The 288358-nt window shown below is 39.2% G+C and overlaps 1 protein-coding gene across 14 annotated transcripts; it reads right to left on the reverse strand.

Moving 5' to 3' along the window:
* Positions 1 to 54134: 54134 nt before the first annotated feature.
* On the reverse strand, positions 54135 to 184380 carry RHOBTB1 (Rho related BTB domain containing 1). 14 transcript variants are annotated; one of them, XM_074382269.1, is made up of 13 exons: positions 184298 to 184380; positions 169166 to 169265; positions 125188 to 125238; positions 111953 to 112039; positions 97043 to 97244; positions 96293 to 96396; positions 77646 to 77831; positions 72982 to 73955; positions 71210 to 71328; positions 62602 to 62752; positions 59649 to 59737; positions 56918 to 57023; positions 54135 to 56385 (listed from the first exon to the last, which is right to left on the reverse strand). In XM_074382269.1, the coding sequence occupies exons 5-13, from the start codon at positions 97232 to 97234 to the stop codon at positions 56216 to 56218; spliced, it is 2091 nt and encodes a 696-aa protein (XP_074238370.1). In that variant the 5' UTR covers positions 97235 to 97244; positions 111953 to 112039; positions 125188 to 125238; positions 169166 to 169265; positions 184298 to 184380; the 3' UTR covers positions 54135 to 56215. The 14 variants fall into 14 exon arrangements, with proteins under 14 accessions (XP_074238370.1, XP_074238373.1, XP_074238371.1 ...); XM_039478254.2 differs by lacking the exon at positions 111953 to 112039 and adding an exon at positions 83805 to 83861 and having other exon boundaries at positions 54136 to 56385; XM_074382276.1 differs by lacking the exons at positions 111953 to 112039; positions 184298 to 184380 and adding exons at positions 83805 to 83861; positions 183788 to 184130 and having other exon boundaries at positions 54136 to 56385.
* Between the last annotated feature and the right edge of the window lie 103978 nt (positions 184381 to 288358).

The following is a 288358-nucleotide window of genomic DNA, read 5'->3' on the forward strand; positions in this document are numbered from 1 at the left end:
TGGCAAGAGTTGGTTAATATCCCATGTCTATTTTCCAACTGAGTCATTGGTTTGTTCCTTGTTGATTTTTGAGAATTCTTTATATGTTGAGGAAATTTAGCACTGCATCTATGGCAAATATATTCTTCCTTTCAGTTCTGTCTTTTCTCTTTTGATCTTGTTTTGCAGGATTTTGTAGCTTCTGTGTTTTGTGTATGTTATAAATCAAAAGATATTCACTTTGCAATTATAAATAATTTTAAAATCTTTTTTAATTTTTAAAATAAATTTAAAAATTTTTGGATCAGTTTAGCCAGAAAAGATTATTAAATAATTGTTTCATGGTTTCTTAGATCACTTGTAACATGCTATTTTTTACATTAAAATTTTTACACCATTTGGAATTTGTCCTGGCATACGGTGTGAGGTTTGGGTTCCAACTTAATTTTTTAAATTAATTAATTATTATTATTATTTTTTGAGATAGAGTCTCGCTCTGTCACTCAGGTTGGAGCGCAGTGGCACAATCTTGGCTCACTGCAAACTCTGCCTCCCGGGATCGAGCGATTATCCTGCCTCAGCCTCCCAAGTAACTGGGATTACAGGTGCACTCCACCATACCCAACTAATTTTGTAGTTTGTATTTTTTTTTTTTTTTTAGTAGAGACAGAATTCCACCATGTATGTTAGGCTGGTCTTGAACTCCTGACCTCAAGTGATCCACCTGCCTTGGCCTCTGAAAGTGCTAGGATTGCAGGAGTGAGCCACCACATCTGGCACCAACTTTAGTTTTAAATGTCCATCCAGGCAGGGCATGGTGGCTTATGCCTGTAATCCCAGCACTTTGGAAGGCCAAGGTGGGTGGATCATCTGAGTTCAGGAATTCGAGACCAGCCTGGCCAACACGACAAAACCCTGTCTCTACTAAAAATATACAAATTGGCTGGGTATGGTGGCATGCAACTTGGGAGGCCGAGGCAGGAGAATTGCCTGAACCCAGGAGGCAGAGGCTGCAGTGAGCCGAGATCATGCCACTGTACTCCAGCCTGGGTGACAGAGTGAAACTTCATCTCAAAAATAAATAAATAAATAAAATAAAACATGAGGCCAGTGTGGTGGCTCATTCCTGTTATCCTAGCACTTTGGGAGGCCAAGGCCAGCCTGACTAACGTGGTGAAATCCTGTCTCTACTAAAAATACAAAAATTAGCCGGGCATGGTAGTGAGTGCCTGTAATCCCAGCTGCTTGGTAGGCTGAGGCAGGAGAATCACTTGAACCTGGAGGTGGAGGTTGCAGTGAGCTGAGATCATGCTATTGCACTCCAGCCTAGGCAACAAAGAGAGACTCTGTCTCGTAAGTAAGTAAGTAAGTAAATAAATAAATAAATAAATAAATGCCATCCAGATACTTTAAAGCAGGCGTCCCCAAACTACGGCCCGTGGGCCGCATGTGGCCCCCTAAGGCCATTTATCCAGCCCCCTGCCGCACTTCAGGAAGGGGCACCTCTTTCATTGGTGGTCAGTGAGAGGAGCACAGTATGTGGCAGCCCTCCAACGGTCTGAGGGACAGTGAACTGGCCCTCTGTGTTAAAAGTTTGGGGACACCTGCCTTAAAGCCTTTAATTGAATAATCTATCTTTTCTTCATTGATTTGAGATTCTATTCCTTAACATACATTAAACTTCTAGAATATATGAAATTTCTTTATGCTCTTGTGTCTGTTTTTGGACTTTCTATTCTTTTCTATTGATCTCTGTCTATTCATCCATCAGTATTACACATTTTAAATCACTATAGCTTTATAAAATACTTTAATTTCTGGTTTGAAAAAAATCTCATAATTCTTTTTCAGGGTTTTCTTGCTTATTCTTGTTTATTTTTCCATTTGAACTTTAGAATCAACTAGTTCAGCTTAAACAGTTAACATTGTATTGGTACGATATTACACTTATTGATTAGCAAGGAGAGGCCTGATAGCTTTATACGTGTTACCTTCACAGTGTGGTGGTCCTGCCTCTTGGTTAGTATGATCCAATATCACCAGTCAAATATACCACTGCTCTACCTGAGAGACCAAGTGAGAGAGGGGGAAGAGGGGCAATCCAAAGTTTACCCCATGCCACTGCATCCTGGGGAGTAGAGCAGGAAACCTCTGTTCCATGGAAACATGAGGAGCAGATGGACAAAAGATGCTCACCGTGACAGTGGACCTTGAAGAGCACCTGATGGGAATTCTTCCTCAGGATATATTTTGATGGCTCTTAAAGAAATTTGGTCTTACAGTTCTGGAGATGTGGTCATTAGAAGTGTGTGTAGAGAATTTCACCTGCTGAAAAGGACAGTCAGAGGCAGGTATAGTACAAAGAACATGGGCCCAATAGAACTGAGTTTAAATCCAGTTGTACGATTTGGGGCACTTCACTTCTCCAAGTCTCATTTTTCTCACCTTCGGAAATTCGTTGTGGAATTGTCAGGATCATAATTAATATGTCAAAATTCTAGCACAGCACCTGGCATATGTTAGGTGTATATTTTGCACCAAAGACGCATTTGAATTACTTTATAGTCTTTTTGAAGGTGTTGGCAAATGTCTGCTGCAGAGAATGTCCCCATAGACCCCAGAGAGACCTCCTCCCACCCATCAGCTCCATGGAGAAGGCACCTAGGAGACAGGACTGGTCTTTGCATTTCCGGGATTCCAAGCATTTCAATGCTCTCAAGCATTTGCTCTTGTCCTGTGATTCACTTAGGTTCTCTCATGTCAATACACCTCTATGCATTCCACTTGCAGGAATTTTTTTTTTTTAATGTTTGTGTCATCCCAAAAGGGAGATATTCTATATGTAAACAAAGAGAAATTTGATCCTTTAAAAAGTGCTGAGTATTTTTCCTGATTATGATCTTAACATATGCGCAGTTAAGAAACAGTGAAAAAAAATAGAGAAAAGCAAGAAAGTAAATGAAAACATGAAACAGAAAATATTTATCAGTATGTATAATTTTGGGTTTATTTCTGTGTCTACGCCCACCTCCACATGAACCGTGATACTGACGTCTATATCCACACTTGTATAGATATTCACACCCATGTAGCTATTTGCATTGATCTGAATATAGGATCATACCTTATGTAATTTGGTGGCTTGCATTTTTAACATTGTATCATATCTTTCATGTTATGCAACATTTCTGGTAAACACAATTTTTGATGACTGTATAATATTTTGTGTATTTTTCTTTTAAAAGTAAAAAATGATGCAAGCAGAGTTTATCTTCACTAATACTAGTTAGAGAGATAAAGTGTGGGGTTATTATTCATACATTTCCATTTAGATATTATACAAGTGATGTAAAGAAACCAGTTAATTTCTGAAAACTTAGAATAATGAATGAAAGCCCATTTAGAGTGATTGCCTCCTATCACTTTTTAAGGAAAAAGACTGGAATGTTTTTCAGTCATTACCGAGTGACTTGCGCAACGATTTTTATGAGGAGTCTAACAAAAGCCAAAAGCAAGAATTATGTCCCGCCTTTCGTTTCCAGAACACAGAGTGTTTATCCTTTCTATGGGGCGAAGTTGGACATTTTCCATAAAGCAAAACAACATGGAAATCTAGAGCAATTTGAGCCAAATGATAAATAAAAAGCAAGTAAAGTAAATCAAGAAATACTTGTGGGAGAATGAACTAGGTCACTTCTCTCATCCCACTGTGACACGTTTTGCTGTGTCTCTGGTGGTTGACCACAAGATGTCACTATGGCATCTTTAATCCTAATAGTCATGTAGCTAGCTGGGGGTGGGGAAAGAAAGGGAAGAAAGAAAATCTTACAGTTCTATGCAAAATGGAATGGTACATTTTTTTTTTTTTTCCTGGCAGGCAGCCAGGCTAATAAAAAAAATTTTTTTTTTTACACCAACACTATGAATTGAAAAGGCTTTCAAGAAACATCTGCAGTGAAACTGTTAACTCCAAAGAAGTCCAACATCGTATTTATACTGTATAAATTAAAATGGAAAATAAAAACCCATTTGGGCCAGTGTGAAAATCTCCAGAGCAAGAGAGAAATACTTCTTAAGTCAATCCATTTTCAAAAACGATAGCATTAAATGTGGAGGATGTAAGAGCAGAAAACAACTGAAATCGGGCACAGTGGAGCTTCAAATAACCAGTTTCCAAAAATGTGTATTGTTAATCGACCACATTTCCCTTCACACTCAAATTTTAGGAGAAAGAAACAAATTCTTTTAAAAAGGGCAAACTCCTCTCGTGTTACTTGGGGAAATGATTTTCAGAGATGACCAGCGCAGCCAGCAGTGGGCCTCCATGTGACGTATCTGTAGGTAAATAAAGGAGAGCTGACGTTCTCAGTCATGATTCTGAGGAAATGAAAGTTCCCTGGTCATCAATAAAACACTATTTCTTTACACCAAAGGCAAAGCAGTGCTTGTAAAAAGCAGGAACACATAAAATAAATCCTGGGATTTGTATGGCTACCTATCGGATGGTCTCCCCAGCTTGCCGCCTTTGTGTGAATGTTCATAATGCATTTCTCCGTTCACATGGTGTTGGTGTCACTGGCATACAATGTGGCCTTTCCGCTGACCTCCTGGGTGGCCAGCAGCCTGGCCAAAATCTCTTCCTCAGGAATCAGCAGTTGAGTCACTTGAGTCTCTCTCCAGATGACAGGACAAACTCTGCAACTGCTGGTCACCATATTTTCCATCTTGTGGACCAAGATGCAAAAAAACAAAACACAACAAAAGCAGAGGTAAGAATGATGGGGCACCGAAGAAGCCTTGATGGCATCCGGATGTCTGGTTCCAATTTGTCCTTGACACATAGAGTCAGCCCTTCTTCACGCCTATAATCCCAGCACTTTGGGAGGCCAAGGTGGGAGGATCACACAGTCAAGAGATCGAGACCGTCTTGGCCAACATGGGGAAACCCCATCTCTACTAAAAAATACAAAAAGTAGCTGGGCATGGTGGCACTCGCCTGTAATCTCAGCTACTGGGAAGCTGAGGCAGGAGCATTTCTTGAACCTAGGAGGCAGAGGTTGCAATTAGCCAAGCTGGCGCCACTGCACTCCACCCTGGTGCCTGGCGACAGAGCAAGACTCTGTCTCAAAAGAAAAAAGAAGGGGAATCAGCCACTTTCGGATTCCAAGAGAAAGCCCTCATCATAAATAATCATTTGTTCAATCACGTGACTCTGGAGGTTACAATTTCTTGCAACCCAAAGAGCCTTAATTTATGAAGAGACCACTCAAGATAATCTGGAGCTCAAGTTACTGTCATTTTTCCTCTTTGCACCTCAACTCTCCTCAGCTCTCCAGCTGTCCTCTTCCCCCATCATTTATTTATCCAGGCATTTAGGTTAAGGAGTATTTTATTTGGTCTTTTGAACCAGCAGTCCTGGTTTGTTGAGGGACAGTGGGGATAATTCAGAATATCTTCAAGAAAATGCTTTGACAGATGACTTTCAGCATCCATGATCTTTGGCTGAATTGTATCTGTAAATCAGAACTTTACAATAGCAGTTCCCACAATTTGTTCACTAGAACATTAATTCTTAAAATTTTAAGCAAAAAAGGATTCTATAGTAAAATAAGTTTGGGGAAAATTGCAAAGTATAACTCCCTTCTGGAGACTCACAATTCATGTTAATATATTAAAGGCTCTGACAAGTCCTGTGGTTAAAAAAGGAATCTAAATTTGTTTAGCCTGGGATTTTACAAGTATATGGGATAATAGATTTATTTTGGGGGTGTTAGTCCTTATTTACAACATTTTAGAATGTTACTTAAGATGTTTGTTTAACTCTGCTTTACAACCAGACTGAGTTTGAGGTGGGCCCACTCTGGGAATTTTGATGCTAAAGATCCTTCAAAATCTCAATCTCTCACCCGTTTAGCCCTTAATTACCGAGGGGATTAATCAGAAGATCTGGAGAATGGCCCGGACATCAGTGCTGTGGGAAAGGCTGCCTCTTGGCTTCTTTTGCAGCTCCTACATTTCCCAGAGTCCTGACTCAATGTCCCAATTTTATGCCTTTTGCGAAATATACACAAAGAGATGAAGTTTCACAGAGTGTTTCACATGCTTACTGTAACCAGCACCAGATCAAGAAACAATATTCCTAGCGCTCAGAAGCCCCCTTGTGCTCTCTTTCAGTCATCCCCACCCTCATCCCGACTCCCAAAAGATAACCACTACCTTTAAGCCTTTTTTTCCCCCAACTAAACGAATACATACTGGAGGACTGGGGTCAATCCTTGATCTCTTTATATCCCTGCAGTGTCCTGAATAGGACTTAGTCAGTGAAGGAGACTTAACTGTTCATCTACAAGCATGAGCCACAAAAGCACAGCTGCCCATCAAACGCCTTTGTAGGGTGGTAGAAGACCGTGGAGTCAGACTGCCTGGGTTCAAGCCTGCCTTTATGACTGGCTACCTGTCTGACCACGGACAATTGCTTAATCTTTCCGGACCTCAATTCCTGATTTGCAGAAAAGAGTAAATCTACTTTACGGGAATGTTGTAGGGATCAAGTGAAATATTAACAAAAAGCTCCTTGCAAAGAGCCAGGCAAATAGTAAATGCTCAACACACACTTGGTTCTCAGATTTGTCACCCTAAATGTTCCTTCGGCATCCCATTTTCCCGTTGTAAGTCAGGCAAGAATGAAGGAGCCATGCTAGTCTCACCTGCAACTTTTTGTAGAAGCATGAAGGCGAGTGTTCACTTATAGGGCTGGTGCCAGTTTCTGGATAATAGGTGGCATTCAGTTGTTATGTCTCTTTAATCTACTTTAAACTGCTTTGGCTTTGTCTTTCTTGATATTGACACTTTCGAAAAGTACAAGCAGAATATTTGGGTTTATCTAATGTTTCTTCACGATTAGATTCCGGATGTGCATTTTCGTTAGGAATACCGTGGAAATGAAGCTGTGTCTTCTTACTGCCTTGCGTCAGTAATAATGTTGATTTGTCCAATCACGGTGATAGGGCAAATCAACATCATCAACATTGGTGATATCTCCAAGCTATGACCTTCTTCCTATCCATGCTATGATCTTCTTCCTGTTCATGTTCAAGGAATGTAGGTCAAAGGGCCTTTCTAGTTGATTGCTTGAAATGGGTATGCTGAATTTTTACAAGGGGGTGGAGAAAGAGGCTTTCTGCCCTTGTTAAGCCTACTATTCAAAGAAGAACTCAGCAAAATGGTCAATGGTACACTGACATCCATCTCCGACACATTAAACAGCTGTGTGGTAAGACATTGGGATTGGATTGGTTGTAGTTTTCAATGTTTCTCAAACTTATTTTGTCTGAACAAAGAAAGCAAGAGCTTTTTAGGAGCAGCTACTTCCAAGTAGGGAGCTGAGGGCTTACACGCGTTCATCAGTACATTTCTCTGTGCTATTGTTAGCATAATCCAGAACAAGCTTTCAAATATTTTGAAATCCATTGGGTATGTGGGATAATTCATTTATTCAGCCATTATGTCTTGGTCACTGTGGTAGGCTAATCCCTGGACATGCAAATGTTACTTTGATGGCATTAATATTCTCATGTGGAAGAGAGACAATAAACAAATGGATAGATGCACAATCTTCTGTCAGAGGGCGATACACGCTGTCTACTAAAAATAAACCAGGTGGCTGAGGCCCAGGGGAATGGTGGGAAATGAGTTGGTCAGGCTGTGAAGGATTCTGCAGTGGGTGCTCTACGAAAGGGGTAAAGGATTTGTATTTTATTCTAAGTTTGGCTCTGGGAGTTTTCAGTATAATTTGCAAGTCAGTAAGTTCACCCTTGAGATGTCCTGGGGGCTGACTGATGTTCCTGTCCTGGTTTAGCCCCTAAGTCGCTCTGTGACCTTGGGAGATTTCCTTGACCTCTGTAGATTTCAACATCCTTATCTTCAGTTCAAATAACTATAATTTATATGGTTTTTGCTCTTAAAATACAAAACCAACACTCATAATCCCTTCCTGAACAGGGAGACATTAATCAGAAACACAATGGCTCCTCTGGCCAAGACGATCTTACTCAGGACCACTAGAGGGAGGCCAGTGAGGCTACCTTTGCAGAATTGAAATGTTAAGACTGAAGGCATGTTGTTTAAAAAAGCTCTGGCTCACTTCCATGGTCCGCTTCTAATTAGATATAGGGCTAGACTCTAAACCACACACATTTTCAGCCAACCCTAGAAGGCCTAGGCCCCTTTTCAGTCTCAAAGCAGTCAAGCCACAAGCCACAAGTGATGAGCTTTCAGACCAGAGGAGAGGAATGAAGAGTCACAGATACAGTGTCTCGTCCCTGACCCTGGTATCTAGGGCCTACTCAAATTGAGAAGCAGCTTCTGTTAACATTCCTTGTGAACTGCCCCAACTCCTGATGATTAAAGAGCTAAGATATGACCGAAGTGTCTCTCAGTTCTTCCAAGAGTAATTTTATAATTTATCTTTTCCCTGTGGGTTCAATGTTAGAAGCTGGTAAAACATCCTCTTTCCCCCACATCAAAGTGGAAACAAAATAATTTGGAATTCACGTAATGAAAACCTCAATTTCAAGGATCTAAAGGCCCTTTTAAGAAAAATCACAAGGAAGGAGGTAAATTCTGGAGGCATTTTTAGCACATATGATTAATGCAATATAAGAATAATAACCATTAAGAGAATTTTCTTTTTCCTTCACTTCATCCTTCTAACACCTTTTAATGCCTAAATTCAAAAACTGAAGAGGGTGGGGTTTCTAGAAATGTATTCATTCAGTAAACTTCAAAAAAAAGCAATCTAACTCCTTATTTTGACATGTCTGACTAACAAAAGTTTTACAACTAATACAAACAATTCCTGAACAAGCTTCTTCCAGATTCCAAATACAAACATCTTATGTTTGCTCTCCTCTCTTCTCACTCTCTCATACTGCTGAACCATTAGAGACTGAACTGCAAAAGTTACCGTTTCTCCCATTTAGTGTGTATTTCCTAAAAACAGGAACACTCTTAGATCACTGCCGTACAATGATTAAAATCAAGAAATTAATATTAAAACAACATATTGTACAATCTACAGACTTTATTCTGATTTTTCCAGTTGCCGTAAATATTAAAACAACGTAGTGTCCAATCTACGGACTTTATTTTGATTTTTCCAATTGCCATATGTGTATGCATGTGAATACAATTTAATTTTTTTTAATCTAGTAAAAAAGTGCCTGGATAATATGTGGCATCCAGTCATTATATCTCTTTAGTCTCCTTTAAACTGCTTTCGCTTTGTCTTTCTTGATATTGACACTTTTGGAAAGTATAAGCAAAATATTTGGTAGAATGTCTCTCCATTCAGGTTTGTCTAATGTTTCTTCATGATTAGATTCAGGGTAGGCATTTTTGTTAGGAATACCATGGAAAGCATGCTGTGTCTTCTTATTACCTTGCATCAGGAATAGTATTGATTTGCCCAGTCACTGGTGATATTAACCTGGATCACTTGTTAAGGTGGTGTAAACATATGAAAACTCTTTATGTATTAGGAAATGCACTAGGCTAATGGTTCTTAATCTTTACATCTTAGAAATACCTTACACTCTTAAAAATTATTGAGGCTCTCAAAGAGCTTGTACTGATGTTAGTTATAGCTATCAATATTTACTGTATTATATTAGAAATTAAAACTGAGAAATTAAAAAATACCGATTAACTTGTTTGAAAGTACCAGTAACATACCTATTGCATAGTAGCATGAACAATGTGTTTTATAAAAAATAACTATTTTTTCAAAACAAAAAATATTAGTGATGAGATTGTCGTTGTTTTGCATTTTTGCAAGCTTCTTTAATGTCTGGCTTAATATAAAGTAGCTAGATTCTCATATTTGCTTCTGGATCCAATCTATTGCAATATATTTTTTGGTTGAAATATATGAAGAAGAAAACATACATCTGTAATTGGAAAAGGAAGGAGTATTTTAGCAGCCCCACAATTGTGAATAACGTTGTTTGATACTATTTCAAAATTTAATTAAGTAGTGGTATCTTAAAGGTTAGTTACAATGTAAAATCTGAAACCATATCAATGAACATTTTGTTAGCTGTTAACATTAAAATCCACTGGATTATTATGCACTCCTTTCACCTATGCTTGACTTTTGTAACATCACACATTGGTCATTTGGAAAATATTGGCTCCCTAAGTTATACATCTCATCCAAATGTTGCCACTTCTTTACACAATCACTGAATAAATCATATTTGTTAATATCACCACTGAGCTCTTCAGAAAGCACTTAGCTATTGGGAAGCTGTGAAATTTACAGGGGTGCATACACATTTCCAAAATTTGAGGTTTTACCTGAAGGCCAAATTTTTATGGACAACAAATATTGTTAGCTGTATTCTTTGAAGTCACAGGTTTCCTTTGTTTATTTTGAGAAAATGTCCTCTAAATTCCCAAGTCTGAATAACGAATGCTTGTCGGTCAGTTGTTCTTTCAAGTAAAAATGATGTTACATGAAGAAAGTGATGAGTTCAGCTCACAACTCAAACAACTGCACGAATGCTTTTCCCAGACAACCACGGTGCTTCAGGATGCAGCACCAGCGCTTCATGCACTTTCCCCATTTATCACGCGGACCATTTAAAAAGTTGGGCAGCCAAGGGTCAAGGTTTAATGCAATTAACACATTTTTGCTGCTTCCTCAGGGACATTTTAAAGTAAAACTGGAATTCTTTTTTTAAGCCCAAAGTGCATCACACTGAAGATGACAATGGCTGTGACAATGGCTATTAGTAAGGTTTGGTTATCACTGCCTTGATTAAGGTGCCTGCAGTTGTCCACACTGTTGCTTTTGAAATATGCATAAATATCAACAAAGTGAAAAAGGCAAATAATGTCATAACACCATCGTAAAAATCTTTTTGACCGCAAAGTGTCTCGGGGACACCTGGGGTCTGGGGACCACACCTTGAGGAGGCAGTGAGACACATCTATATATTATACAAGTTCTGTCCTCCAGGAGCTCAAAACCTAGTTGAAAATGAATACCAGCCGACCAAAAGTCCGTTTTTTGAAGGAGGAGTCCACAAGTATATATAAGTTAGTGATAATATTTCGCTTCTTGTTCTGGGTTGTGAGTTCAAGGGAGTTAGTTGAACTATAAACCTGTGTGTGCTATGTAATATGGATGTTTAATTTGTTCACTTGATGTGTGACTAGACCTGAGATAGGCTCTAAAGGTAAAATATATACCAGATTTTGAAGCTTTTATATGCGAAAAAATGTAAATATCTCATTTATAATTTTTATAATTGATTAATGTTGAAGGGATAACTTTTCAGATATATTGGATTACATGAAACGTATTATTTAAAATGGGGCTATTAGCAGTTTTAAAGTTACAAATGTGGTTTGCATTATATTTCTGTTGGGCAGTGGCTTGTATTATATTTCTCTTGGGCAGAACTATAAATAAATACACAGTTGAAATAAAATACTGATTATAAAACAAGGCCAAGCATAGCAGTGATAATAATGCATTCATTACAAACCAAGGATTATTTTTCAACTGATTTCATGCATCTGAAGTAAAGGGTGAAAAATAAGTGGTGTGGTAAAGCTTATTTAAATCATTGATAAAGATAGGGATTGTTAAGTGAACGCAGAGGAGGGCACCCATCCAGTCTTGGTTGGTCACGGAAGGCTTCTGAAAAAAAGGGATGTGTTAGTTGCAACTGAAGGAAAATTAGAGATTATTTTTTTATGGAGACGAAGTCTCACTCTGTCACCCAAGCTGGAGTAGAGTGGTGTGATCTCAGCTCACTGCAACCTCTACCTCCTGGTTCAAATGATTCTTCTGCCTCAGCTTCCCAAGTAGCTGGGTCTACAGGTATGCATCATCACGCCCAGATACTTTTGTCTTTATCATAGAGACGAGGTTTCACCATGTTGGCCAGACTGGTCTCCGGATTAGAAATGATCCTTCCACCTCAGCCTCCCAAAGTGCTAGGATTACAGGCATGAGCCACCACTCCCAGTAGGAGAATTAGAAATTCTTCAGGAGAATTAAGTGTAAGAGAGACATAGGAGGAGAGTACTTCAGGGAGAAGGAACAGAACTTGCAAAGTTTTAGTATTGTTCCGTAGCTCACTTGGAGAACTCCAAAATTTATAGGAGCTTGTGATACTATTACATCACCACCTGCAGCTATTTACATAAAGTTCTGTTTTCCCTGAGGCACTTGTACATCAAAGAGAAGGTTTATTTTACTTTCTTTTTCTCGAAAGAATCATGAATTTAAAACTAGATATTTAAAAATCTGGGAAACATCTTGGGCTCATAGCAAGAGATATACTTTGCAATTACTATTTAGTTTTACAGACACACACAGGGTTTTGCTTAACTGAATCTTGCCAAAAATTCAACCTTTTGCTCCAGAATAGTAACAACTTGACTCCATAATGCAGAGAGCTACACATGACTCTCAGCAAGAGGGAAAGTGAAAAAACTAAAACTCTGCAAAGGCATAAAAATGATATTAATTTTACAGTGACCTCACATGAGTGTTATGGTTAATGCCTAGCTAAGCAGAGATCCTAGAGTGTCGGAATTGGAGAGGACATTGACGATGAACCATCTTCCAGCCCAGTCGCTAACCTGTCAATAATAACAGTCCCTAGTGAATGTCGGAGCTAGGATTTAAACAGATGTCTGTACCTTTAACTTGACCTCTTCCCTTCTCCTTGGATGCAAAACATGTCTGAAATCCTCAGTCTTTCAAAAACTAGAACATCTTCAGTGTGAAAGACTAGAATATTTTCAGTGTGAAAAAAGACTAGAACATCTTCAGTGTGACAAAAGCATACCCATACCCCAAACCAATTTCCTGAGCTCCACCATTTACTTTCATGACCATCTCAGCTGGGCAGCACCCCACAAACATCGTCCTCATTGTCTGCTGGTTTAGCTTTGCCTCACTTCTGCTGGGATGTAGTTGCTATGAGGGCAGGGACTTCACCTGCCCTGTCAGTGGGTGTATCCTTTGGGCTGAAGACAACCTTTGACACACAGTAGGTGCTCACAAAGGGTTGTACTTGTTTAGTGTACTGCACAGTGTATTTCCTGACTGGTGACCTATGCAAAATTTTTCTGTTTGTCATCATTGAGAATGATAATGTGTCTGCTTAACCCAGATGCTCTCTTTTCCCTAGGAGGCTAAATGTAGACATGACTCACCAACTAGTCTTCAGTAGTTAGCTCATCCCAAACACTAGTGAAATCGCTTAGCAAAGATGACAGTGAGAGAAATCTAGCATACCTGACTCCATCTTGCTTTTAGCCTCAAAGGCTGGTTGTTCTCACTCATTCTTGGCCATAGGCAAAGCTGATCATGTGAAGATTTAATTTGTAGTTTAACTTTGAAGCAAGAATGGTAATAGTCTTTTCCTAAAACTAGCCCCCTCCTTGTTCAGGGACCAAAGACCATCTTTGTGAAACTAATGAATGGCCACAATATTAGGATTATGGGAGAAGACTAAATTCTGCTAAAATGTAGGCTTAATTCCCATAATCCCTGGCTGCTCAGGAGTCATGTGGCCAGAGGTCATAAGAACTGTGACTTCCTCCATTGCTTCTACAGATAACATCACTATTGTAGAGCCTAAGATTGCTTTTTTGGGATGTTGTTCAGATTTTTACAAGCTGGCTCATCTGACCCCACCTGAACCCATGGCTTACAACTCAGCCAGCTCTGTGACTCTCACCCTGAGGTGGACTCAGTCCACAAGGACCATTTCCACATTTCCCTATGATTGCATCCCCAACCAATCAGCAGCACCCTTAGTCCTCTGCCCACAAAACTCTCCTTGAAAATCCCTAGCCTCTGAGCTGTGGGGATACTGATTTCAGTGATAACTGTCTTCTGCCTGGCCCAAGTCATGATCATTAAACTCTTTCTTTACTGCAATACCATGGTCTCAGTGAATTGGTTTTGTCTGTGCAGCAGGCATGAAGAGCCATTGTGTGATAACACTGGAAGAGGAGGAGCTGAAGATAAGAGCCATTCTGTTTGTCTTCCAGCCCCTCCTTTCCTCCTCCTCTTGGTAACGGACCCAGTGCCTCCTCAGTGCCAGGCACTTGACAAATATCATTTCCCGTCCTTGCAACAACCCTACAAGATGATGGCTATTAATGTTGCCATCATGACTGTATTACAAACAAGGAAACTAAAGCTTGGAGAGTTGATGCCACTTGCCCAAGTCCATACTGTCAGTGGTAATGGATTTGTCTGGGATTTAAATGCTGCTCTGTGTCACTCACCCCAAAGTCTGGCCTTACTCTTCCATCCACAGGAAATCTGGTCTCAGATTCTGGAATGCAGGCAGCTTGAGGAGGAGAATCAGTGTTCTGGGGATACCTGAAATAAAATGAAAGTGATAAGCAAGCAGTACTGTGAAGCATGACGCTTCCTGGGCACTTACCATGGGCCAGCACCACACTAGACACATTACTGGGACATCTCAATTACTAGTGGGCACAATTTGTAAGGAGAGAAGAATCTTAGGCCTGCAGAAGTTATTTGTTATTATACACCTTCACACTTTGCTCTTTTCGCTTTGTGGTATTGTATATAATAGTAACTTCTCTGCTATGTATCACACTCAGTGCTAAGTGCTTCATGGATATTAAGTCATTTGATGCTCTCATCAATACTGTGAGATAAGTAGTGTTATTATCTCTACTTTATAAATGATCATATTGAGGCACAGGGAGGTTAAGTGTCTTGTCCAAGATCACACAGATAGTAAGAACCAGGTTTCAGACTTTGGCAGCCTGGTTCCAGAGTTTGTGTTCTTATTCTCTAGTCTAAGCTGCCTTTCTGATATTATATATTACATATAAAGAAAATATATCATGAATATATAATGCAGATCACATATTTAAAAAATCAGTTGTTTTTTATATTATGTGAATTACATACCTTCTGTATGTAATGTGAAATACCTACCATGTCAGTACATACAGGGCTGTCTCACTTTTTAAACATCTGTATAGTATTCTGTTATGCCAGTGTTGTATAATTTATTTAACGAGTCTCCTGCTGATGAACATTTTGGTTGTTTCCAAACCTTTTGCTATAATAACAATGATAACAACATAGAATACAGTTATGATGTACTTATTTATAACATAATTAAAATATTTAGAATTAGAATAAAATAATGCCGTAACATAAATGCAATAAATATCCAGCACATAAACAAATACCCAGAAGCAAAATTACTGAATCAAAGGCCATGTGCATCTGTAATTTTGATGCATTGTGCCAAGTTGCATTCCAAAGGACTTGTACCCTTTCCCATGTCCACCAGCGATAGAGCACAGTGCCTGTTTCACTATGGCCACACTCCCATAGTGCTCTGTCATAAGACTCATGCTTTTAACTACTGTACCATACTGTCTCCCAAGGACAAATTAGTGGGAAAGCTGCGTGAACCCAGTGAAAACTAAGTTATGTAAGAAAAGGTCAGAAACTTGACCTTGAGTCAAATGTCTGGCCAGAAGTACGAGAAACCAGAAGCAGAACAGAAGGTACTTGATCATTACACTCAAGGGAAAATTGTGTCAAGACTTTTATGCCAGTGACTCAGTCCTCATTCTGGGGAGCTTGGGTTTCTAAACTGTTCTCTTCCCTGTAGAGAGAGGAAGGTAGTTGAATTCCAGGAAATGCCACTGAATTCCAAACACAGACAGGAAATGTGCTATCTTCTGACAAAGGGGAAGAATTGCCCGCCTGCAAGGCTAAAAGCCCTCTGAGCTTCTGTGGGATAAAATTGCCTTTTCTGGTTCTAATTGTGGTGACCTAGTTGAGTGCAGGTTTCTGGGAGCTGATCAAAAGGGAATAAGCAGGACCCAGCTTCTCCCTTGAGCAGCAGCCTCTCCAGGGGCTCAAGTGAGGGTACAGGGTATACTAAGTTTTCGTAGTAATTGCACTAAGCCGGATGATGCAATCCTGGGTGATTTTGGTTCTTCCCTTATTCTTTGGGGATAATGTTTTCTAGATTTTTAATAAGGAACATAAATTACTTTTATAATCAGGAAAAATAAATATAGATCATTAAAATCGAAACAATTCTGTCAAAACAGACCATCAGCCTTCTACACAGTGAGAGTCAAGCGTCTCTACCCATCCCCTCCCGGACATGTCTTCTACCTCAAGGCCTTCTCTTGTAGCTCCTGGGAATGCTGTGAGGTATTTTCCTAGGTATGCGTCAAGCAATTAGTCCTTACTGGAATGTTTAACCCAGTAGCAATTTTGGTGGAAAAGGCAGGAACATTATATACCTGAAGAGAAAGGAGGGATGGGGGCAGGATAGAGGTGGCTGAAGAAACAGGAGTGAAAAGCAAGTAATGTGGCACCAAGGGTATACTTTTCCGACTTCTCCAGATTGTCTACAGCCAGCCCTATACATCACAATTGAAAGGATTCCAGAAGAGACACTCTTGAAGAAGGAATCAATGTACTACCTGAAGCGATTGACAGAGTCAGTGCAATCCCTGTCAAATTACCAATGCCCTTCTTCACAGAAATAGAAAAAACAATCCTAAAATTTGTATGGATCCACAAAAGGCCCCAAATAGCCAAAGCCAATCTCAGCAAAAAGAACAAAGCTGACTTCAAAATATATTCCTGACAAAATTCACACTACCTGACTTCAAAATATATTCCAAAGGTATAGTAACCACAGCAGCATGGTATTGGCATAAAAAGAGACACATAGAGCAACAGAACAGGATAGAGAACCCAGGAATAAATTCACATATTGACAATCAACTGATTTTTGACAAAGGTAACAAGAACATACATTGGGGAAAGAACAGTCTCTTCAATAAATGGTGTTGGGAAAACTGGATGACCACATGCAGAAGAATGAAACTAGACCCCTATCTCCCACCATATACAAAAGTCATCTCTAAATGGATTAAAGATTTAAATGCAAAACCCAAAACTATGAAACTGTTAAGAGGATTTGTAAGGGAAACGCTTCAGAACATTGATTTGGGCAAAGGATAAAACCTCAAAAGGATAGGCGACCAAAGTGATAGATGAATGGGATCATTTCAAACTAAAACGTTTCTGCGCAGCAAAGGAAATTATCAACAGAAAGAAGAGAGAATGAGAAAAATATTTTCAAACTGTTGACCTGAAAAGGGATTAACATTCAGAATATATAAGAAACTCAACAGCAAAAACAAAAAAGCTAACAACTAAATAATCAAATTTTAAGATATCGATTGGGCCAAGCATGGTGCCTCACACCTGTAACCCCTGCACTTTCAGAGGCTGACGTGGGTGCATCATGTGAGGTCAGGAGTTTGAGACTAGCCTGACCAACATGGTCAAAACCCCATCTTGACTAAATATACAAAAAAATTAACTAGGCCTGGTGGTGGGCACCTGTAATCCTAGCTACTCAGGAGGCTGAGGCAGGAGAATCACTTGAACTTGGGAGGTGGAGGTTGCAGTTAGCTGAGATCATGCCTATTTACTGCACTCCAACCTGGGGTGATAGAGTGAGACTCCATCTCAAAAATAAATAGTAAATACATAAATAAAATGGGCAGTTGATCTTGGGAGACAATTTTCTGGAAATTTTCAAGAGAAGGCATACGGATGGCCAACAAGTATATGAAATGTTCAGTATCGCTAATCATCAGGGAAATGCAAATCAAAACTACAATCAGATATCTCACCCTACTTAGAATTGCTATTTTTCAAAAACAAAATAAATGCTGGCAAGGATGTAGAGAATAGGGAACTCAGACACGCTGTTGGTGGAAATGTAAATTAGTACAATCATTATGGAAAACATGATGTAGGTTCTCAAAAGGCTAAAAATAGAACTACCACATGATCCAGCAATCCTACTCCTGGGTGTATATACAAAGGAAAGGAAATCAGCACGTTGAAGAGATATACACACTTCTATGCTGATTGCAGCACTATTCATAATAGCCAAGATATGGAACCAAACTCAGTGTCCGTTAAGGGGTGAATGGATAAAGGAAATGTGGTGTATTAGTGGTTACTAGAGGGGAGAAAGAGTTGGGGTGGATAGGAAGAGGTTGGTTAACAGATACGAAAGTATAGCTGGATAGGAGAAATAAGTTCTAGTGTGCTATAGCACTGTAGGGTGACTATAATTAACACTTTATTGTGTATTTTCAGATAGCTAGAAGACAGGATTTTCAGTGTTCCCAACACAAAGAAATGATAAATGTTTGAGGTAGTGATGTTAATTATTCTGGTTTGACCATTACACACTGTATACATTTACTGAAACATCACTCTGTACCCCAGAAATATGTATCATTATGTGTCAGTTTAAAAAGTTTATATATGGAAGAAGAAAAAAAATGAATTGAGCCTCCGATTGCTGATAGGAGTTAAAATCAATTCAGCCTGGACGTCAGTTTGCTGATACAGATGAGGATTCCAATAATGAAATTTTATTCTTGGAAATTTACCTTAAGGACATATCTTGAAATATGAAAAAAGTTTTTCACCAAAATAATTGCAACATTATTAATGAATCTAAAAAAGAAGACATAATTTAAATGTTTAATAACATGGAAATTGCTATATAAATTAGTGTATATACACATAATACCATATTATGCAGCCATTAAAATTTAAGTTGGCTGGGCATGGTGGCTTACACCTGTAATTCCATAAATTTGGGAGGCTGAGCCAGGAGAATTGCTTGAGGTCAGGAGTTCTTGAACCAGCCTGGACAATAGAGTGAGACCCCATCTCTACAAAAAATTAAAAAAAAATTAGCTTGGCATAGTGGTGTGTACCTATAGTCCCAACCACTCAGGAGGCTGAGGTGAGAGGATCACTTAAGACCAGGAGCCTGAGGCTTCAATGAGCTATGATCACCACTGCACTCCAGCCTGGGTGACAGAGAAGACCGTGTGTGAAAAAAAGAAAAAAGAAAAAACTTTAAGTTATAATTTAAAATAGAAAGCCATGTATCTGCTTTATAATTTAAATTATGCAAAAAATATGCTTAGAAAGAAAACTATAATGAAAGATAATTTTATTCTTGGAAATTTACTAACATGTTAAATGTTAGTCTTTGGGTGGTTGGGATTGAGAGAAATTTAATGTCTTCTAATTTTTAAAATGAGTATAAATTTTTAAAAATTAAAGATATATTTATCTAAAAACAGTAGATTAAGGATTTTACATGTATGTACAATATATACATGATTAATTGCATTTTTAACGTATGTGCGTGATTAATATAACTGTGTGGAAAAAATGGGTTAATTTTCTGAATCACTAGTGAATTAGTGAAAGGTTGACTTGGAGCTCAGTATACATAGTCACTAAAGTCAGTACCAGATGTCAATAAAATGCTTCAAGGGGTCCTGTTGGAAATATTTTAAATAATTAAAGATTCATTTTGAGTAGCGCAAGTTTCATACAGGCAATAACAGATTCAATAAAGTCCTAAGAGTTTTCTCCCTTGCTAAATACGTTAAACAAACCCCTGCAAATTCCATTTATGCTGTTACTTTGCTTGACAAGATGAACCGTCATAGAAAACTCTCAGGTCAGTTTTAGACTGGACCAGATTGGTTCCAATTGGATAATTAAAAATTAGTAAGGTTTTATTATTTATATACATATGTTTTTGTCTAAACCTTGCTTACTAAACTTGAATCTTTTCTTAGGGTAGTTACAGGGGACCCAACGCTATAATCTGTACACCTAATTTAAATTTTGTTAGTTGTGTTTGTATATTATTCTGTTTTCCATTGCTTGTAACAGGATATCTGAAATGGGTAATTTATAAAGAAAAGGAATTTATTTCTGACAGTTATGAAGGCTGAAAAATCCAAGATCAAGTGACCACAACTGGTGAGAGTATTCTTGATGAGGACTCTCTGAAGACTCCTGAGGTGGCATAGGGCATCACATGGCAAGGTGCCTAAACATGCCAGCTCATGTCTCTCCCTCATCTTATAAAGCCACCAGTCCCAGTCCATTGATAACCCATTAATCCGTTAATTCATTATTAACCCATTAATCCATTAATCCATGAATGGATTAATCCATTTATCTTGGTAGAGCCTTCATGATGCAATTACCTCTTAAAGGTGCCTCCTCTTGATACTGCCACATTGGGGATTAAGTTTCAACATGAGTTTTGGAGGGGACAAACATTAAAACTATAGCAGTTTGATACCATTTGCTAACGGTTTTGTGAGTAAATGAGACCTTACCTCTTTTTTGGAAGGCCTTACCCTTTTCTGGAAGGCCAGGGTTTGATAGACGCTTGTTGAACTAATCTTAAACAAGGGCCCAATGCAAGGGCTCTACTCTGGGGAGTTATTGGCTGGTAAATGATTAAAAAAAAAAAAAAAAAAAAGGGTCAGGAATATGCTCCAAAACACAGCTCTTCTATAATCAGGGATAAGTAACAGAGTTCAGGGATATTTATTGTACCCATGATATTTATTAGGTGTTGTCCAGGTGCTAGGGATGCAAAGATGAATAAATAGGACATGGTTCTTGCCCATGCTGCCTTAAGCAAGTAGCATAAATTAATTAAGTGGGCTGAATATGACACAATAGGGAGTAGTGAAGACTATGGTAAGCAGGAGAGTGCTTTCCAGATTTAAAGGCTTTGCTCAAATTTTATCACTGGGTTCTCTAACTTTTAAGACATGCTAAAAAAAAAAATGAATGTTCACATTAAATCTCCTGATTTCAAAATGCTATTGACTAATTTAAAGTTTTAAAAAAACACTGTGACTGGATCAAAAAAAATTTCATTAGGCTACATTAGAACTGTGGGTCACTGAATAGCCAACACAAAAAGAACAAAGCTGGAATCCTCACGTTACCCAACTTGAAACTATAATACAAAGGTATGGTAACCAAAACAGCATGGTGCTGATACAAAAACAGGTACATAGAATGAGGGAACAGAATAGAAAGCCCGGACATACTGTCACACATCTACAACCATCTGACCATTGACAAAGTTGACAAAAATAAGCAATGGGAAAAAAATTCCCTATTCAATAAATGGCGCTTGGATAACTGACTAGCCATATGCTGTAGACTGAAACTGGACCCTTCCCTTACATCATATACAAAACACAACTGAAGATGGATTTAAGACTTAAATGAAAAAACCTAAAACTATAAAAACCTGAAACTATAATCTAGGAAATGCCATTCTAGACACAGGCCTTGGCAAACATTTCATGACAAAATGCCAACAGCAACTGCAACAAAAACAAAAATTGACAAATAGGACCTAATTAAACTAAAGAGCTTCTGCACAGAAAAAGAAGCCAACAGCCTACTGAGTGGGAGAAAATATTTGAAAACTACGCATCCAACAAAGGTCTAATATCCAGATTCTATAAGGAGCTCAAACAAATTTACAGGCAAAAAGCAACTCCATTAAAAAGTGAGCAAAGGACATGAATAGACACTCTTCAAAAGAAGACATACATGCACCCAACAAGTGTATGAAAAAATGGTCAACATCACTACTCATTAGAGAAATGCAAATCAAAACCACAATGAGATACCATCTCACACCAGTCAGAATGGCTATTATTAAAAACTGAAAAATAACAGATGCGGGCAAGGTTGTGAAGAAAAGGAAAAGCTCATACACTTCTGGTGGGAATGTAAATTAGCTCCGCCTTGTGGAAAGTAATGTGACGATTTGTCCAAGAACTTAAAACAGAATTACTATTTGGCCCAGCAATCCCATTCTTGGGTATATACCCGGAGGAATACAAATCGTTCTGCCACAAAGACACATGCACCTATACAGAAAGCCAAATACTGCATGTTCTCACTTATAAGTGCGAGCTAAACATTGAAAATGCATGAACACAAAGAAGGGAACAACAGATAAGGGGCCTACTTGAGGGTGGAAGATAAGAGAAGAAAGGGAATTTAAAAACTCCCTATCAGGTACTGTGCTGATTACCTGGGTGACAAAAAATCAGTACACCAAACCCTCATGACATGCTACTTATGTAACAAACTTGCACATGTACCCCTGAACCTAAAATAAAGGTTAAAAATCAAAGAACTGTGGGCCACATTTGCGCAACTTCTGTCTTTGGGAAACCGTCTTGTGGAATGACAATGCACTGAAAATGTGTCTAATCGTAAATCAGTATAAAAATAATTTGCTCACAAGTTTATTAAAAATATTAAGATATCGGGTGTAAAGTAGTTGGCAAAATGATTGCTGTTAGTTATTATAAATTGGTGATAAAATTCATGTGCCAAAGATATAAGGAATCAGAGGATGGAGTTATAGACTGTTCAGAGAGAAATCAGAGAATGTTCCCCAGAAGTGGTGATATCTGAGCACTGTTTTTCATAACAGCTTTACTGAGAGATAATTCATATATCATACAATTCACTCAAAGTGTACTATTCGATAGCTTTCGTATATTCATAAAATTGTGCAAACATAGCCACAAATAATTCTCGAACATTTTCATCAATCCAAAAACTAACCACGTACCCATTAACAGTCACCTCCTATTTCCCCCAATCCTTGTAGCCCTAGTCAACCACAAATCTGCTTTCTGTTCGGCCATTTAATGCAAATGAAATCATACAATATATGGTCCTTCATGACTGGCTTCTCTCACTTAGCATAATATTTTCAAGAGTCATCCATGTAGCATGTATCAGTATTTCATTCCTTTATATTGCTAAATAGTATCCTATTATAAGAATATACCACATTTTATTGATCTGTTTATTAGCTGATGACCAGCTGGGTTGCTTGCACATTTTGCCTCTTATAAATAAGGCTGCTATGAACATTCACGTACAAATTTTTGTGTGGATGTTTTCATTTCTCTTGGGTATGTACCTTGGAGCAGGATTGCTGGGCTAAGCATTGTTTTGAATGACAAATAGGGGTTTTTAAGCTGAAGAGGCAGGGAAAGTCAGAGGAGGGAGAAAAGATGGGTTAGAATTGGGAGGATGTTTTGTATTTTGAGCAAAACCATAGAGGTCTAAAATATAAAGGCATGTGCAGGAAATGCACAGTGGTTCTGTATGGAGGAAGTGGTGAGAAATAAAGCTAAAGAAGAAAGCAGAGTTCAGGCCATGGAGGAGCTTCTTAGCCTATACTTTCTTTTGAAGATACTAGGGAGCCATCGAATGCTTTCAAGAAAGGCAGGGCAAGATAACTGTGGAAGCCACATAGAGGATGGATTTGGTTCCACAGCTGGGATTCTTCCTGGCAGGCAGCTTTGGTCAACATCTTGCTACCCACAGAGAATTCTACTCTTCAGAGCACTCCACCTTCAATATTTGGACTGGCTGCTTGTAATCAAAACAGTGTAGTATGGATTTATGATATGCGATATATTTATAACACAGGCAAGGGAGTTTTAAGTTAAAGCATTTAGTTTTCTAAAAAGATATTGCAAAATTGAGCAAGTTTTATTTATGTTGGTACAAAAATGTGTTTAAGTTTTTGAAAGTGAGTGTGCCAATTTGCTTAGATTCTGTTTTATTTTTAGTTTTTGCAGTAAGAAATATTTATTTTAACCAATAAAAAGTCTACCAGAATGGTGATTGAAATGGAGAAGATGACTCATGATTTGAACTTGAGTTTTCTGAAATTAAAATGCCTTCTGCACTGGTAGCTCTTACAACAGAATATTCTGTAGGTACTCTTGTTTATTCTCAGTTGCAGGACAAGAACCTGAATTGAGAAGCTGTCATCTGGAACAAATAGTTTTTGTGTCCCTATGGCGTAAGAATTATTATATACTATTAAGAATGTTGTATATTTTCTCTCGCAAAGCTGCAAATATTGGGCTATGACTCTTTCCTGAGTTTTATTTAATATGTTTTCCAGTCCTTTTCAGTTATGGGCCTTCAAAAATAGTATTTCTCTGTGCTGATTCCAAATTGAATTTGTCTGACTATTAAAACAGTTTGTAGTTGCCTTTTAATTTTCTTACTCACTTGGTAAACATCAGAAGTGGAGCAGTATGAAAGGATTTGGAAAAGTTGTATAAAGCCTACTATTTTTTAGCATTTATTTTATTGGACTTGCTTTCTTCCCTTTGAAATGAATTAGACGTTGGGAAAGTTTGAAATGCTATCAACACAGATTTGGTCCACAAATATTTATTGATTTGTGTGTGTCAGGAACCATGGGCGTATCAGAGTAGACTATGATATAGTGTCAGATGCTATGGGAGGCGTGAGGGTCAATGCAACTAAGATAAAGGCCCATTTAACAGGGTTTACAACCTGCTGGAGGAGATGAGAAACATACACAAATGACTGCTGCGAGATAGTAAGGCAAGGTCTGGGAGTGGCACAATTGCAGTGCATAGGAATGTAGCAGTGACAGTGGTCCTTTGGGACTACTTTCATGTGCCACTAAATGATGGGGATATGTTCTGAGAAATGTAACCTTAGGCGATTTCATCATTGTACAAACATCATAGAGCGTACATGCGTAAACTCGGGTGGAATAGCCTACTAGACACCTCAGCTATATGGTAAAGTCTATTGCTCCTAGGCTACAAACCTGTACAGCATCTTACTGTACTGAATACTATAGGCAATTGTAATACAATGGTCAGTATTTATATATCTAAACATAGAAAAGGTACAGCAAAAATATACCCTGAAAGATAAAATATGATACACCTGTATAGGGCACTTTGCATGAATGGAGCTTGTGGAGTGAAAATGGCTCTGGGTGAGTCAGTGAGTGAGCAGTGAGTGAGTGAGAAGGCTGAGGACATGCCTGTACACTACTGTAGATCTTATAAATGCAGTACACTTAGGCTACACTAAAAGTATCAGACATTTTTTTCAATAATAAATTAACCTTAGCTTACTGTGACTTTTTTTTTTCTTTGAGACAGAGTCTCACTCTGTCGCCCAGGCTGGAGTGCAGTGGCGCAATCTCAGCTCACTGCAATCTCCACCTACTGGGTTCAAGCAATTCTTCTGCCTTGGCCTCCTGAGCTTACTGCCTCCTGAGTTTACAGTAATTTTTACTGTATAAACTTTTAAAATTTTCAAAAACTTTTAACTCTTTGTAATAACACTTCTCTTAAACACATCGTACAGCTGTACAAAAATATTTTCTTTCTTATATTCTTATTTTATATGCTTTTTTCTATTTTTAAAACACTATTTATTTACCAGTTTTTAGACTTTTTTGTTAAAAACTCAGACAAAAATACACACATTAGCTTAGACCTACACGAGGAAAATATCATCAAGACGTCCCTAGGTTGTTGGAATTTTTCAGCTCCATTATAAGCTCATAGGACCGCCATTGTATATGCTGTCCATTTTTACGCACATTGTTATGTGGTGCATGACTGTACTGTTTTGGGTGATTTTATAAGGGTCATGCAGAAAAGGAGTCTGTGATTGAATATGATAGGAAGCACTGTTGATTTTTATTTATTATTATTATGTTTTTAGATGGAGTCTTGCTCTGTCACCCAGGCTGGAGTGCAGCGGCATGTTCTCAACTCACTGCAACCTCTGCCTCCCAGATTCAAGCAGTTCTCCTGCCTCAGCCTCCCAAGTAGCTGAGATTACAGGTACACACTTCCATTGTGTTTGAGATGTTTAGAAGGGCTGTTGGCCTGCTTTTGAATTCAACTGAGGGAAGTTGAGTTGGGAATCATACATTTAGTTTCAGTTTAATGGATATATTTATGTGGCTCACAGTCACTTCTATGACAGTTCAGTTAGCTCTGGGATCCTAATGTAATTCCTGACTTCCAGAAATCCCCGTTACCCTGTGAGGACTACCTTGCTGTTGTGTTGAGAGAATACTGACAGCAAACTGGTTAAGGAGCATCATGTATTCTAAGAATATTTAATATCAGTTCCTGGACAAGAAAACTTGACATGTCTGGAAATCTTCCAGCTCATATAGAGGAGAAATTTGAGAGATTCCAAACTTGGCAGCAATGATAAAAATACACAGAAAAGTATCAGAACAAGTTGTGAAGCTGAATGAACATTTAAAAGCCATCAGTAACCAAAAAAACCTCAAACAAAAAACTCCGACAAATTCTGATTAACCATGGTAGAAGGATGAATTATTTTTCTATTTTCCTTAAAAATGATACTTTGAAGTTATTGTTGTATGAAGAAGTGATTGAAGAGTATTCAGCCAAAAAACATAGCGAGAAAAAAAAGCCATTATGGACATAGTAAGGGAGGATTTGGTGATGATTGTGGTATTACTTAGCTTTTCTGGATCTGTGATTTGTTATTTCTTTTCCTGTTTGAAGTACTTTCCTACAATATCTAGTTTTATATTTGTTGTTTTCTATTCTTGGGCTCTGCAAACTGAAAATGCATTAGAACTCACTAAACTTGATCTGCCTCTGGGAATGGCCCTTGTCATCTCACTTGGTGAGGTCCAGGTGGGACTGATTCTATCCCAGACTCTGGAAGGGCAAGTCTTTCCAAGCTGGGCAATGGAGCATTGCAATCAGCTGGTCTGAGAGAATGGTTCAAGAACAGGCATATGATAGGATCAGAGCCAGAGACTCAGTTCTCTAGCTTGTACCAGGAAGCCAGTTGGTTGGGAGACAGACCCTTCCCTAAATGTGCAATATATAATCTGTCTTTCTAGTGTGACTACTAAACCTTCATAAGGACAAAAATCAAACTATGTGTTTAAGGCCATTATTTTTATATAATTAAAAATTATCAAATAGTCAAAGACAAATGAAAGTTTTGATGAACATGACTGGGCATTTTGTTAGTATGCTAGCAATGATTAGAGGGATAATAAACACACATGGGCACATACATATATCTCAAATTGTTATGTAATTATTATAAAATGTAGTTTTAAAATTTATAACAGCAAAAATAGCTATTTTATAATCAAGGTTTTACATAATTTGTTCCATTGACAGTAATGATCCAATGGATTTTTAAAATTTGAATATTTCTTCATCGAAAGATACAGAATTAAGGTAAATGCACTTTAAAGAATTAGCAATATTTTTCTGTTATTTTGCTTCTAAGCTATGTCTATTAAAATGAAATGTAAAATGCATACTACAGATAATATAAAAATGTAAATGAAGGGTATATGAATGTAGTTTAAACTTCAAAATAATTTTGAAATTTAAATTCAATCTCATTATATAAAAAGGTTCACAATTCCTGTGTTCAATATTCTTCTTGTTGCCATGGTATTATATCAGGATTACATTTTGTGCAGATAAAAATCTAGACCCATGTGTAAAAATTTAAGGTCGATCTGAATTCTTTAGTGTTATAAAATGTCTCTCAGCTATAATGTGCAAATATTAGGAATATTTCTCTAATTGTTGGCTTGCTCTGTAGCCATAAGTTGGGACACAAAGAAACACACAAGAAAAGGGTACTTGGCACTACTGGGAATTAATATTTCCTTTGCAAGATTCTATTGCTCCTAATGCTAATTGATAGAAAGGACTTGACAAATGAATTAATGTCTTTTTTTGTACCTAAACCCTTCCTCCTCTCAAATCCTCCCACACTTTTAATCAGTGTCCATTTCTGACATCATCATCAGGATAACTTACACAATTTCATGGTATTCAGATACAAGTTAATTTGAGGAGACAGAACAAGAGATGGGAAGAGGCATTTCCTGGGGGTCTAAAAATTGTGACTCACAAGAATGGGTGTTTAAGACACTCTCTAATGAATATATATGGAGTATATAGTTTTATGTGTGCCTATGACAAGTGGAGCATAAAACCAGGAGGCTGGGGAAGAAATAACTCCCTACAGGACCATTCCGTTGCTACCCAGAATTCCCAGGGCTCAGTCTCCTAGGTGACTTCTCTCCATTGAGGGGATGGGGAAGGTGATCATACACCTCACTCAGCCTGCTTCCTGAGCGATTTTCTCCTCTCTCACTATTTGTCTAATCTCGCCTATGACAAGTATTTTAAAAAGACTTTGATTCCAATCAGTGTCAGAGTTCTGACCCTAGTAGAGGGTAAGAATCCCCGAGTGGGTGGATCATCTGAGGTCAGGAGTTCAAGACTAGCCTGGCCATCATGGTGAAACCCCATCTTTAAAAAAATTAGGAAGGTTTGGCAATCTGCTTAAAATAAGAGAGGCCGGGGCAGTGCCTCATGCCTGTAATTCCAGCACTTTGGGAGGCCGAAGTGGGCAGATCACTTGAGATCAAGAGTTCAAGACCAGCCTGGCCAACATGGGGAAACCTTGTCTCTACTAAAAATACAAAAATTAGCCCAGTGTGATGGTGGACGCCTATAGTCTCAGCTACTCGGGAGGTTGAGGCATGAGAATCGCTTGAGCCTGGGAAGTGGAAGTTGCAGTGAGCCAACAGCATGCCACTGCACTCTAGCCTGGGCAACAGAGAATCTCTCTCAAAAATAAATAGAATAAAATGAAATAAAATAGGAAAGGAGAAGAATTCAGGAAAAAAAAAAAACCCAGAAATTAATATATCAATAAATTATCCTGCCACAGTGACAATGGCAACTTGCCTTCCAAGTGGTGGGAAAATAAGTTTTAGTTATTTCTTTCATCCCCTAAATCTCAATGAGGGCCAACCATTCCGGAAACCAGCTAGAGAAATGAGAACAGATATTAGAGAGAAGACCTCAAACTCCTACCTGAGAATAACACAGCTTCATTAAGGGCCTTCTGACAAGGAGCAGCAGGCGGTGCTGGGGCCAAAACTTGGAGATTTGCAGTCCTAGAGCTTCTTCCAGAAGCATGGAAAGAAGTTGTCTCCAAGAAACAGGTATTGTTAAATAGGACAGTAGCTGAAGTAGTCAGGTTATAGTTTGGTGAGCCTAGCATGAAAAGAGAGAATGTTTTGCATAAGACTGAGCAGGCATGATTACAATATGGGTTATAAGAGTGGTTAAAAAAAAAAAAAAAATTAGGCCCAGAGGAAAATATATCAAAAGTAAATTGTAATTTTATGTTGTGAACTAATTGGAAGCTTAAAATGGCAATTGAAATTCTTTCTGGGCCTTAGGGAGATGAGGCGGCCTTCTTCAGGATGTTTGATCTTAATTACCAGGTGCAGCAAGAGCAGAATAGATTTTTTAAAATTACTTAAAATAATTGTATTGGGCACTAGCAATGGTTATATTTATCTAAAGGCCTTAGCATGCCTTTCAAGTTGAAAGGTAATTTGTATCATTGAAAATTCAGTAAAATTTCAGTGCATCTGCAGATGAGTGGAAATACTGTTTGAAAAATGTGTTCTCTACCCTGTCAGGAATACATTTGAGTTTTAAAACGTATATGGATGCTTCTTTAGTGGTATATTGGCAGAAAACTGTTTTTATGTTCTTGAAAATATTTTTAAATGCTAAAAGTAATATAATAACAGTACAAAATTTTAGAAAAATAGAAAAACGTCATGTATAATCTTACCAGCCTACTACAAAAACTCATCTTTTCTTTTTATAATTCTTTGTGGGCATATGGTTTCCATATTGTTATGCAATTTTGTATCATGCTCTTTTTTCCCTTATTATAAGCATTTTCTTATGTTGTTAAATACCCCACAGTATAATCTAAAATTTTAATGGCTGCATAGTATTCCTTTTAGGAACTGTGCCAAAATTAACTTAATGGTAGTCTCTAGGATAAAACATTTAGATCATTTTCAATTTTTGCTATTAAAAATAAAAATACAATGAATGTACTCATGTGGGAAATGCCCCCCTTTCATCTCTTGTCCTGTCTCCAAGGTTTGAATTATTTCTATGAAGTAGGATTAGTGGGTAAACATAGGGATAGGACATTTTCTTGGCTCTGGATATGAATTGTTAATTTTTTTTTTTTTTTTTTTACTAAAGAGTAGTGACAGTGAAATAAAATGTTACGATTTTTCAGACCAGCACATTCACTATTGTACTCACTAGTGTTTTGTCTTTTTCTTTTCCTCCCTCCCCTCCCCTCCCATCCCATCCCCTCCCCTTCCCTCCCCTCCCCTCCCCTTCCTCTTTCTGTCTCTAATTTAATACAGCTCTCTTTTCTGTTCCTTTGTAAGCAGAGTTAAATGTTTTTGCTTATGTTTATTTCTTCCTAGGTCTTTTATGCATTGTGTATTCAGGACCTAAAGGGTAAATTCTCTAACATGAACCTAAATTCAATCGATGACAAGTTCATTAAAAAGTTCCTGAAAATTTGTTAGATGAAAGTAATTACATGCCCAAATCAAGTGAATGAAAGGAAAGTTTTAGTTGTATATGAATCAGAAATTAATATTTCTAATGAGGGTTATTTAATAGTTTCAGATAATGATTTTCTTTGGTTCCCTCAATCCTAACTAATTTGCTTCAAAATGTTAGTAAGTCTGGATTTTGTGGGGTCATTAAAAAAAAGACAATAAAAATATTTAAAAATAAGGATTCACAAAAAAGAGTTCTATGATGATATAATTTGTGATATAACACTCAAAGAGACAGTGGGCAAAAAGAACCTTTTCTCTTTTTTTTTTTTTTTTTTTTTTTTTTTTTTTTTTTTGAGGCAGAGTTTCGCTCTTGTTACCCAGGCTGGAGTGCAATGGCGCGATCTCGGCTCACCGCAACCTCCGCCTCCTGGGTTCAGGCAATTCTCCTGCCTCAGCCTCCTGAGTAGCTGGGATTACAGGCACATGCCACCACGCCCAGCTAATTTTTTGTATTTTTAGTAGAGACGGGGTTTCACCATGTTGACCAGGATGGTCTCGATCTCTTGACCTCGTGATCCACCCGCCTTGGCCTCCCAAAGTTCTGGGATTACAGGCTTGAGCCACCGCGCCCGGCCAGAACCTTTTCTCTTAATGGCACTTAAAGTGCCCAGACAAATTGAATCATGTAATCCAGTATCCCCAGTTTGTATGATTCCCAGATTCTGTTCCAAGGGACCTGACTCCAGCCTCTTCTTGGAATTTACAAAGCCCATTAGCTAAATAATTAGTCTGATTAACAAATCACTTGATCATACGGTTTACATTCTTCATGGATGTGATCGTGAGAGATATGGACGCTTTTCATTTTGAAAAGAGGAATACTTCCTCCTGTGACTCTGCCCCTTACTGCCTTAGAAAGCCAAATGAGTAGCAAGAGAGCTGTGGGAACCAGAGGTGTATATCTGGGCCTCAGGGAGAAGACTTCATTGCCTTGGGTTCTTGGCGTTTTGCCTTTTTTGTCATTAAATCATAAGATCCATAGCAGTGGTTAAGGTTGAGGATGTTCAGGAAGTACACAATAAAAATGCATGAGATCTTTAGAAGAGTGTAATGGAACTCTAACTTTTTATTTTCCATCTTACTTTTGGATGTTTCGATTTCTATTATAGGGTAGTATATGTTTATAATAAGTAAACATATATTAAGGGGACATGCTCAGATTTGGTTACTAGTGATCTAACATGGCAAAGAATAGGTTGTGGGCTTAAAAGAAAATCAGGATATTTATTTATAAAATACTCAGTAAATAGTGAGGGTCAAATATACTAGGCACTAGTGTAGAGCATATAATAATAAGCCAGGGTCCTTGCCTCCCCAGAATTTTAAGGACTTAAGCCAGAGGGATAAAAGTTCTAGAAAATTACATGTAACCAGTGTAGCTCCTCAGGCAAGAACATTAGAATTTAGAGTATGCTTTTACCTGGAGTTTCCTCCCATCTCCAATCTATGGTGGCAGCTAGTGTTCTTGTTAAGAACACTATTTCCCGTCCATCTCTTTTTTCCCCATGTCTTTCCTTATTAAAGACACACACAATGATCCTTGACTCGAAAAGCCATCATTCTCAAAGCCGAGTGAACTTTAGCATTGGTATAGCTAAAAATAATCCCACAAAGCCCAGATTGTACACATTTCTAAATCATTAATCAGATTTCTATAATGAGAAGGAAAACAAAAAATAACTGGTCTAGCTAAGAGGTTCATCATTATGTGAATTTCCTGGATAATTGATATCAACTTAGGGTCATTTAATGGCATATTTGCTAGGACTCCTATAACAAAGTGCCATGGATGGGGTGGCTTAAGCAACAGAAATTTATTTTCTTATAGTTCTGGCGGCTAGAGCCAGAGAGGAAGATGCCAGTAGGGCTGCTTCTTTCTGAGGGCTGTGAGAGCGAGGATCTTTTCTCGGTCTCTCATCTAGCTTCTGGTGGTTTGCTGGCCATCTTTTGTATTCTTTGACTTGTAGATGCCTCACCCCAATCTCTGCCTTCACCTTCACCTGTTTTTCTCCTCACATCTGTCCAAATTTTCCCTTCTTAAAAGAACACCAGTCATATTGAACTAAGACCCTCCCTAATAACCTCATCTTAGTTTGATCATCAGCAAACACGCTATTTCCAAAGATCATCTTTACAGGTTCTGGGGATTAAGGCTTCACCATCTTTTTGTGGAACACAATTCAACCTATAACAGATGGTTAGAATATTCTGGCAGATGAAAAGATGGTTTGACAAATGCCACCATGATGTACAATGATTTTATATGACAATATTTTGTATTTTAGACTTAATCAATCTGCCTTCTTTATAGGGACCATTTTGTGATATTTAATTCCTTTTAAATATGCAATTCCATTTAGATAAAGAGTGAATGTTGATGTGATTTTGACGGGGACCATGCAATAGTTTGGAATTCTATTTGGTGGTGACTGAGTTGTGCCTAAGCTCACCACTCCTGCACGGTATCGTTCATGGAGTCTGACCATTATGGAGAGGTATATTTCTCCTCTGATTCTGTTAATTCAGCAAGTCCAACCCTCCAAGTTCCATGCAACTAGTTCTTATAGTGCTAAATCTTAATTTTTGAGATTTATCTACCCTCTGGGGCATTCATATTAACTCCTCTGCTTCCTCTACTTTAGCCTCTAGATTGTTTCCAAATATTCTGAGAAGATTTTATGATATGCTTGAAAACACAAGGCTCACGCCTATAATCCCCACACTTTGGGAGGCCAAGGCAGGAGGACTGCTTGAGCACAGGATTTTAAGACCAACCTGGGCAACATAGGGAGACCCTGTCTCTACAAAAAAAAAAAAAAAAAAAAAAAAAAAAAAAAAAAAAGGAAACAATCCAGAAAGGAAGCAGACACACAGAAGAACAATCTGATAATCTGATAACGTGGTCCCTAAATGTGACTTCATGAGTTGGTGCAACAAAATCATTGGGGGGAATAAATATATTGATTTTAGATCCCATCTATGGAAATTCTGATTCAGCATGCCTGGGATTGGGCACAGAAATAGACAATTCAGGAAACAGGAATGTGGAGGATATAGCTTACTTATCATCCACGTCCTGTTTAGCTCCTCCTAGTGACAGAAGCCACCTGTCCCGCTCCATCTAAGGATTTTCTCATTATGTTGGGACTCCTTCAGGTCTAGATTCTAGACTCTACATCTTAGAAAGAGCTGAGCATCCCCAGACGGCAGTGTGGTGTAATGGCTGAGAGCCCGAGCAATGGATTCTGCCACTGCCTAGCGGGCTTGCTGTGGACTTAACCTCTGTGGGTCTCAGTCTCTTCACCTATAAAAGTAATAAGAGCTGTTTTATAAATTTGTGAGCTTTAAATGAGTCCCTACCTGTAAAGTGCTTGTGACAGTGCTTGGCACATAGCAGTCTCAATCAATCTTGCTATTGCTAACATGAAGATTTCCTGCCCATCTTAGGTTTAGTGTCTAAATTCCAGTTTTCTGTCTCAGGAGCTGCCTCATTTTAGGAGACCTTTAATAGGAATTACACGTTGAGTTCAAATACAAACTCTTGACATTGGACAAGTTAAACCATCTCTTTACTCCCCATCCAGGATGGTGTGGACTTACCCCACAGTGGCGACAAGAACACCGTATCAGGATGTTTAAGATCATGTGTCCATAATCAGCATAGAAAATACAGGGTATTTCTTCCTTAAAGCTGCAGTGGTGGAGTCTGAGTTGGTCTGCAGATGCACAGGGAGACCCTGGGTGACTCAAAGTACCTGAGTGAGCTGTAGACTTTCCCCCTTACTCATATTCCATTTGTCCAATTCATAGCATTGGGCTGTGGCTTTTGACTTGCATGCTAATCCCATGCTGGAACTGGAGTCCTATCCGGGTCACTTGCCCATGTGGCTAAATCTCATCCCAGCCACCCAGGCTACTCCAGCCTGGCTCTCCAGGGTAATGGATCCTCTCCTTGCTATCCCAGCACTGGTTTTGAACTTACTGGGAAAAAAGGTAGTAAGTGAGGTGGGGAACTGCAGAGGGTGGTTGGTGCTGTGTACTGATATTGAAAATGAGTGTACTGATTGATAGATATGGAAAATGTCATGAAAATACATTGCCATCATAAACACAGAAGTATGTAAAATGAGACATATGTGTAAGTGACCATTATTTTTATGTTAGAGGAGACATATTACTCAGTTCTCTCTGAGATTATTATCCACACTAAGGATTCTCTGGGAATCCTGCTATCTGTGACAGGGACTTCTCTTTTCCTACTCTGTATGTCATTTATTACAGGCTCTACTACACTCTGTGCATTTGTTTACCTGCCTGCACCTTCAAAAGACTATGACAAGGCCCTAAGGATTCATCTTTACAGCTCATCACCTGACACCATTCCTAGCACTTAGTAGGTGCTCAATACATGCTTGCAAAAATAAAGGAAAGATTTAAGTAACTAATTTTTATTAAATCATATGAAGATATCAAAAATAAAAAATAGCAAAAAAAAAAAAAAGGAACTAAAGAAGCCATCAATATTGAGGAGTGGCTAAACAAATCATGACAAGAACTTTGTGACAGAATTTCACGATTTGAATTAATAATGTTTTCGGAGAATGTTGAATGACATAAGATAATACTAATCTATGAAGTTAAAAAGCAATGTATAAAACTCTATGATGTCATCCCATATGTTAGTATATAAAACATAAGTGTGTATATATTAGATGTATGGGTCTGAGAAGGAAAAGACACCAATGTTACTGGTGATCGTCTCCGCTTGGTAAACTAGTTTTTATTTTCTTTGCTGCATTTTATCTTACAAATTTTCTTTTCTTTTTTTTTTTTTTTGAGACGGAGTTTCGCTCTTGTCACCCAGGCTGGAGTGCAATGGCGCGATCTCGGCTCACCGCAACCTCCGCCTCCTGGGTTCAGGCAATTCTCCTGCCTCAGCCTCCTGAGTAGCTGGGATTACAGGCACGCGCCACCATGCCCAGCTAATTTTTTTTTTTGTATTTTTAGTAGAGACAGGGTTTCACCATGTTGACCAGGTTGGTCTCGATCTCTCGACCTTGTGATCCACCCGCCTCGGCCTCCCAAAGTGCTGGGATTACAAGCTTGAGCCACCGCGCCTGGCCACAAATTTTCTTTGTGTATTTTTTTTTCCTCTGTGGATTTGCATAGAGAAGTATGCATGTATTTTTATGTTCTGAGAGCAATTGAGAGCTGGGATTTAAAAAATAAAATACAAGCTAAGCCCAGTGAAGCGTTGCAAAGGCTGTTCTCAAGAAGAGGGGTAAAAAGAGGGATGAGATCATTTATTCCTCCAAGATTAGGTTGGAAATGTGTCCTCAGGATCTCCAAGCCTTAAGGGAACCCTCGCTGCCTCCTTTCAGAAAGTGACTCCTTGAATCATGCCACCAGCTCCAGGATGACCTGGGTCAGTCTAGCTCTTGCCTCATGAGGAACAGCAGCTGTGTGCAATGTTTGCTGTGCTCTTTCTGTTACAAGGTGCTGTGAAGAAGTCAAGACCTCTTACGCAGAGGTGTCCTCAAGGGGCTGCCTCCTCTCTTTGTCCCATCAAGGCAGATTCCTGCTCCTGAGGTGTGGGCAACCTCACGGCGGGGCAGAAAATATAACACAACCATGTGTTGTGCATGGCAGTCTGTCTGATCACAGTTTAAAAGCCTTTCAAGCAAAAGTTTCTCATTTACTATAGAAAGAAAAACATGATTGTGAAGATTCTTAAATGAGGGATAGCAAACCATGTGGAGGCTAACTTAAAAAGGAGTGGGGATGCAAAACTGCCCCTGCTGGAGGAAGATGAGGAATGGACTGGGAGCCTCTGAAAGCCGAGTTGACCTAGGAGAGCGGGAGCGGAGGCTAAATTTACACTTGGCATCTAGGTCATGCTGACCTGCTTGGGAAAGGGAAGTTGAAATGAGGGTTGAGTGAAAACCGTGAGGCCAATGTATAAATAAAAGTGGCGTAGGCCAGTGCTTCTCAGACTTGCACATGCACACAAAGCACCAGGGATCTTAACTGCGACTTCTGGTTCATCAGGTCTGAATGGGACCTGAGAAGCTGCCTCGCTAGCAAAAGCTCCCACATGGTGCTGAGGGGCTGGTCCATGGACAGCACTTTGAGAAGTGACAGCTTAGGAGCTGGAGGGGACACAAAAGGGTCTCTGAGGGGCGGAGAGGAGTGCAGTTTACCTGTTGTCTGAACACGCAGAGCCGGTTGGAGAGGGATTTCCTAGGGATAGCAAAAATCATTTGATCAGATGGGAGGGAAGCCATCTGTTTTCAGCCAGTAGTATTTGGGAAGCCCTGTGGTATGGTGGAAGAAAGACCAGGATTGTGAGTCACGTTGACACTAGCGTGAATCCTAAGGAGCTTGGTGTTTATTTTGTAGGGGATGGGAGACTTTGAAGGGTTTAAGCTTCTCCTGGTCAACACTTTCCTTAGCCTGCTGGCTAAGGGCCTCATTCGTGCTTGAGACATGGTTGGAAGCTTCAGTGGAAATGGCCCGTTGCCACCCTGCTGGCCCAGCTTAGGGACACCTCCTGGCCAGAGCCACTTGCCCAGAAAGGGAGAAAGTTTTGCAAAACCAGACCTCTAGCCACAGTCAAGTTATACACTGGATTCAGGGCCCCTTCCCATGAGGCTGGCTTTCTGTTCTGTGTTATCAGCGTCTCACACCCTTGATTCTCAAACTCGGGTCTGCAGACCAGCTGTGTCTGCATCACTTTGTTAGAAACTCGAAATCTTTGACTCCATCTCAGAACTTCTAAGTCAAATCTGCATTTTAAGAAGATTCCAAAGTGATGTGCACGCACATTAAAGTTGGAGAAGTACTACCTTATATAACTCTTCCATCAGCACTTTTCAGGCCAGGGAAAGAAACTTAATTAATAAATTAAACAAGTGCTCCCATAGCTCTACTGTGGACCAGGCAACGTTGTAAGAGCCTTTCAAATATTAACTCACGTATTCAGCCATCATCCACATCATTGCACTCTTCTCTTGCCTGAAGCGCATATCAGAGCCACCCTGCAGTGTCCACGAGGGCAGTAGGTCTCCAGTCATGTAGAACCGTGGCACCCGCCGGGCCAGCTGGGAGGTGACTTCAGACTCTTTCTGGGGCTCAGCACAAAGCCTATGGGGGAGGTTTGCATGTGAGGGGCTATCGCTGTGGAATCATCCTTTCTAAGCATCTTGGAAAGCTTTCTGTGTTCTGATGGTGATTGCACTCCAGAAATGGGGTCAGCAGATTGGCTTTCATCCTTTCTTTTTCTCCAGCCACTCTTTGGACTTTAGAGGGAGGGAAAGGATAGCTGTTTGAAATCGCAGATCAGGCCAATGGGGCGAGTCTCTGGCATGGAAAACCTGAGCCAGAGGAACCAGAGACTCACCCCATTGGCTTGACCTGAGATTTCTGATCTAAGTCCACTCTCAGTGTATGGACTTTCAGCCACATCAGGCCATGATTTAGATTTTGGACTCTGGAGAAAGACTTCCTGGATTACTTAACATCTCTGAACCTCAGTTTTTCCATCTGTAAAAGAGACATATAAAGTACCTACTTTATAGATGTGTGGTGAGGATTAAATGGATTAATATGTGTAATATGGCTGGGCGCGGTGGCTCATGCCTGTAATCCCAGCACTTTGGGAGGCCGAGGAGGGTGGATCACAAGGACAAGAGATTGAGACCATCCTGGCCAACATGGTGAAACCCCCTCTCTACTAAAAAATACAAAAGTTAGCTTGGCATGGTGGCGCTGCCTGTAGTCCTAGCTGCTCTGGAGGCTGAGGCAGGAGAATTGCTTGAAGATGGGAGGTGGAGGCTGCAGTTAGCCGAGATTGCGCCATTGCACTCTAGCCTGGGCGACAGAGTGAGACTCCATCTCAAAAAAAAAAAAAAAAAAAAAAGTAATACACCTAGATGCACTCAATGTTACCTACTGTTGTGGTTCTGTCCCAAGTCAGAGTTAACATCCCCTTCATCTAGGTAGGGCCGGATGGCTGTGCTATTCAGGAGGCCCAGAACCAAGCTGGGGGTTCCAGGGATGTCCCCAAAATTGAAGAGGGAGGTCGCAGATCTCCTAGGGTAGAGAGGAATTAAAGGCTGCTTTCCTTTCCTACTACTGGTATAACAAATTACCACAATTTGTCCACTTAAAACAACACCAATTTACAGTGTTATATTTCAGGAGGTCAGAAGTCTGAGATGGGTTTCATTAGGCTTAAATAAAGGTGTCAGCAGGACTGAATTTCTTTTGGCGGCTCTAGGGTAAGAGTCCATTTCTTTGCCTTTCCATCTTCTAGAGCAGGCGTCCCCAGACTACGGTCCGCGGGCTGCATGCGGCCCCCTGAGGCCATTTATCCGGCCCCCCACCGCACTTCAGGAAGGGGCACCTCTTTCATTGGTGGTCAGTGAGAGGAGCACAGTATCTGGCGGCCCTCCAATGGCCTGAGGGACAGTGAACTGGCCCCCTGTGTAAAAAGTTTGGGGATGCCTGTTCTAGAGGCTCCCTGTCTTCCTTGGCTCATGGCCCCTTCCTCAAGCTTCAAAGCCAGCAGCCTACCATCTACAAATTTATATTGCATCATCCAGTCTCTGCTTTTGTCTTAACCCTTCTCTACTTACTCTCATTCTCCTGCCTCTTTCTTTCACCTGTAAAAACCCTGGGGACTACAGTAGGCCCACCTGGCTAACCCAGGATCATCTTCCTATCTCATGATCCTTAATCACACCTGCAAAATCTCTTTTGCTGTCTAACATAACACCCAAAGGTTCTGGAGATTAGGATGTGGACGTTTTGGGGAGGGGGCATTATTCTGTCTACTACAGGGGCCAAGGAAACTCAATAGCAGTTTATTTTGCCTTTGCTAATGCTCAAAAGAGATTGGTAAGGAGCTCTTGGTAATCAGGGGCACTACAGCTATTAGACATTTATCTGTGCTGAGCCCTACTATAGGTAACTCCCATTGTTTTTACCATTTATTTTGCATAGAATCCCACTTTACAAATGAGGAAACAGAGACCAAGAGAGATAAGGCTGCTATTCCTGCAGCAGGGCTGGTGTTTGAACTCAAGTGTGTTTGGTTGCAAAGCCCATCCTTTTCCCACTGTAACATGCATTGCATTCAGAGTAAATGGAGCCCAGTGGGGCATGACTGTTTAGAAGGCTTAATGTTCTCAATAGAATCAATTTTTACAAATATTGTTTGAATATTTTTGCAGCTGGGAGTTGGCCAGAGTAGAATTTGGCAGTAGCCTTTGGAGTCTCATTTAACTAGGGCAAGAGAGGGCTGTGAGAGCACCCTGGGGAGGAGATCTCAGTTTGCTATGGGCCCCTCTTGGGCCTCATCTCAGAGCCCCATGGTTTCCAAGGGAATGTGGCTCAGAAACCCAATGCCCTGCACTGCGTGGCCCAGTTTGATGGCCAGACCAGGGCAGAATCCTTTCAGATAAGTAAATGAGAGCATCTCAAAGTGTGCAAACCACTCTACAAAATCAATTCTACACCTCTGGCAGCAAAGCTTTTGGCATTAAGAAAATTAGAAGAGTTCGTGAATAATGGAGGTCACTCTAAATGACGAGAGACAGAGAGAGAGAGAGAGAGAAACATGGTTTGGTGGAAGTATTGTTTTGTCACCATAGCCCTTGGAAGTGGAACATTTAAGAAAACAAAACAAACCTAGGCAACGACCCTTCCAGATGGGATTATGAGCAGGGCAGCAGTCCCAGAAGTGGTGATGATGGAAACACTCTTGTACTGTCAGGGCACAGTGCTTCATATGTACTCACATCAGTCCCCGTATGTTCTTTGGACTCACTCTGCTGGTTGATGTCATCTACCTCCAAGTTACTTGAGGAAGACACCTCATGCCCATCACTGCTGCTGGTGGCTCCGTGATTATGTGGCTGATTGCCAAACACTCTATGTGCCAGATGCACTGTATTCCCAAAGAATGGGAAGAAAGTAGTAAGATTCACTGGTTCTCCAGAAAAAAGAAGAAAGGCTGTGATTTGTAGTGTTTTCCAAATTCTATGGTGTAAATGCTCCCATCATGCCTGATTTCAAACTACCAACTTGAGGTCAAGTGGCTTGCAAAATTCCTGACAATTTAACAGCTTATTCTCTTAACCTATTACAGACGAGCAGCAGCACACACCACTGAAAGTAAGTTTTCCCTCTGTGCCTATTTGACATTCAGGAGCCCTACTGTGTGTTCCAGAGTCCACTATGAAAGCAGCCACTTGGTTTCTGCATGTAGCATTCTTTTCCCTAGGGGCCCACATCAAAGTTCTTGGGGGGCAGGCTGGGGCAGTGCTTCCTGCCTCTGAGCATTGACCATAAACTTACCATTTCAGGAGAAACCTTCCCACATGTTTATCACTGGGGCAAATAGATACCTGGTAGAGCCTCCAGAACCCGCCTCCAATCTCACTTTAAGTTCAGCTAGTTTCCCAAAGTGGCTGATCATTCGAATTTCATGGAGAGCTTTCAAAAATATAAAATCCTGGGCTGCCTCTTTCTCCAGTGTGTCTGATTTGGAAAATCTGTGATTTTCAATTCTAATGTTGAAACATTTTGGGGAGTCACCATACCTTGCTGCTTTCAGATTAGTTAGAGAGGATAACCTTAAATGGCCCTTCCAGAAGAATCAAAACCATCAAATCCTATCATTCATTATCTGCTTCCCAATGAGGGTGATGTCCTAAGGAGAGAGACAGCAAATCCAAGGGATATGTTTGTATCCTCTGTCTCCCTGTGGTAGGGCAGGCTTAGGAAGCAGATGGCCAACATACCACAGTCCCAAGACAGCTGCCGAGCCTGAGTGTGACAACAGCCTAAATTAGTAGCTCTGAGCCATGTAACACCCAGTGCCAACGGGCTGTGGCTGGACTAGCCCTTGGCTCTGCTAACCCTGCCTTTGTCCTCTGTTCTTTCTCCCCAAGTCTTCTTCTACACCTTGGATACTGGCTGCAAAGCTTGCTGCTCAGATTCAGGCCTTGGATACTAGGTTTCTCCAAAGGGAAGAGGCATTTTCTTCTGAGCCTGGCCCAGGACAAAATAACCTCAGAGATAAGCAGAAGGTTTAAGGTGACTATAGTGGAGGGCAGAGAAGGAGGGGTTCATGACATCTTACTGACATATACAGTCAACTTTTGACATAAGTGGACCCATCTGTTTTGTTTTGCTTTGCTTTCCTGCCTTGGTATCCATACATAATTCATGTAGAATGCTTCATGGTGGAAATGAAATCAGTTGTTCTCTGAGAGTCCTCATATTCACCAAAAAGCCTTGGGGTAAGGGAGATTGGGTCTGCCCAAGAGAGGTGCTTTGTACCAGGTGCTGTTAAACTAACTGCACTCTATTTTTTCTGGGAAAGATAAATGAAGAGTGGAAAATGAGAGGGCATCTCAGCTTGGAGGTTAGCGTCCGGTGCACCTGTGCCCTTCCCTGGTGCTGCGAACCGCATGGAACCAGAACGGGAAGTGAGACTTGGGATGACTGCATCCATTTTCCTCCTATGTTGTGTGCCTAAGGATCCTCATAAGGTGTCTGGGATCTGTAGGCTCTAGATGTATTTCTGCTGTGACCCTGAGAAACTTGACCAAATTACTGGACACTCACTCCCAGTTTTAATTCATCATCCAAGTATTATGATGTTGACTATAATACTCCCAAATTCTCCAATACTACAGTGTCTGAGGGCATTCTTGCCTAGACCAGAAAGAAGGGTGGGGTCTCAAAGTGCCAACCTGGGCTCCAGGCCCCACTGTGAGCATGAGGGTTAGAGTAGCAACACTGTGTACAGAAAGAGGCTTAGGGCTGGTAGTGGGGTTGGTAAATCCTGATTGGAGCCTGGGTGTAACACTCTTTCTCCAGCCTCGGTCTCCTTGTCTCTGATCTGAATCCCCAGTGTGTTCTGTTCCCTACACACTCATTGATGACCTAGGAACTCCAACTGTGCTCACTTTGATGTCTCCTGAAAGATGAGAGTGTCTTTACATTACCTCAGAGGTGCCCTTCCATCCTCCTAATTTCTACATTTGCTGCTAAGACACTTGAAGGCAGGGAATAGGTTCTCCATGTCATTGTATCTCCCAATGATCTATCTTCTAAACTGGGATTGTCAAAGAAATACCTGCATTCAGCTGGTTTGTTGCCTCCCCAGAGAACAAAGAAGCAGCCACAGAACCCACAGGTGCCAGACTCAGCGCTCGTCTATCCGCTACCTGTAAGTGCAGATTACGATGCTGGTGAACTTTGGATGACTTCAGAATCCCGTCACAGGTTAAACTTTAGTCAACTAGCCAAGTGAAAGTGAGAGGAACATTTCATTAAAAAGACCCGGAACCGAACACCTAGGCTCTGTGCACATAGTGATAAGAGGGATTTGTGGCTGTGAGAGACAGTTTGCAGGTGCCGACTTAAGTAGAGAAAAAGAGGGTTTGTTAGTAATGAAGGGAGTTAGGACAGACAGCAGAGTAAGCGGTCAAAGAAACTGACCTTGGACACAGTTGCCCCACACGAACTCCGTGTGGCCTGGGACAAGTCACTTATATTCTCCGGCCCTCAGGATCCTTATACCCATGTGTGGGGTGCAAAGGACATAGTGAATGAGTGCTGAAGCAAGTTCAAATCCCTTCTCTGGTGCTAGCTGCGTAAAACTGGTAAGTCATTTAGTCTCTCTGGGTCTGTTTTGTCAGTTGTTAGACAAAAAAGAGGCTGGATAGCAGAGCACTGGGGAGTGGATCTCACATTCAGGCAGAAGTCTGGGCCGCTTACTAACTTTGTAAACTTGGGTAAATGATGAATCCCCTTAGAGCCTTCCTCTCCCCACTCAGAGCAGAGTAAGCATGAGTGTCTTGTAAGGACACTGTCAGGGTCATAGTAACAGGACAAGAAAAAGGTGGTTGGGCTCGGGAAGTCACCTAGTTATCTCTTCCTGCTTTCAGTTTCTAGCTGGAGGAGAAAGGACATAAGCAGCCAAAACGTGATCACTGTTTCAGCAGTACTCATGGTGTCAGGTGCCCTGGAATCCTGAATTTCAGGACTCTCTGATGAAGGTGGATTGGAGACTTGGGCCTGGGGCCCTGGGCCAAGAGACAGCATCCTGCTGCCTTTCAAACCCAGGCCTTCACCCCTGCCTGCAGGGTGTTGGGGCACAGTGGGCTCACAGCTTCCCTACCTGGCTGGCTTCAGGGAGGGCCGGGGCTGGCTCACATATCCATTGCTGGTATAGAGAGAAGGGCCTGTGTGAGAACAGGAGCCTGTGGGACTCTTGAAGTCCTAACTCAGAGAGTCCTGGCCCTTCCTGCACTTCCTCAAGGCAAAGGAGAGAGAAACAGAGTAACCAGGTCCGGTGAGTATCCTGCTGAAACCAACCAGGTGGGCTACTGTCCACAGGGAGGAGTAGGTGTATATCAGGCGTGTCCAGTTTTTGGCTTCTCTGGGCCACACTGGAAGAATTGTCTTGGGCCACACGTAAAACATATTAACACTAACAATAGCTGATGAGCTTTAAAAAGGTGCAAATAAAAATCTCAGTGTTTTAAGAAAGTTTATGAATTTGTGTTGGATGAATTCAAAGCTGTCCTGGGCCTCATGCAGCCCATGGGTTGTGGGTTGGACAAGTTTAGTATATATGAAGGGGCTCTGGAATTGTGGTCTTAATAATCCACCATTGTGGAGAGGGTGTCGTTATGGACTGCATGTTTGTGGCCCCTTCTACTTCCAATTCATCTACAGTGGGAATGGTAGCTAGAGATGGAGCCTTTGGTAGTTGATTAGGTCATGAAGGTAGAGTCTTCATGATGGGATTAGTCCCCTTGTAAGAAGAGATAGGAAAGCTTGCTTCTTCTTTCTCTCTCTTGGCTGAGGATACCAGGAGAAGATGGCTTTCTACAGGCCAGGAAGGCAGCTGTCACCAGAACCTGACCACACTGGCTCCCTGATCTCGGGCTGTCAACTGCCAGAACTTGGAAAAATAAATGTTTGTTGTCTGAGCCACACAGTCTGTGGTAATTTGTTATAGCAGCATAAGCCGACTAATTTGGGTGTGAAACTCTTCTCTGCTGAAGCATGGACAGGTGACTGAGGGTTCCCTCCTAAAATGGCTGTGCCTGTGGTGATGAAAATGTCAGTTATACTATGGTGAAGAGATTGGGTTCAAAGTATTTCCAAGTCAGATAATTGGATGGCTCTAGGAATTCTATTAGGTGAGTATCCTATCTAACACTTATTGTAGGCATACTCTGTCCTGTTCTCATTCACTTTGAATGATCTGATGATCAGTTCCTGTTGAGATTTGTAAAAGCTGAGGGCAGAACATCTGAAGCTTTAGAGTGCCAGATGCCCAAGTATATATATGATTTCGATAGAAAGAAATAGGATGCCTCTTTTTGGAAAGGTTACCCTGGGACAGGGGGATTTTTATTTTCCCTCAATACTCCCTTCATCTGGCCCCTATCACTCCTTGAGGGCTTCCTAATTGGTGTCCCTGCTGGCCATGTCTTCCCATCCTGCATCCTCTGCATACTCATCCAGCCTCCTTAGAATTAGGGAAGAGGAGCCACTGACAGTGGTTGGGGCTGTAGCCAGGCCACAAGTTCAAAGGCAGAGCAATGAGATTACCCAGAAACCAATGAGAGACAATTTTCAGAGAAGGAGACATGTGGGAGACCAAGTTGCTGCTTCTTGGCTCTGATGGTGAAACAGACAAACAAGCAGTGATGTGTGTGACTGTAGACCTTCAAGGCTGAATTCTTTTCAACTCAAAGCTGAGATGCCAGCCCTTTGGGCCCCCAGGAAGATGGTCATATAAGTGGACAGAAACTAAAAGAGATTCTTGTGGTGGGACATCCAAGGAGGAGGAAGCTACTACTCAAACCTTTATGTGGATTAACCCATGAAGCCTCTCATGCTTCTGGTAGGAGTGGGAGAGGAGCATAGGGGAAGGGGTAGATTGGGGGCTTATTATACATGCTCATTTATATACTCCATCCCTCATAAAGCCTCCAATACCATTTTATAGGTAAAGAAACACAGGTTCAAGAGATCATCACCTGCCCCAGTACTTACACTGCTAGTAGGTGGCCTGAGCCAGGATTTGACTCCAAACCTGACTCCAAGAGCTTCTATACCAACCACACTATCTCCTATCATTATTCACTGAGAAGGGAAGACACGTTAAACCTCATTAGTCATTACTATTTGTTCTAGTTACTATTTCTGGATGTCTTAGTCCGTTTTGGGTTGCTATAAAAGAATACCTGAGGCTGGGTAATTTATAAAGAAGTTTATTTGGCTCATGGTTCTGCAGGCTGCACAAGAAGTGTAGTAAGCATAGCACCAGAACTGCATCTGGTGAGGTCCTCTGGCTGCTCCCACTCACGGCAGAAAGCAAAGGGGAGCCAGTGTGTGCAGAAACCACATGGCAGGAGAGGGTGCAAGAGACAGGCCCGACAGGAGTCAGGCTCTTTAACAACCAGTTCTTGCAGGAACTAATAGTGAGAACTCACTCACTCACCCTCCTATCCCCAGGGAGGGCATTATTCTATTCATTTTATTCACGTGTGATCATCACCCCCACGATCCAAACATCTCCTGTTAGGTCCGCACCTCCAACACTGGGATCAGATTTTAATATGAAGTTGGAAGAGACAATTACCCAAAGTATAGCACTGTGTAACACGCCGCCCCAAAATTTAATGGCACAAAACAACCACTTTATTATTCTCATGGATTCTGTTAGTTAGAAACTTGGAGAAGACATAGGAGTACCAGCTTGCTTCTATTCCATAATGTTTGCAGTTGCCCATATTCATCTGTTTGGTGATGGATGCTGGCTTTTGGCTGAGACCTCAGTGAGACTGTTGACTAGAACACATGCATTGGGTCTTTCTGTGTGGTCTCTCTGCCTGGGATCATTTGGGCTTTCCTAGAGAATGGCAGCTTGATTCTGAGAGTGTGTCCCCAGAGAAGAAAGTGGAAGCACATGGCATAGTTTTGATCCAGCCTTGGGAGTCATGTGGTATCGCTTTTACCATACTCTATTGCTTGAGATAGTGGAAAAAACATCCATCCAGGTTCAAAAGGAAGGGCCATAGACTCTATAACTCAGTGGGAGGAATGTCAAGGTCACCTACTAAGAAGAATACGTAGAATGGGAAATCTTGTTGCCACCACTTGCCGAAATGCCTTAGAGTGAAAGAGTCTGATGGTTTTCCAGAGCTTGCTTTTACTAGAGAAAGGATGAAAAGGAGATGGAGAGGCAATGAAGGATACCCTATGTCCTAAGGGAGAAAAGGAGTCCCTAGGGTGGTGTCCTGGCTCAGAGCAAGAAAGAAGAGCTCTGCCACTGCACGCTTTATTATTTGACGTCCTCTTTCACATGAGATGTGACTTCCAAACCTGCTGCCTGGTCTTTCCGCCCTGCTTCTTGCATTAACCTATGCCCACTTGACCAAGAGAAACTCTGCCCTCCTCACCGAAGGATTTGATCATTAAAATGGTCACCTCTTCAACAATCAGAAGATTACTGGCCCTGCCCAACCCAGCTGTTTTTCTATAGCATCTCCCAGGTGGGAAACAACCTCTTTAAAGGCCACATTCTCTATTACCCTCAAATAAACTCTCCAGAGAGGGACTTCACTTCCTGAGAAGTCTTTGGTTCAGTAAAAGTTCGAAAACTGAATGTTTTCTTATAATCAACAACAACAGCAGTAGCAGCAGCAGCAACAATATTATTTTCAGCAAAGGACAGGGACCCTAAATCCAATAAAAAATTCAGATGGGGCAGTGCCAGGACGTCCAAACATTTAAAACATACTGTGCAAATCCACTGCGCATTGAGATTGAGAACAACTGTCTGATGTGATTTATTCTGACTACCTTCTGAAATGTGTCTGCCCTTCTTCCTCTTGCTCATATTTGTCTCTAGCCCACAGGTCTTCTTGACAGCCTCTAATATACTAAGTTGGGTCTTGTCCTCTGGTCTTTGCACATAGTCTTCCCTTGGCCCCCAGATGCCATTTTCCTGGTTGTTTGCGGGACTCACTTCTTCACTTAATTCATGTGGGGATACTTATGAAGGCGTTCTAGTCAACAGCCTGCTGAAGTCTCAGCCAAGAGCCAGCATTTAACCCCTGAATGTGTGAATGTAGACACTTTCAGGTGATTCTGTCCCTCAGCTGTTGAGTCACTCCGGCCTTCAAGTCTTAGCTGAGGCTATGAACATTGTGGAGTACAGACCAGCTATCGCTACTGTGTCTTCTCCAAATTCTATTAATTCAGGTCTCTATTCGGATAATACCTTCTTGGAGAGGACATCTCTGACTACCTTTGTTTGAAACGATATTCTTTTGTTTTGTTTTTTGAGATGGAATCTTGCTCTGTCACCCAGGCTGGAGTACAGTGGCACGATCTTCCTGGGTTCAAGCCATTCTCCTGCCTCAGCCTCCCAAGTAGCTGGGACTACAGGCATGTGCCACCACACCCAGCTAACCTTTTTTTTTTTTGTATTTTTAGTAGAGATGGGTGAAAACCCATCTCTACTAAAAAATGCAAAAATTAGCTGGGCGTGGTAGCGTGCAGTTGTAGTCCCAGCTACTCGGGAGGCTGAGGCGGAAAGATCACTTGAACCGGGAGGCCGGGGTTGCAGTGAGCCGAGATTGCGCCACTGTGCTCCAGCCTGGTGTCAAAGCGAGACACTGACTAAAAAAAAAAAAAGGAAAGAAAGAAAAAAGAAAAGAAAAGCCACTTCTGTGGCATAGTCTATACTCCAGAGCACCCCTTGGCTTCTCACCCTTTCCTTACAGGTCTCTGTAAGGGCATTGTGGATCTTCATCTTAGGCTCTGCTTTGGGGAACTCACTATCCTCCTCAAAAGGCATGAGCCGGGTGTGGTGATTCACGCCTGTAATCCCAGCGCTTTGGGAGGCCGAGGCGGGCAGATTACCTGAGGTCAGGAGTTCAAGACCAGCCTGGCTAACATGGTGCAACCCCCGTCTCTACTAAAATACAAAAATTAGCCGCACGTGGTGGTGGACACCTGTAATCCCAGCCGCTCGGGAGGCTGAGGCAGGGAGACGTGCCCGAATCTGGAGGTGGAGTTTGCAGTGAGCCAAGATAGCACCATTGTACTGTACTCCAGCCTGGGCGACAGAGGGAGACTTTGTTTTTTAAAAAAAGGCATGATCGTGAGAACTAAATGAGACAAATGCAAACAAGGCACTTATCATAATGTATGGTCATAACATAGACTCAAAATATTATTATTATGACGCTCACATCGGTTTTTTGGACTCTGGTAGAGTGGTGCCAAGACTTAGAGCATTGACCCACACAGTTGGCCATGGAAATATTTGAATAAAACTGAAAGAGCCTATAAAAGTGTATCTTAACATGCCTGACACCTTGCCACTGGGCTATGCAAATATAAGCAAAAAAAAAAAAGAAAAAAAGTGACCAGCACAACAGCATTTGCTGAGGAGAAAGTTCACATTAATTTTTCTTTCTTTTTTTTTAAGATTGTCAAGCCCATTTCTCTAAGAGTTAAAAATTTCAAATTACTACTTATTTTATTTATTTTTTTGAGACAGAGCCTCACTGTGTTGCCCAGGCTCGACTGCTGTAGTTGATCTCAGCTCACTGTAACCTCCACCTTCCAGGTTCAAGTGATTCTCCTGCCTCAGCCTCTGGAGTAGCTGAGATTACAGGTGCCTGCCACCATGCCCAGCTTGTATTTTTGGTAGAGATAGTGTTTTGCCGTGTTGGCCAGACTGGTCTTGAACTCCTGACCTCAAGTGATCCACCTGCCTTGGGCTCCCTAAGTGCTGGGATTACAAGCTTGAGACACTGCACCTGGCCTGACTACTTATTTTAAAAGAAATCTCAGGTATATAAAGTGAAGTGATATCTCCATGACAGTGGCAAAGTGGTCCAATCCTGGAAATGGGGGAGGGACGAGAGAGAGAAAACAGTGACCTCAACACCCTCCATCTAATTAGGTGGGGTGCTGGGGTGGGGGGCAGGAAACCAGGAGACAGGGAAATTTTATGTCCAAGAAATCATTTATTCAGGACTTCTGAGACAGTTCCAACAATCTCCAAAATTTGTACCGGAAGCTTACTTTTTAGATTTCATGGGTGAAATAAAATTAGAAGATGTCCTTCAACACATGTGCACAAGCTCACCAGGGAATTTTCCCTTCAGCTTTATTAAGGTATAATTGACAAATAAAATTGTATATATTTATGGTGTGTAACATGATGATTTGCTATCTGAATACACTGTGACGTGATTAAATCAAGCTAGAGAAGTTTGTGGGGGTTTTTGTTTGTTTTTTTAAGACGGAGTCTCACTCTGTGACCCACTGCTGGAACACAGTGGTGCCATCTCGGCTCACTGCAACCTCCACCTCTCAGGTTCAAGTGATTCTCTTGTCTCAGCCTCCCGAGTAGCTGGGACTACAGGCTCGTGCCACCACGCCCTGATAATTTTTTGTATTTTTAGTAGAGACGGGGTTTCACCGTGTTAGCCAAGATGGTCTCCTAATCTGCCTGCCTCAGCCTCCCTAAGTACTGGGATTACGGGCTTGAGCCACCACGCCCGGCCAGAAAGTTTTTTAAAGGCAGAAAAACAGGAATCTTAGTATTCAAGGGGCTCTGAAGAAGTCATCTTGGCCTTTTACCTTTCACGGGGCCAGATGATACAAAATGCCAAGGCCAGATGGGATGGAATAACTCATTCTAACAAGTAGCAACTTTCACAATTAGGGAAGCCTCTTGCAACCTCTCGGATGGCAGGAAGCTAAACCTAGTTTCTCTTCTTGCTGGTCAGAGGACCCAGTCTCCCACCTGGCTCATAGCCTTTAAGATTATTTGCAGATTGCCTTAGTGCTAAAGTAGGGAAGGATTTTTGTCATTAAGTCTAGTGTTTCCTTTCCATATATGCCTACCACCTTGGGAGGCTTTGATTCAGTATATGTCGGGTGGGACTTGGAATTCATTTTTATTTATTTTTTAATTAAAAAAAAATTTTTTTTTGAGACACAGTCTTGCTCTCTCACTCAGGCTGGAGTGCAGTGGTGTTATCTTGGCTCACTGCAACCTCTGCCTCCCGAGCTCAAGCAATTTTCCTGCCCCAGCCTCCTGAGTAACTGGGATTACAGGCTTGTGACACCACGCCTGGCTAAATTTTGTATTTTTAGTAGAGACAGCGTTTCACCATGTTGGCCAGGCTGGTCTGAAACTCCTGACCTCAAGTGATCTGCCCACCTTGGCTTCCCACAGTGCTGGGATTACAGGAGTGAGCCACAGTGCTCGTCCTGGAATTCATTCTTAGATCTGGACCCCAGGGCAAGTACAAGAAGGCTTACTTTAGTGCCAAGGAATGGGAATTGGCTAGTTGTTCCATCACCAGTGGAGTGGAGGAACCACATGGGGTGGATGCAGCCTAGGGGAGACTAGGCAGCCCCGGGGAGCCACGGACTAGATGCACACATTGTAAAATGGCTGGATTTCCAGAACAGTGTGGAGTCGGAAAAGTAGGCAGAAGGAAATTCGCTATGTAACACCATTTGTGTAACAATTATGTGCATGCAACAACACTGTATATAAAGAATCCCTCATGTTTAAAGACATATATTAAACAGGAGATGGGAGTCAGTATTTTGGAAGAAAGAGAAAATACGAAGAGAGAGGGCCTTTGCATTGACTGAGGTTGTTAATGTGACAAGCACTGAGGAGCATGGCTAACTAGACATTTTGCATCCAACCTTCAAAAAAAGAAAGAAAAAAAATGATTGGGAGTAATGACAATGAATTGCTCCCAAGGGGCTCTGTGGTTCAGCCAACCTCCACCCTGAAGTGGGCTGACTTTACTTAGCAGAGACCATGGAGGCCCCAGTGAGGAGAAACGTTCTCTTAGAAAGGGTCACCCTCTTCTCTTTTCTCCCACCACTCACCTCTCCCTTCAGTCCATTATTATTAATAGTAATTATTTATTTTTCCACAGCTCTTTTTTTTTTTTTTTTGAGGCGGAGTTTCGCTCTTGTTACCCAGGCTGGAGTGCAATGGCGCGATCTCAGGTCACCGCAACCTCCGCCTCCCGGGTTCAGGCAATTCTCCTGCCTCAGCCTCCTGAGTAGCTGGGATTACAGGCATGCGCCACCATGCCCAGCTAATTTTTTGTATTTTTAGTAGAGACGGGGTTTCACCTTGTTGACCAGGATGGTCTCGATCTCTTGACCTCGTGATCCACCCGCCTCGGCCTCCCAAAGTGCTGGGATTACAGGCTTGAGCCACCATGCCCGGCTCCACAGCTCTTATTTCCTAATTGTTAAACTGCCATCAAGAAGCCCTAAGGCTGGCATTTGGCTGAAGAGAGTGGCAGGAAAGGACCACATTGGTCTACTCTGCAACATGCACGATTATCTTCTCTCTTTGATTTTTGGCCTTAGTTTATGGCCTTGAAAACCAAGGCCAAAAATGCTAAGCACACAGGTTCCATTTCATTTCTGTTCAGCTTCCATTCACTAAGTACTTACTCTGTCCCAGGTACTTGGCATACAAGTGCCTTACCTAAATCATCTCATTTAACTTGTACTGAAAACTCAGTTAGTATTTGTTCCCATTCTCCAGATGACTGAAGCTTAGAGAGGTTGTGTATCTTTTCACATGACAGTTGAACGTAACTTTCCAGGGGAGTATCACCCCAATTGGGACTACCATGAATCATCAAAGCAAAAGATATTTATTAATTGTTTTATCATATTGGGAGGAAATTTTAAGAATGGTCAAACTTTGTTTGGCATTCAAGTGGAAAGAAATGCATCCAGTTCTGTCCTCACTGATTGCCTGTAACATCTAACCATTCTTGTATTTGAGATTGAGAACATATTCAAAGAACTCAAATAATCCTTTGAAGCATGGGGCCACATTTAGGTAGCACCCATTTCTTCTATGTTCCGTTGGAAATCCATGTCACTGAGATATTTTGTTCTATGAAAACTGAGTGATAGGAGTGGCAGGTTGCTTCATGTCTGCTGCTGTTGTTGATAATGCTTTCATGTCTGTGAATATGCACCTGGATCGCTTGGTTTCCACCCAAGAGTTATCTGGTTCATAAATTATTTTTGTATTTCATAGCCTACAGTCTGTAAATATCTAACTGATGAGCACCTGTATATTAGCCCAGTAAAAAACTATGCATCTAAATGGCTCAAGTAAAAATATCCAATTTAGAAGCACTGTCAGCATAGGGGAGAATTTTTGAATGCAGCCAAGGGGCATAGCGTTACTTCTATAGAAGTGTGGCTTTAAAGGAGGTCACCAGTGTTGCCACACCAGTGTCTTCACTTCTAAGTCGAAACCTTTTATGTTGTATGTATCACCTGCTTCCTAACTGGAAATTCAAGAAAGCAGTCTTCATAAAATAAGTTGAGGGATATGCAGTGATCACTTGACTTAATTTAGCACTTTGAAATAAATAACATATCCGTGGTTCACAGTGTTTAATTCAATTCTGTGGCTTCACTCAGTGGTTCTTTTGCTCCCCCCCTTCCTTTTTTATTTTTATTTTTTTTAATTTTCCTTTTTAAATTGCCCTTTTCTTCATTATGCTGCTTCTGGTTATTTGCACACGTATACACATACAACACAAATGCATTCTCCCTGGCTAACTTTTACGTGTATGACTTTTATGCAATAGTCACATTCTTCTAGAAAAGAGAAATTATTGCTGTTTGCTCACTAGCATCCACCTAGGAGATCATCTATCTATGCCAATTAAAAAATACCCAGTTCATGAAAAGGGTTGGTAAATCTTCAGCTTGCAGATAAGCATTCATTTCTGAAGTGCTGCCCTCATAAAACTGTTTCCAAACTCAAGATTTACTTTGGTTTTTTTTTTTCCCCCTGAACAGTAGTATTCATTCTGCCTAGTCAATGTCACAGTGATGAAAAACTAAATTTTGACAACTAATACATTGTACATTGGAAGCAAGCATGAAAAAAAACATCTTAGAAACATTGGACTTTTCCTTTTGAGTGTCCGTAATGAAATATTTGAGTTCCATCTAGACCGGTAGGATCTGTGGTTCTCAAAATGCCAATATATGAAACTTTGCTGAAGTTATACAAAAGAAAAAGAATGCCAACATAGAGGTGCTGAAATTCCTAATGATTTGCCAGATGTTATCCCCAGAAACTTAGACCAAGACTTTCTACAGGTAAGAAGAACTAGTACGCTTTATGTAAAAGGTGCCATGATTGAAACCACCCATCTTTAAAAGGTGGCAATGTGTTGGCAATCTCATTGTCTTCTTTCTACAGCTATTTCTTATAGTGATTAGCACCTTCCCATGGAATTATAGGTAACTGGTCACTCAGAAAAGTCCCTCAATGAAATCTCACTGGAGACTTCCTTCCCTCTGAGCTTGGGCAAACATTATATTACCTAGAAGTCCAGAAATTGTCCATAAAGTTTCACAAAGGCTTTCTCAGACCTGCTTTTAAAGAAACCTTTCATGAACTCAGCAACTCAGTCCTTTCACTTAACTGCTGGCAGAAATTATCCAGACCCAGGTTATACTAAGTCCTTTAGGATAGATGTCATTTCTTCCCCTCGACCCCAGGTAGCACTATGTCTAGTGACATACCATATTAGCAAGAGCAAAGTGCCAGGCACTTCATTTACATTATGGCACTGGAATCTTGGCTGATAATACCAAAACCAAAAATGACAGTCATTCAAGCTGCTTTGTCACCAGGGCATGCACCAGCCCCCATGACCCAGCACCTTTAAAGTTTTGATAGTTAAAAAAAAAAAAAAAAAAACTGTTAAATTACACATACAATACAATGTCCATCCTTAAAACAAAACCAGAGGCATTTTTAGCTAAACAATTTTATTGGCTTTTTTGTGAAATAAAAAACACACAACAAACCACCATGTAAAGGCCATGATCAGCATCAACCAAATGAACCAGCCACTTGGTTACAGTAGCTGATAACAACACTAGTGGATATTATTGCTTATACCCCAAGTTCATTTATATGTCCATTACATTTTGGCAAGATTACAATCAAATGGGAGCTTTGGTTGTAAAAACTGAACTATGACTACTCATTGAAAACTCAACTTCTACCATTTTATAATGGGATACATGTCAGCTTTTCTGCATCTTGACATTTATCCCCTCCTTCTGTCTCCTTTCTCCTTCCATTAATAAGATTTACAAACCTACTGAAAAAAATTAAGGTGGATGCATTTATAACTATCCCTACTCTACTGCCTCCTCTTTTGTCATGACAGGGTGATGCATTTCTGGGCCTCTCCAAGATCTTCTATCCGGTGTGTTTCCACTGCCAGTAATAAATGCCCATCTGTAATCTAGATAGATTTTCAAATGCATATGGCTGTCAACATTGGGTTTTGGACTCAACTGTCTTGTTTCCATCTTCTGAAAAGCTAGAAGAAAAAATAAAAACAAAACCAACAGCCCTTAGCATTGGTAAGTTGATCTCCCAACAGAATGAGCCTCACCCCCTGCCACATAACATCCCATGGCAGGTGTGGAGCTGTGGCCTTAAAATGCTCTCTGTGTGTACTGTAACATTTCAATTTACAGACACACAATGACTGACTGCCTACCGAAAGCTCCCTGCTCTCACACTTTCTAGTTTAACACTGAAAACTCCGAATGAGAAAGGGTCAGAACTAACTCACAATAGCACCATTTCCGAGACTCTTGGAATTAGATTCCGTTCCGTGTAGGAGAACGCAGGCGCCTGGCCTCCAGCTTTGTGCTTTCACAGGCTCCCAATGCATTTCAGTGGAAGTGGGTGGTCTGCCTCAGCCTACTTCTGCAGCAACATGAATTTTCCCTGGGAAGACTTAAAAATATGGGTCTTACAAAGTGAAGTTGGCCACAGGTGAGAAGCCTGAGGAAGCCTGTTTCTGGTGGTGAGATGTGACAAGCCTGTAGTCGGCAGGAGGGAGTCCAGGGACCTTTTCCCTTGCCCATCCCGATTCAAGTCAGTGAAGAATCTGCATGCAGAAGCATGGCAAGTTCAAGGAATACTGAGAGACGTAAACCCTAATCCAGCAATCTGAACACCAGCGCTCTAATGGTATCTTATGTATTCAGGTCCACCAGTGAGTTTGCCCTGGATAATGCTGGGATTTAATAAGCCCTTCTAATGATTATAAAGATTATCCTCTTGAAACTAGACGTTGGAAACAACAGAATATTTGATATCACTATATTTTACATGGCACATATAACCATATAATTACCAGCACTTAACATGGCAAATATTGTAAATACACATTCTTGGAGTTGACTTGGTAATGACACTGATGTTATTCGGCAGAACAAAGATGAAACACTCTCCAATTTGCACGTTGGGGGATTTCATTCCCCGCCTTCCCTTCACAACAAAAGGATAACCTTCTAATTATGTAATAATGCTCGGTGGTCACGTGGGCAAAGAGAATCACAGGGTGACTTCATAGTCAATTGTGGCCTGTAAAATAAAGTAATACACAGTATTTTCATTTCAACAAAATACAAGAGACCATATAAAAATATTTTCCAATTTGGAATCAGAAACATGATAGCTGGATTTTTTTTCTTTGTATAAAAAGAAACAAAATAACACACTAAAGTTTGTTAAGCCTCCTAACAACAACAACAACAAAATACGTATCAGTTTAAGGAATGCAGTGAGAGTCAGCTTCCCTTTTTGTCCAGGCTCATGGATGGTGAGCTTGTGCTTTGATCCTAACAAAGATAAATGCACAAAAGTGGAGGAAGGTCAGTGCCTGAAACCTGAACTGTGTCGTATCTCTAATAAGACTAATTTTACAGTAGTGCTTTGAAAAGTGGTGGATCGGGTTACTGATTTTTTTCTCTCTCTCTCTTCCTTTTCAGGCCACTGCTGGAGATGAATTCCAGAAGCACCACTTTCGTCTTGAGTGATGCTTGTTTAGTGCAATATCTTCCTTCTCTCGTTCCCTTTTCACACGCTGGTAGTGATCTTCTTCCTTCAGGTACCACACGGGGGGCCAGCGGTGCCGCTCGAAGTATTCCTGGTTGTCTGGTGAAGGAAAGACGCAGACATAAGACCTGTGGTTCATTGATTCTTTCTATGTGCTAGGCCTTGTGCTTAAAGCTTCTCAAATATCCTCTCAAAAACTTGATGTGGCAGGGACTGTGATTAGGGCCCTTTCCAAAAGGTGACACTAAAGTTTTGAGAGGAAGAATCTCTTGCCTGTAGTCATGCAGCTGGGCACAGAGAACCTGAACCCAGGACCACCTGACTTCAGAGTCTAAGCCTGCTCCTGGGCTTGCCTCCCTAAACAAGGGAAAGCCCACCACCTCTGCACTCCCTGCACCAGGGCACCGTGGACTCCAGCCCACCCAACTCCCCTAAGCATCAGGTTCTCCAAAGAGAATTCCCAGCCTTCATTTCCTTATGCCATCTCACATGACTGTGTGACCACCAGCCAGTCTCAAGGAATTATCCACGAGCTGCCTGCTGACTGTGTTCCTTTCCAGGGACGTAGAAGATAAAAGCTTCAGTCGGAGGTGAGGAGAGCTGGATGAATGGGGTCCGCGCACAGTCTCACCTACAGATTTTGATTTGATTTCCTTGCGGAACTTGGAGCAAACACTGTTGTAATTGGTGCAGATGTGGTGCAAACACCAGGCGGCCAACTGGTGGGCATTGTGAAACTGCAGGAGAGTGAGCAAAAGGAGGGTGAGACTCTATTTTCTAAAGAGGGGCTACAGAGAAATTGGGGGAGCCATAGTAAGGGTGAAAAGAAATTAAGGGCTTATATAACCAATTTGGTAAACCTCTTGTTTTGACCTCAATGTTTTGACTTTGGCCATGGCTCCGATGCCAGCCAATGTAGTGTTGGGCACACCCCTCCCTTCCCTGCTGTCCTAGGTGCACCAAAAATAATTGCTGTATCAAATCACGAGTTTAAAGTATGCCTCACCTTCCCACCCTCCCCCGCCACCTGCCCCTCTAGTGCTAAGCAACCATGGCCTCTGGAAGGCACCAGCCCACAGCAGAAAGCAGCGATGTCATCTCTGTTTAAGGAAGCCTCGGCAATGGAATACTTCGTGTCACATGTCCGAGCTCAGCTTGCCTGGGCCAAGATCCGAAAGAGCAGACTGCAGAATGCGTGACTGTCCTATACCTGTCCTTCGGTTACATAAGAGCAGGCGGTATGGGCAGGGTGGCGAGCTCCAAATGCTCCACCCTTCCTTTCTGAACAATGCTCAGGAAGGTGGCAGCTGAGGTAGCTGTGACCGAAAAAGACTTGACTCAAAAAGCGACTGTCAACTCCCCTATTCCCTCCCCAGACCTGGTGGGCCTGCTGCTGTCCCTCACTCTTTCTGTCTGTGCCCTTCTCTGACGTCCCTTCCACTGTCTGTCACTCTTGATGTGTCTTTGGTCAGGTGGAACCCTACAACCTATAGCATGCTTCCTCTGCGGCCCCATATCTCCACCGTGAGACCAATAGAAAAGCCAGAGGCCTCAGAAACACACTCGAGAGACTTGCTGAAAAATCAACCCAAACATCAGAGACAGTTTTAGCTGGTGCTGCCAACCTTTCCTGCTGTTAGATTTCTTTCTGAAAACAAGACTGGGGAAGTGTTCTGCTGGGTGGGCTTGTTCCAGCTTGAGAGAGCCGACTGTGTGCATTTCTTCCCTACTTTGAGTTTAGTGACTTCATAGGTTGTAATCAGCCACAATGGGATTATTTATACTATGGAAATTGGCAAATGCAACAGATTGGAGTCCCACTTGCCCCCACGCTGACTGTTAAAGACTTACCAGCACATCATTGGGTTAGGGTCTAATGAATGCGCTAAGACATGGGAGAATCCATCCTAAGCTCTTCCTGCCAAGCCTTGTCAGGGCTTAGCAATTATCATATTATTTCCTTGTAGTGGGGGTGTGTGCGTGGTGGGGGTGGGGGTAGGGTGGGAACATAGTGCCGCAAACAGACGCAACTGCAAATCATTCCCTCAAGTGAATGGTCTTGATATGAAATTCTGGATCATCGCATTTTTCTCTAGGAGGAATACTTCCTGGAGAGAGTACAAGTTATAAACCATCCCCCCAGAACTATTTCAAAAGACCCCAAATTCCAAGTGCGGACAATCAGCTTTGATGCGCGCTTGCTGATTTGACTGCATTAGATATCTGTTCTCAGTTTCACTGTAATCCCTAATTAGATTTGAATAATTTGTATTTGTGTCTGTTTCCCTTACTTGCCTATGATTGCCCTAGGGCAGAGGATCTACTGTTTATATGTACATGCCCTTTGCCTACAGCGGTGCCTGGTATTTGGGGAGAAAAATATCTAATATTTGTGGAATGCTAAGTCAAAGTTCCATTCTGCCTTTCCCCCCTTATGCACCTGAGCCATCTCCTTTGGCCACAGTAGGAAGGGCCTGAGCACACCTGCGAGGTGCCACCTCCTCTCCCTTGATTGAGAAATGCTGATTTAAATGGACTGACCTAAGACTTACTAAGCCGTTGTCTTAACAAAAAGAGGGAGAACAGGAAGCCAAACCTAACAGGCTGAAGAAAAGACTGAGGAATTTATTCTTAGTTCCCTCGGAGTGTAAATTCCGTGTTAATCAGCCTATGCCAGGGACTAGATAATGCTGCAGATGTGCCTGGCATTCTAAGAGGGCTTACACTCTTCAGGGTTTGCTTTTGAACATTCTCTCCCACTTGATTCTCAAAATAATCTGGAAGGTTGGTAGGATGCAAATTGTCATCCCATTTCCTGTGGATGAGGAAAACGAGGCAGAGTTTCGCTTGTGCTTTGAGGAAGTTACTCCAGGGTGAAGCTGAAGCTGAATCTTGGACCTTCTCTGGAAGAAGAGTGAAAGTCTGTATTGGGATTACGTTATTACAATCTCAATACTAGCAACTACTGACTTTAGAAAACTCCAGGACAGCTGCAGTGACATGTTCATTAACAGTGGGGCATGACAGGGCTTCATGGAATTCTAGAAACTGTTCTTGGCCAAATACGTGTCTAAGAATTCAAAGAAGGAGTGCCCCAAAGTGGTTCTCCCACATGTGAAGCTGGTGCTTTAGGGGACAATGGGACTGGCGTGGGGGTGGGGTCCTTGTTTATTCAAATGAAGCCCAGCAGGCTGAATGGTACTTGAAAGGTAAAACTCTCAGATCTTCTCAGTGTATACAGGGGGCCTCTGTGACTCAGTGGTGACATCTTTATTTAGACAGATGCAACAGTGGAATGTTTTATCAGCATTAAGTGAACTGACTGCACACACTTAAAAGGTGAAAAGCAAACTGTGACAAACCTGGGCCAGTTCCAAGTAAGAGAGCACTTCTCCGTCAATGCCCACGCCACTCAACGCGGCCTTGGTCAGCTCCTGAACAGCATGCTGTTCTGGGGAAGAAAGAGGGGACCGGAGAACGTTAAACCACGCCCTGCGAGCCAGATAGCTTGCCTGGAGGGTTGGTCTGGGGCCACTTAAGAAGGGAAGAAATGTGGGACACAGATCTGGGCAGCCGTCTCAATTGAATCTGGAAGCTGCTCTAGTGTGTAGTCTCTCACTACGTGGGGTTCTGGTCCCAGCGACTTCACCCACATCTCTGGGGACTCTTGTTCATGCCTCTGAAATAGCCAGAATCCTCCAGACCTGTAGTGTTCTGTGCAAGATGGTAAGGATGGTAGCTGCTGGTCACATGAAACTAAACTTAAATTACTTAAAATTAAATAAAATTAAAAGTTCAGCTCTTCATTCACGCTAGCCACAGTAAGTGCTCAACAGCCACATATGGTCACTGTTTGGACCATCCATATATGAAATGTTTCCATCACTGCAGAACATTCCACTGGACGGAGTGGCTCTAAACAGTCTAGCACCTTCTTAAAGTCCTCTAGACTTTAGATACGTTCCTGTTTGACAGTTTCCCCACTCACATCACCACAATCCTTGATCCCCCCGGCAGTGGAGCGACTGAATGACAGAGGGATGAGTCTATTTGAGGAATTAAAAATGTGACTGTGTACATCTGTCTCAACAGCTACAGACGGATGACGCATTGTTCAGCCTCTTGGATTCTAAAGACTGGGGAGACCTGCAGTCAAAAGTAACACAAATGGCTCTCCCTGCAGTAGGGAGAGCCATTTCTGCTTGGGAGCTTGAGTCCGAGGCTTCCAAGCTGAATTTAAATTGTGGTCTGAAGCTAGGCTATCTCTCGGCTTTGTAAGGGCTGTCAACCACCTCTGAGACTGATGTGTGAGGGTACAGCCTGATGTCATCTGTAGCATTGCATTTGTTCTTCTAATCCAGAACGTTGCTCAAACCGTGCTTACTTTCTGCTCCAGCGCTGCATGCTTGTTGGTCAGCATGCCTGTATCCGATCGGTACGGTATGGGGAATGGAGTGATTTCTTTGGCACAAACTTCCTCACCTGGATTGGACTATTTGGAACTAAATTTTCCAGAGAAGCCATTTGGGCTTTGACATTTTAAGTAACTGCAACATTTCTTGACATTTATTTAACTCTGGCTCACAAAGCGTTGCCATTCTAGAAACTGATTTTTAAACACTGTGTTCTAAATACTCTAAACTAGAAAGTACACAGCAAATACTATAAAGAATTAAAGGAATCGTCTTGGGAAGCTGTATATTAAATAATCATAACAGTAATGACAACATTTAATAGCTACATTAAATGTTCATAGAAGCCTAGAGTTCACAAGAGAAGCTTTATTTGGGTCAGTTAAAAAAAAAAAAAACTTTCATGGAAAAATCAATCCCATGTTTTCATTGCCAGACTTAATATTTAAGCAAAAATGATACTCGTCTGAGACTGATCACAAACCTTATTCGGCAGATTTGGCTCCAAATTACTTTTGACAATTTCAAAAATAAAAATAAAATAAAAATTTATCCTCAGGACGTGTTATAAAACCTGTGGATAGTTAAATGGCTTGGAATTTATGTTTCTGAAAAAAGTAATTGCCCACTGAAGCCTCCCAGAGGAGTATTTTAAAAAACTAGTGCAATCCTTTGGATCTATTAGGTATATTGGTTAAAAACAGTTTTTTAAAATAAATCTAATATTGATGCCTCAACTCACTCTTCTATCCAACTGGAGAGGAAGTAGGGCAAAGATAGGACTTTGATTTCTAGGTGGTTGTGTGTGGTAGAAACCTGGAGGACAGAGAAATATATATATATATATATATACATATATATATATATGTATGTATATATAATTTTATTTTTTTCTAAAGACTTTGCCAGAAAGTCAAGTGCAGGTTGGTTTGTTCATACATTCATCTTCATTCATTCAATTGTTCAGCAAATATTTATCAAAAGCTAATACGCTCAGGCACTCAGAAGAAAGGCCAGTGAACAAGACCGTCTTTTATCTCTGCTTCGATGGTTAGTAGGAATCAACTAAACCTCGTGATAAACACCCAGCAATCCGGCTGAAGATCTGAATTCAAGAGAAAGGCATCTAAGTGCACATATCCTACAGAGCCTGCTTCAGCTTCCCAACTGAACAAATCTAGAAATGATACATAAGATTTTGTGAAGTTAAGCCAAGTTTCCCTTTTTTGTCTTTCTCCCAAAATGAACTTGACAATGTCAGAACATTTTCTAAAATAGCTTTAAGAAAACCACTTACATAATGCTACTATGCGCCAGACGCTGTTCTAAGGACTTTATATTTTAACTCATTTAATCTTCATCACAGCTCTACGGCTGAATAATATTAGCCCCATTTTAAAGAGAGAGAAAGATGAGACACAGAGCTAGGGTTACAGGACAAAGTCAGCTGGTCAGTAAATGGTGGAGCCAGGGTTTGATCTTAGCCAGTCTGGCTCTGTCATCTGTGCTCCTAAACAGGGCAACTACTGCCTTCTTCTTAAAGACTGTGTCTGGGCACTTATTACGGAGATAATGTTGATAAAATCGTTTTGTTTCAAACTCAGGGTGCACAGATGACTCAGCATGCATACAGCATGTGCCTCAAGGACAGGGGTCATGCATTACTCACCTTCATGGTTGTATCACCTAACCGGGCCCACCACAGAGGGGGTGCTTAAGAAATATTTGTTGAATTGAACTGGGCTGTCTGATACAATCTGAATAGTTCATATCATTCTATACAAGACAATCCTATTTGGGGTGATAAAAAATCAATTTTTATTCCCTGGAAGGCTTATTTTTATTTAAATGTGATTTTGATAAATATGACAGACACTGCACGGCCCTGAGTCATCAGCCTTACCTGCAAGAGCAACCAAGTGTGGCAGGCAAAATCTGTTTGCCAAGGCAATTAATTCCAGCGGGTCTAGGTCCAAGTTAGGAGACAACTGCTTGGTATAGAGATAATCCAATACTGCTTGCATTGATATCTTGTTTATGTGCGGGAGATACACCTGAAATGTTAAACAAAAAGCTAAATTCTACCGCAGAAAGCAGGGAGTGGGCACATTTTCAGGCAATGCTGCTGATAAATATCCTAACTGCGTGATTTGCGATTGGCGAGTCTTGGACACCTGCTTTGAGGCTGTGCATAGGAATCCTTCTGTATTTACGACTAAATGTAATGCTTTGATTTGTAGATGACAAAAGAGTGGAACTGCCTGACACCGCCTGATGTGGAATTTTTAAATAACTATTTGGACTTATAAATCAAACAAATGGGCTGGAAATGTATGATGACATTAGGGGCCCTCATGCCGAGCACCTTTTAATACTCTATTGTGGGGAAAGAAATCTCCTAGCAACATGACAGGTGTTGTTGGGAGCTGCAAACCACACTGTTTCTGACACGATGGAGCCTCGCTCTCCAAGATGTCAAAACAGGGGAGGAGCTGCCACAGTGACCAGCTTGATTTCCACATTCTGCTGGCATGTGCACAATGTATTACAACCTACTACACAATGTATACACTTCATTGTTTTTTCCTACAACCACATGGATTCAGAACTACTGGAACATTAACAGTTATCAGTAGATTCAGAGAATCCAGAGGAGTCCTTGCTTGGGACTTCCAGGGGAGTATTACTGGGTACAGGGGAACTGTCCTCTGTAGGATTCCCATTGTTTGCTTCCTGAGTGCCTGTAGTTGTCCATATAAATGCATGCTAGAGTTTGCTAGAGAGCCAGGGACTGCCTGGGAGGTGGAGTGCTGGATAGGTGGACACGGATCTACGGACATGTACACTGTGTACAGTTACTCTTTAATTTAGGTCTCTCCATCCACTAGACAGTCACTGGAGTAGTTCAGAAGGGTACCACTTGATTTACTATTGGAATGTTGACAATTATAAACATTAACTTTAATTGAGACATCCTATGCACTAAGCTTTCCACACACATTCTTTACTCTGATGCCTAGATTTACCCTAGAGAGAAAAGGCTTACTTTTGCCATTTTACAGAAAAGGCAATGGAGGTTCAAGGAGGTTAATTTAAATCTTGTGTCCAAGGTCACACAGCTAGGAAGTAGTGCCTGGGATTTAAACCCAGGGAGTATGATGTGGAAGTATATGTTCAGAATTGCTGTGCAGTACTGGAAACCTTGAATGCCAAGGAAGCAAAGGTTTGAGTTACAGAACAGTGAAGCATCATATTTTATTAATGGTTTTTGGGAATTCTACTTCAAAAAATGAACAATTATTAACTTCTTTTTCTTTCTTTTTTAATTTTTTGAGACAGGGTCTAACTGTTTCCCAGGGTGGACTGCAGTGGCTTAATGATAGCCTGGGCCTGGGTCCAAGCAATCCTTCTACCTCCACCTCCCTAGTAGCTGGGACTACAGGTAGTGCCTCCATGCTGGCTGATTTATTTTATTTTATTAAACTTTTTTTTGGTGTAGAGACAGAGGTCTTGCTATGCTGCCTAGACTGGTCTCAAACTCCTGGCCTCAAGTGATCCTCCTGCCTTGGCTTCCCAAAGTACTGGGATTAAAGGCATGAGCCACTGTGCCTGGCCAGTTAAGAACTTTTTAATTCTAGTACTTAATAAACCTCTATACAGCATATAAAGATATACATCTTTATAACATGATTACATCTATATATTATATATGATTGCACCCCTCTCTCCATATACATGCATGTGTACACACGCATGCACACATACACATACACTCAGGCACATGCGCAGAGTCAGCCCTCTATATCTGTGGGTTCCACATCTGTGGATTCAACCAACTGTAGATCAAAAATACTTGAAAAAAAAGGCATGATTGCTTCTGTACTGAACATGTATAGAGTTTTTTCTTGTCATTATTCCCTAAACAATACAGTAAAACAACTACGTACATACCGTTTGCATTGTATTAGGTATTAGAAATATTCTAGAGATAATTTAAATTATGCAGGAGGATGTACACAGATCTATGCAAATACAGTGCCATTTTACATGAAGAACTTGAGCATTCATGGATTTGGGTGTCTGAGTGGAGAGTGGGGTCCTGGAACCAATCCTTCACAGATACTGAGGAATATGTGTGTGTATGTGTGTGTGTGTGTGTGTGTGTGTGAGAGAGAGAGAGAGAGAGAATATGTGTGTATATGTGTAATGACACATTCTTTAAGATGCTTATGGTTTATGCATTCTGGCAATGTGGGTCCAGAATTGTTTAAGCTATAGAAACCTTCTTTATTATTCTCCTGTGCAGCCACCAGCCACCTTAAAGAGGGAATATCCTTTAAGACAGGTAGAACTGTCCCTTAACGTATCATAAGGAAGGTTTAGAAAAATTCCTAGAAATATTAAGAAATGTATTCTCCCCTTTCAGACATGGTTGGTAAAAACAATTATGATTCCATAAATAAGTTGCATAAGCCATCACCATAAATGATTTGACAAGCATGATCATTTCAGGTTTCCAGCACAATCTCTGCAACAAATAGAACTCAATGAGTTGAAACTATTACTAGTATTATTTTAAAATAAAGTAGCTGGATCATCTGCAATGTACAGATGTTGGAATGTTATTCTTCCCTTTAACCAGCTGTATCTACATATGAATAATTAATTATTCAACTAAATCTAGCACCAGTTACACTGTGTGTATGCTTGCATACATATATGTTTATATACATATGCATTTATCTTACACAAATAATGGATTTATTTACAGATATTCACACAAATTGGTTTCTGTGTGTATGAACATGTAATATCTCATTTCTTTTTTTTTTTTTTTTTTTGAGACGGAGTCTTGCTGTGTCACCAGGCTGGAGTGCAGTGGCACAATCTCAGCTCACTGCAACCTGCGCCTCCCGAGTTCAAGCAATTCTTCTGCCTCAGCCTCCTGAGTAGCCCCACAGGCACGTGCCACCATGCCCGGCTAATTTTTGTATTTTTAGTAGAGACGGGGTTTCACCGTGTTGGCCAGGATGGTCTCAATCTCTTGACCTCGTGATCCGCCCACTTCGACCTCCCGAAGTGCTGGGATTACAGGTGTGAGCCACCTCGCCCGGCCAATATCTCATTTATTTGATGAAATAATCTTTGGATTAGTCATATGGTTTGGCTGTGTCCCCACCCAAATCTCATCTTGAATTATAGCTCTCATAATTCCCATGTGTTGTGGGAGGGACCTGGCGGGAGATAACTGAATTATCGGGGCAGTTCTCCCCAGATTGTTCTCATGGTAGTGAATAAGTCTCACTAGATCTGATGAGTTTATAAAGGGTTTCCCCTTTCACTTGGCTTTCAATCGCTCTCTTGCCTGCCGCCACATATTATGTGACTTTTTGTCTTCTCCCATGATTGTGAGGCCTCCCTAGCCATGTGGAACTGTCAATCCATTAAATCTTTCTCTTTTCTTTATTTTATTTTATTTTATTTTATTTTTTTTTGAGACAGAGTCTCGCACTGTCGCCCAGGCTGGAGTGCAGTGGCACAATCTTGGCTCACTGCAATCTCCACCTCCTGTGTTCAAACAATTCTCCTGCCTCAGCCTCCTGAGTAGCTGGGACTATAGGTGTGTGTTCCATGCCCAGCTAATTATTTTGTATTTTTAGTAGAGACGGAGTTTCACCATGTTGGCCAGGATGGTCTTGATCTCCTGACCTCGTAATCTTCCCGTTTCGGTCTTTATAAATTATCCTGTCTCTGGTATGTCTTTATCAGCAGCGTGAAAATGGAATAATACAATTAGTATAATTTTCTAGGTAACTGAAGGTTAAGTTGTGAAACTTTAAAATTTGAACCATTTTAATAGTGAAAGTACCCACATTTCATAAAGTGCTAGATGCTCTAAGATGTTAGTAGTTGTTAGTATAAGAAATCCCGGAGCTTCCCGTTAACACCTACTCTCTCTGAGATGGGGATGTCTGGTGCTCCTGAAAACAATACCGCTAGTGATAGTGCAAAAGCCTGGGGCAGGCCCAGGGATATGTCACTAAAATGCTGTGACCTTTGATAAATCACTCACCCTCAGTCTTGGCATCTGTTATATGGGAGGAATTTGGAATAGATGCTATTTAAAGTTTTTTCTTCTTCATGGAAACTCTGAGTTTTGAAGATCTTCAGATTACCTTACCATTTTTCTGGCAAGAGTGTATTCTAAGTCATTGCTTAAAGAAGAAATAGCAAAATGAACATCTTAAATAAAAAGAAGCTATTTCTGGCTGCAGCAGATGATGGATTCCAGGGAGCAGCCCTGCCCAAATACGCTCAATGCCCTTGAAGTGTTCCGATGTTTGTAATCACCCATGACCTGCTATCTTCTTTTTGCTGAATATAACGTTAACATTTTTTGAAGTGATGGCTCTTTTTGGCAAGTAACATTAGGGACCCTTAGAAAAAAATATCAAATTAGAATAAACTAAGAACACTTTCAGAATATGCATTTTTTTTTCCCCCTCATGGCTGATTTTTAAAAAACCCTTGTTTCTGTGATTTCAACATTTATAATTAACTGCATGATAACAAAAAGACCTTTATTTATAGCACTTTAAAAATAATATTAGCAAAGCTTCATAAATAATGGAATAAAAAAATTTGCATCCTGCCTGCTGGATATAGTTTTTTAAAGAGTGATCAGAGAGAATATAATGCTACCCTAAACAATGTTCTATCTTCCAGTTTATTTGGTTTAAAATTTTAATTGTGAAGATTAGCTGAGACTATTAGGCTTATAATTAGAGACAGTCTCATAGAGAATGAGAAAGTATTCTAGATCCAAAGCATTGCTTACTACAAGCCAGGCATGCATTTTTAATGAACCACTTGCTGAGTACCTCTGGGGAGAGAATTATGCTTACTGCTACATTAAAAGTAATGAGAAAAAATATAAGTAAGATACAATGTTTTCCTGAATATTAAATGACAAAAGTTAAATTAAAATCAATGGACATAGGCATATTTTATTCTTTTCTGGATATGCACATTAATTCTATTCTCCAAAAAAGGCTGCGTTTCATGGCGGGGGTGGGGGCGGTATGTGGTGGGTATCAGATTTTCAGATTTTCTCCAGATGACAGAAAGTTAAAAAGTGGCCTACCAAGGCCAAATCCGAAGTGTGAACATGCACCTATGTTAATCATGGAGCATTAACTAGCTGAGTGCCTTTCCCCTTCAACTATAACCACCTGTATTATACTTTCCTAGTATAGAAAGGGAACCGGGGGCTTTTAACATAGAGCTTTCCAGGGACAATTACCTTTAACCCCGTCTGGAAAGAATTTAACAAGAAAACTCTAGCATAATAGTCACAACATGTATGGAACATTTGTATGTTCTAAGCAGCAAATTCAATGCTTCTCACACCTTCCTTGCCCTTTAATGAAGGTTCTCTTGTTATCCCCATTTTACAGATGAGGAAACAGGTTTAGACTGAGCCACCTGGCCAAGGTTGAACTGAGCCTGTATTATACTTTACACAGGAAATAAAGAGAAGGGATGAGAAGGGGCAGAAATGTCAACAGGTCATTGCATTCTTAATACACTGGCTGAATGAATTGTAGCACAGGCCTTCAGTTGGTTGCTTGGCTCCACGGTCTTTGTCTTGAGCTGGTCTGAATCTGTACAAACCTATTAGCCTCCACTCCAGTTCTAAGTGGTGAGGGACCTCATCTCTCCAGCGGAGTGTGCTAAATGGGTGGCCTCTTCCAGGAGAGGCTATGAAACAAGCATATACATGTGCACTCACATTTGCTGCCAAGTTTTTGTTTTGGTCACCTCTACTGCACATTTTAATCTGGAGACGATTACAGTCCATTCTTGGAAGGGATAAAGGGGATTAGCATTCGTGAGGTCAGCTCTGACAGTGTCCCTTTGTGCCTGTGTTCCTGACCTCGATCAACTTCTCCCTGCTCTGTGAATAGCAGGCCCCCTGCTGCACAATCAGCATGCACTTCAGTGAGCTGGACAAAGCAGGGGAGCGAGCCTCCCAGCTCTTTATCTCCAGAGATCGCTGAAGTCAGTCAAATGCCAACTGGATTAGGTTTTACAAATTGGTGGCTGCCCTGCTTTTTTCTGGATGCAAGAAGGAAAGAATACCATTACTACTAACAATATCAAAATAAGTCCAGTGGCAGCTACCACTGATTTAATGCTTCTAAAGTGCTTTGCAAGTAGTGACTCTCATACCCCACAACCACAGTATGAGTTACGCCTGTGTTTTCCAGATGGGGAGACCAGAACCAACAAAGGTTAAGTCACTTGCCCAAGTCACTGGTAAGTGGAGGAGTTGTGATTTGAGTCCCACAGTCCTGTAACTGTGCAGATTCCCCTGTACTGTAATTGTCTTAGTAACATGCTCCAAAATACATTTGACCCAAGCACAGAAGAGACTTTCATTAGTTACAGGTGAGAGTCTCCTGGTTTAGAAAGGCTAGTAGACACCAAAAGAGGTCATCAGGATAACTCTAATATATTTTCCCTAGTCCTTTGCCTGGAAGGAGGGGGGTGGTTTAGGAGCAGCTGCAACTTGTTCTGGATACAGGAGAGCGGCCTAGTGATCTTCTCGGCCACTACTATCCAAGGCTTATGATTCTAGGATTCTGTTTCCCTACTTGGGGATGCAAATGTAGGCTCCTGGGTCACAGTGGGAGTGCTCGAATTTCTTGTGCTAGTGCCTCATTTGAAAAGTTAGCTATTGTTTTCAGCATTTCTTGGAAAAGTTTGGAAAGATGCTGAGACAAGCAAAACAAGCCTCTTAGGACAATAAAATGGATGAGTGTACCCATATTTTTATTTTTTAAAAAAGATATTAAAAACACTTGCAAAACTCCACAAAAATGCTTGCTCACTCCTAAAGTTAGAAGTGCTTAAATTGAATGTTTTCCTTTTTTAACAGTTTGTGAAAAGACAAAGAGCCTCCACTCCCATGTTAACTGTAGCACTATTCTTAATAGCCAAGATACGGAGTCTGCCCAAGTGCCCATCAACGGATGGATGGATAAGAAAATGTGGTACCTATACACAATGGAATATTATAGAGCCCTAAAAAGAGGAAAATGCTGTCATTCAAGACAACATGGATGAACCTAAAGCACATTATGTTAAGTGAAATAAGCCAGGTACAGAGAGACAAATAGCACAGTATTTCACTTATGTGTGGAATCTAAAAATGTTTAAATCCAAAGTAGAGAGTAGTGAGTAGAACAGTGATTACCAGAGGCTGGGGTTAGGGGGTGGATGGGGAAAGGAAAGCCATCTGTCAATGGGTACGAAGTTTCAGTTAGATAGGAGGAATAAGTTTTGGTGTTTTCTTTGTGTGTGTGTCTTTGCTTTTTAGAGACAGGGTCTCACTCTACCTCCTGGGGTGGAGTACAGTGGCACAGTCATAGCTCACTGTAGCTTCAAACACCTTGGGCTCAAGTGTTCTCACTTCAGTCTCCCAAGTACCTAGGACCACAGTTGCATATAGTCTAATGCACCTGCATTTTTTTCTGTGGCGTTTTATTGCACAGTATGGTGACTATGGTGAACAATAATGTATTGTGTATTTCAAAATAGCTAACAGAGGATTTTACATGTTCTCATCACAAAGAAATGGTAAAGATCTGAGGTGATGGATAGGCTAATTAGCCCGATTTGATCATGCCACAATATACATATATCAAAACATCATGTACCCTATGACTATGTACAATTATTATTAGTCAGTTAAAACTAAAACAACAAGAAAGAAAAGACATAGGATCTTCAAGATGCTGTTTGTGCTGCTCTAAGCATATCCCCCTTCTAGAGATAGAGTCAGTGGCTGACAAGTGACACAGCTACTTCCACTAGGCCTAAGTACCTCAAGGGGTGTGTTCAGGGGAGCAAACATTTGCTCCGCTACTGCCTCCCTAAAGTTAACAAACCCTCAAATCCCCTCAACACAGGCCAAGTCAGGGCAGAGCCTTAGATAGTATTGCAGCTCATGGTAACCTCAAGGACAATCTAGTGTATCCCTCGGCTTACAGATGAGGAGGTTGAGGCACAAGAATGTGACTTCTTAAGGTCCCTTGTCTGGTTAGGGGCAGAGCTGAGCCCAGGACTCAGGTGGCTGAAGAACTCTTTTCGCTTTCTGAACTACTGGGAGACATGCTCCTCTTGTACTTGATTTTGATAGTACCGTGCCTGTGACATTTGCCAAGAGGTACAGCTGATCATGTCTTCATGGATGAGGATGGCTCTGAGGATGAAAGGATATATGGATGTAAAGCACCCAGGTGCCCCCACACAAGTGACCAATAAACAATAGCTCCTCAGAACTGCAGAGCTAAGAAAAAGGTGACCGAACACCTAAGCACTGTTAAGGAGCTATTTCATGGAGCTGGCTGAAGGATTAAAGTCATCTGGCCATTTACCCACCTTATATAAATACACAGGCACACGCACATTCATAGACACCACTATGCTTTTGGGAAGGCACGTACCTCACTGTTGGCACTTTCCACAAACGACCCCCCGAACATGGCCGCCATCCACTCACAGCTACAGATCAGCAGCGGCTTGTGGGCACTGATGGCTCCATCGTCCAATTTAAATATCACATCTGCCAAGGGATTGAGGAAACACAACCATGAGCCAGCTTCACGGAGAGCTTCAACCAAGGCTTCTGCTCTCGAATCCACCAACCTGCGTTTCTCTTACTCTCTCTTGAGTGCCTTTACTTATTAATTTTATGTCAACTGCCATCTTTGGGCCTTGACATATCCAGCTCCCACCTAAGGGAGCATGCATTTAACATCATCACATATAAAGTCAGGACAAAAACTTTCTGAACCAGAAAGCAACAGTAGAGAGGGAATATTTCTTCCTCCTTGCTATGCAAAACTTTAAGCATATAAAACAGTGGAAAGAACAGTAGGATAATCGCTCATTTATCCCTTAACATTTTGGCATGTTTGTCTGATGTATATTTTAACTTATAACATTTTACTTATTAATACTCAGAACAGTCTCCTAAATAACCATACCATGATTACACCTAAGAAAAATAAAAATAATTCCCTACTATCATCCACTATATAGTTCCTATTCAAATTTCTCCAATTATTCCTAAATTGTATTTCATAGCTTAGAGAAAAAAAAAAAAAAGAAATAGAATCCAATTGAGACTCCCAGCTTGTATTCAATTACTATGCCTCTCCGGTAAGGAGGGGCTGACTTAATCAACTCTCCCTGAGGCTCACTGTTTAAGCTACTGTAGGTCTGTAACATATTCTTTTCATGAATTTTCAAGACTATTTCTGTACCTCAGTGGCCAGTGTTTGAAGTAAATACCACTCATAAGCTTTAAAACGAATGAACTGAGTCTTTAGTAACCACTGGATAAATATGTAGTACCCTGGCAGAGATTATAAAAGATAAAGACAAAGATAAAGGTATCCAAATAAATAGAAGTCAGGAAGTCAACTTTTTACAGTGGAATACACACACCCACACACCCACCCAGAGGACAATTTCAGAACGAAAACAGTCCAAGTGTAAGACAGTACAAGCATGGGTCAATAACCCATATTGGATGCAGGCCACCAGTGTGCTTAACAATTACGAAAGGGTACTGTGGGCAGCATATGGCATAGTTACCAAAGGCAAAGGAGGGGCAAGAAAACTACAGAAGCGCAGGGCCAAGGAGCATGAGGACAGAAAAGGAAAGAGGACGGAAACAGGTGAGACGCCTTTTGTAGGAAGGTGGAGGTCCACCAAAATTGCCTCAAGGACTTTAGTGGCCTCAGGACTCAACTCAAGATCACTGATTTTTGTCATGGATCAGTGCTTAAGGGTTAGTGGAGAATAGAATTGCTCAGAGGATGGATTCTGAAGGGGAATTGTATGCAATGAGCCCAGTGGAGATCGGTTCAGGGGGTCCCTGATCCAGTCTTGAGGAGCAGTGTGATACCATGGTGGTTTATGGAACAGGTTTTGATACCGACAAAAACATGGGTTCGAATCCTGGCTTTTCCATTTACTGCCGGTGTGATCATGGGCAAATTACCTGATCTCTCTCTCCTTTGGTTTCCCCATCTGCAAAATGGAGACGATCATATTTAACCCTTAAGTCTGAGGAGAATTAAGTTAATGCCTGTAGCTTAGAAAGGTATATGGAAAAAATGAGCACTTATAAATGTTAGCTATAGTCACATCTGGCTAATGTTCAGTGAAACACAAAGGCATTAATGGATCTGCCCCGCGGCGCGCTCACCTGAGAACGTCCCCTTGCTGAGACACTCTTTTATCCGGTTGGCTTTCCTGACGTGAAAGGCTTTTGTAATCTCCTGGTTCATGAAGGCTTCCTTGTTCATGATGTTTTCCACCATCATCCTCAAATCAAACATCTCTAGGACCTCTGCGATCTGAGCCAGGCCCATCAAGTCCTTTTCCTTTTCATCCAGTTGTCCCGTATAAAGAAACTGGAGCAGGGTCCGAAAAGGGCCTGGCTGGACTGAAGAGTCCATCCTGACCACAGTCACGGAGCCCACCCGCTTTGAAATGGGGTTGACTTGCATTTCCCTGTGCATGCCAACAAAGCCCTTACTCCAGCCAGCCAAAGTCTGCGTCTCGGAAACTGCATCCTCAGCTTCCAGCCCCAGAGCCTCCACCAGGCTCTTGTTTGAAGACTTCCACTGCTCTGTCTGAGGTGTCCTAGGGGGGTCTTCCTCCCTTTCCTCCTCTGGGTCAACACTCAAAATCCGCCCCTGGAAATCTCTGCTCTGCTTCTCTTTCTCACAAGCTCCTTCACTCGAACTCGGGGATTCTTCACATTCCATTAAAAACAGATCATAAAATTTGGAAGAAGAGGTAGCAAGGTAAATTCGATGTGCAAAGATGTGCTCCTGGTCCTGAAGGATGAACAGAACGTCGGCACACAGAGGGTTGTCCAGTAAACAGGCAGCTTCATTTGTCCCCGTGGAAGGACACTCTGGAATTTTGATGACCGGTGGAGGGGCTTTTGGAGGTAGGAAGGGTGCCTGAAGTAAAGGTTTCTGGACTTTCTTTAAGTGGGATTTCCAGAACTGCAGGTGCCTGCGGGAAATCAGCGCTGCTCGGATTGCATTGTCAAACACATCCTTGATCCCGAACTGGTCAAACACGCTTGTTTCATAGTATGGTATGCCAAGTTCCTTTGCTACCTCTCGGCCTTTTTCTGGGGGCAAAATATCCCCTCTCTTTATGGGCCTGAAATAGAACATTTTAAAAATTATGATCATCCTTATTTTAGGAAAAAAATAGTAACCAGGACCTATCTAATCACCTAATGGAACTATATGCTGAAAACTCGAGTGAGGCTTTTAGTCTCTGGAAAAATCTGCCACCGCCTCAAGTCCTTCAACTATAAAGGAGTTATGATTGCAGGAAGATATAGTGCTTTCAAATATTTCATAGGTTCAATGCACAGATTTTACACATAATTTATTAAGCTTATCCATAAATATTCCATATTTTTATGTTATTATAAATGGAAATGTTTTCTAAATTTTATTTTCCAATTGTTCATCTCTTGGTTTATACAAATACAATTGATTTTTGTGTATTGACCTTTTATCTCGTTATTTTGCTAAATTGATATATAAATTATGATAGCTTTTTTGTAGATCCCTTAGGACGTTTCATTTACATGACCATGTTTATATGGTCATGTTATACGACCATGTGCCTGAATAGGGAGTTTTACTTCTTTAAAAGAATCCTCTCAGCAGTAACCACAGTAACTGAAGTATCATCCCTTTACTGGCTATTTGATCTTGGGTAAGTTACTAACCTCATTAAATATTACTAACCTCATTAAGTTACTAACCTCATTAAATCTTTCCCACCTGTAAAGGGGAAATAATAATAATAATGAGTACTTATATCTTGAAGGACTATTGAAAGGTTTAAATAATTAGTATGACTATGCTAAGCATAGTATTTAGCCACAGTAAGTGCCTGATAAATGTTAGCTTTTATCATCATTATCACTACCATCTTCATCTCCTTCATCTTCATCAACAGCATCTTATGCTTGAAGTTTACTTTATAACTTTAAAATGCATTCATATACATTTTTAATTTGAGCCTCACAATAGCCCTGTGAGGTACATTCTGAGTAAACTGAGGCAGAAAGGTCAAAAGGTTTGTCTGAGGTCACATTTGCAGGCTGCTGAGAGACCTCTATTAAGCAAGTAGAGCCCAGACTTTCCCACTCCTAGTTAAATGATCCACTTCCTACAGCTCTTCTCTATTGCATTTGTGAATCCTCTTTCAAACCATCCCCTTCTCTTTTCCTCCACTCCCTTCTTCAAGCCTTCATCTTTTGCTTGGACTGGTGCATTAGCCCCTTAACTAATCTTTCTTCACACCCACTCCCCACATTTTAGTCCCCAGTCCTCACTGCTGCAAGAAAAGTCCTTACGTAACACAACTATGACTCGGCAGCAGTTCTGTTTTAACTTCCTTTGATTTCACAAAGTCCCTGGAATAAAGTCCATACCCTTTAGGCTGGCACACAAGGACCATTTACAATCTAATCAAACCCTAGGAGGACAAAGTTTTGGAAACAGTAGACTCAGTACAGTGCTGGGGTTATGGTATAAGCATGGTAAAGGCATAGATGGTTCCAGAACATGGGCAGGAAGTGCTTTGTTGTGACACTCATTACAAACACTTGCTTGATTCTAACACACATTCTTAGGAACTTATCTTCTGATATCAGTATTTAGCCTTCAACACCAAAGGTAATATATAGAACAGGCACTGGTCTTAGGAAGAAAAAGATGATACTGGCGAGAATTTGAATTTGATGACTTGGATGGATAAGAGGGAAAATTAGAGGGTGTTGATAAAGGTGGAAGGGAAGTGCAGGGAAGAAGGTTTAACTTCTAACTTTGCTCCTGTGGGCGTTGTGTTCCTTGTTCTTAAGATGGGCTTGAAATTTACCAACTGATAAAACTCTTCAAGGATTAGCTCAAATACCAACTCCTTCACAAAATCTTCGTAGAACTGCTCTGCAGAAGTCACTGTCTCCTCTACTGTTCTCAACAGCTCTGCGGCTCTCCTCCAGTCCACGATTGTGAGGCCTGATTATCACAAACTACTCTTTTATAAAGAAAGTTGCCGAGGCAGGGCAGTCTCTCATTCACTGTGGTCTTCCTAACCTATATGTGGCTCCTAATATTCAATTTCTAGTCCATGCACTTAAGAACAGAAAGATTGTGGAAACTGAATATAAAGTGTTTTTAGAAATTTAATGCAAAACATACCTAGAACACCAGAAACTGTGTAAACAAAGTACCATTTACTTTTGCTTGCAGAGCATAAAATGTCGTGTCAATATAAAACTTTGTAATAAGCCTATTAGGTAAATATCAAAATAAGGGTTTTTTGGTTGCCGTTTGCTTTTTTTTGAGATGGGCTCTGTCATCTGGGCTGGAGTGCAGTGGTGCAGTCACAGCCTACTGCAGCCTTGTCCTCCCAAGTTCAGGCGATCCTCCCACCTCAGCCTCTCAAGTAGCTGGAACCACAGGTGTGCACCACCAGGCCTGGTTGATGTTTTTAAATTTTTTTTATTTCTATTTTTGTAGAGATGTGGTCTCACTATGTTGCCCAGGCTGGTTTCAAACTCCTGGCCTCAAGCAACCCTCCCACCTGGGTCTCCTCAAATGTTGGGTTTATAGATGTGAGCCACTGTGCCCAGTCTAAAGGAAGGTATTAATATCAAAATTTTTTGGAAAGAAATGCTCTACAGCCAAAAAGCTCAACATAAAAAATAATAATAATAATAAAATAAAATAAAATAAAAAAACATAAAACGTTTTTTATAAAGGGAATTTGAGGGAGCTCATATTTTAAGAAACGTATTTCTCCTTACATGGTTTGGCTGTGTCCCCACCCAAATCTCATCTTGAAATGTAGTTCCCATAATCTCCAAGAGTTATGGGAGGGACCTGGTTAAAGGTAGCTGAATCATGGGGGCAGTTTCCCTCATGCTATTCTCATAATAGTGAGTAAGTTCTCACGAGATTTGATGGTTTTATAAACGGGATCACCCTTTGCTCGGTTCTCATTCTTCTCTCTCCTGCGGCCATGCAAAAAAGGATGTGTTTTCTTCCCTACCACCGTGATTGTAAATTTCCTGAGGCCTCCCCAGCCATGCTGAACTGTGAGTTGATTAAAATTATTTCTTTTATAAATTACCCAGTCTCAGGTATCTCTTTATTAGCAGCATGAGAATAGACTAATACACCCCACCAAAGTCAATATCTGCATTTTAAATATAGTGAAACAAATTCTCCTTCAAGTTGTATTTTACATTTGTGACACTTAAAAATATAACCACTAGAGACATTTAAAAAGTTGTATTTGTTTGTTTTGCAACTATAGGTCCAAATGGTTTTCAAAAAGTGGACGCTGTCATCTTGAGAATGAAATACTGTAACAGGTCAAACTGAGGAATACAAGAAGATGAAAAACACTTCAATACGTGTGTTTATATAAATCTGATGTTCTCTGGGGCCCAGATGCCTCTAAGTGTTAATTAACTTTATTGTAAATGATAATTTCAAGGGCGATATTAGTATGAGTAACCAACATTTTGTCTAATACTTTACACTTTTCAAAGTACTTCTATTCACATCCTTTCATAATTAAAGAATTTCCGTCAAGTGCTGGCCAATTGTTTGACAAAAATGAGTTCTGACACCAGAGATGAGGGTGCCTATTAGAAGGGCTCAGGGCACACCCCTCATGATTCATGGGCTGACTTAAAGCCCAAGGCTGATTGATGAGATCCAGGAGCACCGAAGAGCAGAACGCCAGGCTACACAGACACCTGCTGCCTATAAATCTGAACTTGGCCAGAGCACGGAAACACTGAGTCCCTTGGCTTACCTTGCTAACGGGCGCCTGGCTCGATTAACAGCTTCCAGGTCGGCATAGCGGAGATCGAGCTGGCACCCAACGAGGACAACAGGTGTGCGAGGGCAAAAGTGCTTGATTTCTGGATACCACATGGTTTTCACATGATTTAGGGAATTGGGATTAGCAATCGAAAAACAGAGGACCACAACATCGGACCTAAAAGAAAATCACAGAAGAAGCTTTTATTGCCTTTTAATGTTTTGTTTTTTTCTTTTACCCTTATGGTTCCTCCCAAACCCCATCTTTCTAATGCCATCTCATGTCACAATTAAAAAAAAAAAGACCAGATATTAAAACACATCTTGGAGTCATGCAAACAGCCTGATAAGCCCCCACATTCCAGCACCAACACAGCCTAACAGTTCATTTCCGTATCGCACTGCAGAATGCTGATGCATTGACGTTTCCAATGAAGTTATTTTATGGTAGAGATGGTTACCCAAACTTGCCTCAGTCCTAGAACCACAACATGCTGAACTATTTCTCTTCATCACAAGAAATAGTTTCAAGAGAAAAGAAAATAATACAAACCACCTTTTACCAGTTTAAACAACATAAAGGTGATGATGACTCATCCCAATGAGATAAAGCAAACAGTTTCAACATTACTGAAAATGTAACAAGTATTTGCTGTACAGGGTCAGCAAATACGCAGAAGGATTTCTGCCCTTCTTCCCACTTATGCACACATGTAGACAGCATAGCCACTTATCTGTTTCCGAAAAGAAAAGTCCTGAATTTGCAGGAATTTTGACTCTTTACTAGGTAAGGCAAGAAGGTAATATTTAACATGTAACCAGGCAAGAATTAGATTGATGGCTAACAAGATGAGAAATATTGGAAGCAGATTTCTCAAATGTTACATGAGATACAAAGCAGGTACATGGGGAAAAGAAAAACTGCTTTATCATAAATTTTGACATAAGAGTCTTCCACTTTTACATAATAACTTACCATTCTAGAAGACAAATAACTATTTTGCAAAACAGTTGTCCAATTCTGGTGTTTGATAAATAGCTGCTAAAAGGTATCTTTAATAGAAATTATAAACCATCATTCTAGGCTAAAATGTGCTGAATGATGACTTTCAAAACACTGAGGCAAAAGGATATAAAGAACAGGAGAAGTTACGCCCAAGGATTCAAGACTATCTTGTGGCTAAATGCAGAAATAAACTCTTACAATTTCATTAGATGTCAATTTATTGCCTTTATTGTTTATGTAATGAGAAGAATCAAGTCGGTGAATCAAACCACCTTTTTAAATCATTAATGAGCTTTCCCCTCTACATATCAATGAAGACAAACAAATATATGCAAGCAACCATAACATTTCTAAAAATAATCATTTGCAATGCAGAAAACTGCAGGGTGCTTACATTAAATGTAATTCACAAGCTGTGTCTTTAAATTTATATTCAAGAAAAGCTGCACCAGACCACAACAAATAGAGGAGAAAATCCTGAGATGAAAATATTTCCAAATTATAAAAGAGGACCTAGGACTTAAAGTAGATGACTGTATTAATCCGAATGTTTAGAATCATCTTGAATAAAGATATTAAAGATCCTTGGATGCTGGGATAATATAAGTGAAAATATGCATAACTATATAAATGAAAAGGAAACATGTCTTGTCTTTGGGATTCTGATTTACTTAGTGGAATATTCTGTGCTCAGTCTTAGTTACAATCAGCATAAATAACAGTATCCAGTAAAGCCAAGAATGCTTTGAATTTTACATTTTTTATGGGCTGAGTTTTCTATTATGCATAATCCTATTTATATCAGGTATCTGATGAGGCTCTGCTGTAAGCTTCATCCTGATCATAAAATAAAGCCAGCATGAATTTTGGCACAGTGAGAATAGTACGACAATATCCAAAGTTCAAAATGATAGAAAAGGAATTGAAGAAATATATCCAGGACCTAAATGTGTTATAGTATGTATAAAATAGTTCTAATTGGTGCCTTCTATTTCCCTATTAAGGCACATGGCTCTAAGGGAAATCATTCTCGGAGCTTAATTTATATGACAGACATGTAGCTAAATGTCAATTCTGTTCTCGAATTTTATGATACAGCATGTGAGGTTTTGAAATCAGAGCTAGCCTGGTTGTCAAGGTTACCATGATAACACTCATGCTATTGAACACATACTAGTTGCTATCCAGATGACCTGTAAACAAGTACAGACAGGACCTTGCGGGGTGGAAAAACGGGAATCTTGTGATGATAGCAGCACCATGCCATCACATAATACAGGTCCTCAGGGCTCAGCTTCTAACTATGTCACATCAATATCTAAATGCATGAAATGTCATGGGGAAGCTGGAAAAATAATTCAATGTTCTGTAAACATTTCACCTCAAAATGATGATAGTTAAAGAAAAGAGGTTGTGTTCAGAGCAGAACTACCTCTGAAGATAAAATAACAAATTATTGAGTCAAAATTCTATTTGTGTATCAGAATAAAAGTCTTTTTTCCTTTCATATTCACATCTAGGTGCTGTGAGAATCTGTGCTCATTGTTTCACACTAAAAGCAGTTAAAAAATAAGATTTTTTTGGGGCTGGGGGGATGGAGTTTTGCTCTTGTTGCCCAGGCTGTAGTGCAATGGCACATACGATCTCCGCTCATCACAACCTCTGCCTCCCAGGTTCAAGTGATTCTCCTGCCTCAGCGTCCTGAGTAATTGGGATTACAGGCATGTACCACCTTGCCCGGTTAATTTTGTATTTTTAGTAGAGATGGCGTTTCTCTGTGTTGGTCAGGCTGGTCTCGAACTCCTGACTTCAGGTAATTCACCTGCACTGGCCTCCCAAAATGCTGGGATTACAGGAGTGAGCCACCATGCCCTACCCAAGATCATATTTTAAGTACCACATTGCTTAAATGTCTTTTGGTTAAACCTTGTTTATCTAAATACAAACGCATTACGAAAACTTTATATAAAGATTATACAGAATTCTATTCTTAAGATCTGCCATATGAATGTATCTCCCTAAAACCAATTTTAACCAAAAGGCTGAGAATTAGGAATCAATGGACACAATAATAGAGCTATAGAACGATGCTGCTTTGATGCATTCCTTACTAACATTCTTTTCTACTTCCTAATTCTCAACACATCAGTATCCTCTGTGATATAAACACATATACAATCAAGTAACTATTTTCAGAATGCCAATTATTCCCTCTAGATTTTGAGCTTTTTTTTTTTTTTTTTTTTTTTTAAACTAGTCAAAGAAGGCACAAGACCTGCAGCTAAGAATATCTCCAGCTTTAGGCAGAATTCCAAGGAACTAGAGATATTAAATAACTTTTAATCAAAACATTCATTCCCATGTGGAGACTGTTCAATGTCTGACATAAGCTCGTGTTTAAAAAATACCATTCCTCTGAAAGATAAAAAGAAAAAGGCAAGTTCTAGCATTTCTTTTTTTATGGCTCTGTTACATTTTTTAACTTTGAAGAGTCAGTTTAAAAATAATTGGGAGTGGTGAGTGTGATGAGGACATTCTCACATATCAGGCAGTAGGGTTAGTCTAGATATAACCTCAGGGGTCCTGTTTCAGCTGTAAAAAGAACTGAATAGGATTTAAATGGAGTCCTACAGCTATTTGGGGTAGAAAGCATAAGAATTCGAGAATGCAGAGGCAGAGTACAGGGTACATGAGATTGTAAATTCCAGAACCTGAATACTAAGAAGGAGTAGGAAGGGGTTTGGAATGTTTATTGTACTTATTTTTATTAAATATTTTATTTTTCACTGGTCTAACCAGCTTTATTAGAGAAAACCAGAATTACAAAGGACTTAAGGGTATATGGTCTTAGCTGCTTGCCTGTGGAATGTTTATATTTCAGAAAAAAATGACTTCTTCTTTCTAAGGAGAAAATACCAATATGAAAATTTCACTGGGTACTAACACATCAAATAATGTCCATGAAATAATGTTTTGATTAGTCAAGTCAAAAGCAATCTGAAATAAATCGAAATGTTGAAACAATTGGGCATCTTGTTTCATGGAGGAGTGGGAGTGAGTCAGAGAGACCAAGTCATCCAAAAATGCCTGAACTGATAAAGCCAAGCTCAGTTCCATCAGTTTTACTTCATATATTAAACAAACATAAAAAGCGTATTTTTTTTTCGGTTATCTTTCGAGGGGAACACTGGCCAAAGATAGTGCGTCAAAGATTGGCAAGGATATCTGAATAACATAAGGAGTACATGCAGAGTTGGGACCAATCTTTGTTGGAGGATTAAAGAAAAAAATCCAAAAAAAGTGCATCTTACCCACATATCTTGGCCCTAGCTAGACTTTAAACAGCAAAATACCACACATGTTCTCAGAGACTGTCTTTATAATGTCTACAGTCAAATATAGCAGAGTTGGTGGGAAAAGATCGGAGAAGCAATCAGAAGCTAAACCTCTTTTCCAATCTGAAATACCAAATTCACAGAAGTGGACAGAAAAGGGTAGATAATCAGTAACAAACGTTTACTGTTAAATGAATTTTCTTCTAAGTCCTTTCCTGTCACAGCAGTACTCTGTCTTTGTAGTCTGACTTTCCTTTTCTAGTCCCAACTACTTTGCCACTGTCACCCAGCTGAGGAGCTGTGGGTCTTGGGTTTCCTTACCTGGTTAAGTGAAAGAATAATTCCGACATTATCTTTTTATCTAGAAGCTTCAGATCAGGTCAATTTTATGGAAAATGAGAAGGCCAGTGGACTCTATCCAGTTCTCCAGAAAGCTGTGAGTGGGACAGCCAAATGCCCTTCTCAAGTGTGTCTGGGTCCGGCTGGGTCTCTTGCTACACTAACACTGGTGACCAAGAGTGAGCTAATAATTAAATATAATTATTAGAATATAGAATCTGGCTGCTTCTCCGATCTTTTCCCATCAACTCTTCTATATTTGACTGTAGACATTATAAAGATAGTCTCTGAGAACGTGAAGTATTTTGTTGTTCAAAGTCTAGCTAGGGCCAAGATATGTGGGTAAGATGCACTTTTTTGGGGACTTTTTTTTCTTTAAGGTTCCAACTTGGTGCATACATATTTTATATATATATTATATTATATATTACATATATTATAATATATATATACATTTATATAAAATATATATATACATTTATATAAAATATATATAATATATATATATATATATATTATATATAAAATATATATATATGGCTCTGTTGCCCAGGCTAAAGTGAAGTGGCTCAATTTCAGCTCATGGCAACCTCCGCCTCCCGGGTTCAAGCAATTCTCCTGTCTCAGTCTCTTGAGTAATTGGGATTAGAGGTGCCCAACCACGTCTGGCCAATTTTTTGTATTTGTAGTAGAGACGGGGTTTCACCATGGTGGCCAAGCTGGTCTCAAACTCCTGACCTTGTGATCTGCCCACCTCAGCCTCCCAAAGTGCTGGGATTACAGGTGTGAGCCATCACGTCTGACCGCTAATATTTACCTGAGTTCTGCTTGAAGTATCTCCTTTTAATGTACATTTGTACAAATTATTTTGTTCTATGTTAGGATCCCACCTCTTTATATGTCATCACTGACTATTATTACTTATTTTTTAAGGAGGGACTCCCATATCCAGTATATGGGCAGACATTGTGGTTGCATTTTAATGGGATTCTTTTCTTTGTCACTGTGCTTGAGTCCCCCTTTGGTAAAGATTCAAGTAGGAGTGTCTGACCTCCTTCTTTGGGGCTTCAAGCTTCTTTTTCCCTGCTGGTAACTGAGGTAGGTTCTTTATAGAAACATTTTCAAAACCATTCATGTCGACAACATATCTTTCATGCATATAGTCTGACAGAGCTAGGCAAACAGACAGATCAAAACAGCACAAAACAGCTGGGAGCATGGCAGAGAAAAGGAATGTGTAACACGTGGCTTTGGAAAATTTTAGTAGGGGAGCAGCCCAGTGTGTATGAGATGCAGAGGGAGTTGTCAGTGAGGGGGCACATAACCACCAGGAGATGAATGGCTGTGTAAGCTCATACTCATGGAGGATGGAGAGGCCTGTAGGGGAGCGCCTGGCGGGGGATCTGGGGAGAGCAGGGCAGAACCATGCAGCGCCCTGGATGTGAGCAGAGAAATCAAGTCAATACTTTACCAATAGCGTGAGGCTTCTTAAGTACAGATGTTATGTGGGGAAAACTGTCAAAACATCCTGAAATATATCCAGATTTGGGAGTGATTAGCATGTGCAACTATTTTTTTTTCCAAGCCCGTATCTGCATGTTTAGTAGGAAGCAATATTTTAAACCAGTCTTCTACCACCCTCTGAAAGTGGGGCCAAAGCAGTGCATGCTCTTAAGTGCAGGGAAGTCACGTCAACATCCCAGCAATGCCACCAAACCCTAAGATAGATAACATTAGGTTGGTGCAAACGTAATCAGCGTTTTTGCTGTTGAAAGTAATGGCAAAAACCACGATTACGTTTGCACCAACCTAATATTTGAGTCTTAGAAATGGTTGGTTCTACCATCATAGTACAAATATCATTGGGGACAATGGCCCTGCCATTGTTGTGAGTTATCATCCAATGAAATCAGGCCACTTTCCACTCAAAATCTTATTTTCTATACTTGGCAAACCATATTCCCTTAGTGTATTCTTACACCTCACATAATCATCAGAAGTTGAATACACGTGAATTTTGCATGAAGCACAGATACTTTATTAAAAGAAACAGCTTAAACAGTCTCACTTAACTCCTGGTCAACAAATGCAGGAGGCACTGGCATAAATAAGACTAGCTAAACAGAAGAAGGTGAAACTGTGGTAATAAATTCCCTTCCAGCTCCCCCTGGAGTGCACATCCCTCTTTGGCATTCTCTGAAGTTAAACTGCTGAGGAACCTCCTTCCTACATATTTCATTTTTTCTCCTGAGGGCAAGTTGTACACATAAGAAAACTTTAGCATCAGCTACAATGCTATGTGGAAAGTCCCTGGGATTAGCCTCCCCGACCCCTCTGAGACCAAAGTGTGTAAACCAGCAAGACCATTTGACCACGATGACAAAGGGACTCTACCCAGGCTCCTTGGCAATTCTCTTTGAATCGGTCAAGGTGCCAGGAATGGTCAAGTCACTTATCCAATATTATTCATCAACCATCTACTAATTTCTTGCAGAAATAGTAACTGCAAACCTACTGTGTACCAGGCGCTCTTCTAGACACTGGGGACAGAGTGATTAGTAAAAGACACAAACTGCTGTCCTCGTCGCACTTGTTCTCATTATGCTTACATTCTAGTGAAGACTGACAATAAAGAAGAAAAAATATTTAAAACAGGCAGTGCTAAGTGCTAATTAGAAAGTAAAGCAGGGAAAGGGGATGGAGATACTGGGGAGCAAAAGTTGCTGTTGGAACTGAGGTGGCTAGGGAGGGCCTCGCTGAGAAGGTGACATTTTCAGAAGCCCTGGAGGAAAGAAGGGAGCCAATATGGCAGTATCTGGGGGAAGAACTTAGCACAAGAGGAAGCAGCTAGTGCAAAGGCCCGAGGTAGGAGCCTGCCTGCGGTGCCTCCCTGGAGGAAGCGACCATGCCATTCTGCTGGAGCACAGTCGTGAGGGGAAGCTGGAGTTTTTGAGCAGGACGCCATGATATAATTTATGTTTGAGCAGCATCAGTCCCTTGCTCTAACGAGAACTGACTAAACTGGTGGCAAGGTAGGAATGGGGAGAGGACAGGGAGTATCAGGGATAGGGAGCGAAAGGGAGGAAGAAGGAGAGGACCGGTTAAGAGGTAAGAATTCAGCGAGAGAGGATGGCGACTCTGCCGAGCCTGAGAAGGTCCCTTATAGGGGAAGTGGCTGCATTCTCTATACACACGCTGAAGGTATAGCCTGAGGACCAGATGTGGAATGTGAACCAAAAGCGTTCAGAATAGTGCTAAACTTTTTGCCTGAGCTATTTATTCTTGCTTCCCTGTTCTGGGAACTGACACCTTGAGTTCAGCATTGTTAACACTGAATTATCATTGTTTTTGATTGTAGCTGTCATTTCCCCTATAGTGTGAGGTCATTTTCAGGGATTTTGTCCTGTTCCTATTAGTTTCTCTCTCATTGTGTACAACTCAGTGTAAGAGAACAGGCCCTCAAAGAATTTTTATTAAATTAAAAGGCCTTATGGATATCAGAAAGTAAAACCTGCATATGCAAATGTGTCTGCAGACTCAAAGTCTAAAAGAGATGAATTTAGGCTTAAAATAAGTCAGAGAATCATTTGGAGCTTCAGTAAAGAATGAAAACAGAATGTGAGCCATTACAGTTCTTCAGACTATTATTGCTGAAAGACTGCTAGGTTAATATCTCTGGTATATGGCGGAGGTTAACTGGTTATATATTTTAATTATTTGAATTTCTCTAAAAAATCTCTTTACCCCATGTAATTGATAATTTCATAACATCAGAATAATAATGAATGAATGATTTCTTCCAGGAATTATATTATCTCCAGAAGCAATGGAAATGTAAAGAAATGGACAGGTTACTTACAAGATTAATTCCAGGTAAGTTATAACAGAATTAAGGCTTAAGGTAGAGTAGGGAGAGGCTAGGAAGTCTACAGACAGGATGGTCTATTACACAGACCATCTTGCTTTTTAAAAAATACACAAAACAAAGAAATCACTAAAAGGATAGTCAAGATGATACATTAAAAAAAGAATTCACTAAATGCTTTCTGTGTCTGCAATTCAGAACTTCCTCCTTCTGACTTATCCTCTCTAGGCTGGGGACAGAGGCATTTTCGGGGCGGGGGGGTGGAGTGGGATAAAGTGGTGGAATAATTCTGAAAGTCTAATAGTGGCTAATATTAGAAATTACTGGTAGAATTGTTGTTAAGAATCACAAAGAAAAATATCAGTGAAAGTGTTCTATAAAGTGTTAAGTGCCAATTACTGTCAGAAAAATGTAATTATGGGTTCAAAAATCACCAAGAATACATCTTATATGTTGACTTTAATCAGGATGGCAGAACACTTTCATCAAGAGATCTTTTCCTTTTAGATTACCAGCTGTGTTCTTTATTGATATGGAATAACTGAAAGATAGGTAACAGAATTATCCACTGAAGACAGGCAGAATTATTTAATAGTCTCTTTCTTTCTGCCACCTACTTTGAAAGGAAAAACTGTATGGCTGGAATATATTTTTTCATCAGAAAGTTCCAGTATAAACACATCACAAACTGATGTTTTCTCTTCTTTCATCGTGAAAAGTCAACACACTTAGTTGTATTTGACCCGAATTGTCAAGCTTCCTGTTATTAAGCAGTAACGGAAAAAAAGTGAAAGGAACGCAGAACACAAGACGTTAATGTACTGAACAACGCATATATTCCGTATTCTCTTTGCCCATTGCGGTGGCCTCATTAATTGCACTCCTGTGGCCTCTCTTGGGCCCATCAGTGCTTTTCTGGGCTGAGCCACAAAGGAACCAGCCACATGACCGGTGCTTGGGCAGCAGCCAAAATCCTTCCTAGCCCTGGCACATGGGTGAGCCCCAGGCATCAATCAAGCCCTGTTGCTATCTCATTTGGCACTCCGCTTTCCAAGGACAATTTCATCCTGGGGACAAGGCTGGGTCAGGCATAGGAATCCTAGCTCTTCTGCTTTTTTCTTCTGGGTAGAATACAAGATGTACCAGTTCAGAGTGGGAAGGACAGTGTGGGACAGCAGGCTGAGGGTGGCACAGAAGATGGTACATGTATTTTCTGTGCACCAGATGATTTGGCTTCACTGCAATTCTATGCTTGAGTTCTTTAGTACAGAGTCCATAAACTTCCATCACAGATTTAATTATTTGAATTATTTGTATGCATGTAGCCTAATGTGTATCTGTTTGTTTTGGATGATCACATAACAGCAATAATCCACCTTTAATTGTTCTACTTAATGCTCTCATCTTTAGGCAAATGAATTAAAAATCTCTCTATATATAATTATTCTTAAAAATTATTCCTGTAAAGATCTTGAAAATAATACCCAGAGGAGAAACAACCTATGATTGGAAAAGCATTATTATTCATACAAGTAATTCGCTGTTTAAGAATACTCATTCACAAAAGACATTACCAAAAAATTTTTACAAGTCCCCAAACTTGGGGAAAACAAGGGAGGATGTGAGGGTGGAGCTGAGTATAACTCTCTCCTTTTTCTCCTGGCTTTGCAGCTGATCTTTCCATTTGCTAATTCGCTAAGGAGAGGCTAAGCACCAATATTTTCCATCTCCATCGCCTGCAGGTTAAGCCATTGCTTGTTATTCTTATTACAAAAGTGCACATACAAAATTCAACTTAGTAAAATAGTTTGGCATTTGTTATAAGGCTGTTTCCTTGTCGATGCCTTAGAAGATCCTGGAACATATGAGGGAGATTTGTTAACTTATTCAACTAACATTGATCAAGCTCCTATGAGTTACCAGGCCCAGATATTAGGGATAGAGAGTAGAAAGACAAAATCTCTGTTCTAAATATACTAGGATACTAGGATAAGGGGAATGGGCCAAAATTAAGGAGCCAATTTTCCCACAATACAGTTATTGCTACAATAGAGATTTGCAAAGGTGTCCCATGGGAACACAAGGAGACACCTCACCTGGATTCTGAAGGTGACAGAGAGGGTGGGGAGAGTGCAGAGAGAAATTCTAGGAGGATGTGCCACCTGTTCTAATTCTTAGAATATGAGTAGTGATGAGCTAGCTTGAGAATAGGTGGAGTAGGGGCCTGAATTCTAACATAATGCATGTTTGTGGGCCTGGAGGGTACGAAGGACACAGAACTAACAAATACTTTGTTATGTCTGGACCAAGACAAAATGTTGGGAAGGCAGGCTGGGATGCAATCCAGAGAAACAAACAAGAATGGAGTCTCATGCCCATGGTCTATTAACCAACCCCAATGAGAGAACACACCTGATCACTCAGCTCTCCACCTAATTTCCAGTCAGAGTGACTGGGTACAAAATGGTCACATTTATGCTCCCAGAGATTACCATCACGTTCTCCACTTCCAGAATGAACCAGCTACAAAAGACAAAATTGTTACTATTTGATGAAGAAACAGAAAACTTTCACAGAACTTGGTGTTCTCTATTTGGCTATCACAGGGTATCTGGTGAAACGTTTCTTGCTAGACAAAGATATAAACATAACCACAGACTGAGAAACAGGCCCCTGGGTCAGGCTATGAGCCACTGAGTGGGAGGTTCTGCCTCTGAGAAAAGGGAAGCAGCATGATTTTGTTTGAAAATATGACAGTGGTCCATCCTTAGCTTCAGGATTATATAAATATCTCGTTTCTTATATTCAGCTACTAAGGATCTGGTTACATTTTTTTAAGTTCACGTAGTGATTTATGTTTTCAGTGGGAACTAACTTAAAGGTCCATAAATAATTAAAACATACATAGTCTAACATGCAAACGTTTCTTCATGTATCATAGACTACTTTGTCCATATTTATCTTCCTTTTTTTTTCTTTTTTGAGACAGGGTTTTGCTCTGTTGCCCAGACTGGAGTACAGTGGCAGCCCTAGCTCACTGCAGCTTCCACCTCCCATGCTCAGGTGATTCTCTCACTTCGACCTCCTGAGTAGCTGGATTACAGGCATGAGCCACTGCATCTGGCCTATTTCTTTTCTTAAATAATTTGTATTAAGATATAATGGAAATATAACAAATTTGCATATTTGTTGTTTGATTTGATTAATTTTGACATATGTATTCCCCCTGAACCATCATGATCAAAATGACAAACATTTCCATCTCCCCTAAAATTTCCTTATGTTCCTTTGTGACCCATCGTTCCCCTCCATCCTCTTATCTAGGAAACCAGTGATCTACTTTCTGTCACTATAGATTAGGTTGCATTTCCTAGGACATTATAGAAATGGAATCACAGTATGTGCTCTTTTTTGCTTGGCGCCCCTTAGTCAAAAGCTGTCTCTCTACTTGTCAGGGATTCTTTCCTTTTGGCTGAGGCTTGGTAACGAGCATCAGATAATTCCAGGACAATGTTTGCCAAAGTGGGACCAGAAGACCATCTGCCTCAGAGTCATCTAGGTATTGGCTAAAATGGGCTGATTCGCCTCTTCCAGAACTCTTATATCAGAAAGACTGCTCTGTTCAAATAGGCGAGCTAACAGTTTTAACTTAAACTCTTAGGGAACGACTATTTCTGTCCCTTAGTTCAAATTGCTGCTTTTCTTTCATGCCTTTCTACTTCTTCCTATAACCTGAGTAATTTTTAATTCTTTTTGTTATAGCAGCACACTGAACTGAATGTCTTTAGGACACAAGCAGTAATGATTTTCCAAGGCCTCTTGGTACCATATATTTAAAACTGTGGTTTGGATTATTTTTCCATAAAAAGTGCATGCATTACTAAGTTGCTTCCCTTAGCTACTTTGCTATCTATTTATAAAGTCTGCCATTAGGGCCACGACTTGAGTGAAGAAAACAAAGCACTTTCTTCAAGTGCAAAATGTAAGAAGGTACCAAAAAAAACCTCAGCAACCCAGATGAATAATACTTAAAAAAAAATTCTTTTGGCCGGGTGCAGTGACTCACAGCTGTAATCCCAACACTTTGGGAGGCTGAGGCGGGTGGATCACGAGGTCAAGAGATTGAGACCATCCTGGCCAACATGATGAAACCCCGACTCTACTAAAAATACAAAAATCAGCCAGGCATGTTGGTGGGCGCCTGTAATCCCAGCTACTCTGGAGGCTGAGGCATAAGAATCGCTTGAACCCAGAAGGCAGAGATTGTAGTAAGTTGAGATCCTGCCACTGCACTCCAGCCTGGTGACAGAGCGAGACTCCATCTAAAAATAAATAAATAAATTAATTAAGGCCAAAAATCCATGGTGGACAAAATACCAAAATTTTAAATAAAGTCATCGTCAGTAACAATGCCATATTGTGTCTGAGGCAGAAGGAAATAAAAACCAGCAATGGTAATTCTGTCTTTTAAAGATTATTACTGTTTATATTTTATGCCCAAGGTGAGTGACTCCCTCAGTATGCCCTAGTCCTAGCCCTGGTCCATTCCTGGCCCACTTGAAGTTTTACTGTGCAACAGGCTCTTTGCCATCCTAACATCATCATTACAATGTTATTTCTGGCCCAGCCTTTAGAATGTGCTATGAACATTAGGAGCTGACTCAAAATGCTGTATCTACACATATTCACTGATCCTTACTTATTCCCTTGCCATAAAACACAAGCACAGCCAATTGCAGGCAAAGATACAAACACCAGTCACTACGGTCCTGAATTTTTTTAAGGGCCTCAACTGTGCATTGAGAATGTGGTGTGTTCATTCGTGTCTGATTACATGTACCTTCAACATGAAACCAGACACACAGAAACCGTAGCTCTGATTAATGTTATCATTTAAAACATGTACTGTACTTCTCATAGAAACTAACAATGTTTGAGAAAAATCAGTGTGTAAGAATAAACTATATAATAAGTGGATTCCAATAGGACTAAAAAGATGCCCAGAAATTGCTGGGGATAAGAGCAGCTACAGTGGTTCTGAATGTTTTAGTTAAATGATTTGAAGGAAACATGCCAAGATTCCCATTCATTCTCAGAAAGTTTGCTTGGATGTATCATTTTTACTGACAGCAAAAGGACCCATGCTCAGCTACCTATAGATGCATACAAAGAATTAAGTTATTTGCTGTAGATTAAAGAATTTAAGAGGAGCACTGGAACATCAGAGCTGGTAAGCACTGGTCTTCAGGGTCCACATGGGACTGTATAAGATTTAGACTGTGTCAGGAGGAAATTTCAAGTAATGTTATCATCCATCATCATCACCAGCTCTAACAGCAAGGTGGATGGGGAAGATACAGGCTTTGGAGTCAGACAGACTCAAGAGGAAAGTCCAGCTCCACTGTGTTCTGGTTGTCTGACCTTGGCCCTTTTTTGTGCCTGTTTCTCCAATTGTGAAATGAGCCTATTTTGCAGGCTCACCACAAGAATGAAGCAGGACAGGACAAATGCAGCATGTAGTACAGGCCTGGCCCATGGGGCATCCTGATGAAACTGTAGTTGTTGTTAACCGCTGTCAACACCACAGGCTTTATTCAGCGTCTGAAAATTCTCTGACCTGCAGACGGATCAATGAAGGAAATTTTCTAGGGCCAAAAACAACAACAGAATCTGTAATTATTTACATGTGTATGACTAGATAAAAGGGACTGACGTGGGTTGGCTGGTGTCCCCACCCAAATCTCAAACTGTAGCTCCTGTAATACCCATGTGTTACAGGAGGTATCTGGTGGGAGGTAATCAAATCATGAGGGCAGGTCTTTCTCACTCTGTTCTCATGATAGTGAATAAGTATCACAAGATCTGGTGATTTTATAAAGGGCAGTTTCCCTGCACATGCTCTCTTTCTTGCCTGCCTCCATGTAAGATGAGACTTTGTTCCTCCTCTGCCTTCTGCCATGATTATGAGGCCTCCCCAGCCACATGGAACTGTGAGTCTATTAAACCTCTTTTAAGAGGTTTAATAAATTACCTAGTCTTGGATATGTTGCTATTAGCAGTATGAGAACTGCCTAACACAGGGAGTGAGTGGCCAGATTCCTGATCAAGGCAGAGCCCATACTGTTTGCCTACATTTTCAGTGCCAAGTCCCTAAATGTGGACATTTCATTCTTACAAGAGCTCCAGGAGACAACTCTTGAGTTGAGCAACATCTCTTTAAGAAGAGGCGCTTTCCTTGCCAAAGAAGAGCAGCTGACCATAGTCACGGTTACTATGTATGGTTTTGTGCCTGACATTTTAAAAGTTCCAGAAAAGAGCTTCAAAAGTTCATCCAAAAGTGGATATAAAGTAGGTGTTGGGAAAAAGGCCACAAGAGAGCTGGAGTTACTCACTCCCGAGAAGAGAGGGTTGACAGACTTCAAAGTGCAGAGCGTTACCAGCTCATGCTACTCTGTTCCCTTCATCTCCATGGAATAGAAGGGCTCTTATCAATACTTTTTTTGGTGACCTGGGTAACTTCCCTTCCTGGAGACAAGGGGTCAACCAGATGACCTTCTGAAATCTCTTCTAGTTCCAAGTCTTTGCACAAATCCGAAAGGGCAAATAGAAATCCAGGTCACCAATGTAGGATCCCAGTAGGTTGAGGTAGCTTGGCACAGTGGCAAGACTGACAGCCAGGAGCCAGGCGGAGTGGGTTTGAGTCTGCCTCTGAGACTCACTTGCTGGGCAAATTTACAATAGTAAAAGAACTCAACCCTTTACTCAATGGTAGCACCAAAATCATCTCTGCCTCCTACAGTTCCTGAAAAAATTAACTAATCTTGACAAAGCACCTAATGTGTTGACTGGCACACAGTAGGCTGTTGATAAATTAGAGCTATTATTCTAATTTGGCTAAAAAATGGGTAGAATAGTTGCATTTAAATCATGAAGAGAGGCTGGGTACGGTGGCTCAAGCCTGTAATCCCAGCACTTTGGGAGGCCAACGCGGGTGGATCACGAGGTCAAGAGATCGAGACCATCCTGGTCAACATGGTGAAACCCCATCTCTACTAAAAAATACAAAAAATTAGCTGGGCATGGTGGCACATGCCTGTAATCCCAGCTACTCGGGAGGCTGGGGCAGGAGAATTGCCTGAACCCAGGAGGCGGAAGTTGTGGTGAGCCGAGATCGCGCCATTGCACTCCAGCCTGGATAACAAGAGCAAAACTCCATCTCAAAACAAAACAAAAAATCATGAAGAGACCACTAACACTCTGGTTATATAACATTAGGAACACTGCAAATTCAGATTGGCCAACTGCCTACCACTGACAGCCCCTCATCCCACGGAATCCCCTCTGCAAACTAGAGCTTGTCCATGCCAAAGAATGTTTGAGCCACCAACTTATTAATTATAATTACCTTTTGGTATGAAGCAGAGGAAACCAAATGCAAGGTCTAAGACATGTTGGTATAAATCTGGCTTCTCTCACTGTCACCACAAGAATCAAATTAATTATTTAAAAAAGGTTTCAAATACATTTCCAAGTATAGGGAATGCATTTCACATGCCTCAAAGTTTATGTCTGTGTACATCCCACTGAATTGTATTTCTCACTAAGTATAGTAAAAATGTCAGTCACAAAACAGGTGTGCAAAACAAACATTGTCAGAAGCTGTAATTTATGATTCCTCTCCTTCACGAATGATATAAAGGTAAAACTTGAAGTCTTTAAGAAATTAAACAGTTCTTTCACAGCAGGGAAACGTATGGGTCAGAGACCTATACTAAATAAAAGAACTACTTCTCTCAGGTTTTTCCATAAAAATGTAACTTTGGGGCATTATGTCAATGTGATATTTACATATTTAGCTTTTACAGAAAGATGCGGAGTGCAAGAGAGAGGAGCTCTGGTTTTTGTTCTTTAACTAGAGGTGGGGTCTGTGGTAGGACTCCTGGAGGCTATGAGGAATTGGAAAACAGAGGAAATACAAGGTGCAAACGTGCACACAAAGTGAGGTCCCAAGGAGAACGTGGCCGGAAACACGGGTGTGTTCCTGAAGCCCCTGTATGTTGCTCAGAGAATCAAATGCGGCTTGGGGCGAGCACTTCCTGTTTCCAGCAAAGGGATAATGGGTTACAGTTGACAGAACCAAATGTCACCGACAAGGGAGCAGAACAATGCACTTTGAACCGATGCAGTCACAGGAAAGAGCGGCTTACTTTTGTTGGGAGAGAACACACACGCAGGCGTGGCAGGTTGTATTGTAAAATGACTCTAGCTATGTCAGGGAGCTGAACGAGGCCCAGTGTGGATGGACGAAGGCCATTGTGCCATTAAATAAATGCTACACAGGAATCTCACAAGATAATGAAGGAGTCCTTCTATGACCACAGCACCAGCTTTACACTGAGGGCTCATGTTAAAATTCAGTGTTTGAAATGCAAACATTTCATTGTTTTTTTTTTTTTTCTGTTATTTTTCACAGATATTGACAAATTTCATAAATGTCTAGAGGCAACAAACCACGGAGCTGTTGAAATAGTTTCTAGAGTCTAAACCCAAATATTTCCATTAAGTCATCATCAGGCCCATCACTTTCCTGACATCTTTTTAGAAGCAGGGATCTAAAAGTCCTTTGAAATCAGCTGTATTTATCCTTACATTGCCTAAAAGTCGCCATTTTTAAATCAAGCTTCCTCAAAACCATAGATGCTACAAACCTGACTGCCTGGCAGTGACAAGCAGGTTCATTTATAATTGTCATTTTTACATGTAGAACAAATGGACAAAAGAAAAAAGCAAATGGTAACTAATATAACAATAAAGAACATTATAGAAAGAAAAAACCCAGGAGAGTCAAGGAAAAGAAAAGTATCTATGATACAGGATATTAAGTTCAAAAGTCCTTGTTACCAAAAGGACATTAACATCGTGTTTTGCTTCCATATCTCTCTTTCTAAGTCCCCTTGAAAAAAAGTCGTCTAAGTCACAGATTCTTTCAGTGTGTGAAATAATTCCTAGGAATAGGGCAAACTCTTTCAGCGGCTTATTTCGTATTTTAGACCACTTGGATAAATGCCAATAAAAGTCTGTTCAGAGAGCTACTGGGTTGGAGAAATACAAGAACCTTCAGCAATGCTTATCTCGATACTAAGGAGTAATTCATGTGCTTGGAGTGTCTAACTAATAACATCCTGTAAGGTAATCTTTATTATCAAATGATGTTTGATATTAAGAAGAGACGACAAGGCCATGATATCTACATTCTACATTTAAAATGAAATGTGTTCCTTTATAATTAAGCGGTTAAAAAAAAAAAAAAAACTCTGCTAATCCAGATTTTCATAACTATCACCCATTCACTGAGAGAGACTTTAAGTTATGGTGGCAAGGAGAGGTTGCTAAATATTTTAAGGCACACTGACCATGTTCCTACCCATATTAATGTCCTTCTAGGTAAGTTTTCCCATTACTAGAGTTTTTTCTCTTTTTCAGAAAATAAAAAATAGCCATTTTCTCCTTTTTCAGAAAATAAAAAATAGCCAAAACAAAAAAATAGTGTTTCCGTTTATTTTGGAAATTTGTCTTGCGAAGGACTTCAGAGATATTTTTCTTTCTTTTTAAAAATGACCTTCTAATAAAAATAATAGACTTTTAAGATAACATAAAATCCAAAGCAAATAACGTTAGACTCTGCCAATATGGTCATGAAAAGACCAAAGAGTCCTTCTGAAGTAGGGTGACCAAGTGCCAAAATAACTGAAAACATTCTAACAGAAGGCAAGTGAAGAGTTACTCAGAGAACCAGCAATCAAAGCAGCTTGCAGTTGGAGGGTGCTACAGAATCCTCATCTAGAGAACCTTCCAGCTTGACCAGCACTGGTTGTTTTCAACACAGTACTTCCTGAGTGACAGGGCACGTTGCTATTCTTGACATCAGGAAATAATACCACCCTTTTTTTTTTTTTTCTTTTCTTAGACACAGTGCAGAACCCAACACATTTCAAGGCCATGTGATGTGGTTTTTGTTGATTTGTGAACCAGCTGCTGGTTTTGAAAAGGAAATTGTACTCAAGCTCAACCGTGCTGTACTAGTCTTGGTTTACCTGCCATATGCAAAGCGTCTGTCTTTGTGATGATCGCCAAAAGTATCCCAAAGCCTGAGAGAAACACTCACTTCATCAACAACATCCCGAGAACGCTCTAAGACCTGCAGGAGAGAGAGAGAGAGCATCTGTGCTCAGTGTCAATCAGAAGTTCCCTGGGAGAAGCATGTTCAAGTCAACACCCTCAAAGCCCCTCAATTCACTTGCATTTAGTTTCTTTATTCTAACAGGATTTGAGTCTGTTAGAATAAAGTCTCAGTTCTCACTCAGGATACCAGAGCCATAGTCTCCGGTTTGCATTTTGCTTTTTCCTTTTTTTTTTTTGAGATGGAGTTTTGTTCTTGTTGCCCAGGCTGGAGTGCAATGGTGCAATCTTGGCTCACTGCAACCTCTGCCTCCTGAGTTCAAGCAATTCTCCTGCCTCAGCTTCCTGAGTAGCTGGAATTACAGGCATGTGCCACCACGCCTGGCTAGTTTTGTATTTTTAGTAGGGACAGGGTTTCTCCATGTAGGTCAGGCTGGTCTCGAACTCCCGACCTCAGGTGATCCGCCTGCCTCACCCTCCCAAAGTGCTGGGATTACAGGCGTGAGCCACCACGGCTGTTCTGCTTTTGTTTTTGCTTGTGACATTAAAAAGGTTAGTTTTGTTTTGAATCTGGAATGTACCCACACTCCTCCTTTAGACAAAATCAGACTGGCAACCAGCAATGATGTGCCCTAGGGATGCTAAAGACACTCTGTGCATCTTACCTCCTGGCACACGCGGTACTGGTCAATCGCCCACACAGTTGGCACGTGGGTGGCCAGCAGCTGATACTGCGTGAGTGTGGTGTTGCACGCTCTGGCACAGATCAAGCGTGTCTTCCCCACGGCATTGTCACCCACAACCACACACTTGATGGTTTCAACGTTGGGTCTTTCGTAGTCCATGTCAGCGTCCATTTATAAAACTCTGTAAAGAAGAGAGTGAACACCGCAGTAAAGACACCGAAGCTTTCCAGAACAATCGAAGACGTGAGAGGTTCAGGCAGTTTTGCCTTCGTCCAGCCACCTCCTTGGAGGTGCACAAGACAGGCAAGAATGTTTGGAAGTTCATATGAAGCCTAATTGACACTCAAGTTTTCTTTTTATATCTCACACAAGTACAAAAACATGGGACTGTTATTTTGACCCCAAATGGTTTATTCCCGTTACCATGTTATTTTCTCCTTGGTTTTCTCTAAACACAACCTGCCTACTGGAGCTCCATTCAGCCACTGTCGGGACAGCTGGCACACATTTACAGCTCACTGACCACTCATGTTGGCCTGCTAGCAAGTCCGGTCACCTGCAGGGCTAAACTTCAACACTGGGGCAATAGGCAGCCTTGGCAATACTGGCATCTCCTTCATCACAGTATCTCCCATTAGCCACTATCTGTTGTTGAAAAGCAGTTTTCTATAGGTTCAAAATTATCAGGGGACTTAGAGGAGAATCCAAAAGTGCAAGCTGAAAGACCAGCTGACGTCACAGAAGAGTAAACTGTAAGTCTGAATTTAATCAAATTAACTTATATTTATTTATATTAATCAAATTCATTATATATATATATATATATACACACACACATATGTATGTGTGTGTGTGTGTGTGTGTGTGTGTGTGTATTTATATATTTGAGATGGAGTCTCACTCTGTCGCCCAGCCTCGAGTGCAGTGGTGCAATCACCGCCTCCTGGGTTCAAGCGATTCTCCTGCTTCAGCCTTCCAAGTAGCTGTGATTAAAGGTGCCTGCCGCCATACCCTGCTAATTTTTATATTTTTAGTAGCAATGGAGTTTAGCCGTGTTGGCCAGGCTGGTCTCAAACTCCTTACCTCAAGTGATCTGCCCCACCTAGGCTTTCCAAAGTGCTCGGATTACAGGCATGAGCCACCACGCCCAGTCATAAAAAAGATATTCTTAAGAGGGCCCATAATAAAGCAAGATTTTAAAAAATTATCTTCTGTGTTTTCATCAAGAAATCTGGAACATATGGCAAAGAATAATTTTACCAGGAGAGTTACTTTGGAATTGTCTTGAAACCATCAAAGAAGGTTTAAATAGGGTTGCTGATGAGAGGCCAAGAGAAAAAAAAAAGCACCTGCCAGCTTGGGCTTGCCAGGGACAGGACCCTCCACAAACTGGGGTGCAGGGTGCTTACCAGTAGCAGCTGGACACAAGACCAGCCATGTATGATTTTAAGATTTTAATTAATTGTAATTGCCTTTTTGAGGGAGTCTACCATTAAATGAATAAAAACAGATACTACACTTGATCTTACAGAAAAGGCCGACAAGCAATGGAAGTCCATTGTTAAACTGAGAAAGAGTGGGTAAAGGTTAAGGAGTCAGTAATGATTTTAATGGCTATAGTAGAGAAACCATTCAGAGTGGCGCCTAACACATAATTGGGACACAAGTGTTTGTTTAATTCAACTGACGTGAGAAAAATGATAACTTGGACTATGTGAGATTAAGGGCATTGACAGGGATATATAGAAAGAATATTAAGAAGAATTCTTTTTCACAGTTAGGACTATTGGAACATTGATTGTCTCAGAAAGTGAAGGGTATGGAACTGTCGACTGTAATGCCATCACAGGAGGTGTTAAAGCTGAGGCTGGAGAACGATTTGGCAGGAATGGAGTAGAGTGATTCAAGGAACAGATGTGTGCTTAGGTTGGGATTGGATCTGCAATTCCTACACTGTGGAGAGGCTTGAAAGAGTCAGATACCTGTCCACCTGGCAAATACTTATCTCGAACATCCTGAGTGGGGACAGAGTCTTTAAAAATCTTCACTTCTGATGATCAGCCAGGTGTGGTGACTCCGAAAATTGATTTCTTCAAAATTTAGCTTTAAACTTCAAAGGTTTTCTTAGTTACCCATCTAACGGTATAATGTAGCAAAAGCATGAATTTAGTGTTAGACGGGAGGATCCTAAACAAATCCCAGGGAGCACTTGGCACCATCTGGAGACGTAGCTGGTTGTCACTTGGTAGGGAGCTGAGGAGGGAGTTCTACTGCTTCTAGTGAGTAGAAGATTGAGATGCTGCTGCTAAGCATTTGCAATGCACAGGACAACGCCCCACAACAAAGAATTATCCAGCCCCAAGTGATACAGGGCTGAGGTTGTGAAACCCTGCCTTAGAAGGATGTGAGTTTGAATCTCAGCTCCCCCATTTTCCAGTCATTGGACTTTGGGCAAGTGGTTTGTACTTTCTGAGCCTCAGCTTCCTCATCTGCTAAGTGGGAATCATAATAATCCTCATCTCCTAAGGTGGTTGTGAGGATTACGTAAACAGACAAATTAAGTCCTCAGTGCAGTACCTGCCACGCTGATGGTTTCAAAAATTATAATCGTGATGCTGAAGATGAATGCCTTCAGATGACAACAAAATTGAGTCAGGTGAAAGGCCAGAATTAGATGCAAACTCATAAACCTAATAATGACAAAGATCTATAAAAATGATACAATTTGGAAGAATTAACCAAACAGTAACTCACTGAACATTAAAGAACATAGATACAAGATGTGGTGCAACTCATTTTAAGCAAAGAAGATAGAAAAAGTTTTGGGTGTGGAGGAGTCAGAGAGGAGGTCACAGTTAATGAAAAGATAATAGAGTTGGAAAGATGGGTTAAAAATGCTAGTCTGAGGCATTTCTGAATTCCAGAATAAAAATGGTAATACTTAAAACTCTCTGACAAGTTTCTGGTGACATGAGCATGGGGTAGTAGCCTGAATCAGAAAAACAGGTTCTAGTTGGAGTCTCACAACTTTGGAAGTGGAGGTCTATTACTTTAAATGTCCTCAGTGGCAGAAACCCTTACTTTTTTAAGGGTGGATTTTATTTTATTTTTTGATAGATAAATGCCATATAGAGCCAATCCTTAAAATTTGGGAGAATGTTTAGACTTAGTAAAAATGGAGAATAGGACACTAAAATTATAGAACTGGTTTTCTGATTGGCTTGCAAAGTAGCCCTGATAGCAACCCGCAAGAAGGAATCCCCCAAATAAGTTGAGTCATACCGGCACTGATGAAATGGCTTTGTCACTTTCACTGAAGATGGCTTTGAGAGTAACAGAAGCCCTTCTAATTTCGTATTAAGGCTATGATTACCAAAACTATCATTACTTCACTTATTTTTAGACACTGACATGTAGTCCTAAGAAGAATTTCTGTGTCAAAGGTGACAATAACATCCGTGGGTCCTCTCATCCCTACCAGTTTCCTCAAGACCAAAGCGACTGCCAAAGGTGCTGACCCTTGTACAAAAGGGATAATATGTAAGGGAAAACAAAAGGAAGTGCAGAGTGAAATATTCATGGCCCAGATCACTTGCTGCAGATACAAAATTTCCAGGAAACATTCACTGAATTTCCAAATACTGAAAATCTTGAATTTGGAGTAGAGAGATTTCTCTTGTGGTATTCTAAAAAGCATTCTAAGAATGCGAAATCACAGCCAAGGATGGAAACTCATGCTACACTTCCATTGCTGTAAATCATTTGTTCATCTGTTACACATAAACAAAGAAACATTAAATTATGATAGTCATTATAAAAATATGCATTTTATCCTTTCTCCACTTGTTATAGGCTCTAATTTATTCATATCTAGCACTCTGATGGTTGAGCCTACTCTTAGGACCATCTGGATAATGACTGTCTGGTTTCTGATTTTTATTTACCTAGAATGAAAGTAATAAGTATTATTCATTTAACACTGTTAATAAATGTCACTACTATAAATCCTGCTGATTGATGTGGAGACCCCCTCACCTTTAGATACATACCTGAGGAGACAAGGAAGGCAGAAAAGAAAAAGAAAAGCTTTAAAGAAGGGACACTGGTAATCTGCTACCATGGCAGCTCTGTCATCTTACTCAAAACTGACTTGAATATTATTTCATGTTTTCACCAGTACCTGATGAATCCTCTTGCACACTATCCAGAAGTCAGAAGGGACAAGTATGTTTGAAAAACTGACAAGTAAACAAGACCGTGTAGATTGGGAAGTGAAGGACATGGTGGAGCGGTTCTGGTGCCCAGCACTCATAAGGCTGACCTAGAAAAGCGTGGTCATGCTCTTCATGGTCTACATCTGATCTGATCATCTCATACCTGCCCTGCTGTCATTGCCATCATCTCCTGGACTTCCGGCCACTCCTCCACCCACGGTGTTTCTTGGGTCCACAGGATGGTGCAACCCACATCCTAGCCTCACCATTTCTTCTCTCCTTCAGTGCCAGTGGTCTTTATCACATTCTACTTGAGCCATTCATCCTTCTGGACACGTGCTAGGTATTGTCATCCAGAAACATCTTACCTCTGAAATCTCAAATTCCAAAACTCCACTCTCAGAACAAACACTCCTACCTTCACAGCCTGTGCTGGATGAAATAAGGCCATGGCAGCAACTCCCATCAAGAAGTGGAATCTATTTCCCTTCCTCTTGAATTTATGCTAAGCTTGTGACTGCTTGGACCAAAAGAATGCAGTGGAGTTGATGCTGTGTGAGTTCTACAGTCTAGGTCTCCAGAGGCCCTGCTGTTCCACCTTTGTGCTGCTGGAATGCAGCCACAAGACTGCCATGTAAGGAAACTGGCCTAACCCAGCAGGGGATGAGGATTCACACTGAAAAGCACTGACGCAGCCCTGCCAATGGCTGTCACCAAATGCTGGATAATGTGAAGCCATCTTGGACCTTCCAGCTCAGCCAACCCTACAGCTGAATGTAGTTTATGAATGAGCCCAGGTGAAACCAGCAGTGGAATCACCAGGCAAACTTCAGAATCATGAGAAATAATAAACTGTTACTGTTTTAAGCCACCAAGTTTTGGGTTTATGAACCAATAGTCAACAGAACCATACCCATTATACCTTATGAAAATCTCCAGTACCTTCAATCCTCTATTTAAATGTCAGATGATAGGTCCCCTTTGGATGGATGACCTTTTCCATCTAGGGTTGATGGGTCATGCCAACTTTTCTCTTTACAGTCGCCCTTGATTTCTTGCATTGCATGTGTGGTATGCAGAATAATGGCCTCCCTGAATATGTCCATGGAATCCCTGGAACCTGTGAATATGTTCCACTGCATGGCATGGGGGAATTGGGGTTGCAGATAGAATTAAGGTTGCTAGTCAGCTGACCTTAATATAAGGAGATTATCCTGGACTATCTATGTGGGTGCAATGCAATCATAATGGTCCTTTAAACGTGGAAGAGGTAGGCAGGAAGTCAGAATCAGAGAGAAATCTGAAGATGCTATACTGCTGGCTTTGAAGACGGACGAAGGGGCCGGCCACAAGTCAGGTAATGCATGGGACCTATAGAAGCTAGAAAAGATAAGGCAATACATTCTCCCCTAAGACCCCCCAGCTCAGTGAGGCCCATGTCAGACCTCTGATTTTCAGAACAATAATAAAATCAATTTTGTTTTATACTACTAAGTTTTTGATAATTTGTTACAGCAGTAATAGGAAACTAACATAGCACACTTTAGCCACACAAAATGGCTTTCTCGAAATCTCAATGTTGTTTGTTACCTTTATATACAACTTTCCTTCTTGCCAACTCTCCTCCACTCCTTTTCTGCCTGGTAAATTCTATGCATTCTTTAAAACCTTATTCCAATATGCTACTATGGCATCTCTACCATAAAAAAACCTTCCTAACTACCCCTCCATAGCTAGCTTCAGCTACCATAACAAAATACCACAGACTAGGTGGCTTAGCCAACAGAAATTTATTTCTCACAGTTCTGGAGGCTGGAAGTCACAGACCAGGGTGCTGGTGTGGCTGGGTGCTGGTGTGGCTGGGTTCTGGGTTCTGGGTTCTGGTGATGGCTCTCTTCCTGGCTTACAGGCAACTGCCTTCTTATGGTTTCCTCACATGACAGGCGAGACAGAAAGCTCTGGTGTTTCTTCCTCTTCTTAAAAGGGCACTGATCTCATCATGGGGCTCCACCCTCATGGCTTTATCCAAATCTAATTACCTCCCCAACACCCCACCTCCTATTACCATCACATTGGGGTTTAGGGCTTCAGCATATGAATTGGGGGAGGATGCAGACATTCATAGTAGCATTATCTCAGCACCAATACACACATCATTCCCTCTTGCCAACCCTCCTCTATTCCTTGTCTGTCTTGCAAAGTCTAGTCATTCCTTAAAACCTTACTCAGACATCACCTCCTCTGGAAAGCTTTCCTAACTACCCCTCCTCCTCTTAAACTAATTTAGTTTTTTTCTCTGTATCAATAAACTGTCCTAGAAGAAGCAATTACAAACACAAACAAATGTACACACATCCCTACATACATTTTTTCCCCTATATTAGCAAATCATGGAATGGTAGCTTGTGAATGTGTGTGTGTGTGGTTATACCTTCAAAGTGCCCATTTCATACACTTAATGAATCATCGAGTGTTTGTGGGGCATAGCTATTTGCTAAAGTGCTGGGAATATATGCATATACAACACCCCTTTTCTGCAAAGCCTTTCTTGACTATCCCTCTGGTCCCAAAGTCCCCTAATTTAATGGTGACTCTCTCTGAGGGCCACCCATCGGAAACATAGGAACGGAGCCACATGTGACCTTAGTTGCCCTGGCCTCCTCTTCAAATCATTCCCCTTCCTTTGGTGGTACCCCAACCCAACCTTCAGTCTTTGCATTGATGATCTTCATGGTGTTCTGTCCATCTCTTATGAAACAGATTTCCAGGAAGTTCTGTGCATGCCCACTCCCTCACTCACATGATACCTAGAAGACCTTTAGCATTCTGCCCCCATAACTTAATAACTCAGGGCACTGTGGATGATGTATTTGTTGGTTTGGACAGGCGTGCTTCAGTGTAGAGCCACTAATTGATTTCAGGCAAGAGTGCAAGACTCCTCTAACATTAGAAATTCAGAAATTAGGCGAGTGGGCAGGAAGAGAGCTATCATTTGTCTAAGAAACACCATTAGGGGTCTCCTAATTGCTGCGAATCATCCCACCATTGGGATATGCTGCATCTTATCACTTAACGCTGTGTCTCTTGTTATGTTTGCTATTTTTATCAGGGCGTCGTGAGCAGTCTGCTTAGAGACAAAAATTGAAGGCCCATGGAGGGACTTTTGTCCTTTTAGCTCCATTTAGCTGTTCACAGACAGTCTGAATGATGCTATCGCACAGACACTCCATTTTCTTATTCCTTCCAAAAGCATATAACCTGAACTTTAAGAAATAATTTAGTTCAGCCATTAAAAAAGACCAGTGCATCAAATTTTAGTGTATTTGAAGAGTTAGCTCCGAAAGAAAAACTGAGAATTTTATATTATTGACAGGAACAAAAGGTAAATGCTGAGTCGCATAATAACTATAGCTAACAGCCAAGTTTCGACTGTGCAGATTTCATTATCCTGAGCTTTTAATCAGCAGTTGTAGGTAGGTGGGAGCTGTTTCATACATAAAATAAACATCTCAGCTGGAATAAAGAATGGATCCAGAGCCAGGAAAGAGATGCAAGGGCTGGGTTGGACTTCTCTGAATCAAAACTTCACAGAATTACATCTCCAGGATAACACTGCCTTCCACCATTGAAGTCAACAGAATTCATTGTTGAAATCAACATTATTTTTTCAATGGATTGTTTTGATTAAAAAAAGAAAAGATTAAGTAACAGAAATGATGCTGCATAGAAGTCTATGGGTACAAATACCACAGGAACCACCTGCTGATAGGAAAGAAGCACTTTTTACTACATCTGCTCACGATTCTCACCAGGGCCCTGTGACAGTGGAGACCCACGCAAGACAATGCTCTCTATGCTTTTAAAACTCAAGGTCAGTGAGAGAGGTGAACCAAGATTAGAAACTAACCTTCTTTTCTACCTTATGTACTGTTCTTAATAAACATTGCCCTCATTGGAAGAAAAAAAAAAAAAAGAGAAAGAAAAAACTTAATTTATTTTTTGAAAAAATAAATCAAAAATTTAAAAGATGCATGAAAATTCCAGGGCAGATTTCAAAACCACCATAAGTGAACTGTGTGCCAAGTTCAGACACACGGGTCTACTTTCTTCTACGAAGACACCAGGGAGCCTCTCCTTTGCCATTTTTCCTATGTCATTATTTCTGCTCAAATGCCCTTTTTTCAGGCCCTTAACTCATCTGCTGAAATTGTTCTCCGCCTGTGGGACTAAGGCAGTCTTAGTTTAAAAATTATACGCTGAGCACCACGCCTATAAGAATACAGTGAAAAGCAAGCCAGGGGTGATTGACAGTCGGGTGGAAAGAGACAACTAAACAGGTAGACAAATACATCCTCACAAATTTGAGGGGTTCCTTGGATAAAAACCAAAGGATGCTGAGAAAAAATAATGGATGGGAAGCCTAGAGGGCACACTGGGTGACCAGTGTGAAGAGGCCCCACTCCTGCCATCTGGAGAATGAGAAGGGGCCAGTCAAGAGATGGGAGCAGAAACAGGCCTGGAGAGCCTGAGGAAGAGGAAGTGGGGAAGCGGGAAGGCTAGAAAGGTAGGTGGGGGTAGATCATACTCGGACTTTCAGGCCACAGTCAGGAGTTGGGATCTTACTCTAAATGAAGCCACTGAAGTGTTTAAGCAGAAGTGTAATAGGTTCTGATTTGCTTTTTTTTTTTTTTTTTAAGTTTTTTTGCTTTTTGTTTTTGAGTCAAGGCTTGCTCTGTCACCCAGGCTGGAGTGCAGTGACACAACCTCAGTTCACTGAAACCGCCACCTCCGCCTCCCGGGTTCAAGCCATCTTCTCACTTCAGCCCCCTGAGTAGCTGGGACTACAGATATGCACCACTATGCCCGGCTAACTTTTTGTAATTTTTGTAGAGGTGGGGGTCTTAGTATGTTATCCAGGATGGTCTTGAACTCCTGAGCGCGAGCAATCCTCCCATCTTGGCCTCCCAAAGTGCTGGAATTACAGGCCTGATTTGCTTTTTTTGTTTGTTTGTTTTTGAGAGAGTCTTGCTCTGTCACCCAGGCTGGAGTGTAATCGTGCGATAGCTCTCTGCAATCTCTGCCTCCCGGGTTCAAGTGATTCTCCTGCCGCAGCCTCCTGACTGGCTGGGATTACAGGCACCCACCATCATGCCTGGATAATTTTTGTATTTTTGTAGATATGGAGTTTCACCATGTTGGCCAGGCTGGTCTTGAACTCCTGACCTCAGGTGATCCTCCTGCCTCAACCCCCAAAAATGTTGGGATTACAGGCGTAAGCCACTGTGCCCAGCCCTGATTTGCTTTTTAAAGGAATCACCAATATCACTGACACTGCTGTATGTACAGAGAACATGTCTTGGGGGCGGGAGTGCAGTGGCAGAAAGAACGGTGAGGAAACCCTGAGTTCTCCAGGAGAGAAAGGATGGTTCCTCTGACAGGGCAGGAACAGCACAGATGTTGCCAAGTACAGATTCAAGTTACATTTTGGAAGAAGACACACTTCAAACATCCTTTTCACTGTCTCCAAGGGGGTTTATCAAATTCTGATTTGTAATGTTGATTATTATGTTTATAGGCATTCCACTTCTACCCCACTGAGATTATAAATTTTTGGCAACAGAAATTGTTATTCATCTTTAAATCCTCAAATTTTGTCACAGTGCCTGGCCCATAGGCAGCTTTCAAAAAATGTTTGCTGAATTGAATATAAAAATACAGCCATTCCACCTTTCTTAGAAAACCTTCCACCTGGGGCTAGCAGAGAACTTGCATGTGGCTATCTCTGGTGACTGATCATTAAGCCCCGTGACCTTGAAAGCAGCAGTGTGTGGCTAAGCCTGCAGTTAGTGAGAGGAACACCTTGAGGGACATCTGTGTGGCCCATCACAAGAGCAGCATTTGACAGATGGCATTGCACCAAACATTGCTCCCTAGCAGGAGGTGCATCAGTAACCATGGGAACCACCAGAGACCAAGGACTACACCCTTCCGCCAAAGGGGAAGGTGGTGGTGGGGAGGAGAGCCCCAATATGTGCAGGCAGGAAGGGCTTATCAAATTCTCCTAAGATTTAGGATTGGATTGCATCTAGAAAAACAAATGACTGCTCATTTTTTTGTTGTTGTTCTAGTTTCTAGAGACAATGTATAAATCTTAGTAATATTTACATATAAGGGTCTCATAAAGTTCTCATCAACTTTTAGACTTACACATCCTAATTCAAGGAATTCTCAACTCTTTTTGGTGAGTCACCACTTGGCTGGAAAAGAAAGGGAAAAGGAGGCAAATGTATCCACTCCATATGGATAACGACTTAAACTAATATGAAAGCGGGTCTTGAATAAAGGAGTTCAGTCTATGCCCCAAAGAGCCACATCACAAAATGCAATTAGCTGGACTTCCAGGCAAGATGGCGACGAAGGCACTGGTGCCTTGAACCCTCCCCTACCATCATCTCACTGGAAGTAGCCTTAGTCTGTGCAGATAGCAGACTCTATAACACTACCAGAAGCTAGGGGTAAAAAGCAACCACATACCAGAAAATGGAAGGATTTCTGCCAGATTCATTTCTGTGGAGCCAAGTGAGAAAGTCACCGATGACCAGCAGACTGCCACGTCCACAAGGAAAAGAACTGGCCCAGGAAGTAAGCTGACGTTCTTCGCCACAGATGCCCATCACCTGGAGTAGTGAGAGCCAGCCTGACTTGGGACAAGGGGAAAAAAGAAGGGTGGAAAAGGTGGGTTTCCCAGCGGCCCCAAGAGGAGACCAGCCTGCTGCTGTCAGCACAGAGTAACCCTGCTGCCTGTCCCTTGCTGAGAATGGACGAGGTACAGAGAACAAAGCATGGAAAAGACTCTCTGTTCAGTTTTTGCTTCCTCCAGCCCACTCCGCCAGGCCCTTTCAGTGTTGAACCTATGACAGAACTGATTGATCTTGTAGGGTTAATGCAAGAGGGAGTCAGGTGAGGGGGTGCTGCCTTTTAAGAATGAACATTAGTGTAACTTCCATGGTCGCATTCCTTACGGTTGTCCTTAATTCACCCTCAAAGTTTCTCTCAACTCATATCATACCAAGTAGCTTTGCTTGTCCACTCTGAAACTGGGTGATTTCCTCGAATGCTATCATAGAGCCCTACCTTCATCTTTGACAGAGCCTATGGTTATCCAAGCATTTGGAATATACTTCAGTTCTTGGCCTTTGTGAACCCTTTTATGCATGGATAGTGTAAACAGAGACCATTCAATATATGATCTATTAAAAACATTGAAGCATAGACACATACAAGCAATTACCTAAAGGTACAGAAGAAAGGTGCTCCACTTAAACGAACATGCTATATAAAATGGCAGAAGAAAAACTTTAAAAATCTGATTCATGTGCTTAATCACGTAAACGAAGATAATGTACATTTATAAACTAATAGCAGATGAAATTACAAGTGGGTAATAGGACAAGATAAAGAAAGACCATGTATAAATGAAATACAAGGTCACTAAATTGAAAGCCGTACTGGCAACAGTACACAGTAGACTTGAAAATGTAGTAAAAATTAATTAGTGAGCTACAGGTCAAGCACAAGAAGTTCTCTCTAAACACAGAAGTAAAGACAATCTTTCTCTGTCTTTACCGATGATTGACGGAAGATAATAAAGAGATGGTCAAAATGCAATCTCCTGAATATTATTTGATATGGTTTGGTTGTGTTTCCACCCAAATCTCATCTTGAGTTGTAGCTCCACTCATTCCCACGTACTGTCGGAGGGACCCAGCGGGAGATCATTGGATCGTGGGCCGCTTACCCCACACTGCTCTCGGGATAGTGAGTAAGTCTCACGAGATCTCATGAGTTTATAAGGGGTTTCTGCTTTCACTTGGATCTCATTTTGTTTCTTGTCTGCCTTTCGCCTTCAACCATGATAGTGAGGCCTCCTCAGTCATGTGGAACGTGAGTCCTTTAAATCTCTTTTTCTCTACGAATTATCCAGTCTTGGATATGTCTTTATCAGCTGTGTGAAAACAGACTAATATAGTATGTGTTCCTGAAGAGCTAAGGAGCAAAGTGTGATTTAAAAGAACAAAATGTTCCCATTACACAAAAGAGGAAGGAGCAGGGAAAATCAAGGAGGAGAAGGAGAAGGAGGAGAAAAACAAAGGAAGACTCCAAAGCTACGTATTTTTTTCAGTAAAATGTTTACATATCAATGACAAACAAATTGTATAAGAATCCCATTAAATCTTATCAAAATATCTTCTAAATGGACACAAACCCTCTCCATAAATAATGATATGAATGACTACAAATTTCACCAAGACATTATTTGAAGATGATTTTTAAAACACATACAAAGCCTTAAAGATGGAAAAAGGTATCCATGCAAATAGACCCCCACCTACAAAAAAGAGCAGAATTACTTATATCTATCTCAGATAAAATAGATTTCAAGATAAAGACTGTAAAAAGAGACAAAGAAAGTCATTATATAATGATAAAGGGGTCAACTAAGCAAGAGGATATAGCCATTGTTAATATATATGTACATAACACTGGAGTACCCAGATATATAAAGCAAATATTATTAGAGCTAAAGAGAGAGAGACCCTGATATAGTAACAGCCAGGGACTTCAATACCCCATTTTCAGCATTGGAAAGACCATCTAGACAGAATATCAAGAAAGAAACATCAGACTTAATCTGTACTATAGACCAAATGGACCTAACAGACATTTACAGAACATTTTAACAGTTGCACATAAAACATTACCAAGGGTAGGCCATATGTTAGGCCACAAAACAAGTCTCAAAAAATTTTTAAAAAATCATATTCAGTATCTTTTCTGACCATAATGGGATAAAACCAGAAATCAATAACAAGAGAAACTTTGGAAACTATATGAACATATGGAAAGTATGCTCTTTGATGCAGTTTGGGTATTTGTTCCTGACCCAATCTCATGTTAAATTGTAATTCCCAATGTGAGTTGAGGCTTGGTGGGAAGTGTTTAGATTATGGGCGTAGATCACTCATGAATGGCTTGAACCATCTTCCTGGTGATAAGTGAACTATTGCTCTGAGTTCAAACAAGATCTGGTCATTTAAAAGTGTGTGGCTCCTCCCTCACCCCATACTCTCTCTTGCTCCTGCTCTGGCCATGTGGCATTCCTGCTCTCCTCTCACCTTCCACCATGATTATAAACTTCCTGAGGCCTCCCTAGAAGCTGAGGAGATGCCAGCACCAAATGCTTCATGTAAAGACTGCCAAACCATGAGCCAATTAAAGCTCTTTTCTTTATAAACTACCCAGTCTCAGATATTTCTTTATAGCAATGCAAGAAAAACTAATATGCTCCCGAATGACCATTGAGTCAATCAAAAAATTAAAAAGGAAATTAAAAAACTTATTGAAATAAATGAAATTGCATACACAACATTCTAAAACCTATGGGATACTGCACAAACAGTACTCAGAGGAAAGTTTATTGCAATAAATGCCTACATCAAAAAAGTAGAAAAGCCTCAAATAAACAACCTTATAATATATCTTGAAGAACTAGAAAAGTAAGAGCAAACTAAACCTAAAATTAGTAGAAGAATTCATAAAGATCAGAGCAGAAATAAAATGAAATTGAGATAAAAATAGAAAAGATTAACAAAAGGAAAAGTTGATTTTTTGAAAAGATAAATAAAATAGACCTTTAGCCAGACTAAGAAAAAAAAAAGATCCAAATAAATAAAATCAGATATAAAAAAAGAGATGTTACAACTGATACTGCAGAAATTCAAAGAATCATTAGAGAGCATTATGTATAACTATATGCCAATGAACTGTAAAACCCAGTAGAAACGGACAAATTCCTAGACACATGCAACCTACCAAGATTGAGTCATGAAGAAATACAAAACCTGAATAGGCCACTAACAAGTAACAAGATAGAAGAAGCAGTAATAAAAAGTCTCCCATCAAATAAATGGTCAGGACATGGCTGGGTGTGGTGGCTCATGCCTGTAATCCCAGCACTTTGTGGGGCTGAAGTGGGCAGATCACTAGAGGTCAGGAGCTCAAGATCAGCTGGACCAACGTGGTGAAACCCCATCCCTCATCTCTACCAAAAAAATTACAAAAATTAGCCAGGCATGGTGACACATGTAATTCCAGCTATATGGGAGACTGAGGAAGGAGAATCGCCCGAACCTGGAAGACAGAGGCTGCAGTAAATCCTGTTGTTTGAAACAACATGGATGGAACTGGAGGATGTTATGTTAAATGAAATAAACCAGCCACAAAAAGATAAATATTTCATGTTCTCACTCATATGTGGAAACTAAAAATAATTTGAGCTTGTGGAGATAGATAATAAAATAGAATGATGGTTACCAGAGGCTGGAAAGGTTGGTGGGGAGGGAGGCAGAAAGGGGATGGTTAGTGGGCATAAAAATAACAGTTACACAGAAGGAGTAAGATCTAGTGTTTGGTAGCACAATACGGCACCTACAGTAAATTAACAATAATTTATTGTATGTTTCAAAATAACTAAGAGGGAATTGGAATGTTTCTAACATAAAAAAATTATAAATGCTTGTGGTTATACATAACCCAGTGTATTAGTCTGTTCTCACATTGCTATAAAGAATTGAGAATGGGTAATTTGTAAAGGAAAGAGGTTTAACCGACTCACAGTTCTACAGGCAGTACAGGAAGCATGGCTGGGGAGGCCTCAGGAAACTTACAATCATGGTGGAGGGTGAAGGGGAAGCAAGCATGTCTTCACATGGTGGCAGGAGAGAGAGAGAGAAGGGGTAAGTGTTACACACTTTTAAAATAAACAGGTTTTGTGAGAACACCATCATGAGAACAGCAAGGGGAAAGTTTGCCCCCATGATTCAATCACCTCCCACCAGGCCTCTCCTTCAACAAGTAGGAATGACAATTCGATATGAGATTTGGGTGGGGACACAGAGCCAAATCATATCACCCAATTACCCTGATGTGATTATTACACATCGTATGTTTGTAGCAAAATATCACATGTACCCCATAAAATATGTACAACTAATATGTATCCATAATAATTAAAAATTAAAAATAAAAAAACAGATTCTTGAAAGAGAAGGGACATAATAATATTATGTGAAAGCAACATAAAGCTGCTTTAAATATCAAAGACTAGGTCAAAAACCTAAGTTCCCTGAAGGAAACTGCTCTAAGATACTAGACAAAACACTGAGAGATAATTGAAAATTGAATACTAAAAACAAACAAAAAGCATTGAAGCTTTGAAAAGCTATGGAAATCAAAACGAATAAAAAATGTAAGATCATCCTGCATAGTTATTTTGAATTTGGTTACAAAATTGTATAGGAAAATTATCTGCCAAAGATGATCTAGAAGGTTAAAAAGGCCAATTCATAATAGAAGTAACATGAAGCTTCATAGGCCAAAAGGCATATAATAAAAGGAATAAACCTTTTAAAGTATAAGGAGAGATTCACAACAATAACAAATATATGGGACAAAAATCAGAATAAATCAATGTCAGATTAAGAAAGTGAAAATAAACAGCTACATGCAGGATCTGAATAACAAATACTAAGGTGAAATTAACAAATATCCCACATTTTTTAAACCTATAAAAAGTTTTCTTTCAAGTGTTCTTGGCACATTTAAAAAGCTGACCATAAGGCTCCAAATCCCCCAAAGCATAAATTGTTTTCAATTAAATTCTCGAGCCACAAAGAAATAAAGGAAACAGTTGAAAGGAAAAGCTCTACAACGTGAACAACAAAAAAATCTCAACCCTTGCAAATTTAGAAACTACTTTCTGATATATTCATCTAAGGCAATAATTTTATAAATTGGGAAATGTTTTAAAAGCAAATATATTTACCACATCTTTAAGAAAAAAATGAAAACAACCTATGACAAGTGAGGGAATTATTAAAACACTTGCTAAGTGATTTTAGGCAATTTCATCTTTCAGAGCCTCTATGTTCTTATCTGTAAACTGGGGATAATTGTCTCCTTCCATGGGTTGTTGTGAAAATTATACTAGATAATGTTTGTAAAATACTTAATCTCTGTACTTGGCATCAAGAGAACATCAGTAAGTCTTACCTATTAAGATTGTCATGGAAGTCATGTTTATGAGTTTGCAATAATCCAGAGAAATGCTGACATCGAGGGGAAAGCATGGAATACTAATATGAAATGCATTTGACTGAAACAACAGTAAATAAGTATGTGTAACCCAAATAAAATTGGGCCTCATGCACTCACATGAAGCACTGTCTTAGCACAGTGACACAGGAGAAAGAAGCAGAAACTGACTTTTCTTAGAAAGCTGTGAACCATGTAGCCGCTTATAAACTAAGAGGTGTGGCTTACCTAACCTATTATGCATCTTACAGTGAACTTCCTAAGCTTGGAAATGTTTCCCTCTGGAGTCCCCGCTTTCATGGCAACTGCTCAAATCTGCCATTCTGCCTCTCGGGACCTAGGATGTTTTCCCTTCGGGTTCTTCTTCATCATCCCTTCTTACAGGGCTAGCCATCATTCTCTTCTTGTCGCATTTGCACTCCCATCCCTTACTCCCCTCCGACAAATAAACAAATCTTTCTTGGGACCTGCCCTCTTTCAAGGGGGTTGGGTTGGTTTTAATATGTGACTATTTAAAATTTAATAACTGTATCTCTGTCATGTAACAGGAAGCAACATCCATGTCTTCCCTCTGCAACAACAATACATGAAAAACAAAACAAACTGGAAGAAAATACACTAGAAAGCAGCAGTAATTGTTGCTGGACAATAAGGCTGTAACTTATTCCTGCCATTTTCTACTTTTCTTTAGATTCCAAATTTTCTACAATGCACGTCTTACTTTTTAAAAAAATGTGAGATAAAATCCACATGCTATACAACTCATTCTATTAAAGTATACAGTTCAGTGGTGTTTATGATATTCACAAGGTTGTGTAACCATTGCTGCTAATTCCAGAATATTTTCATTATCCCCCAGAGAAATCTTGTACCCACTAGCAATCATTCTCTATTCTCCTTCTCCCCAGCTCTGGCAAACATGAATCTACTTTCTGTCTTTACAGATTTTCCTATTCTGGACACTTCATATAAATGGAATTATGCAATATGTGGCCTATTGTGTCTGTCTTCCTTCACTTAGTGTAGTATTTTCAATTTTATCCATATTATAGTGCCTTTCAGTACTCCATTACTTTTTATGGCTGAATAATATTCTTAGACATATTACTTTTATAATGAGAAAGATATGTTTTCACTTTTTAAAAAACTAATGGGTATATAAGCATAACCCTTGATTGTTACTTCTACTGAGTATACTTATACGACTCAATAATAATACATGATTTTTGATAACACACAAATTGTTTTTCAAAACCATATGTATATATAAAGCACAGATATCCTGCTAAACCTGTTTCTTTCTCTGGCTCAAGCTCTCATATTAAAAAAAAAAAAAACCACAGGAATCAAAATGATGTTTTTCTGAATATCAGACACAGAATTGAACCATATAAAAAGACACCTGTGGATATTCAGGACAAACACATACAATTCTATCTCCAACAGAAGATGAAAAATTCTTGGCTTTTAAATCTTGAGCATTCAAAGGGAATACTTATGGTAACTAAAATGAGCAATTTTTTAAAAATCGGAAATGGAGTACATGAAATATTCTGTGGCAATCAATTGTAGTTAAAGATATTCTAAGCTCAGAGCAATATAGCATAATTCAGCTTTATGTTCATTAAGAAGAAAGTAGTTCCTAATTTGTTGGTATGCATGTCATGTATGTATTGTGTACCTGAAAATCACAAACACATAAATATTGATGCACATTCAGTGCCCAAATTTAACGTTGTAATCTTTACTTGGAAAGGCAGACTTCTACACATTTTCAGTGACAAGAGAGACATCTTGATGGAAGCTAACAGTAGCTAGCTCATATAAAGTAATGGTTCAGGTAAACATAGAATTCAGTAAATGAAGTACTTGCCCTGGACCTAAAATATGAGGTGTTTCAAACACACTGAGGGTGGAGTGGGGTGGTCACCAGAAGCAGGGCACTGGTGGTGTACTGGTTCTTGATCTAGATGCCAGTTACATAGGTATGCTCAGTTTGCAAAAAGTCATCAAGCTGTACATTTGTGATCTGTATACATTTCTCAATGTGGTATACTTCAGTGCTTTCTTAAAGGAAAAGAAGAAAGAAAGAAAAGAAAGAAGGAAGGAAGGGAAGGAAAGAGAAGGAAGGGAAGAAGGAAAGGAAGGAAGGAAAGAAAAAGAAAGAAAAGAAAGAGAGAAAGAAAGAAAGAAGAAACGCTACACATTAATTTTGGAGGCTCCATTGTCCTCAGGTGGGTGGGGCTTAAGGGCTGGATAGGGAAGCTTTGTCAAGAATTAATAATCAAAATATTGGTCAAGTCTTTAGAAATGGCAAAGTCCTAAGTGCTTATCTGAGAAAGCTAACATTAAGGCTGTAGACTATGGGTGTTTAAAAACCCATGCTTACAAAGAAAAGTCTCCACAGCACTCTGTAGTGGAGCACTTTCAAGTTACTCATTGAAAGCATTATCTAAAGATGTCACCAGGTTAGCTTCTGAAGCAGCAGCATGACCACCTGCTGTGAAATCTTCAGATAGAATGACAATCAAGCGACTGTATGTAATCATTTATGAGACTATCATATGCTTGTTAGGACTAGGCTCTGCTTTAATTCAGGCAAAAAAAGAAACTTTTTTTAGATTTTCACAGCAACGTTAGACCATAAATACAAAAATCCTGGTGGAAAATTAACCGGACTTCTTAAGATCTCTTATTTTATTTGAAGTTATTGGCTAATAACAATGAATGGTTTCTAGCTAGTATTTTTCAGGACATGTTCCTATACCTTACAACTTTAAATAGAAATCATTACATGAAAAATTGTCCAATTTTAAAAATCAGGATGAAGCACTGTTTGTGGAAGTGGAAAATGATACCAGTCTGGAGCGCAACTAGAAATTTTAAGTCAAAAGATTTTAAAATGCCATAACATTCATCCAACTATAAGGTTTTATTCCTGAAAAATAATAAATGTATAGAAAAAGATTTTGTTTAAAGAATGTTCATCATATCATTATTTGTGGAAACAAAATATTGAAAATAACTTTAGAAGTCCAAACACAGGAGATGGGTTAAAGAAAAACGAATATGTATCCATTAAAAATGTGTTATAGGAGTACATTTATTGTTATATTAAGATGTTCATGATAAATCTTTAAATTAAAAACGATTACAATATTTACAGAATGACACCATTCCTTAAAAATTATCTGCCTACATATACACCATGGAATACTATGCAGCCATAAAAAAGAATGAGTTCATGTCCTTTTCAGATGAATCTGGAAACCATCTTTCTCAGCAAACTGACACAAGAGCAGAAAACCAAACACCGTATGTTCCACTCATAAGTGGATGTTGAACAAAGAGAACACATGGACACAGGGAGGGGAACATCACACGCTGGGGTCTGCTGGGGTGTGGGGGGCTAGGGGAGGGATAGCAGGCGGTGGGGAAATTAGAGAGGGATAACATTAGGAGAAATACCTAATGTAGGTGATGAGGAGATGGAGGGAGCAAACTACCATGGCATGTGTATACCGATGTAACAATCCTACAAGATCTGCACATGTACCCCAGAACTTAAAGTAAAATTTAAAAAAATTAGGTGCCTAAATACACACAAAAAGATTGAGATAGAAATATGCTAAAATACCAATGTCAACATATTTTATAGGACAGGATAATAATTCATTTTATTTTTTCATTTTTCTTATCTATATATTCTATCTCTTATATAGTGAACATGTGTTTTTTGTGAAACAAAGAAGTTTACAAAAAAGAGGTCAAGGAGGTAGGAAAATCAGGGAATAAAATACCTCTGCATGTGAGAAAATATTCTTCCTTCATTATGTGAAATTAATATCTACTGTTGACCTTCTCTCTGTATACCTTAAGAACTTTATGTGAAGTGACTTTCATATGGTAGGGAACAGTCTTGCTGCTCCTGGAAACTTCTTTTCAATCCTGAGCAGAAATCCCACTCATCAACATATCATCTTGGACTTCCTGGTTATTCAGCTCCCTTTACTTATATCGAATGGACTAATACCTCAAAAGGCCAACCCACAAAAACTACATAGCTCTTCAGCCTAGAACAATGAAACAAGGACACACCAGCTGAATGCTAGGTGTACGAACAAGATCATGGGAAACATTCTCTAATCTTTCCAGATCAAGTCACGAGACTTTGAGAAATTTCAGTAATCATGACAGAATAGAGTCCTTGGTTTACTTCAAATACATAGAGTTTAAAGAATATTAGAATCTGATTTTAAGGGTTTGTTGCTGACTTTTGTTTGATACACACAAAGGGAAACAAGTTCTCTTACTTGAAGCCTCTTTCCAGGAGCCTTAATGATCAGCTGCCAAATTTAGCCTTTGGCTCCATGTCCACTGTCTATTATTCTCCCATGCTTACTGAAGTGAGGCCAAATCTCATCCCTATTTAGAGAAAGCAAATGCAGGTATCTTGATGAAAGAGAAAGCTGGTGAGCTTGTATTGTAAAGAGCCAGGAGAACATATTCTAATGAATGGAAGCACATGGGCTTTGTGGCTTATGGTATTAAAAGTATATCCACATGAAAGGATCAATGGCCTTGGGCATGCTGTATGAGAAATAGGAGGGGAAAATGTAGAGAAGGCAGTTGAGATTGGCTGCTCATTAGAATCACTGGGGAATTTTTTTTTTTTTTTTGAGACGGAGTTTCGCTCTTGTTACCCAGGCTGGAGTGCAATGGCGCGATCTTGGCTCACCACAACCTCCGCCTCCTGGGTTCAGGCAATTCTTCTGCCTCAGCCTCCTGAGTAGCTGGGATTACAGGCATGTGCCACCATGCCCAGCTAATTTTTTTTTTATTTTTAGTGGAGATGGGGGTTTCACCATGTTGCCCAGGATAGTCTCAATCTCTTGACCTCGTGATCCACCCGCCTCTGCCTCCAAAGTGCTGGGATTACAGGCTTGAGCCACTGCGCCCGGCTCACTGGGGGATTTGTTTTGTTTTGCATACTGCTATCTGTACAAGAATGTTCTTGGCAGCACTATGCAAAACAGCCAACAACTGGAAAGAACCCATCAATAGTAGAATGGATAAAAACTAATAAATCGAGGCCTATTTATACAATGGAATATTACACACTACTAAAAATGAATGAACTACTGCTACAAATGTTATGGATGAATTTCACAAACATAACATTGAAACCAGGCACAAAAGAGTACATAGGATATGATTTCATTTATATAAAGTCCAAAAGCAGGCAAAACTAATCTATGGTATTAGAAGTCAAGATAAGGGTTACATTGATTGGGTAGTGGCTGGATAGAGGCATAAGAAGGGCTTCTGGGTGTGGTAATGTTCTGTTTTTGTATTTAGATGCTGGTTATGTGAGTGTGTTCAATTTACGAAAATTTTTTGTTCTATACTTATAATTTGTTTAGTTTTTAAAATACAAGATAGACTTCAATAAAAACGTTTTTAGTTCATATTCCTGGGCCCTAACTTGGATCTACTAAAATTGTAGGCTGTGAGTTCTTTGAGGTATTCCAGTGTAAAGCAGGGCTGGGAATCACTATACCAGATGATCTATATCCAGTGGTGTGCAGAAGCCAGCCCCACTAGCCCACAAGAACCATTTGTTAAATTTGTAGGAATTTTGCAAGCCCATTAGTGCCAGTATTAAAAATTAAATTATATAAACTTACAATTAAATAAATCATACTAAAAACAAAGATAATTAGTATCCAAAACGCATTATTATTTCTAGTTATTTCTCTTTATTTACTATTATCTATATTTTGAAGCTATTTATGCCAATTTTATCTATATGGCGAAAGCATAATATAATGATGTGATACTGCATCATCCTAACTCTGTTCTCAGCCACATCAGTAGCTTGAAATTAGACACGGTGGGAGTATTTACACCACAGAAGTCAGCAGCCACTACCAGTCAATTTATTGTTACTACCAAGCAACAATAAAGCACTTGCTTTATTGTTCTAGATCTAAAAAACTAAAGTATTAAACTTAAAAGTGTGCTATATGTGTAGGTGTTACACTCTGAATAGTACATTTGAAAAATATTCTTTTAATATTAAACATTATCATCCCGTTCAGCAGGATGATATGAAGGAAGTCATTCATATCACTGATGAATGAGTAGAGTTCTGATGTATGTCTTTGCTGTTTCACTTTTGTCTTAATGATTATGCTAATAAAGGAAAATATCTGTATATAGGAACTGCATCCCTTAATCAACTACAACATAGGTTGGCCTATGGATAGCAGAGTTCTGCAAAAAACAACAAAAGCATTCTGTGAGACTCAGCTGGCCATATGGAATTTATAATAACAAGTATTATGGAGTTTATTATTATTTGTAAACTGTGTGCTACACATTCTTTACGTTACTAAAATCTATGTCAATTGTGTATGTACATACATACATTTTATTTTTTCCAGACGAGCTGGATGATTTACCAGGTCACAACTATCTACATCCCTCCTATGTTTAAGATTCCATGGCTCTCTATTATCATTTAAGAAACAAGCAAATAAAATAAGGTGGTCTAATTATGACCTAGTAAGCATGACTTTCAGATGTAATAACAACTATTCTTTAGAACCTCATGACTCAAAGTGTGGTCCCCAGATCAGCAACATTGGCATCAGTGGGGAGCTTGTTAGAAATGCATAATCTCAGGCCCCAATTCAGAATTCCTAAATCAGAATCTTTAACAAGATGCTCATCCTTGCTGTATGTACATGAAAGTTTGAGCACTGCTTTAAAAGCAATTAATTCCTTGGTAAAAATAAAAACATCTATATAATCAATTTGAGATTAGTAATGAGGTTAAGGACAATATAGCAACTGGTGATTTCTAAGCACCTAGCCCCAGTTCAGCCACTTCATAGCACTGGGAAGGACATGTAATTGCTACTTCTCAGTCTGAAGAAAAGGACATCCATCTTGCAATATGCAATTACCAAATACTAAAAGAGAAATTGCACCACCAGGACAATAAAGTCTATTCTACGCCATTTGGATTATTACTAAAAAAGGAAAAACAGGTTCAAGTATCAAAAAAAAAGTATATCAAAGCAGTAGCTTTCCTCCACATATGTGATGAATTGGATGTGTGGCCAAGGACTTGGTTCTAAAAGTCCAAGGCAAGGCAGCAAGTGTCACATGACAAAATGCGGCAGCTGGGGAGAGGAGCGCACAAAACGCTTCCCAGAGATATCATTTAGGCCAGGGTAGTTATCAAGTGCTGCAGGTGAAATGGGGAAGCTGTAGTGTTTACACTTTTCCTATCAATCTATCAGTCAGCAACACGTGACAAAAAGAAAAGCCAGGAGCAGCATACCTCAAACACTCCATACTACAGTGAATTGCAATGAAAGTAGCAAAGTCTCACATTTCAAAATTGAAAGCAATAATTTTCTACTGGCAATGATATTCTCCAGAAATAGTTCTTAGTTATATGGCTGGAAATAGTTGCTTTGAGATGCAAAGTTCTATGTAGAAAACACCTTAGATACTTAGGAACAGTGTCTGGAAGAAAATGAGAGCCACGAATCTGCAGGAGAAGCTTGGTATTAGTTTGTAGCAGGAACTAAGGCAATAAAGTAATTCAGTGTAAGTAAACTTTGGCAACCTTAGAGTGTGAAGAAAACAAATGTAATGTAGACTGGGCCACTGGAACGTAGAGAGACCACTGGACCTGTTGTATTCAAGAAAAAAAGTTTCTATAGCCATTCCTTGCAATATCAGAATTCAAATGACTCCAGTAAATTCAGAGACAAAATGATACAACTGCCCTAATATGTTAAAATACTTTCTTTCGAGATACTCTAGGCAGGATAAGAGAGCTAACCCTTATTGAGCACCTACTATGTGCTTTACATGTATGAGGATTTTATCACATCTTCAGTTGGGGGAGGGGATACTGTCCTGATTTTACAGTTGAGGAAAATAAGGTCATATTTCACCTAAGTTGCATAGTTAATGAAAAGCCAGAGTTTGGTCAAAATGAAAAAGCACCAAACAGATCACTTAACAAAGACAGCTTGGAAGGGTTCATGTAACAAAGACAGCTTAGAAGGGTGTTACGTTCTCAGCAAGAGAAAAACTATTTATCTCAGCACCACTGAAGATAAGTGAGATTTCTCCTAGTACCCACTGTATCTTTACACCACTGGAATTCTCTTATCACCATTTCTGGATGTACCTTGGGTTTCAGATGTGTATCATACTTGCTAGTTGTATTTCAGGCTATGTTGGAAGATTTAGAAGATTTGGCACTTTTCAGGCAGTGTTATGTAATGGAACTGGGCTCTGGCTGGGACTTGGAAGCCTGGGTCCAGTTCAGGCTGTGCCACTTACTAACTAAGAGGGTAGTCAAGTTACGTTGCTTCTCTAGGTGCCAGTGTTTTCCATCCCCATGAGGTTGGGCTAAGTATCCTTAATAAGGACACTCCTGGCTCCATGATTCAACTCTCTTTGACTCAACTGTTTAAGATTGTGACGACATCAAAATACATTTAAAATGACCTAAAGAGTCAGCCAACTTATCTACGCAAAAATGTGTGTAGTTCAAATTTAAATATAAAAACTTAGAAAGTAAAAACAAACCCAGAAGAATAACTCCAAACTCCAACATCTGCAAAAATTAACAAGGAATGAAATGCTTTAAAGTGTTTTTGGGGGGAGTTTGTTAAGAGCAAATATATTTTCAAGTTCTTAGACAGCATTGGGTGAAAATCCAAGCTCTGTTTCCTAGTATTTCCTTAACATCTCTGAGTTCTGTTTCTTGCCTTTGTAAAATTGGAATTGATAATGAATATTAGCGGTAATTTAGTTAAGCGTCCAGCATCTAGTAGGGGTATAAATGCTAGTTTATTGCTATCGCGGCGGTCATTAGGGGTTTGGTCTACGTTTGGGTAACAATTCAAAAGAAATTTCTCCACAGAGAGATGGAGCCTGAGATCATAAACTCATTAATGCTGGGAACTTGCCATTAACCTGTGTCTATGCAATAAATACACTCAGGTGCAGAGTAGAGACATGTAATTGCTTTCTTCCAGACCTATTGGCATCTCTTTCTCCGTGAAACTTGCTAATCTGTTTCTTAGTGGATAAAGCCTGATCAGAGACACGCTGATGTGAAGTATCCGAAGACAGAAGTGTCCTGGGACATCTGGGAAGAGGGGCAGTCATACTCACACATCACTTTTTGTGTCTTTTTGCAAATTTTCCAATTTCTGCCTTTTGGGCACAAGGAACAAAAGGAAGCCAAAAAAGGAAGGAAGTGGCGTCCATTTGTTTCCAAACTAAAAATAAAAATATTCTGATGCTAACAGATAACTAATCTGTAAAGATCCCATGCATTGGAGTGACTGCTTCTTGACCCTTCCCCCAAAAGCTTTGCCTTTCCTTCTCCTCTGTCCTGCTGCCCACACTCTCCCACATCCTGCCCTTGTCTACACTCACTTTTTGAGACTCATTTTTCCCTCCCTTTCCGAGTTTTGTTTTGGTGCTGTGATGTTGGTGGGAAGCCTGGCAGAGATGAGAAGAGAAACACAAGAACCACATTCAAATCACCTGTGCTCTTTCAGCCTTAATACGTGAAGCCAGAGGGGAACTTTGAATGGCCTGTTTTATAAAAGGAAGGCCAAGAAAAGGTTTTAAACATTTCTCTGTTTTCTACAGGTATGTTTCTTAGCAAAAAGTGGCAACATTTCAAATGTTTCCAGCCTTTTTAAAAGAGGTAAGTTATGCATACTAACCAAAGCTTTATGAAGTTCAAAAGAGAAAACAAATCATTGCTAAATGATTATTATTAGCAAGACCATGCTAATTCCTAGATCTCTTTTGTTCATAACATTATATGATTCAAAGTATAATTTTAGTGCTTTAATTATAGTTTTATCATTGCTATACTGATATTTTTATTATATACCATTATCACAACTAATCATATGTCAGTTGATGGGGTCTTGGCCTGTAATGGGATCTTCCCAATAATAATAGTGCTGTTACAGAATGTGACCTATTTTGCAATGATTCACTATATAACAACTTACACAGGACAGACGTGTTACTGGAAAGCTTATAACATCCCTTTAAATGCTTTAAAAAATCTTCACTAATTAAGATTTTAGAGCTATTAGCTTGAGTGGGGGTTATCAGTACATTAAAAAGGATGATATCATAAGGTTTGCTTTAATAATTTGTTCCCCATTTCATTTTTTATTGCCCCTTTATATAAAATTCACAAAGAAGGATTAACAACTGTTACAAATTACTCTATAAAAAGAAGGAGGAGAGAAGGGAAGTGGGGAAACAGAAGAGAGAGAAGGTTGTCAGTTTAGGCAAAAAAGGAAAGAGTCTTGCTTAATATTTGTTTGTTATCAGGACTTTGGTTAGGAATTATCTATTATATATCCAAATCCATCTACGTGGTACCTTTCAGATAAAATGAGGTTCCAGGGAAAATCCAGTACTTTTAAATGTCATGCCAAATGATTATGGTTTCTCAAAGATGCTGTGCAGATTCAAACAGCTCACGGTTTTAGGTTACAATGCTTTGAAGCAATAACATCTTTGAGTTTGATGTACTGCGATTTAGCGGTTCTGGATGACTACATAATCTCTCCCTGTTGGGTTGAAATCCTACATTCTGTCCTTTCCTAAACTCTCACCGATTAATCATCTATCCAGACAAAAAAAATGTGCTTGGAATTATTTTTTCATGCATATATATATGGAATTGCAAAGTAATTCCACAGAGTGGAAAATGCTGAACTTCTCATAAATGTACCATTGATCCCCAATTCAGCCTTCTGGCAAGTATAATCTTGATTTATTCTCTATTGTTGTATACCTGAATGTTTAATATCTTGCCTTTTAAATCTTCTGTAAAATCCTCAAGACGAGAGACCCCACAATAAAAACTTTCTTATATCTTTGATGGTGTCATGCCAGGAAGTACACATGATACTTATAATTTCACTATTTTACTGAAGAGAATAGAATTTATTATTTGGTAACAGCTGGGCCATTGAGTGTTATTATGTGCGCTAGTAATTACCAAGTTACCTTAGGCAAGTTGCTTAACCTTCTCTGTCTTCCGTTTCTCTACTGGAAAACAATTTTTCAACTAGAGAGTTTAGGTCTTAGGGTAAGACAAAAACTTTTTTTAAACATCCTATTTGGGCCATTTAATAGAAGAATTGAACATATTATCTAATGTTTCTAAACTTCCAAGTCCTCACTTGTAGTTTGGGATTCAAGACAATGGTTTCACCTCCCAGAGATTTTTTTTTTTCTTTCTGAAGCAGAATAAGAATATTAATACAAAGAATGCAGCACATTACGTGAAACTTGATATATGCTCAATAAGTCAATTATTGAGTGCTAAGTTTCTTCTAGCACCAGAGTGCTAAGATTAGAAATAAAACCTCAATTATCAAGCATCCAGATCCCCAGTATCCTCAACTGTGGCACCATTCTGATGCCTAAAGTGAAAAAATAAAAAGTCGTATAAAGGACAAACCGGTTTGAGGCCCATATTTGTACCATTGTACTCACAGAGTAAAGCAATAATTTTAACAATAATTGAACTTGTGGCATTCATAACTGAGTATATAAAAGAGTCAAAGACAACATTTTAAAGACAAATGATTAAGAAACCTGTTCTGAAATGCATGCTCAGAATTAGACACAGGATGTCACCGACCTGTAGTCATTGGTTTGCACAAAGACACTGACCTGGCTTGCTGGAAGTGAAGAAATGAACACTCTGCTCACTGCTGGACTTACCTACATGAAAGAGAGAAATGCTTTATAAATTCTACTGCCTGCCACGAGTACATGGGGAGCCACTAAAATTTTCAACATACGTTGTTTTCTTTTCTTCCCCCCGGAAAAGGGAAGAATCTGCTTTACTTTTGCAAAGTGCCAGTGTTAAAGTGGCATTTCTTTGGGTCAAATACATCCTGAAATAGCTAGGTTAACATTTTGCTGCATTTGTGAAAATATATTTTTGAGCACTTGGGCACGATACCAAAAAAAAAAAAAAAAGACAACCCAAAAAACATGTAGCCCCAAACTGACAGATAACAATGAAAATCCTTAAAGGCATTTGAAAATACGGAAGTCACGGATGTGGGCATCCTATTCAAAACAGCATTTTTAGACAATATAATCACAATTAAAAGACCAAAGAATTTTGCTTTTTCCTGTTGTATTTTTATAGCTTAAAATTTGTATTATTGAGCCAATAACCCCAAACTGTTACATGTGTTTCTATTTCCACCTGTGTGATTACACAGCCCTATGCACTTAACTACGCTTCCTTCAAATTCTGGGAAAACAGAATTTTTTCTGTAGTAGTAGGCAAAATTAGTATATTGATTATGATAGTCTTGCTTCCTAATGATTTTCCAAAGCCTTCTGCACTAGGATCAACTTGTTAAACCTTTTTCCCATTAATATGTCCAAATATGATCCAGGAATCTCAGAGGAAACCAGGTTTACTATAATAATTTGCTGCTCACTCCACCTGTGGAGCAATATGCAGACATTATTTATACAGAAAAGAGCTTCTGTTTATTTTCTAGCAACGAGTGACTCTCATAAGCGTCTACAAAGTTACTGGAAATGAAATGTAGTTCCAAATTTCTAAAAAGGGTTTGTAAACAAACTTATCAGAGTATGTTTTAAAAAGTCTAAGGCTTGCTAAGACTAAACAAACACAGCCTATTGACTATTTACTATCTGCTGCTCTTCAGAGGACTTACACAAAGATGAAACCACTGATAACAGTATTTTTTATTTCTGTTTAGAGTATGTTAGTGTAGAACGTACACCACAGCGGCAGTTGGAGGTGGGGGAGCCCCAAACCAGTGAAACTTCAAGTTGAGCATCTGGCTGGAGTTAAACAAGGCTCAGTGAACAGCACAGGATGGGGAGGTTCAAAGTCAGGGCAACTCTTCTGTTTTTAACTTCCTAGATTTTCCTAGACCTGGGTGCCCCTGTGTATATATCAACCTTCATGCATTTTTGCCCCCAGCAAATGTGTACAGTCAGCTCCAAAGGCACAGCTTGTGTGCTGACTTGCAAAGCCAAGTCAAAACCCTGTGCTTGGCGTTCCCTTCTAACTTTCTGGCTTGTCCAAGTCTAAATATTGACATTGCTCTTCGGTTGAGATGTTTGATACTGCTGGGAATGGAAACGGTGCAGCTAACAGTAGGATCTAATGATATATTTTTACATAGTTGTGCCTGCCTTCCAATTCTTTTCTTGGGGAAGGGGACCGGATTCTTTTGTCTGCACATCTCCCCTTGGTTGCTTTCCCCGAAAGCTGAGCACACACAGGCAAGGTGTTCTGCAAGCCCCTCATGGCAGCTCCTCCTGTTGTCACAGCAACCCACAACAGACTCCATAGACACGGGGTTGCGGGGGAGGGGAAGGGAGCGCCAAACTGTGGTCTGGCCAGTCAACTCTCAAGAGGGTGCAAGCGCCAAAGGGGCTAGCGTATTCCCCTGTTCGGGTCCTCGGGTCCCCGCCCAGCACCCCCACTGGCCTTCGAAGGGGAAGCGCCTTCTCATCGGCGCGGCACCACCCCCTCCCTGGCGCAGCCAGCCTGCTAAGGGTGCCTGTTGTACGTTTCCTCAGCTCCAAGTTAGGGGTGCGGCTGTGCGGGCACTCCTAGAAATCTCTTGTGCTCGCCTCTGATGGGAGGGTTCCCCGCCTCGCGGAGAGGCGAGGGCGGACCCCCTAAGGGCTCGGTCCCACAACTCTGTCTCGGGGCGCTGCTGGCCGCGTGGCACAGCCCGGGGCCCCCAGTTGCCACCCGCTGGGGCCGGGGCGATGGGGGCTCCGCGGCGGCTGCTCGGAGAAGTTTCACAGCATAGAGCACTCACGACACAGAACCTACCCTGAAGCCGAGCGAGACGCGAGCTCTCTCCGCCTTCAAGGGCCGGGGGGAGCGGGGAGTGGGGCCCCGGCCACTCAGCAGCAGCCACGGCTGCGCGCGGTCGCGAGTGTGCGGGGCCCCTGCGCGGGGCGCGCCGCCCGCCGCCCAACTTTGCACAAAGGCAGCATGGCACTGCCTCGCCCTGCCGCCTCGCCCGGCGCCGCGGCCGCTCTTCCCAGTCCGGGGCCAGAGGGGCTCGCCCCTTTCCACCCGCAGCCCTCCCCTTCGCCTGCCCCCACCCCGCTCCCAGGCGGGGCAGCCGGGCGGAACGGAGCACCCGGCACCTCGCTCCGCCGCCGTGGCGGCCGCCGCTCGCGCTGTGACGTTAGCAGCCTTCGCGGCTATTTATATCCACGCGATTGGATTTCATTCATGAAACCGGGGCCTGGTGTGTCTGTGCTCTGGGACACGGGTGGCGGAGCCGCCTCGGCTCTACGCAGACCCGACGGGCCCGGGCGAGGCGGCGGAACGCCCGGGACAGACCCGCGCAGAGCAGGGGCGACCCCGGCCCCTTCCCCGCGCTGCCGGGAGGGGAGGGTCTGGGCCGTCTGCGCCCGCGTACCCCATCCCCAACATCCCACCCGCTCCGGTGCATCGGCTGGCCCTTTGTCCCAGGCTCTGGAAAAGTAGGTTGGGCCACTAACCGGCTGGGCAGCATGGCTTTCTTCCCCCTAGGAGCTGACCGGCCGCGGACTCCGAGGGAGGACATTGGCTTTTGTTTCAAAACCGAGCCCAGCTGCTGACTAAGGGCTGCGTTAGCCCAGCCTCCTCCTCCCTGGGCGGCTGCACGTGCTGGCTGGCTCGCCCCCGCTGGGTTACCTTCCTCTGAGACTTGGCCGGAGGGGTCCTCGCAGGGGGCGTTAGGGACGTACAGCTGACCCCGACCCGGGTACAGCTGTGATTTATAACCTCCTGCAGACGGCTGAGTGGGGAGGTGAAATTGACTTGGAAGACCAAGACAGCCCATCCCTCCTCACAGAAACTCCTCTCTCTTCCGGGCTAACCTTGAGTTCTGAAGACAGAACCAGGGGTAGTTTTCATGCATTCGCATAAATGCTTATAGAGTGACTACAGGCTGCCAGGTGCCTTGCCAAGCTCTAAGGAGGTGATAGTGAAAGCAATCAACAGGATCCCTGACCTCAGGGAGCTTTCAGTCAGCCTGCTAAAATTAGTATGCCTTAACAAAACTCATCACTCCCAGCCTGTAAAGAGACCACTGGGGAATAAAGACACGACTGTGTTCAGCTACCCTGAGGAACATATTCATTTAATAAACCTTTAAGGAGTAAGCTGTGTGTGTCGAGCCGGGGATGCAAAGATGGAAACAATGTCATTCTTGGCCTTACCAGTTCTCAGGTAATATTTTCCTGAGATACTGAAGGACTGGGAAAAAGAGAGTCCATCCTATTGTAAGGGCTAGTTTTTGGCTTATCCCCCCCCCCCCAAAACAGGATGTGTGAAAAAATTCTAAAAGCAAACACATTTCTTGGTCCCTCAGTTTTTTCTAGGAGACCATCTTTAGTTTCCTGATGAATTACCCTCCACCCAAGATTCCCAGATGAATTCCAGTCCAGTGGTATTTCTACTCTTTCTCATTTGCTTATAGCCTCTTGAAGACAAAGGTTTGCCTGGTGCTCCCTGAATCCCGCGGAGACCCCAGGACATAGGGAAATCTAATGTTTTTATGAGGAAAGGTAAGACCAGCAACCTCCTTTGTTTAAGCCACTCTCATTGCAGTATCTTTGAAAATGGAGTTACCAAGGCCCTAGTCTTGGATACCAGAAAGAGAGGGTAGTGAAAAGTCAAGTACAGGTGTCTACTCCAAGAACACATCCAAGAGGCGGGTGATCATTTACTTGGCATAAAACTGACTTCCCTTAGTCTCTTGCAAAATGACTCCATTTTGAAAGGCTTAATCAAAATACATTATTTTCGGGTACAAATTTCTTGGGAAAAGTTAATTAACCCTGTTCACTCCTAGCAATCAGTCCTCTTCATTGCAAGCCATTTTTCTTCAAACTGCCCTGACAGCTAAGAAATAGGGTAGAAACTCAAAAGAAATGGGAATCAAGATGTATCTCGGCCCTCACATGAGGTGGGCACGGAGCTGGGAGGCTTAAAACACATTTTCTCATGTAATCCCCACAACAACTGATGCGGTAGATGCTATTATTATCCTAATTATTTTACAGATAAGGTAACAGGCATGGAGAAGTTACTTTTTCTGAGGTCTTGACAGTTGTATTTGCACCTGGGGTGGTCTGTGGCAAAGTCTTATTTTATCATTAACCTGCTTTTTAACAGCTTGCCTTTCCTCAGTTTCTTCTATTTTCTATTTTCTCAGTTCTAAATTAAAAAGAGTTCAGTGTCATGCTTCTGTTAAATAATAGGCAGAGGCCTATAACAGAAAGACACACAAAGACCCCAGCTGGCAGCGCACCCTTCAGCTCTTGGCCCACACCCCCAGGGCACACAGAGGCTGGCAGGCTTCCAAAAGATGCTTCTTCTAAAGGGGATAAAGAACAGTCAACTACCTTGGAATTACCTAGTTGAATGGGTAAATCTGAGGGAAACTGGAAGAACTTTCAAGAAAATGAGTTGGTATCAACAGTAATCCAGATATAGCAGAGGAAAATTCATTGTTCTGGAAAGTCCTTCCGAAGAAGGTCAGTGATCAGAGAAAGACGTTCCCACATGGTGATATGCAGCACCAAACTTTACGTATAAAACCTCAGACTGTGGAAAAGTTGGAGAAAATGCAGCAAGTTGTGCAGACTGTATTTTGTTAATAGGAAAGGGGAGAAAATGAATCACAGCAAATAACCTCTGTAATCACTGCTGTGAGTGTATCCCTGCTCTCGTTATTTCCATGAAATGATCCATTTTTGTATATTAAAATCATTGCTTGCTAATAAAATTAGTACCATTCCCTTTTAAGTCAACATAAAAATTGGTACCTAAGTGGAATTAAACCGACATTGTATCTTTAAACACTTTCATGTTTCTATTGCACAAAGGCGATCTTGAAACTTTTGACCAGCTTTTATGGCAAATATTTTATCAAAGTCATAGGATTAAAAAAATCCCACAGTTTAGACACACAATTTTTCCATTATCACAAAAGAATCCTCTCATACTACCTCTTTATATTTGCACCCCCAGCCCTCAACCATTAATCTGCTCTCCATCTCTAGAGTTTTTTCATTGTGAGACTGTTACATTAATGGGAATATAAGTACGTAATGTTTTGAGGTTGACTTTTTTTTTTTAACTAAGCATAATGCTCCTGAGTTTCATCCAGGATATTGAACATATCAGTAGTTCATTCCTTATTATTGCTGAGTAAATTTTGATTGCACAGATGTACCAGAGTTTGTCCATTCACCCACTGCAGGATATTTGAGTAGTTTCTATTATTTTGCTATTAATATTATGAAAAACACTTCCGTAAACATTTGTTTAGGGGTTTTGTGTGAGCATAAGTTTTTATTTCTGTGGGATGACTACTGAAGAATGCAATTGCTGGGTCACATGCTAAATAAAAAAACCGCTTAACCATTTTCCAGAGTGACTGCACTATTCGCGTTTCCACCAGTAATGTATGAGAGATCTACACATCCTCACAAATAATAATAGCGTTTGGTATTATTATTATATTTTACAAAGTTTCACTTGTCGTAACAGTTGCGTAGAGACAACTCATTGTAGTTTTAATTCACATTCCCCCTAATGAATAATAATGTTGAATATATTTTCGCCAGCTTTTTGCCATTCTTATCTCCTCTTTGCTGAAATATCTGCTCAAGTCTTTGCCTATTTTATAATTGGATTGTCTGTCTTTTTGCTGTTGAGTTTTTAAGAGTTTTCAAAAATACATTCTGGGGTGGTAGAATTTTCAAATTGCAAATTAAGTGCTACTACCCCAAGGGAACTCTATTTTCAACTCAAATGCTATTGCTCAACATTTATATTGCCGTCAATTTTATCAAGAACATTCTTAGGTAAGAGAAGTACTTACCAAAAACTCCTATAGAGAGGGTCTTTTCAGGTTTGTTCTATAAGACTGCATTTCAGTGGTCGGTAAGAAACAGGCAGAACCTAGCCATGTGCAGCCAAGGCTGAGCCTTGTGCACAGGTGCAGATGCCTCCTGGGGTCAACCCAGCTGGACACGGCAGTGGCTTTGTCCAAATAGGCCTAACCTAAGAAGAGAGCTTCGGGCTGTCCATCTCTCTGCTCCGGATGCAGCATGTGATGCTGTCATTGGCTATTTAAAAGAAATTATCCTGGATGATGAATTCCAGGTGTTATAGAGAAATTTCAGGGACTACTACTAATAGGGATTTGAAGCATGGTAGAGAATAAGCTTATGTATGGCCCTATTTTAGAGAGTAAGTGTTTGGTAGAAAGGTATATGGAGAAACAGTTGTTAGAGTGGATTCTTGCAGGTAAGCCAGTGGCTTTAATATCACCTAACAACTTTTGGGCACCCTAAAGAGGAAGAGGCTGGTGACGTTATTTATGCTGTTCATGGTTATGGATTTTCTGACTTTTAAGGAAATCTGGACTACACTGCTTGGGCTCTGGCCTTAAGCAGTGGTTTCAGTGGCAGCTTTCTTGTACAAATCATTTTACATGTTAGCTTCTAGCAATGGGACCAGTCTGGACAGCATGGGCCTAATGGGCTGTTGGGCTCCAGCTAGTGATGACAAACTGTTCTGAGGCTCTTCATTAATGCTAAGTATTGACGGGTCATAAAGAAAATGACTTGACCTCCTGGGACCTCTGTTTCTCCTGAAATACCTTATTGTGTTTAGTCACTCTAGTATTCCTGCTAAAATAGATGCTTCTGAGTCAGACTCATCTCAGACAAGATGATATCCAGTCTTCCATCTAGAGTCCCTTCCCCAGCTTTCATGTCATGGATATGTCAACATCATGACATAACCTACCATCACTAATCCTTTCTGTCCCACATACCACAGGCTGTCTCTTTTTTTCTTTTATCTTTTTTCTTTTTTCTTTTTGAGACGGAGTTTTTCTCTTGTTGCCCAGGCTGGAGTGCAATGGCGTGATCTCGGCTCATTGCAACCTGCGTCTCCCAGGTTCATGCAATTCTCCTGCCTCAGCCTCCTGAGTAGCTGGGATTATAGGCATGCACCACCACGCCTGACTAATTTTGTATTTTTAGTAGAGACAGGGTTTCTCCATGTTGGTCAGGCTGGTCTTGAACTCCCTACCTCAGGTGATCCGCCTGCCTCAGCCTCCCAAAGTGCTGGGATTACAGGCGTGAGCCAACACGCCTGGCCCACAGGCTGTCTTTGAATGAACCTGTGTGTTCACAGCTTTTGCACTTGGGTAAAAAGTGAAAAACGCTTCAGCCTGAATGGCCCAGCTCTGCAGGATTTTGATGAGAATTATCTCAGGGAATTAGCTCAGTTATTATTCAGACCAACTCTTCAGATCTCTAAAGCTCCTATTTTCTTCCCACCATTATGAGGGAAATCAGAGCCAGTTTTGGTTGTGGGAATCAACTAAAAAGTGATGTCTTTTCCCTAAACTCTACAGGTGGAAATTAACTCTTAGCTTTGTAGTCCAGTTATGATTGCTGGTAGTGATGTGGTTTCCAGGAGAAGCTTCTTTTTCTTTAAAGCATAATTTTGGAAACAAATTTATAGATAAATACTGAGGCTAACATACTGGATTTTCTTCTCGGCATTTCCTATTTAAAGACAGAAGCATTAGATACTGTGCACTTTTCATTGTTAGTTCCAGGAAGGCAGTGTCTTTTCTATTGCAGTTTCCCTTTTACTGGGCACCAATGAAATGTACGGCTATGTGCTGAAAACAGATCAAAAGGTATCCTGTCCTCATGGCATGTTAAATTATTTGTGTAGGTTTGCCTAAAGTCCTTGCTGTGTGGATCCATTCATTTGGTTTTCTGTTGTGGTAGGGCGAGTTTGGTAAAAATGCGATTTTGCAAATTCTGCAACTCTAACTGCATTCTTTCTGTCAAAATTTCTCCTACCAAGATGGTGTTCAACTGGTCTAGCTCCTCATGCATAAGAGGAGGTAGCAAACAGTTTTTATGGTCATCTGTCTGGCTTTTTTTAGGCATGGCATAGCAAATTGGAAGGCACGTATGTCACAACTCTAGAAAAGAAAAACAAAACAGTTTAATGTAGAATGTGTATCTTTGACTTTTTTAAAAGCAAAAATATGATTTTGTACTGAAAAAAACTGCATTTGAAAGAGAAATTTATTTCATGAACTACATTCTTAATATTACAAAAGGTGTTAATGCTAGATTTCAATATTACCTAATTAAAAATAAATTACATTTACGTGTCATAGCATGTTTAAGGCTATTTTGCCTGATAACCTGTCTCATATAACTGTTTCTCTTTATGAAACAAGTTTAAAAAACCAAAACCAAAACGCAGATTAAAGGGATCAGAGGGTAGCAGAAAGAGAAAGAAAACCGAGTTGTATCTTGGCCATCTCACTAACTAGGATGTAATTCTGTGCTACTTCCTTAACCTGCTGCACTGCAATGCTCCATATATCAAAAGGGGACAAGAATAATAACTTTCCAAAAAGTTTTCAAGAGAACTAAATGAAACGGAAAACGTTTTTTAAGATGTAAAGCTCTATACCTACTCATAAGTGTAAAAATGGGCTCATTATGAAGACACTTAAAAAGTGCTGTGCAGCATAGGGTATCGTTTGATGTGGGAGTGCCAAAGATTAATAATATAGGAACTGTATCATTCCCCTAACTCCTTCCTCTCCAAATGTTGGCTATAAGTACTATACATAATAGCTTCCATCAAATTCTATGAGGTAGAAAGTTTAGTGTTTGAAGTTTGAATGTTTCGCTCTGCCATTGAGTTATAACTGCTGTGTTTTCTCCCGTCTGTAGAAGTTAGTTAAACTACATGAAGAAACTAGGAAAATAAGTGGACTACGAATACATACCCACACACCCTATTTCAGAAAAATAATTTCCCCCATGTTCATGTCGCATGTTCCCGCTTACCAGGCATCTGTCACATACACGTCATTTGATCTTTATGACAACCTTAAGAATCATTCCAAATGTGGGAGATGGGGAAAAGACATTTCCCAGAGGGTGACTTGCTCTCTGTTAGCAGAGAAGGAACCAGAATTCTGACTAATACAAAATTCTAACGCTGATACTCCGACTCTGTGGAAGTAAATCTTTCGAAGTAATTTAGCATCTAGTACACTAACTTGTATGTAGATACCATTCAAAAGGAATACAAGTGTTTTAGAAACACCAGTGTCTTGGAAGGCGACCTACCAGGCAGTCCCTGGAAAGAAGCCGAATTGTGAAGCTTTTCTTACTTGGCACCACTATTCCTTTCATAATGGTTCCTAATCTAAAAGCAAAGATGTTCTCACTTCTTGCGCTGGTCTCAGTAATATCGTTCTCTATGCACACAGTTTCAGAGCCTCCTTAGCCTGTAAACATTTATTCTTACTTTAATATTTTACATCACCTAAATTTATCACTTGGTAAACTCCCCTGTATGGTCAAGTAGTTAACTGTATCACATGTAGGTGCATAAGCCATTAAACACTTCAGGATCAACATTGAAGGTGCACAACTGCTTAGCTTGTAAACATAAGCCGATGACTCCAGGGATCAGGGACTAAGGCTCACATCCTGTCACGGCATCAATCTTAGAGGAACCCAAAGATTTGGTGAGAGGCACGGAAGCTTCGTTGCTTTTCCCATCCCACGGTGCTTTGAATGGCACTTTGGGCAGGAAAGTCCATAGTAAAGGGTTGTAATTAATGGTAAATAATAACACTTATACAAGGCACCTCACTTGTAATTTCTTCTAATTGCTTATATATAAAGACCAGTTATATGATTTATGACAAAGCTGAAATTTTAAAGGAAAACTGTCTTTTAAGGTTTTACTTGTTCTGCTGTGATCACTGTCAACATTGATCACCCATGAAAAGGCACTTTGAGATTATAAAAAATGTTTCACAAAGATTACAGTGTCATAAACAGGTACGGGACTAATGTGCATAATAATAAACACCAAGATCACCACCTGTCATTTTAATCTGTAATCATACTAATTAGCATTTAGTAAGTACTCACTATATGTTGGGCAGGGAGCCAAATGCTTTTGTGCTCACTCTTATTAACCCCTCACAATGACTTAATGAAGAAGGCACCACTATTATCTCCATTTTACAGATGAGGAAGCCGAGGATCAAAAAGAGCAAGTCACTTACCACAGGTCAAATACTTAGAAAGTATTATTTATCTTAAAGTAGGTACTATTGACAGAGAAAGATTCTGCTTTCACATAATTAGCATTTCATATTTACCCTTCCTTGTTCATTCAAAGTATTGCTCATTACAATGCATGACAATGCCCTGTGTACTTGAAAGGCTAATGGGCCACAGCTCATCTTAAATTCTGTTATCAAATTCGGGTAAACTACCTTAGTATTTTATACATCCAAAATTTCATGTGGATTAAAGGTTGAGTAGAGTTGAAGAGAACTAATCTCTATGAGGTGACAACTTCAGGATTCTCAGGGTCCTTGACAAGCAGGCAACACCTGCAGATCAGGTGTCTATGAGCTATGAGTATATCCATATGTATCCGGGAGGAATAATCTATGAGCTATATGCCCTCACAACCACCCATCCAAAAATAAAAACAATTTGTGAGAAAACACACAACGTCATCTTTAGTTCATTCCTTGCTATTTCCTTAACAAATTAAACTATTGCTCCACTTTCTGACGAAACAAGCAGGATACTACAGCGATTACACCTTGTGCCAGCAAGGTCAGGTTGATGAGATAAAATGGGAAAGTGATGTGGAACAAGATACAGCCCATTTCAACAGATGGAAACATACAGCCCATTTCAACATGATAAAATCTGATTTAAGCATATGGGCAACATGGGTAAGGTTAGCCTCCTCGTGAGTGTATTGTTTGTTCTCAACCACTCAAGTAGAGAATAAATATTTCTCGATGTTTAAATATCCATATGTATCCAGGGGGGAATAAGCTATACACACAATACCCCAGGAGTTCCCAAGTGAGGCTTCTTTCTTCTTAATTCTTGGCCAATCCTGTACCCTTGCTGAAGTCCCTAGTTCTCTCAGGCTTTTCTCTGAAGTTACATGGCACCCGAAGAAACAGTGGCATTTGTATGGGATGGATACCAAATGAGACACTCATAGGGAACAAAAATAGTACCTAAGTTACTTTTAATCGTTTTCAATACCTCAATCCAAACAATTCCTTTTTTTAATAACAGAGTTGATATGCCATGTACTGTGAAAATAAGGAGTTCTGATTTCGATAGAAAGAAATTGATCACACTTGTTGCTCTTATGAGCATTATTTATACTGTAATTACAGTATACAGTATACTGTTATTACAAGAATAATAGTATATTATTTATACTGTAATATTTCTGGATTTGATGTTTCTTCTCAATAAAACAGTTGAGGTGGCTAATGATGAGAAAAGGCATATACATCCTGAACAATAGTTTATAAATAGAAACACAATGACAAACAAAAAACCCTTTGAAATTCACTTGAAGTTTATACCTTTTCATACTACACATTAATGAGACTGAGCTATTGGGAGATAGTAAAATGATCTGTTAAAAGAAACTTTAAGTTATATCCAGTATAATTTTAAACTTTAAATTTATTTAAACTGTATTCCATGTTATTGTGGCTTAATCAATTAAAGCAGTAATCTTGACTAATTATAACCATTACCTTTTCTTTTTTCCTTTTTGAGACAGAGTCTCTATCTGTTGTCCAGTATGGAGTACAGTGGTGTGATCTCTGCTCACTGCAACCTCCGCCTTCTGAATTCCAGCAATTCTCCTGTCTCAGCCTCCCAAGTAGCTGGGACTACAGGTGCCCGCCACCATGCCCAGCTAATTTTTGTATTTTTAGGAGAGACGGGACTTCACCATATTGGTCAGGCTGATCTCAAACTCCTGACCTCAGGTGATCCACCCACCTTGGCCTCCCAAAGTGCTGGGATTACAAGCATGAGCCACCGCACCTGGCCACCATTACCTTTTTTAAAAGTGTCTGTTAGTGTGTGTGTGTGCACGTGTGTGTGCGTGCTTGTGCGTGCATGTGTAGTTTTATTTATTTATTTATTTAACTCTACAAATATAGTGAACATTAGCCTGGTGAAAATCCAAATCATTGGCTTGAAGGTAGAAAAGGCCTCAAGCCTGTCAGTTATCAGCTCCTTGTGGGAGAATTTCCTTGGGCAAATCAAGTCACTTCTCTGAGTTCAGTTTCCTCATCTGTAATATGAAAGTGCTCTGAGTGGAGTGAAAGAGTTTATGGCAGAGTAGAGTACCAGGGTTATTACACTAATCATGTTGCAATTATTATAAAAATACAGAAGATGTAGCAGTCTCAAAAAAGGCCTTAGACTTTATTTTGTAAATATTTAAAATCATATTCAATGAGCACTGAATGAATTCTTTCCATGTTCTTCTTATTAAATTAAACTGACAGTTTTATTACTTACTCACTGATGGCTCTCATTTGGCTTGGGTATAGGGTTGCCAGATAAAATAGAGGACACTCAATTACATTCAAATGTCCTATGCATAACTTATACCAAGAGATTATTTAGTTTGTTTAAAATTTAAATATCAGTGGTGTCATGTATTTTTATGTGTTAAATCTGGCAACCTACTTAAAAAAAGGGAGGAGAAAGAGGAGAAAAATTCGATGAGAGGAAGTTTACAAAATCATTTTTGAAATTATCCAAATAGTGAATTTAATAAATAAAAGGAGATTAAGTTGGTCAAGTAGCAGTTCCCAAAGTATGTTCTGTTATATTAGCCCTGAGTGAAACTATTACAAAGAAAGGGGAATAGTCTTTTATTTTTTAACATAGCCAGCCAAGTTTGGGAAATAGTTCATATTTTATTCTCTTCTTAAAGAAAATTATAATTTTTTAATAAGACTTCTCAGGGCATTTATATCTGAAACTAAACTCATGCCTGTAATCCCAGCACTTTGGGAGGCTGACGTGGGTGGATCACGAAGTCAAGATATCGAGACCATCCTGGCCAACATGATGAAACCCCATCTCTACTAAAAATACAAAAAAATTAGCTGGGAATGGTGACACCTGCCTGTAGTCCCAGCTACTCAGGTGGCTGAGGCAGGAGAGTTGCTTGAACCCAGGAGGCGCAGGATGCAATGAGCTGAGATCGCGCCACTGAACTCCAGCTTGGCGACAGAGCGAGACTCCATCTCAAAGAAAAACAATTATGCATTTATAAGAGGGAAATAGTCCACCTTGAGCTGCCCATACTTATTTGACAAGGGAACTGTTTTAAAATATCGCAAATCAATTCACGTGTTAACTGAACATGCTTTGCGAACATGAGATTAAATAACAAAAAAGCACTGTACAGACATGGATCAATCACACCCAGCAACACAAGAATGCTCTTTCTGATTGAGCAGGGTAATTATTCAAGGAATATCTGTCCTGAGCTATCCCAAATCATAGAGCGTTGCCAGCTATCATTACATAGCACAAATACTTCTATTTAAATTGCCAGTCTACTGTGTACTAGCAATGCTGATTATAAAACAGAGTAATTAGGGTAGCAGAGAGGCAGCTGACTCAGTGTAAGCAAGCATTCCCCTAGTCTAAATTTGTGGTCTACAACATGTCAGTTACAGATACTCAGAAGGATCCAGAGTTTGAATGCAAGTGAAACAGGAACCTGTATGTACATCAAACTTGTTTACAACTTGAAAAAAGAACATACCACTATCTTGAAAACTAAGGATGTGCTATCATGATTGATGAAGTATTTTTCATTTAAGCTCTTTGTTACATTTATGATGACTTTTACTTATTAAATTTCTTGCTCAACACATTGAACTACTATCATGTTGTATTCTGCAAAATTATTATAGTGGGCCTCTTTTGTTCATAGTCTGGTAATATGGTCATGCATCCCCTAACAGGGATAGATTCTGAGATACATGTCCTTAGGCAATTTCATCATTGTGCAAACATCATACAGTGTGTTTACACAAACCTAGATGGCATAGCCGACTACACACCTAGGCTATATGGCATAGCCCATTGCTTCTAGGCTACAGACCTGTACAGCATATTACTGGATTGAATCCTGTAGGCAATTGTAATACAATAATCAGTATTTGTGTATCTAAACATAGAAAAGGTACAGTAAAAAAGGTACAGAACAAAATATTTTAAAAATGGCACGCCCGTATAGTACACTTAGTAGGAGTGGAACTTGTAAGACTGGAAGTTGTTCTGCGTGACTCAGTGAGTAAATAGTGGGTGAATGTGAAGGCCTAGGACATTACTATACATTCCCGTAAATTTTATAAGCGCTGTACTCTGAGGCTACACTATAAGACAATATTTTTCTTTCCTCATTAATAAATTACTCTTAGGTTACTATAACTTTTTTATCCTGTAAACTTAATTTTTTAAAGATCTTTTGGCTATTTTGTAATAACATTTGGCTCAAAATACAAACGCACTGTGTAGCTGTACAAAAATATTTTCTTTATATCCTTATTGTATAAGCTTTTTTATTTTTGAAGTGTTTTATTTTCATTGTTTTACCTTTCAAATTTTTTTCGTTAAAATCTAGGACACAAACACACCCATTAGCCTAGGCTTACACAGGATCAGGATCATCAGTATCACTGTCTTTCACCTCCGCATTTTGTCCCACTGGAAAATGTGATTATAAAACAACAGAATAATTAGGGTAGCAGAGAGGCAGCTGACTCAGTATTAGAAAGCATTCCCTTAGTCTAAATTTGTGGTCTACAACGTGTCAGTTACAGATACTCAGAAGAGTTCAGAGTTTGACTGCAAGGGAAACAGGAACCCGTATGTGCATCAAACTTGTCTACAGCTTGAAAAAAGAACCTATCACTATCTTGAAAACTAAGGATGTGCTATCATGATGGATGAATTATTTTTCATTTAAAGATTTTGTCATATTTATAACAATTTTGTTTTCTGGGGCAATAGCATGCATGGAGCTGTCCTCTCCTCTGATAAAATGCCTTCTTCTGAAATACTTCCTCGAAGAAGTATGAGCCTAAAGCTGTTTGACAGTTAACTTAAAAGATATATAAACAGGAGTATACTCTAAAATAATGACAAAAAGTGTAGTACAAACATAAACCAGTAATATAGTCACTTGTTATCATTATCACATACTATGTGCTGTAAATAGTTGTATTAATATGTTCTATACTTTTATACGACTGGCAGCATAGAGGTTTGTTTACAGCATCATCATCATCATAGAGTCATGTGTGCGGGTGGCTATAATGTCACTAGGCAATAAGAATTTTTCAGCTCTATTATAATGTTAAGGGACTACCGTTATATGTGCTGTTCATAGTTGATTGAAACGTCATTAGTGGTGCAGGACTGTCATTTTCTGAGGGACTTAAACGGTTCCCAAACAATTTGGTGCAGGCACCAATGCCTTAGGATGAACACAAATTCTCCTCTTCTCCCAGACCCAAAACCCACCAAACTGAATCAAATGCTCAAATGATACTGAAAGTGCTAAAAGGCACATCCAAGTGAGTAAGTAGAGGTAAAAGAAAAAAAACACAGAAGGTTTTTGGATCATCTGGAAATGTAACAACCTGCTTCTGAATAACTGAGGGTATTCATGATCACTTGTCCACTGGTAATGATATTTACTGAATGCTCACTCCATAGCCGACACACTGTTCAGTGCTTTTCCTGCTGTATCGCACTCACCATTCCCACCATACAGACAGGAAAGCTGAGGTATGGCGAGGTTAGTCACCTGTGCAATACTACATCTCTAGAAAGGGGAGCTCTAGGATTAAAACTGGAAGTCTAAATGAAATTCATATCCACAACCACAATACAGTGTTACTGAAGAGTGGAATGACTTACTGTGCAGACACCACTTGTGAGTGTCTGTCAGAACAGATACAGACCCCAGTTAAGCTCATTAAAAAGTCAGTAATTGGGTCCTTGGGACAGTGGTGAAAGGACACAGTACACAAAACAGTTAATGCCAAACTAAAGGAGGCAGAAAAGTCAAGCACTTCTATTGCCACAAAATCATAAGGAACTTCAGTTGAACCCATTTTTATATGCATAAGGTTGGAGCCTGAAAAAATTTAGTTTTGAGCATAGCATGTTATAAAGAAAACTAATGGGATTCTAAATTTTCTGAAAATATGTCCAGTATGAAAATGTTAAACTTTCATTTCTTTAGAAACCCAAACTTCTGAGCCAGCCGCCTTGCAAAAGGAACTCAACCAATTTTTATTGTTTAAGAGGTTTGGGACTTTAATACTGCACAGTTCAGAGAAGTTAAAATTTTTCTTTTTTATTTGAAGAGTAAGAGGAAATGGATCTATAAGGCAAAACTTGGAATTAAAACATCATATCGATATAGATTTCCAAAACATTTTTTTTTTCTGGAAAATCTCACAAAATATCAACCATCAGCCACATTTTCAACAGAGAGGACAGAGTAGAAATTTTTTGGTGTTTTGTTGTTTTATTTGTTTGTTTGTTTGCTTGTTTGTTTGAAAAGGGGTCTCACTCCATCACCCAGGCTGGATTGCAGAGGCACGATCATGTTTCACTGCCTTTACTGCCTGGGATGAGATGATCCTCCCACCTCAGTCTCCCAAGTAGCTGGGACTACAGGTGTGCACCACCATGCCCAGTCAATTTTTGTATTTTTAGTAGTGATGGGGTTCCACCACATTGCCCAGGCTGGTCTCCAACTTTTGGGCTCAAGTGACCCTCCTGCCTAGGCCTCCCAGAGTGCTGGGATTACAAGCGTGAGGCACTGTGCCTGGACCAGAGTAGGAGATTTAAATAAAAATGACTTCATTTTTGTAATTAATATGGTGGTGTCTTCATTGTGATAAACTGTTATGTTGGTGGTCTCCAATTAAGTCCTGCTTTCCAGTATATACAAGGGATAGTATATCAGGACCAAGTGGTCAGGAATGCAAAGTTGGCTCAACATTCAAAAATCAGCCGTAAGTCACCACATTAGTACAATAGAAAACCATATGTTCATCTCAACAGATACAAATAAACAATTGATAGAATGTAACACCCATCTGTGATTAGAAAAACACAAGACATGCTCTTATCATCTGAGTGTTTAAAGCAAGGGAAAGGCATGGCCAGATATTTGCTGTTTAGACTGAGAGGCTCTTTATGAAACAGTCACAGTTGTTGATCTAGGAAAAGGGACCTATAGTATGACACTCTCTGGGAAAAGTTTCCAGGGATGTGGGAGAAGGCAAAATCCAGATATCCAACTCCACATTTGAGGAACAATGCGAAATATTGATTGCCAAGTGAGCAATAGATTTACTCCAGATCACTTAAAAAGCTATGTGGACAAGAAAGGTTGCAGACAAGTAAGGAAGTAAGGACTCAGACACACAGTCCCTTACAAATGTGATTGCTCTACACGTCACAGGCAGCAGTGCTAATGGATATTGCTTACATATCTCCCAGCCTGGCAGCTATAGGCTGAAATAAAAATAAAGCAAACAAACAAAAAGTTGAACATCTCAGTCCTATAGTGATGGCTCTGGCAATACAAATTACAGGCAGGAGTCAGAAAACCCAAGTGCTAGTTTTGTCTCTGCCACTTTCCAGCTATGTGCACTTCGGAAAGACATTTTATCTCTCTGGGCCTGTTTCTGCATCTAAAAAATAACTAGCTGGGACTTGGAATGAATCAGAACTCGGAGTCAATCCTGGCTCTGTTCTTTACCATTTAAGTGATCTGTGCCTCAGTTTCCACATCTGTATATAGGAAAGAAACCTTGAAGTGTTTCTTTGAAGATTAAATAAGATTATGTAAATGAAACACTTAACATATTCACTGCACGTATTATACACACAATAACAGCAGATGTGTTAATGTTAAGAATGAGCTATTAAGCTCTAAAATGCCACAATAATAAACGGTAGGCTGGAAATACTAATTTGTTCTGACATGGAGATTGGTAGGTGTTGTAGAAAGCTTTGAAATTCTGTGTATCCTGCCTATCATCACAGGTGGTACTGTAAGAAGCTTTATAATTTTAGCAGAGAGGAAAACAGAAGGGTAGACATTCTTGTATGATTTAATCTTGGTAATGTACCAATGATTTCATTACCATGTGCAAAAAGCTATGATGACATTTCTTATACTCTGATAAGTACTAAGTGAAAAATCTAATTAAATGATGCTTCCATGGAATTTCCATAGAATGTAATTAATGTGACAACCAGAACCCCCTATTGATTATGCCGGTGAATTTAATCAAATCGTATGTTTACGTAAATAATACAACAGTCTGACGTCTAGTCAGACGTGGTTCTTGCCAGTTGTAAATAAACTACTCACACGAACAAAATACCTCCTTAGAGAGCTAGAAATTTAATAATCTGTATTTGTAACATAACATATTGTACAAAATAAATGACTGTTTTATCTAAAAGTCATATTCATAGTATCCGTCTGAGAGTCTGAACTATTTGGTTGGATAGAATATTAATACTGGAAATATTCATGAGTGGGGTTTAAGTTATATTCTTCTTGGATCATGTCCCCACCATATATGCGGTACTTTCTTATTTACGGGTGATCATAATCCAAGTCGTAAAGAACTTGGAATGATTACTATTAGATTGCATTGTCTGTAACCTCTTTGGCTACCCTGGCAGCTACCCCTACTGGCTTGCACCCTTTGATGTCAATGGGTGCTGCCTCTTAGAAGCTACGCCATCGCTTACCACTGCTAATATCCATGAGCTTGTTATTACTGCTTCGGGAAGATATTTTGTCACCATCTTGTCCACAGGGCTGACAGTAGGATTGTGGTCATTGTCAAACTCTTCCCTTCTAAAGCTCTTCTTTATTTTTTCATTGACTTGGGGTTGGTGGGGGTAGGGGTGGTAAGTATGGGGATTCACTAATTCTATCTGCTCTGAACTCAGAGAGTCAACTGCGCTTTACCCAGGCCCTCTTTTTCTTCTAGCTCTTGAACCAACTGAAAGAAAGGGGCGGGGCTGTCATTCTCAAAGGATCCTGGAGCTTCCCAGGTGACTTCAGCTGGTCTTTTGTTGATGTTCAAGAGGCACTGTGGCATGCCATGCAAATTACACTCAAAACAGAGCCCACATCAATGTCCTTGTGAACACACAGGAAATCCTGTATTCAATAAAAACATACTATGAGACACAGTACACTCAGAGCTGGACACACTTGAATTAGAACACTGGCTCACTGCTTACTAGCAGTACAGTTCTGGATGTGTTATGTGACTTTGCGTAGGCTCCGCTTTCTCCTTTCCAAAAGCAGGGCAAATAATACTGGTGCATTAAGTATATTGCCTCTCATACAATAATAGCACCATTGTGAATATTTCACCTCAACGTATAAGTAAGCTGCCTTGGACAATAAAATGAATACAGTGATGTAGTAAATACAGCCTCATAAGACTGTCACATGGATCTAGATTCCGAGTGAAAGCTTGTCTGAGAACCAGCTTAACAATTTTCAAACTATGTGACCTTGAGAAACTCCCCAATCTCTCAAATTCTTGGAGATGTGTGAAATAGACTTCACCATACCCACCTAGGATCACTGTGAAATTCAAATGCATTGCTGTATATATAAAAGTGCTTTTACTAGCTATGCCTTTTAAGGAAGATAACTTATTTTTCTATGACTATGTTATTGCAATGCTATTAATGTCTTGGTCATTTATAACTCTTTTTTTTTTTTTTTTTTTTTTTTGAGATAGAGTTTCCCTCTGTCACTCAGGCTGGAGTGCAATGGGGTGATCTTGGCTTATGGCAATCTCTGCCTCCTGGGTTCAAGCGATTCTCCTGCTTCTGCCTGTTGAGTAGTTGGGATTACAGGCATGCACCACCATGCCCAGATGCTTTTCTTATTTTTAGTAAAGATGGGGTTTCATCATGTTGGCCAGGCTGGTCTCGAACTACTGAGCTTAATTGAGCTGCCTGCCTCAGCTTCCCAAAGTGCTGGAATTATAGGCATATGCCACCGAGCCTGGCTCATTTATAATGTTTTTAAAGGAACTGGCCATGTTTTTGTACCTGAGATCCAATGATAGGACCATTGTAAGTGGAAATTTTCATAATGAGCCACAAATAAGAAAATATTTACACATTATAAAAGTTCACATGCAGTTAGCAGTCAGTAATTCTTTGTTGGAACTAAAATTTTAAAAATCTAGTTGTCAGTGACCTCCAATATATAACTCTTCTCAACAGAAAAAGAGACACTTTCCTACAAGAGATAATATATCAAAATATGCCAATGACGTGTTTTCCTCTTAAATACAAATACACAGACATGACGGGAAGGAAGAATGATCATTTAACAGAAACCATTTACAGGTTTGTCTCAAATTGTAAATGCAATATAATGTCAAGAGTATTTATAAAGTCCAAATTGGATCTTATGTATAAAGTATGCTCTTTATACAAAACGGTATTTTTTTTTTTTTTTTTTTTTTTTGCTTTTTAGGGAAATTTCCACCCCTCAGGAAGAAGCAAATTATATAGTATTTTTTTCTGTATAAAATAATTTTCTACGTCTTTATCATAATTCTGTTTTCCTCTAAAGAAGTTTTCCATTTAAGAAGTATTTAAAGCTTCTGTCCTTTGGCAAACTTTTGAAGCAATTTACCACAACCTTGGAAAAAACAGCTGGCCCAGTCAATTTCGGGGAAGTAAAAATAGTTTTTTAAAATGTTATGATTTCTGGTCCCATCGCAACAATTTTGTCTTCTTTCTGAGTCAGTCCTGGTTCCTCACGCATAACCTGTACACTGACAATACTGTGATTCTGCTACTTAAACTCTTCAAAGCAGTGCCACATAAAATATCTACCAGTTTCAATGTATGTCATTCCTAATCTAGAGTTAGAATATCATAAATAATCACCAGTCATGTTGTTAGGACCGAAAATCTGTTTTCTAACACCTAAATAGTCTTGATTGTAATACAGACCATGGCTACAGATGTGATGGCAGAATTCTCCCAAGAAGTATTGCAAATATGTATAATTTGCAACCCAAGCAATCTGCATAAATAAGTGATCACATAAACAAACCAAACCATTTGGTTTGACCAAAAATTATGGCAGGAATGTTCTCAAAGCCACTCATTGCTGTATGAAGAGTCAGTTTTCATGGCCCTCTGTTCCATACAGAAACCTGAATGGCTCAGCAAATATTGACTGAATTATAATTTTGACATCATTAATCTTTTTCTTTGCATACTTGAGGTTTGTATCTTGCTCCCAATTTCAGATGATGAAAGTGAATTTAATTAGCAAATATCCTGACTGGAATAAAGAGATCCTGAAAGATAAATTCACAGATATTATAAGAGGCTTTTAGGACAACCTTGGAAAAAGGCTCCTTTGAAGTTGTGCCCTTTGCATAAAAATGTCTCTCAGAAAAATAAAATATCTAGACAGCCATTAACAACAGATGCAGGCTCTTCCTTTGTCTATCAGGGAAGCTTCCTTTAAAACATAAAGTCATGTGTTACACCGGAACAGGAAAAATATTTCAGATCTGTGATCCTCCAAAAGACATTCAAAACATTTGTAAAGGGAGCAATGGTTTTTGTGTCATGTTGCTACCAAGATTCACAAGTTGGATACCTTCCTGTGTCATCCTTCCTTCTATCTGTTATCAAGTAATTTAGTATCACCATCCAAATCATAAGTTCCCCAAAGTATTTTCTTTGTTCCACGCATTACCAACAATAGCATCTACTAATGGTTCTTAAACCATTAGGTAACTCTTGAATAAATGAAGATTAGTAGGCATTCGGTAATACTTATGCGTTGTTTCAAAATGAATTTCCAACTGAAGGGGGAAAAAAACCTTGATTTGGTTGCCTTGACACATCTTGACGCCTTTCCCCACTGTCTGACGACATTCCCTACCCACAAATTCATGAAAAATGCACAAAAAGACCCACTAGGGTAGATGTACGTTGCTAAGGCAGGCAATACACACAAACATAAAATCAAATCTTGCAATGAGTTTTTTCTTTTCCATCTTTGTAAACATATAGTGCATGCAATGTTATTTTCTAATATAGCGGTTTTGCTAGTTAGTACTTAGAAATAAACATGTCACTGCCAATTTGCTCACAGATGACAGATTTGTGAGGTGAAACAGCAAAGAGGCTGGACGGAAGGTTGGTGCCAGAGAGGATACAACCGATTACGAACCTTCTCCTGGGTTTTGGGCCACAGCTGCCCTCTAGGGGACACATGGAGAATAAGCAAAGTCTCTCAAGCTAAAAGTTGGAGACCCTGGGAAATCATCTTGTCCTTTCAACTTCTCTTAAGGAAGACAATTTTAAAAGTAATTAAAATTACTTCAAGGATAGCTGCATAACCCTAAAAAAGCTTTACAAGGCATATTTTTCTAAGGCCACCTGCTTTAGAGTCCCTCTTGGCAGATAGAAATTTCTTTGTCTCTCCTAATTTTCCTGCAGCATTTTAAACATGTCATTTCTTGTTCTATTAGAAAACAGCTACTTACTATGACTAATGTGTTAGTCATTGTTTATGCTTTCAGCTTTTCGTTTTCAATGCCCCAGAAACCAGAAACTCCAGCTCTTTTAGTCTCTCTTAATAAAGTTAGTTCGTACAGAGGAAAATATGCAAACATTTCAAATTGTTACTTATTTCTGGGAAGAGAAGCTTCAATAATTTCAAGTGAAGAGCAAAGATCCACTTGTGATTCTTACAGGGTGGATTAAACTTCAACCTTCTTTATAAAAATTAGGGATAATATCTAATGTAATCCTGCTTTATAGGCAGAAATTAATCTGCATTTTCATTCCTAAGGTCTTAAAGAAGAATTTAAATGAGTAATACTAAAATGAAGTCTCTGGAAATAAATCCTCTGCCTTTGGGAGAGAATTTCACAACTTTCGGGCGACACTGTGGAAGACTAAGTAACTTATAAGACATCTATTTGTTCAACCATTTGACATTGGCTGAGTATACCATTACTTATCAGATACTATGTTAGGGGTTGTACATATACGAAGAAACTGCCATTCAGTAGAGAAGATAAATATTGTAGCAGCACGTTTTGCCATATATTAAATTTCATTTTATTCAATAAGTATTATTGAAATGCTTAGGTTTTATGGATATTATATACTAAACTTCTAGTACCTTGAGAATAGAGAATTTATTTTGCTCATCTCTGCCTCACTAATATCTTGGATGACTTAGTTTTTTAAAGTCTCTTAATAGTCCTTTAAGTGGACTATTAATAAGTCCTTAGTTTATAGATGAAAAAAATGCTTCAGCAATTTACAAGCCAGCATGTAGTAGATTTAAACTCAACTGTGTTTGTATTGTTGGCATCATGATTCTTCCCTGCTTGTGTGCCTAGCATGGTGCCTGGCATGTAGTAGGTGTTCAATAAGTATCTGCAAGAGGATTAATTGGTGTGCCTTTAGTGAGTAATGTGCTCTCTGCTCCTAAGATGGTATTTCATGTGCCTCCACGTTTGGCACAAAATAGGTCTTCAATAATTAATAATTGAATGAATAAATGAATGCAGATTTCTTGACAGTCTTCAAGATTTTTCCATTACCTTAATTCTCATGGTATATCCATAGTGGTGGGATAAAGTCATAAGACTAAACGAGACAAGTGTTTTTATGATGTAATCTCTAATCATCTGTCCTGGAATTCATTTTCTGCTAACCTCAGGACATCTGATAGGCCATTGTCTTGCCTTGTTGGCAATTTCATTGTTCAAAAATTTGAGGAAATAAAGAGAGGAACAGATAGTTTTTAAAAAAATCAAATTCTAACTCATCAGGGGGAAGTGGTTGGCCATGCGGAAGTAACAGGAATCTTACAGACAATAAATATGTAGTTTTAAAAACTGTGGTAGAGATAGAGCTGAAAAAATCAGACAAACATGGCAAATTTATGAGGATATATTTTTTTAAAGCTCAAAGAACAAACTAGAAGAATTCTACAGCATAAAAATTTGAAAGGAATAACATCTTGAAAAGATTGAGATGTTTGCAAAAATTCTAAACATTCCAAAAAAAACTTTTAATATTAGTTTTCTCCGATGTTAGGATTATCAATAATTTCTTTTCAAGTTTATCTGTCTATATTTTTAGCTGTCTACAAAGTGACTTTTCAGGTGATTAAAGCAATTCTGATCATATTCTAAAAAAAAAGTCACTTTAAAATAAGCAAGCTCTACCATGTAGTTGCATATAATTTTGAAGTGAAAGAAAGCTGGAAGCCAGGCGTGGTAGCTCACCTCTGTGATCCCAGTGCTTTGGGAGGCAAAGGTGGGAGGATTACTTGAGATCAGGAGTTTGAGATCACCTTGGGCAACATAGCCAGACCCTATCTCTAATTGAAAATAAATAAATAAATAAAATAAAAAAGTAAAAAATAAAGTTGAAAACTATTATGAAGAAACTATTACAGAAGTTATGTAATCTTTCTAGTTTCTGTGTATCTCTGTTTTACATAATCTTTAAACCATCTATTTTGTTTCATTCATGGAGCACGTTTATTGAGAAATTTCTATATAGCAGCACTGCCTCAGGCACTGGGGACGCAGGTGTGAGGCAGACAAAGTTTTGGGGAGAAATATAAATGAACCAGGCACATCTTTAATTCCAGTTAACAGTGGTGCTTTAGGGAAAGTAAAGCAGGCCGGGGCTGAGGGAGCGATGCAGTCTGGTTGTTTCGGACACCGTGGTCAGGGAGCCCTCTTGGAGGGGGCGCTGACTCTAGGTCAGAGGCCTGAATGGTATGCACTGGCCTTGTGAAAATCCAGGTAAAGAGTAGCAGTCCGGGCAAGAGAATAGCAAGTAAAAAGGAAAATTCTCAAATGATCTAAGACCAATTAGAAAAAAATTCAGAATACATATAAGTTTTTTATTGTTTGCATTTTTTTTAATTGCATTTTAGGTTTTGGGGTACATGTGAAGAACGTGCAAGATTGTTGCATAGGTACACACATGGCAGTGTGGTTTGCTGCCTTCCTTCCCCTCACCTGTATCTGTCATTTCTCCCTGCGCTGCTCAGGCTGGGGTGCAGTGGCCCTGTCTCAGCTCACTGCAATGTCTGCCTCCTGTGTTTAAGTGAGGCCTCAGCCTCCAAAGTGGCTGGGATTACATGTGCGAGTCACTGCGTCCAACCTTTGTTTACTTTTTAAGTTCAAAGAACACATTGTTCCCCCAAAAGACAGACCTGCAGCTCAGAGAGGATGGCAGTCCTGATGGATGAGAAAAAGAACAGAGCTGTAAGATTTTTTTTCTTTTTGTTGCTTATGTCAAGGAGAGAATGATGTTTGGAAGGGAAATGATAGACTACTATTGCAGAGAGGGAAGAGAAGATTAATAAAGAGAGCTTAAGAGTATATCTTGCATTCTAAATGTCTTCAAGGGTGAGAGCTGTGTCCATGTGTATCCACTTTTTCATTCCTTAGAAATGACTACAACCCCAGGGCAAAGAGACAATGCTGGTGTTTCTATAGTTACTTTGATTAATCCAAATAAATTACCAGAATTTTATTGCAATGTGAGATTTAGTCATCATTACCCTTTTACTTATGTTCAGAAGTTGTTCCACCCAAAATGCCCGTGTCCTGGCTGAAGTTTACTTAAGGAGGCTGATAAAGGGAGAAGCTCCATTACGCTAGTGGAAAAGGGTTCTGGTCCTCGGAGAATTTAGCTCCGGAAGGAAGGAAGGGAGTGGAGGGATTGCAGTCCTATAAGGACAGAGGGACTGAATTGGAAACTTCCCAGTTGACTCCACTTCCCCAAACCCTGCTCCACCTTCCCCTTGTTTCCTCCAGTGCCCCGTGCTTTTCTCCTGTCTCTCCACCAACCAATTCAAACGTAGCTCGATCTGCATCTCTACGGGAAAGTTGGTGCTCAGTGTGTCTCCGGAGAGATGTAAATGATCTTTCTGGGAACCCAGAGAACGTCTTTTAAAACCTCAGGGAGATGACTTGGAAGGATGGTAAGTGGGCGTGGCAGCTGGTCAGCTGTAGGAGTATTCCTTTGTTCAATTCAAAATTCAAATGTAGTGTGTAAATGAATTTTGTTTCCAGACATATATAATTCCCAGTTCGATGTTTTAAAACAGGAGTATGAGTACTAAAATAACAAGTTTTGAGTGTTTTAATTCTTAAAAATAGCAGTACCTCTTATGTTGTAGACACAAGGCTGGGTGCTAGGGACAATGAGTAAGCTGAGGCCCCTCCTATCAATGAAACCTACTGAGCCTTTGCTAGGAGCTGCAGAAAGCAGGAGAGGTATACACAAGCAAAGGATTGTTGAATGTGGATCTGATTTTCAAAATGGGGAGGAAAATCGTTTCTCAAAACCTATGATTCAGTGAGCCTCAAATCAACCATGGTGAGACTGACAGCTGGGCACCAAATGAGTCACTAAGGAACAGATATTTTAGATGAACATCATCTCTTTTCCCTGAAAGGGTTACCTGGTTAACCAGCGGCAGTTATTAGTGTATCTGGATTTCTACAGGATATTTGCCAAAGCATCACATCATCCTTGTGGCTAAAATGAAAAAACATGAGTGGGACATCAGGGGTGTTGGCACCTTGCTGAACGGTTACAGCTAGAGGATGGCAATAGATGGCGGTCTAGAGGGACATTTCTAATGCTGATGCCTCTGGTCTTGTTACTGTCAATATTTTTAAAATTTGAATAAATAGAAAGTATAAGTATGCTAGTTAAATTTACAGATGATGCAAGGTTACGATTTCACTTAGTGAATAAGTGAGATGACAGAATTAGAATACACTCTGCATTCCAAATGAAAATAAAATTGAAGTTGAGATGGAACGAATTTAATGAGGTAACATTAATGGAAATAGATGTGAGGTCTCCTATGGAGGTCCAAACAAACAGAAAACCCAAACCCAACTATGCAGATACGGGGTGGGACATATATAACTTGGCTTAGATATTTGAGAAGCACGTAGGAATTTCAGGTGTCTTTCAGATACAGCAGCCACAAAAGCAACTTCGGTGTTAAGAGAAAAACAGTGCTCAGAATGAGCTGTTGCTAATTGTGTTTTATCCTGTTTTTGCAATATCCTGGGTTTGCAAAACATTAAAAATCAGAGTATGTTCAGAGGAATGTGAGTAGGGTGCTAAAGGAAGGAAAACAGAAGAAACAGTGAAGCATTGGAAAGGAGCTTGCCAGGGCATCAAAGAGGAAGTCAACAGTTCATTAGCCCCAAAGGTTACATCTGGGACCAGTAAGAGGAATTTATAAAGAGACGCATTACGGCTCAATTAGGATTTTCTATCAATCAGAACAGCCTGAATTTGGGAGGTCAAGAGATTCCTATTGTCTGTGTGTTTTAGTGTCACTTCAGTTGTCAGAAGAGTTTAGGCTCATCATTTATGACCTTTGAGGTCCCCTTCAATCTTGAGAGTCTTCAGTTCTAGAGCTGTTTACTAGGCATTTATTGCATCATAATATGACTTAGCTTTTTGGATCACTTTTAGGCTATACTTTTAGTATTTAAAAAATAGAATAATAATACCTTGGATGATAATGGAATTTAAGGCTTATAATCCCTTCCCCCATTTTCAGGTGGGCACCCAGGAGAAGACTACAAAACTTCAAACATCAACCCATTTCAGTTCTGATGTCAGCAAGGAAAGAACTGGCAAATGGAGCCAACTGTTTGATTGACACATAGAAGGCCAACTAGGTAAAATCATTACTTAAAGACTGGATTTCCAGTGTACTCTCCAACTGTATCTGGCCAGGGCATCATCCAATGCTATGGAGGAAGCTTGTCATTTAGCAAAATGTCATAGTGATCACTGATTGTTTGCCTGTAATAGTAAATAGCAGCCTTTCTGTCAATGCTATAATAATAATAATAATAATAATAATAATAAAAACATAGGTTGTTGGTGGTTACAAGTCTATTCCAATTTTCTTATATTAAAAATACTTCCTTATTTTGAATACAGTGGGGCTTCAGTGATTTGAGTGGTAGTCACAGCTTATATTCAGCATAACTAAATCCTACTTTCTTCAGGTATGTAAACTCATTATTCCACCCATAAGTCATGTATTTATTCAAGAGACAGGAATATTAATGATAACATGCATTTTCCTTTTTAGTTCCTTAGATCAAATATTTACTGATCCATATAATTCAGATCTGTATTGAATATTAATTCTGTATTTCATGGATCTTGGTAATTGTATTAAGTTCAATGCTGCACATTTGCCTGATGAACTAATGAATTTTTGATAAAAATAGTTCACCATGAAACTTTGGAATCATTTTGGACAGTAGCATAATTATTTTTGCATTTATAGTAAGCACAATAGAAAAGTTACCAAACAACCTAAGAGTTAAATACTTTTTAATAATACTGTGTTCAGAAAACAGCTTACATAGCTATTTTTCTGCTTGCTTTATGTTTATATTTGTGTCACTATACAAATAGGGCTTTTACAGTCCAAGATTAATGCTATGGTTTTCTATGTTCATTCTATATCATCTAAATTGCAGTTGGAATGAATAACAAAAAATAATCAACTGAATGCTAAACAACTCCTTGTAAAAATATTCATGGAGAGTCAAAGTCAGTCATCCCAGAATATATGCATAACTCACCATTTTCATTTTGGTAAAACTTCAGAGAACTTTTGTCATGATTCAATGAAAATAATACATATAAAGCTTTGTCACAGATTAGCTCAGGGTAGCTAGTTTTTATGGAACACTCTTATCATCATCATTATCATTACTAAGGTAATTAATGATAATAACATTAGCACCTGAATTTGAGTAAGTATATTATCCATCTGATATATGAGAGGTCTATTTTTTCACTTTATATTTGTAGAAATCATTTCTAAAATTTTCTACTGGTTCCAAAATAGCTGAAAAAGAAACCTTATAGCCAAGGTAATCCTAAAAGAAACTATCATCAAAGTGAACAGACAACCTACAGAATGGGAGAAAATTCTTGCAATCTATCCATCTGACAAGGGCTAATATCCAGAATCTACAAGGAACTTAAACAAATTTACAAAAAAATAAATAAATAAATAAAAACCCTGGAACAAAGCTGAAAGCATCATGCTACCTAATCTTAAACTACACTACAAGGCTATGGTACCCAAAACAGCATGGTACTGGTACCAAACGAGATATATAGAACACTGGAACAGAACAAAGGTCTCAGCAATAATGCCACACATCTACAACCATCTGATCTTTGACAAACCTGACAAAAACAAGCAATGGGGAAAGGATTTCCTATTTAATAAATGCTGTTAGGAAAACTGGCTAGCCATATGCAGAAAACTGAAACTGGACCACTTCCTTACATCTTGTATAAAAATTAACTCAAGATGGATTAAAGGCTTAAATGTAAAACCTAAAATCATAAAAACCTTGAAGAAAACCTAGGCAATACCATCTAGGACATAGGCATGGGCAAAGACTTCATGATTAAAACACCCAAAACAATGACAACGACAGTCAAAATTGACGAATGGTATCTAATTAAACTAAAGAGCTTCTGCACAGCAAAAGAAACTATCATCAAAGGGAACAGGCAAACTACAGAATGGGAGAACATTTTTGTAATCTATCCATCTGACAAAGAGCTAATATCCAGAATCTACAAGGAACTTAAACAAATTTACATGAAAAAAAAAACAACCCCATTAAAAAGTGGGCAAAGGATATGAACAGACACTTCTCAAAGACATTTATGCAGCCAATAAACTTATTTACAAAAGCTCATCACCACTGGTCATTAGAGAAATGCAAATCAAAACCCACAATGAGATATCATCTCATGCCAGTTAGAATGGCGATCATTAAAAAGTCAGCAAACAACAGATTCTGGAGATGATATGGAGAAACAGGAACACTTTTACACTGTTGGTGGGAGTGTAAATTAGTTCAACCATTGTAGAAGACAGTGTGGTGATTCCTTAAGGATCTAGAACCAAAATACCCTTTGACCCAGCAATCCCATTACTGGGTAGACAGCCAAAGGATTATAAAGCATTCTATTATAAAGACACATGCACATGTATGTTTATTGCAGCACAGTTCACAATAGCAAAGACTTGGAAGCATCAATGATAGCCTGGATAAAGAAAATGTGGCACACATACACCATGGAATACTATGCAGCCATAAAAAGGATGAGTTCATGTCCTTTGCAGGGACGTGGATGAAGCTGGAAACAATCATTATCAGCAAAGTAACACAGGAACAGAAAACCAAACACCACATGCTCTCACTCATAAGTGGGAGTTGAACAATGAGAACACTGGACACAGGGAGGGAAACATCACACAAAGGAGCCTGTTGAGGGGTAGGGGGCTAGGGGAGGGATAGCATTAGGAGAAATACTTAATGTAGATGACAGGTTGATGGGTGCAGCAAACCACCATGGCACGTGTATACCTATGTAATCTGCACATTCTGCACATGTATCCCAGAAACGAAAGTATATTTTTTAAAAAAGAAAAACTAATAATCTAATTGTTGTGCTTCTAAGTATGATCATTGGCTTAGAACACAATACCATTAGTGATAGATTAAATGGCAAGCTCAAGAACTGCTTAATCTAACTACTGCTTAATCTTCACCAGACAGCCTTGTCAAATGCAATTTGTTCTATGGCAACCCTGCTTGGAAGGTAGCCTCACTTGTAGGCAAAATATCCACTGATGTTAACAAAACTTCCCTTTTAAATAGAAACAACTGCAGCATCGAAAGCAAGAATGATTTTAGGTTGAAAAAAAATGGCACTCATGAATCCTTAAACCATGGCTATAGAAGTCAATATTTCTAATGCCAGGCAATAAAGGCCAAAGCCAAGGAATGATTGCATATCATTATATAGTATGTGTTAATTTTTTGTTTATGATTTTCTCTGAATTTAAGGATTCAATATGGTCTGCCTCAAATATAAAGGTAAGCAATTGTTAAGAAAATTACTTCCGAGAAAACAAACAGAGTCTTTCCTCTATTAAAAGGTTATCATCTGTTAAACACTCTCATGTCTCAGGGCAGATAAGTTTAGTGTTTAGAGAAAATGAGATGTCACAAGCTGAGATTATTACAAAATCACAGAGCTAGGAGGTCATCAGGGGGTCATTTAGTTTATCTTTCTGTCTGCATTCAGAACAGCATCCAGGAGAGAAAATTGTCCATCTTCTTCTTTAAAATTTTCAGCATAAACTCTATTTGAGCTTTCTCTGAGGCAGCCTTTTTTTTTTTTTAATTTTAATTAGTAATTCATTTCTGAAAGAATTCTGAAAAAAGTAATTTAGGAATTACATCATAGAAATATCAAACTAAAATGAGGAGGGCAACACTCTTGAGTTTCATATTCAAAAGAAGCAACACAGACGTCTGAGATAAGGTCATCAGTAACGCAGAGGGCCCGTGAAGCAATGCTAGACTAGAAGAAACCTGGAGGCCTGGGATAATGGGAAAAGAACATGGATTCAAACCGAGCATTACAAGGATGAAAAATCAAGAATAAGCAAAGTAATTTAGTACTACGTTACTTGCAGATGAGAACATACGGGCCATTTTGGGGCTGACTTGAGTTATATGTTAGGAAGAATTTCTTCAAAGTGAGGAAAGACATGAACCACTGACATGAGCTCCTGATGTAGGTGATACAATTTTATCTTTGATGATGATTTTTTTCTCAAAGTAAAGGTTCTAATGTTTGAGCTAGTCTAGGCAAAATAGTTTACCTGAAGATGGAAGAATGACCTTATTAAATTAAATAGAAATGACTGAATAAATGCCATTGGGTGTCTGTTAATCTTTAGGATAAAAAAATTAATCATCAGAATTTTCTATCTTCATAACATGAAGTAGAATACTTCTAATACCTAATGTGTGTGGTCCAAATCTAAAATATTTCACCCGTGCATCACTAAGTTTAAAATCAGTTAAGAGTGTTGTCACCCCTCTTTCTAGCAGTTTCAAATAAATGTATTTAAAACTGTTTTTAAATTAGTTATATGTAAATAATATAAATATATACTTGGAAACAAAACAATATTTCAATTGACAAAATGTAATAATGGAAACCGGGTTCAGGACTAATGACACACCCCAACTAAATCAAGAGATATGAATAGACATGAAAGACAACTATGAATCTGACTCATAAAATTACTATAGTTGCTTTCAAATTCCGAGATAAGGAGAATACAAGGAATACTTAAATTTACTATGAAAAAAATATCTTTGTGTTGCCCTTCATTTTAAAATCAGACTCCAAAAAATATACTTAGCTAAATGATTAGACAAGGTTTTCCCACCTATCTACAGAGATTGGGAAGCTCGTACAGAACACTCATCTCTTGGGTGTGGGATTTGGGTTTAGACTCTTTTAGAAGAAGTAACCAATAGGATCAGGATTTGTTCTCTAGCAGCTGAAGGACACTCATCTGTTTCTCCTAGTCAGGGCATGTTATTAGTAGTTGATTCTAAGTGAAGACACAAGTTTAGTCGAAAGGACATCTGTCAGAACTGAGTTTTAATGTCATCTCTAATTACTTACTGGTTGAATGAACCAGCAGAAGAGATTTTATTTCTCTGAGGATAGTGGTAAACTGACTGTAATTTCTTATAAACGTTAGTTCTCTTTTCCAGGGGGTAGAGAAGGCATCATGATGGCATGTATGCGGATGACTATATTTTTTTTTATAAGCAAATGTCTCTTGATCCAGAAATGGAATTTCTACCTCTGTATGTGGGGTTGAAAGCTATATGATCTTAAAATGACCTTACTGATAACATCCACATTAATTAGAATGCTTTTTTATAGCAGCATGCCAATATACCAATTTACAATAAAATATATCCGTCAAGCTAATGAGCTATATTGACTGATTTCTATATTTTTCCCTAAAGGTATAGCTATAGATATAAATCCAAGTATATGGGAAGGAGAATCATAATCAATGAACTGGTTACCAAGAAAGTCTGGGTTCAGAAATAACCAGGGGAATTCGTTGGAAGTGTAAATGGCTGGTGTTTTTAGGCCATGACAACATAATGCATTTTTCTCTCACCAGGGACACATTTGCTACATGGTCCAGAGACTTGTATTCCTGGCCCAGAATCTTCTTATCCTATCAGTTGCTGGAAAGACACTGCCTGCATTTGCCCTTTTGAATCTCCCTTTTCTGTAATTGCACTAGCAAATAAAAAAAAATTCTAATGGATAAGCACGTTCACTCATTAGAGTTTTTAAGTGATGTGTAGACTAAATGCTGAACTTTTAAGCTTAAATGCTACTTATTAGCTTGCATGGAAAAACTAGGCAATAACTGATGACTTTATATGGAAGCAAGATGGAGTTTAAGTAACATTCTCTGTGTGCCGATCTGAAAAATCGTGAATACCTCGATATATATAAATTATCTCTGAAAAGGAATACAGCGTTTTCACTTAGCATGAACAAAATGATTTTTTAGTGTTTCCATATAAGCATCTCTTAAAAATGTTTCATTTTGGCAAAAGCTAACAGAATAATATACAAAGATGACAGTCAATGAAAACAGAAATGCTGTAATAATAGGTTCTGAGATTACAAAACCGAGAACCTGGGAATCAAGCCCAGTCCAACATTGACAATAATGGGATGCTCGCTTGCACCTCGTGATCTGTTAAGGGGATGATGGAAAATGAGGAAGTGGAAGGGAGGAGTCTTATCTGGTTTTCTGCCCAGTCAATTCATTGTTGCACTAGAAAGTGAATAAATTCACAGTTCTCCTGTAAGGCTGGGTAAGGACATGAAATTCTCAGGGGGAAAGGATATATCCAATTTAGAAGCTGCAATATGGGTCACATAAATGTAAATGGAAATAATAAATGTCATCAAAAAAGTCTTGGACTAGGAAAAGTCCTGGGGTACTAGATACTGCGACAGTGGCACATAAGGAAAGCAGTAACAACACTTCCTTAGGATATTTTATCAGCTGGAAAGGTTTTTTTAAAAGGATAAAATTTATGTACTTCATATATTTAATTTGTGCTCAAATATTGGAAATGATTCTTTTGAATATATATGTATGTTTTTTTTTTCTGTTTTTATCACAGAAAGATGGCTGAAATTTCCCTATTTATAGACATATAGTAAAAGCCTTCATTATATAAAAATAATCCACAGTGCCCATTCAAAGGTCAAGTGTATCTAACTCTGAGTTAGGAAACTATACACTGAAGTACAGACCCATCTTGTTCCTTGTATAGCCAGTCTCTACGCAAGAAGTCTGAAATGAATATTTCAGTGACATTCCTCTGCAGTAATACCCCTTGTGTTAAAGGTTCAGTTTTTAAAACCTCTATGTCCCGATTAAGCAGATATTGTCCAGTAGACCCAATAGGAAATCACACATTTAAAAATATTACTTGATAATATGTTGTCTTTTTGGTAGATCTAATGTAATGAGTTTTATATTTCACTATGTATAAAATGTTTTATAATAAAAATATTTCCTTTAAATTCATATCAGAGCATGTTCTGGATTTGTAAATACTTCTTGGTTTCAAAAATACATTTTAAATTTGAAAGAGAATTTCTGGATTTAGAAAGAGTTTAATATCTAACACATAAAATGTGTTTTAAATCATCTGCCTTTGACAGCTCAGCTAACAAGCCAATCTTTAGACTTTATCAGAAACTTTTGAATGTGGAATTAGGGCAGGGACACCTTGCAATAAATTTTTTAAAATCTTAGCTTCATTGGCTAAATTTAAGAGTCTTGAGATGTGTAAATGAAGGAGAATTATATATTATAAATTATCATGGAAAGAAGGCACATTTCTAATTAAACAAAATTTGACTTAGAATAAAACGACTGAAACTTCTGGTGCTTTTTCCTCTCTAAATTGTAGGATTAGAGTAGTAGAATGATATTAGAAGGGTATTAGCTGAGTCAGTGCTTAGGGAGCATTTTGAGAATCTTGGCCTTTAAGTACTATACACTTTGAAAGAAGCAATTTTACTTATAGCTCAATATAATATAATGCACTATGGCGAAATAATGCCAATGACAGCTTCAGGGGGTGTTGCCCTTTTAATGAAACCTTAACATGCCACTTACGTATGGTTAGTTATGCTCCTTCATACAAGCAGCTCGGACAACTATTTTACTGATGCAAAAATTAATAAAGAAAACAGGCCAGGCGTGGTGGCTCATGCCTGTAATCCCAGCACTTTGGGAAGCTGAGGCGGGTGGATCATGAGGCCAGGAGTTCGAGACCAGCCTGGCCAATATGGTGAAACCCCATCTCTACTAAAAATACAAGCCAAGTGTGGTGGTGTGCACCTGAGGTCCTAGCTACTCAGGAGGCTGAGGCAGTAGAATGGCTTGAACTCGGGAAGTGGAAGTTGCAGTGAGCTGAGATCATGCCACTGCACTACAGCCTGGGAGACAGCACAAGACTCTGTCTCAAAAAAATGAAAACTAAAGAAAGAAATGAAGGCAGAAAGCGAAAGAAGAGAGAGACCAAAAAAGATGTCTCACAATCACAAGCCATTCCACAGGCAGAGGCAAATGATAAGATTTGTTTTCTTTGCTCTCACCAAATGTAATTATAAACACTCGGTTCTTTATTTTGCCATTAATATTGTAAATTCTGTAAATCTCAATACATCTTTTCTGTCCCATCCCCAGGTGGCACGTGACCATTTTATAGAAGGACCATTTCTCACCCGCATGAACCAAGAGGGTGAGAAAGGGACGGTTGATTTAAATTCCCTAACTCAGAATTTACTATGGATTTAAAATCTCTGGCTTAATGTTGCATTAACTACTGGTGGCTCCTTTACTGCCTTTAAAACATGCATATATAATTGGAAACTGTAATGCTTTGCGGGTAAAATAAATACCAACTCACACTAAAATAAATACTCTGCATGATGAAGTTCATGTAGACATAAATTAATAATTTACCCATTAACCAGTATGCACAGGAAAGAAATAGATCACTTATTAAAGGTTGCCTCATCTGTAAAATGAGAAAATAAAATGCTGATATATTTTATAGTGCTGCTGTGAGGAAAATGTATAAAATTATTGCTAAGCAGTTTATAAACCATAAAATGCAGTATGAACATTAAATTAATAATATTTGTACTAATTCAGATTCAACACCCTCTGCATTAAATATATCTTTTTGCCTGTTGAAGCATACACAAAACCGAGTTGAGGCTTTTTATATAATTTTTAATAGTGTCTTCGGAATTCTGCAAAGCATCACAGAAGTTATTGGACATGTTAAAACAACTTTTCAGTGACTTATTCCCACCATTTCTAAGACAAAGTTCCTGGCTGTTCATATCTCCAACCGCATATTTAAGGTCTTCTCCCAAAGGGCTTTATGTCTCCACTTGCATAGACATAGTAGCAACAAAGGGAGCACGGGTTTGAATTTCTCTATCAAATGGAAGTTATTCAGCTGCTTTGGGCTTTGCTTTAGTCTCCATTATAGACTGAGATAGAGAATAAATGCTAAGCTGGGAGTGAGAGTGGGTGTGTTGGGTCTCTGCATATTGCATCAAAATGATCTGCAGTGTAAACCCGTGCTGAGGCAGCAGCATGGCTGTGAGTCAGCAGGGTCCCAAGGCTATCAAGCTGCTCAAAATGTTACTGGCTCTAGAGATAAATCAAGCTTTTGTTTCTCAGCTCCCGTCCAGAAATGCCTTTCAAGGGCACAAGAGAGAGCTGAGCAACGTAGAACATAGTTCCTTTCTTCTTCTACTTCTTCTTTTTTTTAATAGAGTCTTTTTATTTTGAAGATCTATTTGTATAAAACCTGTAATCCACTCAGCACATTTTTAACATTGTCAATGTTCCTTTGATAAGCAATGATGAAACGTATCAGACGTTCCTCCACTCACTTCCTTTTATAGAGGCCATTCATATAGAAATACCTCCTCTTTCTCTATGAAATGATAAATGGCTGGCTGGAGATGTCTGAAACACTGCCAAATCTCCCCCTATGTATCATGTGTCACCAGCAATAATAAACAGCGACTAATCTTTGGTTGTGAATCATATTTATGTCTTTCTTGTCATCGGTAGGTAGGTATTTTCTTGAACCAGGTTTAAAGTTCTAATATTTATACTAGGAACATGTGTGCTAGGAAAAATGTACCTAGGTTCAAAGGAAACTAATCCTCACTTGTTTTTTCATTTAATTATTTATGGAGCTTGCCATTTTCATCTGTGTTTACCTCCTTTTGCCTCAGGATTTACCCCTGAGCTTTTTGATCAGTAAGCTAATTTATCCCAGTAAATTTACCATTTTGGTGACGACAAGTGTCCTTGCCCAATAGGAAAAATAATAAGGAAAGGAATATGGCTAAAATGCAAACTTACCTAGTTAAAGCTTATCAACGGTCAAAAGAAAATACAATGAAACCATGCTCTCCATTTCATAAATCTAGATGTGGGTAAGGGAATCAAAGTTTTCCTAAACAAACTATAATAAAGGCAGAGCACCAGAATATACAAGCACTGTATTGACGAATGGCAGATTAAGGCTCTGAGGGAAAAGAAATGAGATGAAAAAGGGTGCAATTCGACTTCAATTCAATTTAACTAATACCAGACACTGGAGTGCATGGTTGAGATACACCAGTGAAAGTCAACAACCATCGTTGCCTGCACGCAGCTTATGTTTTAGAGGAGGGAGAAAGACTGTAACAATGAGTAAATTACATCATTTATCAGAAGTTGGCAAGTATCACGATGAGAAATAAATCAGAAAAGGGAACTAGAAAGTCTGGGAAGAGACTGCATTTTTAGAAGGGTAGTTAGTGAAGCTCTTATTGAGCAGGTGAGATTTAAACAGACTTCAAGGAGGCAAGAGAGCAAGTTGTGGATGTGTGACTGAAGAAAAGTGTCCCAGACAAAGGAAACAGCAAGTGTAAAGGTCCTGGGGTGGAAACATACTATGTGTTCTGGCAGAGTGGCTGGAGTAGAGTAGAATAGGAGAGGGAGGAGCAGGAAAGAAGTGAGGTCAGAGAGGTCCCTGCTGGCTGACTCTGCGTGAAACCGGGAGCCAAGAGGATTTTAAGTCAAGGAGCAAAATGATACAATGTATACTTTATTGAAAATAGAGTGTAGGAGGCAAGGGTGGAAGCAAAGTGATCAGTTAAATTCATTAAAATTAACAGTTCAACTCTCCTCTTTGCATTACCTTAATGAATATGAGCAAGACATTAATGATGGGTGATAGTTTAAAATTAAATGCAATATATTAAAGTTGTAACTACGCAAAGCTAAAATAGGCTGGAAGAGAGAATTCAATACAAAATCAATAAATGTCCACAGCACCAATTGGTAAGTTGAACACATTTTTGACTAAGGTTATGAACATACAATTAAAAAAATGATTAAACTTTGAGAACTTCAAGCATCACATGCTAAGGAATAGATTAAAAATGTCCCTCCTTAACATTGTCTTCATTGTGGAATTAAACAAGTGTCTATTATGACACTGAGATGCTCTTATTAGGTACCTATCAGTCCTTTAATTACTGAGAGTTGGAAGTTGGTGAGACGAGCAGCGAAGCAGAAAGCATGCCACCAAGATAAATGAAGGGACCCAGAGTTTGGATTAATTGTAAATGTTTTTATTTCCAAACTTAGAACATCTGAACGATGGGAACACACACAAAAAGTGGGGTCTTCTTGGGGAATAAAGCAAAAGGAGAAATCTAAACATTGATGAAAGGTAAATTTAGAATTTAGCCTTATACTCAACCTTCCTGGCAGTAGTGATGATTAGGTTTTGAAACAGAGCTCTTTCCCGTCTTTCCCGAGCTGTTTAAGTTCAGAACAAATTGGGACTGACAAAGTGTCAAATTTCACAGTAGGAGTGCCCATTCAAAGAGCCACTTCCCTCTCTGAAGTAGGTTACTAAATTCACCTAGGGAAATTTCTAATGGTTTATAATTAGGTGGCTAATTAAAAAGTGGATTATCAACTATATTAAAATATGCTAGAAAGATGTGTACATTATTCATTCTTTAATTTTGGAAATCTGCCATTTCCTTGAAAATATCCTTATTGAGAAATTCCATGTGTACCGCATAAGTTTTCTTTTTTCTTCAGAAATGAATTTTTTTGAAGTCAGTCTAAGATTTTTGTTTATCGAGGTAATGAATGTAATTTCAGGTTTCTCTGTCAGTTAAAAGTACCTAACGTCATAGTTATCATTATTTCAATGAGAAGAGAAGGCTATGATTAGAACTCCAAGGCAATGCAAGGTCCCCAGAATTACTTTAAAGTCAAAATAATAAAGAGGATGAACATAATAACTGTTTTCATTTACTCACTTCTCATATATGCCAAACGCTTTGTGCCTCAATTCTCTCAAGAACCCTGCGAGGTAAATTTATGCCTATTAAACAGATGAAGAAACTGAGTGCAGAGAAATTAGGTAAATTATCCAAGGTCACACAGCTTGAAGTTTGAACAGCTAAAATGTAAACTCATGTCTGACCTCAAAACTCTTGCATTAAGCAAGATTTTTCCCCATTAAAAGAGTTTAGCATCAAGTCAAAACTATTTTGATGCATTCAACTGGTTTTGAAATTGATAATATCCATGTATTATATAAGTGATTAATCAGGATCTTATATTAACCAGAACATATTTCTGAGCTATTTGTCCAAATATTAGCTTATTTTATAAAGCAAAATATGATCATCAGGGACTCCTGATGCATTGCTAACAGCAGAAGTTAAAAAGTTAACAGTCATTTGGTACTGTAAGTTACTTTTTATTTGTCTTTTTCTATTTCTTCCAATTTCTGAGAAGGTGAAATAACTAATTTCTGAGAAATTAAATGGAGGCCCATGAACTTTGGTATAATCATATCCATGGGCTTTCTAGACTAGTCAAGTTTTAAGCGGGTCACTCTACTCCTAAAGGCACCTATATATTGGCCACTTCAAGTAGATAACTTAGCAGATAGTCAGGACTAACCGTACAGGGATGGGCTCACTGAACTGCGGATAGTACTCAGCACTGATGCCATTTGGGTGAAACAGAATTCCTTCTCAAACGACAACAATAACAATATAATTCTACTATCTTTTTGAGGGCGTATTGTGTATCAGGCATTGTGCTCATTGCATATATTACTTCACATTACTCCAGGGTTTCTCAACCTTGATACCATTGATTTTATTGGGCCAGATAACTCTTTGTTGTTGAGGGCTGTCCTGTGCACATAGGCATGCTTGGCAAGCATCCCTTGCCTCCCTGGATACCAGTAGCACACTAACCCCCTCCAATCGTTACAGCCAAAATTATCTCCAGTCATTACCAAATGTCTCCTGGCAGGCAAAATCTCCTCCTATTGAGAACCTCTGTCTTACCTCCTCCACGACTCTAGGAGGTTGCTATCATTAGATTAGTATTTCTAATGAGGAAATTGCCGCCTCCAGAGACTTACGTAGAATGCCTGAGGTCTCACAGATAGTAAGTTACAGAGCTAGAATGCATGTAGACTGCCTCACTCTTGAACACAGTTACATTTTTGAGGTTGACATTCACATGTGAATTTCATGTGAATTTCATCTGCCCTCTTTCCCCTTGTTTTACTCCTTCTCTTGTGTATCTTACGGCGGGCGCAGAGCCGTGGGACGGAAAGGCGGTGCACATGACACACGGCACAGAACTTACATTGTTCCGTGGTCTTTTATCCGACAGGTTAATTCCACTTTAACTGTAATTCTGTAAACTAATGAAAAAAAATTACAAGTGCTAGATGATCTATTCTCAGCATTCTTGAATCTGTCTGATTTAATTCTAACCAATTAGCATGCCATTATGGAGGAATATTATGTTGGGAATCAATATTAAGCTAAATACTAATATTTTATTCAGTATTAAAAATTTATACAACTGGTAATACAAGTGTTTCAACCCTACTTTCTCTAAATGAGAAGTAATGCTTCCTTAGGGTGATTCGAGTGAAAATGATATCTTCTTAGGAGAATATTGGTATTACACTTTACATAGATCATTGCTTAAATGAATCAATAACATTTAACTGAATGAAATTTGCTTATTTTATTATAAGACGTATGAGTTTTTCAGGGTATCAAAAATTGTTTTTCTTTTTATAGTTATAATGTAATCCCATGTTAAGATGAGAACAAAAGCACATTATTATCCAATATTGTTCTGTAAAAAGAATAAAATGTGTCGTGTTTATCCTGATTTTAGAATATCATTTCTTTCTTTCTTTCTTTTTTCATCTTGGATACTTTACTCTTTATTGATTCGGACATAATACTAGGCTGGAATTTTTGAACCTAAATGTATTCAGATTTTGCATTTTACATCTTCTTTGCAAAGAGAAATAGGCCTAGATGCACTCTAAGACACCTAAAGACTGAACTCGATGAGCATGTAATAACCACCTAAAGATAGTTTAGTAAGGCATGATTTCAAAACTAGATTTTAAACCTGCTTTCCAAATTGTGCCCCTGGGTGCCTGTCCCAATGTCTGGCCTTGCTGTGCTCCATGACCTGGACCCTGACGAGCTTCCAGGTCCTGCCCTTCTTCTGGCCTGTCCCTCTGTTTCTTCTACCTTCTAATTTCAGTATCTTTTTCAAGCTTCCAAGGTAGGGTGGCAACGAAAGATTTCCATAGTTTGGATCTAATGAAGACATTTACAATTTTTGTCGCTTATGTATTTTAATTCCCAACTTCTTGGTCAAATATTTGACAACTACCTGAAAACTATGCCATTTAAAACCTCTCTAACTTTCTGAATTATTGTACTCTGTTCCTCAGTATTAAAATTGGAAAAGTTTTGCTCCATATTTTTGCTCCAATTGAATAGGCAAGATCAATTGAATATGCACGTACCTTGAAAAGGGTGCTTGTAATTCTAAAGGCATATTAGAAGTTAAAAACTGCCATGCATAATCAAACAAAAAAAAACTGAATAAATTAAGTGAAACATTAGAGATTGGAAGTCTGTTTGGTATGGTAATCACCATTACAAACGGGAAAATTTAAACTAAAAAATAACATTTAATGGATTGACTTTTCTAAAATATTGATAGGATTTTATTAATAAGTGTTTTATGCATATAGTTATTCTGAATGTTCCTTTAAAAATGAAAGATTACTGTCTTAATGAGAGATATTATTACATGAATGTATTTGAATCTGGCTTATAAAACATAGGGCTTGAGAATTTGAAATGTGTGCATAAAATGCAAATAGATTTAATTAACTGAAAACCCATAAGACAGAACTTCTTCAAATAAGCAATTACTTTGGGGACTAATAGTGTAAATAGGATCCTGGTTCATTAGCACAAATACCCATATGAGAGAAGGATCAGCAAATTTTATTCTTTAAGTCATTTATGCACACATGGTAATATCTCATTAATTTGGGGCTTCAGTAAATTTAAAATCTTCTGATAATTTGTTCATGAGCTGGGTGGATGTTTACCTTTGCTTTGTAAATACTTTATTTATAGGTGGATAATAAATGGTGTTTTAAACATTTATTTTCAGTCTTATGTACACTTTTTAGACACAGAATAAATAATTTTCAAGGAACCTCAGGCACTTTACAAGTTCCTGCATACATCCAATCTATATGCTAATAACAAAATGTTCATATGATTTATTATAACAGGTCTCCTTAAGGACTTCTACTTTATAATGTTTTGTTGAAGTTAGTATATGTGGTTACAGGTAATAAAAGCCACATTTGTTTAAGAGTTATCTATAATTCAGCCTTCCCACAAATTCAGATATCCCCACATCTTAATTCATTGGCATAAATGAAATTTTACAATGTTCACAGCTACACACAGAGGGTTTTTCTTTTAAGTATGCATTGGAACATATAAACATATGAAGAAAACTAAGACACAATGAAGAGTGAAAATAAATAATTTTAAGGGTGGACAAAGAAGGGTAAACTGTTCATTTCAAATAATTTTACATTTTTTAGGCACAAATACTCTGGGGACAAAAATCTCAATATTGTGGACCTTTTTTCAAAAGCTGATTTTACTCACGTGGGATGACTCTCTTTCTAATAAGACTTCTAATTAAAGGCATTCAGTGCCCAGGCCAAAAAGGGTGGATGCTCCAAGTTAAGACATCTGGGAGAAAGAGAAACGCCACGCATAGCAATCTGGTCATTTCTAAATCCTCCTTGTATATGGCCATGACTTTTCAGAGTCCACATGTCAATTTCCTGTACAAAACACTATGCACTGAAGAATTTCAAGTGTGTATAAAATGGGTAGAAGAGTTATGTTATTTTAGTAATCAAACCTCATATATAGGTCCAAATGACTCAAATTCTAAACCAGATAAAACATATTTAACTAGAATTTATAAAACCCATAACTGAACTAAAAAAATGAAATATTTCTACTTTTTGTGAAACATTCTGAAGACAATCTAGATATTATTCATAAGCCATGCCATCTTTACACAGACGCTTTTCCATTTCTTTGTTAAATATTATGAGAAAAAGGAAAGCCAACTCTGTCACCTAAATTAGTAGTTACTCACCATATGAAGGGGGAAAATAAACTTCAATTCCATTTTCATAACTCAGTCAAGAATGCTTGATGAAGAGGCCTTTTCATGTGCTTCTTGATTATTATAAAACCTAGGAAAGAGATACAAGTATGGAATGTTTCATTATCAAGAAGTAAACCACTCAAACAATATTAGTTTCTCATGTCAGTGATTATTTCTCATGAGAATGAGAACTACGCCAGCCAACTACATGCCATTTACAAATCTCCCTGCTGCTTACAAAAGTTAGAGCAAAGAAGGCTGGAAAGACTATTGCCTTCGAAGACAGAATATCTGAGGTCAAAGCTCACTCATAGTTTTCAGCTGAGTGAACTTTTAGTCCTTAACTTCCTGGAGACGCTGCCCTCCTCTCCCAGGTGGAAGTAATAATACCAGTTACTCAGTAGGACTGTTTTGACAGTCAAACGAGATAATGTTTGGAAAGGAATTTAGTTAACAGTAAGATTATTTATTTATGCCCTGACTTTCTTTTTACCTTGGGGATTTGAGGCATCTTCCAAGAAATTAATAAAATATAAATTTTATATATATGTATATATGCCATATATACTGGTCAACACAGTCGAAGTGATTGAAGTTATAATTTGGATTTGAATTTCTTGGTAATTTAGGTGAAAACAAAGTCCTATTCTTAGGAGAAACCATGTAAGTCCTACTCTTAGGAGAAAATACATCACTTCCTCCAACAAAGCCAAATATTTTATCCTCCTAATAAAAAATTCATTGAGAAATTTTTCATATAAAACTTGATATAGAGACATTGAGATAAATGGACTATTTTATGAGTAGGACTGACTACCTAATATAAAAACTGAAGGGCAAAACTGTACTTTTGCTTGGAGGTAGTTATTATTTCTATGAAACCTGTCTTATTCCTGGAAACAAACTGAAGCTTGAATCAGGAAAATCTTAAATCTAAACTCAGTAACTCCCAATTAGCAAATCATCCAGCTCTCCTCCCTTTCTGCGCCTCTCTAACAAAGACACAAGCAGCTTCTTTACAAAGTCATTTTCTCAACAGTGAGAAGGACTTTCTGAAGGAGATCCTTGATGGCAGGTGGTTCCAGGCCAGTGGCTGCTTGTTAATGAGTAAGGGCAGTGTGGACCCAGATGTGAGATAGAACAGACAGCTGTGCAGCCCATTTCGTGGGGCCACTCCGTGGGGAAAGGAAGAGAAAGAGAAAAGGCATAACCTAGTGATTATATCAGTGAAACAAATCACAGCATGAGGCCTCTTCCTTGAAATCCACATCTTTTTCTCAGTTTCCCTGTAACCTCAATTCCCACGTCAAGAAACTCCCCTGAATTTTCTTCTTTTGGCTCCTCTTCTTCTGCCTTCCTTCAACGTGGGCCTTCCACAAGGTTCTCAGCATTTTCATTCACATCTATAGCTTAAATCATAACTTTTTAGAAGCTTTCGTGGACTAGATCTTCGTCTGCATCCTCTTCTGAATTTGCTTTTTCCCCCCTGTTCCTTAAAACCAGTGGCACTACCACTCTCCCTTGTTCAAAACACTTGGCATCATCTTCATTCTCTTACTCCCCACAACACACATATCCAATGATTAGACGATGGCCACCTTGCATACAAAAAGCCCTATTTCCCATTGACATGTCCAAAGTCATTGCCATAATTCAGAAACTCATCCACCGTCTTCCACCTCCTCTCTAGGCAATGACCTCTCATCGAATGTACTCCTGCTTCCTTCCAATCTCCATCATTTCGCAGGTTTCCAAGTGCTTCTAGTCTTTTTCTTAAACTTCATACTTCTCCCCTTGCTTGAAAACATCTAACAGCTCTTAAACAGATCTCTACAGATAAAAGTTTTCAGCACAGCTTTCCAAGATCTGAGATCAATACGTTTACCACTTCCGGCATAACCTCTCTAGTCATACCAAACCATCTCCCTCACTATCGAACCCTCCCCACCCGCTAACCCCTGCCAGAAGTTGTTTCCTGCCTCTGAGACCTTGGTTAGTAGCTTTCTGCTGTCTGAAATACTCAACTTTTAACACACAGTTTTATTTATTTATTTCGAGGAACTTAGATTTTCTTTTTTAAAAAATATAATTTCAAATTTCCTTTAATATTCAAGGGATACATACGTGTGCAATTTTGTTACATAGATATAATGTGTGATGCTGAATTATTGTGTTACCCAGATAATGAGCATAGTACCCGATAGGCGGTTGTCCAACCCGTGCCCCTCCCCAGCATCCAGTAGTCCCCAGTGTCTTTTGTTCTCATCTTTATGTCCATGTGTACCCAACGTTTAGCTCCCACTCATAAGTGAGAATATGCTGTATTTGGTTTACTATTTCTGTGATAATTCACTTAGGATGATGGCCTCCAGTTGCATTCACGTTGCCGCAAAGGACATGATTTTGTTATTTTTTTATGACTGTGAAGTATTCCACGGTGCATGTACACCACATTTTCACTATGCAATCCACCACTGATGGGAACCTAGGTTGATTCCATGTCTTCGCTATTGTGAACAGTGATGTGATGAACGCTTAAATTAATACCAAGTTTAAATACCACCTCCTTCAAGGTTCTTCCTGAATCCTCGGTTAAGAATTCATTGTACCCTCCTCTTCTACAAACCAAGAATCATTAATTGGGACTCCTACGAAAGTCGCATTTATAGTACTCTGGCTTTATTCTGGATAGCACACGCCCAGCAGTACCTTTGCTATCAGGAAGTTTATAATCTAGCTAGGGAAATCTTTTTTTATTCACATTTCCAACTTCCATGGGGTAATATTCAATGCTCTAAAAATAATAGGAGATTAAAGGATATTTTTCATTCAAATAGCACTGTGATAGGCTCTGAACACAGGCTTAAGGACACCATTTTGGAAAACATTTTTTAATACCAAGTGACAACAACCAGACTGTCTGATCTGAGAAACAAAAAGAATGAAAAGAGAAAATGAGCGTGAGAGAAAACAGTAGAGGCTGATGTGTTATTTTTCTCTTTCTTAAAACACAAACTTGACCATTTTCTAAAAATCAAGGAAGTATTTACATCTGAGGAAAAATGTTGCATTTAATATATCAGATTGCAAAATGCATTTGAGATTATAACATGAATTTGTTTTATGGCATATCTTATGGTATATCTTCCACGAGGGATGGAAAACGTCTTCCTGGTGCCTGTCCTAATACCTGGTACATATAAGATAGATTGATATTTGTTGAATGAATAAATGTTTACTCAGCCTTATCTCTCTCCAGCTGCCCCCTAATCTCTCACTTCCTCTTCATGGGCAAACTACTGCAAATAATCACAGATGCTCACCTTTATTCTCTTACCTCCCAATGGCAGCTCACAGCAGTTCAATCTAACTTCTGCCTTATCACCTTGTTCCCTATGCTGAGACAGTGACATCCACTCCATCCCTACTCTGGGTGGGGCTCAAACTTCATTGCTGAAGCAGGAGCAGGAAGGGAAATTGAGGTTGCAGTTCATGGAAATCCTCAAGCATGTGCTGTGTGACATCTCAGGCTCCCCCTCTCCCCCGCACAGCAATGCAAGCAGGTGAGAGAGGTGAGCCATCGTGGCTTTGTGACATTTGTCATATTTGCCCTGGCCATAGGAGCACCACTGGCGGGAGAAACAGGTGGGGCTGTGCTCGTACAAAATTCAGGCATGCAGGTTCAATCTTTTCTCTCTGATTCAGACCTCAGAACCTCAGACTGTTCTATGCTCAAACTCCATCCTAGCTTCCCTCTCTTTCTAGTGGTTACCAATAGGCCAATGATTTTTCTATCTTGCCTGCTCCTCAATCATCTTTTTGAGACAGAGGCAAGTCATGAACATGTAAAATACTCTCAAACAGGCATGATGACAGACAGAACCAGTTACTGCCCATATTTCCTGTACATATCACTTAGCAATTTCTCGTTATTTTAATTCCAAAATAATTCCCTCCTGACCAGTAGTCTCCATCCGTGCTCAATAAAACACACATTTCTCAATCTTCTTCTTTCACCTCAGCTGATCATTGCTACTTTCCTAGAACCGTTGCTCCTCTGCACCCCCGCGACCCAGGAATCCCTGGGTTTCACTCTGCTCCTTTTGCTTTTCTTTCTTTCATCCTCTGTGGGCTCATCTTTCACTACTGAGCCGCTATGGGTTTGATTTTCTCCAGGCATTTTGGTCTCAGTGTTCTCTTCTACCACTCGCTTCATTATCTTTCTCTAAGCAGTCATATCTGTCTCCAGATCTATGAATGTCAAGAAGAGTCAGAAGTTTATATCTTTGACAAACGCCACACCCACAATCCAATGTCTGTCTGCTGTCTCCTGTGATGTCTCGAGACATTGCAAACTCAGCACGTCCAACACTTAACTTAGCATCTGTGCTCACACACATGTTCCTCCTCCAGTGTTCCCTGACACTTCCTCATGGGGTGCACATAAATATCACAGAAGGTGGCCTGTCAGTTTTACCTCTTACATGTCTCTCGAATCCATTCACCTTTCGGAAGTCACTAACACCTCATCCTTCTCCTCTAGGCCAGGGTATCACTATCTCTCTACTGAAATCTTTCATTGATCTGCACACTTTTGCCCTTTGCCAACCCATATTCCACATGGTAGCCAGAAATATATTTTCAAAATGTAAAATTCATGATGTAACTAACTACAGCACTCTCCCTCCCCACAAAAAACAAAAACAACGAAAACCCTCAATGTTTTCACTGGTCATAGGATAAAGGCATATTTCTTAATATAGCTAAAAAGGCTTCCACAGGGATGGACCTGAAGACATCTCCAGACTTAAGCAGTTCACTCCTCTTCTATAGTCCAGACATTGTGGCCTTCCCTCAGTCTTTTTTTTTGAGATGGAGTCTTGCTCTGTCGCCCAGGCTGGAGTACAGTGGCATAATCTCGGCTCACCGCAAACTCCGTCTCCCGGTTCAAGCAATTCTCCTGCCTCAGCCTCCCAAGTAGCTGGGGTTACAGGCACATGCCACCATGCCTGGCTAATTTTTGAATTTTTTTAGTAGAGATGGCAGTGTCACCATGCTGGCCAGGCTGGTCTCAAACTCCTGACCTTGTGATCTGCCTGCCTCGGCCTCCCAAAGTGCTGGGATTACAGGCATGAGCCACTGCACCTGGCCTTCACTCAGTCTTTCATTCTGCCTGTTCTGTCTCCTGCTAGAGAACTTCCCCATGTAGCATGCCTTCTGCCTGTGTGCCCGGTCTAGTGGACGCCTGTGCATCATTTGGATATCATTTCACAGAACCTTGTATCTCTCTTTTGTAGCACTTAAAACAGTTTCAATTTCATATTCATGTGTATCATTCTTTTACTGTCTGTCTTCCCCTCCTAGTCCATAGGCCAAATGGAGGCAGGGAGTATCTGATGCAATTCAGTGACTAACACATAGCAGGTTATCATTAAAGACAACTTTTTTGAAAGTATGAGTGTGTGAAATGAGTATGAAAATAAACACAGACATAAGTTCAGTGAGAAGAACGTGCCCCTGGCCTGGCGTTTAAAAATCCTGAGTTGGATTTTCAAATGCCAGGCCAGGGATACATTTTGCACAGAACTGGGGTGAGTCACGAGAGCACTGAGCACTTTGAATGGATGTGAGAAATGAAAGTAGAAAGATTTCCTCTCTCATTCAGGCTTAGTAGTGGGTGAATGGGAATGATTAGGATTTTTGAATAAAAAATTTCACCTGGGCAGGTGCAACTGGTTTTATCATAGAAGATACGTGCTAAGATACGAAGGTAGTATTTTCCAATCCTATTATCTTGATTTTGACTATTGTATGTATTGAATGAAAGTCATTGCAAGGGGAGGAAAGGAGGACAAGGACTACAGACATGCTGGGGACACAAAGACAGAAGAGATTTCGAAAATGCCCGAGTGTCTGGATTGTAGACACTCTGCTAGTAGATATGCCTTTTTATATCTTAGCTTCTAAAATCCATGTCATCAAATGCAATATAATTGTCTCTGCTTCCATATGGTGACAGAATTCTAGCAACTGTATCAGGATCTCAATAAATAGGCGACACTCAAATGTTGCACAAGATATTTTCCCTCAGTCACATTTTTCTCATGCCCTCAAATCATGAAACACAAATTTTGTAAATTAGAATAGTATCAGTTATGAATGCACTTTTGCAATTATGAGAGTAAAAACACTCCACATTGAAATAAGAAATGCCATCTGATTTTGATCTAACACAAATGGGAAAAACACATTCCATTTAAGAATGACAAATAAAGCTGTCAATGTGATCCATTTATAGCCCCTCAGAGAATGCCAGAAATCCACATAATGTTCTAGCAAGCTAGTTATTGTATTTGTTCTCTCCAAGAGAGAAGGTGTAGAAGTCCCAGATAGACTCCTAGCCAAGGAAACTAAGGTTAGCAGGAATAACTTGCTTTAGTCAATATCCTAGGTGTATGCCTCTCTGAGTTTCAGGCATTTTATTAAATAGTGTGCAACAATGGAAATGGTGGGCTGATGAAGGGGAAGTGTCTCTCTGCTTGGTTAGGTAAAAAGAGGGGTTGTAAGAAAATGGAGAAAACCCATCATCTTCATTGCACCAGCTCCATCTCTCCTTACTGGTCTCCTTCCAAAGGTCTACTGCTGACAAAAATTACGATAAGTCATAAAACATTAATTATAAACATCCAGAGTGCTAGTCATTTTAAAGCATTTTTTAATGGGTTATTTCAGGCTCAGCTACAAGGGCACATGCCAAAAACAAAACACTAGAAATATATCTCTTTATTCCTTATTACAATACTCAGGCTTTCTTCTTTTAAGAGGCAGTTTCTGTTATAAATATATACGTATATTCATGTATAAGTATATATAAAATATGACCCTCTGCAAGGCGTAACTGGTTTTTTTTTCTCCTTTGCATTGGCTGCTAAAAAACTGAGAACAAAATTTGTTACTACCTTCTAGCAAGAGTGTTGAATTTCATGGCATAAATTTTGAGTATGAATCTCTCTCATGGCTCTATCTTATGTTCTTAGCCTTATTTTTTCCTTTGACTCATTTTTTTTTACTTATTTGAAATATATTTTATATTGCTGTACAGTATATATTTTTATTAGCCTTTCTCTGTAAGTTCTAAATCCTTTCCAGCATATAAATAAAATATATAACATTTATAGGTAGTCTCTTTTTTTTTCCTATGGAGAGTTGCAAAATTCTCCAAAGGCAACATGTAATTGATTACTGTAAACGTATGAGAATTAAAATTTATGAGAATTCATTTGTAGTAATTAATTTTTTGGTGATATTTAGCTCAACAGTGCAATTAGATTTTCTTAATATTTGTATACACACTTTTAGAGCTGAGGTTCTTAGCCTGAGATCTATGAATTTAAATTATATGCAAAAAATTGTGTATGTAAATTTTCATTAAGGACGAGTTTCAAAATTTTAATCCAATTTAGAAAGGTAAATGTGACTCAAAAGATTAAAAAATTGCTGCTATGCATTAGGATATCACTGAAAAACCTGATCTTATCTTTATTAATTCAACAAATTGACAAAATATTTGTTGGGTATCTGTAAAATGTCTGGCACTATAATAGATCCTGGGAAGACAACAGAAAACATGTAGGCTTGACCTCTGACCTCAGGGTACTTCTAGTCCAGTAAGGATGAGGGTAAACAATAATTTTAAAAAGGCACAATCACATGGTAATATATTACAATAAATAAAACAAAGTGATGTAATAGAAAGTGAGTGAGATTAGGTGGTCAGGGAGGACTTCCCTGAGGAGGTGACATCTTATCTGTGCCAAGCACAATCTGAGGGAACACTATTCCAGAGAAAGGAGACAGCTAATGCAAAGACCCTGTGGGAGATACAGGCTTGTGAAAGTGATAGCACTTCCAGAAAATACAAGATCTCCAAGTTCACATTTTTAATGCTTCAGTCTTGAAATAGCTGCACGATCTTTCCCTTCTCTTCCTTTTTTAAAAGTTAGATTTGCTAATGTGAGGCAAAGATATCCTCGGGGAAAAAAATGCAATGCATTTTATTATACATTAAATTCATTCAATAAACGGTTGAGTCTACTACCTTTAAGGCACTGTGGGAAATGCTCTCTGGGTGCTTAGCACAAACCAAATAAAAAATAACTGTCATACATGTAACCATAATGTACCTTAAACCTATCCTGTATTGTTACATCTCATAAGTTTATGAACCAAGTAAATTCTAGGGCCCAGTCACTTTAATACACAAGAAACCCAAGGCTCTTTAGAAAGGCACCAATCACCCTGTTACAGATGAACACAGATAAGTTAAAAAAAAGAAACACATAATGAAAATTTTGGCTAAAAATTCTTTCACATTTTCCCAAGCCATAAAGTAACATTGTACTCTATGGCTTGGAAAATTTTGCTCTAAACAACCCTGGCTGCATGCATCAATACATTAAGCTGTGACTAAAGATCATAAATAGCTCCCACATTATTAGATGCTTTCCTGAACTAAATTCTTTATGAGTATATTAAAGAAAATAATATACCAACAAGATGACTATATTGCTTTGGTTACAAAAGTCCATGCTGAGAAATTCTTACTTACTGGCAAATGCTTACTATGTACCAGGCAACTTACTGAGGACTCAAGGCACCTACCCTTTGAGGCAGGGATATGACTATTTTTATTTTACCTATAGGAAGAAACAGGTTTAGAGAAGCAAAATGACTGGCCTGGGTCACAAAGTTCTTTGGAGGAGCTACCAGGGATTGGAACGAAACTAAGCAGTCTTACTCCAGAGCACCCAAGACATCATTTCCAACATTAAGGGTCAGCTTTATCACCTACTCGAGGGAAACCTAGCTGCTTTGTGAATTATAATAACCTCATCATCTCTTCCTGTTTAAAAGGCTTTGGGGAACAGCAATCATATGCCAATTAATTTAAATATTGGCCAGAAAAGATGGCAAACATGCTATTAAAAGTAACATATACAATTTTAAAATGTTTATTTGGATCAGAGTAAATTATTTGAATTATCCATAATATTCCCTCTTAGAAATAATGAAGGGTTGAATGTACTTATGTTAAAAATCCACAGCATTTTGCTGGCTTGTTTCTGCCCTTATTGTTTTTTGTTAATGCAATTTCAACTTGGGAAAGGGAGATTTTAAAGCTATATACAAATCCAGAAATCAATCATTTTCTTCTTTTTTTCACTTCCCCCAAAATAAAAATTAAATCAGGTTCAAGCAGGTTGCTGAGACTTCTCTCTCGAACAGTATTAGGGGCAGCAGGAGCATATCGTAGTACTTGTGCATCAAGAATTGAATATTTATGCAGTATCACGCACTGTGCTAAGCACGAAACAACTTCATTTTATCCTCACAACAATCTCATTAGTAGCTTCTATTATTTTTCCCAATTCACAGCTCAGGAGATGGCGACTCACAGAAGTTGCCCACTGGTACCAGGCTGATTCCCTGCAGAGCTTGAGCTTCCTAGGATTTTCCTTTATTCTTTCCTTTTGTTTGATCACGTTCTCCCCCCGACACATCAATGAGGACACTTTATTTTTCAGCATGGGCAGTCTAAACCCTTTAGAACTCAAGGTTGTTCACAATCCAGGTTTTTTTTTTTTTTTTTTTTTTTTTCTTTTAACCTGCCCAAGCTAATTTCTCAATATTCTGCACTCAGTACCCTCAAGGCCTAAGGGAGTCTGCCTCTTCTCAAAGCTTCAGATGTCTTCCCACACACAATCCAGCTAAATTCTACTGCTCTTTAAGACCTAGTTCAACTATACTTTTCACAGTCACTTTCCAGACCTTTCCAGTCCAGAGGAAATAGCCTGAGGAGCTTGCCACCACTGTAGATGACCTGATGTACCCGAGAGCTTCAGCAGCACAGAACCCATGGAATGCTAATGCAAGGCCTGTTGGAATGTGCCATGCGGGCGTTTTCCTTAGGAGCACGTCCAGAGCTTTTATCAGTTTATTTAAGCTTAACAACCACCACTCAGCACCCTCACTTCTGGAAACTAATGTCACTGAACACTAATGTTCTCTGAGCAGGAATGCCAGATTTAGCAAATAAAAATATATGAGAGACACAATTTTACTAAAACACGATTTGTTGTGTACTTGAAATTCAGATTTAACTAGGCATCCTGTATTTGATTTGCAAACTTATCCTGAATGTTTTGTGGTTATTAATCTTATCTCTCAACTGTACAGAATGTAAGCATCTGGAGAACAAGAGACTTCACTGTTTCCCCACAAAACTTGACACTCAACTCTTATTGCTGCTTACTGATTTATTTTTGTGGTCTAATAGAAACATTTTTGAACATGTTTGATTTGGGTCCAATATCAAGTCTAGTAGCCTCATCATACTTACATATACACATACACACACACACACACACACAGACACACACAGACACACACAGACACACAGACACAAACACACATACATACACACACATATACACACATACATACACACATACAGCTTTTGCTACGAGGAAACAAATGTCATCATACCTAATAAACAATTTTGATCACCTCTGCTATTTGCTGGATTCAAACACATTGAGTTCCTCCCAAAATAACTTAAAAAAATATACTCTTAGGAAGAATCTGGGGAAATTAAAAACATACCAAAATTGTTATTGGATCTCAAGCTGAGATTGTCAGACCATTTGATTGAGAAATCATCAAAGGTATTTGTTAAAGTGCAGTTGCCTGGGTGCAATCTCAAACCTATTAATTCAGAACTGTGCAGAATGGCTCCAAGCAATTTGTGACTTTAAAAAGCCTTCCAGATGATTTTTCTGCCCTTTCAACTTTAAGAACTGTTTGTTTATGAAATGTAATACTTTAGCAAGGATTGCTGTCTATGTTAAAGAAGAAAAGTTATCATTTTAGTGCTTAAAGAGAAGCCCCCAACATTTTGAGGTTCATACTAGCGATCATCTTTTTTTTTTTTTTTTTGAGACAGAGTTTCGCTCTTGTTACCCAGGCTGGAGTGCAATGGCGCGATCTCGGCTCACCGCAACCTCCGCCTCCTGGGTTCAGGCAATTCTCCTGCCTCAGCCTCCCGAGTAGCTGGGATTACAGGCATGTGCCACCATGCCCAGCTAATTTTTTGTATTTCTTTTTTAGTAGAGACGGGGTTTCACTATGTTGACCGGGATGGTCTCGATCTCTCGACCTTGTGATCCACCCGCCTCGGCCTCCCAAAGTGCTGGGATTACAGGCTTGAGCCACCGCGCCCGGCCTAGCGATCATCTTTTAAATGTATCTTGAATCTATCACATCAGTGTTAAATGCTCAGCACTGTAAATTTTCCATTTAGACTGTCGATCATTTAAAAAGAATTGGTAAACTAATGATAGGTATTAAAAGGCTGTTTGATGGATCATTAAAATAGTAAATGTACCACTGAAGTTTATAGAGACCGGAAGATATTTAAAAATAGACTATACCTAGTAAGATGTTTGAATGTGGCTACTCAGGATTGGTGTGGGGAACCTAAGGCTCTTTTTAATTTCTGAAAGAAAGGATCATTGTCCAAACTCTTTATTCCTGTTGACTGGTTGGTCCTCATTATTTTTGATCTCTGAGTGAAAGGAATGCTGATTTATAAGTCAGAAGGCCTCGGTTCTATAGTTTAGGGTCTGTTTTGGGGGGCTTCAGTTTGCTCATCAATAAAACAATGGCTTAGACTATTAGCTGATCTCTAAAATACTGTCTAGACATAAATTTCTATGATCATTCCGAGCTTCAATTTCTCTGCTGTTAATATGGGGTTGTACTAGGTGCAGTGTGTCCATTCGTCCTGTGTGTCTAAGGGCAGCCCTGTCATCTCCATTACAGTACTCAGATCTCCATTCATAATTCGGGCGCACCCTCTCTAACACTGTAAGATCAATGATGCTTCATTTAGGCTTTCCCGAGGAAGGGACACTATATTAGCCATTCACACATGTCTTTTATAAGAGAGAATTATTTATTCAAACATGCTTACAGGCCAAACAACTATGTGCCATTCATCACTGTGCTAGGCCCTGGGAAGACAGTCATGAAAAAAGTCAGAAGAAAGAGTTCTGGCCTATGCAGTGTCCATTCTGATGGGAAGGTAGGGAGTGATGGAGAAGATAAAAACAACAATCATATTAAAATATAAATAAGAGACTCCAGTTTGTAACCGGCTCTGTGAGAGATACTGAGGGCTGAGATGGAGAAGAACAGAAGGGCGTGCAGAGGAAACCGCCTGGAGGAAGTGCGATTTACTCAGACCTACAGGAAGGAAAGAAGAAAAATGGGAAGGAAGCGGGGTGGAGAAAGGGAAAGGGAGAGCATATTCTGGGATCCCGTGGGAGAAATAGCTTATGTGCTTGGCATTCAAATTCCTGGAATAGTCTCTGCTATCTCTGAGAGATAATTTAATACAAAACTAGTGAAAGGAAGCCAGAGGCCCAGAGGGTTTAAAGGACTTCTCTGAGGTCAAATGGCTAATGAACAGAAGAACTCTTCCACACTTCAGTCCAGAATGTGAACTTTTCTTAGAGACTGCAAGGCAGCAGGAAGCAGGGGACTGTGTTGGTTGAAATCCTGGCTTTTCGATTCATAAACTGCTCATCCTTGGGCATGAGAGCTTCTCTGAGCCTCAGTTTTCTTTTCTGTGAAACACAGACAACGTCTACCTCACTGGATTATTACAAGAATTTAATGAGATACTGTGGCACAGTGCCTAGCATATCACAGCTGCTTCAGAAATGCAAGCTCTTGTATTTTTCACCTAGTGCACTTTCCCCTGTACCAACTTGTTGTCAAGTCAAAACAAAGTAGAGCAGAGGGTAAGTTACTCAGCTAAAGGAGGAGCGTCGGCAGAGGGAAGGTTGTAGAATACTGGAATGGAGCCTATTTAGCAACTGCCCATCCAAATCCTAGTGGAGGAAATGGAAAGGCCACTAAAGCGGACAAGTGTCAAAAAAAAAAAAAAAAAAAATCCCCAATTTTGCTCACAGCTTAATCTACTAGTGGTGAATACAGAGCTGTCTACGTAAAACAAACAAAAAAAGATCGCCTGTATCAGTATTTACACTTAAACGTAGCCTGTAAGAAATGGGTTTTACTCTAGGATCGCACTAAACAGAAGAATGACACACTTTGTTATTCAAAACATGCTAAGAGAAAAATGTTAATATGCCACTAAATCAACTGGGAACGAACCACTTATCTGCAGGATATTAAAATGATAGCTGGTGTTAAGGATGCTTCAAAACCAAGCTCATGATATTGGAAGAATCAATAATTAATCCAAGTACTATACAGCTTTTCTCCATTGTCTATGAACAAAACCACAGGTTGAATTCAACCTTAAAATACCCAGAGGCATATTTCATGGATTAAACTGGAGAGCTATCAGTCTGCTCCACAAAACCTCCATGCCCTCCCTGTTGGGGAATGTTTATGGTTCAGACACACACGAACCAGGGCTGACTATTTCTTTGTTTCAGAAGTTCACTGGGTCCCTCTTCTTGCAACCAGAAGGTAAGTGCCATTTCCTATGCAGCTTTTTGAAATGCTTACTTTTATGATTTTTCGCTGTTGCTGCTTTATGGGAGAAATTTTATTTCAAAGTTGCATAGGATGTGAATTAAACTCATTATTCTGCTGCAAACTCATTGTTTAATTGACAGGAAACACGCATCTAAATCATCTTCTATGCATGGCAGAAGCAGCTACATAAATTTAACAATGGGTGGATTATTACTACTTAGCATATTTATAGAATTTTAGATTCAGGAAGCATTTTACAAATCTTTTATTAGTTAATCCTTACAGTTCCGAGTGCATCTGACAGGTGGTAAACAATGCTTTGAGGTTTAAATTGCCAATACCTCAAAACTTTAATGGGGAAAAAGAAATCTATGGCCTTCCTCCTTGCTCCCAAATGTGCCTAGGGCACATTTTTGATGCCTTTTTCTTCTCACCAGAGACTGACTAGAGGCCCAAGAAGCAGAGCTGCAGACACCTGAAACACTAGTAATAAAAGATATATACATATATATATATTGGGTTTTGTCCCAGGTCAGGTGGCCAAAGCCAGGGGAGACCTTCTCACCAAGAGCAAGATGATGTGACGGGATTCTCAGCACAGATACCTCCCAGTAATACAGTGCATAAAAAGGTACATAAAAAAGCAGTCAATTTCCCTAAAACTGTAAGGTAAACTTAGTTTCCAATTCAGATTCTAACAATGTCACACCCGCTGGACTCACTATTTGAGTGATATCACCAGTGAATTACTTCTCTTAAAAATACATGCATGTATATTGAAAAATAAAACCCAGTTTAAACTAAAAGAATGTATATCTTCATTTTTTTTTTAATTCCCAAGTTTTCAAAACCAAGCTCCCTTGAATACCAATTCAAACTTTGTATGAGTGCTCCAAAATACCCCATCTCCAGACACCAGAAGGTGTTGCATAGCAGGGCAAAGAAAGCCTCAATAAACCCAAGTCTAATTCTTCACCCAAACCTTTTTACAGCCCGGGGCCTTCACAGCTAACAAACCAAGAAAAATCAATCCCGCATCACCTTTGGGCCGGGTGTGAGGAGCCGCAGATGCTGCGCCTACTTTCAGAAGACCCCAGTGTGGCACGTCCAGACCACATTCTTGTTTCTTCTGACTGACAGTGACTTTATCCCTCTAATCCCTCCGGCCACCCGCCTCCGCCAGTGTGTGTGTGTGTGTGTGTGTGTGTGTGCGCGCGCGCGCGCGTCTGCTGAGGGACGCCTAGGTAGGAGGGTGCTGAAGACACCCGAAGTATTCTGGAAGCAAGCACCCTTGGGCCCTGTGCCTTGTCAGAGCAGCTGGGCTAGCCGTCAGGAGGTCAGGGAAAGGTAACCAGGTCACCCTCCTTTCAGGGGTGCAAAGGGATGCACTAAGCTCTCGCGTCCCCCTGAGTCTGAGGATGTGGGGGCTGCGGGTGGGCAGAGAGACCCCCCCACCCTGCCCACCGTAATCCCGCCCACCCTGCGCGGCTCCTCCCGGGCGCACTCCCGCCCGCCCCGCCCCGCGCGCCGCCCGCGCGCCGCCCGCGCTACCTGGGGACGCTGGAGGCTCGGCGGCGGCTCTGGGTCCCGCCGGGCGGCCGAGGCTGGCGCGGGCTTTGTAAAGCCGCGGGGACGGCGCCGACCCCGCCCGCCCCGCCTCCCCCGCCCGCATCCTGGGCCGCCGTCCGCGCTCCGACACCTCGCTCCCCGCCCTGCTGCCGCCGCCCTGCGGGGCGGGGACTGCGGGTCCCTCCCCATCCTCGCGGCCTGTGGGACAGTCCTGCGGGCGGGGCCCCCACGCCTAGGCGGGTCCCGGGAGCCCTGGACGGCCTCCCTCCGCCCCCCGGGGCTGTCACCCGCTGGCGCGTGGCGGCCGTGCCGGGACTCCGGTCTTGGGACCCGGCCCCTGTGTCCCCAGTGCCTACGGCCTGGCCCTTCTACTCACAGGGCCGGACGGGTCGCCCCTCCTGGGGGCCTCCCCAGCACCCACCTCTGGGGTTCGCGGGGGCGCCAGCGGGGGCATCTCCAGCAAAAGGACGCCAAGTCCGCGGAAAGTTTCTGGCAGTGTCAAGGGTCAGCCTTTTCTTATAGGGACGTTCTTTAGCCAAGTGATGGAGACTCAGAGATTCCATCAGCAGGTTCTGCTGACATCACAAACCACACATGGCTTGGTGTCCTGTCATGTCGTTTACACAAAGACTCTCCATCCTTACTACAGCCTTCTTCTGCACGTTCACCTTTGGAGGCCCCAGGCTAGTGACATTTCAGCGAAAGGGTGTAAGAAACTTAATTTTTAAATCAACAATTAATATTAGAAACCCGCACGTTTATACGTTTGCTGTGCACCAAGCTCTAAGTGTGGTCACCTTTGAATAGTTCAGACCTTCCAATGGTCAAGATGATCCAGGTCAGTCACTATCTGCCACTTCCTCATCTCCAGAACTTTTGGTCTCTTTACTCTTCTTTTTCATTTTCCCTTTGATGTGAAGGAGAGGTGAAAATAAGATGCAGCAAGATCAGTTTGAAGAGCTTTTAACAGCTGTTGTAAAACTTTATGGGAGAGGCACTCTGGAATCATTGAAAATTACCTGTACACCTTACTGCAGTTTTACCTTTTTTTTTTTTTGCTTGAGCTTGCATAATGAAGGGCTAGAGGTAGCTATTATTTTTAGCAGAAATAATGCTTTTCTAAGAATTAAGTAGATTTAAAAATTATGATATAGCTAGGATGTTAGATCAGGGTAAAACTCTATTGACAGAAGACTGAACCAAACGAGCTGATAGTATAAGAGATCTAGCAACTCTTTGGAGTAGTAAAATTGGTTTTGTCTTGGAGTTTGGACAATACAAACAGATATTTTGAATTTTGGGAGGCGAAGGATGGTGGATCACTAGAGGCCAGGAGTTCGAGATCAGCCTGGCCATCTTGGGGAAACCCCATATCTATTAAAAATATGGAAATTAGCTTGGCATGGTCATGTGCCAGTGGCTGTAGTCCCAGCTCTTCTGGAGGCACCTTGAACCCAGGAGGGATATTTGTATTATTTAGGAGCTTTATTGTCCTAGTTGCCATTTAATGAATTATTTCCTTTTCAATATCTCTATTTCCTTCAACTGATTCTGTTTCTAATAAGATATAATTTCAAGATTGCTCAAAGCTTTGGACATCTATTCTTTTCTTCTTCTTCTTCTTCTTTTTTTTTTTTTTCTTTAATGTTTTAGTGATAAGGTCTCACTGGGTGGCGCAGGCTGGACTGTAGTGGCACTATCATAGGTCACTATAACCTTGAACTTCCACCCTCAAGCCATTCACCTTGACTATCCAAAGTGCTGGAATTACATGTACGAGTCACCACACCTGGTCTCATTCATTCCTTTTTTTTTCTTTTTCTTTTTCTTTTTTTAAATTTTATTTATTTATTTTTTTTGATGGAGTCTTGCTCTGTTGTCCAGGCTGGAGTGCAGTGACGTGATCTCAACTCACTGCAACCTCCACCACCTCCCACATTCAAATGATTCTCCTGTCTCAGCCTCCCAAGTAGCTGGGATTACAGGTGCACACTGCAATGTCCAGTTAATTTTTTGTATTTTTCAGTAGAGACGGGATTTCACCGTGTTGCCCAGGCTGGTCTCGAACTCCTGACCTCAGGTGACCCACCCACCTCGGCCTCCCAAAGTGCTGGGATTACAGGCGTGAGCTACTGCACCCGGCCCCTAGAATTATTCCAAGCCAGCAAAGATTTTTGATGTTGTTGTTATTCTTTCTTTCATATCCCATATCTAATCCATTAGAAAATCCTGATACCACCATCTTCTGAAGGTATTTCATATCCCAAGCCCACTCTTCCAAACTAGCATTGTTCACTTGGATTTGCAAAAATGCCTCTAAACTTGTCTTTCTGCTCATAGTCTTGCCCGTATGGTCTGTTATCCAGATAGCATTTAAAGTGACACCTTTTGAAAGTGTATATAATAATTCACGTCAATCCTCTGCTCAAAAAACAAACAAACAAACAAACAAACAACCCTCAAGGGCTTTCTACTGCTCTCAGAATACAATACAACATGGCCCTGTCTGTCAACGCCTTGCCTGCTTGCCACCTCAGCTCTCTCACCTCCTTCTGTACCACTGTCCTCTCCCACATCTTGTCACAGACTCTCTGGCTTTCTTTTGCTCTTTAGACCTCATTCTTCTGTCTCTTGACCTTTGAGCTAGAACTCTTCCTGTAAATATTTAGAGTCTTGCTCCTCAGTTACATCAGATGTCTACTCTCATGTCTGCCATTGGAGAGGCAGTCCCTCAGCACCCATTCTACAAACAGCCCCCTTTCTCAACACCCTCATTCTTTGTCTCCTTAATTTACTTTAGTTTTCCTTTTAATAACATGCATGTATGCAGTTTGCTGTTCTCCCGCTACAGTGAGAACAGCAACTTGGTTACAGTGCCAGGAACATAGAAAGCATTCAATAAATATTTGTTGAAAGCAAGCATATAAATTATATTATATAATGAAGGTCTGCATTCCCACAAGATTCATGTGTTGAAACCCTAATCCCTGAATATGATTGTATTTAGAGATAGGGCCTTTAAGGAAGCAGCTGGGCCCTGATCTGAAGTATTTGTGTCCTTATCAGAAGAGACATCAGGAGCACTCACTCCCTCTTTTCATATGCATACACAGAGGAAAGGCAGTGTGAGCCCATACTGGGAAGGTGGCCATCTGCAAGCCAGAAAGGGAGCCTGAACTGAATCAGCTGGCACCTTGATCTTGGACTTTCCAACCTCCAGAACTGTGAGAAACCAATTTATCTCATGTAAGCCACTCAGTGTAGATATTTTGTTATGGCCAGCCCAAGCAGACTAAGACAAATTAGACAGAATATAGTACAAAAGAAACAAGGAGTTTAGATAGAATCTACACTCACACAGTGTCACGAGTCATTTCAGGAACACTTGTGCAATTGAATGGTGTAATGGTATGACCTTTAACCAGTAAATAACCCTTTGCAACACCTCTCAGAATAATTGAGGCTTCAAGAATACGCTTATCTTAACCTGAGAGTACAATAAATGCTCAAGATGAACGAATACCTTTTACAGCTTTTTTGTTATTTTCTCTAAAGTCATGAATGGTTGAGGCTCAGAGGAGAAAGAATTATCTAGTTACTATAGGGAAAAAAACGCTTTATGAAAGTTTCCTACTGATCACAATGAAGGAGTCACATGCAGCTGGGTGCCTAGAACATGGCCATGACCTGTTGCTATTCAAGCAAAATATCAAATGTTTCCAATAACAGCTTCAGCTACCTACCACAACTGTTTATATTCTTGGTCTCCAAAGTAGGCCATGAGAAATAAATACTAGAGCTTCCACTTATATTTTTTATTAAAAAAGAAACAGCCTCTGCAAATGTGCAATAAACAGATTGAAATTGCTGCCCTCATTTGCCCAGAGGTCAGCTGGTCTCTTTTTCTCCCTTTCAGAGGTGTCCTGAGGAAATATCGGGAGATTCACAGCATAGAGGGGCTAACACGTGGTCTCTACAATTCTTTCATTTCCACTGTGTTGCCTCTTATTGATGTTTATGTGTGTTCGCTTAAGGAACTGAAGAGTCTGTTATCCAGTTTTAACCAAGGAAAAGTATCAGAATGGAAAAGTGGCTCACAAGGATTTCTGCAGAGAAGACAGTACTGGTAATACAAGTTTAAGCAACAACAGGAAATCAGTGGAGCTGACACATTTCCTACTGTATTCTTAGCCTAATAGGAGAGGTTAGCAACACTGATGATCTTTCTAATTCAGACTTTAAAGAAATCAGCTCCTCCCTTCCATCGAGATACAGATTTACATTTACTTTTATTAATGATGAACCTTGCCTTTAATATATATATAGTATTTTTTTGTTGTTAAAAACATTTATTCTGATACATTCTATCATAAATTAGTACAAGTTCCGCTCTGCTACAGATTCATCTGTGATGAGCCTTGTGCCATCCAACTGGTGACTGAACGATGTTCCATCTCTTGAGATGTAGGCCAACGATAATTTGAAACGTGGCAAGCAAGATATTAATAAATACGATATGTTTCATCATTAAGTGATTTTTCAATTTTATGTGTGTGTGTTTTATAATGTACAATGGTGGGTATAATAAATAAGCAATCTTATTAACAAGTTAACAAATGAATAAATATTGAGACATACAATGAATATTTCTAACTAATGCAGTGCATTTTCAGATAAGTTTGGAAACCACTGATTTACATATACGGAGGTAAAATAGTTTTTTTAGAACATAAAACCCTAGTCTGGAAGGAGAAGAACAAATAAATCCAACTTTGTGTGTGTGTGTGTGTGTGTGAGACAGAGTCTCACTTTGTTTACCAGGCGAGAGTGTGGTGGTGTGACAGCTCACTGCAACTGCCTCCCAGGTTCAAGAGATTCTCATGCCTCAGCCTCCCGAGCAGCTGGGACAACAGGCACAGCTAATTTTTGCATTTTTAGTAGAGACAGGGTTTCATCATGTTGGCGAGGCTGGTCTTGAACTCCTGGCCTCAAGTGATCTGCCTACCTTAGCCTTCCAAAGTGCTAGGATTACAGATGTAAGCCACCATGCCCGGCCCAAATGCAACTTCTTAATTACAGAATGTCTACTAAGGGTATGGATTATTCAGCAACTTTCTATATTTTTCTTCTCTCCTATGCCTTTTAATCATTTCTCAATTTCAAGAAAACTGAGAAGAAAGTTTGTTAATTTACCATGATATTTGGAGAGAAGATTTAATTTACCAAATAAAAGAAGTTTGAGATTCTACTTAGGGGTTTTCAGTTTTGAATTCCTACAGATGATAATATGACTTGAGATTCACTCATCTGCTTTAAATTTATTGATTTTTCTCTTACAGTGGAATGTACCCATAGGACTTGAGATGTGAAGTAATATTCAAACATGGTCAAATTCTTCTCACATGTAAGAAAGGTTTGTCCTACTTTTTAAAAAAACTGCCTTCCTCCCACTCTAAAATTTTACATGTTCATTGGCAGCATCAATTGATACATTTTTATATTCAGCCAGATATATTGTGTAACAATTGATACAATATTTTAATTAGGACTGTCTAGTTCTAGTTTCTTAGCTAGGTATCATCACATCCTAAAATGTTGAGGTTGATGGGATCCTTGGCTACCATTCATTGTGTGAATGAAGATGCTGCGTTCCGAGATGCCTAAGGGCCTGCTTATGGTGAAACCACTAGATCCTGGCAGAACTGAGACTGGACACCAAGCCTTTCCCATTCTGTGTATTTTCTACCGCAACATGCTGCTGCAGAGTAAGCTTGATGAGAATCTTGTTTTTCATCTCAAGTATGAGTTAGAGAAGAGTAGGATGCCTTCGGCTATGCCTCATTGTGCTCACACACCCTGACCCATGGTGCCTATGAAGGAAGAGGGATCTCCTAGATATTTGTTTATTTTATAAAGGATAAAAAATAAGAGAAGACCTTATAGATTATTTTATTTTTCTCTTTGGGGTCCTAGAAATTAACTTACTGCTAAGACACTGCCAGCTACTATTTTCTCAATCAGAACTTTGACTTTTATAAAAAAAACATTATTTTGGTAAGATGGTCCTAGTGAAAAAAAGTAGTAATAAAATTATCAGTAAGACATAGGCAGGAGACATACTTTAGTTGGTAGGGATTATTGGTTACTGCTTAGCAATAATACCTAATTATTTGGTAGAAAATTTTTAAGGAGAGTGAACAGAAATCTAATTTACCGAGATACTTAAAATAGGACTAAATTAAATAGTGAAGAGTGTATTGTAGAGATAATCTAGTTGCCACGATGGCCTTTCCATAGTTACAGCTTTTATTGTTCTCAAAATGTGTGTGTTCTTTACTCTTTTATGAAAAAATAAAGATTTTCTTTTTCCCAGGGGCATGAAGTTATCCTGCAATTTAGTTGTTAAAATACACTGAATATTTTTTCTTTGTTACTTCTAGGACACTCATATTTATTCTGGAAGTCACCTTAGTTCCTGTGTTTTCCCTCTGCATTTGAATTTCTGGTTCCAGACTCCGGATTTTAAGCTTGTTAGTTATTTCTCATGATATTCCTCATAATGTTAATATGAGATTTTTATGCCCTGGATTAAAGAAAAAATTGTCAAGATTTGGTTGTAGTCTTACCTTTTTAACTTTGATACTTTTTTTTCTCTCAACCTTGGAAGCTGCAATAGGGTGGGATATATTTGAAAGGAATTTGGAAATTTATTTGTAGTTGTTACAAAGGTGACTTGTAAATTCTATAACGAAATTCCCATGGATTGTGCAAAAGATTCATTTCATTTTCTTATTAACAAAGTCTCAGGGTTTAAAAAAATACGTATTTTTACAGCACTATGCCTTCTGGGTTTTATTACAAAAGAAAACATTGAATAGTAAAATGACATCTCTGTAAAGTCTGTCCAGATGGGTTTTTGTACATCTGGGCACCATCTTTTTTCCTTCCATAAAAGAAGATAAGTCTTTGATTATAAGGATTCTGTCGGTTTTGCTTTCTCAAAATGCAGTGCCTAATAAATTATTTTATGGTTGTAATGTATTCATTTTCCACCTGTAACAAGCTTTGTGAGTAGAAACTGTAGACCCTGGAATTTATTGCAGGGGTTACCTGGAATTCTGGAACCATTATGTTAGAATGCCAATATGAGAACAAGTATTTGACCTTGAGAGGATATCCAAGCCTGAAGGGATGACACCCATAGATATTAATATCATTAAATATTAGTAAATTAAAAATCTGATCCTTCATCTCCCATATATTCCGTTATTTCATGGGATAGATGTGATTGCTGAGTGTACAAAAAATCTATTTGTTTTTAGGCTTTTTGTGTTTTTGTCTTTTTACCTTATGCTTTTATATGTTTCTTGCCCCTCTCTCCATTATTAAAAAGGATGCATTACCTATTTAAAAAAATTATGTTATAATTATGTCACTTCCCTCCTTAAAATGAGGCTCCCATTACACCTAGAATTAAGTTCTCTTAGCATAGGTGGCAAGCTGATAGGACCGGCTCTAACTCTACCTACCTCTCTTATCACTAAGTTTGTTGATAGTAGATGACTCTTTATTTCTTGAAGACAGCTTGCTCATTCTTGACCTTGCATCTGTAAACTTGTAATTCCCTCTGTCTGGAATGTTCAGAGCCCAAAATATCAAATGACTGGTTCCTTCTCAAAGCTCCTTTCCTCCCCACCCATCTAATGTGGCCACGTACCTCTCCAACCTTTCCATATCACTTTAACCTATTTTTAAATGCCAATTTTGAAAATGGTATTATTTATTTATTTACATGTTATGACATAATGTCCATTAAAATGCAATTGCCATGAAATTAGAGACCCTGTCTACATGTTCACATCTGTATAATCATTATTTAGCACAGAACCTAGAACATAGAAGGGGTGCTTGGTAAATACATATTTTTAATGAGAATATGGCTGCAGGGTTGATTATAAGTAGTAATTAAAAGTATGGAATTAAGATCTGTGATCAAATCCTGGTCTTTTGCTGTTGAATTTTTCTCAAGTTTCTTCATTGCTTCAATCACTAATTAAATGGTAAATATACTCATCAATCAGGCCTACGGTGGATATTGTTTTGAGGTGATATATATTAAGTGCTCAGCACATGCCTAGCATATAGCAATTGCTCACTAGATAGTAGCTATAATAGTGTTTCTTCAAAACAGAAGCAGAACAAGATGGGCTGCAGGGCATGTACACACAGAATCCTGAGGCATATCAGAGCTTAAAAACCAGGGAGCAAATTCTTTTTGTTCAAGTTCAAAAGTGCAAACATTCAAAGTTCAGAATTTGGGTAGAGTAGGTGAGAGCAAGAAGCATGGATAAAGGAAAGCGAGAACGCTGAAGACATTGTTTGCTGGTGGGATTAAAGGGCCCTGAGTCCATTTTTATTGGCAGATTGCACATGAGTAGCTCTATTTGGCTTAAAACTCTAGAAGCAAGGCTAGAAACTGTTTCTTTACAGGTAAAACTTATATTACTTTGTTAATTTTTGAAACTATTTTGGATATCTATCTTGTTCTAAATAAAAAAGAAGAACCTAATTTGATTATTCTGTGATGTAAACTATCCTCTTTTATTTGCATATGATTCTTCTCAATTTTATACTGAAAGTTAGTGACGAGATAAACCTTATTTGATCACTTGATGGTAGTTAGTTCTAAGTTATATAGGCACAGTACTTAGGGCTATAGTGAAATAATGGGCAAAAAAAGTCTTTCTGAAAACAGTTTGGTCTTTGATGGCCTAACAAATAAAAAATAGAAACAGGGAACAACAGTGTAGTTATAAGAAAAAACATCGAAACTTGGTTAGAATTCCTTACATGCATTTATGACTTTGCTTTGCCATATTGAATTACATATAGATAGAGGGGTCAGGGCCAAACAAAATATCTCCAGGGCTTGGGTCTCCAAAGGCTTTAATCCAGTCCTCTCTAGACACATTTTTACAAAACAGATTTGAAGATTTTAGATCTCAAATCTCAGGTCCCAGTTGTAAATTTTTAGTCTTCAACCCTAAATAACTCTTCCTCAAATGAAAACAAACAAAACCAAATACCCACACAAGCAAGTCTTTTCTGGAAAGGGGGCATGTGTTGCGGGGAGGGATGTTTAAATTTTCTGTTTCTAATTTTTTAAAGGACTCTGCAAAGTAAATTTGAAGAATTAAAACATTTAAAAAATTATATTCTAATTTCTGGTGTCATTTTACAGTAGTTCCATTCAATATTCTTTTTATATGCATTTCTTTAATAGTCTAGTAATAACAAGCAGAGTATCTGAGCAATTACCAGTTATTTGGGGCCTACATGTTTTTGAAGTTAGTTGCAGTCAGGATAGATTAGGTTATTATGAGGTAACAAACAACCCCAATCTCTCAATGCCTTTGCACAATAAAAGTTAATTTCCTCCTCAGGCAGACTCAGGGGATTTGAGTGATTCTTCAGTTGTCTTCCACAGGGTGACTTGGCAATTGAAGGGGTCTTTCGATTCTGTTGCTCTGTAATCTCAAAATCTCAATTCAAGACTTCAGTGGTTGTTACAATAAAGAAAGGGGACTAGACGGGCCTTTTCACTTTTTCAGCCCTGCTCACATTTCACTGGGCAGAACTAGACCCTGTGCTCCTGCCTAACTGCAAGTCCCCTGGGAAATGATGTTTTCCATGTGCTGTGGAAATATATAGGTTAGCTATGTTTATCATCCCCCACATTAATTTTTTTTTAAGTAAAGGATTTAGCTCAGAGCTGAAAATTATTCAGAAAGGCGTCTTGACATGCTTATAAATGTATAACTAGTACAACTGGATTATTGGCCACCTGAGGATAATTGACAGTCTAAGGAACATGCAAGGATTGCACTAAAGAAAACACATTCTTATGGCAGATTTGACACAGCCAAGTACATTTTCATAATGTCATTAGATTTATGTTCTTCAGCTTCCTTCAGAAAATTGTTTTTTGCTATTTTGTCTAACCTCTCCACTTTGGCAATGGCCTCTACAAGAGTAGATTTAAGTTATTCTAGTCTGTGACGTAGACTTGCAATGCTATGCTGAACTCAGACTATGTCATCAAAAAGCCCAGCCAAACTATTAGTTTGTCTTATGAAATTATTTTTATTACAAAAAGGAATTTTATATGATTCATCTTTATAGTTAATATTAGGTAGAAAAATAACTAGAATATTGCCATTTCCCTTATTTTACCTTTTTGTGTTGGTATATTTCTAATTTGGGTCTTATAATGGGATCTCTGAGCTCAGGTAAGGAATTTTGTACATAGAATTTTGTATTGTAAGCATCACTGTTTTACACAACTTTTTCAACCATGACCAAAGGGTTCACAACATGACCAGTGGTTAATTTTAGTGAATTATTTAACAAGTTAATTATCTACAATTTCCTCAGAACATGTGGTCCTTCCTTAGGTCAATTATTCATTTCACATTTCTTAACTACATGGCTTATGGTAAAGAAAGATACGTGAAGTTTATTTTTTCCCAGCATATACAAAAATAATGGTATATATTTCATAAAAAAAGTGATGATTCGATATATATGTATCACTAAATAATTATCACAATGAATATAATTAACACATCTTTCACCTCAGAGTTACTTTGTTTTTTTTTTTTTTTTTGAGAACACTTAAGATCTACTATATTCTCAAATTTCAAATATACAGTATGGCATTATTAATCATAGTCATCATGCTGTATATTAGATTCCCCAAACTTACTCAACTGAAAACATGAACCCTTTGACCAGCGTCTCCCAGTTTCTCCCTCTTCCCAGCCCTTGGCAACCATCATTCTATTCTCTGCTTTTGTGAATTTGACTTCTTGAAATTCCACACATAAATGAGATCATATATTACTTGTCTTTTTGTATCTGGCTTATTTCACTCAGGATAATGTCCTCTAGTTCATCTATGTTGTCAAAAATGGCAGGATTTCCTTCCTTTTTTTGTGGTAGAATGATATTGTGTTGTATATACATTTCACATGTTCTTCATTCATTCATCTGTCAATGAACACGTATGTTGTTGCCATTTCTTGGCCGTTGTGAATAATGCTGCAATGAACATGGGAATGCAGACATCTTTTTGAGATACTGATTTTATTTATTTTGAACATATGCCCAAAAGTAGGATTGCTGGATCAAATGGTAGTTGTGTTTTAAATTTTTTGAGGAACCTCAATACCATTTTCCTTAATGGCTATACTAACTTACGTGTAAATGTCCAACAGACCATGAAAAGTTCCTCAAAATCACTGATCACCAACCCAAACTTAGTAGCTTTACAATAATATACCAAGGAAGTATAGACAATGATGTAAATTCTTGTTGTTGCAGTTTTAAAAATTGTTGTTACAGAATCCCTGAAAAATGACATATTACCTCTTCCTCTCCGGGTTACCTTGTTTCCAATTATTATGAAGATGACTACCATTTATCGAACATGTTCTTTTTTCCTAGCATTGTGTTAAGTGCTTCAATGACATCATCTAAACAGTACAATTATGTCTATTTATGGATGAGAAAAATGTATCTAAGTCTATGTATCTGGTAGGGGGAAAACTAGCATTTCACCCAGCTGTTTGTCCTATAGCCCACCAGTTCATAACCATTTGTGTCATCCCTGTTCTCCTTCATCTTCCATTTCTTTTAAAAAGCAATGCAGCCCTTAAAAATGTACTCCTGTAAAATCACCCTTGTACATAAGTATCATTTTTGTTTCAATTGAATAGAAGTTTTAAAAGATGGTTTGGCAAACCAGAAATGTAATAGTGTCGTATGTCTCAGAAGTCTTGGGTGTACAGAATTCTAAGTGAAAAGCTGAGGTGTTGATATGTCTACTGGATTTTTACATAATAAAAATCAGCTAATAAATATTTAACATTTTAAAAGTCTAGCTGCTGTGAAAGAGATGTCCGTTTTATTATTTTCATAATAAAAACCAAATAAACAAAACAGTCTAAAAGATGAGCTCTTTGAAGGCATATTCCATACAATATGTCTCCTAGGGTCTTGAATATGATAAATCTTCAGTAAGTTTTTAATATATGATGGGAACAGTGGTTTTGAAATAGACCGTAATGTGTTGTTTTACTCCAAAGTCTATTTGGGTGAAATTCTCATATTCTCAAGTTACTTTATTTGATTCCCAGTGTAAATATTTAAACTTTTAAATTTTCATGAAACAAAATTAAAGCAAGAGGTATTTTGGCTACATGTCAGATAGTTTTGGTTTCAGATAGTGAAACAGGAAGTATTCCTGCATTGTAAGCTATCTTTATTAAGATAATATATTAGTCATATTTTCTAAAAGGCTCATAGGTTTTTAAATTTTCAGAGAGAAAATGGTTTTATACTTATTTTATGTGCATAATCCTCATGAATATGATACTAATTGGACTACAGCAAATGGAAAATAATAAAGGAAACAATGAATATCAGATTTGTATATTTGCTTCTTTACAAAAATCAATTCCTAAAATGGATGGAATATAATTTGGTACTATCAAAATCTTTGTGGTTAAATTTACTTTTAATCATTTTGCTTTATTATCTTTGGTGGCTAGAAAACCTTTGATTAATCTCTGTGAAAAGAAATTAAACTTTAAACCTTACACACTAAAAAGAAAACGCTTCCAAGGTACATAGTGAATAAGCTTATTAACGCTAAAATTAATCAGTCAACACTAGCAAATTCATGGTTAGAAAACTATGCTGATAATTATATAATACTTATATTATGCTCCTATTTGATTTACTCTGTTTGCTAATTTCTCAGTAATAATAATTCATTATATTTTTGATAGCCTATAATTTCTATTGCAAAGATTTCAATTTGCACTCTTTACATACTTTTGGTTTTATGACAGAATTTTAAAATGATATGCAAACTTGAGTGTAGAGAAATAATTATGCAGATACAAGAATTACGATAGATAATTTCCAAAATAAGCAAATTCATCTTCACCCTCAAAGCACAATAACATGGAATGGAATGGTATGGGTTTCATTTCTACCTCTATCACTTATTAGTTTAAATATTTGTGTAATTATTTAACCTATCTAAACCTTAGTTTTCTTATCCGTAAAATAAGGGTAATTGAAACTTCTACTTCCTAGCTTCCTTGTGAACATTAATGAAGTATAAGCTACCTTAATGCGTTTAGTGCTGACAAAGTGTCTGACACATGGCAAGAACTCAATACATCTTAGCTATCATTTTTATTAACATGTCAGTAATTTTTGAGGAGTAAAATTTCATTTGGTTATTTTGAAGTTTATGTAGACATAAATATGTCCATGTTGATTATGAGGGACCTGATAGAACAAATATTAAATACATTGAGGATGTTTCTAACAGTTGTGGTTTATTGGTAGCATTTATAACAGTAATATAAAATACTGCTCACAATAATGAAGATCCTCATGAACAAATCATATTTGTAATAATGAGTCTAATTACAATGGATTAATAGCATAATTAGAATTGTGATAACTATTTAAAAAGTGAGTTAGAAAATATTAACATTATATATGTGTTAATATAGATTGTTTATGCCAGTATGGAATTGCAAATGTGTGAAAGTTAGGAGATAGCACTCAAGGAATTTATGTTGCCTGAAAAAAGAATTGCATGTAGGAAAAACAACCCTCAACCAGAGAAATAGACGTGCCTGAAAATAAAAAGACATTTTCTTAAAGAAAATGTCCTGGAATCACATGGTAAGTCAAGAGAGGGCAGGACATCCCACTGGGAGTCAATATTGTGGTATTCTTTCATAGCATGCAGAGTACTGGACTATTAACATTTGACAAAGACTCTATTGAAGCAACACAGAGATAATTTGCATGCAAGTCAGGAGAAATGCTTATGCCACAACACTGCATTTTATATAAAACGAAATTATGAAAATACCATTTTATTAAGACCGTTTTTTGGAATCACAACTGAAATTTCTTCCTTTTTTTCCTCCTTTTTCTTGAGACAGAGTCTTGTTCTGTCTCTCAGGCTAGAGTGCAGTAGCATGGGCTGGGCTCACTGCAACCTCTGCCTTCCTGGTTCAAGCAATTCTCCTGCCTCAGCCTCCTGAGTAGCTGGGATTCCAGGTGCCTGCCACCACGCCGAGCTAATTTTTGTATTTTTAGTAGACAGGGTTTCACCATGTTGGCCAGGCTGGTCTTGAACTCCTGACCTCAGGTGATCCACTCGCCTAGGACTCCCAAAGTGCTGGGATTATAGGGGTGAGCCACTGCGCTTGACCGCAACTGAAATCTCCGTGCTTCCTCTGTTCTGTGAGATCTTATTGGATACGTTCATTATGAACTGACCATATACGAAGGAAAAATAAAGTAACCAGGAATGAGTGATTTCTTTACAGAGATAAAAATTTGAGATTAATAATGAGTGAAAGGGTAACAAGTCAGAATTTTATCATCACTAATAACTTGTTCCAAACCTTTTTCCCTGAAAAAAATAATACTTTGTTATAATTGCATCAATTATTTTATTTGACCACTATTTTAAACTCAATCAGTTAAAATTGGTAGAAGACTTCATAAGTGCTATGAATAGGTATGGAACTGTAGGATGAATCAGGCACACAGACCTTGTTTTCAAAAAGCTTATGGTCAGAAGGAATGTTAAGAGTATGTGATTAGGCAGGAAGAGATCAAGCTCTAAGAGATGTACTGTGAAGTCCATTATGCTATAAACTGGCAAAATGATATGTAAGTGCTAGTTCTTCTGATAAGATTCAAGATAATGATCTGTGGGCTATTTACAGAGATAATGTAAACTCATACACTTAAGCTCTTCTTACTGTTATGTTGTAGCAATCATTCCTTTATTCATCCATATATCAAACATTTATAGAATATCTGCTCTGCCAGGCATGGAGCCTATAAAACTGAGTTAACCTTCCATGGGGTTCATAGTGTAGTAAGAAAGACATCACACTTTATTGTAGTTTATTTCCTTGTCTCAGTGCTAGGATTGAAATACAAACCAGGAGTTTAGGGGCAAATGGGCCGTAAGTTTAGGGTACAAGCATAATAATTGTTAGGTTTGGCTTAAAAATGATCAATTTAGAAATACGGAGATTTAAATCTTAGGGATCATAAAATTGACCTTCTTCATTTTACACAAGACAAAGTGTTTAGAGAAGATAAATGATTTGCTCAAGGTCACATGGGTTATGGGCAACTGAACCGACAGTCGGATCCGCCTCTGGCTCGTTCAGTTCCCATTCATTCCTCTTCTGATCAAGCCCATTACCTCAGGAGGGTTAATATTTAATATAAATGTTTTATGTAGAATTTGAGCCAAAGAAAACATGCTTAAATGGCTATTTTAAAGGAAAATAAATTAGTGATATGAGCTGCTTAATAGTAGGTACCGAATTAGAAATAGACTTACTCTGCAAAGACCAACAAAGGAATTAGTGCAACTCTATAAAGATATTGTCTTACAAATTAGAGAGTCATCGATATTCTACATGACTCTGATGTGAATGCAGAGAGACATTTTGTAGAATATTAAAAAATGTAAAAGCTGGGGGCAGTTTTATAAATCCAATGGGAAGATTTCCATGCCGAGTCAGAGGCGAATACAAATGGAATTGCTTTTTCACATTACAATTCCTTGTGATACGGCTAAAGTAGGCTCTTAATAAATTAAGGCAGTCTTCTCTGTCTACTTTTTTCTTCTTTTGCCATACAGGAATCTGTAGACCTATATTCAACAGCTGATAGAAAAATAATATTAGAACTGTAGAATAGTTACTATGATAGCACAGTCTGGAAGCATGGTATCTTCTCTGTCATCGAGTAGCTATTGACTTAGGACAGGTTACTAAATCTCACTGGGCCTTAGTTTCCTCATTTATAATGTGAAATATGTAATATAAAACTACTTAAGGCTTCTTCCAGCCTAAAAACTCGATGTTTTTGCAGTAGATATTTGCTTCATCAAAACGTACCCCCACAAATGGTTAGCTGAGCTCTGTGTTCTACTTAATAGGCATTGGTAAATAAAGTTGCTGATAGCTAAGAATAGAAAGAAAAATGATAGCTCAGTCATTTTAATGAGAATGCTGTAAGCATATGCAATGGTTTATTATTAAACCATTCCACTAGTGGAGAAATTGGAAAAATCACAATAAAAATTTTCAATTTTCCATTTCAGTAACTTTATTGAATTGCCAAGGCATATAACAACAGCCAAAGTTGATACATTAAATGTGGATGTTTAAGAACAAAGTTAATATGTAATATTATTGTTTCTCATTTTAGTCCTTTTCTGCCAACCCCCTCCAAAATTAAATAAATCTTTCTTACTTATTGCTAAAAGTGTCTTACTATTTCTGATAGTTTGAATATTTTTTCAGTTAATTCTTTATTCTTATGTAAAGCTTGTAAATCACAATGGATTTCTATTTCTTTACTGCCAAGTATAATACAATGTCAATATTCCCTTCCTTTCCAGAGTCTGTCTTATGGTTTCTATTTTCAGTTTATGATCCTTGCATCTATATTTGGTAAAAGTCTGCTTATGTTTTTCAAATCTGATGTAAGGCAATCTTTTAACAAAATGTTTCTGAGTGGAACCTAAAGCAATCTGAATTATTATAATTTTAGATATGTACTTCCCAAGAAAGCAATATAATTTTTTTTTCAAGGACAGAGTTGCTATTTGGTTTCAAGTGTTGTTACATTTTATGTACTCACACTATATTTAATAATATTCTCATCTTTTTCTTTGACTATCAGGAACTGCCTGCCTCCTGACCCAGATTCTCTCTTTCTGCTTCCATGCCAGAACATAGGCAATTTCTTCTGGGCTCTAGGTGCTGTTCGCTGCATCTACTGTCGGCCTTTATTGTGACCACTAGGGGTCTTTGGCTTTGCTAAACAATTTTTAACAATTTTTTAGAAACAAAAAATTTTTTGTTTTTGTTCTAACAATTAATTAGAAAGAGCAATTTTGCTATGACATTACACAAAGAGCTTATTATACCTATGTTCCTTTACCTTAAAAATTCTCAATAAATAAGTATGATCCACAAGGGCACATGATCATTACTACTTAAGGATGATCACTGATGGCCTGAATTTTTTGCTAGAGAGGAGATTGTCAGGCTTTGGTGGCTGAGATCTCCGGAATCTCAGCCCTATTCTTGTCCTTTCTGAGGTTTGGTTGCTCATCCTCTTTAATTCTACAAGAAACTCTCGGATTCTTCTAATTTTCGGCTTAAATTATGCATTTTCTCTTTCGTGCTTGCAGCCCAAGAATGCTTGCTGTCTTTGTCAGTGTGGGCTGCTGTAACGAGTTACCATAGAATGGCTGGTTTAGACAATAAGCATTTATTTCTTACAGTTCGGGAGGCTGGAAGTCTGCGATCAGGGAGCCAGGATGGTTGGGTTCTGATAAGGATCCTCTTCCTAGCTTGTAGATAGCTATTCTGTCCTTTATCTTATGAGTTCACTAATCCCAGCATGATGCTTCACCTTCCCAAGGCCCTGCCCTCAAATAATGGCACTGGGGAATGGGGACTCAGCATATGAATTTTGGAGGAACACAAACGTGGTCCATAACAAATACGTACGATACCTTGCTATATTATTTTGCTCTATTTGTATAACAGAATAACACATTACCTATACTAAAATAATACACATGAATTCCATTGTTATTAACTGCAAATGCTGGGAGGAAGGAATTTGACTTCTTCCCATTCTATCTCTTTAGTCAATGATAGCAGAATCAATATCTCATTTGTTCCTAGGTTCTGATGTCAGCTGAAGAGAGAAATGGTGTCTTTCAGAGTGTCCTCAGCTTACCTTTCTGTCTGGAGAGTGCTTACTCAATTCAAAAGTGAAGGGTTTTTGAGAGAAGAAGACCCAATTTTCCTATTTTGCTATTCCAGTGGTTTTTGGCAAGCCAGGACACCCGCTCGTCATTTCTGACACTGATCTAGTGGCCATGTTTGCCTTAGCTGAGCCAGGAACTGCACCTGTGCAGACTCTTTGTTGGGCCAGTCGAGTCTCTGCTCATTTACTAGGAAACTTCTCTTTCTCTTCTGAGTTTTCCAATATCTGATTTATACATGGATTTCTCCTATAAAATGATGACAGTGTGGATTTTGATTTGACTTTTCTCCAAGATGATGCCGCTGAAATTATCCTTCTTATTTTATTATTATTTCTATAAAGTCATGTATTTAACTGGACCCTTTCTAACTACACAAATTATCTATATCTGTGGAGTCTTCACTGCTCCTTCACCAAGAAACCTTACACCACAATGGAGCATAGTGGTTATACTATGTAATTTTGAAACTTATAACATATAAAAATATATCTGTGGTTTAAAAAATAAATTCAAGGTCCTTTTCTGATGTGAAATTATGTGTGTGAAGATGCACTATAGAAAGTAAAATAAAAAAGCCAACCAAAAAACCCGAGTATGGGGTGGGGCTGAAACTCCATGTGTTTGATACTTCTCTTATTTTCTGTGGCAGCTTTGAGAGCTACTCTATTCCCACCCCAATACTTGGGGTTACCTAGAGCACAGTTTGCAAACTACTCATCTCAATATTGTTCACTTAACATTTAACCATTTACTATCCTTAAATATTTCTCACAGTGCAACCATATTATTATATTTTGCATGGTTATTTAACTTTCCAAGTATATATATTGACTTCCAACTAGGTTGTAATTTTCTTGAGAGTAGAAACACTATCTTGTATCTCAGAAAGGAGCCAAATAAAAATCCAGATAAACAAAAATAGTACTCATCTGGTGAATATGGCACTCCAGCAATAATTATTAATTGATTGTTGATTCTGTCTGGTTTTAGACTCAGAAGAGGAAACCATTCAGGAACATGGACATGAATAGGCAGTAAGTCTAAGTAGCACAATCAGGTGGTAAGTTGGGCTCTTGCTCTGAAAGCTCAAGATATGGATCCTAGGCTGCTGGCATTCTTACAGAAGAATGCCATCAGGCAGTGATTCAGAAAACACTGTGTACTTTTTACTAACGGCAATATTTACTTGATATAACTGAACTGATCGGCGTATAAAAGACTCAGGATATGACTCTACTTATTCCAAGTGTGATTCTGATGTGAGCAAAGCCTCAAACCACAAGTGGAATTGATATCAGATGCTGTCCTTATCCTTTCATAGAACACTGTTTACTACCCAAGAAATCAGAAAAGATATGGGAAACTAAGTTCTCTTATCAGAACTAGCAATGTGACTCATTACATGAGAATGAATGGGCAGTATTATGAGTAACACTTCAATAGTCAGCTTAGGAGTGTTATTTATCCAACATACACTATCTGAAGATGGTTGTGTTTTTCAATATGTTTTATAAGCAGAAACCACTTATTTCTCTCAATGTGAACTAATTGTTTTATAAAGGAAGGATAAACATATAACATATGCTATAGGATGAAGCTTCTTTAATATCTATTGTAAAGCTCTAACTTGTTATTTTTAAAAAGTTAAAACTAGCTTGAACAAAGATCATATTGGAAATATTTAGTGGGAAGTGCTCATATAGCAATCTATAGTAAAAAGTAGTATATTCTTCTACTATATAGAGTAGAAAGTAGTATATTCTTTACTACTTTCAGTACTATACAATATAGTATATTCTTTTTACTATAGAAAGAATATAATAGACATATTCTTTCTATTATATTTAGTATAATGTGATTATATAGTGATCTCCTGTTGCTTATAAAAGTGCCTTCAATTTTTGAAAGCCTAGGTAGTACAAAGAACTGGTATCATTATAGAGGAATTACACACTGCTGGCCTTTTGACAAAAGTGTCCAGGCAGAATTTTTGAATCCAATTTTTGTTATTAATAATATAAGGTATGCACACATGCTCATCTTCTGAAGAGTGCCTCCACATGTGTGATCTTATTTCCTTTTACAAATACTCTGTGCAGTAAAAATGAGCAGAAATGGCTGTGATCCTTTTACCGCTTGAGCAGCTGAAGAACAAAGAAGTGGTTATTTGCCACAGTCACAAATGGATTGGGTTGAAATGAAGATCTCTGGTCTCCTAGCCCCATGCTCTATTCATGAGCCATGGAGTCTCAGTCTTGCTTCCCCGCTGGCATCATGGATGTGAGAATGAGACACACTTTATGGATAATCACGGATCACAGTTCTAGAGATTTTCATAGGACATGTGTATGTGTGTTGGAGGGGATGATATTTAAAAGGGGATGTCTCAGAATTTTGGTGGGGTTACTGAGTCTGGTTTTAAAAACCTCTAAGAAATCCCCTACTCTTTTAAAATCATAGTAGCATTAATGCATTTTCTGTGCTTTTCCCAAGTCTTTCCTTCTATACCTCCTAAGTTTTTCCCTGGGAGTCCGGAAATCTTTTTACTTTGGAAGCTAAAATGCTTCCTCGTTAGACTTACTTTTTATAAAATATATGTTGGCTGTTTCATTTATACAGTGAGCCCTTTGCCATATTGATTATTTTGGGTTTGCTTCGAAGCCAACCTGATGTCCAGTGAAACCCAACCTCTCTCTCCTGACAGATTGTGACCTGGCTTCTGTACATTTCCCTACACCCTTGAAAGAGCACAGTGTGCTCCTCTCCTTTCTGCTTACTCCCTGAATCCTGGCTGAATCAGCCAAATATTTTCCATGCTAACAATAGTAATGAGTATGAGGTAGCCCTGTCTTCCTGGGGAGGTGGTCCAAGAATAAAGGAGAGGTGGAGAGAATGTGTCTCTGTCCATTGCTGGGACAATGCAGTATCATTTTCTCCTCCTTGTGAGATACCGAGACACCAAAGGGATACGACTGAGTTTCCAAAGAATGTACGAAAGCATGATCATAGCTGTGATGTGAAGCAGTCTGGGATGGGGAGAGTGGGTGTCTTAGTCCATCTGGGCTGCTGTAACAAAATGCCATAGAATGGGTGACTTATAAACAAAAGAAATGTATTTTTCTCAGTTCTGGAGGATGAGAAGTCCAAGATCAAGTTGCTGGCAGATTCTGTGTCTAGTGATGGCTTGATTCCTGGTTTATAGATGGCTGCCTTCTCACCTAGTCATCACATAGCAGAAGCAGCAAGGAAGCCCTCTGGGGTTTCTTTTACAAGGGCATTAATCCCATTCTTGAAGCTTCCACTGTTATGACTTAATCACCTTCCAAAGGCTTTGCCTCTTAATACCATCATATTGTGGGTTAGCCTTTCAACATATGAAGTTTGGGGGAACATAATATAAACATTAAGTCTATAGCAGTAGGCAATGGGGGTTTCATATTCATTACTCCCTCACCCCCAACTTAAAGGGAAAAAACTATTTGTCACTATCAGAAACATGATAGAGTCGAGTTACAGATGTTAGTCGAAGGTCTACCAAAGAAGTGAGATTAATGACTAACAAACAGGATGTGCTGATGGTGTGTCAGGCGGTGTGTGGAAATCTTTGCACTCATTATTTATTTAATCCTTATGAAAACCTGTGAAATAGGTCATTATTTACAGGTGAGGAAACAGAGGCTCAGAAAGGTAGAGTAAAAGGCTTACAGTTACACAGCTTGTAGGTGAAAGGCAGATTTTCATACATGTTTTCTGATCCCCCACTCCCCATATTCAGCAATCCATTACTAGGGCCCCCAAAATGGAGATGCTCCATAGCATAAAGCACATCAGGTTATCTGCCTTTGTGAGACTGCTCTGCCATCAGGGCAGCCAACTATCCTGGTTAGCCTGGGATCGTCCCAGTTTTACCATTGAATGTCTCACACTCTAGGAAACCTCTCCTTTCCAGGCAAACTGAAACAACTGGTCACCAATGCTGCTGGTGCAAATCTAGGTCTCCTTTGGGCATGGAAAAACCTGTCACCACTATGTCCAAGGGATCGATGCCTCGCTTGTCATGTTATCTCTGTGAAGCCCAAACCAGAAGGAGTCAGTGGTACAGAGGAACCCAAGACCTTTTGGAGTGTATTTTTCAGCCCTCTTTGGTGTCCATGAGGATATAAACAGCACAGAAAAATGGCTCCAGGCTGGGTGTGGTGGCTCACGCCTGTAATCTCAACACTTTAAGAGGCTGAGACTTGTGGATCACCTGAGGGCAAGAGTTCAAGACTAGCTTGGCCACAACATGGTGAAACCTCATCTCTACTACAAATAAAAAAAAAATTAGCTGGGTGTGGTGGTGTACACCTGTAATCCCAGCTACTTGGGAGGCTGAGGCAGGAGAATCACTTGGACACAGGACGCAGAGTTTGAAGTGAGCTGAGATTGCACCACTGCACTCCAGCCTGGAAGACAGAGTGAGACTCTGTCAAAAAAAAAAAAAAAAAAAAAAAAAAAAAAAAAAAAAAAAAAAAAAAAGCTCCAGGGTGGAGGAGACTTCACTTGGAGAGGTGGAGAGGAGTCTGAGGGAGGCTTTCCAAGCTCTCCTTATTTTCCTCTCTCCTCTTTCGTGGTATATATTACCCACTTCTCTTTCAATCTGTATGTTCCTTTTGAGGAAAGATTCACTTTTTAACAGCTATCTCTTTGGTAATATAGGTGAATCCTACTATAACAACCTCAGAATCTAGAGAAACAGTGTGTTATGTAAGAGACTAACTCTGGACACGATTAATTTTCTACTAGGAGAGTCTTTAGCGAGGGGAGAAAAAAGTACCTGCATTCTTGCCATCAGTAATGCCAGTTGCCAGTGTCATAAGCACAGGTTTAAACTGATGGAAGCTTTGCATTTTACATGTGTTTTACATCTGTTCTTTTCCTTCGTATCGTTCACCTCATGCATTCTAATTGCACTTTATTTATAGTTTGAGCTCCTTCCTACTAGGCTCTAAACTCCTCAAGGGTAGACACCATAATTATTTTTCTCTATTATTTTTTATGCATTAAATACAAAGGATGACATATGGTGTGCCTTCAATAAATATTTCTTGAATGAATAAATAAATCCTGTATCAGAAAAAGGATAGCATTTAACTTAATTTCCACTTTTTAAGCTTACCTCATACAAAGCAACAAGGAAAGAACTTATAAAGTGTGAGTCTAAGCCAGGCGTCCCCAAACTTTTTACACAGGGGGCCAGTTCACTGTCCCTCAGACCGTTGGAGGGTCGCCACATACTCTCACTGACCACCAATGAAAGAGGTGTCCCTTCCTGAAGTGCGGCAGGGGGCTGGATAAATGGCCTCAGGGGGTCGCATGCGGCCTGCGGGCCGTAGTTTGGGGACGCCTGGTCTAAGCTGTTTTCCAGTATGTACAAAACAACTAAAATTTATTTAGTGTATATTATGTGCCACACACATAAGTACAAAATACACACACTCAAGCACAAAAGACACACACTCACATGTAAACTCATTGAATTCTCAGTTTCATGAATTAAAAAAAGCAGGGAGAGATTAAATCATTTGCCAAATGTTAAGTGATCTGAAGATATTACTGATCAGTGAGTGATCTGAAATTATTACTGATAAGACCTTAAGCATGGGAAACCCAACTTCAATTTTCCAAGCACTATGGACAGCTGCCCTGCCTACTCACTTTGTGGCTGACTTTATGAGTGTGACCCAACAAAATGACTCAGGGCCATGCACCAGCTTCCTCATGAGGCCAATGCTCAAAATGGATAGGTCAGCAGGTACCCTTTTCCATCCCCAAAGGGCCCTACAAATATGCTTATATAATGCAATTTGTTATTCTCTCATTAAAGAGAAGTTTATTTTTGGCCCAGATAAAATTGATTTTGGCATTCATTTATTCTGATATTAGTCTTTTAGGAAAAGGTGTTTATGCTACTACAGAAAGCATCCAAAGGCATAGACTTGTTGGCAGTGGAAGAAAAAGGAAAGATTGAAGCCGTTAAAAGAAGGAAAAAGGAAATGAGGTTGCTCAGATGGGATTATTATAAAGGATCATGTGATTAGGACTTGAAATTGGAAGTATATTATATCTAAAAACAAAATTATGCTGAAAAGATCAAATAAGATGTGAGCTAACAGCTCCGAGTCACTCTGGTTCAGATCTTTTCTGGGCTTTAGTTACCTGGGGTCCTGGTTTTCTGTGAAGCTGATTAGACATCCTAGCTTTGAAATCATGGGTCCCCCAGAGACCATATGGCTGATGCTGTCCCAGGGACTCTTGTAGCAAATCTCGAACTTGCCTCTTCCACAGTTACAAACAGCCTAAGTGACACAGCTAAGTGATGTATACATCTATTAAAAAATCCCATATGTCAAATTTTGGCCACTGATTGCTGTAATAACAATATTAGTGAGTTATTCCACTTGATATATTGAAAAGAATCTTAAATACAGCAAAGGGTGAGCAAGGCAAAAAATACGTAAAATCAATTAAATCAGTATAATCTGATATTATATATTTTATTTAGTGTATATTTAAATCAGTATAATATAAACTCCATAGGAAGCACTGAAATTTTGATTACTGGTATTGAAGTATACATAAAGCATGACATAATATACTTAGTTCTTAACAGAGTAAATATTCCTTAAAATGGTAGTATGAAGAGCAAAATAAAAATCAGTTACCCAAAACTTTCCCCAAATCTTAAAAATCAGCTGAATCTCACCCAATACTAATTGCTGTAAACTTGCAAATAGTTAAGAGAAAAACATTGTTAATGAATTGATTAATCTGGTGAATTGACTCTTTGTTTAATTGATTTTTCACCAAAATGATTTTTTTTTAAAACGAGCTCAGTTCCCAAAAGGACTCCTTTCCCAAGCTGCCGTCTGAAACATGTCATGTATCATCTCAAATGGGCATTGAACTGCTAAAATGGTCTGGTGTTACCCACCCCAGGAGAGGCTTAGATGTGTTTCCTTTTAGCCGTGCTGACAATCATTCTTCCCTGAGAGGCCCTATTAAGACATGGTGGGGGCTTTCTTCCTTATTGTCTGCAATACCACATTCCAGGATTTTCTTAGATGTACTTTATCCCTTGGATGCCCTTTCTTCTTCCCAAACTTTGCTTCATTTTTCATATTCTTTCTTGTCTAAATCTCAGTAAATTTGTTTATATTTCCTCCTCATCCTAGGCCTATGACCTCATTGAATTTCCACCCATCCTTTCAACTAATATCTTCCCACTCTATGCTCCATTGGCCACCATTCAAGCTATTTACTATTTTATTTCTCTCTGTATCTTCTTATGTCTTGAAGATGTTGTCTAATATTTATTATTCTATTAACTATTACATTATCAACCAACTTCATTTGGCATCCAACATTTCACTCCCCTCCACTGAAATGGTTCTCAGGATCATCAATGATTTCTTAATTTCCAAACTCTGTGACCTTTCATTGGTTCACATCCCTAAAGCCATTTGCGCAACGTTTGAATCTTCTTCTTTGTTTTTCTTTTGACATAATTCTCGTAAAGTTCACTTACTTTCTGCCTGGCTGTTCTTTCTTTTGCTCAACTTTCTTCCATAGCTCTCTTTAAAGAGCTGTAGCGCTCTACACAAATGTAAGTGGAATTGCTGTCATTTATTTATTGATGTTTAAATTCAAACCAGGGACTGGTGGTTTGTTTTCCATATCAAGAAGAGTATACACACCTTCACAAGCAACAAGCAGGTTACTCAGAATTCTATATAGAATACCCTTTCTTAGACCTTGGTTACTTTGGCAGACGTAGAAATGGAAGCAGAAGTAACTATGCAATGGCATCAGGGACACCATGGGCCATGGGATCAGAGAAGCCACAGAGAAGTCATTGAATTCTAAGCCTGACCTTAGGAGAACAGATTTAGCCAGAGGTGCCAGTGCTGACAGCAACATGAGAAGGCAAACTCAGATTCCTGAATTTCTATGTGTTGTGGTATGAATTGTGCCCCAAACCCCAACCACAATTCATAATGTTGAAGTTCCAATGCTCAGTAACTCAGAATGTAACTGTATTTTGGAGATAAGATCCTTGAAGAGGTCATTGAGTTAAAATGAGAATGTTACAGTGGGGCTCTAACACAACCAGATGGGTGTCCTTTTAAGAACAGAGTAGGATGCGCATAGAGACACCAGGGATGTGGGTACACGAAAGGGTGACCACGCTAGGAGGCAGAAGGAGGGCAGCCATCCACAAGCCGAGCGGAGACCACAAGAGAAACCAAACCCACCAATGCCTTGATCTTGGATTTTCAGCTTCCAGAACTGTGAAAAATAAATTCCTGTTGTTTAAGCCACCCAGTCTGAGATATTCTATTATCACAATCCTAATAAACAAATATGCTAAATTCCTGGATAATCAGTTTGGCACCTCAAAGCTGAGTGGTTTGTTGGTAGAGGGATCGTACCCTAATCAGGTTTTCCTGTTTGCAGTAAGTAAAATTCTTCTTTATAAATATTTTTCCCTAATCAGAAGGTTGGAATTTGCTACATTTCCAAAAGAGTGAAGTAATCCTCCTCAATATGCCACTTGCTTTTTTAGACAGAAAGACTACTAGCTATGTGTGACCTTCACATAAAGAGAATTGCTTGTGACGGTGATCTAGCAAATATCAAAATTTGCCTCAGCAAAGAGCTAAAAAGTAAAGCAAAACAAAAAGCCCTTGATATTTGAAGAGCTTGTGTCCCTTACTCCAGAAAAAAAATTGCTGCAATTCAAACAAGTTTTCCGCATCAGGCTCTGTGTTAGCTTCAGCAGAGGATATATACTCACTTGGAACAGGGCTTTAAATTGGTTTCATGACAAAGGCTATAAATTTTACTAGGTGACTCAAATTATTCATGAGAGAGAGGAGATCTTGATTTATGCTCTAGTTTTGTGTAAATTTCATCTTTGTAAAGTAAATCACTTTTCCCATTGACTCACATTACAACTTGAGAGACTCTTTATCTTCTTTTCTGAGTAATCTCCTATTGACAAAGGTTTTTTGCACTTCTGTGCAAGCATTTAATGACCTAAAAGCAAATCCTTAAATGAAGCATAGCTATTTGCAATAACTGCAAGAGAACCACATATTCATCCAACAAACGTAACAAACACTGAATGCTGGCTATCTGGCAGGGGCTGCGGATTCAGAGATGCTGACTTCCTGTCATCAAGATGCTTACTGTCTTTCGTAGATTGAAAAAATCTTTTGAGAAGCAAATAATCAGCCCCCACATGCAAGAGCTCTGTAATATACATATATTGGATGGTCTTAAAAACGGAATTATATAATTGTCAAAAATAAACAAGGCTGAATATTATTCAATGTGCTAAGTATAGATATTTATCAGCAATAGCCATTATAACAAGGAAAAGTACCTAGCCTGAACTGAACTCAACTTCAAGTTGTACAGAGATGACTTGGCATTCTTAAGGAAGAGTGAGGAAGTAGGGAGGGATGTGAAAAATTATAAAGAGCAGGATGGGGTTGGTGCATTTCCTTTGGGCTCGGTAATTGTAGTTTATCCAAGTTATGGTCCTTTCCCTCCTTCTCCACGCCAGAGACTTGGGAGACAGGACTTGTGTCTACAGTGTGGTTGGAAAAACAGTAAATGCTTTGGGCAGTCTTGAGTTTTCTCAGGCAGGCACGTTAAGCAGGGCTAGGGGCATCCCTAGAGTCATTAAGGGATGTGGCCTTGAGCTGTTAGAATGATATTAGAGTGTGTTCAAGTCTTTATTGGCCATGGTTGAAGCTTAGTTCAGAAGATCGCTCAGAGGAGCCTGGCTGAAGTTTGGTCAAGGAGAGAATCTTTGTTAAACACTATAAAGAATTTCCTCATTGTTTCCTCAGATCCAGTCTAGAATACATCACTAAAATTGATGTCATATTTATCACCAGCATTTCCATGATCATTTTATTGCTTTGGAAGCACAGGGATTCTTAGCCAGGAATCAAATACTTCAAAAGTTGGGCACAATGGCTCACACCTGTCATCTCAGCACTTTGGGAGGCCAAACTGGGTGGATCATGAGGTCAGGAGATCGAGACCATCCTGGCCAACATGGTGACACCCTGTCTCTACTGAAAATACAAAAATTAGCTGGGTGTAGCAGCACCTGCCTGTAATTCCAGCTACTTGGGAGGGTGAGGCAAGAGAATTGCTTGAAACCAGGAGGCAAAGGTTGCAGTGAGCTGAGTTCGTGCCACTGCATTCCAGCCTGGCGACAGAACTAGACTTTGTCTCAAAAAAAAAAAAAAAAAAAAGCTATATTACCTAAAATTGATGTAATATCAAATGTGTATGTGTACATGTAGATTTTTCTGGTAAGAGAGTTCATTACTTTCGTCAAATTTGCAAAAGAATCTGTGACACTAAAAATAATTCTTTTAGGCTGGGCACAGTGGCTCATACTTGTAATCCTAGTATTTTGGGAGGCCAAGGCAGGAGGATCACTTTAGGCCAGGAGTTCAAGACTAGCCTGCACAACAGAGTGAAAACCTGTCTTTACAAAATATTTAATACAAAGGGTTTAAAAATATTATTTATTGTCTTGGTCCAACATCCACAGATAATATTTCTAAGAATCCAGCTTTACTACAAACAATTTTGAGAAAATGAACTACAGCTATTTGAGAGAATTTATTTCTATACAAGAAGCATTTATTGAACACTTAACATGTTCATTGCATTTCACTAGGCCTTGTAAGGTCAATATGCAATCTTGGGATAGAGCTGAAGAAGCCATAGCATTAAAAAAAAATTAAATAGAGATGGGGTCTCACTATGTTGCCCAGGCTAGTCTCGAATTCCCAGGCTCAAGTGATTCTCCCACCTGGACCTTCCGAAGTGCTAGGATTACCAGTGTGAGCCACTGTGCCTGGCTGGTAGCATTTTCTAAACAAGGGAAGGGGTGTGGGGTGGGTAAGGCTAGTTGACTGGAATAGCATCGGGATGGACAGTTGCCATGAACAGCTAATAGTTCTATTAGAAACTATATAACATTTGTGCATAAAATCTCATTAAACATCAATGGCAAGTTACGTAAAGGAATTTTAAAAATATTGTGCTGGCCTATAAGCAGTAAGTAAGTTATTGACTTGAAATGGTTTATTGCATGGAAAGCATTACTAACACAGAGTGTTTTCCATTTTCTATTCATGTTTTTCCTCATTATTTCTCTCGGGCTAATACTGTTTGGACACAATGAACACATTAACAGTACCCACCCTTGAATGCTCTTTAGAAAACACAAAGTATTTATTGATTCTTTATGGGTTTTTATACCTAATTAAAGCTGGTTAGAATCAACAACCTTAACAACAATGTGTTGTATTCTCCCTGCTGCTAAAAAACAGCAGGAAAACATTTTTTAAGCAACAGAGTCATGCTGCAAGTTAGAAGTAAATGAGCACTTTCCAACAATAAGATCTGCAAAATTACTGCATTTATATCCTTTCCTTAATCCCTATTATGAAGATCACACAATGAAGAATATCTCTGTATAATGAAGGCTGTTGCTAACTCAAACACGATAGCACAAAGCAGGATGCCATCTGTTAGAATAATGTTGGAACCTCTAATTTTACAATTGTTGGGAGCCCATCATTACTTTTCTATTTATTTAAAATATGTATTCAAAAACCTAATGCTTCAAGCTTCATAATAAGGCTTTGGTGATAAGTTCTATAAAAACATGTCACTATACTTTCTCTGTGCTTGTCAGGCAATGTCTTTTACAAATGAACAAAGGAAACCTCTAATATTGAATCCAAGACATTTGGAACTCAAAAAAACCCAGATTGACAAAAACAGTCTATCAATTTTATTTATTGTGAGTTCTGGTACATGGAGTGGATGATTGGACTCCAGTATAGGAGTGGTGGATGTTGTAGCATCCTGGTTTTGATTCTTCAAGCTATGTGAGCACTCTCACCCTGGGTCATTCTCAGGCATCTTGTGTCCCCAAAGGCACAGCAGACAGGCAGGAGTTCAGCTATATCAGAGAAACTGGATGAAGAATATCAACAATCCAGGGGGCTTGTCATACTGTTGAGTATAGCTGCTGGCTAACAGAAGCCACAGGAAGCTGATTTGTCAGCTGTCTGAAGGGAAAAGTTCATTGTTTTGTTTTCGTTTTTTATTATACTTTAAGTTCTGGGGTAGATGTGCAATACATGCAGGATTGTGACATAGGTATACATGTGCCATGGTGGTTTGCTGCATCTATCACCCCGTCATCTACATTAGGTATTTCTCCTAATGTCATCCCTCTCCAATGCCCCCACTCCTTACTATTTCTCCCCTAGACCCCCAACCCCCAACAGGCCCCAGTGTGTGATGTTCCCCTCCCTGTGTCCATATGTTCTGATTGTTCAGCACCCACTTATGAGTGAGAACATGTGGTGTTTGGTTTTCTGTTCTTGTGTCAGTTTGCTGAAAATAATGGTTTCCAGCTTCATCCGTGTCCCTGGAAAGGATATGAATGCATCCTTTTTTTATGGCTGCATAGTATTCCATGGTATATATATGCCACATTATTTTTTTATCCAGTGTCTCGTTGATGGGCATTTGGGTTGGTTCCAAGTCTTTGCTATTGTAAACACTGCTGCAATAAGCATGCATGTGCATGTCTCTTTATAATAGAATGATATTGTTTTTGTTTTTCGAGAAGAGGTGTCACTATGTTGCCCAGGCTGGACTGCAGTGGTGTGATCACAGCTCACTACAGCCTTGACCTCCCCAGGATCAGGTAATCCTCCCACCTCAGCTTTTATATTTTTAGTAGAGAATGGGTTTTGCCATGTTGCCCAGCTGGTCTCAAACTCCCGGGCTCAAATGATCCATCCGCCTCAGCCTCCCAAAGTGCTAGGCTTACAGATGTGAGCCACTGTGTCCAGCCTGAAGGGAGACTTTATAAAAGCTCAGTTCTGCTTGGCCATTTGGCTTAAATATATTTTAGCTATGAACAGACGTTGAGGTCAGAGACAGAAGAAGGAGAGGGCATCCATTCTTTGGCAAACAACCTCAGACTCATGATCACACTGCTCTTGAGGGGAGTAGGATTGAGATTAGAATCCAGGTTCCCTGGATTCTCAGTCCATTATTTTTGCCCCTTGGTGTTATGGTGCCTAATTGCAGATGCCATTCTGTGTGTTCACTTCTGAACAGATCTACACCACTTCAGAGTTTCTTGCCTTTTTCTAAAGAGCTCCAACAGTGGGGTTCTCCAAGGCACCCATACTACCACCAGTTTGACCATTTGATTTTTATTTTTGTTATTTATTTATTTATTTATTTATTTATAATTTTTTGATGTGGAGTTTTGCTCTTGTTGCCCAGGCTGGAATGCAGTGATATGATCTTGGCTCACTGCAACCTCTGCTATTTGGTTTAAAGCGATTCTCCTGCCACAGCCTCCTGAACAGCTGGAATTACAGGTGTGTGCTACTACGCCAGGCTCATTTTTTGTATTTTTAGTAGAGATGGGATTTCACCACATTGGCCAGGCTGGTCTCGAGCTCCTGATCTTGTGATCTGCCGCCTCAGTCCCCTAAAGTGCCTGGATTACAGGCGTGAGCCGCCAGGCCTGGCCTCGATTTTTATACCAACTGTCTCTTCCCCTTCTCCTCCAAATTTATTTATCACTCCTCCTCCACTTTTCTTTCCTCATATTTCCTTCCCCTATTCACAAGAAATGGGTAACGTAAGGTGGAAGAAGAGCTCAACGTATCATTTTTAATTTCTTTCTTCTCTTTCTCAAGTTCTAGGGATAAAGACTTCAGAGGAAGTCATGCAAACTTACAGACTCTCCCTCTTGGCGACAATGATGACTCCCTATAGATCACTGCCTGGTCCTCACGCTTTGCCTCTCTGTTTGAGACCACTCAGCAGAGGTGCAGATAATTTAACTGATGATCGTTAGCCATTTCCTTTTTTGGCCAGTCAGCTGAATTCCTCTCTATTTTAGGGGCAAGTTACAACTTAAAGAAATCAACAACATCACCTGACAACACCTAAAAGAAATGTATTTTGTACAAACAGTGCATTTCCTTATACTCTGAGGCTTTCTTCTTGCAAAGGCTGTTTATCTATCACAGCTCAGAGGGTTGCGCAGTTGAATTTCCTAACGTGACAGCTGGATATTCCAATATACAGATGTCCTGGGAGCCAGCGCAGTGGCAGAATGAGGGGAGCTGGTCCAGGGGATGCATAGTGATCACCAGTAAATACCCTTCCCAGGTGCTCGGGTGGCTTGGGTGCTGTGTAGTCTACCACTCTCTCAGCAGAGCTGCTTCCAACTCGGGAATATTGTCAACAATTCTGAACTGCACATTTTGAGGTGGTGAAATATTACAGTAAACGTGTGATTTTTATTTTTCTAATATTCCTTGCGTCCCTGCTGCTGTCTGTGTCTTCTCTTCCTTACTCAGCCACATCGGTTCCTGTTGCTCATTTGGCATTCCTGGCTTCATAAATATAAATTTTATGGTTTACTTCCTTGACTCTATCTTAAATGCTTCCCACTCTGTCAGTTTCCCATGCATTTTTGAGCTACAGCCAGTTTTCTTTAACAAGCTGTACGTTCTTTCACAGTCTGTTAAAAACCGCTATTTCTTTACTGCTGTCCTATAGACTCCTATCAATATTTCAAACCTTGTGATCACCAAGTTGCCCAAGAATAGCATCTGCAGTTAAATTAACAGGGACAAAATTACCAGATCTATCAATCTTTATGCTTCACGATGTAAGGAGGTCATTAACTGAGGTCAGGAGAAACTTTTCCCTGACAGCGAGCTCCTTCAGAATTAGTGCATTATGGGAACATTTACAAATTAGTCTCATTATATTTAGGGGCATCTGGTGTGAACCCCTTGTCACAATCATGATTCTGGGAAGGCAATTAACAGGTTCTTGTGAATTCTCAGTAACCTCCAGCCTAATTTAAAAAAAGAAATTTGGATGAATTTCAGCTATTTTATCCAAAAAGACTCCCCCTCTCATGATTGTCAATCCAGCAGCCAAGAAGTCCATCATGAATTGTGGTTCCTGCTGTAATTGTATAAGTAGTGTCAGTTAACACAAGATGACAATGCCATTACTTAACTTTTCATCACATATATCCTACACTTTCCAACTTCCTCTTGGTCACAGAGTCACAAAACAGAAATAGAAGAGACAACAGGGGTCCCCTTCTCTAGCATTTTCCAAAGCCCATTCTGCGGAACACCACTTCTGTGTAATGCTATAAGGTGTGATGGTGCGGGGCAAAGATTTGTGGTCACATCATGGGGTTCAGCTAATTTAAATCAAGTGACTTTTCTTTCCTACCTGACTTTTCAGAAACCATAGGATGTCAATGCCTTCTGAGTGTCTCCCAGAGAAGGAGATGATATGCAGACTTCTTCATATGTATTTAAACACGGAATTCTTTCGTCAATTTCTATGCTTTGTAGCAGGTACTTTTGTAAATGCTGATCCAGTTGCACCCCTTCATTTTGCAGCTGAAGACTCAGCAGAGGGGCAGAGGCTCAGGTAAGACACCAATACACGGCAGAGGTAGCCCCGGGGGTCTTGTCCCCTGATTTCTGGCCCAGGGTTCCCATTGCTTTACTCTGTGCATACAGAGCGAATCTACAGAGGCCTCTCATAGTGAGGTGACTCACATCACCGATTCATGTTTATGGAGCTTCTTCCTGCAGCTTGGCTTCTTCCAGGTCTAGCAGGGGCCACCATGGGCTGGCCACAGGCACTCCCAGTCCGTGTTGAAGGATCCACTGAGCTATGCGTAGGATTAGCAGTCTTCTCATTCTGCCTACAACTGAGAAGGTTTCTGGTGGATAGGGTTCTTAATGCTAAACTGGTGGAATCTAGGGCAAACCAGGACTGGTTAGTCACCCCCACTATGCTGCTCTCCCAGTATCTTGAGGGGTCACTCTGCTGAACGACTTCCTATTGCTTCCTCAACCCCCTAGATCTTCTCTTCACCTTTCTCTACCCTGTTCTGTTTCCCCAAAAGGGACCCCTTGCCCTTTGGATTCCAGATGAGCTGGATCATGGGTGGTCTTTTTAGGGAGAGGTGAAGGTATTTATTCTCCTGCTTCCTCCTTGCCACTGCTGCCATAAGCTGTCTGCGTCCCTCTTCTGAAGGCCACAACTCCCCGTAGATGGTCATCTTCATGCAGCTACCTCCCACAGCTAATTATCCTGGATTCTAGTTCTGGTAACCATTGGTTCCTCTTGTCTTTTCATTTCTAGGGATGTCTTTTCATTTCTAGGGCTGGTAATAGCCTCCCATTATTGCTAGGCCTGTAATGCTGCAATATCCCTTAGATTCTGCCCACAATTTTATAAACAATTTCTTTATTCAATTCTCTTCAAATTACCCAGTTTGATTGTCCCATCTGTTCTCTGTCTGTCCCCTGGCTGAGACAGTCACTGGTTGATCAATGTCACTTAGGGAATAAACTGGCTTTTGCCTAGGCAAAGTGATGGCATGGCTTTGGAGGATGCTGTGAGAGCAAACAGATCTTTCACTTGAGGACACTTTTCTTCCTCATGCTGGGTGGGAAGCCAGGTAAAGGAAGCTCTGATCTTAGACAAGGCCTGCATTGCCAATAATCAGTGGCAGTAATTTCTGCCCAACACAACTCTTTGGATGAGCAGCTATTCCATTTGGAAGCTCAGATAAGATAATTATGTGATCATGCTTTCCAGAGTAAGACTTCTTACTCTTACCTTCATTCTGAGGTTGATGGAAATAGCTGGGGACCTAATTGCCAGTACAGTTCCAAACTTTTAGATGGGCTTTATATAAAAATTAGAATTGGAGGCAGAAACATGCATCTGTAGGCAGCACAAGAAGATAGGGGCTGCAAGCCTGGCTCCCCTCCAGCCCAGCCTTGTTACTTGCAGGTTTGAATTTACCAGTTGCTTGGTGCATGTCCAGGCGGCATTTGGCATTTGATGCTGGGTACTGTAATGTGACTATTGCCACTTGCAGAAAGATAGATATCTAAAAAATCTTGAGATTGAATTCAGCTTCACGGAATATGCTATAGGCATGTTTTCTAAATAACCCTGATCCAGAACCTCATTTCCTGAACTGAAATCTGAACATAGCTTCAGTTTAGCGTGATAGTTGCCTCAAGTAGGTGATCCATCTAGATGCTCTAGAGAGTTTTTTAATATTCATTCATTCATTCATTCATTCATTCATTCATTCAATGTAAATGGACTCCTATTATGAGCCAGGTACTGTGCTCAGTGCTGGGATAATGCAGTGAGCAAGGCAAGCGGTGGATCTGTGGAAAGAATATTCTGCCAGGTCTGGTGGCTCACACCTGTAATCCCAGCACTCCTAAGGTGGGAGGATTCCTTGAGTTCAGGAGTTCGAGGCCAGACTGGGCAATACAGTGAGAGCCCCTGTCTCTACCAAAAAAAAAAAAAGTTTTTAAAAAATTAGCCAGGAGTGGTGGTGTGCACTTGCAATCTCAGCTACTCAGGAGGCTGAGGTTGGAGGATTGCTTGAGCCAGGGAGGTCGAAGCTGCAGTGAGCCATGATCACACCACTGTTCTGCAGCCTGAATAACAGAGTGAGACCCTGTTTCAAGAAAACAATTTTTTTTTTTTAAAAGAATACTCTAGTGCAGGAGTCTGAGAGAAACAGACTAATGTAAAAAATAATTACAAATTATGGTGTATTTTATGTGAAAGGTACAAGTAAGGAACAGAGAGAGAGAATGACAGGGAAGAGATGCTTAACTTTAGATAGGGTACAGGGAATGCCTCCTAAGAAGGTGGCACTTAGGCTCAGAAGGAAAAGATGAGAAGGTGCTAGCAGGGAAGGATTCTGCAGGCAAAGAGACCCTGTGCAAAATCACCAGGCTGGCAAGAGCCTCTAAGGGAATTGAAGGACTGGGAAACAGAAGGGTGTCTGGAGAATGAACAGCAAATAAATACCTGGGTTTGGATCATGGCTCTGGCACTTACTCTGTGATCCTGGGCAAGTCCCTTAACTTCTCAGTGCTCAATTTCCTCTTTTGTATAATGGGGATAAGAATAGTATTGACTATTCTTAATATTAACTGAGTTTATTAATGTTTGCAGAGTCTTTAAGACTTTTTATACAGTAAGTACTCTCATTACATAGCCAGTGGTGTTAATATAGGTTGCAAAGAGAGAGACAGAGAGATACACAAGCCCAGACTGTGTATTGGACTTCAGAGAAATCAGTCACAGGTAAGAAATTTAAAAAGATATAATATAATAAAACATCTTTTTTTCAAGGCACATCACAAACTAATGCCCGATGATGGAATGTGTAGTGCATAAATTACTGATTTATTTTAAAGACAAATGATGTCTTTCAGGTGGTCTTCCAAATTCATCAGATGTTTATATAGGCAAATAGGGCCCTCTTTGACCCCCTTAGCCATCCCTTCCCCAATAATTTACTCTGATATATAGAGAGAGCATTTTTTTTTCCTCAAGGACATTTGAAAGTACAGAAGTGTGCGATACTATTGATTATTTTAGTAAGTGTACCATGCCTGTCATTTAATCCTGCTTTTGTACCTCATCAGAATTTAAAACTATTTTTAGTTCCACATGGGCATAATTGTATATGATCTAAAAAAATCTAAAATGCCTCCCATAGCTTGTACAACAGTAGAGTTCATTGCAAGCATTTTATATAGGTTCTTTAGGAATGCCACTTGTTAGTATATTTTACTTTCTAATTTTTCCCATATTTTGAAGGGAAAAAAACCACACATCATTTTCATATATGTCTCTACTTAAAAAACTGAAATACAAGGTGGTGAGGGAGACAGAAAGATAGAAAAAATGTCCTCAAGCCATATCTTCAAAAATCTGCTCTAGAGAGAAGAAGAACCAGAATAAATATTTTGGTGAAAATTAGAATGTGGTTGCACACCAGAAGTTTTCCAAAGCCCTTCATTTCTTTTGGTATGCTTTCCGCACACAGTTCTAAAAAAGTTATTCTTCCCACTGCAAAATTACCTCTTTGGAATAGACTTTAGAATTGGTATATATTCAGGCAGCCTGCCCGTTCCTAATTCAGAACTTGGGATGAATAGTTTCAAATATTGAATATGACACTCTTCCCAGTCTTGGCCAAGAGAAATCATACACTAAGGGCCTTGACCAGAAAAGCCAATTGGAATAAATAGAGTTGAAACATGCCTTTTACTGTCTTTCATTTCGAAAGTGCACATTTAACAATAGATTTTAGAGATACTGTGTGTTTTTGGGACTCGGTGACTGCGATTCTCAGTAGGCTTTAGAAGAGTAGGGAAGGAAGGGAATGTAAGATTAAATAACATGTTGGATATTGAGCTTTGACAAGCTTCTTAACCTTTGTACACAGACAACCATGAAGCAAGGCAGTAGTTGGCTGAGTAGAACCCAATGACTATAAATAGTATTCTTTGATGTTTTCTAATCTTCTTACCCTGCTCCTTACTTGCTCATTCTACCCTGCTCTTGTTTTTCTGTTGTTTACAGTGTTCTATCAAGTGAGAGATAAACCAGTGGCCATCAGAGGCAGAAAAATATATTTTAAAAACTTTAACCTAGGTTTATCTCACATTCTTGAACTCAGAGAAGAGGGAGTCATATAAAGTTCACAGCTATCGAATCATTCGTAAGTTAAAATATTTTTAATGTCCCATAAGTGATTCTAATGATCAAGTGAGTAAAACTGTAGAGTGTTAAAAAGTATTTTATCTTAGGGTGACCAATCATCCCGATTTGCTTGAGACTGAGGAGTTTCCTGGGACATGGGCCTTCAGGGTTGAAACCAGGATAACTGGGACAGTTAGTCAGCCTAATAACACCATGATGTCGTAAGTCTTTTCTTTCTTCCTTCCCGCTCCTGGTCTTTCTCCCCAAAGCTGCCATTTGCCTTAGCTCTATATCTGTTAGGATGGTGGCATTCTCTGCAGATGCTTAATTCTTTCCCCTCAGGCATCCAGAGCTCTCTGCCTTTTATGTCAGTGGAATTTGAGAATAAGTACACTTAACATTTCTCATGGCAGCTTCACATGCCTTGTAGCCTTTGATCTTCACAACAATTCCGAGAAGCGGCAAAGGCAGGTATAGCCCCACTTGACCCATGGGAAAACAGGAGCTCAGAGAGGTTGCAGGTTACTTCCTGGGGTGACACAGCACGACTTGACCCTACATCTCCTTAACACGAAGCGCAGTGGTCCTTTCAGTTCACAGTGCTGAGGCTTCCAGATTTTTGTGACAGGGACAGCTGGGGAATAGTCTTAGGGTAAGAGTCTGAGCTATTCCTGGGGCTGGTAAATTGGATAGTGGAAAAGAACATTAGCTTGGAAGCCATGAGATTTGGGGTGTGCTCCTGAGCTGTGGCCTTGTGAGCATAGTGTTACTGGACAAGTCATCATCCGTCTGGGTCTCATCTCCTTCACAAAAAAAATGCTCAAGTTGGGGTAGGTGAACCTAAGATCCCTTCTTGTTCTAAATTCCATCCTATCTTCTCTTCATCCATGCCTGCTTTTGGATCTCCTTGCAAATCGTTTTAAGGTACTTTACCTAGACATAAAGAGGGAGAAAAGCAGGAAACTCTTTGCTGGCTAGCAGACAGACTGGCAGGGTTAATGGTATAAATCAGGCCCACTGAGCACCTCCTAAGTATTCCAGAACGCCGCCTTTCTTTTTCTATTTTTTTATTTTATTTTTTATTTTTTTGAGACGAAGTCTTGTCACCCAGGTGGGAGTGCAGTGGCACAATCTCAGCTCACTGCAACCTCCACCTCCTGGGTTCAAGCAATTCTTCTGCCTCAGCCTCCCGAGTAGCTGGGATTACAGACGCCTGCCACCACGCTTGGGTAATTTTTGTATTTTTAGTAGAGATGGGGTTTCCCCATGTTGGCCAGGCTGGTCTCGAACTCGTTACCTCAGTTGATCCGCCTGCCTCGGCCTCCCAAAGTCCTGGGATTACAGGCGTGAGACACTGTGCCTGGCCCAGAACGCCACCTTTTAAAGGATAACTCTGATAGGAGGTTTTAGCTAAATGATTTCTCAATGGTACCACTCGTCTTGGAGCCAAATGTGTGGAGGCAGTAGAGGGAAAAAGAAACAAAAAACGTGGACACACGATCCAGAAGAGCAGCTGCCTTCAGAAGACGTGATAGTTCCATGTCTTCGAGGTCAAAGTTGCAAACTGCAAATTCAGGCTAGATATTCTGCTTAGAATATAAGGTCCAAATTCTAAGCAAACTGGAGTTTGTGTGTGCTCCTCAGAGCTAAACAGATATCCACTGAGAAGCAAATGCGCCTTCCAGTGCATTCCCTGCAATCTCTGTCACTCCATGGCAAAAGGTTATCTTAAGGACGTACTTGTCTGTAATAGGGTGCTGTACTAGATTTTTGGAGTCCTTTGTAAGTTTGGGATCCCAGATCTGTGCACTAGTGCTAGGGTGATGCTTAAGAATTTTCCAAAATAGTTTGCAGAACTCTAGAAAAAGAAACTGGGAAAAATTGCCCTCTTACCTTCATTCTGACACAACAGTAAAGAAAGCAGGGTGGTAACTCAGGGAAGGAGATGCTAAAGCTCCCTTGAACCTCATATACAGTCTTTAGCACAATCTAATTGCTTCCAAAAAGAAGCCTTGGAAGTATGCTCACACCTAGAATTGAGCAGCATTCATTTATTGAGGAGTGGTCATGTGCTTCTGGGCTGGGTACTTTCTCCAGATTCTCTAACTGAACCCTCACGACAACCCAATGGGCAGGTACTTTCATGGCCTTTTTACAACTGAAGAAACAGAGACTTAGAATGTCAACATTATGGAGTTTGAGATCTTACAGGATATAAGTGGTAGTACTGAGATGACTCAAACCCAGGCTTCTTTGTTTCTTTTTTTTTTTTTTTTTTCTGGTGTAGCTGTAGAGTACCACAAATCATTGTAATATCTGAAATATTTTCACTCCCCCAAGAACCAATCATGCCCAAATTGAGAGTGCATGGACTCAACTTTGCCCAGGTCTGTCTCTGCATGGGGTTCACCATGACACCCTGAGCCTGACAGCTGCCCCAACCATGGCCTAGGCTCTTCCCTCACTCACCTCACCTAACTAGCCTGGGTAGTTGCTGTACAGAGCCAGAAGGCTGAGGCTTGGACACCCCCAGGTTTTCCCCACTCCATGTACCCTGCAGGGGTATCTGGAAGAAAGGCCACTGGGTAAACTAGCAAATAAATCCCTGTAGGCCTCAGGGAGGACCAAATTCCCAGCCCCACAGCTGGGCTCGGTCCCTGTGTGGAAGTTATTGAATCTTTTCCTATGAGCCCATTCTTTGAATGCTTACTGTGCTGATCGATCCACAGGCTTGCCCCCTACAAGTTGCACAGTGACCCTGAGTGGGCAGAATTTTCTTTTTTTTTTTTTTTTTCCTCTTCTGTCTCCATCCCCTTTCCTAAACCCTTTCTTTTTCTTCTGGTTGCATGCAATGTCTGTTTCCCCATTTTGGGGGGATCCCCCTGAGAACTAGAGAAATCACTGACCTCTTTCCCACCCTGGGACTTACAGAATCGGCCCTGTCAGGCTTCTATGACTCAAGACTCCCGACTCCTTGCAGAGAACTGAGAAACTCACTATGGGATTGTCTATCTGTTTTTTTTTTTTTTTTTTTAAAAAAAGAATAAAGAAGAGGAAGAAAGAGAAAGAGGAAGAAGGAGAGAGAATGGGGGTATTACTTTATTGCCCGGGCTAGAATGCAGTCTAAATATGGGTATGCCTATAATTGTCCTTAATAATGGAGACATGAAAGAAAATGAGGGAAGAGAATAGCAAACAAGGAGCCAACCAAGATTTCTTTTAAACTTCTAAGTTGATATGATGTGGTACTGATAAGAGTGTATATCTTGTATATTTAAAGTGGAGAGTTCTATAAATGTTAATTACATTTATTTGTTCCAGATCTGAGTTCAAGTCCTGAATATCGTTGTTAATTTTCTGTCTCATTGATCTGTCTAATATTAATGTTGAAGTCTCCCACTATTATTATGTGGGAGTCTAAGTCTCTTTATAAGTCTTGTATGTCTGCGTATTCCTGTATTGGGTGCGTATATATTTAGGATCTTTAGCTCTTCTTGTTGTTGCATTGATCCTTTTATCATTATATAATGTCCTTCTTTGCTTCTTTTGATCTTTGTTGCTTAATTGTAACTTCTGCTTTTTATTTATTTATTTTAGCTCTCTGGTTGGTAAATCTTTCTCCATCCCTTGTTTGGAGTCTTTGTGTATCCTCGAATGTGAGATGGATCTGGATGCAGCATACTGATGGGTTTTAGTTTTTTATTCAAATTGCCTGTCTTTGGATTGGGGGATTTAGTCAATTTAAATTTAGAATTAATAATAATATATGTGAGTTTAATACTGCCATTAGCTGGCTATTTTGTCCATTAGTTGATGTAAATTCTTCATTATATTGATGCTCTTTTTGATAATTTTTTTAGAAAGGCTGATACTGTTTGTTCCTTTCATATGTGTAGTGGTTCTTTCAGAAGCTCTTGTAAAGCAGGCCTGGTGGTGATGAAATCTCTGAGTGCTTGCTTATTCACAAAAAACTTTATTTTTCCTTCACATGTGAAGCTTAGTTTGGCTGGATGTGAAATTCTGGGTTGAAAGTTCTTTTCTTTAAGGATGTTGAATATTGGCCCCCACTCTCTTCTGGCTTGTAGGGTTTCTGCTGAGAGATCTGCTGTAAGTCTGATAGGCTTCCCTTTGTGGGTAACCTGACCTTTCTCTCTGGCTGCCCTTAGTATTTTCTCCTTCATTTCAACCCTGGTGAATCTGACGATTATGTGCCTTGGAGTTGCTCTTCTTGAGGAATATCTCTGTGGTGTTCTCTGTATTACCTGGAGTTGAATATTTTCCTGCCTTACTAGGCTGGGAAAATTTTCCTGAATAATGTCCTGAAGCGTATTTTCCAGCTTGGATTCATTCTCTTCGTCACATTCAGGTACACCTATCAAGCGTAGATTAGGTCTTTTCACATAGTCCCATATTTCTTGTAGACTTTGCTCGTTCCTTTGTATCCTTTTTTCTCTAATCTTGTCTCCTTGTTTTATTTCATTGAGTTGGTCTTCGACCTCTGATATCCTTTCTTCTGCTTGATCAATTCGGCTGTTAAAACTTGTGCATACTTCACGAAGTTCTCGTATTGTGTTTTTCAGCTCCATCAATTCACTTATATTCCTCTCTAAATTGTGTATTCTTGTTAACATTTCGTCAAATCTTTTTTCAAAGTTCTTAGTTGCTTTAGATTGGGTTAAAACAAGTTCTTTTAATTCACAGAAGTTTCTCATTATCCACATTTTGAAGCCTGCTTCTGTAATTGGAACACACTCGTTCTCCATCAAGCCTTGTTCCGTTGCTGATGAGGAACTGTGATCCCCCGCTGAGGGAGAGGCGTTCTGATCTTGGGCATTCTCAGCCTTTTTTGGCCGCTTTCCTCCCTTCGTTATAAATTTATCCATCTGTGGTCTTTGAATTCACCGTCTTTGTAATTAGGTTTCTGAGTGGACGTCCAACTTACTGATTCTCAGCGCCGAAATCTGAGCAACCCACTGCACCGACCAAATCAGTGGCGTTAAGATTGATGGTGCTTTTCCGACTCTGCACCAAGAACCCTCGCTCCAAGGCGCCGGCAAAACCGCCTCGCCGGTCACAAGAGTCGCGCTGGCGACCCGTGGGGCTCCTCCGCTGGGAATCTCTTGGTAAGTGAGCAACAAGAATTCATGTGAAGGTGTGGCGTCCTCTCATTCTTTGCGCTTTCAGTGGGAGCTACAATCCCGAGCTGTTAGTGATCAGCCATCTTGGATCTCTCTCCCAGGCTTCTTTGTTTCTCGGATCTGCACCCATCAGTTGTCTCTTTAAGGCCATCCCACAACACAGATGAAGAAGCTTGCTATGGCATAGAGCAAGTGTGATAGATAACACTCATGTCCAATAATTAAGAGGAGACGAAGGAGAAAGGGGACTGAGAGTTTCTTCCTTCCTTTCTAAAAATGAACAGGGTTGTAATAATTGTGTCACCTGAGGTCAAATGTACTTCCCCAATTTGTCAAGTATTTGATGGTGATGATTGTATTTTTCCAAACTCGCTTCTCCTTCTGTGAGCCACTGAGCAATAAAGAACAGGCCAGGAAAAGAATGGCAAAGATCTCACCCATTTGCTGGGAAGTCTTTTTTCTGTACTCTGTGTACTTTGGGTGAAGATAAGACAGGGGAGCCATAGGGAAAGAGCCCTGGATCTAAGGGGTGACGATGGGAGCTTCAATCTCCACTTCTCTTCCATGTTGGACAGGGCCCTCAATGGCTCTGAGCTTTAGTTTCTTCTTCTGTATAATGATTATCACAATTTTATATATGGAAAGAGTCATGAAGATTAAATGAGATAATATATATGAGAGTTTCTAAAGCAATGCTTACTTCCCTGTAAATACCTTATGCAGTCTAAATGATTCTTCTGGTAAAGGCTGTGTTACAAGTGTTAAGTGTTTAACGGCCCAGTAAAGACAAACCTCCCAAGTCTGCTCCCACCCAAAGGTTTCTGGGCTTACTTTTCCTGCCTCCTGGACCATTCTTCTCTCAGATCTCTGTAGAGCTGCCATGACTTATCAGCCAGGTCTCAGCTTAAATGTCACCTGGTGAAAGATCTATTCTGACTGTCCTATCTAAAGAAAAATACTCTGGCACTATTTCATATTTCATAATCTTCACAGCATTGCTATCTAAAATTAATTATTTACTTGCTTGCTTATTCTTTTCCCTTTCCATTCGAGGGCAAACTCTTTAAGAGAGAGGGCTTGCCTGTTTCACTTGCTGCTAAGCAGCAGAGGCCTAGATCAGGGCTGTCTAATAGCAGAAGAATCATTAAAAACAGTAAAGAGAGCAAGGAAAATGCATTTTGATGACACACTTTGTCTAATCTTATATATCTCAAATAATAGCATATCCACATGTCATCAATATAAAATTATAGAGATATTGTGCATTCTTTTAAAAAATACTGACTCCTTGCAGTCTGATGTATATTTGACACAGCACATCTCAATGGTAACAAGTGTGTCATGGCTGCAGCACTGAGCAATGCAGGCCTGGAAAATTGGCATGCCCAGGGTTAGATTTGGTTGGGACCTTGCTTGTGTGAATTGCTCTAAATCTTTGGTTTTCAAATCAAGAAATTAGAACTTCAGAGATTATTCCCATCTTCCCTTCCAATATAGATGAGAAAACCTTATCCAGAAAGAGGCAACACTAGTTTCTACATTGTCTTATGGAATGTAGGCGGCCCCATAGAAGGTGGCAGAGCCAGGACTGGGACTCATGTCCTTTCTCATTCTAAATTGAATGCTCTTTTCAGATACTCATGCTGAGATAGAGATTTAAAGAAATCCTCTGTGATATATACTGCATCATTTTATTTCTGAATATACCAAATGATTGTATACAGCTTCTTGACATATTTGGTCATAACTGCCAGAGTTTGGCATCAAAAAAATGATCAAATTTTAGTTCCCACTGTTATGAGAAGTCTTTATTCATACCTTGTTTAATTAAGTCTTTTAATCTAGATTACTCTAAGAACTTTTTTTTTTTTTTTTTTTTTTTTTTTTTTGAGATGAAGTTTTACTCTTTTGCCCAGTCTGGAGTGCAATGGCGCAATCTTGGCTCACCACAACCTCCACCTCCTGGGTTCAAGTGATTCTCCTGCCTGAGCCTCCTGAGTAGCTGGGATTACAGCCATGTGTCACCATGCCCAGATAATTTTGTAGTTTTAGTAGGGATGGGTTTTTACCATGTTGGTCAGGCTGGTCTTGAGCTCTCGTCCTCAGGTGATCCACCCATCTCGGCCTCCCAATGTGCTGAGACTACAAACTTGAGCCGCCCTGCCTGGCCCACTCTGAGGGCTTCTTAAGAACTTAAGCTAAAAGCTTTAAAAACCAAACTGTTCATTTTCTTTCTAGGATTGTATATACGAAGATGTTAAGAATTCAAATGTCACCCACACACCTGTAGACCACGTGGCTACCTTATTCACATTCCTTCCTCTCTTGAATCACTGGGAAGAAGGCAAGCAGCTGCTTGTGAGGTAGAATAAGATTGATTAATGGTGTCTATAGGAAATCAGCTCAAGACAATTAATTTTTACAGCACCAGCCCGGTACTTTCAAGCATTCTATTATAAGATTATGCATTGTTAATTGATACTGCTGGGCATTAGGAACAAAGACCAGTTTGCCAAAAAAAAAAAAAAAAAAAAAAAAAAAAGAAAGACAGGACACAGCTCTATTGCATATTCATATTGACTTTCTACTTAATAATCCAGTGGAGAAGGGAAATCAGAACTGTGGTCTATCAAACACATTACAGATGAGGAATTATTGCCCCTTTCCTTTCATTGTTAAGCTATGAACATCAGGAATTGTAGTCTAAGATAATGAGTTGTCACTTCTGCCAATGGAAACACGGTGCATATTCTTTCAGTCTTCCACTTTTGAACCTCTAGGGGCAAACAACACAGTGCCTGGGTTGCTGTGTATGTTCTGATTTAATTCTCTTTTGGTCTCTATTTGCATCTTCAGAGCATCGGAGGGCATGGAATTACTGCCACCTTTTCTGTGCGGTGTCTGGGGAAGGGGGCTGGAGAGAGACTTCCACAGTAGATACCCACATTTCCAAGGACTCACTAAAATGTATTACAGAAAGTATCAAGTTGAATGTGGATCCTAAGAATGAGAATTTTCTTGGCTTAGAGAAACATGATTCTTTGTTATTCTTTTTGAGTTGAAGTAGTTATGTTTTCCAATATTACCCACTGGCTTGCTGCTCTATTCTTTTGCAAGAAAGATTGTCACCCTCATAAATGCATGCTCATGGTCTCTATAATAATGTAACTGAGAGAATAAAGAAATGTGATGTTTTCTAGAAATTTGCTGTATAAAGCCACAACAAAAGAATCCTATTCATTAAATCTTTTTTTAAATAAAAAATTATATTTTATTGCTACCATTCTACAAAATAAGAAAACAAGGTATAGAGAAATTATTAACTGTGCTCTTTTTTCCCTTCTTTTAAACAAGATTTTTATGAAGCATTTTTTATTTTATTTTTATAGATTCAGGGGGTATATGTGCAGGTTTGTTACATGGATATATTGCTTAATGGTGAGGCTTGGGCTTCTAGTGTGCCCATCACCCAAATACTTCACTTTAATAGTTTCAGTAAACCAGAAAAAAATGTATCTCTTAACAACGGAGAAAGTAGTTTAAAATCCTGAATGTTTTTGCTGAACTAAAATGTCTCTATTTTGAGTTTGGCATTTCAGCTTAGCTGCTTTAAATTTCAAGCTTCATTTTTACATTTTAAACTTATTAATAGATCATCTTTCATTAAGTCTTTATTTGAAAGGAGCCCTGTAGTTTTAGTAAGACTGGAAATAAGGGCTGAAGATGGTTGAGAAACTTAACGGAGAAGAATCAGCTCCAGATAGCCACCAATTTACTTATTTTTATTTATATAAATTTACGGAGTACAATTGCAATTTTGTTACATGCATAGATTGTGTAGTGATCAACTCAAAGCTTTTAGGATACCATCACCCGAATAACATACGGGGTACTCAATAATTTCTTATCATCCACCCCCTCCCACCTCCTTACCCTTTCTAGTTGCCATTGTCTGTCATTCCCCTCTCTGTATCCCTGAAACCCGTCAGTTTAGAGTGTGCTTAGTCAGAGGTGCTTTGGGGTGGAGTTAAGGCTTTATTTAGGCCATGGAGTCTAGTAGACAGGGGCTAGCCATGTAATCTAAAACAGAAGTCTTACTCTCTTCAATCTCAGCCTTTTCATTTGTAAAATATGGTCACTTTAGATCCTATCTCAAATTGCTACAGTGAGATTAAGTGATAAAATACATGTAAAACTTCTGTTAATGCTTTAAATGTTCAATAAACATTGATGAATGTCATCATTACTGTAATTTTCTTTGAGTAAAAGTGTCTTTTTTTTTTTTGAAACAGGGTCTCACTCTGTGGCCTAGGCTGGAACACAGTCGTATGATTATAGTTCGCTGTAACCTCCAATTCCTGGGCTCAAGTGATTATCCTACCTCAGCCTCCTGAGTAAATAGGACTACATTCACTTGCCACCACACTCGGCTAATTTTTAAGTTTTTCATAGAGACAGAGCCTTGTTATGTGGCCCAAGCTGGTCTCCAAATCCTGGGCTCAAACAATCCTCCCACCTTGGCTTCCCTAAGCACTAGTGTTACAGGTGTGAGCCATTGCACCTGGCCTTTAGTTCCTTTATCCCAGAGTAAAGCAATTGATGTCTGTGTACTGAAATAACTGGGTATTTTTGACATATTACTTGGTAATGTAGGCCTTTTTCCATTCTCTTAACTGGATTTATTTTTAGTACTCACATATATGAGTTTTGAATGTACACAATATTTGAAAATAATAAAGCCATCTTTAAAATAATTTAACGTATGGCCTTGAACTGACCGCTTGACTTTTTTCTCCTGAATTTCTGAGATTTTTTTAAGAGGCTGTAGCAATTCTACGTCATCCCAGAATGACAGCCCTAATATAATTGCAATATAAGGGTCAGGGCAGGATGTTACATATTTGTTGTTTCCTGCAGGAGCAGTCTAAGATTCTCTCTGCACAGTACCATGACAATGAGTTTGAAAGAGAAAAATTTAGTTAATCAGGCAGTTGTTTTAGCTACATGAAGCCAAACAACGAGTTTCAATCTTATTTTCTTCTGCTTCATTGCATTGATAAGATTCAATCCATACTTCTGACATCATGTGTGTGACCTAAATCACATTCTTTTACGTTCTGGAAATGGCTTTAATTGAGTACTTAATGGAGTATTTGCTCTATTTGAAAGACCTTCCTTTGCACATGTGTGTGAGGAGAATTGTAATCCAGCGATTATGTTGCTGGGAGAGACTCTGCTTCAGTTGGTGCTGGTGCTTTAAAATATTTTTCCTGTGGTTGAATGGGGGAGTGGGTGGTGATTTTAAGATGGGCTTGCCTGAAGTAATTTCACAGCAATGACAGATGACTTTGATGAAGGCTGTTTGTATGTATTTTCTTATTTTAAGTACGACCCAGATCTACCCATGACTAGTTGCTACAGATTGTGTTAGATAAGAATGACTGTTATGAAACAAAATAGAGTCTACTTAATCTAAGAGTTTAAAAGTAGAGACTCCTAGTAAGTTGCTTCATGATTCTACACGTCTGTTTTCTTGTTAGTAAAGTATTTTTGTTTGTTTATTAGAAAGAAACAAAGCAAATCTGTATGTGGAAAATCCTTAGCCCAGTGATGGGCATACTATGAATATATAATAAGCAGTAACTATTTTTATTTTTTTTGTGCTCCTACCTATGACCTCAGCATGGTAGAACACACACATAAATCTTATTTGCTGACGAATGTGCCCTACTCATCAAAACTTTTAAAAAAGCCTTTCATTCAAAGGGAAATGGAAGCTGCTAAACAGGATCACTTTTCAATTAAAAAAATGCTCATCTGCCCTTCTTGTGTGAGCGATTTTGGTTCCAAGAAGAATCTACATGAACCTTCTGATCGCATGTGAAAGAACAAATAAGAAAGGCTCGTGGAGATGGGCTGAGGGGTGACGCTGCAGTTTCACTCCCCACTTCCCCAGGACTTGGTGGCGATGACAAATGGCAACTCAAAGCAGTTTTCCAAAGGCTTCTTTAAAACAAGCCAAACAGTTCTTGTTTGCATTGGCTGTTTACTGTCATTCTTACATGAAAAGAAAGAAATGTTTGGCAAGAGCACACTTCAACAGGCTGCCAAAAGGGAGCTTCCAAGAGTCAATGTGTCACTGGGCAGTCGTTCAATCCACCAGGGGAATATCATTTAAACTCAGCTTGAACAGGCCCATTTCTCCACAAACCACATGTCTGATAACAGCTATTGAGGTTCACACATGGGTTTCAGATGCATTCACACCTTTATAATTGTTTTAACTTTTTATTTCAAAATCATCTCCGACTTAAAGAAAATTTGCAAAAAATAGCATAGAGCTCCTATTATCTTTTTCCACCAAAATGCTGTATATAATCATGGACAATTGCACTCCTGTTAATTCGATACCTATCATAGAATTTGCAATATTGTTGTTAATACAATTCCTCATTCTTTTCAAAATCCAACGTGTGGGTGGAATGAACATTTTCTTCATATTTATGAATGAAGAAATTGAGGCACAGGTCATAGATCCAGCGAGGGCTGGATTGGAACTGGATTTAGTATAGCTGATTCCCAACCTAGATGTAAAAATAAATGTGTTTAGTGTAGAAGAAATCATTTAAGTGCGTGCACACACACACACACACACACACACACACATACTATGTGAATCGTTTTGATTATTAGTTCACTAATAAAATAGCTCTCCCCTCCCGCATATTTATTCCACCCTTGCTAGCCCAAATATCTCTAGAACCTATTGCCTGCTTCAAGTACCACTAATGTTCCCTAGAATTCAGATGTTCCCCATCCCTTACTCGTGTTTTTGCAAAAATAAATTTCTTATTTACCTTCCTTACTCCACACTGTTGCCAGAGTGTCTTTTTTACCTAAGCCACAGATCTAATTACATCATTCTTTTGTTTAAACTCCTTCAATAAGCTCATGTGTATTGTCCACTCATTTCCAAGTACCAAACAGGACATTCACATTCATCATCTCCTTTAATCCACAAGTCCACACTATAAAGTAGGTGTTATGTCGTTTCCTTGGTTTGAGAAGTTTATGGGTTGAGATTATGCGGTAGCTAAACGGCAGAGCCAAGAGCTGAACTTAGGACTCTAGAGACATCGATCACCCAGTCTGACCATTGCCTGCAGGATAAAATTCAGATTCCTGAGCCAGTCCGCTAAGATGCAGGCTGGACTTTAGCTCATCTTTACTGTAACTTGGTTCCTTGTATCCTTTGCTTGTGTACACCAAACTTCTTGCTCTACCTCATTGTTTTTTCATGCTACCATGACTGTTCAAATATAGGACTTCTCTCTCTGCCTAAAATGACTGTCTCTGTTTTTGCTATTTGGCAAGACCTACTTGAGATTCACAGTGGTGCCCCGGGGTAGGGAGGGCAGTGTGGCGGGAATGCTCCACCTTGGGGCATTCTGTAGAGACTGCAAGTAGTAAATGCAGTCTGTAGAAAGTTAATATCAAAATTGAGTAAAATCATCTGCTTCTTATTAGCATCAGGTACCAGCAATTGAAAGAATGTCAATGACAAAAGACTCCCCTCTATGGGAAGTGTCAGATATCCCTGCCTAGGTGACCCTCCTGCGGATCACTGTCTCGTGGTTTCTACCATGTTTACTATGGGATCTCCATTTAGATCTGCTGTCAGATTATGTTCCAACTACTTTACTGTCTCTTCCTCACTCAGACCATGTGTTCTTAAGTCCAGTGACAATGTCTTGGACACCTTTGTGTTCTTGGTGCTGAGCACAAGGCCCAGAGTAGGTGTGTTTCTAAACGAGTTTTAAAAAAAATCCCCAAATTCCCATTATATCCTTCCTTGGAAGTACTTCTTACTAATAATGAATGTGTACACCTTTGTGTTCTGAAGGAATTTTGTGGACAAGTATCTAGTATTTAAAAATTATGTAATGACACATTATAACCAGTGATTTCAAAATTGTACGCAGCAACTTTTAAAGACAAAACCTGGATAGTCTAAAGAATCTAGGGGCCTTTAGTTGAGTAACATCAAAGAGCCATATTCTGTGGATCTCCTGATAATATTATAACAATAATATGCACTAGCTTTAAAGCTCAAGAGACGAGGCCAAGCTCTGGCTCTGCCGCATGCATCACGCACAGTGACCATGGACAACTTTTTATTACCTAGAACTTAATTTTCTCCTGTAAATAATAAGTCCTGTGCAAAATACATATGCAAACAGGGATGGGGTTTAGCAAAGTGTCTGGTACATAATAGTACTGTTGATGGCCAAAACTTGAAATTTTGCCCTAATTATTAGTATTTCAGAAGTTTCCATAACAGAGTTATTTTAGAAACATAAAGTCATTTAATCAGTTTATATGAGTTGTAAAACATAAAAGTTTTCATGAGATGATGGAGTAAAAGATCACCTCACAATGGAGAATTTTCCATAGGCATTACCTTGATTTTAGTACACTGCAATGTCAACTTTGCAGTAGATTGACATGATTGTATGTTGAGGAGAGAATTTCTATGTTGACAAGGGTTTAAAACATTATACATTTACTAAAATTACTACCTTGTTTCGATTAAACTTAAGGTTTATTTGAAATGTCCATAGTAGAAGCTCTATTATCTAATGTGATTGCCATTGGCAGATAAATTTGTCAGTAAATCGAAAAGTGATTCTTGAAAACAATACATACATATTTTAAGTATTTATGTTATTTGTCAATTTCCTGGTGAAGAGTCAATGCCTTTCCTTTGAGTGTAGGTTCACTGATTGGAATGCTCACTCGTCTTTCTTGTATGAATTAAACCCCAAGTGCATTGTTTATTGTTTCTATTAGTTTCTGTGTATTAAAAGCAGAGCTAGAAAGTAAAGACCACCGTGAAGCTGTCTGAAAGCACAATCTAATTTCTTACAAAAATGTCCCACTCTTTTATGAATATCTCACACATATCTTATTGATTAATTTTCTTTCAGACTTGCTTTTCTTAACTCTTTCTAAAGTACTCAACTAGGTTTTTATAGAAACCAAAGTCTCTCACTCCACATTTGTATTTCCTCCGTCTGTGTGTATTTAACTGTGTAATTTTAATAATAAACTAGCATAAACTGACTTGAGAAAAATGTAAGCAACTCATCGTAAGCATAAAACCTGTGTTTAGACTTTCCAGAAAATAATCTACTAACTGTAATTATTCATCGTAACATCAGTCAAATGTCTTAAAGAGAAAACAGAGACCATGGCTTAGTCAGGTGTACTAGTTAGGAGCATTGGGAGTGTCAGCTGGACTCAATTTTGAGAGCTTAGCTCCCCTCTCTGAACTGGATTTTGCTAATTAGAAATGCCATGAGATTCAGAGATTTCGACCCTTAAAATGTTTTAAACTTTTATAACCCTGTTGTAAGACTATTTCAAGGCAATTCAATTTAAGATGTTGCTTAGTGTTTGAATTTTATCTTTTGCCAAGCAATTTGTCTTTTTATTAGGGCACATGGATTAGAGAAGATCCATGTGCCCTGATAAAAATACTAGCTTGATTTTAAAGAAGGAATTGGACAATCGTATCCTGAGGAAACAGTATCTGCCAAACACTTGCTGGGGAAAAACACCAATAATGTCCTAATGCTCAGCTGAACATTCACACCCCCAAATCCTTCCTGAGCAGCCAAGCTTTAAGAATACTTCCTGACACTTTTACCTAATTTGATATCAAACATTTTAATGCAACTCACAGAGAACTGATCTTTTGTCAGCTCACGTAAGTCTCTTTTGGCCTCCGATTAATAAAAATATTTTCTTAAATAGAAACAATTCAATGTTCTTTGTTTAGGCTGAAATCCCATATTTCAAAGGATTATGAAATAAATGTGTTTGCTATAGGGTAGATGAAAAGAAGATCTGACATTTGGAAATCTTGATATAATTGATCTGATAAATTCTTAACTCCTGCTGACGTCGATGAGAGAGAAGGGTATGTGTAAAGAGCCAGAGGTCACGTTTGAAGTATTTGAAGTTTGAAAATGTTGCCAAGAGGCTTATCTAAACCTTACTGAAGCCACTCATTTGTTGAGCCATTTGGCTGAGAAAGATGAAAATTTGCACGACTCTCTATAATGCAATTGGTTAGGTTAGACTGATGTAAGTTTACAGATTTTTTTTTTTCCCTTTGTAGCATTTTAAAATCTGGGAAATTTTACAGTTCAAGAGTGAAACAGAGGTTGATACTAGGCTTGTATTATTGCATGATAGCAAATGGCTGGAGCTAAGCAGCAACTGCCCTTATATAGGATCCTTGCCCTTTAATACCCTACGGTTTCCTCACTCCCATCCTTAACAAGTGCCCTTCATTTTTGTTACCTCCTGACAAATTACCCATAAGCAGATGAATTTGCAATTCTTCTCATGGACTTTAACTTTTTTTTTTTTTGATATGAGTCTTGCATATAAAGATATACTTATCTAGAAGGCTTAGGTGGTTCTTCCAGTGTGATGAATTGTTCCTCTGCTCTCTGCATGAACACTTTCAGGCTGTAGTGTTGTACCTTAATCTACTGCAAACACTCAAAGCAGAAAGTGCTTCCCCCTGACAGTAAGAATCCCAGTTTAGACAGATTTAAGAATTTACAGCTTTAATGTAGACGTGACATCTTGCAAATACATCTTCAGATGAATATCTCCCTAAACCCAAGGGCGTATGTGGTCATTTACCTTTTGAGTGCCCTGCACATTCCTGGGTTTCCTGATTTTTCAGATGACATGCAACTTGCTTGTGTTTTCCTGGTGATGGTACTGAAATATGAAGGGGAGTCCAGAATTAACTCACAGTTTTTGTCCTGGTTTCCTGAAATGTCTGAACAGGTTGCCCTTGACCAATGTCCTTGTCACTAAGACTTGTTGATGGTGCTTCCCCAGTGATTTGGTGTAAGGAGCAGCAGGGTTGGAGATCATCCCGGAAGGAGAGGGCATCTGAGGACAAAGACAGACTAAAGATAGTGGGGAGGTTGGAGAAAGTGCGGCAAGTAGGATTAGGCCAGGGATGCCACAGGAAAGGTACAGCTAAGGACGACTAGAGTGGAAGTAAAGCTAGAAATGAGTGGAAACTGAAAAGAACGAAGAGTTTTCTTGTCTGTTTTTACATTCACTGCCAAGGTTGGGCATTCACTTCTACTAGGTATGAAATGCATGAACCAATCTTCATACCTGGGATTACAGGGGAGACTGAAGAGAAAAAAATGATTTCTAAGGAAATAGACCTGCATTTCCAGTTACTTAGAACCCTTCACACATATTTAAAGTTTTATTTTTGGTCATTAGCAAATGCAACGATAAATTGGCTAATAAGAGTCTTATACTTAAGTGGCTTCTTAATCCTTAAATTCTCTTAGTCTGCAGACCAGTGGGTCTATGGGAGACGCCAGTATTAGCAAAGGTATTTCTTGTCACCTATTTACAGCACTCTTTCTGGGAACCCTGATTAATACATATGACAAAACTACTTGAAAAGGAATCTGTGCGTGAAAGAGGGTGGGGAAGTGGGCTGTGGTCTGACTGGAGGAAGCAGAGCTTATATGGCTAAATAGCTCACTTTTAAAATCCTGATAGAAATAAAATGTTTTTCTTAATATTATTGTTTGGCTGTTTTCCCGGGTAAGTGCATGAACCATCCATCTTTGACCTTGACTCTAAAATATGAATTTTTATCTTGCAGGAATGTAGGGGGTTACAGATCATAGGTTACAGATCATGGGTTACAGATCATAGGTTGTTTGAGGTGAAAAAAACTTAGAGATCTGCTAGTCCGATCCTTAATTTTATGGATGAAAAAATGTATTCCAGTCTCTGTCATATTTAAATAACTCTGAATACATTGGAACATATGAGGTGATATATCTGTTTTAATTCATTTTTTTTGGAGAGGGAACTTCTGGGGAGCCTTCTTTGCTCATGCTCCAGTCTGAATTCGTGCTTTCTGAGGCTCAGTACAGGGGTCATTCTGGGACTTTATTACCATCCTAGGACTCGCTTTGCCTCTCCCTTATGTGGGATCTTGAGTTTCCCTGTTTCTATGTCTTTCTCTTTTTTGGTTTATACATTCCTTTAGGTGGAGAACATTATTCTGCATCTTTTAGAGTAGGGAAGCATAGATGATAAAGGTTTGAGGTTTTCCAGGCTTCAAAAGTCTTTATCCCCACACTTATTGATAACTTGGCTAGGTGTATGTCAAGATTAGTCTGTCCTCATGCTGCTAATAGAGACATACCCAAGACTGGGTAATTTCTAAAGGAAAGAAGTTTAGTTGACTCACAGTTCCACATGGCTGGGAAGGCCTCACAATCATGGAGGAAGGTGAAAGCCACATCTTACATACTGGCAGGCAAGAGAGAGCTTGTGTAAGGGAACTCCCCTTTATAAAACCATCAGATCTCCTGAGACGTATTCACTACCACAAGAACAGCAAGGGAAAAACCTACCCCCATGCTTCAATTACCTCCCACCAAGTCTCCCCCATGACGCATGGGAATTATGGAAGCTACAATTCAAGATGAGATTTGGGTGGAGACACAGCAAAACCATGTCAATGTCTTAGTCCATTTGTGTGACTATAAAGGCATACCCGAGGCCAAGTAATTTATAAATAAAAGAGGTTTATTTGGCTCATGGTTCTGCAGGCTGTACAGGAAGTGCAGTGCCAGCATCTGTTTCTGGTGAGGCACTCAGGCTGCTTCCACTCATGGCAGCTGTGTGCAGAGATCACATGGCAAGAATGGAAGCAAAAGGATGGAGGACAGGCCAGGCTCTTTCTAACAAGCAGCTCTCCTGGGAACTAATAGGGTGAGAATGTGCTCATTTCAGCAACAGTGGCACCAGGACACTCATGAGGGATCCTCCTGCGTGACCCCACACACTTTCCATTAGGCCCCATCTCCAACACTGGGGATCAAATTTCAACACGAGGTGTGATGGGGGCAAACACACCATATCCAAACCATAGCAGTACAAAATTTTGCTCCTTGAATTTTGAAGACACCATGTCTTTGGGTTTTAGCTTCTAGTGTTGGCATTAAGATGTCTGATGCCAATTTATCTCCTGATTCCTTCTAGATGACATTTTTTTTCATTCCAGAAGTTTTTATTGCTTGTGTACTGGTGATGGCACTTCAATTGGTCTTTTTCATGGTACTGGGTGTAAGGTTAGTCCAATAAATCTGGAAGCTTTTGCCTTTTAGTTTTAGGAATTTGGTTTAAATTATTAATTTGATAATTTTCTGCCTTCTATTTTTTTTTCCTGTGGTCTTTCTTTCAGTTTCAATATCTGCTCTTATCTCTAACACTATAATGATAATTTTCTAAGTTTTCTCATGATAATATTTTTGTATCTTTTCATCTTTGATGGTCATTTTTAATGTATTTTTCCACCCTCTTTTTATGTTAGAGAATTTTTTTATTTACTTGGCAATTCTAATTTTTCTCTTACCGGTAAGGAAGGAGGAACTAAAAATGTTTTAAAATTTATGAGCTAGGATGAAACTTCTGAACTGCTAGCTTCATGTGTTTATAATTCTTTTAATTCTTTTTTTTTTCTTTTTGAAATGGAGTTTCACTCCATTGCCCAGGCTGGAGTGCAGTGGTGGGATCTCAGCTCACTGCAACCTCTGCCTCCTGAGTTCAAGTGATTCTCCTGTCTCGGCCTCCCGAGTAGCTGGGACTACAGGCGTGTGCCACCACGCCCGACTAATTTTTTATTTTTGGTAGAGATGGGGATTCACCATGTTAGATAGGATGGTCTCTATCTCCTGACCTCATGGCCTCCCAAAGTGCTGAGATTACAGGCTCGAGCCACTGCGACTGGCCTATAATTCTTCGTAATAGATTTGGGGAGAAAAATGAAAGGAAATGCCCATGTTCAATCCATAATGTTTAGCCGGATGTTCTGGCTGGTATACTATAAACTACCTGCAAAATTGCTAGAGCCTAATAAAGCTTTGGTGCTCGTCTTCCAACTTGCCTCCCTTTACCAACATCCTCTCTCTCTCTCCTTCCTTATCTATCTGTGTGCATTCTTTCTACTATATTCAGTACATTTTTAAAAAATATCTTTCTCAAGCAATTTGGAAAAAAAGTGGTATGGAATACAATTAGTTAAAAAAAATTAGATATAAGACTGGGCACGGTGGCTCACACCTATAATCCTAGCACTTTGGGAGGCCGAGGCAGGTGGATTGCCTGAGCTCAGGAGTTCAAGACCAGCCTGGGCAACACAGTGAAACCCCAACCCTACTAAATTAAAAAAAAATTAGTGGGGCATGGCAGCAGGCGTCTGTAATCCCAGCTACCCAGGAGGCTGAGACAGGAGAATCATTTGAACCCGGGAGGCAGAAGTTGCAGTGAGCCAAGATTGCACCACTGCACTTCAGCCTGGGCGACAGAGTGAGACTCCGTCTTAAAAAAAAAAAAATCATAACTAACAATATTTCCCTAAGGCCAGAGCTTTAGGTTTGGTTGATATCATCAAATATCAGGTAACTTCCATTTAATTCAAGAAAAAGGTATTGAGCTCTCATTCTTAGCACTGCACATAATTACCACTGAAAAAGAAGTAAACAAATAAAAAATAAAATTACACTCTATCTCACAAGACTTACATGCCATTATAGTCATGCATCATTTAATGATGAGATTACATTCAGATAAATGCATCCTTAGGCAATTTCATCATTGTGTGGACATCATAGAGAGTACTTACACAAACCTAGACAGTGAAGAGGTTATTACTCAGCTAGGCAATATGGTATAGCCTGTTGCTCTCAGACTATAAAACCACACAGCATTTACTGTACTGAATATTGCAGATAATTGTAACACCATGGTAAGTATTTGTGTAGGTAAACATATCTAAACAAAGAAAAGGTATCCTAAAAATATGATGTAAAAGATTAAAAAAATGGTACACCTACACATGACACATACCTTGAGTGGAGTTTGTAGGATGGAAGTTGCTCTGGGTCAGTGAGTGAGTGGTGAGTGAGAAAGAAGGCTTAGGACATGACCGTGCACTGCTGTAGACTTTATAACCACTGCATACTTAGTCTACCCTACATTTATACAAACTTTTCTTTCTTTAATTATAAGTTAATCTTAGTTACTGTAACTTGTTTTTATTTTATAAACTTTTAAATTTTGTTACACTTTTTGACTCTTTTGTAATAGCATTTGACCTAGAACACAAACACATTGTACAGCTGCACAAAAACATTTTCTTTATAATCTTGTTCTATGAGCTTTTCTGTATTTTAAAAATTATTTATTTGTTTTTTAACTTTTTAAACATTTTTGTTAAAAACTAAGACACAAATCCACACATTAGCCTAGGGCTACCCAGGTCAGGATTGTTGATATCACTGTCTTCCACGTCCACATCTTGCCCGGCTGGAAGGTCTTCAGGGACAATAACATGCATGGAGCTGTCATCTTCTATGATAACAATGCCTTCTTCTGGAATATCTCGAGAACCTGCCTGAGGCTGGTTTACAGCGAACTTTTTTTTTTTTTTTTTAAGTTGAAGGAATACACTCTAAGATAATCATTAAAAAGTCTAGCAAATACATAAACCAGCAACATATTGGTTGGTTATCATTATCAATTATTATGTACTAAGCATAATTGTATGTGTTAAACTAACACAGGGACAGAAAACCAAACACTGCATGTTCTCACTCATAAGTGGGAGTTGAACAATGAGAAAACATAGACACAGGGAGGGAAATATCACACACAGGGGCCTGTCGGGGGATTGGGGGGCTAGAGGAGGGAGAGCATTAAAACCTACATCTACCGGGCTGCGGTGGCTCAAGCCTGTAATCCCAGCACTTTGGGAGGCCGAGGCGGGTGGATCATGAGGTCGAGAGATCGAGACCATCCTGGTCAACATGGTGAAACCCCGTCTCTACTAAAAATACAAAAAATTAGCTGGGCATGGTGGCGCGTGCCTGTAATTCCAGCTACTCAGGAGGCTGAGGCAGGAGAATTGCTTGAACCCAGGAGGCGGAGGTTGCGGTGAGCTGAGATCGCGCCATTGCACTCCAGCCTGGGTAACAAGAGCGAAACTCCGTCTCAAAAACAAAACAAAACAATAACAACAACAACAACAACAACAAAAACAAAAAACAAAAACAAACAAACAAAAAACCCTACATCTAGGCTTAAAACCAAGATGATGGGTTGATAGGTGCAGCAAACCACCGTGGTACATGTATACTTATGCAACAAACCTACACGTTCTGCACTTGTATCCTGGAACCTAAAGTAAAATAAAATTAAAGAAAAGGTTGTTTGTGCCAGACTTTGTAGGACTGGCATTCAGTTTTGTTCACAAATGCATGAGTAATTTTTTGCTCTATGATGATGTGAGGGCAACTATGATATCAATAGACAATACGAATCTTTCAGCTTCATTACAATCTTATGGAACCCTCATTGAATACACAGTCTGTCATTAGCCAAAACACTGTTAATCAGCGCACGACTCTACTTTCTGCCTGAATCATGACCTTGGACCTGCTATTGCTCATTCCATTATTTTAATGGGAACACTGAATTAGCTCGCATAAACATCAAATTAATTAAGGTCCTCAAAAGTTTAAAATTGGAATTTTATCTAAGCTTTTTTCCTGTGATCATTGTATGACTTCTGAAAACACTCACCCTATGTTGAACTTCTTCTCTCTATTGCCTCAAACTGCCTTGTACCACGTTTTCCCTAGCAGGTGTGCCATATGGGTTTGTGGTTGATGATGCTGACAGTAAAACTTTGGTCAATATGACTATAATCTCTTAGATTTTGATAGAAACATCAATGCCTCACTTAAACTTGGCAGGTAGGGAACAGACAAAACGATCCCACTATAATTGTCACATGTGGAGAAGGAGATTCGGAGGTTAGGATCAGGTCCAGGAAAAGGGAGCAGGGCAGTACTTGCACCTTCTTGTTATTTCTCAGAAAAACGTTTTCCATGTTTCCCCAGTGAATTACTGGGACAAATAACAGAAGCAGTGATTGACTGACTCAAAGTCAGATCTTTCATTTTTCATTCCCTCATCAAGATTGCCCCACATTGAGTATTTTATAACCTCTTACCTGCTGGCACTGGATGGAGTAGACCCTGAATTTTCTGACCACAGCTCTGTTTCTGAAATGTCATGTTAAATACAGAAAGGAGAATGTAGTATTTCTTCTAAGAAATGGCAATTTGAATGAAAGTCTGCCTGTACATGATGCCAATTAAAGATCTATGTATATATGGTGACTATAGTTAATAATAATTTACTGTAATCTTGAAGGTAGATTTTAAGAGTTTTTACCACAAAAAATAGTTGATATGTGAGGTAATGCATATATCAATTAGCTCAGTTTAGCCATTTCACCATGTACACACATTTCAGAACACATATTATATATGATAATTGTATACAATTTTTCAAAGTTTCTTTTTTACTTTTTGAGACAAGTTCTTGCTCTGTCACCCAAGCTGGAGTGCAGTGGCATGAACACAGCTCACTGCAGCCTCGATCTCCTGGGCTCAAGTGATCCTCCTACCTCAGCCTTCTGAATAACTGGGACTACAGACACATGCCACTACACCCAGCTATTTTGTTTTCAGTAGAGACAGTGTCTCACTATCTTGTCCTGGTTGGTCTCGAACTACCAGCCTCCAGGGATCCTCCTGCCTTGGCCTCCCAAAGTGCTGGGGTTACAGGAATGAGCCACTGTGCACAGCCAATTATATACAATTTTTGTCAAATAAATAAATATATAAGAAAAGAAATAATGTGTATATACATTCACATATACATAGTATATATGTTTGTAAAGTCAAGTCTTTTTATTCAAAGTAGTTAGATTCTGTATGGTCACTGTGAATACCCAGTATCAAATACTGAAGCATCCCTTCTAGGAAAAATACACAGTTAGATTCCCTGTGGGCTCACAATATTCATTCTTAAAACTGCTCAATACGTAACCTTGTTTTATGTGATTATTTATTTAATATATATTTTGATTTATTTGCCTTGACCTCACAGTCAACAGCACTACAACTCATGCCCAAAGGAAGTTTATCTAACACACGTTTCCTCTGTGAGGAACATCACAGCCTTCTTGCACTCAGGAACAGTACACAGCACTTTAGCACTCCAGTTGGGGCCATTTTAAACAGTGAATTCACCACCAAAAAGCACAAGAGAAAAACGTGGCACTGAATAGACTGTGGAAGGGACACTTGGTAGCAGTATGAGAGCTGAGACAAGACACAAAGTATTGTGGCCTTGTTCACCTTGGTTGGGACTACATAGGCAACTAAAATTTTTTGTCATTCTGAGTTTGTCTATGAAGGTATCACAGGTATTGATTTTGAAGTAACAAATTTAATCAAGTTGGCAAATCTGCAAATACAGAATCTGCCACCCATTGATAATGAGGATTTCGTGTGTGTGTGTGTGTGTGTGTGTGTGTGTGTGTGTGTGCGTGTGTACTATGGACAAACAGCAAGCACAAGTAATTCCCCAAGATTGATTACCTCTTCAACTTCACAGGTGCATGAAGACTGACAAGCCTGACCTTGACCTTTTACCAACTGGAAGGACAGCTATGGCAGCCAACAAGTCACATAAGCCTCCAGGTTTGTTTTCCTTTCTCCTTGTTTCGATAGATTGTGCTTTCTGAAAGAAGACAGGTAAGTACACAGTGACCAATATTTTGGGCTGATATCAGGTAGGCATTGTTGAAACAGCTGAAGCGAGCCTCATTCTGCCTGGGGCAGAGATCTTAAACTCTAACTACTGTGAGCTGCCTGAATTGCCAGAACCATCTGCTATTGAATTATTTAGTCATGCCACATAGGTAGGTTTTGATCAGTTTCATTTCTTTGTCCCAGTTCATGACATTTAACAAAACTATCCTGCTTGAATAATTTCTATTCTTGTCACATGGTACAGTGACTCACCTGGATCTGGAGGGAAAGACCAAATCATGTGTTAACAATGTGGGGTAAGGGGAAAACTATAGAAAGAAACATGGCTGATTGTATTCACCCATACTATGGATAGGTAAAATTGTGAAAGCTGTTAATATCTGGTAGATTCATTTTAACTGTATAACATAAATTTGTGGCAACAGTAGACTTTAAACAATTATTATTATTTTATTTTTTATTTTTTTGTATAGATGAGGGTTCTCACTATGTTGCTCAGGCTGGTCTTGAACTCCTGGCTTCAAGCTATCCTCCTGCCTTGGTCTCCCAAAGTCCTGGGATTATAGGGATGAGTTGCCCCATCTGGCCTAAAATTTATTTTTAATTGACACATAATAATTGTTCATATTTATGGGGTACAGTGTGGTATTTCACTATATATATGTATATATATATACAATGTGTAATGATCAGATCAGGATTATTAGCATAACCATCGCTTCAAGCGTTTATCACTTCTTTGTTAAAAATATTCAAAATCCTCTCTTCTAGCTACTTGAAAACATCCACTAAGTTATTAACTATAGCCACCCTCCAGTGCCGTAGAACCCTAGCACTTCTTCCTCCTATCTAGCTGTAATTTTGTCTCTGTTAACCAACACTTTCCTATGCTTGTTTCCTCCTACCCTTCCCGGCCTCTAGTAACCACTATTCTATTCTCTACTTCTATGAGATCAACGTTTTTAGCTTCCACATATGAGTGAGAACATATGGTATTTATCTTTCTGTGTCTGGCTTATTTCACTTAACATAATGTTCCCCAGGCTCACCCATGTTGCTGTGAATTACAGGATTGCATTCTTTTTTATGGCTGAACAGTATTTCATTGTGTATATATGACACATTTTCTTTATTCATCTGTTGATGGACACAGAGGTTGAGTCCATTTCTTGGCTATCGTGAATATTGCTGCGATAAACATGGGAATGCAGATAAAGAACTACCATATGATCTAGCAGTCGCATGTCTGGTTATATACAAAGAAATGGACTTTTTAAAAAACTGCACTGACTAACTTATTTTGAAAGTTGTTCTCTGACTCTCCTCGAATGCTGCCAAGGGACATTGGTATTTTATAACACTGGGTCAAAGAGAAGTAATAGTATGGGGTGCATTGGAGGAGAGGAAACATTAGCATGGTCTTCAAAATCTTTTGCAGTTTAAAGTCCATGAGTGAGAGAAGGGTATTAGAAAAAGCACTAGCTAAGAACTGATTCTGATCCTGAGAGGACTAATTACATGATCTTAGATGGATCTGAGGACCGCTTTAATCTTCAAGGATATTAGTCTTCGGATTAGTCAAGCCTCCTCCTTTTTCAAGTAGAGAAAACCCATTCAAATGGCATTATGGCGAAAGGAAATTTATTGGTTTGCTTAACAACAAATGTTCTATGCAGGCATTAGGGATGGCTGGATCATGGGGTTCGAACGATGTCACAAGAGTCAATTTTATTTTCTCCTTTCCTCAGTTCTGCTGTTCTCCCCATTGGTTCTTCCCTTTTACTGCCAAGTTAGCTTACATTCTAAAAATCACTGTAACTCCATTAGAAATGAGCTATTTCTGTTTTACTGACAGTTTTACAAAAGTCACAGAATTTATCCCTTTGTTTCTTTTTGGATCAGATGTTCATCCCTGAAGCAATAGTGATCCAGGGAATGCAGTGTTATGATAGGTCAGACATCCATCAGTTGACTGTTTTTGGAGTCAGGGCAGAAGTTAGTACCACATCTAACACTTGGAATAAAAGTAGGATAGAGATTCTTTTTCAGAGAAAATCAGAGTATTGGTGTCAGAATAAAAGTAAATGAATGCTGGGCAAACAAAATAATAAATGCCCATTTTGGTTCCATTTAAACCATTGGCTTACTATATTCTTAAATTAAGATAATGAATACTGAAGTGCTTTGGAAACAACACATAAATGTAGTATATTAATATAATTATTATTACAGTATATTGTAGCATCAATTTAATTAAATATATACATTTATATTTACATATATATGTATACAGATCTAATGACTACTGTTTAGTAGATGTTATGAAAGATATCAATATAAGAAATAATGCTTGTTTTCAATGAATTTAAATCTAGTGGGGATATTGACAGGAAAAGATTATTATAACAAGAAGCAGGAGGAAATAATTACTAAAAAGCAATATGGGTGGGGAAGGCAAGGAATGTTGGAATATATTAATTTTGAGCAAAGAAAGTTTAGAACATAGATCAGTGTCTTAGTAAGCCAGAAGATCTCACAGTTCTTGAAGAGAGCATGGCAGCCTCTGCCATCTGCAAGGGCAGAAGGAACAAGAAATATAATAGAAGGGGGATGAAATGGACAATAGGGTTGGAGATGAAGAGGCAAGAAAGGAGAAAAATAATAGCATAAAGAGAGAAAAGGAGTATCGGGGGTGAGAATGTGGAGGGTTTATTCCTTGTGGTTTGTAACAGTCAGAATTAACTGTGAAAATTTAAAAACTCAGGGAGGTACTGTTTCTCCTTGACCTGCATAAGCAGTCTCCAGCTGGGGCCCACAGACATGCGTGAAAAAGCCAACAAGCTCCACTTGGGACTCTGAAGCATGCAACAGGTATAATTCTTTGAGGATTCATCAGAAGAGCGTTTGCTAATATGTTGCCTTTTATTTCTCTTTTCAAACATTTGTGATCCCAAATTAATAATTTGCTTTTTATGTGTTAAATGGTATTTATGCTCAATATTTTATTTACATTGCACACCAAGTTTGCACAATGCGGGGATGGAAATAAGTTGGTCTTGAAACTTAAATTGTGTACGTAAGCTTCAGTTGAAAAGAATTTATATACTATCATGGCCCATTGATACCTCATTTATCAGAATGCCACTTAATCAGCCACATCAACTATTGGGAGCTTAGCTAAGAGCCAGGGAAAGGAAAGGAATTCTGAGCCATCAAAAGCGTGGCTATCATGCCCAGTCACTAAACTCCTGCATTTTACTCTTGAAAGAGTCCTTAAAGACTGATTTACAATTCTATGACACACACACACACACACACACACACACACACACACACACACACTCACTCACTCATATACTCCCTAATATCTTGTCTACTTGTACATAGCAGATTAGATAGAACTAAGGATTCAGAACAGAATTCAGAACGTTTGGGGTGGCTGAGAAAGATTGTTAGAACCATCAGACTGGAATGATATGAAGAGCTGAAAATAAAAAGGAAAGTAAAGAATTATAAAAAGCCAAATCAAAATGAATGCATGAAAATATTAAGATACGTAGCGTGCCACATATATACATGTTCTTGATTAGGAAGCCTGTGTTATCAACAAGCAGCCATGGTCAATCCCTTTGCTTTAAATGGCAAAAAGTAAGTCATATGTTTGTAATTTGTATGTATATAATTATATAACATGTATTAACCTTATGATATAAAGTTGTAATTTATATTTTTGTATTAAAATACATCAGATAGAGAAATTTATAATTTATTTCTCTATCTGATGTATTTTAATACAAAAATATAAATTATTATTATGTATTTTCATACAAAAATTACAAATACATTTAAATTTATTTCTCTAGGTGATGCATTTTTAAGAAGTTGATGCTTAATGGGGTAAATTTCAGTTATTTGGAAAATTAATTTACCTGTAACTTACTATTAATTTACCTATAACTTAATGTTTTCGTTAAATGAGACGTTATGGCATTTTATGACTTAATCTCCCTGACGTCTAATGTTTCATACATGAAGGAGTATGCCTAGGGAAGAAATAAGTTTTTAAAATATCTTTATTTTGTCAGTTAACATTGTTTTCTAGCAAACCAGCAAATCAAGAACTAACTTAATTGACTAGTTATCAGTGAGGTCTTCACTGACAATAGAACACGCTTCACATTTTATTATAAACGTTACTTCCTAAGGACAGAAACTTCTTTCTTTGTGGAGTGAAGCTGGAATTCTGGGGTTTGAACTTCAGTGGAGACCTAAGCTGCAGCCAAAAGTTTTCCTGGGTTTCTACAATTGCTACCTGGCAGAGATCCCAGGGCTATATCCCGGGGGCTCTCGATGAGTTCTTTATTTACTGGGGTCCCTAATTTCTCACTTTGCTAAAAATGACATAAATACCTAGCAACGAGCCTATGGTTATGCAAATGAAGTTATAATTGAAAGCTCTGTGCACATCTTGATAGCGATGAATACAAGCAGAGATATTCCATTTTCGGCATAGAATGTTAAGGTAGAGGTAAAGAATGAAAGGGTCTGATTCCCTCCAGATTTTTGTGCAGGGGCTTTCAGATGTACATTTCATTGTAGTTTCAAGTCAGGCATGTTAACATCTAGTAGTCTTGCTAAGGGTGATTGTACACTGCTGGATCAGCTCACTGATCTTTCTTTGTGTCCACTTGAGACTCAAAATGGTGAATTGGATAAATGTACATAATCCATGCTATTATTATTTTTATTGTTAACAAAAATTTAAAATAACCTGATTACAGGTTGGGTCATATTGACTACAAGTAAGCCTGGGCTGAACTACTTTGTGTTTGAAATTCACAACTATGAATATTTCTGCCAAGAAATATGTTACCTTGACTAGTGGAAGACAGTTGCATAGTAGATGCCTTTTACTCCTACCTCATAGAGGCCGTGGCCTTATGGATAGAAGGGGGACATTCTTCACTAGTCTAAAATTTGTTCAATTCTGGGTTTGATCTCCTGCTCTCAAGTGGTAAGCTGGAGAAGTTCACTCACATCTTAAGAGTAAAGACTACACTCCCAAATGTGCTCGCTGACCAAAGATTGGGCTCCTTATGAAAGGTGTTAATGGTTCAGGTCAAAAACTTTCAAAAACTTTAGAGTAAAAGAAATAATCTGCTTCTTTACACCTAGTCTTCAAAAAGTATCCATTTGTACCAAAAAAAAAGTTCCTTTGTGGTTTAATAGATACCAAGACTTCAGATTTCCAAGACTTTGGAGATTAAGATCTCCTGTGAGTTCCCCTCATTAATCCATATTGCCCTTGGTTTATTCCAGGGAGACTAACACGTGAAGAGGGCTTCGGGCCAGGCAGCACTGGAGGACAGCATGCGCTGCTGTCATCTGAAGCAGGGAAAATCATGACACATTGTTTGCATCTTCAAAACAGGTTCTCAGGTCCAAAAAAATGCATATCTTATTAGTTCTATAAACCAGGCAATTTCATAATTGAGGTTTAGTAATTTTAATGTTCAGATTAGATCCTTTATCACAACCTTCAACCTCATGGCTTGTGTTTGGGATTTGGGTTAATGATGTGGTGACAATGATTCACTCTGTAGAAAAAAATAAAAGATATTCCAAAGGAGGTGTTTTTAATTTAGTGAAAGAGAGGTTTTCTGGAGAAATGAGGAAGTGTTTGATTTTTCTAGCTTTTATCTTTTGCCATGGATACACTGCTGAGGCAGATGAAATGTCTTGTTCCTCAGGCGCACCAACATCACCGTTTAATGACAAGCCATTAACTTCAGTTAAAAAGTAATGCTCTGGTGAAAATGCAGGTGATTGAGTGAAAGTGCCTATAATCTCTCACGAAGAACCCAGGAATCCAACCTTTGGAAGCATGCAGAGGAGAGGAAAATATTCATAGTAGATCTTTTGGATGAGAGGGTCAGGAACTTAACTCCTATGGAGGCCTGAAAGTTTAAGGACAGGGACACAGCTGGGCAGGGAAAATGACTAAGCACGTACCACCTGAGTGCCGCAGGATGTGAACTGCAGGTGACACGTTATACACCAAAAGGTCAGCAGCTGCTCAATAAAAGCCAGTTTAGGCCACGCAGAAATGTGGGCTCAATGATGCTCCATCTAGGAAATATTTTCAAAAAAGATGAAGATCCAGATCTTACATAAAATCTCCTCGTATTTAAATGTTTGTCCAGATTCATAAAAACATGATATGGCCAAGCAGAAAATGATGGAGGTTTGCACCTTTGGGTTTAGAATGTCAGTGTTACATCAAACTTCTTAAGTCAGTAAGGATACAACTGGCTGTCTCATAAACATTATCTGTGACTGGAAAGAAATTATCCCCAGGGTTCATGGGGACAGGCCTGGGAACCAAAAATCAGAGATTGTAGTGTCTGTCTCTGTGTCTTTCTGAAGCCACACGGTCTTGTGTTTCTGCCTTTCTAGAAACACCCCTCCATTTCTCCCTGCAGACTGGCTTCCTCTGTTTCTGGGTAATGCTGCTCCACATACATGACTTTTTAGCTCCAGAACCTAACAGCTACGGATGGCAGTCTCTATATCTCATTCTAAAGAACTGGATTGGCTGAGCCAAGGCTATGAATTGGTTCCCCTGGGTAAACAGCTGTTTGCCGGTCCAATTAGCAATGGCTGGACAGAGATTGAGTTGGGTTGAGGCAGAATGTAATGTAATCAAATATTCATGGGCAGGTTAGATTAAGACAGAAGGGGAAGTTAAATGTGGAAATAGATTGACTGGCATCCTATATACTACACATACTAATGTTGATATTTTTTATTTTAAATGTAGACAAATTTAAGTTAAGAAATAATATGTGATTATTGGAGAAAGTCTGAGAAATTCTGCAAAGGCTAAACAACAATATCACTCATAATCTCATTACACAAAGTCCAATGCAAATATTTTGATATGTTTACTCCTAGTCCTTTATTCTTTAGACCTCAAAATGCTACAAAAGCAAATCTCTTGTTTTTCTTCCAACAAAAAATTTACTTTACATTTTAACAGAAAATTTTAGTTGATTATTGATTAATAATGATTAATCTCCAGGTAGTAGAATAATGAGCTGTTTTCACTTTTTGCTTTTCAGTAATTTCCAGTATTTCAGCATTGAGCATGTATTACTTTTGTAATATGTAAAAAAAACCAATCCAATACATAAAATAAAGAAAGAAAGAGCTTTCCTGACGAGGAACTGTATGAAAATGAAGAATAAAATTATGCTGAGAGAGTGTTTTGTAGTTTCCAAGCTCAGTAAAGACTAAGGTTGATATTGGGCTCCTTGATTAGAACTTCTTTTAGAAAGCTGTCTAAATACATGTGAGTCAATTTTGAAATGTAAGCACTTCCTTTCTTGTCTTATAAATACATTGTATGTAATTAAAATGCATCCCTCTTCCTTTCATAATTGAGATCTCTCAAGTTTTCTTTGGATTTTTTTTCTCTGACAGTTTTTATTTTCTTTCATATACTGAAGATAATATGTATACATTATGCACAATCAGAAAAATATTAAAAGACACAAAGAAGCAGAAAAAAAGTCCCTCAGTTCTACAGAGTCACTTTTCTAAACTTCAGTGAGTCAAGGAAGATTGAAATGAAACGATACTGGTATGCTTAGGAACTTAGTATTTCCACTAGACTGGAAGTGGAGTGAGATGTGTACATGAATATTTCTTTTCTTCTTAGGGGTAAGGGGTAAAATGCAGCAAAACAACAATAATAGCAGCAGCAACAACAGTTCTGGTTAGTGTCGTGGGTTCTATAACACTGAATTCTAAATAATCAAGAGTTTACTTCATTTATAATAAACTAAGCATATTTTCAAAGGCTAAGTACTAAAATACTTCCTGAGCATATCTGATTCTGCAGGTAAAATGAGATTTTTTCCTCTCATTTTTCTCTACCACTTTATTTAATTCAGAAATAGATCACTGTGAAATAAGAAGGTGGTTGCTAAGGAGGTTTGGAATGGATAAAAGGTGACTCCCAAGACGTTAAAAAGCTGAGGCTATTGAACAGCCACCCGAAAAATAAAAAAGGACAGAGATAGCCCATCAAATGGTTTGAGATTGAGGCCTATGGAGGCTATTTGGTTTCCTAACATTTGCATTAAAATTAAAGTATATGTTTTATTTAATGTTCATGGTTTAAAATATCAAATAGTATAGAAACACTTGGAAGGAAAAGCAATAATTCTTGGTTTCTGGTAATTTCCTTACTCCAGTTCCACTTCTCAAAGAGAACTACTTATCATCGTCTCTGCTTTTGTCTGTTCACGTGTGTTTTTCCATTTCTTCATATGAAAATTTTCATATTGCTGTTTCTAAATTTATTTTTCTTAATTTATCACTATTCTGTCTACTAACAGTGGGTAAGGATTTATTTAGTTTAATAACACTGACCTTTATCGTCTTATCCTCACTTCTATCCAGAGGTACTCATTGTTCCTTCACAGGTCATTTTCGCAGCACTCAACAATACTACACCATTATTTCTAGTTGTGTCTTAATTGGCAGTACCTATTGATTTCTTACTATGAAGATAACGGCACCCATGTTCCTATACGTTCTTTCACATCCATCCTCCTTCCATCGATTCTATTCTTGGTCAGTTACATCTTTTCTTCTACCTTGGTAAGGTTGAGAATACGTACATTCTATTCAGTAATTATAGTAAAGCATTTTGTACTTTGCCTACAAGTTGATTCTAAAACTTGAAAATAAGGAAAATTTATATTATTTAGACAGGATATAACAGTATTTTTCATCTCGATGTCTTTGTTCGGCTTGGGAGATTTGCTTGATTTACTATCACAATGTCTATTAATTTTTCAAAATTTGACAAATTTTAGTTTTCTAAGTCTTCTTTTGACTTTGTACTATTTATTTATTTATTTATTTATTTTTGAGATGGAGTCTCGCTCTGTCACCAGGCTGAAGTGTAGTGGTGCAGTCTCGGCTCACTGCAGCCCCCACCTCCTGGGTTCAAGTGATTCTCCTGCCTCAGCCTCCCAAGAAGCTGGGATTACAGGCGCGCATCACCACACCCAGCTAATTTGTGTATTTTTAGTAGAGACGAGGTTTCATCATGTTGGCCAGGATGGTCTTGATCTCTTAACCTCTGATCCGTCCACCTGAGCCTCCCAAAGTGCTGGGATTACAGGTGTGAGCCACTGTGCCTGACCGTCTTTGTACTTTTCTCATGGTGCCCTCTTCGTGGCTTATTATTGCTATATCTTCTCAACTTTCTCTTGGAAGATCAATTAGAGGTATTTCTGTTCTCTCAGACTCTCTCCCTTTTTACTTCTATTTTATCTTCAGTCACTTTTGCCTGTTGCCTTTACTGCACGTTTCCCCTTGTTTTCAAATTTCATCATTGGTGGCATGAAAACACTGACCATAACCTCTGTGTATGTGAATATGACTTGTTGAAGGGGAAGGAATCAGCTATGGAGGAGAGGATAGGAAACCAAGGATTATGCATTGGGACTCCTAAATAGCAGAATGATGAGAGATTTGCTCTGTGGTGCTCATTCTTTCACTGACTGCCCTACTTCTTCACAGCTAATTTATTCAACATATCTAGAGAACACTCCTTTCTCAACCCCCAACGAAACAATACATGTATCTCACTTTACGGTACTCTGCATGGGTAGAAGAGAGGAAGAGTGTTGACTATTCCATCTATAGGTTTTGAATTAACCCTTCTTTTTTAAGCCTATGCATTAAATCTGTCCTCCATCAGATTTATTCTCTTACTGACTGCAATCCCCTTTATTAGTATCCTTGTTTATGGCTTTCTCTGTTTTTTTCTGACAGTCTTCAGACTCATCTACTTGTTTTTTTTTTTAAATTTTATAAAAATTTTATGAAATTTCTTGATTACAGAGTCTATCAATACCCTAGCAAGATGAATAGATATGTAGGTTTCATATAGCATCAGGCTACCAAGTATTACCGTAGAAGAGGAAGAAGGATATAACTTTTGATTGAGAGTGACAAGAGAATTGTTGCATGTGAAAGGCGGTGGATTGTGATTTAGACATTTGTAGTCATAAATTCTATTCAATTGATGCATTCAGAAAAGCAACAGCTGACAATTATGATGTATGTTGCATAGCAAAAATAGGTGGTCAAAAGTGGAGTGATGTTTTTAATAACAAAATAACGGATTCTGGTATTTTTAATAGATTGTAAGACAAAGAAAATGTACTAGTATATATCGACTGAGACTTCAAAATGCTGAGAAACATCAATGTTGCCTAAAAAGATAATTAAGGACTCCAAAATGTGCACAATTAATAAAGTGGATCTTCTACTAGCCCTTTATAAGTTAAATACTCTCACATTAAAATAAGGTAAATTTATTTCAGGATGTAGGCTGCTGCTATTTACAAAAAGCAAAGCATGTTGCAAGTGAGCAGACCAGCACTTTGTTTTGACTGTGAATTTTTACAGGACACTCATTGATGCCAGTTATCGTTTTCTAAGTGTTCACTTTATGCCAGCACTGTCCTAGATACTTTAAATAATTACTAAGTATCTGGTATAACATAAGCCTTTCTGATGTACCATAATAATGTTTAATTACATATTAATGCTATATATTTACTTATTAATATAATTCATTGCACATCCAGTGACCAATCTTATTCTTTCAGATGCATCACTTAATAAATCCAGTGATCAAAATCTAGAGAGAGCAGTATCTAGTTATCCGTACAAATGAGGTTTTGTAAGGTACAAGTAGATTTTTATCAAGTGTCTATTCCTATGAGACCTAAGATATGCATGGAGTTTTTTACACAGGTTTTTGCACTATATTATTTTTAAAATAGGGAAGAACATTTTAGGATTATAAGTTATAAAAATTATAAGATTGAATTTTAAAAATTAAGTGAACAAATGCTCAGAAAAACAAATGATTAATAAAGCAATCTCTTCCTGTTTCAGTATTGACATTGGAACTGATAGGCCTGGTTTTCATATGATGCATGTTCCAGGCTTGGCCATGTGATCCCCAGGTAAACCTTCTGGAGACAGCGAAAGTCACACTCAAATATGTTTAGATTTAGACTCTTCACAAAACCTTACGAAACAGGTAAAACTTTACTTGTTAAGCAGGAAGGAAAACAGAAGCCCAGAAAAGTCATTTTGACAAGAACATCTGTGCTAGTTCAATGATAGAGGCAGGATTCAAATCAGGATCTAGGACTACAGCATGTCTAGCTTCTTTCACTGCCTTGCCTTGATTCTCCCAACAGCAGCCAGTCTCACACCATTTGTCTCTTTGAGAGACCCCTCACTTTATTTAAGAACTGAAAGATAAGAAAAAAAATCCTACTTTTGTAATTGACCCTGCAGAGGTATTTTTTATGTGCATACGTGGTAGGTCACGTAACTCACTTCCACATTAGTTCACTTCGATTCCATGCCACGTAAGAAAGACAGGCCTGTGCAGTAGTCATGATGTTCAGAGAAAATTCTTCATAAAATATTGAATTATGATTGCTATGAAACCTGCCTGTCAGCATAGTATTTTAAAAACTATCTAATTTGAGCAGAAGTATAGACAGGATGTAATTATTCACCATCAGCTCAGCTGAAAGGGTGACCATTTCCTTTTGAAATTTGAGTCTGGAAACCCCAAGGTCTGAGCTGTCAAGGCACATCATTGCCCTGCCGCAGAGATGTTCTTCCATCGTCATTTCTCTGAGCATCACTCTATTTCTCTGATCTTTGTTTTTCTTTCTTCCTGAACGTTCTTGACAATGTGAAGGTTTGGGCACGCCAGTCCAGGTAGAATATCCCAGTTCTGTCTCAGCAATGCTCTGGTCTCCTGCTGAGACCTCTGGTTCTGAGACTCTGGCCAAAGAAGAATTTTGCAACCTGTCTCTTGTGGTGGGATGCCTGAAACCTTCTCCCATTAAGGCATGTCATCCTCTCTTCTCTACCACCTTTAAACTACACCTTGACATTGAGTTATTTCTTCTTAAAATACCTTAAATTCAGTAGGTTTTTTTGTTTTGTTTGCCGTTTTTGGCCCCTGGAAAGCCAGCTCATGATCTTAAAATAAAATTTCTTAAATTTAAATAAATATGCTCTTGTGTAAAAGTCAGTTAGAATGAAGAGCCTAAAGTTGTTCTTTACACAGAATTAGGCTCTCAGTAAATGTTAGTTTGCTTATCTCCTCCCTGGTTTAGAGCCTGTGCTAGGTATTTGTGTGTGTGAATGTGTATGTGTTGCTGCTGTTTTTGTTTTATAACTGTGCTCAGAACTCAGATTGAATTCTGTAAGAATGTGCAGCTTACCTGGATTTCTATCTTGATCCAGGTGATTTATATAGCTCTGTATCTATCTGTAGTTATCTATTAGCTATCTATAGATATATATCTACATATATGTATGCATATGCTATATATTAAGTGAATTTATATCGAATAGAGTACTTAATAAATGTTCTTTAGTGGTGATTTGAGTTTCAGATTCACCTTTATAAAGGAGTTGGTGATAATCTGTAGAAAGCATAATTAAGCCAAAAGCCCTTGTACTGGTCTGGTCCAGGTCTTCCTCAGAATATGGTCTGACCTAGGATTTTTGCTTCATGCTTCAGAACTCATACAACTAATTTGTGAATGTTATTAGATTTGACTTACATATGTGACCAAAATATAATCTTTGAGTAGTGTACTTTTCCCATGAATATCCATAGATACATAACTGGTTTTTCATAGCATTTATGTAATAGGGTAGCTAAGTGTATTGAGTGTTATGATATGTAAAATACCTGGAGGAGTGCTGTGTGTCTAACAAGGACCACGTCCGCATTTGGACTTTGAAATCAGACCTCTTACACTCTGATTCCAGCTCTGCCACTTCCTCGCTGTGCCATCTATAACAATAGAACTACTTCACAGGGTATTGTGAGATTAAATGTAGTAAAGTATTAAAACGCCTCAAATAACGCTCAGCAACAAAAAGCCAGATACGTTAGCTGTATTTTATCAGTAGCATTAGAATCACTGTTCTTAATAAAAGCTCTGCATTTATCTATAGTGTCTGAGTAGGATTCCCTTCCCTGATCTTCCATTCCACCCTTTGCTCTGGACTCTTCTGTGAAAGGCCCTCTAACTTTACTCAGGTTGGCTCAGCAAATATTTTCTAGCTACTCGTTCTTGGCTTTACTTGCCCATGCACGTTTCATGTGATAAGCCATCTCTTTTACTTCATTTCTTCTCTGCCGCCTCCAAGAACTTCACTTAAAGAAAACACACCAACAACAAAAGAACCCCCCCTGTTTTTTTTTTTTTTTGCTTCCCAAACCTGTTTTTACACACAAAAGTTTACTTTTGCTCCAAGTATCCCAACAGATGAGCTCCTATACTTTCACATGTGACATTGCCTCATCGAACTCTGATGAGAGACAGTGAGGAGGGTGGGAGGCAGGTGGATGATATTCTTTGAAAAATGCTGGCTGCCAGCTTTATTGCTAAACTGTGGAGGCCATCTTTCTAACCTAGTGGTCCTTAGCTTTTGCCTTAGCCTTACTTTTTTTCTTCTCTGATTAGTATTCAGTGCACTGTTGCTATTCAAGGGTGTGTGTTTTTAAACTCTCTTGCAGAAAGATAATTCTTGGAGTTGAAGCTGACAGTGGCTTCCCAATTGTACAGCATAAGAAACTTCCTTTGTAACCATTAAATACCCTGCTGCCACTACTCTTAGGTCAACTCCTGCACAACGTAGTATGAGTTACACTTTCAAGTGTTATGACACTCAGTTCTTCCAACAGCCATACGAAGTGTTATTGCTGCTTAATAGATTAAGAAATGAAGGGGCACACCAGAAAGTCTATGCAGTCACCACTGTACTCTAGCTGCCTGAAGACACTTCCCAGGGACTCTATGCCAGTGTTGGAGAAGTAGAAATATCTTTTTCCATGACTCCTTACAGACCAGCTAAATGGTCAAAATGTTCACCTTCAACTTCTGGGAGAATGACCCTGTAATCAGCAGCTTGGGAAGAGGCCCAGATATAGTCATTTAAAACATTTCACTTGTAGGGAGTTGCTTATTATTAATATCTGTTTTGTTCTCACGGTTACAAGAAAGTTGGAAAATAAATGAGAGTTATTTTTCTCTCTTTTAACTTCTACAGAGTGACCAAGCTGAGAGTCCCAGAAGTTGGGCATTTTGTACCCTCAGGGGGAAATTACCACTTTTATGTGTTTGAAAATCTAAACTCACTGAGGGAATGGATTGCCTAAAAGGGAATAGGCCTCAGAGTACCAGAAAAAAGAGATGGGATTTGACCCTGAAAGGAGAGAGCTGGATTTCCTCGCTCTTATTCAAGGTTGGCCACCCTCTAGGTACTTCAGGTGGGAATGTTCACATAAATGCTTGAAAAAAATCTCTCCACTGCATCCCAGCCAGGAAAAATGTCCCATGCCCAAGCTTAGCAAGAGGCAGGGGGAAACAATTGTCTTCAGAAAGCCTGGAGTGTGTGTGTGTATTTATGTGTGAGTGTGTGTGTTTGTGTGTACCTTGGCTAACAAGCATCTTGAGGACAATAATGGTTTGAAGAAAAGAGACCTATTTCCTCAGTTTAAGGATTGGCTATACCCTCTGGATCTACTGAATAACTCTCTAGAGAGAAAGAGAACTCCCTAAATATGAGAGGATTTTAAGAGGTTTATGGAGAATGTAACTAAAAGGTAAAAACCAACAATGTAAACCTTATTTCTCAACATAGGCTTCATCAATTCAAGATGCTTTTAGAAGCAATGATATCAGTCCATCCCTAAAGAACTGAGGGTCATGGAATTTCACTATGTCATTGAAGTCTGTTTCACATTATTAACTGCAGAAAAATGGGTGCCTTTTACAGATTTTTTTTTTTTTTTTTAAGATTGGAAAGCAAAAAGAGAAAGTACCAAATCAGGACTGTAAGGTGGATGCCTAATGATTTCTCACTGAAACTCTCACAAAATTGTCCTTGTTTGATGAAAGGAATGAGCAGGAAGATTGTCACAGTGGAAGACTTTGGTGGAGCTTTCCCAGGCATTTTTCTGTTAAATCTTTGGCTAACTTCCTCAAAACACTCTGCAATAAACAGATGTTATTGTTCTTTGGCCCTCTAGGAAGTCTACAGGCAAAGTGCCTTCAGCATCCCACAAAACTTTTGCCATGATCTTCGCTCTTGACTAGGCCACTTCCACTTCTTGGTAGCCATTGTTTTGATTGTGCTTTGTCTTCAGGATTGTACTAGAAAAGCCACATTTCATCTCCTGTTACAATGCTTTGAAGAAATGGTTAAGAATCTTGATCCCACCTGTTTAAAATTTCCATTGAAAGCTCTGTTCTTTTACACAGCTAATCTTGATGCAATGTTTTTGACATCAACAAGCGGAAATTTTGCTCCACTTTAATTTTCCAGGCAGAATTGTGTGCACTGAACCAACTGCAGTGTTGGCTATTGTTTGTGCTATTTATTGTTGGTCCTTCCATTAGGGCACAAGCAAGATGTATTTTTTTTTCCTCACAAATTGATGTAGATGGTTTGTCACTGAGGGCTTTGTCTTCAAAGTTATCTTGCCCTTTGTTAAAAGGACATATCCATTTGTAAACTGCTGATTTCTTTGGAGCATTTTCCTCATCCACTGTAATCAACAATTTCACCATTCTTCAACAGAAGCTTCCTTAGAAATCTCATGTTTGTTCTTGCTTTAATTTTAGCAGAATTCGTGTTGCTCTGATAGAGTCTCTTTTCAAAGTGATGTCTTATCCTTCAGAGTGCTTCAAACTAAATCCAACTTAGATATGTTATAACAGGTTCGTATGAGTTTATTTTGGTGCCCCAAATTTTGAAATTCATAATTTTGTCATAATTTCCCATAAACTTTTACAAAGAACATTTGTATGTCTAAGATTCAATTTACTAACTCTCTGATTAGTAAGGCGCTTAGCCCAATAGTAAATTTGATTTAGAACAAATGAAGCAAGGTAACATTTATTTTATCCCTATTACCCCTTAGACATCTATTTTATCCCTGATCTCCCTTAGACATTTATCAAGAAAATTTAGCTACTATAACTTGATTTTAGTATTCTAAACGGATCCCAATTTAGTTCTGGATGGAACTGAGGGCTGAAGAACTGGAAAATAAAGGAAGAATAGAAGAAATGTTAAGTAAAGTAGTTGGAAAGAATGAGAGGGATTTAAAATGAATGGCTAAGGGAAAAAGAGAAGGGCTTCATTACAGACTGTGAATTGTGGGTACACCTATGCAATGGGGTGACTGTGTGTAATATATGCATGAGAGTGACTAGACATATTTACAATGGGCGAGAGAAGAAATGGGAAAGGCAATAGACTTAGCACCATTTTCTAATTTTGGAGGTGGCTGAGAATTTCCCTGCTTGTTGTGGGACAGTTCCCTGAATAGCCTTGGACTGACCCACTTCCTTCCCCTTTCTCACATACAATTCTCAAGAAAAGCTGTAGAATGTGCTGGGAATGCAACATCTTAATATAAAGAGAAATTGGCTGAAAACATCCTGGCCTCTGTTTCTGTCCCTCCTAGAACAAGACATTTTACAACACTGTGGCTCAGCGTGTCACATAATCCTGGGGTGCATAACCCAGAGTGGGCTACGTTTCAGGGTCCCTCAGCTGAAGTACGGTATAGGGAATGCACAGACAAGATTCCATCTGACCCCTGTAGTTTGCCTGAGCCTTGGAGAACTGGCTTGTCTTAAATCATTGGCTTCTACTGTCCCTTGTTTCCTATCTGTGAGTAATAAAGTGATTTCACTCAAGTCATTTTGTGAGTATTCTATCTCACTCACGAAAGTGGTAGAAATTACTGCCCGAGATGCATGGGCCGAAGTGATAACCAGTGCAACGTGAACCTGCTTTGAGCTGTTCAGGGCTGGACTTTTGAAGTTGTTCATGATCCTAGTTTTTGAGAGACATGACAAATATGCCCGCCCTTTGACCAACAGCACTGTGCTGCAGCTTTACTAGTGCCTCCAGGCTCTTGATGCAGAAGAAACAAAGCCAAAGATAACATCTTATTGAGAAGCTGAGTTGACCCTCTTTGGGTTGCATGCCTAAGTTACACTTTCCTCCTTGGGAACTGCCCCGAGTCATAGGCCTTTCTGAAGGGATGGGTCTGAGTAGCTGCTGCTTCTGTTTCCCTCTCCTGTCGCAACCTATCAGACTACAGATGAACTCAGTTTGCCAGAGACAAGCTATATTGTTTGTCTTGCAAGTCTGCTGTATTCAGAGGAAGGTGGCATGCAACTATTGCAAATATTGCTTACATGCAACTATTACATAGCCTGTATAGCAACAGGGCTGGGGCAGGGTATATTTTCAGCCACATGCTTTCCTGATTAATATAAAGAGCCTCAAAGTGACACAGGTGAGGGAAGGAGGCAAGAGGAGAGAAGCAGGGAGGAGAGGCCACTTAGCTTCAGAGGGAAAGACAGAGAGAAGCAGAGCCTCGGAGAACTGGCTTGTCTTAAATTGCTGGCTCCTGCTGTCCCTTGCTGCCTATCTGTAAGTAATAAACTGCTTTCACTCAAGTCGTTCTGTGAGTATTCTATCTCACTCACAAAAGTGGTAGAAATCTCTGCTCAAGATGCATGGCTGAAGTGATAACCAGTGAAATGTGAACTGGCTTTGCAGTTGCTTTGGTCACATGACATTTGAGTTCCTAAGTCATCAAAGACCTTTCCTTGCACTTTCCCCATATCCTTCCAATCTCCCTGCTTTATTTGAGCTTAGTTTAAATGAGTGTCTATTCTTTACAGTCTGCAATTTCTGATGAAGAAGAGAAGCTATCATTTAACAAGGGGAGCTTCATAAAAAGGAGACTTAACAAAAATGGCTGTCCCTGTCCCAGTCCTCTGTTGGAATACAGAAAAAGAACACTTATGAGAGAACCCTCTAATCCTAGGGAAAAGAAATGGTTGTTAAGCCAAATTTCCACGTCTGCCATTGTGTTAAATGCTTTACAAATCTTTTTTGTTTAATTCTCATGATAATCCTGCAAGGTACATAATTATTTATCCCCATTTTACAGATAAAGGCAGAGACCTAGAAAAGTCAAGTAATCTTTCACTTTGCAAGAAAGACCCAGGAATCAAAAATTATTCTTTTTTTTTTTTTTTTTTTTTTTTGAGACGGAGTTTCACTTGTTACCCAGGCTGGAGTGCAATGGCACGATCTTGGCTCACCGCAACCTCCGCCTCCTAGGTTCAAGCAATTCTCCTGCCTCAGCCTCCTGAGTAGCTGGTATTACAGGCACACACCACCATGCCCAGCTAATTTTTTGTATTTTTAGTAGAGACGGGGTTTCACCATGTTGACCAGGATGGTCTCGATCTCTTGACCTCGTGATCCACCCTCCTCGGCCTCCCAAAGTGCTGGGATTACAGGCTTGAGCCACCGCGCCCGGCCTCTTTTTTTTTTTTTTTTTTTATTCTAACATAATCTTTCATCTGAATTTTGTAAACTGGGATTTTGAAATTTTTCTTTCCCCATGATACTGCTCTAATATTTCACACAGTTAGTTTTGATAAGTAAGTAAAGTACCTTTAGTATTTGTGTCAACATTGGCCTTTGTGTCCTTAAATTTGCTATTTTTGAACTTAGAAATGTTGTTCATGATTCTCTGGGAACTCATGAAAAATTTTTATCTGTACATTTACTTTGGGACTTTCAGACTCTGAAGCAGTCTGAAACTGTCAACAAAGGGTTGTTGAAACTGAAGAGATTCAGGGATGTTAAAGGAATCTGGTTACATTTAAGAAGAATGTGGGGTAATTATCCTGAAGAGCCCAATAATTCCTACTAGTGGATTGTTAGCTAAGTAACTCAAGGGAGCCACCTGGTTGGCCATGATTATATAACATAAGAAATTACTGGAAGAATGTTAAGACATTACTTATGAGACTTAAAATTTAGAGGGAAAAAATATCTTGGAATCTGCCCTGAGGAAATTCTGAATGGATTCCAGGCGCACCGTACTGTTCTTTACTGACTGATGTTCTGTTTAGTTAAATCCTGCTGTTTTGCAGTTTCTGTGCCATCCTATAACTTCATAGAAATTCCCAGAGACAAAATTAGCATCTGTCTCCTATTCCTCATCACCTTAAAGAACTACTGCTGAGGACTGTGAGAAAATGTTTTAGGAAATTATGAGATGATTCCATCTGTCCATCAATCACAACCTTTTCTAATTCTTAAAGGATATTTTAGGATATTTTCAATAAAATTACAGGTGGCACTTAAACTAATTCAGATTAAAATTATAGTACTTAAAATCTACATAGTACATACTTTAATTCCTGAAGGATGCTAAACATCTTGGATAGCTATGGATTTTTGAAACATATTTTTTCAAGGAAACAATTTTAATTTGTGCTCCTTTGCGTGAATGCAAACTCAAACATCTGGCTGTTATGATTTTTGATCACATAACATGCATGGGGAGACCTACTCATTAAAGAGAGCTGTATGGGATTCCATTAAGGGATGCTCCTGAAATGTAGATTTTCAGTTTGTTGTAAACTGTCCAACAGTTTTTCAGCAGGAACCCCTCTGAGGGAGATCCACTTTCTCATCAGATTTCCATTAAGATCCATTTGCCAGAGTCTCTGTTTGTTACTCTGCTCTTGGAATGTCTTGAGAATCAATCATTCAGTTTTATTTGCCTGAATGTCTTGTGAGTATAAAAACACATGGCCAAAGTTTGTGATCAGTTAATCATAACAAGCACTCTTTATATTTGTTTTTATGTAACTGTGCATTTCAGTTATTGGAGCAAAACTTGGTGATGCTTGCTTCAGTGGGAGATATAAGAACTAAAAGTTGGCTTTGTTTGTAATAACCACAGACTCTGTCATGATTATTTTTTGTACATTTCTTCTAGGGTCATAATCACTTCCATGCTATGCTGTGGTACTAATCTCTGAAAGTTAATGCCATGTAGGTACTGCCACAGACTAATAGCTGAATGTGCTAGTCTCTCAATTCTAATACTGCTCCAACTCTTCTTCACTGGGATATAATTAAGTAGGAATGGGAATTCTGGAAAAGGTTTAAACATTGACATGAAATATTTGAAAATTGCAACTGGCATTCCTTTTGCAAGAGTCGTAAGACCCACTGGCCTCTGAGACTGAAGATCAAAAATTTTATCCATTTTTCTTTTCCTGTTTTTATAACTAAAATTGATTCAAACATTTGTCAAATATAATTCATACTTTCTGGTTACAGGCCAAGTTTTCACACTAAGCGTTATGAATTTGCAATGAATTCATAACATTTAGTATTCATGGTAATAACACTGATCATTATGAAAAGATTTAATATTCATGAGGGTTACACTGCTATTTTCTCAGGTGCCATGATAATTTTTAATAATAATTCAGCATTTCTTAATGGGCAGTTGGCATAATAGAGTGCGATCCAAGAGTTTTGGTTAAAGGATATTAGAGGAAAGAAAGCAGGGCATTAACACAAATTTTAAAACTTGATCTTCCATGAGAACATTTGATCAGTATTATTCTGTATTATTAAAACAAGCTGTCTCTGTTAAATGGCTCTGAAATGTCAAACAAATCTCTCCATTGCGTATTCAAGCTGATGGCTGGTATAGTTCACAGTTTAAAAGGGGAGGGAAAACAAAAATATCTGCAAGACTATTTTTCTGGGCGAAAAAGCACTTTTAGTATTTGTTTCATTGTTGGCCTTTGTGTCCTTAAATTTGCTTTTTACCAGCGCATACACTTCAGAGTGTTTTTTTTTTTTTTTTTTCCAGCACGCCATCTGTTTCTTTGCAATTGGGGATGGTTGAATAATTTCCTGAGGAATTGCTGACAAGATGTGTCCCAGGAACAGTAATCCAGCAGGACTAGATTTCTCATTAAAATCACTAAACTCAGCTGCGTTATAGCAAGCTCTTGATTTAAGGTGGTCACCCTGGGCCGGCAAAGGTCAGCGGCCACCAGCTACCCATTTTTTTTCTAAAAATCGGACTGTAAAATCTGTGTATATACACTGTGAATAGTTCCAGGTACAGGATCATTTAGGTGGGAAAGTATCACTCATCCCAAAGGGAGTTTCTTGGGGTCACCTTGGTAGCAGTGATCATCTTTGTTTACCTTCACATGGTACTGTCTCATCCCCTGAGGTGACAATGGAGGTACTGGGCATCTCTCACTGATGACACCGTTTTAGCTTACTCTACTGCCCCTTCCATCCCCAGTCCCCTAATAAATTGGGGTGTACATGTGCTTTTCTGGAATTTTCCATGGTTCTTTTAGCAGAGCCTGACCCTTTTCCCCAGTTGCTCTTGAACTGATGGTTGATGGAGTAGGAGGCATCTAGAATTCATCAGATTCCTAAGCAGGGTAGATTGAAATGTGAACATTACCTATATTATCTCAGTAATGTCCACAACAACCCCATGACTTAGATATTATTATTTTTCTCTTTTTACAGATAAGAAAACTGAGTCTTGGGGCATTTAATAACTTGCCCCAAAACACACAGCTAGTTACTAACAGGCCAGGAATTTGTAACTGCTTGCCAGCTTTCTTTACCACCTCCAGAGCGTGTAGTCTTATAATTCTACATTTCTAGAGTAGTGCGTCCCAGAATGCTGTCAACTGATCACCAAAATCAGATACAGCAGGAATGACTGTTAAAAATAATATCCCCGCTCCACACTTCAGATGCACTGAATCAGAATCTCTGAGTTGGTGGGTGCCTGGAGTTTTTAACAAGCTCCCCTGGTAATTCTGTTGCACACTAAAATATGAGAACCACTGTCCTACAGCATAATAAATGTTATTTAATTAATTGGTTCATTAAATATTGAACAGTTAAAGTCATTATAAAGCTAAGAGTTGAGCTGGGTGAAATTAAAAGTAAAACTATAAAGCTATGGTGGAGGTGGGGGTGGGGTTGAGGCCCCGAAAAGGGAACCAGGCAGGGACCCTCTTCTGTGGAATAAATCACAGCAAGGGTTTGCCATCAGATTTTAGTACTCAGTAGCAATGATGGCCTTAAATGGAACGAATCCTGCTTTACTACTTTGTTTTGCGTTTCAGTTGACCCAGCTGAAGGTGGGCCCAACCATTCTGCCTGACTTTTTGCTATGGTCTCTCACTTCTCCGGAAAAAGAAAAGGAGGCAGCTCTATGTTTGTACGGACTGTGCTCTACCTAAGGAGGTCCCCGTTTCAGTTAAAGATTCATCATGTCATGTTTCTTTTTACTGTCTCCATAAAACTTTGACTAAATTTGGGAATGACTTCTCTCAAGGTACACCATGAGTTTCTTTCCAGTCAGCCATTTTGAGGTAACAAAGTTGTTTAGTTTTTATATCATATAATGTCTTGGATTGAACTTGGTAAGGATTGCAAAACAGAATTGCCGTTGTACTCATCAGTTCCTAACAGCAGATTCGGACCAGCTTATGAAAGGAAGAGAGGGGGTGTCTGTTGTAAGGGAATAGAGTTGTCACAAGGGGCCCAATGGCATGAATTGGGCATCTTACAGGCAGTAAGATGCATTTAGCAACATGAACAGCAGTTCACAGAACTTTTTCCCTATCTCAAAGGATTTCTCCATCTCTCTGCATTACTCTTTACTATTTCTTAGGCTGGTGGAAGGTAGTTACATCATAGGTGCCCATTTCACAGCTCCTCTATTTAAAAGAAAAAATCAAGACTGTTTCTTAGATCCCACTTCTATTATGGGGGTAAAAAATGTAATTATTTAGCCTGGGGCAAGTCTCTTGGCCAAGTGGATGCCTTTAGTGGGCAGGGAACCTAAGATATGGGTGAGGCTCATACAACTGGCAGAGGAGGAAAGGATTCCTACCTTCCTAGTAAAGAGGGATGGGAAGATGATCCAAAAGTTGATTATTTAAGAAATGAGCAGAACATACCTTGTCAATGTCCTGAATCTTGTTTTATCTTTGGGTGAAAGGCAGGTGAGGGATAGAATTGGGAAAGGAATGCAAGAAACACAGCTTTTCATAGAAAAACCAGAATTTCACAAATCCTCTGAAATTTGACATCAGCTTTCTTCTTTCCTGTTGAGATATCTCTCCTAAGAGTGATAGTTATCCATCCTGAGAAAAAATACACAAACAAAATCCATGGTAGCCATTTGAGGTATCGGTTTTACATGTGCTGCATCTTGCAATTAAATCGTAATGACATAACATTATGTGCATAACGTTTTATGCATGACTTAATGTCATCATCTTGAAGTAATATTCATCATAAGTATGGAAAGAGTAGTAATGTTTCCAATTTGACATTTAGTCAGGTGGTGAAAGTCCACACCTATTTCATCTATAATGACATCTTAACTAGGGATCTTTATGAAGTATTTGTATAACAGAGAAGAAATGACATTTGATGGCGACTTCTTTCAGTCATTTCCATAAATCTTAGCAATTCTCTTTATAGAACAAAGATGAAAACCAGTGCTGTACCATTCTGACAATCCCAGCTGCTGGTCTGAAAATACCAGGACTGATGTATTTCTCAATTGGAGGAAGAAACAGTGTATTCTAAGATAGTTTTGATGTCTTCATTTAGCTAGTATTTATTGCTTATGCCACAGGTTAAAAAGTGGTGACCTGTGAGCTGGACTTGTCCTGAAAATGGGTGTACATATGTATGTATATATATCGGTGTCAAGGGCAGGACTATATTTATATCTGTATAGAGAGAATCTAAAAATGTCTAATTGATTGCAAACATTTAAAAGTTGGAAAATTGGATATAAAAATTCAGATTTCAGGCCAGGCGCGGTGGCTCAAGCCCACAATCCCAGCACTTTGGGAGGCCGAGGAGGGTGGATCACGAGGTCAAGAGATCGAGACCATCCTGGTCAACATGGTGAAACCCCGTCTCTACTAAAAATACAAAAAATTAGCTGGGCATGGTGGTGCGTGCCTGTAATCCCAGCTACTCAGGAGGCTGAGGCAGGAGAATTGCCTGAACCCAGGAGGTGGAGGTTGCGGTGAGCCGAGATTGCGCCATTGCACTCCAGCCTGGGTAACAAGAGTGAAACTCTGTCTCAAAAAAAAAAAAAAAAAAAAAAAAAGCAAGAAGTGAAGTCCGATTCTGTTTTTATCTTTCATAAGACTTTTTATACCATCATGCATGAAGTAGGAACCCAGTTAATGCCCCTTTCCAACTCCATAAATATAACACAAAAATCAGTTAACTACCACAGAGTTTTTCAGTTTTGACCTCATGAGAGTTCAGCCTTCGCCTTAAATCTGAACTTTGTCACTGATAGACAGCTCTTGACACACTTATTGGGAAGCAAAACTAATTTTTTTGTGCTCTGGAAAAGTGGATGTGGGCTGGATGTGTGAGAAAGAGCTATGATGGATAGACCAATTGTTTCCCATCCCAGACTGTGGTGTGTAGGCAAACTTTTGTGGCAGAGTGGGACTCTCCGTTCCCTTGTCACTTTTGTTTCTCCCCATACTCACACTGGTATGAAGGATTTTCTAAACTCATCTCAATGTTACTGAGCAAGAAATGGAATTATACGAACTCCAGGCTAAAGAATATCCATATCCAGCCTTTTCTAGATTCCAAATTAATTTACAATTAGCCAAAAATAGGGGCTGCGATTGTTTCTGATAGTTTTGTTGGTGTTGCACGCGTTTCAAGACATTGCTCTGCAAGCTGTCAGGATTATGTTATCTAGATTTTTGACCATAACTCCATGAGTGAGAAAGGAGAAGAGGGAAAAGGGAACGAAGAACTTGGCTTCAGGGCATGCAAGCAGTACAAATTTTCCAGGTCAGTCTGGACCAGTGATTAGGAACCTCTGGAATAAGCAATCTCCAAGGGAAGGGACTGGTTTCAAAGGCTTGACTGTCAAATTCTTAGGCTTTTGGTGTGGATCCACTCTAAACACTTGCACATTTCTCCATTGAGATGGCAAGAACTGAAGTTTTAACTGCCTTTTGTGTCTTAGTGTCTTCTGTTGGTATGTCACTGGGGACTCTTTACTATTGTTAGTTAAAAGCTTGATAACTGTGTTCTGTTACAGTATAATTAAATATTTGATGAATTGCTGTAGTTTTATTCCATGGAGTATGCAGTTTTCTTGAATCAAAGAGTTTGTCTCAGCACGGTGTCAAAAAACACAAAGATTTAAAGCTCATCTAGGCATCAATTCAGAGTTAATATAGGCACGTTGACTCTCAAGGCTGCTGAACGGTGGGATTAAACAAACATTTTTAAAAGGGGGACTATTCCTACTACTGAAAGAGAATGATCATAAAGTCGGATAAATATAGAAGAATGAAAACTTACATTTTTATATCTGAAATGTATGCTCTGGCTCCCTGGTTTTGATCTTCCCTATTAATGGAGGAAAAATGAAATCTAATCTATAAGATAGAGATCCAGGTGTTGAGCAAACTCAGCTGTGAAGAAAGTGTTTCCTCAATCACAAAACATTTACTAATCACCTTTTGTGTACAAGACACCTAAAGCAGTAAGATTGCTTTCAAAGTGCTCATGTTCCATTAGGGAATACAGATCTTTGTGAAATACATTACAGATAGATAAATACTAATAAATACAAGAGCAGAGATAGTATGGTGAATGTGGTGAGGTGAGACAAGAGTGAGAAAGAAAGAAGATCAGAAAAATAAATACTAAACTGAGATTGTTTTTAACGGTCTCCGAAGAAAAGCTAAATGAATGGAGAGAGAAGAAGGAAAGCAGTAGAGGTAACTCTGTCAACTTTACATGCATTCCACCATAGATGGAAATCACCTAAAACGTGAAAGACCTGGATTAGAGTAACTGCTCTGTTGCAGTTTTTGCTCTTTGCGATTGTCAATGTCCTCCCTTATCAAATTATGACGGGAATGGAAACTCAAATCCATGCTTTTTTCCATGGTGTGAATTTGTTACTGGGAAGCTGCTGTTCAACTGCATTTACCCTTCCCTGCAGCTTAGCCAAGGCCACGTGATGATTTCTGGCCAATGGAATGTGGAGGTTGGGTATCTGACGTGCCTTCGGCTGTTCTCTCTTGCTGTATTGGCATTGAAGATGGTGACATCACAAGGTCATCTGAGAGCTGCCTGGATTTTACAGACTCCACATCAGCAAAAACCAAACTTCCATTGTTCTGAGTCACTGAGCTTTTGGAGTTATGAATTGTGGCAGTTAGCCTATGAGGAGAAGTACAAAAATGTTAATAATAACTATTCTCCATTTCATATGCTTGTTGACAGCCTCAAATATAGCAAATGGAAAAGGCACTGTAAAATTTTAGGTACTAGACAAATGTTAGGAATTGTGGTTAGAAAGAAAATCAAAACTTACCAATTGAAAATTCATATTGAATTTAATAAGAAATGTAATTGACTCAGTTGAGAACAAGTATTCAATGATTACTGTTGTGTTACATGCTGTTAAGAAAACATCTTTAAATCTTAACTGAAGGCCTTTTGTTTTGAGTGACTATACTATTAAATAAGTTTAATAAACATATACTTCTGAACATAAAATTGTATGATATCTGATCTGGATTCTTTTGGTTTACTGTTTAAAAAAGTATAAACCGATTGTCTCAAGAGAGATACAACTTGAATTTGGAAATAAAGAAGAGCAGGAAAAGAATAAGTAAGGAGGATTTATAGGGAAAAATGGTGAATTAATTAGAAATCTTTCAGATACAAGTGACAGAATTTTGACATGAAGTGACTGAAGCCGAAGGAGGACTTTATTGATATGACATAACTGCAAGAATGGCAAGGTTGCAGCTGGACTCAGGAAAAGACTAAAATGCCATTAGGTTCCCTTTGCTTCCCAGTTCCAGCTTCCCTCTGCAGGTCGTATCACTCCTTTATTGAACATTGCTTTTTCTCTTCATGGTTGTTGACAGTTCCCTGGTTCCCTATCCTAAACCTTCAGTTACCAAAGTAGGTGTTATCTGCAATCTGTTCTCTTTCAAGTCCTGAGATTCGATGGAAGGGATTTACTGGGTTATTTGGGTTATGTGCCCACTCCTGAAGTGGGTGAAGTCACTAACGTGGCTGCTTCCGGGTTAATCATGTGTATGCGGGAAGAATTAACTAGGAAGAAATCTTGGAGGCAAAATTAGCAGCAAGGAGAATTTTTAATGAAAAATTGTCAATTACAAAATTACTGTAAAGATACTATTCAAGATGGTTAAAGAACTGTAATAAATGAACAGACACTACTGTTCTCTGGGAACATCTACTATTCTCTGGGAACTTAAAATCTTCTGTTCTCTGGGAACTTAGAATCCGCTGTGGAGATAAGACAAATAGACTTATTAAATGTTTATTTTTAATGTCATTTGAGTGTACAAGGAAGATTTTTTGTTTACTTTCCTTTAACATACATGATTTTTATTATGATTGAAAAGTCTTGATTCTTGGACAATATACAGACTTGTGACTCACATATTTTGGGATTCTCACCAGTTTTAAGATTCTAAAAAAAGTTTCCCAGCTTAGTATTTTCATATAACTAATTTCAGCCACACTTTGTAAAAATATACATATGAGGTTTCTTTAAAAAAAATTTTTTTTATCTCCACTGCTGAGATCACAAAAAGGGAATTTGTGTCCTGGCAACAGAAACTTATTATAAAAGATAATAATGTTTGACTTTGATTCTCTGAATCAGAATGTTGGTCTGGACTTAACTGGATCTTTCTAAAAGCATGCTAAAGTCAACATTTGCATGGTCAGAATCTGAGTAAATTTGCCTACATTCTGAGACATCTGATTAAGGGATCTTTAATCTTGTCCTTCGCTGTCTTAGTGTCAGCATTCACTATTACTCTCAACAAAATTTAATACCACCTAGGTTTGAGGTGGGATGGAGGAGGATTGTGTTTAAGAAAGGGAAGGCTCAAGAGGATTTGCTTTCAAGGAACATTGAAGAGAGTATTTTAGATGATGACTGCAGGTAGCCATGGATTCAGTCTGCTTAGGGCATTAACACAGATGATGCTTTCAAACTGTTTTCAAGGATTCATTGCATGAATTGGCAATGGTGCTGAATTCCAGGATAATCTTTTAATCATTCAAAGGTCAGGTGCTATTTTTCTTCATCATAGTTACCAACAAAAAGGAAGAGTAAGATGTAAGACAAGAACACTGGTGGCTCAAGCCTGTAATCCCAGCACTTTGGGAGACTGAGGCGGGTGGGTCACAAGGTCAAGAGATCGAGACCATCCTGGTCAACATGGTGAAACCCCGTCTCTACTAAAAATACAAAAAAAATCAGCCGGGCATGGTGGCGCGTGCCTGTAATCCCAGCTACTCAGGAGGCTGAGGCAGGAGAATTGCCTGAACCCAGGAGGCAGAGGTTGCGGTGAGCCGAGATCGCGTCATTGCACTCCAGCCTGGGTAACAAGAGTGAAACTCTGTCTCAAAAAAAAAAAAAAAAAAAAAAAAAAAAAAAAAAAGACAAGAACACACTGGAATCACCTCTTCACTTTTTGAAAACTCAGTGTTCACAGTGTGACACTTCCTAGATATGTAAATAGGAACTTTTGGAATGTGATCTAAGAATCAGCAAAAACTCTTCCATTTCCCAGTATGTGCCCTGCCTAGATGCACCCAAAGGCCTCATCATCAAACTCACTCAATTTGGGTAACTCAGTGTCTATCTGGGATACTTTGCTAAACTACAGAAGTCCTGTGACTGCCTCATAATTAGAGTATATTTTACTATTTTGATAATTATTCTATTATAGAAAATTTAGATCATTTCTAAATTTTGACTTGTATAGGCAATGCTTCACAAACGTTATCACTAAATCTTCATTCACCTTTTTGATATTGACTAAACTATAGAAGTTGAGCAAATCTGGAGAGGCCTTTAGTGGAATCCAAGAGACAGCATATTTATAATTTATGCTGGTCTATAAAATGTGATATAGTCTTCTCTTCCACAAAAATGGAATAATACTATGCTTACTTGTTTGTAATTATTTTTTCATTTGAGACAGGGTCTGTCTCTGTTGCCTGGGCTGGAGTATAGTGGCACAATCACAGCTCACTGCAGCCTCAGCCTCCTGGGCTCAAGTAATCCTCTTTCTTGTGACTACCTCATGATTAGAGTATATTTTACTATTTTGATAATTCTTCTATTATAGAAAATTTAGATCATTTCTAAATTTTGACTTGTATAGACAGTGCTTCACAAACTTTATCACTAAATCTTCATTCACCTTTTTGATATTGACTAAGAATTCTTTATTCAAATATAATTAATGAACCAGAAGACAGGTCTTTAAACATTTTATTTTTCATATACACCTCCCGGTTGACCTCAACAAATATTATACAGACTTACACTACTAATATTCATGTGAGGGACCTAATTATCAACATCTTTTTAAAAATCTGATTGTTAAATTTATTTTAAACACTGACCATTTTATATCTATAATATTCTACAGCATTTTGGTTTAATTTTTACTTACACTATATGAGATTAAATATTTGTCATGTTGATTAGACATTTATGTTTGATAATTTGTGAATTATGTATATATCCTGTTCTTGTTTTAATCTAGGGTATTTGCATTTAAAAAACTGATTTGTAAAGACTATTGATCTATTAAAGGTAATAGCTTCCATATTTTTATAGCATGCATTCTAACATAGAAATTTGTAAATGTATACTTTTTAGATGGTCATATTTATTCTTTATTTCATGGTTTCCCTCTTTGGTGTTATACTAATAAAGATTTTCAAACTGCTACATTACACACACACACACACACACACACACACACACACACACACACACTCTTTTTGTTTCTAGGTCATCTATATTGCAATTTACCACATCGTTTTGAAGATGTTATTCAATTGTCTTCTGATTTTCATTATTATTTTTGAGATGTTAGCTGTAAATCTTATTAGGATTTCCTTTCAGGTAATGTGCATTTTATTCTGGCTTCTTTGAAGATTTTCTCCTTGTCTTTCAATTCCAGTAGTTTTACTATGATAACACTATGTGTGTTTTTCTTTGTATTTATCTTTATTGTGTATCTGTGTCTTGATATTTGATGATAAGAACCACTGATCAAGACAATCAAATCTGAATTCCCTTCTAATCAAGCTTTCTCTTTCTGCAATAATACGGAAGTATTCCTTCTAGACCTATCTATCATGGAGCTAGATGGGACTAAAGGGCTTTTGAGAACGGAGAATGAATTAGTTGGTTTGTAATTTTATGACTGTGAATGTGAATACTGGACTCTATAAATAACGTTGTATATGTATGCTGGTTATGGGAACAGTATAGGAGAGAGGAGAAAGGAACTGTTGTACAGATGAGAGCGTGTTTCACAGGATTTTTTTGATTATCCAAGACATCATAAACCTATTAAAAAAAGAATTTGTTGGCTCTGATAACTTACTATTCAGTTATAGATTTAGCTTCAGTCTCTGTTGGCTGCAGGGATCCAAATGATCCTGATTGGCCCTGGTTTCTCTTTCAAAGTCTCTCAGCTACTCTTCTCTCCATTGGAGTTATTCTCAGATAAGTAGTCTGTTGTGTTAAAAATATTCCCTCTACCAACTTTAACGTAATTGTTTCATATTCAATTCTCACGAGAAAGAGCACCTTCCTTAGTTTAAGAGTTGGTCTTATTTGCTCTGATTTGGTCTTTTGTTCATCCTTGAACAATTATTATGGCCAGAGAGAGAAAATGGCTAGGCTAGTGTCACATGGTCACTCCATCTTAGGTCTGAAGGGAGTAGTTAAGTCGATTTGAAGTTTGCTAGTTGATAATGGATGAAGGGTTATTTGTTAAAGGAAAATTGGGGTTCTGTGGTGACCCAGTTTTCATTTCATAATCTTTGTCCTTCTGAGACTTTTATAACTACAGTATTTTATGGTGCAAAATAGTCTCTTTTATTTTTCTTGAGTGGCTCTCTGGAATTGTTATATGCTTCTGAAATACTTGAATACACTCATGTCCTATATCAATGTCTGTAGTTCTTTATTCAAATAATCTGCAATAATTTCATAGCTAGAGGCAGATTCAATGGCTTCGGACTCTGGATACACATTAGAAATACCTGGAGAACATGTATGAGGAGATTACTGGCTTTTCCTTAGGTATTCTGATGTAGATCATCTAAAGTGAGACCAGGGCATTGATAACTCCACTGTAAAACCAGGATGAGAACCATAGGTTAACAAATTCTGGAACAAATCAACCATAGAATTTCTTAGGAAATGGGTGGATTTTAGATCTTGAGGTGTCTGGTAGTTTGCTTTAGTCATTATATGTTGACAACCTTTATTTCAATGTTGTTTGATTTTGAGTTAAAACTCAGTGCTAGACATGCTGGATTAGCAAAGGGGATGATGAGAATGAAGGTGGGAATGGCAGGAAAGTAGATACAGCTATCTACTGTGAGATACTTTTCCTTAAAGACCTCTGTGAAGCATAATAAAAATAGCCCACCTTGAAAATCTACTTGGATCTCTGAAGCACTCATTTACTGACATCTAGGCAGAGGGCACATGGGGGATATTTTCCTTTGATGCTTGGCTGCCTGCCATTAACTGTTTCTGTCTAGCTGGGGACTTCAAAAGATAACAAAGCACTTATATGTATATCCAGCTGTCCCATGCTGTGGACTTCAGCTTTAACTAGGTTCCTTTCAAGCCCTATTTTCAGTTTCTACAAGTGGCTTAGAAGAAAGGAGTTTCTAATGTACCATTTGAAATAAACAGATAGACTCAGAAAAATAGTGACCCAGCCAGTGCCTGTTTAATGTCTACTTCCTAGCTACATAAGACATTTAGACATAAGCATAATGGGCACTAAATGTTTGCAAAGGTTTTAACACTTTTTCAAATAATAATGAATGAAAATCCTGTATTTTTTTAATGTTGATTCTCTGATTCTATGTTTATTTTTTTCCTTTGCCTTAAATTCATAGGCAGTTACAGTAACAGAGGTGAGTACTTTTGTAAGCTCTCAGATGCCAACATCCAGAAATATGTAGCTGGCTTCAGTATTTTGAAAAACATAAGAACCGTTCTTTTAGTTTTTATTTTGTATTTATTTATTTGTTTGTTTTTTGAGACAGATTCCACTTTTGTTGCCCAGGCTGGAGTGCAGTGGCACGATCTCGGCTCACCTCAACCTTCGTCTCCCAGGTTCAAGTGATTCTCCTGTCTCAGCCTCCTCAGTAGCTGGGATTACAGGCATGTGGCACCACGCCGGCTAATTTTGTATTTTTAGTAGAGATGGGGTTTCTCCGTGTTGGTCAGGCTGGTCTCGAGCTCTTGACGTCAGGTGATCCACCTGCCTCGGCCTCCCAAAGTGCTGGGATTACAGGCATGAACCACCGTGCCCGGCCAACTTTTATTTATGTGTTAATTTTTGCATGAGAGTCAAGAGTAGGCTGCCTTCACCCTGACAATCTTCATGTCTGTGGACTGAGGTGGTGATAAGGACCTATTGGAGTTGTTGGTCTTCAGTCCACTGTCCTCCAACCAACCTCTCTATTTTCAGTCTCTTTCCCTTTCTTGTCCATAGGCTCACAAATTTTATCCTAGAGTCTGTTTAGTTCCATCGGCATTCTGGCTGCCGTTAGTACTGTATCTCCCTTTGGTAGATTCTGGGCTGTGGATTATTACACTGTTTTATCCATCAACATATTTATATCTGCTTTCCAATTCCAAAAGTGTGAACTGTCTGCCCTCTTCTCCCACTGGTTCTGTTCTTCTGCTTATAGTGCTTTGTGCTGATATACCCTTTTTTTGGGTGGACTTTTGTATGGAAAGGGAGGTGAATACTTGGTCTGGCATCCCGTACTTGTAAGTGCTTTTTTTTTTTCTGTTTATTTTTTTAGCCATATCATGTGTGATATGGTTCTTCATTCACTTAATGAAACATACCATAATAGTGCTTTTGGAAGTAAATTTACTCAAATCTGTTAGTTTTACACACAAGGATATGGATGAGCAACAGCATTATTCATGAGGAGGAAGGAGAAATGAAGCTTAATGCTGTTTCTACTGCCAAAGTCTACTATGAGACTTTGGAAAAATTATTTAAAACCCAAATAGGGGAGAGCTTTTACAATGTAATTTGTAACATTTTATAAGGATGGCAAATGTCCATAGAATTAAAAGAATGAACCTTTGGGCAGACTATAGGACATTCATTTAAGAACAAATTACTTTGGAACTTCTTCCTTCCTTAATATTTGTAAGCACTTTTTACCTAAGGTGTAATGCCAAGCAGTTTCAAAAGTATAAATTATTACTCATAGCTCACCCCATTTTATCCTTTTCTTTATTTAGTTAAATATGCCTCTCATCTCTTTATCAAGAGGAATAAAACTCAGTTGCTATGTATTTAGTCCTTTCTGGTTTATCTTTCTGGTACTTTTAAAAGGTAACTCCATGCCATATGCTATGCACCAGAATGGCTGTAAATAATCATAAAATTAAATGCCAGAATTTACCACTACATGTGGTTTCTCATTAAGGTTTGATGTGGTTTCTCTAAACCGAAAATGGTTGAAGGGTTGATTTCTTGTATTATCAAGCTGTTTTCTGAGCTTTCTTGCTGGCCCACCTACCTGGATATATAATTAACTTCAGTTCTGAAAGGCTTCTGGTAGATTTGGGCTATATCTTTGGGAAAATAAGAGGTTATTCTCTGAAACACATATGTGCTTCGGAATAGCAACTCCAAAGTATCTTCAGTGGCTGTTCCCTAATATGATGGCAACCATATGTTTTTGATATTCCCTAGCAATCCTATGTCATGTACCCTTATCTGGGGTTTGGAAAATACAGCCAATACCATATGTAACACTAAGCAGGGAGAATAGATCAGACTGCTATTGTTAATGAGCTAAATGTTATTTTAAGATGAATCCCAAACTCACCCAGGCTATATCAGTCATTATTTTAGATTCATTACTTTCATTTTCTTCTTTAAATAATACTGCATTCTAGAGAATTAAAAATTTTCAGAAAGAGAAACTATGGCTCTATGATAACAAATCCATTTAGGGAAGAGGTTATAGACAGTGTCAATAAGGATTACACTGTTCATATTTTTAGCTCAATTGTTTTTATATTCTTTAGATACTGTATTATAGAGATTTAGGAATTTCCAAATGTAAATGACAATGGTCCTATGTTCACAAGTCAATTTAGAGAAAAGATTATATTAATTAAACTTAAGTTTTTCTCTTTGTGTGTGTGTGTGTGCGTGTTGTGTGTGTTTCTGTCATGTCAACAAGTAAAACTGAACTCCACTAAACAGCATTTTAATATTTTCATATCTTCCAATGGACTGTGTTTTATTCTATCATCAGTAATAATCAGGGTAATTATTTCAATAACAACTATTTTTGAATGCCAATTGTTGTGCAAGGTAGTAAGATGTCTTGAATTTTGTTGCAAAGCAGCTAAGACTAGTGGCTGGAGAAAATGACAACAGTGGTTAAGTGTTATAAGCCAGCCAGACAGAGGCTTGTCACTTACCACGTGTGAGACTTGAGCAGGTTAAGTAACTTCCTGTGAGCCCCGGTTTTCTCATTTGCAAGCTGGGGCACATAAGACCTAGCCCACAGGTGGCTGCATTGGATAAATGAGGTGATATTAGTAAAGTACTCAGCACAGTTTCTGGCACACAGTAATTCAATGAATATTGGCAAAAGTAGTCATTACTGTTAAAATAATTTAGTGTCTATTAAAATTGGTCAATGATATATGTCAGTATCTGTCAGTGCTTTCTTTCATTCAGCAGAAGGGATGGGAATGGTTTGCCTTAGTTTTATCAATATTATGTCAGAATAGGAGTGGAGATGAAGTGTAGTGAAAAGAAGATAAAGCTGTGTCTCTGTTCCCTAATGGCTGGCATCACCAACTTCTAGACACTCTATCCCTGTTCATTTTTCTTGGTTTTTCTCCTACTTTTTCCCATGCCCAGAGGTTTCCACTGATTAATAGTCTGTCTACTCAGATTCCTAGAGTACTGAGCAATTTCTTTGCTTGATGATGGGGCTGTTCTTACCCTAGCATCAAACATAAATTCAGCCATCAGAGCCAATAATAGAAAAAAAACCCAGAAAAATATTTTTCTTGATTTTTGAATTTGTTACATAAGCAGCTTTACAATGTAATACATTTTTATCATGCCCAATGAATTGGCTTTATTGATATAGGTAAAATTAAATGAAATAGGCTTTATACTGGAACATCTTGGTTGCTACAAGTAGGGGCCAGTTTATAAAATGTATTAACATAATGCAAAATAAAGAACTCCCATAAGAAAGAAAGCTGAAGTGCCAGGGAGCTCATAGAACTTTCAATCTTCTTTAGAAAAAAATTGGTTCCTATTTCAACAGAGTAACAAAACTGAGTGATGATCAGAAGAAAGAATGACCATATACTTATTCTCCGGGTTTCTTTCTTTTGAGAAATTCATAAGGTCTTTGCTAGAAAAGATCTTACAGATCATCTAGTCTGTAGTGTTTTCCAACATTTTTGTTTAAAAACTATAGCCGCCCTTTTTGAAGTGAAGTCTTCCATAGAGAACTAGCACACGAAACAGAGAATAACTAACCCGTATGGAAGTGGAGGCAGAGCTCCTAGAACCTGTCTGCTTGGTTTCCCACCTCTGCTCCATTCACAATCTCTGCTTGCACCGAGGTGTTAGCTCAGGATTCTTGAAGGCTTTAAGAACCATGTACTATGCTGATCTCATAGAATCCTTTATTTTATATAAAAAACTGAGACCTACAGAAAGAAAATTATATGTTTAAAATCATTAACTCAACCAGGTAGGGTGGCTCACCTCTGTAATTCTACACTTTGGGAGGCTGAAGTGGGAGCATCACCTCAGCTCAGGAGTTCAAGTATAGCCTGGACAACACAGTGAGACCTCATTTGTGCTTAAAAAAAAAAAAAAAGCTGGGAGTGGTGGTGGACACCTGTAGTTCCTAGCTACTCAGGAGGCTGAGGTGGGTGGATCACTTGAGCCAGGAGATCAAAGCTGGAGTGAGCCATGATCATGCCACTGCACTACAGCCTGGGTGAAAGAGTGAGACCCTGTCTCAAAAATAAACAAACAAATAAACAAACAAACAAACATAAAATCACAAGGTAGTTACTGTCAAAACAGGTAATAGAACCTAGGTCTCCTAACATCTAATCCATTGTACTTCACTTACAGTGTGGTATCTCCTCATTTAGCCTGTTTATTTCCTTCAGGAGCCTCAGTAATGAGAAAACAGGGAAGTATAACCACCCATAAAGGATCTACTACTACTTTAGCTACTACTATTTTTAGAGAAGGAAAAAAGAAAAACAAATATATCCATGATGAAAATGTTAATATAATCCACATATACAACTGGACACAATCTGCTTCTCAGCACATATTTTTAATAGACCATATTCTGATTGTATTTGAGGAGATACCAAATATAGAACTTTTCAGCTAATGAAGATGATTAACTGCATATGTTCTTATAACACAATGTTGACTTTTAGTAACTTACAAAGGAATCATTTCATGTTTTTCTATAAGAAAAGAGATCCAAGATGGCTGATCACTAGCAGCTCAGGATTGTAGCTCCCAGTGAAAGCGCAGAGAACAAGAGGACACCACACTTTCAGATGAATTATTGCTGCTCACGCACCGGGAGATTCCCAGCGGAGGAGCCCCACGGGTCGCCAGCGCGACTCTTGTGACTGGCGAGGCGGTTTTGCCGGTGCCTTGGAGCATCAGTTCTTGGTGTAGAGTCAGAAAAGCACCATCAATCTTAACGCTGTGGTTTTAGTTGGCGCAGTGGGTTGCTCAGATTTCATCGCTGAGAATCAATAAGTTGGACGTACACTCAGAAACCCAATTACAAAGACGGTAAATACAAAGACCACAGATGGATAAATTTATAACGAAGGGAAGAAAACAGCCAAAAAAGGCTGAGAATACCCAAGATCAGAACGCCTCTCCCTCAGCAGGGGATCACAGTTCCTCATCAGCAACGGAACAAGGCCTGATGGAGAACGAGTGTGTTCTAATTACAGAAGCAGGCTTCAAAATGTGGATAAGAAGAAGCTTCTGTGAATTAAAAGAACTTGTTCTAACCCAATCCAAAGAAACTAAAAACTTTGAAAAAAGGTTTGATGAAATATTAACAAGAATACACAAGTTAGAGAGGAATATAAATGAATTGATGGAGCTGAAAAACACAATAGGAGAACTTCGTGAAGTATGCACAAGTTTTAACAGCCGAATTAATCAAGCAGAAGAAAGGATATCAGAGGTCAAGGACCAACTCAGTGAAATAAAACGAGAAAACAAGATTAGAGAAAAAAGGATAAAAAGGAACGAGCAAAGTCTCCAAGAAATATGGGACTATGTGAAAAGACCTAATCTACGCTTGATAGGTGTACCTGAATGTGACGAAGAGAATGAATCCAAGCTGGAAAATACGCTTCAGGATATTATTCAGGAAAATTTTCCCAATCTAGTAAGGCACAATAATATTCAACTCCGGGTAATACATAGAACACACAAAGATATTCCTCAAGAAGAGCAACTCCAAGGCACATAATCATCAGATTCATCAGGGTTGAAATGAAGGAGAAAATACTAAGGGCAGCTAGAGAGAAAGGTCAGGTTACCCACAAAGGGAAGCCTATCAGACTTACAGCAGATTTCTCAGCAGATACCCTACAAGCCAGAAGAGAGTGGGGACCATATTCAACATCCTTAAAGAAAAGAACTTTCAACCAAGAATTTCACATCCAGCCAAACTAAGCTTCATAAGGGAAGGAAAAACAAAGTTTTCTGTGAATAAGCAAGCACTCAGAGATTTCATCACCACCAGGCCTGCTTTTCAAGAGCTTTTGAAAGAACCACTACACATAGAAGGAAACAAACAGTATCAGCCTTTCTAAAAAATACCAAAAGTAAAGAGTATCAATATAATGAAGAACTTACATCAACTAATGGGCAAAACAGCCAGCAAATATTAAATGGCAGTATTAAACTCACATATATCATTATTAATTCTAAATTCAAATTGACTAAATCCCCCAACCCAAAAACAGATAGGCAATTTGGATAAAAAATTAAAACCTATTGGTATGCCGCATTCAGACCCATCTCACATGTAAAGATACACAAAGACTCAAAGCAAAGGGATGGAGAAAGATTTACCAACCAAACGGAGAGCAAAAATAAATAAATAGAAAGCAGAAGTTACAATTTTTGCCTCTGATAAAATAGTCGTTAAAGCAACAAAGATCAAAAGAAGCAAAGAAGGACATTACATAATGATAAAAGGATCAATGTAACAAGAAGAGCTAAAGATCCTAAACATATACGCACACACACAATATAGGAATACCCAGATATACAAGACTTATAAAGAGACTTAGACTCCCACACAATAACAGTGGGAGACTTCAACATTAATATATGACAGATTAATGAGACAGAAAATTAACAATGATATCCAGGACTTGAACTCAGATCTGAAACAAGTAAACTTAATTAACATTTATAGAACTCTCCACTTTAAAAACACAAAATACACACTCTTATTAATACCACATCATATCAACTTAGAAGTTTAAACGAAATATTGGTTGGCTCCTAGTTTGTTATTCTCTTCCCTCATTTTCTTTCATGTCTCCATTATTAAGCACAATTATAGGCATATCCATATTTAGACTGCATTCTAGCCCGGGCAAATAAAGCAATACCACCATTCTCTCTCCCTCTTCCTCTTTCTCTTTATTCTTTTTCTTATTATTCTTTTTTCTTTCTCAAAAAAAAAAAAAAGAAATTGATTATGTGGTCCTTGAAAGAGAGTGACAGCAAAGAAATGAAAATGCTTTTCTAAATACTTAAACCACATCTTAGAATTGGACAACAGGAAGAAGACATCATCAGGTACTATATCTGACCTTTGCTTTTGCTTCTAGCAATATAACGTAATGTCATTTATTGCACCGGCAAGTAATAGATTCTGTTGACTGATTGGCTTTTACACGTGCTTGTCAGTAGTTTTCCATTACTGTATAACAAATTATGAAAAGCTTTGTGGCTTACAGCGCCAAATTTATTTTCTCACAGTTTCTGTGGGTCAGGATTCTAGATACAAGTTAGATGGGTACCCTGTTCAGATTGTCACCATGCTGAAATCAAGGTGTCAGACAAGACTTGAAGTTCCCTTGCAAGCTCACTGGTTGTTGACTGATTCATTTCTGTGTGATTGTATGACTGAGGCTCCTGTTTTCTCACTAGCTGTTGCCTGGGGACTGCTCTCTGTTCCTAGAGACCACTCTCTTCTCACAACATGGAAGTTTTCTTTAAGGCCAGCAAGAAAATGTCCCTCTGACATTCCACCTTCTTTTAAAGAATCCTCTGATTAGCTCAGGCCCACCCAGAATAGTAATCCCTTTTGATTAACTCAGTCAGCCGATGAGTCACTCAGTTATGGGTGCGATATCCCATTACATTCACAGGTTCTCTCCATACCTAAGGGGAGGCAAGGGTTTATTCAGGGCTTGTACATCAAGGAGCTGCAATATTGGGGACCAGTTTAGAGTACTGCCTACCACATTTGGATTTTCTAATTTATGGCCAAGGTAAATGAACATTAGACAAACTTTTCATGTAAACCAAGTTCATATCTTTTTATCCCAAATAAATAAATTTCCAAAAACATTTTTTGATTGTTGGGGGAAAGTCATAGAGAGGAAGAAAAGAAGTGACGATGGACCTTTCCAGACTAAGAAATACTTACTTAGAAATAGAAAGTTTATCCTTCAGCAGATTTCTCAAAAACCAGGAACTCAGTATTTTAGTGTGAAAATGATTTTCCTAAGAGTTATAATTGTGATTGAAATTCTTAAAAACAAACAGAAGAAATCTTCTAGATTCAAGTTCTATTTTTTTTTTTTTTTTTTTTTTTTTTTTTTTTGAGATGGAGTCTTGCTCTGTCACCTAGGCTGGAGTGCTGTGGTGCGATCTCAGCTCACTGCAACCTCCGGCTCCCAGGTTCAAACAATTCTCTATCTCAGCCTCCCCAGTAGCGGAGATTATAGGTGCCCGCCACCACATCTGGCTAATTTTTGTACTTTTAGCAGAGACAGGGTTTCATCATTTGGCCAGTCTGGTCTTGAACTTCTAACCTCGTGATCCACTCACCCATGATCCACTCCCAAAGTGTTGGGATTCCAGGTGTGAGTCACTGCGTCTGGCCTCAGTGGTTTTACTCTATCTATGAACATGGCTCAGATCTTGTTACCAACTTATAGGGATACAAAACTAAGAAGCTTAATAATTTTTTTTTTTTTTAGAAAAAGAATAATAAGAAAAAGAATAAAGAAGAGAAAGAAAGAGAAAGAGGAAGAAGGAGAGAGAATGGGGGTATTGCTTTGCTGCCTGGGCTAGAATGCAGTCTAAATATGGGTATGCCTATAATTGTCCTTAATAATGGAGACATGAAAGAAAATAAGGGAAGAGAGTAACAAACAAGGAGCCAACCAACATTTCGTTTAAACTTCTAAGTTGATATGATGTGGTACTGATAAGAGTGTATATTTTGTGTAAAGTGGAGAGTTCTATAAATGTTAATTACATTTACTTGTTCCAGATCTGAGTTCAAGTTCTGGATATCGTTGTTAATTTTCTGTCTCATTGATCTGTCTAATATTAATGTTGAAGTCTCCCACTATTATTGTGTGGGAGTCTAAGTCTCTTTATAAGTCTTGTATGTCTGGGTATTCCTGTATTGGGTGCGTGTATATTTAGGACCTTTAACTCTTCTTGTTATTGTATTAATTCTTTTATCACTATATAATGTCCTTCTTTGCTTCTTTTGATCTTTGTTGCTTTAAATACTATTTTATCAGAGACAAAAATTGTAACTTCTGCTTTTTATTTATTTATTTTTGCTCTCTGGTAGGTTGGTAAGTCTCTCTCCATCCTTTGTTTTGAGTCTTTGTGTATCCTTGAATGTATGATGGGTCTGGATGCAGCATACAGTTTTAGTTTTTTGTCCAAATTGCCTGTCTTTGAATTGAGGAATTTAGTCAATTTAAATTTAGAATTAATAATGATATATGTGAGTTTAATACTGTCATTTAATATTAGCTGGCTATTTTGCCCATTAGTTGATGTAAATTCTTCATTATATTGATGTTTTTTACTTTTTGGTATTTTTTAGAAAGGCTGATACTGTTTGTTCCTTTCTATGTGTAGTGGTTCTTTCAGAAGCTCTTGTAAAGCAGGCCTGGTGGTGATGAATTCTCTGAGTGCTTGCTTGTTCACAAAAAACTTTATTTTTCCTTCACTTATGAAACTTAGTTTGGCTGGATGTAAAATTCTTGGTTGAAAATTCTTTTCTTTAAGGATGTTGAATATTGGTCCCCACTCTCTTCTGGCTTGTAGGGTTTCTGCTGAGAGATCTGCTGTGAGTCTGATAGGCTTCCCTTTGTGGGTAACCTGACCTTTCTCTCTGGCTGCCCTTAGTATTTTCTCCTTCAGTTCAACCCTGGTGAATCTGACGATTATGTGCCTTGGAGTTGCTCTTCTTGTGGAATATCTTTGTGGTGTTCTCTTTATTACCTGGAGCTGAATATTATCCTGCTTTACTAAGTTGGGAAAATTTTCCTGAATAATATCCTGAAGCATATTTTCCAGCTTGGATTCATTCTCTTCGTCACATTCAGGTACACCTATCAAGCGCAGATTAGGTCTTTTCACATAGTCCCATATTTCTTGGAGACTTTGCTCATTCCTTTTTATTCTTTTTTCTCTAATCTTGTCTTCTTGTTTTACTTCATTGAGTTGGTCTTCAACCTCTGATATCCTTTCTTCTGCTTGATCAATTCGGCTGTTAAAACTTGTGCATACTTCATGTAGTTCTCGTATTGTGTTTTTCAGCTCCATCAATTCACTTATTTTCCTCTCTAAATTTTGTATTCTTGTTGACATTTCGTCAAACCTTTTTTCAAAGTTCTTAGTTTCTTTAGATTGTGTTAGCACAAGTTCTTTTAATTCACAGGAGTTTCTTATCATCCACGTTTTGAAGCCTGCTTCTGTAATTGGAACACACTCGTTCTCCATCAAGCCTTGTTTCATTGCTGATGAGGAACTGGGATCCCCCGCTGAGGGAGAGGCGTTCTGATCTTGAGTATTCTCAGCCTTTTTTGGCTGTTTTCTTCCCTTCGTTGTAGATTTATCCATCTGTGGTCTTTATAATTACAGTCTTTGTAATTGGGTTTCTGAGTGGACGTCCAACTTATTGATTCTCAGCGCTGAAATCTGAGAATCCCACTGCGCCGACCAAATCAGCGGCGTTAAGACTGATGGTGCCTTTCTGACTCTGCACCAAGAACCGATGCTCCGAGTCGCCGGCAAAACTGCCTCGCCGGCCACAA

Source organism: Saimiri boliviensis, chromosome 12 (genome assembly GCF_048565385.1).
Source record: "Saimiri boliviensis isolate mSaiBol1 chromosome 12, mSaiBol1.pri, whole genome shotgun sequence".
Classification (NCBI taxonomy): Eukaryota; Metazoa; Chordata; class Mammalia; order Primates; family Cebidae; genus Saimiri; species Saimiri boliviensis.

Bases quoted from the DNA above. Each gene is read 5' to 3' on its own strand.
- RHOBTB1 (XM_074382270.1), bottom strand. From the start codon at position 97,234: ATGGACGCTGACATGGACTACGAAAGACCCAACGTTGAAACCATCAAG. The intron at 96,397-97,042 runs GTAAGATGCACA...TCTCTCCTGCAG, and splicing joins AGTACCGCGTGTGCCAGGAG to GTCTTAGAGCGTTCTCGGGA. The intron at 77,832-96,292 runs GTAAACCAAGAC...ATTTTCTTTTAG, and splicing joins AGACGCTTTGCATATGGCAG to GTCCGATGTTGTGGTCCTCT.